This window comes from Clarias gariepinus, chromosome 22, assembly GCF_024256425.1.
Source record: "Clarias gariepinus isolate MV-2021 ecotype Netherlands chromosome 22, CGAR_prim_01v2, whole genome shotgun sequence".
NCBI classification, from domain to species: Eukaryota; Metazoa; Chordata; class Actinopteri; order Siluriformes; family Clariidae; genus Clarias; species Clarias gariepinus.
In genome coordinates this window covers 20,115,990-20,404,347 of record NC_071121.1, presented here as the reverse complement: position 1 = coordinate 20,404,347, position 288,358 = coordinate 20,115,990, and the positions used below count along the sequence as shown (strand labels likewise).

At 37.2% G+C, this 288,358-nt stretch overlaps 6 protein-coding genes across 11 annotated transcripts; all 6 read left to right on the top strand.

The window, feature by feature from the left end:
• Positions 1–29,724: 29,724 nt before the first annotated feature.
• Positions 29,725–35,323, top strand: sall4 (spalt-like transcription factor 4). The gene is made up of 4 exons (XM_053482278.1): positions 29,725–29,852; positions 31,742–34,216; positions 34,307–34,611; positions 34,722–35,323. The coding sequence occupies exons 1-4, from the start codon at positions 29,786–29,788 to the stop codon at positions 35,145–35,147; spliced, it is 3,273 nt and encodes a 1,090-aa protein (XP_053338253.1). The 5' UTR covers positions 29,725–29,785; the 3' UTR covers positions 35,148–35,323.
• Positions 35,324–36,860: 1,537 nt separating this feature from the next.
• Positions 36,861–82,061, top strand: LOC128510185 (probable phospholipid-transporting ATPase IIA). The gene is made up of 28 exons (XM_053482279.1): positions 36,861–37,242; positions 40,685–40,829; positions 42,785–42,898; positions 43,016–43,124; positions 45,034–45,092; positions 46,538–46,589; positions 48,121–48,215; positions 48,297–48,377; positions 48,474–48,549; positions 48,641–48,717; positions 49,894–50,054; positions 50,586–50,728; positions 52,970–53,082; positions 54,601–54,810; positions 56,974–57,135; positions 57,832–57,924; positions 59,495–59,578; positions 61,451–61,621; positions 65,477–65,575; positions 67,110–67,199; positions 69,927–70,071; positions 71,438–71,502; positions 72,186–72,341; positions 74,421–74,485; positions 76,219–76,327; positions 76,405–76,462; positions 78,094–78,297; positions 79,573–82,061. The coding sequence occupies exons 1-28, from the start codon at positions 37,166–37,168 to the stop codon at positions 79,707–79,709; spliced, it is 3,150 nt and encodes a 1,049-aa protein (XP_053338254.1). The 5' UTR covers positions 36,861–37,165; the 3' UTR covers positions 79,710–82,061.
• Positions 82,062–91,306: 9,245 nt separating this feature from the next.
• On the top strand, positions 91,307–117,433 carry nfatc2a (nuclear factor of activated T cells 2a). Of its 2 annotated transcripts, none has more exons than XM_053482806.1 (10): positions 91,307–91,504; positions 93,903–94,749; positions 95,398–95,566; positions 101,052–101,254; positions 101,578–101,750; positions 103,068–103,208; positions 105,698–105,753; positions 106,216–106,348; positions 106,446–107,141; positions 115,250–117,433. In XM_053482806.1, the coding sequence occupies exons 1-10, from the start codon at positions 91,447–91,449 to the stop codon at positions 115,303–115,305; spliced, it is 2,532 nt and encodes an 843-aa protein (XP_053338781.1). In that variant the 5' UTR covers positions 91,307–91,446; the 3' UTR covers positions 115,306–117,433. The 2 variants fall into 2 exon arrangements, with proteins under 2 accessions (XP_053338781.1, XP_053338780.1); XM_053482805.1 differs by lacking the exon at positions 91,307–91,504 and adding an exon at positions 92,814–93,095.
• Positions 117,434–164,855: 47,422 nt separating this feature from the next.
• kcng1 (potassium voltage-gated channel, subfamily G, member 1) lies at positions 164,856–190,345 on the top strand. Its single transcript, XM_053482961.1, has 3 exons — positions 164,856–165,007; positions 182,407–183,269; positions 188,790–190,345. The coding sequence occupies exons 2-3, from the start codon at positions 182,487–182,489 to the stop codon at positions 189,552–189,554; spliced, it is 1,548 nt and encodes a 515-aa protein (XP_053338936.1). The 5' UTR covers positions 164,856–165,007; positions 182,407–182,486; the 3' UTR covers positions 189,555–190,345.
• A 3,700-nt stretch (positions 190,346–194,045) lies between these two features.
• src (v-src avian sarcoma (Schmidt-Ruppin A-2) viral oncogene homolog) lies at positions 194,046–238,721 on the top strand. 5 transcript variants are annotated; one of them, XM_053482566.1, is made up of 12 exons: positions 194,046–194,351; positions 219,200–219,476; positions 220,740–220,839; positions 224,025–224,123; positions 225,274–225,377; positions 229,678–229,827; positions 230,798–230,956; positions 231,437–231,616; positions 231,855–231,931; positions 233,488–233,641; positions 233,770–233,901; positions 235,463–238,721. In XM_053482566.1, exons 2-12 carry the CDS (start codon positions 219,209–219,211, stop codon positions 235,669–235,671), a joined length of 1,632 nt encoding a protein of 543 aa, XP_053338541.1. In that variant the 5' UTR covers positions 194,046–194,351; positions 219,200–219,208; the 3' UTR covers positions 235,672–238,721. The 5 variants fall into 5 exon arrangements, with proteins under 5 accessions (XP_053338541.1, XP_053338543.1, XP_053338542.1 ...); XM_053482568.1 differs by having other exon boundaries at positions 194,286–194,355; XM_053482567.1 differs by lacking the exon at positions 194,046–194,351 and adding an exon at positions 194,792–194,982.
• A 4,461-nt stretch (positions 238,722–243,182) lies between these two features.
• On the top strand, positions 243,183–282,257 carry mical1 (microtubule associated monooxygenase, calponin and LIM domain containing 1). The gene is made up of 24 exons (XM_053482546.1): positions 243,183–243,307; positions 257,382–257,655; positions 257,767–257,974; positions 259,097–259,207; positions 259,309–259,404; positions 260,533–260,688; positions 261,103–261,203; positions 262,079–262,336; positions 262,778–262,893; positions 263,139–263,265; positions 263,448–263,526; positions 263,673–263,820; positions 265,266–265,462; positions 268,459–268,547; positions 268,720–268,785; positions 269,143–269,326; positions 269,634–269,725; positions 270,137–271,040; positions 276,117–276,223; positions 276,466–276,573; positions 277,998–278,091; positions 278,445–278,538; positions 278,854–278,927; positions 280,664–282,257. The coding sequence occupies exons 2-24, from the start codon at positions 257,395–257,397 to the stop codon at positions 280,861–280,863; spliced, it is 3,870 nt and encodes a 1,289-aa protein (XP_053338521.1). The 5' UTR covers positions 243,183–243,307; positions 257,382–257,394; the 3' UTR covers positions 280,864–282,257.
• The last annotated feature ends 6,101 nt before the right edge of the window (positions 282,258–288,358 follow it).

Below are 288,358 nucleotides of genomic sequence, written 5' to 3'. Positions count from 1 at the left end.
TGCAATCATTGGCCTACATGCGTTCATTTCACTGCAGATCCTGTTATAAAGGGATGTTTTCCATTTGAATGAATTAAGAGAGGTTTATTTGTAAAAGAGCTTAATCAGTGCATGGAGCATTGTGTTATAAAGACACAATTGTTATTAAAAAAAAGAAGCACAATGTCACACTGGGTGTGGGAACAATCCTAGCTCATGACAAAAGATGCATTCCATCACTCACCATGTGTGCTTTAAGATATGCTTATTGATTTTCAATCGTTAAATACCCATGTTCATAAGACATAATCTCTTTGTATTGACATCAGGTTAATATCCAAGGACTTTGTAATTCATACAGTATATATATATATATATATATATATATATATATATATATATATATATATATATATATATATATAATTTACCTTATGTCAATGAAATGTCTGTGAAAATAATTTACGTTTTATGAACATGGTATTTGACGATTAATAAAATTAATAAGCATATTTTAACGTACACACGTCTTCTCTATTTGCCGCTATAATATTAAAAAAAATTGTATTTCATATTGTGAATAAGTGACAAATTGTTTAATGATGCTGAAATGCAAAATCACAGAATTATTCTCTTTTGCTATGTTAATTTGACTAGCTATTTGGAAAATTCTTTGCATCTATTGTTTGCTGGTGTATTCATTGCACTATTGTTTCACACTCATCCTGGGCTGTCAGGATGTGACCGACTCTGTTGTAGTCTTTCAAGATGGAGGGCAGTGTTTTAAAACAGTTGCTCAGGGGGTAGAAAAATAAGTATGGTTTTTCAGACAATGAATAGAGCCTGACTGTGCTGCTTAAACCCCTATAAAAGTCCTTTCATGGACAAAGGAATGCAGTTGCAAACTCCAGCATAGCAATGGCATTCAGAATGGTCTAGGCTCAGTTTAGTTTGGAAAGCCCAGATACAGTACCCATGTAGAAACAACAACCTCTTTTTTTCATTAATTTTATATGGTCAATATTATTACACAAATATTATTCTATCAGAGTTCATGCTTTAGTATATTAATAGTAAAATGGTGACACATTAATATGAAAAATGTTGTATGCGACAATATGCCAATAACGAATTTTTATCTTTTACGGTTATCATTTTATTAGCAAAAATGAAATATTACATCTAAAATGAATTTATACTCAATATACTTCGCAAGGAAGATATGAATGATCTTTACCAGAATATAATAAATCTGCATTAATATTCCCAACAGAGATCATACCTAATTCATTGTGCTTATTTTATTATTCTTGAGTATATATCTTGTATAAGATTGGATTTACTGTCTATAATAAGTCTTCAAAGAGACTACATGTTGTTTATGTACAAAAATTTAAATTGTGCTTATTTTACATAATTAGTCTCCCTTTGAAAGGTGTCAATAATACTGAGATGACATGTATTATTATTATTATTATTATTATTATTATTATTGTTATTGTTGTTGTTGTTGTTGTTGTTGCTGTTGTTGTATTGGGAACATATTGCCAACCATTAGTTCTAAACATGTCTAAAACAATATATTTTGGAAATTGGAACAATTGCTTGCTATCAGCATCCTTTTTTATTCCTTATAACTATATCCATATTATATAAATCTGTGCGTTGAGTTAGCAGGTTTGTATATCTGTATTACATTATGTGTCTGGTTTTGCCTTTGAAATGGTCCACAATTTGCTTTTTCACTTTCTACCTTTACATTTTACCTATTTTGGTCCAATCAGCAGATTTTTTTTTTTTTTTAGAGTTTGCTAGTTTGCTAAGCAAAAAAACAGACTTTCAAAACAAAGCACCTTTGTTATCACTACAAAACACACAAAGGGAAAGAAAGTGTGTGAGTGAGACAGAGAGTGAGTCAGTGGTATGTTCATTGTACAAAAATGTAAAAAAAAAAAACAACAAAAAAAACATTATAATAATAAAAAATGCTTTATTGTGTTGATCAATTAGGATTATTGATTATTATCAAGATCAATTATGAGGATTATGTGCAGTTTTGCTTCGTAACATAGAGCAGCTGTGTAAAGCTAAACATGAGGCTTCAACTGATACCTCATATCCACGTTAATAGAAGGTCAAGTTTACTGAGAAACGTTTGCAGTTTATTTTCATAAACAAAACTAATATCTGTATGCAAAACTAAACTGCACACTGAGACATGTGGTCAGCCTCTCAGACCTGGATCTTGGCCAGTTTGGTGAAGCATGCAAGAGATGCAGGGAAGCAAACAAATTAGCATTAGTCTTTTTGAAGATTCCATTGCAGTTGACAGATGGCAGTGGTGAAGGCCAATATTTTCTTTGCTTGCGCATACCTTATCCAAGAAAAACAAACACAATGGAAATATGATCACCACGCATCTCAGGCCTATTGTCCAACTGTGTCGCTAGCTGATTCACAGCTGTGCATGGTTCAAAAGGTGCATTTGTGTGATAATAATCACTTTTATGTGACCATTATGTAGAACCTATTTAAGATATAGCATAATGTACCTGTAATATGGGCCTTTAAGTGAATGAATTCTGTTTAAAGGAAGAAAAGTTGAAATGCTGCAGTTGGCCCTCAGAGTCCTGAGAATGAAAGAACAAGAGAGATTGCTCATATTCAGTCAAGGTAAGCACGTCCACTAGTTATGCACGAGTGCAATTAGTTTTTCAGCCGAAAAAAAAAAGCATTTTGTATGTTCATAACAGTATACAGTATATATGGGGTTATATTATTTAAACTGGGTCATTGCAAACCTGGGATGAAAATTAAGAGATATGTAGCAAGAAAGGAAGGGGCCTAATGGCACTGCTTATGTATAGAGCCCAGAGTTCTGTGCTATGTCCCTGCTCTTAGCTGCAGTGAAACATTTGAATGGCACAAACATTTTGATGAGGGTCATAAGTCTGTTAATGATAATCCCAGCCAAGGTGGCTCGGAGCCTATTGCAGTCGTTCCCGTGAACTTTCAGTGAGTGTAACACCTGGAGGAGACACATCTGTCTGTGGGAACTGTACACACAGTAATTCACAAACGCCACTTGCACATTACAGGAACTTTGTTGTGAGTTATTGTTACATCCACCGATCAGTTCTGACCTCTCCAAGTTATTATTTAAACTATTAAAAAAGTTTCTAGCAACACAGCGTTTCAGACATGAAGTAGGCAGTCTGATCATGGCTCAGCCTTTTTGCATTAATGGTATTCACACACTAGTGAAAAGCTGGGGTAAGTGCATTAGTGTAGCAGGGAATTATATAGAGAAATGAAGGTACTTTTTACTCTCATAACTGTGTTCTGTTATTCTGCACAATAGAAATCCCTGGTTTGACTTGAACACCCCTATTGTGTGCATATACAATATAGTTCATTATGCAATTTGATCTGCAGTATTTCTGAAAAGAAAAAGATGCATTAATGTATAACCAGTCCCTTAGTGAAATAATTGCACCCATCCACCCCCACCTTGCCTGAATACACCATGAAGGCTAACATTGCCTTGGCCTGAGGGATCAAATTGCTGTAAAAGTTTGGAAATAGGTCAATGACCACTGCAGGAAAACATTGTAGTCTGTAAGAAAGTAAATAAATGTTTACTATAGTCTGTATATATTGCATCAATTCAATATTTTAAGCATGTTTAAGTAGCCTGAAGAAAATAATAAGTACACCACATAAGAAATATGAATTTGAATTTAATAACAAACTGGCTGATTATTTTACCTTACAACTGCTATAACAGTTGTTTAGTAACTAAAAGTGATGTATATTATCCATTGGACATAATTGTGGCCCTTCAAGTGGACCGTCAAAAGCTTCCTTCCAAGAGACGGGCAGCAATTTGTTTTTATAAGCTGCCTGGAATGTGTTCAGCACTGCAGACATCTGCCAGATTAGCATATGAGATCCCGGTCCTCATCCCCCACTCTACTTTGTTCAAATTTGTTGGTGGTCTGATGAACTCAAGTGACCAAATAACACTGCTGTGGAAAAAAAAAAGAGAAATAAAATGATGAAGGAACTTAACATTTCAGAACTTTTCATTTGATAAGACCGTTATTATGCATCCTTATACATTTGTAAAGCTCTTCTTTTCTTTCCATCAGTTTCATCACTTGGGGTATTTACATAATATGATGAACTTCATGGCATCTCCACCAGCTGCAAGGCCACGGCACACTTGCGGTCTATATGTCCTTCTCGATTAATGTCTTCTTTTTTCCGGGGGGGTCTCCTTCCTGTTTGCACAGCTTTAATTGCACCGAACCAATTAGCTTATGAAGAATGTCCTGGTTTTTGTGGCACTGATAAGAATCATGCTGAGACACTCACTCCTGGTCAGATATCGTCTATTAAAAAGGAGCGGTGCAACCCAACACCCATGAAGGAATGCACTCAATCACTCCTATTGTTTCTGGTTACATACAGTTCCCTTTTGTGTGATAAGTACGCCCTGGCTTGAGAGATAACAGCGTAGCTTAAAAAGCTCTGAGGAGACAGCGCAGTGTCAACAACTCAGTGCACAGAATTCCACAGTAGATTAATGCTGTGTGGTTTAAACTCTATGTATGATGGACATACGAAGGACAGATTCATTCTACAGATGTACTAAATGTTTAATATGCTTTAATGTGTATATCGTGGTTTGAACATAATGTTTGGCTGCCCAGTTTCTTTCTATAGTATTTGTATTGCAGACACATTCTTAAAGGGTTACACTAAACAAATAGGACATTTTGTATCCATATAAGATACGTGGTGTGAAAGTTCTCAAACCATTCTCTTTTTGCCTTTGCCTAATGGTCAGTAAAAACCTTCTTAAATTGCTTTTTCTCTCACACATCCATTAGCAGGTAAATCCACCATAATCCATGTCCACCCTCAACTTCCTCTTGCCACCTAAATCTCAGCTAAGGACTTCATCTGACACATTGCAACACACTTCCATGGAGAGTAAAAACTAATTAGCGGCTCAGAGCGGGAAGGCTCCTACCTCCCACCTGGCGAAATGAGCAACGCGGTGTTTATTCCCGGAGTGAGCGTGCCCCCTCATCTTCACTCTAATAGCACAAAAAGTACAGACCCTCCCATATTTGGACTGCCCAAATGAGTGCTATAAAGTGACTCAAACATGCAGTCAAATGGCCCACGTTTGAAGAGGCAACATCAATTTAATGCCTGAGTTGCTGTGCCTCAGGATGTGAAACCTCTAGGGTTTGTGGGTCACTGTTTAAGAAGAAAACAGCAGGAGGAAGCTGAAATTGGAGCCGACGTCTTCTTTACTTGTGTGCTTATTGAAGATAAACATGGTACAGTAATTGATCTAGTTGTTGTTTTAACTAAGTCAGAAAAAGCTGAATAAAGATTTAGTTTTTTTCCCGAAACTCCATTGTGCTAACCAAAAAAAAAGTTCATGACTTTTGCAGTAGACATGTGCACTGTTTTCAGTTTATGAGGAATAATTCCTCCCATATGTAGGATCTTATGCGCATTTAACAAGGTGTTAATTGCACAGTTTGTGAAGGGAAGTGCTACTTACTTCCGTCTTCTTCTCTTTGTAGTGAAACACACTTTGTGCTAAAGTTCACGCGGGAGTGAATAGTAATGATAAATTATTCTGATTAGTGCTGAACTGACTAGAAGAAGAGTGGGATTTACACTGCTGCCATAAAAAAACACATAATTGAAAGAACAGATTTACCTGTTGGATTCATTTGTTAATTAGGTTTTACCTTCTGAAGTCTAAAACAGTCATTTGTTTCAATGGGTTCCTGATCCTGCAAGAATCAGTGAAATTTAGCCAATTAGTATAGCCAATATATACATATACACACAATGTGGTGGCCAGTTTATGTGTGAAAATGATTCCTCATACTTCCAAAACCACTCACAATCTGCATCATCAAGAAAGCACTGAAACCACTGTGCCTGATGGGTGCATCACTTCATGGGTTCTTTTCCTACCCTGAGACACCTGTTGAATTTTAAGAGGAAATGATTTCATGATATAAAGTTTTTCATTTAAATTTCAAATTAGCATATCTTTTCTTCTCAAATGCGATGAAACGGATTCAAATTCGTTCAGTAGTTCAGACAAAAATTCCAAAAACCATCTTGATGTGCTCCATTACTTATATTACATCGCTTAAAATTTGCAAATATCTTCAATGTACAGACATGCCAATTTTCCAGTTTAATTACATGTTTAGATTATGTATTACATTTCCATAGTAAATTAATCCACGCATTTTTCTACAGTTACCTCTAAGACAATCTCTAGTATAGAGCCCCATAAGGATTCTGCTGATTCAATAGAAGTTTTTGATGTCTGAATCATCCACATGTCAAACAGGTCAACTATCCATCATCCACGCCAGCTGTCCATAATGCAGAGTGTAGTAAGCGCAATAAGAGGTTGTGTCTGTGTGTTGGTTAGAGGAAGGTGGGGGTCTAATCCTGAGCAACTGCATCCCTCTGTCAGCGGTATGGTTTAGCTGGCTGGGGGAGGATAAGGATCTTCTCCATTGTCTTCAAATTGTTTTAATTATCCCCCTGAGTGGGAGTGGGAGCTGAACTTCTCAGTAGGACTGTTAGATTCATAGGTGCGTAACATTACTCAATGCAAAGGTAGGAAGCTATGGATGATTCCAAAGAAGCCAGGTCATGACCTTAGAGCAAACTTATTAAAGAATTTATTTGAGAAAAATTTTATTGAAAGGTACACAAAACTATCTTGGTAGGCTACATGGCCACGGTTTATATACTAACCTGTGGTTCCGGCTTTCATAATGCAATAATATTCATAATTTATAATATAACAATTATTGGTTAATAGTTTCATAACATCTTGGTTAAATATTCATATGGGATTCATGACTGTTTGGATTGTAATATGTTCTTGGTAATATTCCTTACATTTTACATAAATATTCATGTTAAATTTGTTTGTTTATTTGTTTGGCCATCGTAAGAAATGCAATCCTCTAACATTTCATACGCTGCTTTCATGTGAATTCTCACAAATCGTGCTGTCTACTCAAGCGTATACTCTTGCGACAGATGGCAACTGTTGTGTGTTAAGCTTTGTAGTTCATTTAAGATTTTTTTTTCTAACACAGAAAAGAAGGGTCTTCCCAGAACCACTGCGTGTGCCAGTGAGGGAGGTGACAAGAGGCCAAGCGCTTAAAGAAAGCTGCTTCATTGCCTTATCATAGCCACAAGGGCCAAATATAAACCCAGAGCTACAAATGGCCACCACAATAGAGAGCATTCATTCTGGAGCTAAGATACTGACTCTGCTCAAGACGTTCCTTTTTTTTTCATTGTTTATGTCATTAATGTTGACTAATGTGAAACACCTTCTAATATTTTCTCAATACAAATACCGGAAAAGAACAAAGATCAGCATTAGATGATATATTTAATACCATGTTGATTATGAAGGTCCTGTAGAAATTGTATTGTCACATAATTAACTAATGATTAATATTCAAGCTCAATCCCTTGGATTCTTGTACATGTGCATACTGTATGTTGCCATATTAGATTAAATACTTATGTTATACTTATGTGCATGTAATGTGAAAGCTGGCCATGTGGCCAGTCTGAAATGCTGGAATCTTGAACCAGTAAACATGTCTGCATATTTTCCCCATAACACTGACCTCTTGAAACAAGAGCACATCATTAAAATCTGAAGTTTGACCTCTACTCTGCTAGTCATAGAAATTCCAGCGCATGACAAAGGACAAACATGCTTTTATGCCTGATAGACAGTTCAATTGTATAGGCAATGGTTTAAAAACAATTGATATTCACTTTTATAAAAGGAAATAATAAGTGCAATATGATAATTTGTATATTTCAGGAATTTTTTTGTGTATGTGTGTGTTGGTAAAGTATCGTCCTACCCACCCCACCCCAACAGTATTACCTCCCAAGTCAAACACACCCTTCCCCCTGTTACCCCCCTGCCCTTCTTCATAGGAGGAGGGGTGGTGTAGAGAGATCACAAACCATCTGAAACTCTTTTAACTGAGTGGCCATAGAGAGCTGAGAGCAATTATTCCTCCATGATGCATTCCTTCCCAAAAAGGATTCCATCACTATGCAAGATGAGGAATGCATCCTGGGTCACAAGTATTTGCCTCTAAAGACTGCTTTCTGATAATGCCAGTTCTGCAGATACTGGCCTTAAGATCATATCTCATGCAGTGATATTAGAGCATTTCTACCCATTTGCATCAATTTGCAGTAGGATTTCGATCTAACTTCAGAAGCAATGTCCTTTCATGTGCTAAGAGTACTTGTCGGGGTTATTACTGTTGTGGCATGACATTTGCCAAACTATGCATGGATTTCTATAAAGTCTTGATAAAAATACCATTGCTCTTATTAAAGGGAAACAGAAACCTACAATTAGGAACCATTTATAACCACTTGTTCTAATGATGCCTCCACTCCAACAAACCCCTGAGGCAAAGTTCTCTGAGAAAAGTGTTTGTTTGTTTTCTTTCTTTTTTTTTTTTTTTTGAGTCATGCTGATTATGAGAAACTAGAGCCACATGGAATTCCCATTATTTTAATTTAATTATCCATTGACTACTTGGTTGCAGGAAGCACCATGAATTGTGTATTTCCAGAATGTCATACAGTGTAGCATTACAATATTGAGTGTGGGTTGGATAGGTATTTTGTACCAGCAAGCTCTGCAACGTTAGCTAACCCTATTCGATCACTTAAATGGAGCTCTTAGTTTTTGACTCTAGGTGGTGTGTATGTGTGAGACTTTACTCAGCCATGTACATCTGTGGGGTTTAATGGACCACATCCCACTTTGATTGCTTGAGCATATTTTCTCCTTTAAACATGACACCCTTGGGTATGTATCATTCACTGTCACAACTATAGCTTTCTTCTGAGTTGTGAAAAACCTTTAATTCCCCAACAGCTCAATAATAAGCAGTGGAGTTAAATGCAAACAAATCTATGGATGATGATTACTTTTGTCTCATATCTCACACTCATTTGATAGGTTTTCATCTAAGAGCATATGTTTTGCATTGTTTAAGTTGATGGCTAGATACCTTAGAACACAAATGAAAAACCCATTCAGGGTTTTAACAGAGGGAACCAGGCCTGATGAAGAGGCCTTAGGGAACATTTACAGTCAAATGACAGGAAGGAAGAACCGTTTGGTTACGATGCAAGCTCTGACTACCTGACCATTTATGATTGTTAGCCCCCCTGACCAAGGCTACCTGCTGCATGCTTATTAAAATCTCAAAAAGTTTCAGCTGATAGACTAATAGTATTGTTCTGACATTAGTGCGACTTGTGATTTAATATTAATGCTCTTGTTAGCATTTCTATTCTAACTTATCTTCTATAATTGATCTTATCTAAGAAGGTAAGTATAATTATCTCACTATAACAACACACCTGTTGTGCGGTATTCCTTAAATAACTGCTATAATGCTCAATAAGCTCTTGCTGTGTTTACATGAGATCTTTATATATGTTATAATGTAATTTAATCTAAGGTTTATTAAACTTTTTTAAAGGGCAACCTATCAGTTTGAGTTTATCTAATTTTTACCATACATATATTTTTAGGCATTCATACTGTATATATTAATCATTAAAACATTGTCTCTTGTAAAGTCTGCAAAAAGACAACATCAGGACTTACTTTTATAATGTTCAGTGCATGAATTCTACCTTGTGACATGCCAGTGTTAAAAAATATCTTAGAAGGACATCTTAGTAGTATAGACAATATTGGATAGATTAAGGATGGGGTGATTTTCTATACAATATTATACTTTCCTATATAAGCCTATGTGCATATACACCCTATTATATTCGTAACACCGCCCCCCCCCCCACACACACACACAGTATTTTTTTTTATAATAATAATAATAATTATTATTATTATTATTATATATAAAAAAACTAAAATAATTTCCCTAAATGTTGCATAATTTCAATAGCAAATTAAATTATGGAGTTATATTGGGAACTTTTTTTTTGAAGAATGTTTTGGTCTGTTTTCGTGGTTGATGGATGGTAGTTCCTTAAAAATTTGTAATGACATGTTTCTTGATTTTCTACAATAAAATAATCTGTATGTAAAGGATGAATCTGGATCGGTTGAACCAGAAAATGACATGAGCTTAAACTGTAATCGAAATAATACTTGCAAAAACAAAGATTCACAACTGACAGTCATGACAACATCATTGCTGACAACTTTGGTAAAATCATTTATAACAATCTTCAAGGGTCTCCTGACCCTGGGAGGGCCCCTTTTATGAGCGTTTCTTTTTTCCTGCACTGACCAGATGGCTAAGCTATCAAAGACTTTTTATGAGAAAAATCTGCAGCTAAGAGAGGAGTGCTATATTTCTTTCTTTGTGTGGATCGATCTGACAACACAAACAGGAACTTGAAGTAGAAATTAAAATATTCCATATATATTATTAAATATAAACATCCAGTAGAAATCTATGTTTTTACAACACATTCAATTAAAATATACAGATAAATATGCTAGAGTTTTTAACATTTTGTCTGTTGTTAGGTATCGTTCATGAAACTGTTATCATGACATGGACATCTCAAAATCACAGCATATCTGTTTACATACAGTTACAGAAAAGGTACTATTAGAATGTAACATTTAGTATTTTGTAACAGTTATTAGTATCAGTGAAGGATATTTATTTCTCACTTAAATGGTACAGTAACTGTCATGACTTGTCACAGATGATTACAGGGAAAGGAGACAGGAGGACCAGAAAGTACTCTTGAACCAGGAAGCATGCAAAAGTGCTGGGTGATTAGCAAATGGGCATAAACTAGGCAGAACTAAATGAAGCTTGAGTCAAAACTAGAGAACCATACATGCAAAACAACACCTCAAAAATGTTACAAATGTTAGTGTAAGACCAAGCTGGACAGTACAGAATGTGTAATGGTACCGGTAGGTGCTTGTGAGTCAGTGGATTGATCATATGGCTGAGTATGACGTTCACCAGCTGACAAGGTTGTGGATGGTGAGTGTTAAAAAGCCATGCGTGAGCCTCTGGTTGTAAGGCTGTTATTAAGTCTGACCAGGTCCACACTCGCAGCAACTCTTATGCTACTGAAGACCAACCTCTGGTTCATAGGTTGTGCTGCTGGTGTTGTCAGTGAACTCTTTATGCAACTCAACAGCTTGTTCTTGACATCTGTGGTCCTTCTCTCAGGCCTCTTTGCTTTCATGCAGACTTGAAAAACGTGTGTCATCTGTGTGTGAGTTAATTCTGTGGACACTCTAACAATGAAAGAACCTATTACCAGAATTTACTAAATGTTCTTCAGAATAATGCAATCTACTGTTTACCTCAGTATACCTAGCCAATCAATTCCATATTTCCCACAAATCATCTTAGTGATGTGACGTACGTTAAAGGCTCCTCTCTAACTGTTTGGGTCTTTCAAATGCTGAGGGTAAACCTAAAATAAACTTTGCATTATATATAATATATATTTTCTAATCTGCATATCCTGTACAGAGCCACGGCACGCTTGGAGCCTGTCCAAGGAAACTCGGGGCTCTAGGCAGTGGGCCACTCCATCTCAGGGCACAGGCACTCAATTACAAAATATGGGCAATTTAGAAAACCCAATTAGGCAATATTTACGGATTAATCTGCATGTCTTTGGGTTATAGGAGGAAATCAGAATACACAGAAACCCAGCTAACTCCATGCAGAGAAAAGGAAAGAATAAATGTTCTTACCTCAGTGCACACCATGCTGCCACTTCATATTACATTCATTAATTCATTCATTTTCCATAGTACCAATATGTCCTGTGGACATGGTAGTGAGGGCGGGTACACCCTGAAAAGGGTGCAAATTCATCACAGGACACACACACACACGCACACACACACACACACACACACACACACACACAAAGGCAATTTGGGAACGCCAATTAAACTTTGGACTGTGGAAGGAAAAGTACCCAAAGGACACCCACCAAGTTAGGGGAAAACATGCAATCTTCATGCACACAAACCCGAAGCGGAACTCGAACTTGGACCTTGGAGCTGTGAAGCCACATCATATTAAACTGTTTTTATTATTATTATTATTATTATTATTATTATTACTATTATTATTATTATTATTATTAAGCTGTCAAGATGTACCCCTCTTGTTTTATTTCTACACGTATTATATCATATAAAATCAACTCATAATGAATGAAAATATTCAATATCCCTAACACTTCTAATAACTAATGAAATTACAAAAGGGAAAAAAAAACATCAAAGTGTGGCATATTACTTAATGTATATGATATTAGACAGAACACTAATAATACCTTGTATAATTTGATTAATTAGAACTAGGGATTTTAGCTAATTGATTATTTTTGGGCACATCCAAGGCCCAGGGTCAAATTCTGCCTCGGGTCTGTGTGCATGGAGCTTGCATATTCTTTCTGTACTTGGTGGGTTTCCTCTGGGTAATCCGGTTTCCTCCAACAGTCCAAAGACATGCAGGTAATTGCTCGTTCTCAAATTGCTTGTCGTGTGTAAATGTCTGTATGTGTGTTTGTGTGTGCCCTGAGAGGGACTGGCACCCCATCCAGGCTGTACCCTGGCTTGTGCCCTAAGGCTCCCGGGATAGGCTTCAAGCCCTTAAACCTGTATACAGGATAAAGCGGTATAGATGATTAGTGAAAGTAATTATTTTTTATTTTGGTTTAACAAACCAGATCAATAAATATGTGCTTGTGCAGCGTTGTATGAAAAAATGTCCCACTACATTTAAAACATTTAGGCAGTTATAAAATGTTAAGCATACACTGTGGAATATTAAGGCAATACTGATCCTGAGATATCACAGGTATTTTTCTTTGTGTTTCATTGATTAAAGAAGATAATTCTTTTTTTTTTTTTTTTTTTTTTTTTATAAAATTCAGTCACTAATCAATTCAGTCAGTTTGGTAAATGGCCCTATCATCAGGAAGCTGGGTTTTCTTTCAGTGACAGCTGCTGTAAATATTGCCAGTTGGGTACCCTTCCCACCACACTGCCTTCTCCAACCTGTAAGAAATTGCAGAGAAAACAGCACAAGTTCAAGGGTCAAAGTTAAAGTAGTCTGCAGTCAGTGGCAGCTTTCCCATAGCAGTTTTCTGCTTTTCATGTTAATCTTTAGAAAATTTTCATTCATGTTTCTATGCATTTAACATTCAGTTTAAGATAACATTGCTCTTATTGAGTGACCAACGCTTAAAAACATTGCTCCGAGGGCCGTCACAACAGGACTTTTCCTTGTATGGAATAACAAAACACAGTTATAAGAGTAAAAACTACTTTAACTTCACAATGTAATCCCCTGCTACTTATCCCAGCGTTTCACTAATGCTTTGAAACCATTAAAGCAAAAAGTTTTCTCAATACGCCAGAGTCATGATCAGACTGCCTGCTTCACATTATCATCAACATGGAACAAGGTCAGGACTGTACGGAGGATGTGGCAATAACTCCCAGTAATGTGCAAGTGGTGCTGTGTTCAATATGTCATCATGCATTGTGCTGCAAAAACAGAATGGTGGTCTTTGGTGAACAACCGAGGCTGTTTTTTTCCTGAGAGCGTCCCATTAGCAGAATGTTCATGGGAATGACTGCCGTGGGCTCCGCGCCATCTCAGCCAGAATCATCATTCATTTATGTGCGGTCTTCTTTAACACGTTTGCACATTCAAAGGTTTTACTGTGGCCAGGAGCCACATCACTGTACTGTGCTTGAAGTCTTCTGTAAATGTCAATCAATGTCAAACCAGGACTTTCTTGTTAATGAAGGTGTAAATTCACAATGAATCATATTACCCCATGATCTATCTACTATAGTTTTTTTGTTTATGATGGGTCATGGACAGGACAATTAATTATATTACAGATCGTGTGGTAGTCTCACAAACAAGGATGTGACAATAATGTCAGAAAACACACCTGTTGTGTCAAACAGCTAAATTTCAGCAAGATAGCAAGAGAATTAACTCACTAGATAGTGAGAATATAAATCATTACACTTTTATTGTAACCTTATACTATAAAGTCAAGTTGAGCTTAATGTAAATGTATAAGTGTTTGATCTTCAGTAAGTGATGAAGTAAAGACTTTCTTTATCAGTATAAGTCAAGTTTATTTGTATAACAAATTTCATACACAATGGTAATTTAAAGTGCTTTACATAAAAGAGAAAAAAACAATCATAAAAAGAAAAACTAGTAGCACTAAAACCTTTTTAAATGATTTACATTTGATTTAAAATAAAAATAAAAAATGGCACTTTTAAAACTACTTAAAATTTTTGATTTTTATTATTTTTATTTTTATTATTATGATTTAGAATCAAAATAAAATTAAAATATAAGAATCATAAAATACAGTGCAGTCAGTTCAGACGTAGCACAGTGCTCATTTAATAAATGCACAGCTAAAGAGCTATAGGCATCATGAAATAAATGTATAAGTAAGTTTCAATATAAATAAGGCAAATGTTGTAACAGTAATTAAAGATGTTAATTTTGGCAAACTAAAGGAATTATGTGGTTTGCTATTTGTGAGGGTATTTGCATATAAAGGGGTTGAAATTTCAAAATATTTTTATATTAATTTCTATATATTGGCAGTAACATTTTTGTAAATTGCTTAATATGGTTTATTATTAGTAAAACTTTTACAAATTGTGTAATAATAAGTGTTTTTATGCAAATCAACCATAAAGGAAATAAATAGTCCAAAGGTTGATTTGGTTATAAATCAATACAAACATATCAGATTTAGATTTAAGCATTTAGACTAAATATTCATTGTAGGTAAAAATGTGCATTTGATCTCGTCTTACTGGGTTGACATTGACATTACGAGTCTGTAAGGTTGATTAATAGACATGGATGTCTAATCTGTCTTTAGCCGCGTTTTAAGGTTTCCGGTTCTCTTGATTGCATGATGAGGTCGAGCAAGCAGTTAAAATAATAGCAGTTGACTACATAATGGAGGTTGTAAGACGTGTTACCACCAAAAAAGCCACACAAAAGCTCTGTGTCTATGACTGTATTTTCTTCATTGGTTATGATGTTCCTTATGTGTAAGTGGAAATGTAAGCGCACCTAATCAAGGGCCATTGTTCACATCCTATTTCCCTTTGCCCATAGAAAGCCTCTCACTCTTGCAGGCCACACACACACAAACATACACTTCTAAACACCTGAGTGTATTGAGCACTAAAAAGGGGATGGAGGGTAAAGGGTGGGTTCAGGGAGGAGCAAATTTATGACCCAAATTGGTGAGGGTCATTGCAACAGCACACCGAGCCTCTGTTTCCGTTGCCAGAGAATCCATCAGTCAATAATGATGTTATTCTTTAAATTACACTCTTACTCTCTTTCTGGTCTTCTGAAAGAGATGTTAACTCTGTCATTTAAAAAAAATACACAGATATTATCTTAAATTATACATGTTTTATATTATGCTGTAACTTTTCCATTTATTAGTATTATTATTTGCATGCCCAAATATTAATTATATGTCAACCTTTTTGTAACATATGTAAATAAGCTGATATTTTTTGTGTGCATGTTTTTTTTTGTGTGTTGAGACATTACATTGTGAAAGAGAAATCTTCCCCCCACCAAGAAGCTGTAAACTTAGATGCAGTGAGATTAATGATTAATTAAGTCACCAGGGTGGCTACGCACATGGGCCAAGGCCCTTGTGTGTAACTTCTGGCTGTGCATCTGTGACCCTGCACTCCACATACAACATTCGCAGGTCTCAAGTATCTCCAGCTGCAGTACGTTCAACAAGTGGAGGCTACACCTGTTAAACTATGCAACCAAATCCTTACCATGTGAACCAATCGAAATCAGTGCATGTGGTTTTGACAGCCCTTTAATGAACATGGAAAAATCACAGTACAAACTGTAATCGCAATTACATTACAGATGTTGTGTTAAAATGGAAAAAGAATTCTTAGTGGTTTTAGTGCTTTTCATACATCTTCCTTTCTTATTTGCATGAACACACATACACACACAGGAAGAGAATGCTCAATAATATGACTAGCTTTTTTCTGCTGGTTCATATGGTTTATTTTGCCCTTTAATAAAACTGTTTGGCGATACAGTTCGGAAATAAAAAATGAATCAACTTATTTAAGATGCATATATCTGTAAAATCACAGCATTGTAAAATGAATATTGAAACAAGTGAGAAAAGCTCTAGTGTTATAGTAATGTATAAGAAGATCCCTTGACTTTGAGGAAGTCCGTTGTTGAACTCGAAGCACCTGCCAGTATTTCTTCTTTGATTTCTGGTTCGCTTTCTAATTTTTTGTTACTTCTGAAGGAGCATAAAGAGCTTATAAGCGCAGGCCAGCCCACCCCACAGATGGCCGAATGATCATAGTCTGTCAATCCACTGAAATGAACCAGGCACCGAGTCTGCCTCTCCACAGGGGCACAAGCGGGCTGAATGGGGCACTTCCACTGGCTTCTATAGCCTCCCGCTGGGCATTTGTGAAATGATTTGTGGCAAATTTGTTGGATCAATATAGACAGCAGAGGGTGGACACCCTCCGTGCAAAGCTGGCCTCAGCTCTGCATGACTAGGCACGTCTAAAGTCAAAAGCTCTAAGCCAATTCGCATAATCGTGCGGTGACAAAACTGGATCTTCGAACCCGTACTACACGTTTGTGGTCAGAGATTTATTGAGAGCCACTTTGGGTTATATCAGCATCTAAACTTCTTTGTGGGGGCAGGGGCGGAGGGGGGGAGAGATGGGGGGACAAGGTTTTGACGGATTGTATTTAAGGTGACTCATGTTTGCTTAAGGAGTTCATGAACCTTGTGAGAGATCACATGGCAAAATGAAAGATAATTCAGAGCAGATGAAAAGCCACTTTGCAACCTTTTTTACATATTTTTTTAAAGTAAAATGTACTTAACCTCTGTACTTATTCTTAAAAGTTATGCTACAAGTTCAATGTAAAAAATGCACAGGCATAAGCAAAGCATTGTTTTGAACTTGTGGAATTGGAGCATGCGTAATATTCAAAAGAAGGAAGCAGGTGGCTTGTATACCTTACTTCTTTGCCTGCCATACTCAATTGGAATTAAGCATAATAGGTAGATGCATGCGATTTGGTACGACTCCTAAATATATTTTTGTGACCCCTTTCAAGCAAACTCTCTCCCTTTTTTTTCTCTATATCCATAAGCTGCTGGCCAGCTGAGTAGTACAAGGACAAAGACTTGAGCCGTTCCCTCTGAATTGACCATGGCCACAGGCCATTGTTCCTGTGGTTCAGCGGGGGCAGTACACTCATCTCATATATACTAACATCAAAAACCTGTTGCTGGAAAAGTCACATTCATGATCCCTTATTTACACATGAAAAGGTGCAGATAACGCACAGACACCTGATCCATTTGTCTGCTCTACCGCGTATAACTTTTTGTGAATAGGGACATCTGTTTGGGGAGCTGAAAGCACTAGTCATGCCTCACTCACACATTTCTGCAATATTATTATTATTGTCCAGGTTAAATGATAAATTGTGATTTTGATATGAAAACTGTAATAAAACTCGTTTCTATGGACATGATTCATCTATGGTGCTCTCAGTTAATCTGAGGTGAAAATGTTGCCACAAGCCACAGTGTTTGCATGCCGGCATTTTTCCCCCCACAGTCTTCTCAGCATGTGGTTGCCCAGTACCACAGTCATTTATAACTTCTATATTGAATTATGGTGGGGCTGTAACAGATAATCCCAGGGCTTGTGTGTGTAAAAACAAGTCCTCCCGCAAAAAAAGCAACATCCAGTCAAGTCAGGCTTTATTGTCAAGCATGTATACAATGGGACGTAACAGCATGCCTTTACTTTGCTCTGTAAACAAACTGACTAAAAAAAGTGGGACGTATTAGACAAGAGCAATGAAACTCAATCTGTGCACCATTCCATAGCACCATTTCAATCAGCTCTGTATAAAGAAAAGAAAAAATACATTATTTGGCGCTTTCTGCTTTGTTCCCAAATACACGAAAGAGTTCCAGGCCAAAACGGTCATTACCTTTAGTACCAAGCCTTGAATCAATCATTCAATGCACTGAAACAGAAGTTGGCTTCTATCCAAAGTGCACCCATTTTTCGCCGCCTGTCCGTTTTTGAAGGGGCTTGGAAGCACAAAAAAATAATCAGCAGAACATCCCGTAAGTGTGAATGCAGAGTGGCAGATGTGGCCAAGGGAGAAAAAGGCTCTCGGGCCATTGTTTGGCCCTCGGGTGCCATTTATTTGGTTGCCGTGACAACACTACGCAACCTTTATCCATTTCCCCATGCTGGACGCATGCTAATGGGAGATCATAGCTTGTATTGACAAAGATGAGAGAAGCTGAACAACAAACAGCGCGGTGTGGATGAAAGCCAGTAATATTCAGCAAGCTTTCATGGCTGAGGTGCAAAATAAAGAGCTTTTATTATTTATCATCACTGAATATGCTTGATTATCATTTCATGTTTTTAATGTTGCATGCAGAAAAGGATTTCTAGGTTGCTTAATGTTTAAGGGAGGCCCGTCCGCCTCATTCCATCAACCTCATTAAACGAGAGGGCGCAGTAATAGTAAAATAGTAATCTTTCATGGAAACCTTTAAAAGAATAATGCTAATAATGATCAACCTCAATTTCCTGAACAGTTTTCTCATCCAGGATTGTCCAGAGATTCTGGTAAACTGTCCAATCTCTCTGTCTCTCTGTAAAAGATATCTGGGCGGGTGCTTATAAATAACTCGGTTTTCTTTCTGGCAATGATGCCATGATGAATGCCAGTGTCTTTTCTGCAACCCACCACCTTTCAAATAACTTGATTTACTGCCATCTACGCAAACAGCATGCATAATAAGGGACATTCTCACTCTGACCACATTATAATTCTTACATTTACATACAATAATGACCAGAATTCCACCAGCAACAGATAAAACACAAGTCCAGATTGTGCTTTACAAATAATTTACAATTTATTTAATGTTTCTGATTAGTCACGCTGCTAACAATGATGTAGTAATACTACAAGTAACCTCAGTAAGCACAGATTTACTTCAAAATGTAACGATAGAGAGCACAATAGACAGAGGAAGAGGCTTGAAGAAGGTTCTCCATCAATATTCAAGTGCTCTTAGAAGAACTGAGCCTCCATGAGTTTCTTGAAGCCTGTGCACGAAGCTGCAGCGTGAACAAAGCAATTTAGTCTGCCATTGTGAACGTTAATTAAAATGAGTCTCTATTTAATCCCTGGCGTAGATGTCTAGATTTCCATTCAGACAAAAGATGATGGAGAATATGTATATCTCAGATCAATTTATAGTTAGAATAAAGAATAGTGTGAAAGGCCTACGGTGATGAAAGTAAAGAGTGGACCGACTGGTCCAAGTACGTTGCATTCATTTGTTTTTCATTTCAAAATGATATGCAAATGAGATTTTCAGAATTCAAATAATAAATATTACAAAAAAAGCTCTCATACTGCTCCTTGGCTTGATTTTTTTTTTTTTCATTTTACATTCAGTTTTAATTGATTAATTAGTTTGTTTGTTTATCTATTTATTTTCTGGACAATATTAACAAATGCTTGTGAATACCAGAATGTGCATTTGCAATTACAGAGTATCTTGCAGCTACAACGGCAGAGTAAACAACCTATTTTAAATGATATTTCTTTATTAAAACAGAGGATCTAGAGTAGAGTACGCATCTTAAGCGAAAATTATTTTGTAGCATAACTCGGCTGTACTTTCAAGTCAGCTCTTTTCACAATGAAATGTCTAGTTTTTTTTTTTTTTTGTTATAATTTTTTCAATATATTTGGATTTATGAATATTTTCTTCGTAGGCTTTGTATGGTGAAACAGGTAGAAACAGCCAAAAGAAGAAAAGGTGAATAAACACAACATACAGAGACCCACGCCCTTGTTTAGTATACTTAAAACTTTTCTTTTAATTACTATTGAAAGCATCTTTGCTTTACAGAATTTCTGTACACATGACTCGTGTACCGTTTTGGTCAAATTCCATCTCAAGTCCTCTTTTTTTAGTCAGTGTTGTTTACTGTACACTCAGACACATTGCTCCATGTCCTAAAGTGACGATGCACAGGTGTTTAAAAGACAATAGTTCAATTCATTTCCATTGCTTTGGGTTCATTGGTGTAGTTGATGTGCCACGACTCCCTCATCCAGGCCACACCTGTGATATTCAAAGCTACCATACATATTTGCCTAATGATTAATGCACACCAGCTTTAATATACTGGTCACCATGCTTTGCATGAAATGTACTTAATGCCATGAATTCTCTTTCTGGACCTACAACAGTACTACAAAAGCCTAAGACTAAAGTATGATTTGAAAATGAGCAGTATTAAATGTGATGAACATTTTTTGGTTGATTTATTTTTTTCATACGCTAACATACTGTATGTGTTACATTGTTTGCAATTATTACAAAGACCACTTTGACATTTTATTCTCTGTTACCTTATATTATGGACCTAAATGTATACAACTACTTAATATAAAGTTTGATGGTGATTGTTTATGATTCAATTAAGATATTTTATTTGCATAATTGTTAAGTTCAACCATTATTAGTATAAAACCTTAAAGATTTATAAATATTGGACTATATGTTGCTATAAAGTATAACTGTATATGTATGTTTTATCCAGAGCATATTTTAGACTTATATTCATTTGTAATTATCAGCTAAATATTAAACAGTCATCACAAAGAAATATAGTGAAAATATATTCACTATGTGTGTGTGGGGGGGGGGGGGGTATGTGGTTGCATAAGCAGAGTTAGCATAGGTGTGTGCCTTACATTTACTCTTCTTGGACATAATAAATTTAACAGGAATTTCCAATATGTGCAAAACTAAATGGATGTCTAATTAATATTACGGGATTTTGTATGTAAATTAATGGTTTTGTTTACTAGCCAAGGCAGTACAGTGGTGTAGTGGGTAGCACTGTGGCCTCACACCTTTAGGATGGAGGGTTCAATTCCCTCCTCGGATCTACTGTATGTGGACTGAGTTTGCATGTTTTCCCCATTCTTGGTGGGTTTCCTCCCACTAGTCTGAGTTCCTCCCACAGTCTAAAGACATGTAGTTTATGCTAATTGAGGTTTCTAAAATGTTCTATAGTGTGTGATTGCTTGTGTACTATGATGGTTTTTTCCCTGTCTATAGGGTGTACCCCAAGCCCCATGGGATAAGCTACAAGCCTACTCTGATTTATTTACTTACGTTTATTAATCATGTAATGTTAAGGCAACAATACATCTATATATCTACTTGATATTGTAGCATAATATTCTCTGTCATTAAGAGACTTCACCATTCTAGAACGATTAAACCCCTGATTTTTACAAAGCCCTGAAACTGAAGACTACTTGCCTGATGAATAAATATCTCCTCATGGAAATCTTAACTGGTATGGAAATCCATATCAATATGAAAATATTAACACTGACTTATTTTAATTAGTTTATGTATAAAGAGCAAATGAAAATAAATTTCCTGAATCTGTCTGGCATTTATTTACTGTTAATATCTGAAGGGTGTCCCATAGCTGTGCCTACTATACTGTAGCCAGCTATTGTTAAATTTATTTCAAATCTGCTAAAACTTTGCTTAATTGTAAACTGCTAATTATTTTTTTATTGTTTATTGATAGACTGTTAAATGCACTCAATAATATTTACTGTCTATGATATTGCAAGGCTAAACTTGTCCCAATAGGCAATAGGTAAAATGATTTATGTTATTCATTCATTCATTATTAATTGCTAACATTGTTTTTCCCTCTTTTGAACGGTTGTTGAGATTAATGATTTATAAATACATGTATTTGTGTTAACATTAATAAAACTGTTTTTGTAAAATTATCAGAGATTATGTTCAGTCCAGATTGAAGACATCAAAGATAGTGTCTGCTAATGATTCACACTGAGCATCATGGAAAGTCTGTTTCATCTTCTTAATTAAATCATATAACTTTTAAGAGTGGGATTTAATGAAATTATGGCTAAAACTTTGTTTCTTTTGAAGTAATAAGATGATTTTCTCTGCACTACAGCCAACTCAATCCATCACTACCATGAAAATTGACATTTCACCATTCAATATTAATCTGTGCAATCCATATATGAGGATTTTTTTTTAATCAAAAGACTGCTAACGTTTCATCTAACACATGCAAAATTTCTTTTTTTTTTCTTTTTTTTTTTTACAGTATGTTTAATGTATGTACTGTATATTGCATCACATTTGAGGGTGAATACGTATGCAAGGATTTTTTTTTGTTTAATTTTGTTGATTACAATGCCAAATATAATGTTTTTCACTAAAATTCCATATCATGGACTATTTAGTACAGATTCATATTAAGTATATAAAGTCCATTTCAATTCCAGGAAATAAGATCATAAAATGGGGATACTTATTCAAAGCACAGTGTTGCTGAATTGCACTGTAAAATCTTGTTTTTGAAATCAACTTTAGACTTTCTAATTTATAGTTAGGCCAAAATGGTTCAGTGTCACATAGATGAGGATGGTTTCCCTTCGGGTTCTGTTTTTTCTTGATGGTTACAACAATCGCCTCTAACTTGCTCATTATAGAAAAATTATATAATTTATGTATAATTTATGTATTTAATTTATTGAATAAATATGTTAAAAATCTGACATTTATATACTCGTTTAATGCTACTTGTTTTAATGTTCCTTGTTAAAATCACCATACAAATAAAATTTAATGGAATTGAACTGAATTTGAAACAATTATCTTGGGTTATCTGCATTGAATTTGAAAAGTGACAGAGTTAATAAGAGTTTGGTTCTTTGCTACAGTGTCTGTAAAGAATACTTCCCAGCCAGTAAACGTTTACAACCACCCTGCTGAGATCATGGCTTAGATTTGAAGGATTGGCCCCCCCATCGACTCACAGCTTGATGATGACTGTGTGTGCTGTTTCTCAATTTCTCAACTTATCCGATTCACACTATTCCTCCTTATCCCAAAACATAAAAACAGCATCGATCCTTTATGGCAGTGGTTTTAAAAGTGGGGCCCTGGGACTCACAAAGGTGTGTCTTTTTAAAAACTTTATTTTAGTAGTGTAAGAAATTATTATTATTAATAAATTAAATCAACTTGAGCACAATAATGGCCCCAATAAATAACCAGAAAATAATTTCACACCTTTAAATAATTAGGGTAATATTTGAACAGTAATTAAAATGGGGCTCCTGCTTTCAGTCCTCTGCTATGATCTAGCATTGTCTTGGGTCTGACAAGGAATGACGATAAGCTGTGTTAACTTAGTTAACATAGTTATTAATAATTTTAGAATGATAAGAAAAACACATTTTGAGTAGTATACCTCTTTATTTTGAGTTGTACCTCTTTATTTAATCAGCAGATGACTATGTGTTAGGTATGTGTGAGGGATGGCTTACAGTGAGAACACCTCTCCACCTTTCCACCTCTCCATGGGGGGCTCAGCTCACACATTTATTGTTTGTTGATGGAAGCAGTTGTCATACCCCAGCCATGACAAAAGAAGCACTATTGTCCCCACGTTTCCCTCTGCACAGGAACCAATGGGCAATTCACTTGTTCAGTTACAGCCATGCCTGCCTTTATGTACCCAGGTGAAAAGCACTCTTACTTTGTTATACATAAGTATGATTTTTAGGGGAATTATACTTTTAAAAATCAAATCAGTCACATTACCATGAAAAAAAGAATCTGTGCTTTTTAGTCCCTACATTTACATTTAGACTTTCCATTTACATCTTTATCATGAGTAAATCATCAAATTTTTAGTCTCCTTTCTGCCCCTTGTAATCATAGTTTTTAACTGAATTAAACTCAACCAATATCTTTTTGCAAAGGCACCACTTATAAGTCTCACCAGATTTGCTCTTTATTCTTTAAAAACCTTTTTTATGCAAAACATAAATATGTATATAGTGTATAAAAAGTATGACACTCTTAGCAAACATATTATATTCAATAATTATATTTAATGGTATAGTATAAAGGATATATGATATTACAAATCAGTTCATTAAAAACAAATTTCATAAAAAAAAAATTATATAATAAAATAAAATTAAATATATTTCATAAGATATTATATTTTTTATAATAATAATTTATATAAAGGGGTTTATTATATTTTTCGTTTTCATTCTTTGGGTACATTTTATTTAAGAATGTCACATTTATACTTTCATTCAAATATCAACAAATTTTAATAAAGCAAAAATATACCAAATATACCAGCCATAATAAAACATAACATAACATAACATAACATAACATAACATAACATAACATAACACCAGCACAATGTGAATTGAATAATATTGATTATAAGTTATATGTATGTAAATAAACAAAACAAAACAAAATGATTAGCAGTAATTTAGCACAGGAAATAATATAGTATAATAGCTATATGTCTATAACATATGTGATAAAAGTAACTAACTAGTCTCATGGCCATTATAAATCTTACAAATGTCCACAGTATTAAATGTACCTTTTCAACTGAACAGGATCTTTGGTTAATAACTTAATTAAAAACACTGGGAAAATTATATTATATAACACCCCAGGACAGGCTGTTTTAGGAAATTAATCAACTTTGAGGTAGTAGCACTGACCGCCCTGTAGTCTTTCTATACATCATACCCCACTGTTATTTTTCTTAATAAATACATGAAAAAAATGAAAACTATTTAATTTGTTACCAATTCATTATATGGTTTAAGATCTAATATATTCAGTATTTATTTTAGTTACCGCTGCATGCCTAGTAAGAAAATAGTAATCTTCATATTTATTTTTCAATCTAAATAAATACATGTATTTGAAACTATACAGCACTCCAATTACCCAAACACACTCCCCTGTGACATAACTCTTGCGAACACTGACAACAACTTCTACTTATGGGTAGAAAAATTCATTACACACCTTAAAGTTGGATTTTTGTTGTCCTGGGAATAAACATTGTAAATAGAGAGTGGTGTAGACAGACAGTGATATAATGAATACGCTTTGCCCTTGATAATAATGTCCCTGTGTCTGGCAAGCAACTTGGTGCTTGGTCACTAATTAAAGTTAAACAAAGCTGTACCATTAATTAAGCATCTGTGGCCTCATCATTCATACCTTTTAAAGCTGTGGAGTGTACAAATGTACAAAATTGATCTGTACGATCTCCTTTATTGAACAGTATGCTATAATCTCATACAGTATGTATTGCAGCAGAACAGTGCTGCTGAACTGCTTTAAAAAGAAAAAAAAGTATATAAAAAAAGCATACAAACTATAGGCATATACTGTGGACATGTTACTAGTGGAATATTGAACAAACTGTTTATTTTAATCAATGCATTTTGTTCATTTCTATACTTTCTTTTTTTAAATAGATTATTTCCATAGCCATTTTTCAAAGGACTGACAAAAGATCAAGAGCCATCCAATTAAGTAATTTGATTTAAAACCTTATGATCCATTATAATCAGGTGAATGGCATGAACGAGTGACTTGCGTTGTGTTAGCTTCCTCTTTCCATGGCCTTGATGATTGAGACTGCAGTGCATGCGGACACTCTGCTAATGCAGGTGACCAAAAGTGTGTTCATAAGAATTTGCATGAGCTAATGTATATAAAAGAAGATATAAATGATGAACTGAGGGCAAGATACTGGATTCTCTCATGTGTAATTAAGTTATATTACAATTTGGCTTATTATTTTTTATAATCCCCTTAGTTTATTAACATACTTTCTCAGTTCTGGGATTATTTTGATTGAAAATCCTTCACGTAATAACACACAGCTTTTCACTGGGTGTGTGGTGACAAAGTAGAAGTGTAAAGTGACATTGCTCATTGTCGAATACAATGTGAGAAAGTGGAAACCATGCCAGAATGCCAAAAGAATTCTAGGCTGACATGTTGATGTGAAAAATCCCAGTGGCCTTTGGATTGCTCTTCGCCTTTCATGTTTTACACCGATTCCAGGAACACATGTTCAATTTACAAGTGCACTCCAAGTGTCGCACCGTTATTGTCCAGTTGCTATTAGTCATAACCTTTAAGGACCCTGGTAAAAAAGGCAAGACCATCTGCGGAAAAAAAAGCCTTTTATGGTTCAGTTAGGCATATTTAAAACCCAGGATTTGTTTTTGAAAATAGAGGAAAACAAGTTTTTCTAAGCACTTTTGTTAAGCAATGATGACCAATATGAAAGGAATCATATTAAAAACAGTTTCATGCAAATAGATGTTCATTATATAACGAATCGGTGTGAATTCACAATAACAGCAAGTCTCATTCTCGTCTTCATCTATTAACCTTTCTTTTTTTCAGATATTTCAGATATGATTTTTTTTGCTTGTTTCTTTTAAATAAAATCATCATAATTTTGACTCTTCTGAGATAATTCGTGCAAATGCAGTCTTTCTTGAATGCTTTCACCTTAAAACCACCACGTTCCCTTAAACTGAGCAACTTTATCCAGAAAAAGTAACAACATAGCCAACAGACAACTAACAAAAATCCTATTCATCCACATATATAAGACAAAACAATATAATCCACAACAATAAAATGTTCTTTCCTGCACCCTTCAAATATTCAATCATTTCAATCATTCAATGCTTTGTTTTTGTTTCTGGGTTAAAAGTGGTGAAAATGTTTTTATGCCTGAAACAATCATTTCCGATCAATCCTGTTTTTATCATGTTTGCAGGATATTTGCAGGTATACATGTATATGTAATTAAACTTGAGTAAATTCAAGTAAACTGGAACATTAGCTTTCTAACACATCAAATGTTTCCCAAGCACTCTTTTTTAAACGTTGCTTTTAAACAGTGTTCTTGAGCTTGTGAGAAAGGACAGAGATAATGAGATCCCCTCGGTTTAAAACCACTCCCTTTTGGAAAAAAAATGTGAAAGAAAGCATCTGTCCATTCTGAAAGAGGAAGAGTGAGGAGATGAAGCCTCTTTTCGCCCACCACTTTGGGTTTATTACTCAAACTGTGAGAATTGTTTAGCTTGAGCGCAATCAAGGCACAGGTTGTAATTGTTGGTCATAAACTGTCTAGACTGCGCTCCTTCTCTTTCCTACCTTTAGTCAGACATGATGGACGTTTGTTTTTATAAATTTTATAAGTTACGTTCTTCTGCTCTGTGGTGTTTTGATGTCCCTATTTAGTTTCAATGTAATTTCTGGGGATTTTTAAAAATACATAATTTATGTTGATAAAAATATATAGAAATATTGTAGGATTTTTAAAGTTTATAAGATAGGACAGACTCAAAGTTAAGTATCGATTCATTGCAGTTACTTCAATAAATTGTAACAGACCAGTCTATTCATCAATTAAATGGAATTCGACAAGCCATATATTATTAATGAATTCAATCAATATATCAGGGTTCCAAAATCAAATTATTGCTATCTTTAATATTGACTGCCAAAGGTCACTCATTCACATGTATACACTTAACTCTTGGTTACAGTTTTACAAATGGTGTGTGTGTGTGTGTGTGTGTGTGTGTGTTCCTAAATAGGAATAAGAATGTCAGAAACACCAGCTAATAAATAAAAAAATAAAAAAGGATTCAAAACAAGACATCATACAGTTTAGTGGGTGGTATATAATATTTGAATATGAACAGAATATATAAATTTTTATAAACTTTCCCATCTTTATACATTTATGTATGAGATATAACATTGCCTTAAACAAACATGAGATCCACATGCTCTATGAACAGGAATACAAAGTAGGTCATTGATAGTGAAAATATATATAACAAAAAGCTATTCTCATGCCCCTTATTAAAATGTCTTTCAACCGTCCAAACTGGCAAATTATACCATAACAAATGAATTCACTGATTACTGATAAGAAGTATCAGTATAGCGGATAAATCCATATCAACCACTTTTATCAGATTTATTTTTTGTCTTTTCCATATGTAGACTTAAAAGTCTGGTGCAATGGTTATAACTTCCTATCTCAATAGGCTTAAGGGCCATCAATCTAGTTTGTGATAGTGTAAGACATAAACAATTGACAGAGAGAGATGTATTGGTAATGGCTGGGTCAGCTATTGAGGAAGGCAGTAAATTCCTTCTCACTCCCTGAGCACTTACCACTTTCGCATTATGCAAACGTGAGCGGGGGTTCGAGGATTAAAATCCCTGTGCATTTTGAAACAGCCATGCTAGTGATAGATTGAAAGCCATTTTCTTAGGCATGTAAAATTTGATTCACTATATATATATATATATAGATATAGATATAGATATAGATAGATATAGATATTTATATATATAGTTTTAAAGACTTTGGTCAAAGTCCATTGTTGTCTTTGTGTTTGATATAGAGTACTATGAACTAAACATCAACCTCCATATTTGATCTTGTTGGGACATGTGATAAGGATACTGTGATGATCAATGCACCACTCATAGATTATTTTAACACTATGTATAAACTTTGTATGTGTATTATATATATATATATATATATATATATATATATATATATATATATATATATATATATATATATTTGCGGGTGGGTATGAGATTCCTGTTTAATAAATTTAAATCTATATATTGTAGTTTTGTTTAAATTGAGAAATGACATACCTTTTATGGTTTTCTTTGAAATAAAAATGTAATATAAAACCCCATTAGACCTTGGTCCAGGATCACCTTACAGGTTTGTAGTGATGACAACAGCTTCAACTTTGATTTTCATATTTAAATCAAAGGATGATGACGCACAAAAAAGATTTGACTTTAACCTGAGACTGTAAAAACGTCTTTTTCTTTTTTTTTTAAAAAAAAAAGGTAATTATTTAAAAAAGGTTTTATGAACTTTTTTTTCTCCTAGTAGGTTGTTCTTCTTCTTCGAGCCCGAGCTTTGGGTCAAACATTGTTTGCTTGGCCTAAATATGTAAAAATATTACTGTGTATTTTCTTAAAATAAAGACATATTACTTTTATTTCTTCTTACTACATGTAAATAAGCAGATATTAAAGAAGGGTGTGTGCATGATACAATACAAATTTAAGTTCACATTTTTCCAGCAATCCAAGGTTTTTTTGGGAAGCACATGATTATATGATTTTAATTATACTAGGTGGACTAGTGCATGCCTGTGTTTATATGTTTTGAATCTGAGTGTGCTGGATGCACTTTAGTGCAACACTGCTTTCAATAATTAAGAAGTAACACAGTGATCTGTTTCTGATTTCTGATGCACGCCTGCACCTCTTCTTCGCCCCCGCCCTCTGAACACACCCCCTGCACTCTGATTGGTCAGTCTCCGGTTCTAGTCCCGCCTCCTTCTCGCGCTCTGCTTTCCTCATCAATGAAACCTATTTGAATAATGTGCAAGCACTTGGACTGGAGCCAATCAGCTGTCAGGGCACCATGATAAATCGCAATGCATTATTGATAATAATAATTACTTTGACATGCGCATTTCTTCTTGAAGGGCTAATTTCGGCCGACCTGGAGAATTTACTAAGGCGAAGGAGTAAAGCGTGTTACTATTTGCCCCAGATGGTGGTGTAGCCTGCCATGTCGCGACGCAAGCAGTCCAAACCGCAGCACATCAACTCGGAAGAACCCAGTTCCACTGAAAATGGTAAGAGCTGCTGACTAATATTTTGGAGGTATAAGCCTTGGGTTATAATAAACTTTTTTTTTTTTTTTTTTAAGGCGCACTGGTAACGTAGTCGGTGTTGCCCCTTGGCTGATATCAAAGTTTTAAAGCTTGTTTGTGTGTGTGTGAGCGCGTTAACGATGCTATATTAGTATTAATGTTAATTTAAATTAATTTTAATATCGTTTTTAATTTGGCAACTGTTTGGGGTTTTTATATAAATAAAATTTGTATAATTAAAAAATATATTTATTGAATGAGTGATATATTTAGTTTTATTTTAATATTTCATATTTTTACTGCAGTTACAACTTATTAAATATTTGCAATAGATGTCTGTTGCCGTTTGTATTTGTTTACTTAAATTGCCGCACATACAATAATCCTAGAGTGATTTGAGCGATAACCTGCAACAGGTTTTTCCCCCCTAAATTCCCAGTTTTTTTTATCGCCCTCTCTATTATCAGGTCGCCTGCTTAACTTTAACCTGTAGCTGTTCACTGATGCTCTGAGAGAAAGTTCTAGCCTACCACAGTCTCCAGGTGTAAGGAGTACAATTCTGCCGTCTTCATGTTATTAAATGGATTTTTCTTTTCTGTATATTCATAGATACGCAGGCGATGATCAAAACAAAGGCGATCAACATGGTTTTTTTTTTTTTTTGCACGAAACTTGATTCCGGGAACAAACTGGCCACAAAAGCAATAAACCCCCACCTCGGTTTAGATGCATGAGTTTCTGGGGGTGGGGGATGGGGCGAGGACTTGTGGAGGTGGGGGGTCAATGGCTGTTCACATATGTAAACTGTAGACCCGCTGCATGCTCTCTGTCCAGGTTGACCCCTTTACATGCGCCTTTCTGGCTCTTATTAATACAAAAAAATCAGCCTGTAAAGGGTCAACCTGTTTTCTCACTGATAGTTCATTTTTAATTGTTACAAAAACCTTTGTGTGACTGGTATTATTATGTAATTTGAGTAAATAGTGTTTGACCTCGCGATGTTGTGCCTTTTTTGGTCGACGCGCCCCCTTGTGGTGACTTGGTTCTTATCCGATTATTCTTGACTCGCTGGAGGATTTAACAGTTCAGCTATAAATTGTTTAATGTTTTCGTTAATATTTTTTTTCTTAAAATTTGTAAAACACCGATTTTATATGTAATTTACTGTATTGTGAATACAGTGCTTGGAGTGTCAAAACCTGATCAATTATTTAGTTTCTTCACCCACTCGCACCTAAATTTGTTTCGATTGAACATGGCTATCTACCTCTTCATTTTTTGGGGGAGGTTAATGAAAGGGGAAATAAAAAGGATGAAGGAAAAAAACAATGAACTTCTCAGTTTCAGTGCTGGAATTTTAATGGATCTTATTTATTTAATTTAAATATTTGGACAACAAGCTGACTGAAAATGTAAATACTGAATGGTTAGCTAGACCAGTTAACCAGTTAATCTGACAAATTTTTGATTATGTAAAGTTGACTTTAAAGAGTAGAATTGTCAACCACATTTTAAAATTAAAAGATGTTTGTGTCCTTGTTAAATAAATGAGCAGAAAAATTAATCTGGTATGGCTGTGCCTGCTCAAAAATAATGATCCTATTCCCTCATAAAGCTTTAATCACACCCCTTTAATCATATCCTCTTCTTTAAATAAAGTTAAGAAAAACTGGTTATGATCAGAGTACAGTTTGAGTCTGGTGAACAGTGCCTCAATAAGTCGGTCATGGAAATGGTGTAGAATAGTTATGTTTATAATTCTTATTACAGATCTTAATCCATTTGTTGTGCATGCACTGCCAAAATCTCACTTGTGTCCACCTTTAAACCGTCTCTCTCTCTCTCTGGGTGATGTTTCTTTGTTGCTGCAGGGGTTCTACAAGATGCCCACACAGAGGAAGGGAATGAAATCAAAAGGTGCCGAATGGAAGAAACGAGAGTCTGTGAAAAATGCTGTGCCGAGTTCTTTGATGAAATGGAGTTTCTTGAACATCAGAGAAACTGCACTAAGAGTCAACAGGTTGTCATTATGAAGGATGGGGAGGGAGGTGAAATACCACTCGAGTTCTCACAACGCTCCCCTGAATTCCAAAGCGATCACAGTGATGGCTGTTCTAGCAGTAATTCTCATTCGAAGCACAGCATTGAGTCAACAGACACTACTGAAGATGCATTGCATTTAAATGGAGACGGTGATTCAAAACAGTCCCAGGAGGACATGTCCAACAGTCTTGACATTGGTTACATAGGGTCTTCCAAATTGCAAGACTCTAATGTTACCTTAGAAGCCATGCCTGCCACCAGAGTAGCTGTAACACAGCATTCAAGTTCATCTACTCAGAAGTCACCCTCTCTCACTTCTCAAGAAGTCTTACATGTAATACCCATGATCCTTGAGCAGCTGGTTAGTCTTCAGCAACAACAATTGCAGCAGATTCAACTGACTGAACAGATTCGAATTCAAGTGGCCATGATGACACCCCAGAGTGTCCAGTCTGCAATGGGAGCTACAGTGGATCCTCTGAAGGCACTTGGTGCACACCTTTCCCAGCAACTTTCAGCTGCTGCTGCTTTAATAGGAAAACGTACAGGCACACAGAGTTTATCTTTAGAAGCTCTCAAACAAGGCAAATTACCCCAGTCCAGCAGCGTTACCACATCACTTGCTGGAAATGTTGGTCCCATAACCTTAAAGACCGATACAATCAAAGGGCTGCCAGATCTAGCAAACAGGCTTCCAGCTTTACTTCCACAATCGCCAGCAGTTCTGGCATTCCAAAGCCCATTTACTAACCTTACAGCAAACATGGATCCTGCCAAAAAGGGCAAAAACAAGATGCATGTCAATGCAGAGTTAAAGAATGGAGGCGGTGAGCAGATGTACAAGCATAAATGCAAGTTCTGTGGAAAGACATTTGGGAATGACAGCGCTTTGCAGATTCATTTGCGTTCACACACTGGCGAAAGACCGTTTAAGTGTAATATTTGTGGAAATCGTTTTACAACTAAAGGAAACCTTAAAGTGCATTTCCAGAGACACAAAGACAAGTACCCACACATTAAGATGAATCCGCATCCTGTACCTGAGCACCTAGACAACATTCCTACAAACAATGGCATTCCCTATGGCATGTCTGTGCCCCTTGAGGAATCAAATATTGTAGAAAACAAACCAGCGATCGGGGTCCCATCCACGGGTACCTCATCAGTGCTCCAGGGATTCAAACCTTCTTTTGATGTTCCAGTTACTGGGGACCTCTGCACACAAAGACCCTCCTCATCTGGCAGTGACGGTGCATCCATTTCATCAGGCATGTTCAGTAGTGAAGTAGGATTGGAGCAGAGCAAAGATGCTTCGGAAACACTTGGTAGCCTGCATCAAATTAATGGAAACAGTGTCCTAGGTGAGAGTGGGTCAGGCACGGCCAAGCTTCAGCAAATGGTGGATGGCCTGGAGAAGAGGACCAATGACCCCAATGAATGCCTAATCTGCCACAGAGTCCTGAGTTGTCAAAGTTCTCTTAAGATGCATTACCGTACCCACACGGGTGAGCGACCATATAAGTGTAAAATATGTGGCAGGGCCTTTTCTACTAAGGGCAACCTTAAGGCCCATTATGGTGTCCACAGGGCAAACACTGCTCTCAAAATGCAACATTCCTGCCCAATTTGCCAAAAAAAGTTTACCAATGCTGTTGTGCTACAGCAGCACATTCGAATGCATATGGGTGGCCAAATTCCCAACACTCCATTGCCTGAAAGCCAATATGAGGGCACTGAAATGATGGACTCCAGTTTGACAGAGAAGAACATTGATGCAAGTGGGCTTGAGGAAAGCATGGAAGAACAAGATGCAGATTTTGACAATCGGGAGAATCCAAACAACTCTGAGCCCATTCCTACTTATGCTGCCAAAGCAGATCAGCCATTCAATGGCTCCCCTGCCATGTTTACCGGAATTACTGCCCTAGAAAACCATATGAAAAGCCTCACATCAGCTCTGAACCTGCAGCGACAGAGCAGCACTGCATCCGAGAGTGATGGTGGGCTCAAAGAGTCACTGTCCACAGCAGGAGAGCTGGAGTACAAGAATGGACGTAGTCCAGTTGTGTCAGATTCTGCGTCATTTCACTCTTCGTCCCCAGTATCTGGACAGATGGAGAATGGACAGGCAAAATCCCCAGATTCTGTACACCCAGATGATTTGACTGGAGGGACTGCCAGACACGAGTCTGATGGAAGTCCAGATTTCAGTGAAACAAATGGAGCCCTGGATTTGACTTCCAGTTTCAGTACAAAGGCAATCAAAGAAGAACCTGGTCTGTCTTTTTCCAATGGCGAATATTGTAAGTTGTTCAGTTATTTTTAACCTTTAAAATTCTTTTAAAATGTAGTAACTATATGGAATAATTGTGGCAAATATGTCTGTTTTACAGCTGCTGGTCCTATGCCATTCATGAGAGTACCTCCAAGCCTGGTTAAGATGGAAATGCCAATTCCTTCTGAGAATCCGATCAGTGCCAATAATCAGCATGGATCACAGTCATCCCAGACAGCAGGCACTCCGCCGCCTGGCTCTAGTGCCCCTCGTCGCTCTGCCAAGCAGCATCTGTGTAACGTGTGTGGCAAGAACTTCTCCTCGGCCAGTGCGTTGCAGATCCATGAACGTACACACACCGGAGAGAAACCGTTCGCGTGTACCATATGTGGTAGAGCTTTTACAACAAAAGGAAACCTCAAGGTATTGTAATTGCATTACTCCATTTGCTTTTTAACTTGGTGTTCATCATGAACTAGTGGGCATCTTGTTAGTGGATTGCTTTGCTGACTATTTTAACCCATTGATTGCAGGTCCATGTTGGAACACACATGTGGAATAATTCAGCAAGGCGTGGTCAGCGTTTGTCTTTGGAGAACCCTATGGCATTGATGGCCATGGGTGCTGAGTCTAAGATGATCCCAGACATGTTGCAGCCCCCAAAAGATTTGATCTCCTCACCAATGAACTTTGACCCATCAGTGTGGAATCAGTATGCTGCTGCTTTCTCGAATGGACTGGCCATGAAGGCCAATGAAATTTCAGTCATCCAAAATGGAGGAATACCACTGCCTGGGAGCCTTGCTGGAGGGCCGTTGGTCGGCTCCACTGGAGGTTTGATGAAGATGGACTCCCATTCAGGCATTCCGGGTACGGTTGCTGAAATGGAAAAAAATGGTTCTGAAAGTGTAGTAAAATCCCAGTTTCCACATTTTATGGAGGAGGGCAAAGTGAATTAAGACCACACTAAGGTTTCCTGAGTGTATTGAATGACTGCTCCTCTACCAACATTTCAGTGGGCACAATCAAATTTGCCTTTTTTTGTTTTTGCATTTGCGAAGTCATAATGTCCTAATATGAGCAACACTCCTTCATTTAAAAACTTCTTCTGAAACATTAAAATTGATGTAACTACTGTAGTTATTAACTTTCTTTTTTTTCTAATATATGCGGGTATTTGTCAGTAATGTTTCTAGAAGTTGAATGTAAGTTTTACTTGAAAATCTTTCTTCCAGAACTGTCCTTCTAGTGAGAATTTATGTAAACCAGTTTTACCAGATCTTGTAGTAAATTGCTATAGGCTATCACATCACAATTATTTTGCATCACATTCTAATAGTCCCATCGTTGGTGACTATGTGCTCAGTGATGATGCGTTTAAGGCATGTTTATTTCTCAGCAGTGTAGAATAGTTGTATAACATTTTGCTAAAGTTCCTGTTCGATCAGACTTGCTTGTTTAAAATGACTGGAAACTAGATTTCATATTAACTTATTCTATTGAATTGCAGTGTAGGTTCTATCTGCTTTACCAAAAATGTAATTTAAGTGCCTCTGTGGTGCATGTCTTTAAGGAAAAAAAGCACCAAGATTATAATGAAGGTTCTTTGCAGATCTTTTTGTTTATGACCAAAGTGTACTATATTTTTACATGTAGCTTTAGAGTATTGTTTGAGAAATCCACAGTAAGCATTTAGTGTGGCATTTAGGCCTTTTGTTCAGTTCCATCAGGATGTTCAGTTCCATCAGTTGAACTGAACATCCTTTATTTGAAATGTTTGTAAGGTTTTTCCTTTGTAAGGGCCAGTACAACGCTGAAATCCCTGCACTTTATTTCTCTACATTCGGCCAAGATTTAGATTTTAACTGGACCATCCTTTGACCAGTAAGCTGTTTGCTGTTACTTTTTTGGTTTGTCTTTTTTTTTTTTTTTTTTTTTTTTCCTTCCTGCACAGTGTTTTCCTGTTTTCTTACTTTTATTCATGTTAGCTGTGTTGTTGTAGATGTCTGGACAAAATTTGCTACTTTTGTGGTGTATCAAAGGGAACCCAGCAAACAGTTTTTCATCATGTTTTGAGACCCTGCCCCTTTTGTAAGTGGATTGGAATCATCAACTTGGGTCAAACATCTACCTCAATTAGATGCCCATGTTCTTGCTCTACTGACTTGAACAGCTGTGTGTGTAAACCTTTTTTTTTTTTTTTTGTCCCCCCCCCCCCCCTTTGTCCAGTGCTTTGAGTAGGTAATATTGATGGTTACAGTCTTTCCAAAACCTGCTGATTTTTTTTCTTTTATTTTAGTAATGAATGTATCACTGGACACTTTGCACAACTCTTGCTCAGAATAGAACAAGGTGCCCTCAGAAAAGACTCCTGTACATTTTCTTTTGTATGCATTGCCAAATTGTGCCTTTTTGTGACTGAAAAGGGGAAAAAAAAAGATTTTGTCGGATTTTGGTCAGAGGGGTCTTGTATTCTTTAAATGCTGAGTCTGTTTTAGGTTTGTTTACAGTGTAGCCCTTTTTGTAAATGGTTGCCCCAGTTCTCTCTCTTGATATATTTTGAAAAATAAAACCAGGATCTTTCAAACCAAAGCCTGTGAGAGTTTAATTTAAGTGTACTTGTTCCTGAGTAAGGGGCGCTGATGTGAAGAATGTGTTAAATTGGGAGTGTATGCGAACCTGAGACAGGACGGGTTGATCTATTGCTTGGGGGACGCAAAGAAATACAGCACACTAATATTCAACATAACTGTGATCGAATCGATGCATTAGGTTAATTTACTCGTCTGTGGCTATCATATGGATGGCAGGGAAAGGAATTATGAATCGTGGACGTGCGGGCGATAATCTTATCCCATTCGCGCTCATGTGTCAGAGCATTACGGAATAGCCGACTCTAGGCTCCGCCAGCTCTGTTCGCTTCCGCCCTGCCGGGAGACACGCCTGGGCCGAGCTCACAGTCGCGGTCAGTCCGGGAATGGCTGGAATGATTGACAATATTCCTCTGCAGCCGGTACGGCACAAAAAACGCCATGACAACAAAAATAAAATGGGGTAAGATCAGCGTTCAACTGTAGCGTCACCTTTCAAAAGCAAACCTGTCTGTTGTTTGTTTGCTCGGTTAGCCTGCTAGCTTGGCCGCTAACGTACAAAGGGCGAATGAATATATGTCTGGATATCTGCTTGTTGATCATTCAGTTATATTTTAAATTCGTGAAAGAAAACGCTTGGATTTCTTTTCATTCTGTCAACTATAATAGCTTTTTATTATAGCTAATACGTTTCCTGAGCTACCGACTGCACCTACATCCTTGTTCCGGGTCTAATCGGTAGGTGCAGGTGCGTGTTGTTGTTTCAAGACCAAAAAAAGTGAGAAACATGGCAGGCTTTCATTTTTAGAGTAAGCTTTTCAAAATGCAAATCTTATCAACGCTGCATGTCGGTAAACTAAGAGGGCTTGGCTGTGTGTCTGAAGCTATACCTGTCAAGCGCTTGTAATAGTCAGTATTCGAGTCGTGTTATGATGTTTTCCATGCTTTTGTTTCAGTAGACGCAGTTTCGAGCTAAATTAAAATCACTGCTTCATAAACATCTTTCCCTCCCTAAATAAGCATCGATATTGTATGCTGATTGTATGCTAACGTTTGTCTTCTCAATAGGCTAATGTGAAACTGAGGATGGGCGTGTATATGGTACATTCTTTTATGTAGATGAAGCGTTATCCTTGTCAGTGTCATAGTGGTCAGATTCCCCTCACTAGACAACACTGGGTCCAGGTAGGGACACACCCTGAATGTGACCCCAGGCTATCAGAGGGGATCATGCAGACAATTTAGTATGGATAATCCAATCCTTGTAGGAATAAGTCAGAGAACATGGAAGAAAACACAGAGTACACCTGAGTTTGAGATTACCACAGAGATATGAGATGGCAAATTTACCTACCTACTGTGCCACCATAATATTCTTTATAAATGCAATTAGGTTATATTTTAATCTAGCCCATTTTTTCTTTTACATAAGGGACACTGTATAAACACATGCACAGTCTGCTATTACAGACACATAAGTATCATGTACCTCAGCCAAATGAAGTAAATCATAGTCAAATGGTTTTATTAGCAAGCCGGATTTATACAGTAAAAAGATAAATCTATTAACCCGGTCTAGAATAGGTGTCGAGTACAACCTCCACGAATGCCCAAAGGAATTAAATATTTGCTTGCATTCAACATTTAAGGGATGTGAAATGCTCATTAACATGCACAGACTTGTCATTTGTGATATCATATATTACCAAAAAATATTTCTAAAGCACCATTTACTTAAATAACCTTGGTACTTGCGCACACTTTAAGAAGGACTAATTTCTTCATAGAAGTACCCTAGTGCCAAACCCTCATTTTTTATATTGTTGTATGATTGTGTGTATGGTTGCTTGAATTGGACAAGCATCATGTAAGGGATATTCTTGACTTTTGACCTGGCTAGCCTCTGGATCCACCATGACCGTGTCTAAAATAAATAATTTATTGAAGAGGAATGAAAGTAAAAATTAATCTGACTAATAAACTATACATTAAAACAACATACATTACTGCACAGGTTACCTCCCAAGATACTGTTAACATTAAATTTAAATAGCATAACTTTAGTCTTTTTAGTTGCTTACACCCTTTTTTATTTAAATAATTTTTGAGCTACTGTATGTGTACATAATACGGGAAGGGAATATTTAAAACATACCATATCTTTCCAAGTCATGCCCCGTCATGGTGTATTTGCAATGGAAAGTGTTTAAAAAATTGAAGGTACTTCGTGATGCAAAAATGAGGAACAAAATAATTGGAAATCTATTTTCAGCCCATGGTATTTAGAATGTCTCAGCATGTTTATTAATGAAGACTGTACATATATATATAAAAAAAACTTATGTAGCCTATTTTTTGGTGCTTTGCTATTATGACATAAGAAGAAAATGAAAATGCTATGTATTTGGAAGGTCATTTTGATTTAGATAGGTGTTGACACAGACCTCTGTGCCAAAACTCATTATGTTGGAGATCAGGCTTGTTTGAGAAGGGAGTGGTTAGTAGACACTCAAATGTTATGGTATACGTGGCTGAAGGACTTGAATTCATAGTATCTGGTTGAGAATGAACGAAATGGCCATGAATAAAGGAAAAAGACTAACTTTTGAAGTAAAAGATAAAAAAATTTGTTCCTATGATAAATTTGTCTCTCTAGATGTTATCACTTTTGCCTTGGTAATGCTAGTTTTTTACATGGCTGTTGCTTATGATGAAATAGATTACTTCAGTTTGTGAGGATCCGTTATTCGCAACAACGATACCAGACTTGTGTAGATATTCATTCCTGCAGTAGTCTTGTAGAAGTTGTACTTATGTTGGGTCATACAGTACAACTGAGGTAACAAGGTGATTATCTTGTAATCATGCCCAGTCATGAATTAATATACTGAGGGAATGAGCTAATATTTTAAGGCCATGACCTAAGAGAGTCGACCACAGTTTGTGCAACATAAAATTTGCCACCATATGCTGTGAGTTAATATCATGTGGGGAAGTCATACATAATATGTAGTCTCTAGACAATTATTTAAAGCAAGGATTCACATGAAGTAGAAAATTCTGTCTATGTGGTAATGTTGGTGATTTCAGTATGACCATATGTGTCATTCCTCAATATTACAAAATCATCTACTTGCTTAGCAATCAGTGGCCACAACTGTGCAATGTACCTTACATCAATGTGTCAGTTCATGAGCTGAGTATATTATCTAGTGTTTGCAAAATATTCATTTTATGGCCCGACATATATTAAACAAATAACTGCCAGGTCACCATAGAACTGTAAGTTCCTGTCACCGCTTCAGAACTCTTCAGTGTTTATGCAGGAACAGAAGTAGCCCTTAGCTGGGACAACAGTGTTAGTGAATTACCTCCTCAGTCGAACAGTACAATATGATACAACATCGGGTCCTGGTCCTGGGACAAAAAAGGTCCTGGTTAAGGCTCGGCACACTAAGTGACATAACGTCATTTTCATGTCAAGTATATAATAATATGACATCAGTGATGATGCAGCATTTCTTATGAAAAATGAAATCATCTGCCCTTTATCAAATTTATAAGTAGAGACTCTTTGGCAAAGCTTTTATTTCTTTAGAGATCTTGACAAAGGAACCAAGGAGAAGAATATGCAAACTTGACCTTTACAAAATAAGCTAAGTCATGTAAATTACTTTACCATTTTTGTACTCATTGTATTTATAGCAGAGTGAGGAAACGTATTTGCACTAGCAACAAAGAATTTGCTGCACTTCATAAGGGCACAGCTGAAGGCAAAGTGTTGACTGTGAATAATTTTGGATGCTTTAACATCTATATATGGTTTTATGTTAAGGGGAATGAGATATGTAATTAAATGGATTTAATAAAAAAAATTGGGAAACAAATGCAACTGTATTTTTCAGGTGCTGTCCATGGTCGAGGTGCTGTGGATCAGGGGAATTTCGACCTAGGACAGTATGGCTAGGCCACCCTGAGAAAAGGGAACAGCGGTACCCTAAGAACGTCATCAATAACCAAAAATATAATTTCTTCACTTTTCTTCCTGGGGTAAGACACAAATAATGTTCACCTAAAAGTACAGTGTTTGTTTTTTTTGTCTCTTAACACAATACTACAGGCAATTCAATTAGGACTCTTGATATGGTATACATATTTTCCTAAACCTAGCTAATCTTTAGTGATTTTCTTACATCGGCCCCTCCTTAAAACATCATTTACCAGATTTTTGTTTAAAAACGTTTGCATTGCAAATAACCTTAGATTACCTATAGTACTATAGTGTGGGTAAGAATAAATCTGTCATTATGATTGTGAATATTAAGGCACAACACCAATTTAAAAAACATAATCGGGAATATATGATTGTGTAAAAGAATTTGGGCGAAGGTCCACTGTAGACTCTTATTTGTGGCTGGCAGGAGTGGAACCTAATGTGGTCTTCTGCTTTGGTAGCCCATGCATCTCAAGATTTGGCCTACTGTGCATTCTGAGATGCTTTTCTACTGACCATTGCTGTAAGGAGTGGTTATACTGTATATGAGTTAAAGTTGCCATCCTGTCAGCTTGCACCAACCACACTATGGCATGAAGAATGCTGTGCTTGAAAACCCTGAGATCGTTGATTTCTGAACTACTCAAATTATGCTTGTCTGCCGCCAACAACCCAAAATTTGATCAAAGTCACTGAGGTCATATTTGTCCCATTTGGATGTTTGATGTGAAGCTTAACTGAAGCTTGTGACCTGTATTTACATGTTTCTATGCACTGTGCATGATTGGTTGATTGGATATTTTCACTAATATGCCGATGTCTGGGTGTTTGAATTTAAGTGGCCTGGGATTTATATCAACATCACAGTTTATTAACATTAGGGCCCAAGCATTATTACCTCATCATCTCGCTATGATAGTTTTGTCTCACAGTGCGGATGTCATAGTGTGCGAGGGCTCAATAGTTTTTCTAAGGATTATTATTATTATTAGGGCCCAAGCACTGACATCAGCACGGTGATTACATGACTATGACAGGGGATTTTGCTGCATAGCTCATACACACTTGCACATATACATATATGTCAAACTCTGTACAGTTCTAGATTTATTAAGCTAAACAATATTTACTATGCATGTCAGGGGCTCTACTCAACAAGAAGTCAGTTATTTTGGGTCGTTTGCAAAATGCACAAAATGAACAGACTACACACACACACACACACACACACACACACACACTACACACACATCCTACACATCCTACACACACACTACACATCCTACACACACACTACACATCCTACACGCACACTACACACCCTACACATCCTCACAAACATTGACAAGCACCTGCGCCATTATGATCGCCATCAAACCCGGCCCATATGACCTCAAACGTTAAGGGATTTTTGATTTCTGAAAGGGTTTAGCCGTAGCAATGCCGTAAAATTATGATGACGTGGCTAATAAGTTCCTGGGAGACATCATATTAAGTGAGATTACATTAAGTGACATCTGCATACGGGGCTTTTTGGAGGTCTTAACATCGTCAAAAGGCACATAGGTTGTATGTTGGGTTGGCCCAAGCACCTGTGCCATCGCCACCCGGGCGCACCAGAAAGCGACATTCAGCCGTAACGTGCCTTAAACTTATGTAGAAAAATGGCTCATGACTTCCTGAGTGGGGCTTTTAAGAGATCCATCGGTGATGGTGCAGGTGCTTGGCCCCACTTATTGTTGCTTGCAACAATATTGCTGGCATCTTTACAGAAATTCTCTGTACATTTCATGATTTCAGTTGCCTTGAGCTTCATTTAGCTTGCTCACTTTCATGCAAGGTTCACTTGTTTTTATGAGGTATTTTATAAGTATTTTCTGCAGAATGAAAGGTTTTGTAAATACAGCATTTGGTCATGTTTTACATAATAAAAATATCTACCTGCATCTATAACCTTTAATAGTCATGCCAAGTTTTTTGTTTATTATAATATGATCCATTATGTTTGCAGGTGCTGTTCAACCAGTTTAAGTACTTCTTCAATCTGTACTTTCTGCTGCTGGCCTGCTCTCAGTTTGTAAATGAACTCAGACTAGGCGCTCTGTATACTTACTGGGTTCCACTGGTGAGTCGAGACTTTTTGTGCCTGTGGTGTTTTTTGTTTATTTGTTTGATGTTTTTTTTTTTTTGCTTAAGAAATATTTCTAACCCTGCAATATATATCTATTTATGTTTGGTACAGGGCTTTGTTTTGATCATCACCATAGTAAGGGAAGCAGTCGAAGAAATACGATGTTTTCTGCGGGACAAAGAGGTCAATTCACAGATTTATAGCAAGCTCTGTACAAGAGGTGAGCTGTTGCTTTCACTGCATTGACATGCAGCTGGATGAAGGCTGGCAGTGTTTGTCTCAGAAAATAGTTATGCTATGAATGTATGAGGGGCGTTCAGGTCAAACTGGGACTTGTGTTGAACTGTCTTTTGGATGAATGCGTAAAACCGATTGACATCACAGAAGACACAGTATGGAAATGAGACTTTCACACCTTAAAGTATTTTGCTGCAAACATTTTAAAGAAGGCCATCGAGGTGGCTTAAAGCCTACTGTAGGCGTTTCTGTCAAAATTCAGCAGTTTAAATGCTCTCTGGGGGTCTGGCGTTCTGTTTTCGCTGGATAATGCATGACGCCATACTGTTCACCACACTACTTGTACATTACAGGAACTCATTTGGGAGTTACTGCCACATCTGTATAGTCCTGTCCTCAGTCCAAGCCATTTCCACATGTTTGAGCCATTAAAGGAGTTCCTGGAAGGCCAGAAATTCAGCAATGATGATGACATAAAGCAGCCAGTCCAATCATTGTTTTTGGCATCCTGAGAAAACTTTCTACCTTGATGGTGTCCAAGCACTAGTAAAATGTAGGAATAAATACATTTGTGTAGCAGGGAGAAATAATAGGATTTTTTTCTCTTAAACGTGTTTGCTGTTATTCTGCACAATTAAAAATTGTACATACAGAATGGCACAAAAGTCTGAATCCATAAAAAAAGGTTTTATCAGTGTAAAATACCAGACCATTGAATATTAATGTATCAGAACTTACATGCAGATACGATTTTACTACAATTCTACTGACTTCAGATGACCCTTAAAAAAACTGAAAATGGTGTTAGGTCTGGTTTTATTTGATCTTCTCTTGTTAGTTTCTAAGTCATTTTGGGTCTGAAATGAAATGAAAAATATAAAATTTCATATAAGGAAAATCCAGACTTTTGGGCTACCCTGTACTGTATATAGGCATGTAAAAGTAAGTAAAAAAAAAAAAAAAAAAAACTTCTAACTATCCCTTTAAAAGTGCTTTTCTCTTGTCTTCTTATCTGTCCGCACTTATCTGCACTCTTTTTTAGCACTAGCAAAAATTTTGTAATTATGATTGTGGGGAATGAACTGGAAATGGGGGAAATTATATTTTCATGATAAAATACTGAAGTGCCATTTTATTTTCTAGGCTAACAGCAAATAACTGGACAAACAATCTCATTAAGAGGATGCTTGCCAGTATTTATACATATATAACTCTAAAAATATTATAATATTTAAAAAAAAATGTGCATATTACCTGTTTTATGTGCATATTACGTGTAATAAATTGAAGTCTTTGTGATTAAATAATTGCGCAGGTCCATATAGGGATTTAGATTTTTATGAAATTAATTGTGCAGCATTATATATATATTTTTTCATATTACACTTTCCTACATCTTCTCCTCAACTTCACTCTAATTTTCAGTATCAGAACACAACAACCTTTTTGATACCCCATGTGCAAATACCTGTATATGTGTACATGCTAATGTTTTGCATATGCTTCGTATGAGGTCCCTACCCAGGTTATAGGTCGCTGACCTTTTCCAAACAATTTTAGTCATTAATTTGGAGTGGAGTAAAAGAGTGTTCTGCCCACTTCCAGAACTCTTGTAAAGACTCATAGGAGGGTATTGTTAAGAAGTAAATGGAAACCTTGAGGTCTGGAAAATCTCACCAGAAACTCTTCAAGTGAAATTGAATATGTACCCATAAATATCCATATGTATAATCCACGATGAATGCCTTTCTTACCGAAATAGCATAAAATAAATCCAAAAAAGTAACTAAGTAGCATGTATAGTTTATTTCTGTTCTAAGTTATGGGTGCTTTCATGGTTGCTTTGCTTTTGGATTGTTGCTTTGTTAATCCCTGTTTTTGACTTCTCGCAGGAACCATGAAGGTGAAAAGTAGCAGCATCCAGGTTGGAGATCTTATCATCGTCGAAAAGGTTGGTGTGTTAATCATCTCTGTTTGTAAAGGTTTGAGATCTTGTGACTAATAGCATCTAATGAATGCTTGAGCTGCTCTCCCTCTTTTAGAGATTTGTAACTTGACACTAAAGCCAAACATTATGGTAAAACTTTTTATTATTATTAATTAATTAATGAATTTGTAATTAAAATAAAAATAACCCTTAGTTCCAAAGGTTTATCTTAAGTAAAAGCATAATGGCCCTTAGCATAAAGTGTAGCTTAGGGCCACTAGTTGGTTTATTAGTAATCCGATGTAATGACTCACTGGTATTTTGTATTGCCTTTTGTTCAGCAGTTGCCTTTTTGTCGTGCAGTCTGTAGCTTGTTGTAAGAAGATTTGCTTGTCGGCCGTGTAAACTTTGAAGACGTGAATGATCAGGCTAGGTTTCCGTCTGGCACCCTAAAGAAATGTTTGCTCAATTACCATGTTAGCAGTAAACTGAAAGAGTTCACACCTTACTCTGAATGTAATCTGAATCCTTTACTTGACTGCAAAGCCATCATCTTTGTAATTGTATTGTAATTTAAATTCAAATTATAACTTGAGTGACAACAGATATTTACCATGTTTAATGTATCAGGGGTGGATCAAAGCTGGATGTGAGCTTTCAGTTATTAATTTCCAGTTGCCCATTGAGCAACCAGAAAAAAGAAACTAAAAGAAAAGGATATGCTTAATGACTTAATTGGGGGGTGGGGGGGCAATGTTTTCATTTGATATATAGCTATGTTTAAACTTAACAGGGTAAAGGTGTTGCTGTAACTATAGCACATGGTTACAAATACCCCCTCCCCCCACATAAGCCATGCTATGAGGATAAAAATGTATTAATTTGCATGCATAAACAGGTATGTGGACTTTACAAAACTGTATATTAATTGACCAATTGCAACTTATTTAGAGAAATTTAATAAAAATTAAATCTTTGAGCAGATGTAGCATTCTGAGAATACGCTAAATCTCATAGCTGGGGGACTTGGATTTATGTTAAAGGTGCAAGCCTAATATTCTAATTAGATATAAACTTTATCAGCATACTCTACTAGCTTGACATGTTGTGGTATAACATTTTAGTACATTTTAGCCTGGTTAGTTTCTGGGCGACCAACTAAAAGAAACTGAACAATAGCACCATGGAGGTTTTACTTACTTCTACTGTTGGTTTAGGTAATAAATCTATGATTTATATCCCTCAGGTATTTTAAAGTCATATGGAGTGCTTCAGAACTTTGCAGCCTTAATAGACTTTGAGTACCAGTTCAGGATGTGAATAATTTTCTCTTGGAATCACTTAATAAACAGGCCATGTACTGCAGTGAAAAAAATAATATAGAAGTTTGTTACTCTACCTATCATTCAGTTATCATGTTTTTTTTTTTTTATAACAATCTCTCCTCCTTTCTTTACATTAAACTCTAGAATCAACGTGTTCCTGCTGACATGATCTTCCTACGGACCTCTGAAAGAAACGGTAAACATTCCGTTTCTTCATCAACCAGTCTTCCCAAAAGAAAGCTGGCAAGTAAAACAGCCAAGGGGAAATGTTTAGCTTAAATCGTGGACCCTTGTCACTATTTTATGACCAAAACCTCCCTCAGTGTGGAGAGATGGTGTGCCATGGTCACACTATGGTTTTTGAATCTTAGTCTAAAAAAGCTTTTGCCTGCTTAGCTTGTTATGGCATAGAATAATCAAATCTCATCTTGACTGAGATTTCTTTTTGTCTTTCAAATGGCAAAGGCAGTTGGCGAGGAAAATCAAGACATGCAAAGCAATGCAGAAAATCGAAAGAATACACAAAACAAACAAATGCAAAGGGCAGAAGGACAGACTATCATCTGAATAAACAAATGACCAAGAGATTGAAATTTGTTGCATGCTAGACAGAGTGTTGTTATTTCTAAAAAGTTCAACTGCAAGGTCATCTGGTAAAACAGTCCATGTCTGAAGAGTATTAGCACAGTGTTTTTCCCCTCAAGCTAATCTTGAAGGCCACAAATTCAGTGCTCATCACATTACAAACACAAGCCTAGTTTGTGTGTCCTGAGTGTAATCTGAAGTTTTTTCTTTTTAAGGTGGGGGTTGAAACATGCTTGCTTGCTGTGTTGGTTTTACGGGAAGGGGTGCATTGTTATCTGCCCTGCAGATGTAGACCATTAGGTCAATTATAAAGAGCCTAGGGTTCCACAACCCCAGCAGGATGACACAGCTTTAAAATGGGGGCAGGGATGTTAAAATCCTGCATATAAACCAAACTCTACTTTCAGTTGAATGTGTGATTATTTTTTTCTCTCTCTCTTAAATAGCTTTTGATGACTTTTTCAGACATTTAACCTGATACTGATGGGTAAAGCTGCATAACAATGATAATGAGCTGTGTTATTTACAAAACATACTTGTTGGATATAATTTCATATGAAATACATAAAAATGCAAATATCCATGCCAAGAGTGCTCTGGTAGCACAAAGCACATATGCTCCACAGTGCCCTCTAGAGGTTAACGGTGCACTTTACTCGTTTAGGTCAGGGCTCTTCAAATCCAGTCATGGGAGGCCAGTGTCCAGTACAGTTTGTGATTCTCCAAGCCTTAAACACACCCACTGACCTGACAATTAACAGATTATTTGAATCAGCTGAGTTCCTTTAGGACTGGATTTGAACAGCTCAGGTTAGATTTAAATTTATCATGTTAAATGCTAGGTTTTAATAGAAGTAGTTTTGGGGCAGCTCAGAGGGTTAAGGCACAGAATTACTGGTCGTAAGGTCAGCGGTTCAATCCCCAGATCCACCAGGTTGCCATGGCAAGGCCCATAACCCTGTCTGCTCCAGGGGCTCTGTATCATGGGTGACGCTGTGCTGTGACCCCAGTTATGCTGGGATAAGCAAAGAAAGAATTTTACTATGCAGTTATGTATATGTAACAAATAACGGCTTAAATTGTCTAATGTCTTATGATGCACTTTTACTTCTCCTCAAAGTCATTGTGTCTGTTATTTTCAGGCTCATGCTTCCTTAGGACTGACCAACTGGATGGAGAAACAGACTGGAAACTGCGCCTCCCAGTGGCCTGCACACAAAGACTCCCCACTGCAGCAGTGAGTTAATCACTAAATTCATAGCAATCATAAATTGAAACTGTCAAGCCGTGTTAAACAGATGGCATGTTTTTCCTTTAGGACCTTCTACAGATAAGGTCATTTGTGTATGCAGAGGAACCTAATATCGATATCCATAACTTCATTGGTACCTTTACCAGGGTGAGTACAGATGTGCTCGTACGACGCAATGCATTCTAAATACTAAATGAAATCATATTAACTCACCAGAAAAGCTGTTGCAATTCCTGCTTTTAGGAGGATGGAGACCCTCCAGTCAACGAGAGTCTAAGTATTGAGAATACGCTGTGGGCCAGCACTGTTGTTGCCTCAGGTAAACAAAGTTGTTACAGCCTTTTAGTGTATTCATGTGGGTACTTATCCTGTATGTACCTTATTTTGTGCTCTTTTTCTTGCTATTACAGGTACAGTGATTGGGGTTGTGATTTATACTGGCAGAGAACTTCGCAGTGTTATGAACACGTCCAACCCAAGAAACAAGGTACAGTATTATTATTATTATTATTATTATTATTATTAAGAGAAAGAAGAACAATAATAACAACAACAATAATAATAACAATAATAATAATAAAACAGTGCTATTAAATTCTCTGATCTGATTGGTCACAAATTAATATATAGAGCTGGGTTGATACTGGACTATTTTTTGCCCAGCCCCAAAATTGGGCATTTAAAAAAAATACTGTCAGAAATATATTTATTAAATCGAGCATTAGAGCTGATATTAAGCTCATCTAAAAGCCACAATTGGGGGTTAATCAAAATCTACATCTACAAATATGACAAAATACGTTACCAACAGTCAGTAAGAATATCATTATTATTTAAAGCTGACTTTGTCACATGTAACCCCATTTTCAGCAAAAACCCAAATGGTTCTGATTGATGATGGTGTAAGCAGGGTGAAATAAATAGAACTATTCGATTTAATTGATTTTTTGTATAATTGATTAAATGATTTGATGGATCAGTTGTCGATTTAGAATTGATTAAAACACACACACAAAATATAAATCACTTGCAAATACACAGTGCAAGACTATGACTACTACTTATTTTAAGATTGTCTGGTTGGTGGATGCATAAAAAAAAGGTTATCACTTTGTATAAAAACAAAAGAATTAAACAAGCGACAACACATAGTGATACAGCATTTCGGTTTTAATATATTTATATATATTAGCATTAGTTTTTAGCCCTTAAGACAAATTAGACAAAACCATTGCTGTCAAATTGCTTTTAAACTTTTCACAGCTCTAATAAAGTGACTTTCAGCAGTAGCATTGTTGGACGATTCTCCTCATATAATCAACATGTAGAATGCTTAATCAGACACTGTTGTAGAAGTCAGTCATGGTATTGGGTATATGATCATCTTGTCTAGTGTAATAGGTAATTGTCTTAAAAGAGAGACTGAAAAATATTAATAAACAGATGCGATTGTGTTGTTATTTAATAGAGAAAAATATAAAATTAGCCCAGAAATTCTTACAATGTCTCTGAACATGACATGCCACAGCTTGTTAACTGGAAAATCAAACTACAGTGCCACCATACCACACAATTTGTATGTTGTGATGCTGTCATGTAAAGTGGAAGTTGTAGTGTTTTTTTTCCCCCTGAATGTTCTTCAAAATTTTTCTACATGGTGTAGATTGGACTTTTTGACCTGGAGGTGAACTGCTTGACCAAGATTCTGTTCGGGGCCCTGGTGGTGGTCTCTCTGGTCATGGTCGCTCTGCAGCACTTTGCTGGTCGCTGGTACCTTCAGATCTTCCGCTTCCTGTTGCTCTTTTCCAACATAGTGCCCATCAGGTGAGGGCTTATTGTAATAATTAGTATACTTTATACAGTGTGTGTACACTGGTATGGTATGACAGAATAGCATGAAGAACTTGTAAAGTAGTCAGACCATTAAACACTATCGTGGAGCATTAGAGCTGATATTTAGCTCATCTAAAAGCCACAATTAGGGGTTAATCAAAATCTACATCTACAAATATGACAAAATACGTTACCAACAGTCAGTAAGAATATCATAATTATTTAAAGCTGACTTTGTCACATGTAACCCCATTTTCAGCAAAAACTGGTAACTACCAGGAATCTGCACAGTTTACAGTTTCTTGTAAATGACAAATAGAACATTACTTTCCCCCTAGATTATAGCATAATTTAAATGTTTATAAAAAATGTGAATCTTGTATAGGAAAAGGCGTTAAAGCTCATTCATATTTGTATAATATATTAAGTGGTGACTTTGGCACTGTTTAGAAAATACTACAGCCATTGCTCACAGTAGCTCCAGTTCTCTATATAAAATGTTTCCCTGCATCTTGTTGTCAGTTTGCGTGTCAACCTGGACATGGGCAAGATGGTGTTTAGCTGGATGATCAAGAAAGATTCAAAAATCCCAGGAACTGTGGTCCGAGCCAGCACCATCCCAGAGCAGCTTGGGCGAATCTCATATCTCCTGACTGACAAGACAGGTGAAAATCAGATTTTAAAAATTTTCTTTAAAAGTTTCCTGTTTGCAATTAATTGAAGGTTATAAAACCAGTAGGGAGAACACAACACACAAGTTACAAATTATGTTACAAATGAAGTGTACATGGCAAAGAGCTTCAGTGGACGGGCTACAACAGCGTATTGTGCTTCATTCCTTTGAGAATACATCATGCCCCTGCTTATTAAAACTAGACCACTGAAAATGAAAAGAAGAGGACATGTGATGTTTTTTTCAAATGTTTAATGTAGACTTCTGCTGGAACAGTAACTATGTTTCACACTCATTGTTGATTATTGTCCTATAAAATGACTTGTGATGTTTTATTTCTAATTTACTAGTGAAATTATGTAGTACATTCATTTTTGTTTTAACCATTTTGAGTAGTAATGATAGAAATGTATTATTTTTCGCATGGATTTAAAACATTAGCTGTATCAAGGGGTCTGTATAAATTAGTCCAGCATAACACCATTCAGCAAATGTGAAAGATATGGTGAAGTACTTGATTTGCCAAGTAACTGCACAGCTGCCTCATTAAATCTGGCATATGATGGAGGAATCATTTATAATGATTTTAAAAGAAAATATTTTGTATTTATAGTCTATAGATTAAGAACTAGTGTTACTTTTTATCTTTACTTTTGTCCAATATTATTGCTAATGGCAAAGATTAAAATGACCATATAATATTTCATGTCTCAAAACAAGTAAAAAAATGTTTCTCATGCTTCTGAAGCTGGATTTATGCCCATTTATCTAGCGACTACTTGAGTGTGTCATCTGTGAGAGTGAAATAAAAGCAGTGTGTGGTTTGGTGTGAAAGCTGATAGCACTGAAGTGATTGTAGACAGTAGCTCAGGGTAAGTTCAGATCTTTTGAATGGAGCCTAGGTGGTGTGCTCTTGGGCAAAGACGTGTCACTTATTAGAATTTAAAGCAAACTCTAACCTTTAAGGTATTTTCCCTTGACCTTTCTCGTTAAAAATTTTCCTTCTGAATGATAGATGTTTCCTATTTAAATGGAAAGAAGGGCTGCCAAAAGAGTGGACAACGGAAGTGTGACTCAAACATGGCTGCTACACTGTTAAGTGGAATGGGATCTGCTAAGGTGTCAGGAAACACGTACTAAACTTTTCTGGCATTACTAATCCTAGAGAGTTTATGTCCTGATTTTGTGATTTTAAGAGATTGAAACTGTGGACCTAGACGCAAGACCACGTCCACCACCCTTCCTCTTAAATTTTCTTTTTTCTTACAAGGAATGTGAGAAAGGTTATCTGATTAAATAGGAAAGAATGTAAAAACTACAACCCTTAATGTATGATTGTTTATTCCAGATCAAATACAATGATAAAGTACTACTAACAGGGAAAAAAATGAAACAATATGACTCTATTTTAATTTAAGTTGTATGTTTTACCTTTATAACTCTTCAACTTATCATGGATCTTCTTAGTTACATAATATTTACTTATTACTTCCTTGACAACTCCGGTATGACTTAGATAACACGGTTGACCTTATGGATTAGACTAATATAATTAGATGATAAAAAAATTAACTTTATATATAAAGTTTCTTTTATTCCTTAATTTCTTGCAAGCAATATGAAGAGTTATTCCATCGCCAACGTTTTTTTTTACTCCCTTATATACTGGAGTTTTTTTTTTGTTTTGTTTTTTTCACACACTTTAAGATTCAGTCTCTGTGTAAGTTGTTACGATTATAGTGATTGTGCATGAGAACAGCACATTAATGCAAGCCTGTAATCTGATTCAGAACCATACTCTTAAAAAGATTTAGACCCTGTTGACCAATCAGCATTGTGAATATGATTATTATATCAGCATCTGCATATAATGATCAAAGCAACATCCAGGGTATTTACATTTAGGCATTTGGCAAAAAGTGATTCAGATAAAGGGTATAAATTCAGGGTATAAATTCAGACGTTTTTAATCAATTGTTTCAAACAACATAAAACGAATTTAAAGAAAAGAGATTATCAACATTTATTCTGTTTGAATTATGAATGATAAAAATCTGTTCAAGCATGTGTACCTTTAATGATTCACTGAGAGTTTCAATAGTACCTTTCATGTATACCATAATTAGTTTTTTGTGTCTTGCTAAGATTGGTTACGAGTGTTTCAAGTTACCAACTATTTCATTGGCAGTCTTTTCGGTTAGCTGTACTGAGTGGTTAAATGTTATTTTGGCAGGGACTCTCACCCAGAATGAAATGGTGTTCAGGCGTCTTCATCTTGGCACCGTGGCGTATGGAATGGATTCCATGGATGAAGTGCAAAGTCATGTGTTCAGCGCATATACTCAGGTACAAAACCACATCATCAAGCAAATTAGAAAACAGTGCAAAAATTTATCAGTAAATAAAACATTCTAGCAACCTTATTTCTAAGGTCACGTTCTTAAGCTGTCCTCATAAAGAGTTGATTTAATTGTTGCAGTAAGTTCAAGTTGCCAAGACCTTCTATAATGACACAAAGGCTGTTTATAGTATAGGAGAGTCGAAACACATATGGCCAGTCCTTCAGCATGTGCCTTATAACCCCTTAAGGACATGCTTTGTCCCTTTGACATCTGAAGTCATTAGAGCAGGAAACAGGATTTGCTTGTTCCCTGCCTCTTAGTGGCTAATTTAATAACTCTGCCATTAACCCCTTAAATATACGACCCAAAAATAGCCTGCAAAATGCCAAAGCTTATTGTTTCAACTTTCTGATACATCTGGGAGCTTTTATAACTCCTCTCTGAGGACTGAAGAAGGACATTTGGCTGACACACAGTTTTTATCATTTTGTCAGTAAGCTAGTAAAGAAGGTTGAGCCTCATTAGTTTAATTAGTGAATAAGTGTGGTTTGTTTTTAGAATTTGTTATAAAATATTTTTATTACAAGTATTCATATAATAATCCAGATAATAATAATAATAATAATAATAATAATGTGAACAAGACACTACTACTATCAACAACAACAACAACATAAAATAATAATAATAATAATAATAATAATTATTATTATTATTATTATTTAATGAGGAATTGTGTGATTGAAAGTATATATTTTAAATCCAGCATTATCCTTTTCTTGTTTGGGCAAGGGGCGTTCAAGTCAAACCAGGACTTGTGATAATATTCCTCATCAATTAATGTTTTGGAACCGATTGATATTTACAGAAGATTTCAAGCACTGCACGGTGATGAGACCTTTAGCTGCAGTAAAACACTTGAATAGTGCAAACATTTTAAAGAAGGCCGTACATCTGTCAATTGTGAATCTGGCCGAGGTGGCTTTGAGCCCCCTGCGGTTGTTCCCATGAACATTCAGCGAGTAGACAGCCTCAACCTTGAAAATCAGCATATAACTTGTCACCAGCTTGCAGAAAAAACACATCTGTCTCTGTGAACACAATCATTCACAAACACCATTTGTACAATACCTTGGCTGGGAGTTATTGCCACATCTCCCATACAGTCCTGACCTCTCTCCAAGCCATTTCCACATGTTTGTAAAGGAGTTCCTGGGAGGCTAGCAGTACAAACGTGAAGCAGGCAGTCTGATCAAGGCTCTGGCCTACTGAGAAAACTTTCTCTCAAACATTCCAAGCACTAGTAAAACGTTAGGATATGCATGGAGTGTAATGGGATTATACACCAAGATAAAGGTATTTCTTACACTCAAAGCTTTTAAAAGTCAAAAGTCACAATTTGACTTAAACATTTATCATAAATAACTCCTGTAATATGTTTTGTTTCTTACCTCAACCAGATAAATAGCCAAGCAGGCTCACATGCCTCTATGTTAATATAATATTACTATTTTTTTTCTAGCCTTCACATGACCAGCTGGCATCCAGAGCACCAGCCACCACTAAGGTGAGGAAGACCATCAGTAGCCGAGTACACGAGGCAGTGAAGGCCATTGCACTCGTGCACAATGTGACACCCGTGTACGAGGGGAACGGCGTGACCGAGCAAGCCGAGGCCGAGCAACACTACGAGGACACATGCAGGGTGTATCAAGCCTCCAGCCCTGACGAGGTAACGGACTCAAACACACTACAGCAGGGCGCTAAGAGTTAAGTTACAACACCATGGAAAGGAGCACTGTAATTGGTCAGCCATGCTTGTGGAATTTACTTGTACATGTTTCATATGAAAATACATGACGTGTTTAAATGTGCCACAACCATTATCACTTAATTAAGAAAGGAGGAAATGGCATTCAGTTTCATTAAAATATATTTGTGTAATATTGCTCTTTAAACAATACACTTTGCCATAAAGCATGCTTACTGAAGTTTTAATTTGGATTTAGACCTAGTCTCGTAAAGAGTTTAGGCTTTGTTTTGTGTTTGCTATTTCAGGTAAGGGCTTTGACTAAACAATATTTGCATTGTGCGAACTTCGTAACTCGTGGGAAGAAACCATGGCAACATGCTGATATTTTTTAAGACTAAAACTCCTGTATGATGGAGTACATCTTTGCTGATTTGCTTAACATATGTGGTGTTTCGTGGTTACTGCGATTATGTCAAGGTCAGTGGGGAAGTGTGGTTTGGTGGTGACGCACACCGGGCCTACACATGCACATACACACACACACACTCACTCTCACTACGAGCAAAAGAATTTGTGGTACCAGACTATGACTAAACATAGCCCCATGTACGTCTACTTCTTGCTGCTGGGAATGAAATTATGGATAATTGATTTAGACCATGCTTCTAAATATCAATATTGTTTATAGTTTTATACTCCCATTATGAATCGAGAAACACATGAGCTTTTATGTTTCCAAAACCACTGCTTCCGGGATTCACAATGATCTCTCATTTACAAAATTGTGAGACTGAGGAAATGGATAAGGCTTATTTACCTTTTATACAGAGGTAACTGTATCAACCTTGACCGTGCTAACCTCTTACTAAAAAAACATGATGTACCCAGTGGTCAAATGAAAGCAGTTAAGTGTCAGGCCTCATTTTTTGATTGTGGTGGCTGTGGTCTAGCACTGAAACCTGCTTACTTTAAGTCTCTCTCTCTCTCTCTCTCTCTCTCTCTGTAGTCCATCTGGATGCTGTGAGATATGTCATTAGCAGCTAGTTGCAAAGGGCATAAGAAATAAGGTTTTTGATCTCTCCCCAACCTCTGGTCTGGAAGTTATTGGGCAATAACTTTTGCCTCCCAGAAATCCCCCCAATCCCCTTCAGCATTACACTAATGGATTTCATCTGGTTTGTCTTATCTTTGTTCGAACACTGAAATGTGGCAAGCTATTCAGTACAAATCCACACCAAATATAATGTTCATTTTAGTTCATTTCTAAGTTGAATTTTTAGAATGCAGAAGACATTTTACTGGATGTTTAAATAAAGTAATGGGTCCCGATATCTTGGAGTGTCACAGCATGTCCTAGGAAAGGTCATATATCTGTGTGTGTGTGTGTCCATGCACAGTCTAGTAAATATACGAATATATCTATTTACTAGACACTAAGTTTTTCTTTTTGTGGTTGATTATTAAAATTTTGACTACTTTATCTTCAGCCTTGTTTCTAAATTATTTCAGTGTTTTATTTTAATTCAGCGTTAATATTTAAAAATATATATTTTTTTCTAGACAAAATGTACCGTATTAAAAACATATTATTTTTAAATGTCTGATTGAATAATGATTTTTTTACAGTAGCTTTAGACAAAATTAAGCTTTTTTTTCTAAACCAAATGTGGACTATTGTTTTTTAATTTCTGAACAAAATTCACTAACCTAAACAAATTTCAGACTAAAGACTAAATTCTATATAATTTATTTATTAAGTAATAAATACATTTTCTTAACTAAATTTAGTTTACATTTTTAAAACAAAATTCTGGAAACTTTTCAAAAATTTATTTTCTTTGTTTTAAACTAAATGTAGTTTTATTCCTGAATTCTTTTTTTTTCTTTAACTACATTTAAGTCTAAATTTTGTAAATGTATTTCTAAAAACGGAAAAAAGACTAAGAGCAGCCAAATCACAAATCAAGCAAAACATCAGGATTTACCAAAATCTGTTCACTTTACTGAATTACTGCTAAGTATTTAAAATACAGCTACTATATCTTTATAAGACTTCAGAGACAAATATTGTGACGCAACAGATACTTAAAATTTGAAATGCTAAATAGGTTTCTCCTTGTCTTTCTCTCTCACCTGTGCTAGGTGTCACTGGTGCAGTGGACTGAGAGTGTTGGACTGACTCTGGTGGGAAGAGATCAGTCCTCTATGCAGCTGAGGACCCCTAGTGGTCAAATCCTCAGTTTCACCATACTTCAGATTTTCCCTTTTACCTATGAGAGCAAGCGGATGGGAATCATAGTGCGTGTGAGTATTCACTATTACTGCTCCGATAGTTAATAGAAGTCACCAAGCAAAACTGGTGAATATTTTTCAAGATAGTCACTCACACCACAAACTTGTCTGCCATGTTTCTATTGGGAACTGAACGAAGAAGACATCCACACAGAGTTATTTGTTTTGGATGGGGTGATCTGAGAAAGCAGTTCCCCGCCACTGAACCTGATGACTAACTCTCTCCAGTGAAGAATGGCTCACTATTGTTGCTGGCTTGGAAGGCAGCCTATATTAGTGCATTTGAGGAAGCTCGAAATTAATGCCGGTTTCCTTTTGATATCCGTTCAAACACCTCCAAGGACTCTCGAGAATATATGAAATATATTTTTATAGTGTGGAGTGAAAAACAAGATGCACACATATGTAGTACCTATGCAGTAACATTATTATCATTATCATCCTTGTGGTTATAATATTCGTGAATGCAGCTGAAGGCTAAGCACTTGAAAACACCCAGCTAAGCATCTTTTGTAATGAGAACAGAAAATTGTGCTTTGTCAGTAGAGTTAAGAAAAATACAAGATTCAGCTGCTTCAGTGTTTTCATTTAAATTATATATCCTTTATCCTCTATGTGTATGTATGTGTGTATGTGTATAAAACAGATGAAATCTGCTTTAGACATTTAGGTAAACATTTGAGCACCACTTCTTATCAATTGTTCCAGGATGAGTCAACTGGAGAGATCACGTTTTATATGAAAGGAGCTGATGTTGTGATGTCTGGGATAGTACAATACAACGACTGGCTGGAAGAGGAGGTATCTTCAGTTTTTCTTGCTAGTACATAAGAAACATAATCAACTACAACATGGTGTAAAACAGCCTGAGGTGAAACAGTGTGACTCTTACCACCCTGTAGTTGATTGTACTCCTATAACAGCACATTATTCGGTGTTTTATTTCTTTTATATTGTTGTCCATTTTTACCTATTGCCGTTTCGGTTTATTTATTCACAGCATGTTGTATTTTCAGCCATTTATAGTTACATATAGTGTTTAAAATTTATAATTTTATAATCCTATAATTTTTTATATTAACTGACATAGGTCATTACACATACAGGTTCCACAAATTACACGTTAGTAAAGTAACTCTTCTTTTGTACAAGGGTACTACTCAACATCATCTCCATCACATGTCATGCAGTTGTGCCATTGTTGAACTCTGAGCTCTCGAATCCCCGTCTTCACACTTGATGGTCATCTACTGTGCTACAGAATGTTTAATCCAATGTTTTGGATAAGACATCCGTGACAAGAGCATTGTGCACATACAGTATGGATGAAAAAATTAAAAGAAGAGGAACCCAACATTAAAGACAAACCATGCATTGTAAGACCATCAACAGTGACAATACGGATTTTTAAAGAGGATTCCGGATTTGGGGTCAACGATGGCGCAAATGCATTGCTTGTGATAGAGACTACACTATGTGTCTAGTGTTTTTGACACATCTTTTATTTCCATGGTCCCTCCTAAGTAAATTATTTTCTACATTGTAAAACAATGCTGAAACCATCCAAAATATGTAATGATCTCCTTTGGACAGTTATTATTGAGATGTGTCTGCTGCTTATGCTTCGTAAAGCCTCCATAGCGCCTCTAATCTCTGGTGCTGTTAATTAATGATTTTTAAGTCTGGTAACCTAAAATGAACTTCTCCTCTGCAGCCGAGGTATGTCTCGGTCTTTCTTTCCTGGAATGTTCTTAAAGAGAGGCAGTTTCATCATGGTTGATGCTTGATGGGTTTTGTCAACGGGTGCAATGGGTTTTGAAATCTTCAGTATTGTTTTAGAATGTAGAAAAGAAACTTTAACACAAACAAAAAACAAATATTGAATTAGAATGTGTGTCCAATGGTTTGACTTACTGACACTCTATGTTCAGTATTACCTTTGTGTATAAGAGGTACTCTACTAAGGTAATTAAAAGGTTATTCCAACTTTTGCATTACTTCCGTATGGCCCTTATATCAAAAAACCTGCAGCGTAATGTTACTGAGAAACAAGGAAGCACAAAGTTCTGATAAATGTGGCAAAAAAAAACGTACCCACTGTCACAAATTTCTGACACTGGGGACTCCTTCCTTCAATGGCAATTAAAAGAAATTACATGAAGCTGTTCCAAATTTGTTTGTTTCTTAAATAACAGCGCATTTTCTTTTTAAAATTGCCCATATCTGTTATTACGAGTCCCTGTGAATGAGTTGCTATAGAAATTATGGTGTGTTAGACCCTGTAATTTGAGCTCTAGACTGTCAGAGCTGTGCTGTTTAGGAATTTCACAGTTCTTTTGGACTGTAGTGTTAAATTCTTTTTGTCCTGCAGTGTGGGAACATGGCCCGTGAGGGGCTGCGAGTCCTCGTGGTGGCTAAGAAATCTTTGACAGAGGAGCAGTATCAGGATTTTGAGGTGAGCTAATAGTAATGCATCTTTTTACAAATAATAGCTTGTGACTGTAGACTAAAATAGTCCACAGTACAAAGAAATCTCATTCAGATTTAGCAAAGCAGTATAAAAAAACAACAGGAGTTCTCAGACTGTTGAAGCTCGACATGGTTGACGGGCATTGATTTGACATTCAAATAACACACACCTCAGCGGACCTTATTGTTTATTTTCAGAACAACCCATACAGAAACATTTCAATGATATCAATGGAGATATTATGCTCGCAATTTAAGCGCTACTTACTAGAGCAGGAGTTATGGGTGCAATAACATTGACCACCTATGGAAACGTGAACTGATATCTGAGCTCTGAACCTGTTACTCAAATTTTCTGTCTGTTTTTTTCTTAGTATGATTTAGCCAAGCCAAAATATCCAGGTGCAGATTCAACTTTAGATATCTGTGAAAGTTGCTGAGGAACCATACAACATCAATAACAGTTTCAAAACAAGAGACGCAGCAACAAGTTTTCCATAGGGATTGCCCCAAAATGTCACAGTTTTGGTTGCCCAGCTTCTACACACATACACACACGCACACACACACACATGCAGAGACACCCGCCCACACACACAAGACTCTCTAACCCCCTTTCTAACTTTCTAGTGCATAATTGTGTGTGAGCTGGTGGGCGGCGATGACTCAGTGTGTGTGTGACTCACCAAGTGAGAGTGTGTTCCTGTGTGACTCACGCACACATTGTGTTGCCTTTATCTCATACACTGGTTAAGGGCTACACCCTCCATGCTGCAATTTGGCATTTGGCAGCCACGTATTATGGCACTGGACATTGCTTGATTTATAGGATCTTTCGTGGGCTGAGTTGAAGTGTGTAGCCAACATCAAAACAAACAGTCTGATCATTCCCAGCGTTGTGGAATTGCTTATTTATAGCTATAGATTCTTGTAGATTTCTAACACTTGGCCAGCATTAAGTCAGTAGATAATTATATAATAATAAATGTTTAGCATTGTAAGGTATCATAGAGCAATGCCCTGTTGAGTAGGTGTGTTATTCCATCCATCCATCCATCTAGGAACCTCTGTACTTCAATCAGGGACTAAAGGTGTTGTATTCCTTCATAAAATATTATTGTGGAGTTTCTTTAATAATGTTCACATCCTAAATCACATGGAATTTCGGCTTCTGAGTTTATAAGTAAGTTTATGAAAAGTATTGATTTTCTTAAGTAATGTCTGTAATATAAATTATTTGAATGCATAGGTGACACACTATCCATCACCATTTGTTGTCCATCTTCCATCGCTGGCACAATTTTTTTATGCCACAATAATGCCATAATGGAAGATTTTCTATGATGCCGCTGTGATTAGCTACCTTGTGGAACTTATTCTCCTCAATAGTGAGCATGACTGCTATATTCTGTAGTTAATGTATAACTTATGAATCTAAGGTTGTGAAGAACTAGGTTAAAGAGTCATTTTTTAATACAGTACTGTGGATTTGCACTTTCATTGCCTCTGTGCAAAGCTTTAAAGACACATAAGGATAGTTTTTTTTTGTCTTTTGGCTTCTGGCATCATCATTGTCAGCCATCATCTTTACTTTTCAAACTTTTCCTCTATTTGCAACTCCTCCCAAACCATTCATGGGAATCTTACCAATCTTGCACTAAGAAAACACAGATATGCAATTTTTTAACAGTTGCACATTAATTGTGCAGGGAACACAGTTTTTCCTAGATAGACTCATTCATTTTTTAAGCATCAGTTGAACACTCCAGATCACCCTGTACATTATTTCGCATAATGTTCGAGGTCAGCTTTTGTGTTTTTGTCACATAGACATGTCAGAAGGTTTTTTTTCTTGTAGGCACGCTATGTCCAAGCCAAGCTGAGCGTCCACGACCGATCACTTAAAGTGGCCACGGTCCTCGAGAGTCTGGAGATGGAGATGGAGCTGCTGTGTCTGACTGGGGTGGAGGACCAGCTACAGGCTGATGTGAGGCCAACGCTGGAGATCCTGCGCAATGCTGGCATTAAAGTGAGACTAATCATTAGACACTTTTTTTTATTTAGTGCAAGGTGTACAGTCAGAATTAATAAATAACTCATATAATAATTTTTAAGTCAGACTAAAATATAAGGCATGTTAAATAGCTTATTAATAAAAATTTAATAGTTATTTTAGCGTTATATTCTTTTTACAAAAGTGTTGCAAATTTCACATTTTTTTCTAAAACACAATAATAATCAGTAATTGGTTATTCATAAATAATTAATCATAACCAGACACACGTTTCGGCCTCGGCTTTTATTTAAACAGTTAGTGCGGCAGGACAGTGTGTTTTTTTACACTGACTTTTTTGTGGAGACCCACCACAGTATGATCATTTATAGTCATGTACAATTTATCAATTTTTTTAAATATTTAAACTGGGTAAAATGTGCACTGAAATCTACATTGATTCGATCAGCCCCTCTCTTTCCCTGTCTCTCTTATAAACTTATAAACATACAGACGTACACATCACCTGTGCACATGAAACGCTTGTGAAACACTCATGAACATGCAACAGTTCATGGTGTTGAATGGTTGGTTTCCTGAAAGTGTTTTAGAAAAATAAAGATTGTGGAAGGGGAAGCAGATTGTAAGCAGGCAGACTCAAGACTTTAAAATAAGCTCTTAGCAACGATGTAAGTAGCATGTCAAGTAAGGAAAGCTAAGCTTAAATTAGGTTATGTCCAGGTTACCACTCACAAGCCTTATGATACATTTTTAATCAGGTAATTAATTATGATGGCAATTAAGCGTTAAATAATTAATCGACATCTAGATTGTAGTAGTGCATTTTTTTTCTGCAGATTTACTCATGAATATACTATATGTTCAGAAGTGGTAGGTAACTAGGTAAATTTACTTTGTTACTGTACTTAAGTACGTATTTCCTGTACCTACTGTACTTTACTTGAGTAATTTTATTAGCGAATAATTTTTGCTTGTACTCCACTACATTTTACAACAAATATATTTGCTTTGTACTTCACTACATTCTGCATGGCATTGCGTTACATAAATGCAGTGGTGTGTAGCAGGCGAAGCAGAAATATCACCACCTGCTGACTATTAAGCAAATTGCATTTCCTTATGTATTAGGTGTTTCCAATTGGAAGGGGAGACGATCGCGTCGAAACAGCACATTTACAGTTGGGAAGGAAGTAGAGAGGGATCGAGAGACAGACAGACAGAGAGAGAGAGAGAGAGAGAGAGAGATTCTTTATCTATGCTTTAAAGGCTACTGTGAGTTAAAGCAAACTTAGTACATTAGATATTTAAGTCAGTTTGAAGGTTAGTGGACTTTTACTTAAATAGATGGAGGACTTTTACTTTTACTTAAAAAATATTTCACCCAGGATATCTTATTTATGTACTTTGCCCACCTCTTTGTATGCCAAGACCACTCATCTCTTATCCATGAATTCAGGCCAAATTATGTTTTTATTGTTTTTTAATATTATACTTGTTTAAGTACAGCCAATATTTCTGTAGATTGATTGTACAAAGGATTCCTCTTAGTGTCCATGATTATTATAAAATAAATTACAGGATACAGAACTGTAAAAGTTAACCAAAGCAAACAGTTGAGAACAGTGTTTGGCATTGGTGTTAAAGGTGCATTAGGGAGGATTTGTCAGGATTAAGTCGCTTACAGGTAAATAGGTGGGGTCGAATAAGATTCAAATAATTTTTCCCATACATATACACAAAGCTCCAAACCCAGAGTTAGCATGCTGCCTAGATAGTCAGTCTCACAGCGTTTAATGAGAATAGTCAGTGAGTGCCTTCGCTCCCCTGTTTTACTTGCATCTACGTGATACATTAACAATTGAATGCTTTATACTTTAGAATTTACCTACGTGATCAGAAGAAGGGTCTTTAATTCTGTATCGGACTTCATCCCTTTATTATATTTCATCCATTTGTTTTTTCTCCCTCAAAGCGAAGCATACACAGTCTTTACTGGCTGTGCTGGCTGGTTAGGACCATGTTTTTTTAAGACGTAAAATGAAGGGACATTAAGGACTGACTATAACAAGAGGCCCATTAAAACACAACGAATAGGCAGACATGACCCACAGCTAATATGCTGAAGCCGTGGCATAAGGCATTATTCTTTAGCATGTTCTACATATTTTTTGCAGGTTTTTTGTAGTAGTCAGAAAATATTGTGTCTTTAATATACCGAACTGCTTGATGTCTGATTAAAGGCAGTGAGATGTGTCAAAAGGCTGAGTGCACAACTAAAAAGTGTAGGGATAATGGTCAAGCATTCTACTTGAGATGATGTTTGGTGAAGAAGCAGATTTTGATGGGATAATGCGTGTAATTGGCTGGAAGATACATGAACAGAAAATTATGCTAATGGAGTTCTTTGAGTTTCTCTTCAAGTATAGGTAATTTTAAAGCTGGTGCAGTCAGTGTATTTGCATCTACACCTTTTAATATTGAAACAGTTTCTTCTTCTTTTTTTTTTTAAACAAAATATGGGTTTCTCAGAAACTTTCCATTATTTAGTAGGTAATTGAAGAGAAAAATAATAACGTTTCAGAAGTTAAAGAGGTCCTATTATGCTTTTTCAAATATATTCGCCTAAACGAGTTGTTGACAAATCTAATTTTTCTCTGTTACGAATCCACGTCACTCCATAACATATTTGCATAATGTCCGCCCACGCTCTACGTCATGAACAACTTGTCTGCCATCTTACAATAAACGTTACCACACTCTTGTTAATGTTACAGAGGATTCATCCGGGATCGCTTAAACACTTTGTAATATAAAAAAAAAACTATAAAAAACGAGAGCACACAAAATCCTTTTTAACTGTTTATTCTCCACCATTCACCATTCAAAACTGAACCCTAACATGCCCCATCTTCTACGGCAAGCCCCGAGGGGAAAAACAAACTCGCGAAGTGCGCATGCCCCATGCAAAGATTTTTTAACCGGATTATCTTCGACTGGACATATTCCCCAGACTTCTCACCCTCTGTCATTGGCCTCCCGGACCCCGGTAAGACTGAACCATACTCGGTATACTCGGATAACATACAATAAGCACGGACTTCGCACATTTTCCATTCACTCGCATTCACGCACACATACAAATACCGTTTATTATATATAGTCTGTAAATATTGTTTATATCTTTGTTTGGTTGTGGTGCACCTTTTTCGTTTACTTTATTTAGTTTTGTATAATACACATTTGCTTTATCTACTTGTTTGTGTTTGTCCTTTTTGCCCACCGGCCTTTTAACGCAACACCGACACAAAGATAAAAGACCTTTCAAATTTTTGTAGCCACAGTTAATATAAAATTAGCTTGTCGTTACACGGTAAAACCGACGCCATCTTTTCTACAGTATGTATTGACGGGTCTCCAGAGCTGTCGTTCAATTATGGTAATAGGCGTTTCGTTTTCCGACACACACTCTAGCGGTAGACCAATTATAAAGGGCCGAGCCATCTGACCAATCACAGCAGTGAGGGCTCACGGAAAGGACTGAATCTTTAAAGTGCTTCACATGAGTCGTTTACAAATCATTTAGAAATGGGGTAAAATTAAATCTATTTTTGGAGAAAACTAAAGTGTTTTTTGACCTTGCATACATGTAAACCTGTTTTAAGGAACTCATTAAGCAATATTAACAACCTTTAAAATTGCATAATAGGGGCACTTTAAGTATATACAAAATATATACTCTACACTGATATTTCTAACGTTATATCTCTTTAAGTTTGCAATATGCTGCTTGTACCTTTGATGCAACAGGAACTTATGTATATTATAGTCTTTTTTTCCCAGTGTAATAATCAATTGTTGCTGTTTTAAAAGGTATGGATGCTGACTGGAGACAAACTGGAGACAGCCACTTGCACAGCTAAGAATGCACACCTGGTGACTCGTAATCAGGACATTCACGTCTTTAGACCTGTAAGTGTTTTTCTTATTTAGATCACTGCATCTTTATCTTTATCACTCCATTTATTATTATTATCCACATTATCTTTCATTTAAAGTGATTGCCTTAAAAACTGGTGGTAATACTGCATTAATTTTAAAATATTATAACAAATCACATTTGAGTCCTGATGCCAGTTGAGTTAAATCACTCTGCTTTCAAGTGCAAGAGGTATGGCATTTATCTCTCCCCTGTTTGTCAGAATGACACTAGGTAATCATAGACATCTGTGAGATCATGAATGCAGCATTGGAAAGATAATGTCTCCTCCTTACTCTCTCCACACATACCAGTGTCTCCTCCATGTGCATTGTTTTAGGAAGATGCACTGGTATATATGAAAGCATGTGGAATCCTTCACCAGATGGCAGCTGTAGTTCTATAGGGCATAGCTAGTAAAATGTAGTAGTGTGATGTAGATTATTATATTTGAACTGTGAAGATTACTTTCAATCTTTTTATCCAGACTTGTGTTTCATCACCGTTCCCACCAATGGGGATTAGAAGGGGAAATCTTCAGGAAGACCTAAAGAATCACCTTAGTTACTCATAAACGTAAAGTATCTGGTTTACAGTCCTTGGCAAGGCTGTTCAGTCCATGACCTCCAAACATCCCATTATAGTTAAGCAGTTTAGATATTCCCTCAGGGGAGTCAAACAGAGGTCTAGGTCTTTTTCTGTACCTGCACAAGTGCGTATGTCTATGGTTGTGTATTTAGGCGTGTGTGTATGTGTTCCCTGTGGATGGCTGCCAAAGCGGAGAAAGCCTCAGCCCTTAGGTTAAGGCAGTGCTGTCGTTACCCGCAAACAAAGACAATGTCTGGCACAGCATTAAAAACAATCACACCACCCCCGGAGGGCTGGGGCAGCCGAAAGGCCCTGCATCTGGAGCAACTTCCTCTTTAGATACAAATGAAATCTGGATATGGGTCTAAATTTGAGTTGAATGGATGACCACTGTGTATACGTTCTTTGACTAGAAAACATCCTCTACTGAACAAGACCTACAAATTGATTGATGTGCATGAGTCATAGTTGGATTTGTGGTCAGTTTGATTTTTAGCTGTGGTACTGAATATACATATGCCCTCTATATTTTTGAAAGGTTAACGTCAGGCAAATTATTCCTTTGTGTTAGTGGAGGTGATTTTATTTCCCTCCTTTATGAATTTGTCCCTCTGACTGATACATCTGTAATGGAATCAACCTTAGGCCTATCTGTTAAGTTTCATCTAAGAAGCCGAGAGCCTCATTTCCTTTATGAAACTCTCTTCCCTATGAGAGCAGCAGGCAGACATGTGACATGTGACAGTTAATCGGTTGGTTTGGGTCATGGGCTAAAAGAGAGCTGACAGTTGAAGTCAGCAGCTGTATTCTCTTACTTTTGGTGTGGTTAAGCTCTTTAGTTTATTCTGGGTTAGATTGCTATCATTGTGTGCATGCTTAAATGGGAGCCAATGTGCATGTAATAGACAGCTGACACTGTAGTTTTCTTTGTGTTTGCAGGTGACCACACGTAGTGAAGCCCACCTCGAGCTCAACGCTTTCAGGAGGAAGCACGACTGCGCTCTGGTAATATCAGGAGACTCTCTTGAGGTAAACCTCATGCACAGCCAGTCATAATTGATACTGCTTAAAATTGTAGTGCTATGTAGAACATTTTTTATTAATGAAAAAGAAGAGGCATGCTCTTGTAGAAAAAATAATTAACGATGGCATGGTTACTCACTTAAAATAAAACTATAATCATCATCATACAATCATCTTTAAATGTTTTATTCTTCTTATACCACTTATGTTATTTTTCTGCGGACATGTAAGACAGATCATACATTTCACCATTTATAGTTCTAAGTTTTAGAACAATTAGTGTGACAAGTTCCTTCTTATTAAGTAAAACTGACCCAATAGCTCTGGATCCACCCATTTTTATAACGGGATACAAATTTTCTTTACAACATAGATACTGTATTGCTATATGCGATATAATTACACCAAGCAGCCCCATAACATTATGACTATCCACCTAATATTAAGTAGGTCCCCCTTTTGCTGCCAAAGCACCCCCGACCCATTGAGCCAAGGACTCCACTAGACCTCTGAAGGTATGAAGTGTATAATTATAATTTTGGAATAATACTGCTTTTAGACAAAATGGAGTCCAGTATAGCATGCAATAAACATATATTTAGGAAGAAGACACACATTTATCTATACACACTTGTGTATATATAGTGATTTATTTGCTACATTGTACAACGGGGGTTCTACACTTTAGTTAAAACCGGGGATTTCAAAACTATGAAATAACACACATGGAATTAGGTAATTATGTAACAACAACAACGGTCCATTGTTATTTTAAGACATGGAGGGTTAGCCTTTCTGGAATAGTTCTTGCAAGAACAGTATTGTCAAGTGCATTTGCAAAACCCATCAAGCACCATGATAAAACTGGCTCTCATAAAGACTATTCTTTACAATGTAGAAAGAAATACAAATCAGGAACGACCATGGAGTTAGAAAGTGATACCAAACTTTTAAGCGGTAGTGTATATATTTAAGTAAATGAATGAATAAATCAATAAATTTAAATACATTTTCTATAAAGATGCCTACAAAATCACCCCAAATTTTCTAGTATTATTAAATATTTAGTTTTTGAGCAATTCAAGGCACCTTATAAAAATTTTAGTATTTCTACATAACGCAAGAAAAAAAAATTGCAATGCCAGTTTCTTTCCAATATCGTGCAGCCCTAGTTCTTGCCACCAGGTCGTCAGTGGCTGTTGCAAGGTAGGGCGCCATGAATCGGCTTTATTTTCGGATAATTTATCCCAAAGATGCTCAATGGGATTGTGATCTGGAGAATTTGGAGGCCAAGTCAACCCTTCAAACTCATGGTGTTCCTCAAACCTCGTTCCTCGTTTTTGCAGTGTGGCAGGGTGCATTATCTTTCTAAAAGCCCACAGCCGTCAAGCAGTACTGTTTCCATGAAGGGGTGAGCAACAATATTTAGCCAGATGGTACATGTCAAATTAACATCCAAATAAATGCCAGTCCCCAAAGCTTCCCAGCAGAACATTGGCCAAAACATCACGCTGTCTCTGCCTGCTTGCCTTAGTGCATCCTGGTGCCACCCCCCATCTTATCAACTTGATGCCAAAGAAAACATGATTCATCAGATCATGCCACCTTTTTCCATTGCCCTGTGGTCTGATGTAGATGGGCTTCCTAACCAATCTGTGGCTATACTGCCCAATACACAACAAAGTATGAGGCACTGTGTGTTCTGAATCCTTTCCATTGGAACCAGTATTTTATGTTTTCAGCTGAGCTACAGTAGCTTTTCTACTGGATTGGACTACACAGACCAGCCTTCGTTCCCACACACATCAATGACTCTGTCGCCTGTTTTGAACTAGTTTCCTTCCTTGGACCACTTTTGGTAGCTCCTGACCACTGCAGACCAATACCACCTCACATGAACTGGAATTTTGGAGTTGCTCTGACCCAGTTGTCTAGCCTTCACAATTTGGCTCTTGCCAAAGTCAGTCAAATCCTTAAGATTGTCAATTTTTTTTTGCTTCCAACACGTCAACTTTAGAGACAAAAAATTAAAATGTTGTGTAACGTAATATATTTTTCACTGAACTCACATTCAGGTTCTATTGTAATGAGATAATCCATGTTGTTATTTATTCACTTAACTTGTCATTGGTCATGATGTTAAGTCTAATTGGTGTATGCATTTTATATATTTTATGCATTTTGTACAGATTATACATGCAAAGTATGCATTATATACATTTGGACACATGTGTGGATTTATTTTTACATTTTAGAACAATACTAGGAAATAGCACATATGGCATTAGCTAATTAAGTAACAACAACAAAAAGTCAATACACAACAAAAATTTTAATATACGAAGGCCAGCTGTTATAGCTGGAATAGTTCTTGCAAGAACAGTATTGTCAATTGCATTGGCAAAAATGATGAAAACTGACAATCCCAGAAAAGCAAGACCAAAACTACCTCAGAAATCATCAATTTACAGCACCTCAGATTAGAGCTGTTATGAAGGCTTTACATAGCAGACACATCTCAATATTAAGTGTTCAAGTGAGATTATTGCATATTTAGCATAGTCTTCATCATTGTTTTTAAATGTACTGTAGGAAGAAATTAAAATCAGGATGTATTCCATCACACATACACAGTATGTATTTTTGGTGAATGTATAAATATATTTGTTTATGGATTACGATCCATGTGTAACGTTTTCAGTAAGGAAGACATTAAACAGATTGTTCCCACAGGTATGCCTGAAGTATTACGAGTATGAGTTTATGGAACTGGCGTGCCAGTGTCCGGCTGTGGTGTGTTGCCGCTGTGCTCCAACGCAGAAAGCTCAGATCGTTCGACTGCTACAGGAGCGCACAGGCAAACTCACGTGTGCTGTAGGTTAGTATGTTGTAGTTTACTGTCACATAGAGCATAGTTACCTATTATAGAGTTTTGGCACTTAATGATATTTAGTTTAGCAGACATTTTGTGTAAACCTGTCAAATGAGTCACACAACAAGACCAGGGAGAGTCTTATTAAAATTCCATTTAATGTCTACTTCATTAGTAAACTAGCGAAGTACCCGTTGTTAACAGGAACGTAGTTTATAGAAATAGTTAAAAGGTTAAAGCTAAAAATAAGCTGATCAGCTTTAATGTAATCAGAGATATTATTTTCATAATTTCATATTATTTCATGTTGAAGTCCTGATTTCTGCCTGTCTTTCTGTACAGCAGCACTCTCTACCTAACTAATTAATAAAAAGAAACTAGAAATTTTGTAAGGTTGAGTATTTTACATCTTGTTTACACTAGTTTTACCTCTTTAGTCATCAGCCAAATACACTACCTATTTGGTAAGCGAAGAGTGAATCACAGATTCACTTATACCACTTCAGCGCTGTTATTTCAGCTGAAAAAAATATTACCTAATCCAGTAATATATTTAGTTTAGATTTTCTAATTAGTATCTCCTGGTGCAAGTGTTTGTTTACATTGAGCAAGTGCAGGTTTAACTTCCGACAGATCTCCAAGCACTGCAAAAGTTTTGTTAAATTCCGTCCAGTGGTCAATTTAAGACGCGCCCACAGTTTGATGCATGCATAGTATACTGTCAAAACGTGCAGTTTATAATTTGGCACTCCTTATACCTTTCCTTCTACTCAAAATTTGATTTCATTTATGGTGCAGGTTTAACTTCAGGCCAATACCCAAGGACTGGCAAAGTTTCATTAAATTCTGTCCAGCCAGTTTTGCATGATGCTGTGGTAAAATCTGGCTGGACAGACATACAGATATACGGACTATAATTTTCTGAGACTGATCTCAGGTCCTCTATTGTATAAAACAGAAAGATATAATTAAAAGAGCAAGTACTGACCAATGTACAGACAAAACCTTTCTTTTATTTATGTAAAAGATAACTCGCTGTGTTAGAGCACATAAATTATTCAACTTACTGTAGATGAGCTAGGCAAAGCAGACCTGGCACAAAGCACATACAGGACATGGAGCAGATACCAAAACTATGTTCATTTAATAAAGTAAATTCCATAAAGATTTTCATAAAGACCCTTAAAGAGCACAGACAGAAACAGATTGGATAACACGAACATTATAGATGTTCTTTACCTTAATTTTTTATTTTGATCTGTTATCACCTGAAACAGTGATATATTATTCTTAGGAGTCTTACAGCAGGATTGGTCAAAGTAGCTGTGATTGTCACTTAGCCAACCCTGCCATCTCTCTCTTTGTTTCTCAGGGGATGGAGGAAATGATGTCAGCATGATCCAGGAAGCTGACTGTGGTGTGGGAGTGGACGGCAAAGTAAGAGCCACTGTGTGCCTGCAATTCCAAACTTTTTGTTGCAAATATCTGCAACAATCTCTCTGTGTGTGTCTACCTCATCATTATTACATACTCTTCACACTCACATGTCTGGACAATAGTTTTCCACGCTACATGTCTAATTTATGGAAGTTCTGTGCAAGTAAAAGCCACAAAACTGTGTAAATGTTTGTGACCCACATCTGGTTATATTTGTCAGTCATTGTGATTTGTCTGTCATCGAGGATATAGACGGTCTGGGATCGTTGAAACATCACTCCCCTTGTAGGTGGTGGAGAGTTTCAAATGTGCTTTTTTCGTTTTATGATATTGAGTCTACAGGAACTTCAAACACTGCAAAGACAGAACTGGCCCAAGCCGAAAGTTGTGGTGGGCCAAGCGCTCTTTCCAAACTCTGAAAATGAGACATTATGAGTTGGTTAACTGATATTGACTCACCCATGACTAACATAGAACAACCCAGATTAAATTGACGTGGTTTATGTGGGATTGTATTTTCCCCTCCTGAAACACTGTAGTTCTCCAGGCCATATGATTTCAGTAACTTTAGAATATTTATTCATGTTATATTGCATTTCTACATATGGATGGCATGTGTTTTTTTTTTTTATTCTTCTAAAAGATTAAATGCAAGCTTAAATGTTGTGTGTTTATGTTGTCAGGAGGGAAAGCAGGCCTCACTCGCTGCTGATTTTTCAGTGACTCAGTTTAAGCATTTGGGCAGACTGCTCATGGTGCATGGCCGGAACAGCTACAAGAGATCCGCTGCCCTCAGTCAGTTTGTCATTCACAGGAGCCTCTGTATCAGTACCATGCAGGTAGCGTTTGTGTCTATCTGTATATGTGAAAAAGAATGTAAACTGCTCCCTATGTTAATGAACAGGTCTGTGTTTTCAGGTTTTACTTTCCAGTTTGTGATACAGTTAAGGAAACTAATCTTGAACCCCAAAATAATCTTTCTACACACCCAAGCACTGGCACGGATCATGCCGTGACTCAGATGTTAATGAGGATCGGTATTAATGAGCAGCATATGCTTCCAAAATGTTCAACAGTAGTTTGTTGAAAAAACATTGCGACACAGTGAATAAATTGTAAGGTTACTTGTCTTACTCATACTGCTAAAAGCAAAAAGGCTTGCTGCTGTGTCCTGAGACACAGCAAAGACATTTGGATATGGTAAATGCATTTCCATGATTCTGCTGGGAACATTATAGTCACTTTACTGGTTGCAGCTTATATCCTTTTGACATTGATGATAATCCTGAATCTGTATAATCAGCAAATAAAGATTTTGAATTGATATTCCATAATGTTTCTGACTGACAGGTGTTTTTCCTGTTTGCTAGTTTACATGTGATGTACAAGACAAACAAAAAAGAAAATCCATGGTAGTCTGTAGAACTTCAGAGTCACACACTCAGACTTTCAAATTCTCATTAACCTGAGTGACCCAGAGGCTTTATGGTCCTTCACTTAATCATATATCTATTTTTAAATACCTTAACTTTTTTAAATTTTGACTTGACACAGCTGTTTAATTTGGACATAATGAAACTTATGGTCATGTATCAAGTTCATCACAAGGGTCCATTCGTGGAATAGCCTAGTCACTTACTTGGACAAGCTTCAGTATTGTTACTGTGAAATGAAATTGGCATTCGATCAGCTGTGATGGGTGAGAGATCCCACTTTGTCCTAATTCCAGCTTGCAGTGCATTTGCTACTGCTGCTAAGTCTATAAAGCCACAGTCCTCCATTAGGTTTTGATTCTCATAATCGTTTGATGGTGGGCCACCAGAATTTAGGGTTAGACTGTGAGACAAGCAGCTGGACCTAAATCAGAGTCTGTTTCTGTATGTGATCCAGATATGTTAAGCTTCTTTAAGCTCTTCTCTCCATTGCTGTATTTGGCTCATGCTTACTACTGACTTTTTTTTTACTCTGCATTCCAACCCAGTAAAAGAGCTCTCCACAAAAGTTTGGCCATATCGTACATTTTTCAGCATTCTTTCTCAAGTCTTCATTATGATGAAAATGAAAATTTTCAAGTAAAAGTAAACATCTTTACCCAGTCAATGATGACAGCAGCACTGTTATCTGACAGCATGGCTTAGTGGTTAGCATCATTGCCTCACACTTCAAGGGTGGGGGTTCGAATCTCACCTCCGCTCTGTATGTGTGTGGAGTTCGCATGTTCTCCTCATGCTTGGTGGGTTTCCTCTAGAAGTACAAGTCACCTTCCCAGTCACATGGCTTACATGCTGATTGGAATTTCCAAGTTGTCTGTACCCAGGGATGTGTTGGCACCCTATTTCAGGGTATACGCTGCCTTGTGCACCAGGTTTCCCGGGATAGGCCCTAGGTCCCCATGACTTTACACAGGATGGATCTGTTGTTTTTCGCCCATGACTCACTTTCAGGACATCTTATGAATCATTATGATTAATTTGGTGTACAGCGTCTTTAAAGGTTATGAAGGAAATGGTTATGATGAACTACAGCAAAAAAATTAAAATGGAGTAGACTGCTAGGCCACCTGGGTCCTCACTTACAGGATTATAGTCACTAGACAATTACTTTGTTTTGTTCTTGGTACCTGTTAAAAAACAAGCACACAGGAAAACTCCACAGATTGAAAGAAAACCAGACTTGGCGATCAACATTTTGTATTACTATCTTGAAATTACTACCTAGAACTCTCCCAGCCTCAACAATATTAAGTGGGCAAAGTTGTGGAAACATGTTTTTAAACTTTATTCTCCAAGTGAGAGATTATACATGTTAATATGGTGGTGGGGAATGGATAGCCTATATGAGTAAGAGTTGAAAATGGCTTGAACTAAGTATCTCAGTTATAATGCACAGTAGTAAATTTTTGCTTGGATCTTCCTTAGGCTGTCTTCTCCTCAGTTTTCTACTTTGCATCAGTTCCTCTCTACCAAGGATTTCTCATCATCGGGTGAGTGGCATACTCGCACAGCTGTGGTGACTCATCGCACTCAGTGAAATCTCACTGGCATTTCAATAATGCATTGCATACTGCTGTGACATTTGATTTGAGCTGCCGTATTGTTACAGTGAATAAAGTTCGAACAGTGCTGACTGCATAAAAGTTGACGATCGCCAATAGCTCCTTTGTAATGCTAGAAGTTGAGCTGAGATATTCATTTCATACTTAGGCCAAAGTTTTGTGTACTGTGTATCAGCGTTTCTAAGGCAGTGTGTGCTTGAAAAAAAATTGACCCATAGTTTTATAGCTGTGAGTCAAGGCTAATGTACCATCTCCCTGTTTCTATTGTTACCATAATTTGTCACAGCAGGAATGACGAGTTGCAAACAGAAATGTATATGTGAATAACAACTTGTCAGTGGTCTTCATGCTGTAAGACTAATTTGCTGACAAATTACATCATTATACTAATAGTTACAAATATTAACTTTAAAGCCACTGTTTCTTTTGCTCTCATGCACTGCTCCATTTTGACATGTATAATTGAATTTGCCAGGTACAAATCAATGTATCTTAGCATGAAATTGATGATTGTCCTGATCCTGGTGATTCGATGGGAAATTTTTGTTCCTCATGCTTATTTTGCATGGGTTGATTTGCAAGGATATAGCTTTGTTAGCTTTGAATCCTAACATTTTCATCCATTCTTTTGAATCAAGTCAATTTTTTTTTTTCATTTATATACGCTTTTAACAATGGTCAAGTCCTGAACAAAGTTTTGGAAAACTATCAGTCGAGGTTTGATGAAACAAAATATCCCAACCCATCTGTGAACATCCATGAACTTTGAGCACTATTAAATCTATTATTAAAAGAATATGGACCAACTGCAATTCTGCTTAGAAGAGGTTTTACATTAAAACCAATTGACAGTGTAAAGAGTACATTAGTAAGAAACAAAAAAGCCAAGGGTCACATCTCTGAAGAAGCTGGAGAGATTTGCGGCTTAGATGGGTGAAGCTCTTTAGAGGATAGCAATAGACCACAAAACTCCTGAAAGCTGGGCTTTCTGGAATAATGGTGGGGAAAAAGTCTTTTTGGAGTTTAACAAAAGACATGATCAGAGACTCCGCAAACATGAGAAAAAAATTTTCTGTTCTGATAAGACCAACTTTTTGGCCTTGGCACAAAGTTTCGTATTTGGCAGAAACTCAACACTGGCTCATAACCCTGGTAACATGGGTAGCATCATGTTGTAGGGTTGATTTTCACTATAATTGAAGTGTAAACCTGCCAAAAAAACCTCGTCCCAGGCTGCAAGAGACCTGATATTGGTGCAGAGGTTCACCTTCCAGCGGTAGAAAGATCCTAAGCATACCGCCACAGCTACATTGGCAAGATTCAAAACCAAGAACCTGAATCTGTTAGCCAGACCTCAATCTGATTGAGAATCTGTGGTAAGACTTGAAAATTACAGTTCACCAACAGTCTCTGTCAAATTTGTCAGTGTTTGAGCAATTTTTCCAAGTAGAATGGCCAAAAACATTAGGATCCAGATGTGCAAAACTGATAGAGACAAATCCCACAAGAGTTGCAGCTATAATTGCAGCCTGAGAAGGTTCTACCAAGTATTGACCCATCTGCTGTACAGTGCCTAGACTTACGCAAGGCAATGTTGTTTAGCAGATTTATGAAACACATGGCTATTAATTCATAACATGTGTTTATTCCGCATTCTGTAGCTACTCGACGATCTACACCATGTTCCCTGTCTTCTCTCTGGTTTTGGATAAGGATGTCAAATCTGAAGTTGCCATGCTTTATCCTGAACTTTATAAGGATTTACTGAAGGTATTTGACTTTCTTTGTCCATATCACCTTTGTCCAAGCTATTATTATGACTCTGCTTAACATCCTTCTTATTTCAGGGTCGACCACTTTCCTACAAAACATTCCTTATATGGGTTTTGATAAGCATCTACCAAGGTAAGCTGATTTAAAGGTTCATTTATTCATTGTATTGCAGTGTGAAATGTTTTACGTGCATCTGACTAGCAAACCTCACCAAATAAAAAAGCACTGGGTGTTCTAAATTGAGCAAACAATTTATTTCTACCTCTAAATGAAGCATGACTTGGAAAGGCAGTGCAGAGATTTGCTAAGAAAACAGAGAAACTCCAAGCTGAGACAATGTGACAGGATTTAGAAACTCATACAGTCGATGTTGTTTTACTTAAACAAAACTCACCCACATGTTTCCCCTGGTTAGCTTGAATAGTTTATTTGTGTCTATTTAGTGTTTATGTTAAATAACCCAGGGTGGTTTTCCACTTTTGCCTTTTGTGTTCTTTCGAGGCGTGTAACATGGCAAGTGAAGTACTCCACCCAAACCTCACCTCCCCAGCTTACTACTGTTTCTTTTAATTGTTTGGTGTCTGTTTCTGGATGTTTTTTCAGCTTCTATAAAAAAAAAATAAAAAAAATTGTTATGTCAGGTAGATTTTCACTTTTTAAGGTATTCCCCCATGAGAGGATTGCCTTCTGGATAATCCTCTTTTCAATAGTGTTTCACTTAGTATACAGTTAAATACTGTTACACTTGACTGTTACACTTGATTTTTTTGGGCCATCACAAACATGGATAATGTCTCTCGTCCTGTTTCGGCAAGACAATAAAACACTGATTCTGAAACATGCAGCCTTCTTTTTAATAAAATCCACTATATGGCCAAAAGTTTGTGGACATCTGACCATCACACTCATATGTGCTTACTGAACATCCCGTTTGTCCCTTAGTTCCACTGAAGGGATATTGTGGGATTATAAGTGTTAATCATTAATTCATCAATTAACAAAATAGAAAGTATTCTCAGAAGAGAAATTCAAATCAAATCAGTCATTGCTGTGACCACCCTTTGCCTGTTTTACATCTGAAATGCTGGCCTTCTATAATTGCCCAAACAAGTGGAAATCATTTGGAGCGATGACAGGACTGTACGGGGATGTGGCTAGCCGAGTTCCTGTAATGTGCAACTAGTGTTGTGAATGATTCTGTCCACAGTTCATACAGGCAGGTTTGTCTATTTTGCAAGTGGCTGACAAGTATTCATCGATTTTTAAGGATCATGCATTCATAAGAATAGGCTCTGCCACTTCAGCCAGAATTGTTATTTATACCTTGAATAAAATAATTGAATGGTTGCACCATTCATGTTTTACTGTAGAGTCTCAACGTGCTGTACTTGCAGTCTTCTGTATAAATCAATGAGTTTTTTGCCTTCATCTAAGAAAAAGTTTATCAAGTCTCAGTTTGGTTTGATCACCGCTCATATTTTGGTGTACCTAATAATCTAGCAGCTGTATATATATTTACAGTGTAATTCTTATGTATATCTTCAACCATACAACAACCTAGTGAATTAGTTGTTACATCAACATGATGCCCTGACTAAGAGCTGAGATATTTTTTTTATTATTTAGCACCATGTGACCATTTACATTTTTAGAATTTAACAGTGTGTGATATAAATAAATGTCTGATATAATAATATGGAAAAGTTGTGTGTATGTAGGTTCTGTTAGAAATGGGTTTTATTTGGTCTATTTGTTCTCTACAGGGAGCATCATCATGTACGGCGCTCTACTGCTCTTTGAGTCGGAGTTTGTGCACATCGTGGCAATTTCATTCACCTCACTCATCTTGACTGAGCTACTCATGGTTGCACTTACGGTGCAGACGTGGCACTGGCTCATGATTGTGGCTGAGCTGCTGAGTCTGGCGTGCTACATCGCTTCACTCGTCTTCTTACATGAGTTTATCGGTAAGAATTAATCTACAAAAACACATATATACCGTACAAAAATACTTTTGCAATTGTAATATAATTTAATTAATCATTTAAAGTGAACCAATATTACTTTGTGGAATCAAGTAAAAAACAACCTATTGTGCAATAACATACGAATGTTTATACCCTTCAAAATGTTATGCCAATTTGTGAAAATTTAATTCTAGTATCGGTCAAGGTCTCGTAGCAATTTTCCATCATGACATCCTTTTGCTCGTAAAATCGTTCTGACGTCAAAACGATTTAAATCAGGTGAAAGAATGCGGCCACATTCCTCCTCACTGTTTCCTCTCTATCCCGGCCAAGAGTTCACCGGAAATGGCTTTTTCCTAATGGTTTTACTTTTTTCCAAAGTTTATGCTTTTCGCACTGCCCACCCAGACTATGACCAGCGCAGTGAACGCCATACTGAAGGAAATACCACTCGCCTCTGCTCGTTTCCTGCTAGATCACGACTGTGTCCAAGGTCTGTGTGTTTATCACACAACCTATGTAAAAGGTTTTTTGTGACTAAAAGTACCGGTGTTATCCCCAAGAAGTTGTTTTCTCCCAGATTTCCTTTGTTACAGGTACATTATTTGTTTTTTAAATGGCATTTTATTGATAATTTAGTGATTTTGTCTGTGGTTATCAAACTGGATATTAACATCCAGGGTTAATCCTTATGTTTATATATAGAAAGTCAGAGACACAATCTTTATGCCACATAATCCATGATGCAATAAAACATATTACGTTTTATTTTTACATCTTTGTCCTGTGCATTGAATTGTTGCCATGTGAAAAAGTTCATGGCAAGCTATAACTTCTATAGGATACATTTAGATTTTTGTCTCATCACTCCAAATTCAAGAAGTTTTGCAGTTTCTGTGGAGGCCATTTGTTGGCATGTTGCAAGCAGATTGTTTCGTGCTGTGGGCACGAAAATGCCCCCCCCCCTGCCGACTCTACCATGCAGCCGATTTTTGTTTGTATCTATTTACTGCACATTCTTAAACAGCCATACCACTTTTCAGAGAAGACCATGTGTTATGCTGCTTGTGGATTTTCTATTGCCTGTAACCTATTTAAGCATATATAGACGTTGTTATTTAAACAACAGAGTGCTGTTGTGATGAATATCAGTACTGCTGCGATGCGGTCCTAGGCATGAGGGTGCAGCCCTGAACTGTACTGTAATGTCTGTTTTTAAATTAAATTAATTATTCAGCATGTTTTTTAATTGCCCTTCCTCTCTTTCACCCACAGATGTCTATTTCATCACCACTCTATCGTTCGTTTGGAAGGTGACCGTCATCACGCTGGTCAGTTGCTTGCCCCTCTACATCCTGAAATACCTGCGCAGGCGCTTCTCGCCTCCCAGCTACTCCAAGCTGACCTCCTGATCAGCAAAAACTCAGAACAGAAAGACGTGTTACTGGGGTGTGTTTATTTATCTGGTTTTTTTTTTCTGTGTGTGTGTGGGTGACTCACGCAGTTTGCACAGGCTTTGTTTCACTACACGCAGCAAGAATGTCAAGGACCATTCTCAATGGTTATGTCTGAAACCTACCGCATGATTCCATAAAAATCTTCTCATTTGTAAAATTTGTAGTCCCACAAAGCTATGCAGCTTCTAGAGGGCCATCAGAGCTGAATCACAAGGGTACTTTTATGCTTGATTGCTCGAGTGAGTCAATAGTGAGGGCTAAACTGTGGAGCTGTGGTGTGTGCACCGGAGCTTTTGAGAAGCCTGAGAGAAAATCATTTCAAATTCCTTTATTTTGCAAAAAAAGTTAGAGAAAGGGAAAGAGAAAGGGATTTGTGTGGGTAAAGAATTTATATGAAAATGTATTTGTTTCGTTTAAAAGTTTAAGATTTAACTCGATCATTTCAAAAGTATTACTGTGGAAGGTATTTCTGAAATTGAATTCAAACCCAAAATGGGTCTTAGGATAATCTTGTGTGTGTGTGTGTGTCGCTGTGTTGATGCAGATTTTGAATTCATATTTGTCACTGAGCCCCTCTAGCATAGTTGTGCTGTTTTTTTTTTTTTTAGCATGTTGTTTTGTCTCAGACGGCGGTGTTGGTTTGGGCGTAAGGTTACTGAATACCAGTGTGTTGTGTCTAAAGACCACGGTGAGTGTAACACCACAAACAAAATGCTATTTTAGCTTACAGCTCCCTTTTCTGGTCCCTCTGGCCATGTCCACTCTCGCGGTGACCTCTGGTTTCCCTCACTCGTTGCATGAATGAGTAGATTTCAGGCAGAACACTAACCACTTTTTCCCCTGACGGACACTTTTACTGCTCCCAGTCTATGTCTTTATAGAACATATCACTCAGACTCATAGGGCCAAATCACTTTTGCACGTCTGCATTTCACATGGTTCTATCATATCAGGTTTGTTAATGAGCTAAAATGATCTAACGCGTGCACTCCATATCGATTAACTGTATGTCAGTGTGTGGATTAGTTTAAATGTCATTGTTTGTAAGCTACAATAGTGACAGTCTGCCATTTGTGCCACTTCGACTATGTGCCATAGTGACCACTTTTGTTGCTTTCAGGGGTGCCAACATTTACGGTTTAGCTAAAGCATTTTATGATTTTTGCTCTGTAGTATGCAGATACACGAACACATAACTCAGACCTCCATCTAGGAAAACAACAAAGAAAGTGGCAAGTGAAAGTAGGAAAGATAGAAAGGTCTGGTCAACACTGACTACAGCAGGTGACATTGAATAAACAATGATCTGGAGAATTTGGAGCCCAAATCAACAACCGTGAAATCTTTCTTTGGTAACAACCAGCTGTGTGTGGCTTATAATCACCATCATGGCCAGATTTTTTTTTCAGCAATTTGTGCTACTTTCTGTGGGATCAGACTGTCCAGCGGTCCCCATGGGCATAAAAGGAGGCTTGGTTGCAGATGATCCATGACACCAATTTACTGGTATATAATTGATAATTAATGCTATTGAGTTCACCTGGCGGTGGTATAGCCTACATGTTGGCTGATCGGTATATATGCCAGTACTTCCATTAGGTTTGTCAATTCATGGACATATTAGCTTGTTAAATCTTTAACACTGACTATTAAGTTTATTGATATAATATAATTGCTAATAAAAGCTGAATATGGAGCCATCCATGGACATGAAGTGAATTTCTAAGCCTTTAAAACATTAGATTTTTCTCTTTTCCTGCAATTTTTTTCCCTCACAATGTTGGCACCTCTGCATGCAAAATGCTCCCTGTCTTATAATCACTTTAAAGGTTTGTCCTCCTGGTGCAATAAATTATATTCAAGAAGGGAGTATCTAAAAAATTGCATACCAAATCATGTTCTCTCAAAAATCCTGTGCAAGAAAAAAACATATATTGCAGTAAATAATTACTAAATGAATGAGAATTCAAACGGCATATTTTGCTAGGTATGGGAGCAAGGACCTATTTGTCACAAGTTCATCAACTTTATACTACTAATAAGTTTGAAATCTAGACTAAAATAAAATGCTGTGTATTTCATGTGATTTCTGTTGCTGGTATTGTTATTTGTTTTGTAAATGGCCGGACTACTTTTTACTAGGCAATGCATTGTGAATTGCTGTGTTGTAAATAACTAAAAAAATTTGATTTTATTTATTAACATTTCTTATTTAAGTTGGAATTTGCACAATGATAAATGCAGAACAAAAAGGGACAAAATAACTGAGTCTCAGTGTTGAAATAAAGATGGAGTTTTCTTATCATGGATGGAGTCTGAAGTGTGATTTTAATGTTTTGAATTTCAGGAATCAAAAAACAATGATTATAAGTTTTGCTTAAAATTATATTTTTATGAATATATATCTTTATAAATTTCTCTCTCTCTCTCTCTCTCTCTCTCTCTCTCTCTCTCTCTCACTCTCTCTCTCTCTTCACCAAGAGAGTTCACAAGGAGAGAAAGTCTCAAAAGCAATTAATTTATAGACACGTCAGGATCTCGATTATGTAATGTCAAATGTAACATAAGGAATAAATTGTAATTCTATGAAATCTGTGTGCAATTTAAATTAGCATGTCTGCAAATAGTTTATTTCTTACCGTCCTCAATACACTCCAATAATGGAAATGTTTCTTCGGGCCGTTGGCATCGAGCTTAATTTTAATAGGAACCATAACATCTGTAACTCTGTGTCTAAATTAACAGCTAGGCACCGTAAATGTTTCAATCCTCTTACAAGGTGGAAAAATACTGAGTGCAGTATTGCAGTGATGGCTGGCTCCAGACAATTGCACATGTAATATCTTTTTTTTTTCTGGATAGATCGATTAATATTATATACAGTGTGTGTATATATATATATATATATATATATATATACTTTCTTACATTATTTCTAATCTCTCTGGTTAATATTGTCTTTTTGAAAACATTTTAAAATATGTTTAGTTGCTTATCTTTTGCCATTTTGTATTCAGTTTAGTATATCAGGGATACATTTAATACTTTAAAAATTGTCACAGTTATGTTATAAAAAAGAAATAATTTGCAACATGCGATTTTGTAGTGCATATTTATTTTGTTTCTTTCACAGAGGTCATTTTATTTTTGGCATGATCCTCTGTCAAATATTATGAACGACAAAAGTACATATACCTTGGCTAAAATAATTGAATCTCCAAAATATAAAATTAACTCTGCACATTTTGTCATGCAGTTTTTTTTTTGGTAAGTCATTTGGTAAGTGCATTTCTCTGCACATTTTCATGTTATCAAACAGTTTTTTTGGTAGGTCATTTTAAAACAAATGTTTGTGATGATCAGAATTATATTGTCAGTATTTTACTTATGAACTTCTAGATGATGAATAAATTAACTTTAGTCCTGATCCCCAAGACATGGATAAAAGAGATGATGAAGAAGTGAAAAGGCATTAAGTATCCAATAATATCTACATACATCCACCATTATTCCAACATCCACCGTGCATACCTGTTCCATTAGCACAGTCTAAAAGTTTATTGTGCTAGGAAAAAGACCAAGATTTAACACGAGGCTTCAAAAAGGCTTGACTTAAAGTTTGCAACTGTTTGGTAAGTATTTAACAGGTGTTTGACAAGAAAAGAAAGTTACTTCTAAAGATACTAAATTAATTTTAACAAACTGGCTTTAAAGAACAAAGTGAAAATATCAGACTGGCTACTGCAAAGCCCTGGCCTGAATCCTGTAGACAATTTGTTGCATGTCTGAGCAAGAAGGCCAACAAATCTGACTGAGACAGACCTGTTTTGTCAGGAGGACTTAAATTCCAGCAAAGTATTATAATATTAATTAAGACTTCCACCAAAAAAAATATTTCTAACTTGTGTTTTCTCAGGTGCATTACTGTTTCTATGCAAGAAGCTCAGAGTGTGAGTTTGGATGGTGCACCAATTCTTCAGGTGCCCAGGTTTCTAAGAGTTGTTACATCACTTCCTGTGCTACATTCTTCCCTTAAACAACATTAAATATTGTCATGACTTGTGAACATAAATGCTATTACATGCTATTACAAACTCAGAAGAATGAAAATAAACAGTGGAATCCCCATCACCACCTACACGAAAATGTAGCTGTCATCTTTTGTACACAGCACAGAAAGATACTACAATATCTTCACAGACGGATTTGGACTTGTCCTGTTGGGTTGCACTTACTATCACATTCTTCTCCTTTTGTCCTGACAAAAACAGAAGATTTGCTTGATGACAGACTGCTCAAAAGAGACGTTTGCTGAGCATGCACACACCCTAGACAGGGTGTCTATTTATAGACTAGCCGAGTGAGAACCCTTTGATTTTCCTTTTACGCCTACTCTTGGTGAGGAAAGCCCTCTCAAGTGTTTTACCCGTAACTTGTAAGCAGGAATAACAACATCTGGTGCTCTCAATCAGCAGTCACTGCTTCATTACCACACCACCACAACTAATGGCAATTGTAACCTGAGACAAAGATATACAATTAACACGTTTGCTCCATTGAATTCTGGATTTTGAATGATCTGGAGGTGTTGATTAATCTCCTTTAATAGTAGTGACTGTCAGAATGCATAAAATCCTATGTTATCAGAATGGACTAAATATAGACTGATAAGATTGATTAAATAGTGACAGGATCACGGGCACTCAATGGACATCACTGACACCCAAGACTCATCTATCAGGTCCCACTAAAAAAAAAACTAATGTAGCTATGATGGCCAAAAAGGTCAGCTGGCCAATGATAGAAATGCACAGAACTCTCTGTGCACCACAGCCCGCCATTCCCAGGGCTCAGCAGACAAGGAACTCAAAGTTGAAGACCTGGTCTAATCCAAATTTCCCAGATCCCTGATAGGGATTCTTAACCACAACCCACAGCAGCCAAAGGATCTGGTGCCAATGTCCTGGTACCAGACACCACAGCACACACTCCTAGCGGTCTTGTGGAGTCATGCCTCGATGAACCAGAGCTGCCCATGGTGAGCAGAACAGCAAATACCTTAAATAAATATAAATATTATAAATATAAATAAGGTACCTAAAATATCTCATAATGTACAACAAATATCTTGAGATGAAAAAAATATCATCAGATGTTACTCCTGTTGGCCAAGGACAGAAAATCAAAAGCTATGAGCACGGATTTATAGACCAACAATCATTTTCAATCAATCAATTGTTGAACGATTAAACAGGTGTTCCTATTAAAGTGTCCAGTGAGTGTTTACTCAACTCTATTTTCTAACACGCCCAGACATTTATGTTTTGGTATTTGAGTATCGATTTTGACTTGTCCTCACTCGAATAAATTTTGTGTATTTAGTTGTTTTTCTATGAACTCTATTCCAAGGGTGTGACAGAAAGAATCGTTGAGGAGTGACACTGACTGGTGTTTATCTCGCCATCTCAGGCGTTCAGAGTTTCACCACTCCTCGCAAAAAAAGCCGGGGAGGATAAATCCAGAAAGAGACACTTTTTTGTGCATTAATCCCTGTGTGGGTGATCAGGGCAGAGTCGTCTTTTCCCATTCACACTGGAAACAGGTCGGGATCTTGAATAGATTCCTTTTGTGTGAGGGGATACTAGATTTTATTTCAGAAGCTTTAAACGATCATTCCTACTGGTGTGGAAAAATACCAACTATTTCATTTTTTCCAAGTGAAACCATGCATTAAATTTCTTCACACAACCATTTGCAGATCAGCTTTACCAATTTTGGACAGCAGTGTTATTTCTTCCTATGCACAAATTGACAGAGCTCAGCGCTTAAAAATGTCACTTTTGGTCCAGTTTGAGTGGAAAACAGCCTTATTTAATGTTAGGATTTTAAGCACAATTCCGTATTTTTTAGTCTAAGTAACACTTCAGTGTTACTGACTTTCCAGTATTATGATGACAACATAGAAGAGAAATAGTGCATTAATTAGAATGAACAATTTGGAAGGCATAATTCTAATGTATTATAATTTACAATTTCATAAAAAATGGATTCCTGCCAAACAATAGCAAACAATAGCATTACTCTCTCACAGTTCAATCCTGAACTTTGTAACTGTGTGAGTTTCAAATATTTTCTTTATGTCCAAAATATCTACTGAATATCCCTGTTCACACCTGGTATCAAACAGAAATATCCACTGAATCTCCTATCTCCTATTTTAGTAAAGGCTGTTTAAACATTTTGATTGCTTTAATATTTAATATTTAAATTAAATAATGAAAAGCTGTTGCTTTGTTTTAAGCCAGCTGTGGAGACAGCTACCTTTCTTTTTTTTCAGTTCAGTCTCCAATAATCTTATAATAATTGTGAATTTACCCCTTCAGTTGATTAGATGCTTTTTGCTCACATTGTAAATATTACGAGGATGAGTCAAAAGATTATCCGGTTATATTAAAACTTCTATTGGCCAGTCACTGCTGTGCAGGTATGAATGTGTTACATCAGCTTCTTTTTAACTGTGATGCAAGCAAAAATGGATGTCCCACTTAGAATTTGCATGAAAAAAAACTTCCACATGTTTGTACTTTCACCTGTTTTTTTTTTTTTATTTCTTTTTATTGAACAATTGTCATACATGAACACAACAAAAGCAACTAATTAAATGTATTATTATATTATTATTATCAAATGAAAAGAAAAATGAAAAACTCCCCGCCCACCCAACACACACACACACGCACGCACACACGCACACACCCTGGCATCCTTCGGCTCAATCTAATCTTTGTGAAATAGATTGGTCATACATACACTCCGATGCTTGACCCAGTCCAGATAATCATTCAGGCAGTACCTGTAAGCTTGCGAAATAAGCAATAAATGGTTGCCATTTGTGAAAAAACATATTATTAGAACCTCTCAGTGTATAGTTTATCTTTTCTAGCTTAAGAAAAAATAATAAATCTTTAATCCACTGAGAGATTCAGGGACAATTAACAGACTGCCAGTGTAAAAGTATTGTACCTCTGGCCAACAAAGATGAGAAGGCGACGACATCTTTATGTGCAGAACTGAAACATCTGTAATGCCAAATATAGCAGTTAATGGACATGGCTTCAAATGTGTACTTTCACCTGTTTGGTCCCCTGAAAGCAGCTCTACAAGGACAAAGATTCACTTGTGATGAAGAAGAAAGGACAGCGGTCCATTCATAATTTTCAGTCTAAAACATTTTTTTAAATGAGGGCAACGAGATTATGTAGAAAATTTGGTATTTGTCTTTTCTAAAGATTAATTAAAATAAATTCTACAGCCAATGTGTGAATAATTCATGACTTACCCTTGTCATGGTCATATGCATCTCAGACCCTGTCTGGTTATAGTGACTGGATCACAGTCTGTCCCTGAGACACATTGGATTCCGTTTATACCTGGACAGTGCTGTCTGCTTAGAATAGGATCGCCCAGCATGCACATTAATGCTGGGTGTGAATGGAGGCTGGATGTGGGTTTCCTCTGGGTTCTCTGGATTCCTCCCATCACCCAAAAAATGCTGGCAGAAGAATTAACGACTCTAGATTGCACCAGGTTGTGAATGAGTGTATGAATCTTTGTGTATGGTGCTGTGCAATGCACTGGCATTCTATCTAAATTTGTGTAACCAGGATAAAGCAGTTACTAAAGATGAATGATTGAATGATCCATTCACTCAAAGCAACTGTTAACTGTGGTGTATAAACTTCAGGTTATTAAACCAAAATACATACATTTTGTTAATAAAGTCATAAAACATATAGTTTTCTTAACCAGAAAAAAAAAAACTTTTTTATGTCATTGTAATAGCAAAATTTTACGGCAAAGTAACTCAGACTCTGGGTGTCTGACCAGAGAGTCATGGTTCAAGTCTCACCACTGCCAAGTCACCACTGTTGGGTCCTGAAGACCCTTAAAGACCCTTAAACCCTCCACCCTATACAAACAACCCAGAAACATTAGGACAGAAAGACATATTTGGATTTCACATTTATAGTGTTTAGCACTCAATTTAGTAAGTCATCAATTGAAAGGTAATCTTCTATCATTGTGAGCCCCAGATACAAGAGCAGTGTCTTTTTTTTTTTAAAAACATTTTGAAGACTTTAGACAAGCCTTACAACATTCATATCAATTATGTTGCAGGACACTAAAGAATAAAAAAATAAATCTAAAGTAAAATTTGCATGTAAACTTATTAAGTTATACATAGTAACTATTTTAAGTAAATGACTATAAAGTTGTCTGTTGAACATATGTTCATTTTGTATACAAAGAAGTCAGTGTGGGGAGCATGCAGAACATATCACTCTATTCATTAAACTCAGTGTCACATAACACTGAGTTTTCCAGCATAAACTTTTTATTTTTTTGAAAAGCAGAGCCGAAACGGCCTAGTCTCTGCCCTAAGCCCTGTGTCATTTATCTTGGCTTGTTGCGATATCCCAACATTTAGCAGCTTCCTCCACAGGGTACTGAGAGAAGCTGTTAATGTGCCTCATTACATTTACTTGAAACATTTATTGTGGAAGGTTACCAGAATGCATTTATTTAACTTCTTTTAATTTTAATGAATTTTTTAAGACTATCATTAAATTTGCTTTAAAGACAGAGTAACAAATAAGAAGGCCAATTTGTCTTTATATTATTAGGAAACTATATTATTTATTTATTGCCTAGAACTCAGTAGCTGGTACAATTAAAGTTTCAGAATAGAGTGGTATACCATATGTACAGCATCTTCCTGTGTTGGTTTCTCATGAAATTACTGCTTTGAATGCCTTGGTTTGATCTGCTGGTACAAATAAACAAGCACAGGATAGCGGAAAAAGCAAAAACATTTTCCTAAGTTCTTAATAAAACTGAATTTTAAATAGCAAGAAAGCAAAATTTATTGAAAAGCCAAATTCAAACTTTTGTCAGAAATGTATTGCACTGCCTTGACAGGAAGATTCAGACACTCAAAGCTAATTAGTTGAAGTGAAATTGTATATAGCAGGAAAAAAGATCTATATTAAATTTAGTAAATCTCAGTTGACATTATATTTCCTTCCTTCCTTGAATGTTCTCACACTTCAGATCTAATCAAAGCTTTTAGAAGTATATCAGAATGTACATTACCATGGCTAATTATTAAATCATTAGCTTTGTTTGATATCCATCTCAAGTTAAAATGTATTGTATTAAATTGATTGGATAGAAGTTGATTCCACTGTTGGATGACACGTGAAACATGCTGAAACATGTATGAAATCATAGCAAAATCTAATAGAGTATACATAATGGGAGTACAAAAATTATTTGTTCCTCTAAATAATATTAATGTACACCCATTATAGTGTATAATCATTACTGATTTTAGAGTTCTCTTTACACTTAAGATCATGTTTAAGATTAAATGGACAACCTTGGGTAATGAAAATAAACTTATAAATAGGAAAATATATTTTTTAGCTAATGAGTATATTTGCTTTTCCACAATCTGGAATGGTAAATATAGTTTATAAGGGTTTCCTATGAGCACAGATAATGGTCTTATTACATCCATAATGTTATCTTGTACCAAACATTAAATATCTGGAACTTCCTGTGTTTGAATTTCAATTAACGCATCAAGCATTTTTACCACTAGCTATTGTCCTTTATTTGGTATGGTTAGGTTTTCAAGTTTACCAAGTTTTTAGTAAATGTACTAGCCCTGACCTGACGTGTGTTTTGGGTTACCTTTGTGTGAATGTGTGTTCTGTGATCAGTTGGCACCCATTTTGACACCCATGCTCTTTGTTCCCTGAAATAGGTTCCAGATGCCCTGCAACCCTGATAAATGGTATAGCCAATAAATGGATGCGTGTGTGTGTGTGTGTGTGTGTGTGTGTGTGTGTGTGTGAGTGTGTGTGTGTGTGTGTGTGTGTGTGTGGAATGAAGGGCTTCTTTGGATGGTAAGCGTTTAGTATTCAAGATTCAAGAAACACTTTCTTGTAGGGCTTATAACCATAAACACTTCTTCCAAAGAGCATTCTTTCAAAAAGACGAGTCAAAGAACCTGAGTTCTAGGTACAAGATTATTTTAAAATTGTACTATTACAGATGAAGGGCATTGTTGGTTCAGTGGCTCAATGTTGCATCAGAAAAGGCATCTGGTGTAAAACCTGAGTTATATGCATATCAGATGGTTTGCTGTGGCGATCCTTCGATGAAAGCAGCGAAAAGTCCAAAAACAACCATTGCACATGAAATCGTCATAAATTCTGTATATAATATTGCAGAAATTTTAAATGTAATAAACTTTTGTCACATTCTCCATAAAGACATGGTGTGCCATATATAATGGGTGTGGTAATCAGGTGTTTACATACTTTCAGCACTGGACTAATGATATACTGCGCTACTGATTGGAAGGTTGGGAATTCAAATCCCAGTGCCATAAATCTGTCAGTGTTTAACTGTTTTGCAAGGTGCTTAAGCCCTTGTATTTTGTTTTGATTGCGAGTCACTTTGGATAGGTGTCAACCAAGCATTTATTTTCCATACCACTTATTGTATGTTGGGTCATGAGGGCCTTTACCACTGGACTCAACCCACAAGGCGCCAAACACACTGGGATGACAACCTGTCATAAGGCACAAGCGCACACTTAACAGAGAATCCAGAGGAAACCCAACAGAGGAAAACAGAGAATCCAGAGGAAACCCACAAAGCACAGGGGAAACATGTACACTTCACACACAGGGACTGGAGGTGACATTTAAGCCCCTGCCCCTGAAGATGCTGGGCAACCATGCTGACTACTGAGCCACTGCTCCTAAGTGTCAGTCAAAGGACGTAAGTGCAAAAAGGTAAATGTCTAAAAACCTTATATTTTCTGTAAAAAAAATTTTGTATTCAAAAACCTTGATATATGGTGATTATATTATGAATTCATACCGCCCCAGCCCTCTGGACATGACAGGCCCCTTTTTTTCCAACTGTGGCTTTGCCCCCATCCCCTGCATCTCTAAAATTTTCCATTAGGAAACACTGTCCTGAATGGAAACTTTGAAATGAACGAAATGCAGTAACGTAACCGAATCAATCCAACCATTTTGCTTTTTCTCCCCTCCCAGATCATGAAAGACATTGCTGTGTTAGAATTCGCCGTCCGAATTTAAACCCAGCTGGGTCTAATTCGCATTTTTGTGTGTATGTATTTAAACATGGCTCCTGTTTTCTCCCTTGCACTGATTTCTCCCGCGTTACAATGAGCTTCTTGTGCGCGAGCGGCGCGCGAGCGCGAGGGCTTCTTTGGCGCGCGCGCGCGCCGCCTACGTCATGGATTCCTGAGCTGTGTGGGCTCCGCAGGGAAAGCCCTCTGCCTCCGACATGGATCCGCTCCAGGGTCGCCATAGAGACGCCCATAAACAGGAGGAAACACTGAGGGAATCCCGTTATTTTACAGCATTGGCCCATATTATAAACAGCCCGAGCAGGGAAGGAAGCCGCTCTTGGTGCTCAAAGTAAATCCTCGAAGCAAGAGAGAAAAGAAGGCTGTTGAAGTTCCACTATTTTTTAGTATCCATCTGAGGGATTATTTTTCTCTTAAGTTTTTTTTGTACCTACCTGTTATAACGCGTTTTATTTTTTAAAAGTTTTAGTTTGAATTGTTTATATTTTTCTAATCCAAATGTTTAGAGAAACTTGGAGACTGGCGCAATACCACAGCATGAGGTCGATGGATCAAGGTATGGATGGCGCGTGCAGAAATGTGGTGATTAACTGGTAATCAACGTATTTGATATTTTTTTGTTTAACTGTTTATTTTTTTATTTAAAATTATAAAAGAAAGGTGCTGTTCAATGCTAAAACATAAATATATATATAATGCCTGACAGGTTGCATGGGGTATCATGTTGAAAATGCACTTAAGGATAACTTAAAAGGCTGGGCCACAGGGAGATTCCTTGCATTGCGTGTGTAAGCAGGAATCTCCAACAGCATAACACGTCTGACACCTTATAAAGCCTAGCTCTGTAAACGAACCGGGTTTGTTTGACCGTTCGTCACTGGGCTGCACTTGGTTATGACCGAGACTTTGGTTAAAAACATGTCTTCATAGACACACAGGGCTTGGTTTTGTCTAGTATCTGGTGTATGCTACGTGTCAGTAGGTGGTGAGGGAAGCCCGTCGCTTTTATAAGGCGCAGGACGCCCACCCGCGCACCTTGCGTGTGCTTACGTGAGGACGCGTATTAAAAACTACACGTACAAGCACAAGCACAGATCATTTCTCCTAAGAGCCACCGAGCAAATAAGGTTTTCCTCTGGAGGTAGTCCGTTTTGCTGTCGCGTGCTGACATCTGTGCGCGATGCTGCGGGTCCAGGTGCGCTTCACCACCACATGACATGAGTGCAGGTAGACATGGACATCAAGACTGCTCTCTTGTTTGTTGATATATAAAATTCCTCATTAACTAAGATAGGGATCTTGATGGATAAATGGATAATTAATGGATGGATGGACATCATTATTATATCCTGGTGCTTATGGTGAACTCTTTTTAAATGTCAAGTAATGTGTTTGTTTATTGAACAATCATGGCTTTTGACACATTATTCCTATCACTAAGACGTGATATTTACTGTACCTATGGTGGCATCCTACAGTATCTGATTACATGAATGCACCTTATTGGATTTTGTGGTTGCACTGGAGACTCGAGACTGTTTATGCGACTGCATAATTATTGTTTCATAGCATTGCATAAATATTTTATTATGTACGATGTGAATGCATGATAACGTAAGCGAGCGGTGCTAAAAACTTCCTGTCCGTGTCCTGTCAGTGTTTTGTGTTGAACACTCGGGGGCAGCAGCACTTAGGATCACAACCTGTGCCCAAAAATCGTTAAAATTCTCGTTAAAAGGAACAGTGTCAGCTATCAACAGGCGGCGTTCATTTACCACTTTACAGTATCTCTGGTATCTTCATGGTCCTAAGCGCAGAGGCACGCCCACTCTATCTATGCTCTGAAGGTGAGGGAGGAAGTTACTGTTTTTGCGTCTCATGGCTGCATCACTTTAACGCACGGAGCGCGTGAACGTTCTCTCTGATCTCCACATTTACACGGCTGATTTCTCCTGTAATTTCATGGTTCAGACTTTGAGGCAGCTGGCAGATAAGGCAGATGAGCTCTTTATACGAGGATAAGGAGGAGTGCTGTGAGTTTGGCCTCTCTGGAGACCTCACTCAAGTAAACTCCGAGGAGTTGGAGTTTGAGTACCTGTTTAACTATGAACCACGTGAGAGTGACTTTCCTTCTGGAGATCTTAAAGGTCTGTTTTCACTTATTAGTCTCCCACTTCTAATGTGTTTGTGTGTTAGTGTTTATGGATGTACAGTATAGAATGGATGTGATTGCTGTTTCACTGGAGTGCAGTTGCAGTGCAGACTGTGCCAGTGCTTTGGACAGGGCAAGTAGGATATGCAGTGTCTTGTAGTTTTGGGATTTTCCTCGCAGTTGTTTCTTTTATGTTTCAAGTAAAGTATTTAGGATGGTGAATTTTAAAATGAATTTGATATGATCAAATATTAGAAATGTTTGGAAATACCCAACAACTGTTCCTCATTTTCATGTTCCCCATTTATATTATTTTTTAAAGTCAGTTCCAAAATTTTTAAGCCAGTTCCTTCCGTTTCATTCTTTATCTCTCAATTTGACGGCACCACAATTTAAGGGCCACAGTCTGCATGTTTTTGTTTCGTTATTGTTCTGTTTAAGTAGGTTGTGGCTAAGGTATGTTGATATAATGACATCATATGAAATGCATAATACACTATTGTTTTTTACATTACTTAATTTTATACCTGGACTAAATTTAATATTGCTCACAGAAACAAGTAACTGATGAGATGGTAAAATCATTTTTAAATAATTTTTTACTTTCCTTGTTTTTCATGCCATGTTTGGATGCATACATTTTACCTTTATAGATAATAAACACAGTTATATTTGGCACAAAAGTAAATATTATAAAACAAATTTGTGTTATGTTAAAATATCTTATGGTAATATGGTTGATTTATTACACCACCCAAGCCTATTAGTGACCATATTTGTCCGTGTCCTCTTGCTTTTTCAGATGACACTGATCTCTCCCTACACACACATCCTTATCCCTTGGACGGGCCTTCCTCCTACACCGAAAATAGCACAGAGGCTCTTTCTGCATATGCTCATCTGGAGCCTAAAAATTACATAGAGCATGTAAGGTCTGCTCCCCAAGCTGTGAGTCCCAGGATCGAGATCACGCCATCACGCGAGCATCACAGCCATGGGCACAATTCACTCCATGACCAGCTGGTGAATGTTAGCCCTGGGCCTACACTCACTGTCCCTGGTCTTGACTGTGCTGCCTACCGTGAACCTCAGTGCCTGAGTCCAGCGAGCAGCAACTCCTCTGCCTCGTGGCACTCTGAGACTTACTCGCCCTTTGCATCACCCTGTGTGTCCCCAGGTAGTGGGCAGGCCGTGGCTGGAGAGCTGTGTCCTCGCTTTCAAAACATCCACACAGGGTCCCCTCGCACCAGTCCAGGCACATCCCCCCGCACCAGCCTGGTCGAGGAGAACTGTTCATCCTCAAGGCCCAGTTCGCGTTCTACATCGCCTCAGGGCAAACGCACTTACGACATGTACAGAAACCCCAATCTGGTGGCTGTGGCTCGATCAAGGAGTCCTTCGCCACATGGCAGCCATAATGACCGCCATTCCAGCACCCATTATGGTTCCAACAGCCTCACAGAGGTTGTTAATGGGTTTGGGCCAGGGTCAGTACCCACAAAAATTGTGAGATCCAACCCGACAGCTTACACTATATACCCAGACAACCATGGAGAGAACTACCTGGTGGAGCAAGATGTCAAGACCAAAGCGGAGCCATACTTTGTCATTCCATCAATCTGGCCCAAGGTGGTGCCTGGAATCTGCAGGTAGATTTGTTTATCACAAATCTTTTTTTAGTATATTATATTATATTGTACTATATTTTAGTATATTATACAACTGATTGGACAAGAGGCATTTCACGCGGTGTTGATAAAGTATAGAGAATAACATCACTGGGACATTTAACTATATTTATTACTCTGCCACTAACCAGATGTTTTAATAACCATTAATTGCACTAACTCTAGCTCTTTCAGTCATGGAAGGATATGTGTTGGCAGAGCTATTTAACTTTTTTAAATGAACAAACTAATCGCAATCTATTGATAATTAAAAGGATTTGTACAACAGATGTATAAAAGCAATTTTTGTGCCTACCAAACCATTTTAGCTGTGCTGATATTCGGTACAACAGCATTCCCTTTCATGTATATGATACAGAAAGATATTTTACTTTCACATTTAGAAACAGATTTGTTAAAGACTAAGCATTACTGTAAATGAAATGTATAAACATGTCCCGAAAGACTTTCATAATGAGAAGGCATGCATTTCTTAGTATTCTCAGGATCGTTATTTCATCATTTTAGTACATGTCAAAAAATGTGGAAACTGTGGTATAAATTTTTTGGGGACTTTTAAAAATAAAAAAAATGTAACAATTGAAATTAAAGTGTGACTTTCTTCCACAGCATCCCTGTTACCTCTTTGCCTCCTCTGGAGTGGCCTCTGCCCAGTCGCACAGACCAGTATGAGCTGCACATCGAGGTGCAACCCAAACCACACCACAGGGCACACTACGAGACCGAGGGCAGCCGGGGGGCTGTTAAAGCTCCTACTGGGGGGCATCCAGTGGTTCAGGTGCATGTTTTTTCAAGAAGCATTTTTTTGTCATATTGATTGAAATAATAGATTTAACATTTTTATTGTAATACAATTTTAATATAAATATACTAGAGAAAATTCCTATTTTGCTATGTATTGTAATTTTAAAACAACAATTTTTATAAAAATAATAATATTATTGACACTAACATTGGTGTAAAATAGAATCTTTGAATTATACACACCAATTTGCAGGTTGTCAGAGGTAAATACAGACCTAGAAATAGCGTGGAATCTTAAATATTAAATATCAGGATATTAAACAGTTACTTACAACAGTTTTAAAATATTTAAAATAGTTTGTTTATTTCAAACCCAATTACAATTTGACAAAAATAATATAAGGTATATCCAACGAATTGAAAGAAAACAAACAAACTGCTTTAACATAGGAAGACATTTCTTAAGTGAGAGTGGCTTTGCTTTGTGTTATGGAAACATTGGCCTGTCTCAATGCTCTCTGCTTGTGGTGGGTTGGCGGCTTATGTGTCATCCTTGACCTACATTATATGCAGGTTTTAGATATTTTTTTATTTGTTTGTTTGTTTGTCGTATATTATATATAGTAAACAGTTAGCTTTAAATTAAGGAGACAATGGCAGGGATAGCACTAAAAAACCCTGAGATTCAAAAGACAAAAAGAAACCCATGTGCAGTACTAAATCACCACATAAAGCAGGTGTAGAACAGTAACGAGAAACATCACTAAGTATGTTGAAAGTATGATGAGTCTGAGAATGTGTTGAGTCCTTTATAATTACAGCAGCACTTCTTAGGTATAAGTGTACTGTATCCAGGTGGGAGTATTCACTGAAATGAGGAGTCCTGAGCATGAATTGCTTAGAAAGTGCAAGTTTTAGCAGCTGAAAAGGGGTTACAGGTACAGTTTTAATTTATAATCTGAATTTATGGATAAATCAGGCAGTTCCAGACGTCCTTAGCTCAAGCATTCATTTCTAGAAAGAAGCCAAACAATCTGGCAATAGAATTAGTTATTATTATTAGTTATAGATATAGGCTTAATAGTCTTCGATTAGGTAGCCTTTCCTTTCTTTACCGTATTATCACTTATTAACCTTCAACCGATCAGAGAACCACATTTGGTAACTTATAAATTACAGCATCAGTACAAAACTTATCAGTAAAAAAACTTATTTATAAAATATATTTGCAAATATTTATAATAAATTTGTATTTTCATTAGTCCCTTGGTTTTTGTTAACAACTGATCTAGTTCGCTTCTTGCTTGTGTATGTTTGTGTGTCAGTGTGTGTGTGTCTGTGTGTGAATGGATGGGTGGATATGTGTATGCGTGTTACAGTATGAATGTCCTTCTCACAATTAACATATTTGTGGAAAATTTGTATTTTTGCAGCTTATATCTTAGAAAGGCGAGAAACCATAAAAGATAACTTCACTTACCCTGATTTGCAACATAAAAATGACAATAATAAAAAGAAAAAAACACAGAAGTCTTGGAAAAAGCCTCGAAGTGTGTATATTTATATATATATATATATATATATATATATATATATATATATATATATATATATATATATATATATGTTTTTGCAGTGTTGAGCTGTTTCTAATGTTTAGATACTCAATATATTCAAATCTAGGAGGCATTTTCCATCCATCCATCCATTAGATCCTGAAAGTAATTTATGTCAAGAACCATGTGGCATTGTAAATATTATATTTACGGGTTAAACATTGTGGTATGAATATCGACACAGAAGCCCTTGTGTGTGTTCATAAACATCTTGGATATTTTACATCTGTCCTAAATGCTCAGAAATCTTAATTTTTTTCCCTTTGTTTAATTTTATAGAAAATTAAACGGTCAAGATTCTTACATATACCAGATGTCACATCTAGGCATGTGCTTATAGATAAATTCTGCAATTAAATACACACAATATTATTGTTCCCAAGTACTGTATAACAAATGATGTCAGTAATGGTGACATGACTGTTTTATTGCATTGGATTTTCTTCTATATTGGATTTTTCTTTCATATTAATGTGCTATTTGCCCTTGTTGCATTGTTTTAAATGTGGTATGAGTATTTAGGTATTTATGAATTTAACTTGCACGTGTATGTGTGTGTGTGTGTGTGTGTGAGTCGTCCATGGTGACCATGCTCTCAAATGGCACGTGCAAACATTTGCCCAGTTAAGAGAGGCAAGAATAACCTGTGCTTTCAGAGATCATCACAATTCACGGATCACAATTCTTTTCATATAATTTACAGTCATTTCTATTTAAATTGAAGCTCTAGTATTACCAGGGTGCAGTTGCTAAGCTTTGGCTTATCCAATGTAAGTAACTGACCAGTGTTAATTGTGTAAGGAAAAAAAAAAAACTGCCATAATATGTCTCACCTGTCTTGTCTTTCTGTACGACTTCCAGGTTTCCATGACTGACTGATTATTTTCTTGGGTTTTCATTGACTACAGTGGTAGACTGGGGTTAATTATATTCTCATGTGTGGGTCCTGTCAGTATAACTGCAAATTATTTAGCAACTGCTCATTTGTGCTTCTGGGGGTTTGGATAATTTTAGTTGCTTCTTCATGCTTTGTGGTTTTTGCACACTTCCTTCCGATGTAGTCCCTTGGTTTTTGTTGAGTACTGATCTAATTTGCTTCTTGCTTGTGTATGTTTGTGTGTCAGTGTGTGTGTGTGTCTGTGTGTGTGTAAGGGTGGGTGGATATGTGTGTTACAGTATGAATGTCCTTCTCAGAATTAACATGACTCTCCCTTAGTAAGTCAGAATCCCTTGAGTTTTTATGAATCAAGATTAAAAGGAGAAGCTTGTTTGTTTTGATCGGTGAGCATTTTTGTTAAAATAAGAAAAGAAAAAAAAAGCTTGTATATGGTTCTTTATCTGCCAGCAGTAACTCATGTGCATTCTTTCTTAAGCAATTCTGAGCACTGTTTCAGAAGAAAATGCTGAAATAACAAATAAGACACTTTAATTTGAGTTGGCCAAACGCCACATGATGTATGATGAAGTGTGTGGAAATACTATACTATATGTGTATGTGTGAGTGTGAAAAGTGTAGACGCATGATGTATAAGTGGCTGTTTATACAAATGAACAGAAGAGTGATATCCTGAGCAGGTTTTGTTGCAATTAGTAGTTTGTCGACTGATAGCGATGAATGAATGAATTAACACCTGTTATGGTTTAAGGTTCGAATTGCATCTTTAGTTTAACAGACACAATCTGATCAGCAGACAGTTTATTTGGTATAATGTGTTATAAAGCAAATGATGATAAACCGCATAGCTTTGGCAAAAGTGACAATATAAATACTTATGGCAAGTTTCTATTTATGTGCTTGTTCTAATATGTTATCGATATTAACAACTTACACAAAGACATAATTGTATAATTAACAGATTAAAATTTATTTAATTAGGAATTTTTTAGGCAAGAATTATTAATAAGGTACATGTTTTTGTTAGTTGTTTTTTTATGGAATGCGTTTAGGATAGACGACATTCTAGTTTCTAAGTAGCATGACAAGCTTCCCATAAATAGAGGAAAAAAGATGCTGATAACATCATTGGTGAAACAGGTAAATGATAACAGGTTAAATTGTTTTGTGTATGCTCCATAATAATAATTGCAACTTTGAACTTTTTAAACAATATAACAAAATGTTCTAAAAAAAAAAAAAAAAAAAGAAGGTGATCAGCTGACTTCATTTTTATGCCACATAATGTTGCTAAGCCTAGACCTGACCAACATCAGATCATAACATTGCCTCCAGAGGGTTGTACAGTGTTGACTATGCATGATGGGTCATTGCTTCATGGACTTCCCTTCTTACACTGACACACCTATCGCTCTAGAATAGGGTCAACCTGGACTTATCAGACAACATGACCTCTATCTTTTACACTTTAGCAACACTAACGGTCAATTTTACCATGGCTACACAGCTGTTTAGTCCAAATCTTCCAAGTTCTCATCACATCGTCTGTGTGGAAATGCTCCTACTATCGCTGTTTAACAAAGCTGTGATTTTTTTTACAGTCAAGATTTTATGATACAGCTTCACCAAGCATTTAAGTGATCATAGTCATTTATGATTTTTATTCCGACCACATTTCTTTCGCTAAGTTGACATTTCACCAATATTCTTTCATTTTTTAATAACATGTTGCACACTTCTTAACGTAATTCCTTTCATTTTTATGTTTTCTTCACTTGATGCAGGCTGATAATTTGATCCGTCCGAAATTACAGTAAATGAGGTTGTTCTTTAATTGATATACAATATAAAAATTGGTAAATGGTGGGTGGTAAATTGTGGGAAATAATGTGCTTTGGTGGAAATTTTTTTAACCCTGTCATTTAGTGCCTGGGGGTTTTCTTAGAAATATGTCATATGTACATTTAGTTTCATAACGTTTTGATATAAGATAAGAACCGAGCAACATGTTTAATCGTAAATACTAAGTGCACATATTGCTATCTAGTGTTATGCTAGATGCTTATATCTTGTTGTTATTATTTGCACTGCTGAGTTGTTTTTATCAGAGAGGTGGCCAACATAGATGTTTCCTCTGTGACTGAGCACTGCTATGTTTTGCATATGAAAATTCCCCTGTTCATCTTTCTGTTAAATAGGGACTTTTATTTACTTTAAGGAGAGGAGGCATAAAGAATATTTTCATAGTAAAATTGTTAATTTATTGTATGAGAAAATATATAATACAAAACATGCCATCCATACTATATTTATCTTTTATTACAGATGTTATTTGTCTTGGTTTGTTTTGGAAATTTTACTAACTTCTAATAGAATTTTTTCCTGGTCATTGGACCTGTTCAACGGGTTATTCCAGGTAAAGAAAGTTGTAGTTGTAATAATAGCAATAGCTGTTAAGAGCCCTGACTAGTGACCTGTGGATTTCCTGCAGACTTTTAAAAATTAAGGCACAGCAGAGGGAAAACATCTGTGGATTGTAAGACAGTACAGACTCTCCTGGCTTGCATTCAAGCTTGCAGGAGATACTAAATTTTCCAGCAGTGGCTCTGCTTAACCATGCGTGTAGCGTTCAGGCTAAATTAGTACCCTGGCAAGCACTGTGCATTGCAACTCGCTGCTCACTCAGAGCGAGTATAAAGTGGATTGTGTCTGAACATCTGTGCAGCTGACCCCTTCTTTTTCTTTACTTGGTTGGTATTAAAGAAAGTCTCTTTTCCTGTTTAAACTTTAAACTGTGCTTTGATTTTATTTAAGGGCAAGAGCATTTCAGGATTGGTAAAAGCATGTGTTGTATGTAGTTGAATCCTGTAAATGGACACGTCAGTCACATCAGGGCAGATGTTTAAAAGCATCATTTGTTGTATAGTTTTTTTTTAGCAATGCCCACGTTTTATGATGACGTATGAATCATAATTATTATATAGATTTTTTTTTTTTTACTCTTTTAGCTACATGGATACAGAGGCAAAGAGCCCCTTGGGCTGCAGATCTTCATCGGCACGGCGGATGAGCGAATCCTGAAGCCCCATGCCTTCTACCAGGTGCACCGCATCACAGGCAAAACTGTGACCACGACCAGCTACGAGAAGATTATTAATAGCACAAAGGTGTTAGAGATCCCGCTAGAGCCAAAGAACAACATGAAAGCAATGTAAGCGAGACGTGTATGTGGGATTTATTTTATTACAGTATAAACGATTTAGTCTCTGGCAGAATATGAAATAAAAAATGCAATATGACATGCAACTCATTGAATGTGCTACTGTACATGTGTCACTTACTAATCATGTAAAAAATTCTGAAGTGACACATTTATTCTGGTTTACACGTTCAGGATTTAAGAATAAAATTAAGCTAAAACCCTGTCAGAGGAAAATTAGAAATTAGTAAAGCATGGAAATAAAACTATAATAAATTCATATGAATTCATTATTTTCAAAAGGATCATAACCACACTTAATGATGCCATCCTAGAATCGACTGTGCTGGGATTCTGAAGCTCAGGAATGCTGATATAGAGCTCCGGAAAGGCGAGACGGACATCGGGCGGAAGAATACTCGTGTGCGCCTGGTGTTCCGCATCCACATTCCCCAGCCAGGGGGTCAATACGTGTCTCTCCAAGTGGCCTCTCTTCCTATAGAGTGTTGTGAGTCAAATGGCTTTTTGATTAAACCTTAATTGTTTTAAAATTATATCTTGGTTCCCTCTTTTTCATATTCATAGCATTCACTGAGGTTTAGAATGTTACTGAAACAGCAATGAGTCTGTTCGCACACTGGACTTCTGTGTTTAGATGACCATGCTGTAAAAAATAATAGCATGGAAAGTTCATATTCAGGAAAATATTTAATTTGCTATACTAGATTTGTGTGAATATGTATGTATGTGTGTGTATATATATATACACACATTGCCAGTATCCTGTGTCAATGAGGAACAGACAGGATCTGGCTAGCATATTTCCTCCTCGGTTAGGAGTTTGCTGTTTTTGTTGGATTTGATGTGAAGAAGACAGGACAACTACATCTCAGAGTGCACCTCGCTTCTTTCTCTTAGGCATGCATTATAGGCGCAAACTGTGTTTGTTATGTTAGTTGTGTGTGTTTCCACTCACTCCCAGAAAGAAAAATAGAGGAAGAGAGAAGGACAGTGGCAGTGAGCAGAAAGAGGATGCAAAACCCAAGCCTCATGAATAGGACACCACCCTGATAACGCAACCTGCTGTTTGCTCAGTCCTTCTGTGCAGACTAGCCATCTCTGCCTTATTTAGGATCCCTGTTTCTAAGTATTATGCACTTGACTGACTCAGATCATAGTGTGGCTTAACACATCTGTCCAAAGGTCACTCTTATTTTGGTTGAATTTGCTTCGACGGATATTGAATTCAGAGTCGTGAGGTGATAAAGCAAGAGAAGCTGCTTCCTGGTTGCATAGCTTCAGCAGTTAACAGCTTTGCCTTTGTTACTGAACAAATAAGAGCAAGTTGTCACAGCTACAGTATGAGGAGCTGATTTGGTCTTCTTTAATGTAAACACTGTAAAATCTTGACTTGGTTGCAAGAGAAAAGGTGAGAAGAGATCGTAATTGTTCTTGTACTGTTTGCTGTTGTTGAAGACCTTCCAGGACCAAACTTATGTTGTAACTTACTATTGGGTTTTATTTATCCCATCAGTGTTTTATGCAACTTTGGTTAGTAATCAATCATATTGACAGAATAGATTGACAGAATATGGGTACAGATTGACAGAAAATGGGTACAGAATTGACTATTTTTATTCAGTAGCTGCATGTCTAGTTGATGCAAAGGTCTCTGAGTTTCTGTACTGAGTCTACACTGTTTAGAGTCATCCCATGCTTTGTTTCAGAACACTGTTTCAGTAGGTGTGTACTATAGGAAATGTAATGGCTATTTACCAAACGAGAAGAATATTTATTAAATCATCCATATTGTACTTCCCAACAGCCCAAAGATCTGCACATGAGCTGCCCATGGTAGAGAAGCAGGACATGGACAGCTGTTCAGTGCTCGGAGGTCAGCAGATGATCCTGACCGGGCAAAATTTCAGTGCTGACTCCAAAGTTATTTTTACGGAGAAGACCCATGGTAAGTGGCATCATACACAAGAAGTCTTTCAGAATCGTTTAGGATCAGAGAATTGTCATTACTATTATGTGTCCCTACAAATCATGTTTATCCCCTTAATTTCTGAAACTCATAGAACCGAAACCTAGGTGCATTCAAATAGTTTCAGCGTATTTTTCTGCCCCTTAATTTCTCACCCATCTGTATGTGGAGAGTATACTCAGATAAAAAGCTTCATGATTGAAATTAACTTTTATATAATTAATGGTATTTCTGTTAAATGTTTATTCATAGTTCATCAAAAGACCTGCATCACAATTATGCGTATGGCTTCGTTAAGGTTTAGAACCAAAAACATTCGAAACATTACTAAAACAAATATTAACACATAGTTACTGTTAAGACTGATAACTCACTTCCAATTATTAATACACAGAAGAAGTTAGCGTTAACAGTTATGAAAAGAAAAAAAATTCTCTACTTGTGTTGCGTATATCACAGTGCAGGAATGACATTTGAATTGTGACCTTTTCTAATCTTCTTTACTCACATTTGCATGACATTTAGATTCCTGGTACAATGCAGTCTTGTGCTCAATCAGGCCATTGAACCCTAAAGTCTTTTTTAACCTGTAATGAATAAAGATCTACTGCAGCCAATAAACAAATGAACGAGTGAATGAAGGATTAACTTACTAAGTAATTGAACAGTGTTTTCTTTATATGAGTGGGTGGTCATGAGTGATGGCTCTTGTTATCTGCAGGTGCCACTGTTGTTGTGTACACATATTGGTCCATCATGCGTAACGTTTTTTGGGGGGGGCTATGACAAAAACAGATGGATTATTGAAAGCTGCTTTGCCCTTCATCTGAGATGTGAAGCTGATGTACATGGGTTAAATATCAGCTCTGTTTATGAATATGGACATAACAGGTCAAGTTAAATGTATTATTCCTAACACTGAAGCTCTTATTGAGGACGTATTCTAAATTTCTGCAGCATACAATCCTGGTTTTGTTATTGCATATTTTTTGCATGTATTACTCATAACTTGTTTGTTTTCCTTCAAAAATTCCTAAATTTGCTGCCTGGTGTATCCAAGGTGCGTCGTCTAGGTTCTGTTTGTTGTCTGGCTCATGACTAGATTTTGTTTATAGTTCTCAGAGGTGTTTGAGGATACAGGACTATGGTAAGGTGCTTAGTCTGTCGGTGTATAGCTGTGACTCAGAGAATCCAGAGGCTGTCTGTTCAACACAAGGGCAGCTTTTGAGACATTTAGACATGAACTCTCTAGGGTCTGCTTCAACAGGAATTCTTTCACTCTCGTGTATACTGGCTCGCTCGTTCACTCACTCGCACTTAGCAAAATCTCGTCTGGGGTTCCCTCCTGCATGATTTTGCTTTACTGTAATGGCTAATTTTGCTTAAAAAAAGTCAATGCTCAAGGAGGGAATGCCTTTGTTTTGGAGGGTTTCTCTGGATGACAAAATACTCTGGAACAGTATGCCTCTGAAATCCCCCTAAATGGAAGACAGCTGTCTTTGGCCAGCACGCTTTTTTTTATTTTTATTTTTTGGCTTCTACTGATGTTGCTGTACTCATTGAGCTCATTGAGGGGTTATGCCAAAGTTGGGCTTCCTTCGCTTAAAAACTCCACGCTGCATTATATTAGAGGGAAAAAAAGATCTCCTGTAGAAGGAGAAACTGCAAACAAACAAAAACCACTAAGAAAACATTGATCGTCATCTGTCGTGAGTGAAATAAAGTGTGTTGATCATAAAACCAATCTTGAGAAGTTGATTTAACCTGGCAATATCTGCGGAATCCCCCCTGTCTTCTGCTGACTCATTTGAGCCACATGTGTCTCATTTTCAACCGTAGATGGGGTTTCCCAGAATCGATGGAAAAAAAAGTAAAAATGATTAATGCCTAATGAACAATCCTATTGGAATGTTGTATTTGGTTGTTTTTCAGGCTTTAGAAAAATATTAAACTTGAGATCTATGCTAGCTTGGCATATATAGTTATGATATATAAGGACATTTGAAAAGCAGCCCAAAAGAACATTAGCATTTAGACTTGCACTCTATTTGTGAATTCCCAACTTTCTCAATCTTTTTAATGTCTTTCAGCTTAAATCCCTCTCCTCTCCATTTACTATCAAACTCAGTGAGGAATATCATTGAAATTCACAAGATAAACATCTTATCCTTTACCTTCAGCTGCATTAGGCATGTTAGAGGAAGTAGTTAAGTTTACAGATATGATCTCCCAATGCCATGTCTATTGTATCAGGCATTAGAGGAATAAAAAAAAATCACCTGCATTCATCTGTCATAAAAAAAAACAGGGGACAATGACAGTATATGTTAATGTTTCTTTTTTATATAAATGTTTAAACACCACGGATACGTTTTTTGTTTTTTTTCTTCGGGTGCTAACTAAAAAATATTATTTTTTCTGTTTTTTTCACTTTTTTTTCTTTTTATTTCTCTTAACTTCATTCTTAGATGGACAGCAAATTTGGGAATTGGAAGCCACAGTTGACAAAGACAAAAGCCAGGCAGTAAGTACAGTGAATGTCATAAGTTTTACTTTCTAACACCTCTTTGTAACACCTCTCATATGACTGTCACATATGACTCTCTCATAATGCCTGTCTCTTAGTTAAAGTTTTGCATATTTGTAAAAGTCACAAGAGTGGGTGATCTAAAATAGAATATTTACAGTATGAAATATAAAGCAGAATGGACTAAAGTGTAAAGAATTTGTAAAGGTGAATCTGGAATGAGGAAACACAACACAACGTTGGCCCTAATGTTAATAATCATAATAAGCTACAGACTGTTATACTTTATTACACTGTTATTTTTTATTACACCCTAGATTCATACAATATTGTATATTCGGTTTCTTCCTTTGGCCTGTCATAACTCTGCCAAAATCAGTGAAGTTTGCAATGAATTGAAGATAAATTCATGTCTTCATGAATTACTAATACAAAACATATACTGTATGTCTTTTTCAGAGCATGCTGTTTATTGAAGTGCCACCTTACAGAGACCCAACCATCTGCCATCCTGCAAAGGTGAATTTTTACGTGATCAATGGGAAGCGAAAACGCAGTCAACCTCAGCACTTCACATATACACCTCTGGCAGGTACACTGCTCAAGTCAAGCATTTTCAATTCCTAACCACTGCACAAAATCTTTCACATCTATTAAGTAACAAAATGCTTTTGTATTATCTTCCACAGTTTCTACCATCAAAACAGAACCACTGGATGATTATGAATCTGGACAAATTGGATATATGATGTCCCAGACAATGGGCGTTTCCCCACACACCTATTACCATCATAACCCTCGTTCAGTTCTCAGCTCGGATAATGGCTTACTCTCCAACATGGCTTCCTGTCACCAAAATCATTCTGGAATTTCCCCTTCAGAACCCTGCTTTCAGCAGCACATAGTGTACCCTCGAGCTGAGAAAAGCATAGGGCCCAGTTTATACATTCAAACAGGAGTCATGGTGCCAGAAACCCATCGTTCTGTCCTGGTCCATACTGGTTCTCCAGCCAAGTCAGCTCACTCGATTGGTCAGCATCCTGTCATCCAGTTTTCCCCCACCAACCAGCACTTGTTAAGAGGCAGCGAAAATATTACTCCACCAGCCCAGGAACAGCAGAACCTTTACTGTGATGGCTACAGCCCAGAAGGATCACAGACAGCAGTGGCTTCACGTTCTCCTGCTCCAGCACAATCTCCCCAAAGCCAGCATTATGCCACTGTCATTCAGCAACAGTCATACACAAACAGGCTTCCAAAGGACAAGTCACCTCCTGGGCATGTCCATCCACAAAGATGTTCCTCGGCTGAGGAACAGAGAGCCCCTCCTCCTGGACGAGTCACTGTCAAGCAGGAGAATCTTGACCAGGCCTACCTGGATGATGGTGAGTCTGCTTAGCATGTACAGTATATTGGCTTCATTTGTACACTTTAGTTATCATGTTAAATAAAGATGTCATCCTATTTGTATATTATTATATTATTATACAAATAGGATGCCAAGGGGGTCTAGTAAGGGGGTTATTCTGTGGTGTTCAGTGCTGCCATAAAGATCAGCAGTTGGCTGCTGTGAAACAATAGCAGGAAACTTGCATGTCAAGTCTTTTCTCCAATGTAGCATCTGTTCTTTGCAATCCATTTTTTTTGTCTTCTCATATGCTGAACACGTGTGTACAAATATTGTATGTCCCAAGCATACAACTCAAAATGAAATTTTCCTTAGCCCCAGGGACAGATTAGTCCTGGGCCTCTGGGAAGGAAACTACGCATCCATTATGAGTACTTTTTTCTGTTTTCTTCCTCACAAGATCATCCAGAGATTAAAAGCCCTAACTCAAAAGCCAGAAGTGACAGTCTGAGTCACTAAGTCTTCTTTTTTTAGACATTTTTTAATCACCATTTTAAGGAAAATGAAGGCTTATCCAGCTCCAGTTGAAAACCTTTTTACCTGAACTGACTGTTTACTTATTATTATTATTATTATTATTATTATTATTTATTTATTTATTTATTTATTTATTTTACAAACTCAGACTTATATGCCAACACCGTGTCCATATTTATGTCAGATTCATTTTTTGATGCACTTATTTATTTAATGTTTGGTGAAGTTGCTGATATTAGTAGGTATTTTTTGTGACTTGGCACATGACTACTGACTTGGAAGGTCCCAGGTTCAAACTCCACCATCACCAAGTTGCCACTGTTAGGCTCTTGAGCAAGGCCCTTAATTCAATTCAATTTAATTTAATAAAATTTTATTTGTATAGCGCTTTTAGAAATTGTCATTGTCGCAAAGCAGCTTTACACAATCAAAAGAATTATTTAAGTTTGTATGGAATGTGAGTGTGCATGAATCAAAATGGTCAGATAGATCTTAACTCTTAACTGTTCAGATGTAAAATGAAATAAAAATGTAAGTCGCTCTGGATAAGGGTGACTGCCAAATGCTTTGAATGTAAATGCAATAGGCTTAATCAAACTTAATCTAATGAACATATACAAATCCTTTGCTATACATGACTTCTTTCCATTTTACATATGTGAAGGCTTAGCTGATCGGTAATATTTTTAGGGGATACCAAACCATAAAATTCAGTGGATCCTGTCAAAGATATGTAAATATTGTTATTGTAGTGATTTTGACTAATTAATGGGAACATTTTCAAACCAACAAAAGAAAAGAAAACAAACACACACAAAAGATGATTTCTTGGATATTTTGTTATGATGTGCAAAACAGGTTCTATGGCAACCATTGTCAAGCAGTGGAATTGGCAGCATGGCAGAGCTGAGGAAAGCCTCTTTGTTTGTTTTACTTGGCCAGGGCTTCCCCTTGGCCTTACACCCCTCAGTTCTGCAGGGGAACCCATGAGAAGATTTTTTTCCACTGAATGTGCTCTTGCCAATATGGCATGCAGAATTCCTATTTGCAGCTGTTGCGTTCCTTTAGAAAGCTAGCAACCCAATAAGATAGGGATTGTTTTAAACACTGCAGGAAAAGGGATAGATGTAAAAATATAAAGTGGATGAGGAACAGAAGGCTACAGAATTTCTTCTCTTGTTGGCACAATAATGATACATTACCATAAAGGGGGTATATCCTAAATTCTTGCTGTTTTTATTATTAGGTGTCAGCCCTTGAACCAGGTACCAGGTTTCATGTCCAAAAGCATCTAGTAGTTTAAATTTTCTTCTGGATACATTATGCACCATTTGAGGATTCTCATTCACCATTTGGGTGGGCTGTAGATGCTTATTATTCTCAAAAAAGGCTTTCACCTTCACACTACCCTCTACACAGAGTAGCAGTTACTAAATGAGGTAGGTGTGGGTCTCAAGGTACAGGAAGGACAAGAATTGAAAAAAGTCCCATATCTGCTGGTGCAGAAGTGGCAAGGTATTGGTTCCACCTACAAACATTTAAGTGTTTGATGTTCTCTAAAACCTTCACACAAACTCACTTTTTATATGAGTCATCCAGGGTGCCTTTCTGATCTTTCTTTTTGTTAGCGGCTTTGCTAAGGGGTATGAGGGCTTCTCTGGTTGTGTCTGATATGAAACTTCTGCAGAAACTGTGGTGATTCATTTTTCACTTTGAGCAAAGATGAGCACCTTTCTAATAAGAATAACTAAGATATCCAGCATATATCATGAACCTTTTTCGGAAAATTACCTTTCTTTTTTATAGCCATATAGTTAACCAGGTGTCCCATAATATTATTATTTTTAAATGAATGGCCTAGATATATTATGCACTCGTAGGCACTATATGGCTTTCTCCTGGTTTCTTAAACCTATTGGATATACATTTATGAGTAAGAGGAATATACTCTTTTTTTATCTCAGATTTATAAAGCTTTCTAGACAAAAACACCTAACCCCAAAGCAAAGAGAAAGTTATTTTAGGATGAGAATGCTGTGCGCATACTTCTGAGTTGTTAACATCCTTCACAAACTAAATTTAGCATCCTACATATAGTATGTAGAGTGAACATCTTTGATTGGAAAGCATATGTTTTTGAATTATTTTTGCATATGAGAGAATAGAAGTTTATTATTATTATTATTATTATTATTATTATTATTATTATTATATTCATTTACTTATTTATTTACTTATACAAGTCAACATTTAAATGATTAATGCGAGTGTTTTGGAAACACAAACCAACAAGATTATAATTGTTTTTTTTTTTTAACCTGCGGAACCTATCATGGAAGCATCCCATTTATATTTTGTCTTTATAAACCATATATACAATTTTTCCACTAGGCTAATCTGTATTATGACCGAGAAAAGAATTACGAGGTAGCACACAATAGTATTGAATAAAAAAACACAAAAAAATTTATTTTATTTTGTTAAATTATGCAGATTAAATTAAAGGAATGTGAACAAATGTTTGATTGTGACAGGCAACAAAGTACAATTTAAAGATACATTTCAAAAAGTGATTACTTAACAATCTCGACAGCAAACTTATTTCCTCTCTCGTCTGTTCCAACCACACAGTATATTAATCACCGGCCTGATCATCTGTCATCATCTGCACGTTTCGCACTGGTTCATGCTTTAAGTTAGATGTTTTTTTTATGCTTGAATGATTCATAGGTTAGTGTGTGGATTAACAGACAACTAAACATTCTTCAGAAACTGGTACAGTACAGTGACTGGACTGAAAATTAAAGCAAAAAATTGAAAGTTAAAAATATCCTTCAGAAAACCTGGAGAACTATACCTAAAGGCTATATTAAAAATACAAACCATAAACAAATGAGGAGTGGCTCAACACTTTTGCAGAGTACTGTACGCACAAAAGTATAATATCCTTATTACTGTATATAGTAAAAATACCTTTAGCCTTATTTACTTAAACAGATAATTCTGCTACAAAATCTGTAAGTCTACTTCTGTGTAATGTCAAGACCAAAAGCACCATTATGGACCAGGTGGCTACACAACAACAAAAACCCCAAATGGTACATGGAGAAGACCTTCAAATTTTGCTACTGTTGCCATAACATATCTTGTGCTCTACCTTTAAACTAAAAAAAAAAAAAAAAAAAAGGATATTTATTTTTAATGAGGTACACGGTCAATCAGATTTAGAAAATCTCATAATAATATTCATACTTACGGATAATTTGTTGCAAGTGATTTATACTATAAATCATTCACAGTTTTGCGTATGAAACCTTGGGAATTAACCTTCTATAATCTTTTGTCTTAAATAAAGATTTTTAATTACTTTTAAGCCTAATTGGGCAAATTTCCAACGCCAAACTCCAAAACTTGTTTAAAAGGCTTCTAGAAGAGGATCTAGAATGAAATGCAATTAGGGTATGTTTTGCCTTAATAAAAAAAAAATGTGTACATATTTATAGTTCAGTATGGGTCAGAATAGTTGTTTTTTAATATAGCAATATTAATGTGGCTTTGGAAAGACTAGTTACAGACAGATTACGTTCTTATAAATAAATGGTACCATTTCACATCGTTAGGATGGTGCCATCATAAGTATCTTTGAAATAGAAAAATGCATCTAGTCCCGTATTTTACTAATTCTTAAAACTGATCCCAGAGGTCCCTCAAAGTGTGTCTGTTAACGATCCAGTGAGAGTACCCCTCACATAATGTATTTGTCATACCTCTCTTTATTCCCCTTTTCCTTTGAACACACTGTTTGAGAGTGTATGTAAATGAGCTACTGCTGAGCCATGCCACAAGCTGGAGGTGCGGTATCTTCCTGTATAAGGTCACAAGAGGGGAAGAAATCTAATTGGCTTATTTATGCGAAGGCCAATACAAAAATCACATGAAGACAAAAAGCAGGGATTTTTAAAAATCTGCAGTTTAGTCATCTATATTCTAAGAATATAAATTTTGTATTCATTCACCACAACCAGTACAACTGCATAATTTATTGCAGGTTTTTTCATTGTCGGTAACGTAAACATGACCATTTGACTTACTCTGCACACTATGTGACCTTATGAAGGTCAGTGCTAAAAAGGGAAAACGGATAAATATTAAGATCACGTGGTAGACACTCACCACAAGACACCCAGCTTGTTAAATGGAGCTTTCGCTTTCACTCATCTCTTGCTGATTGACTGAAAGATGTTGCTGCTTAGTAGTGTGGTAAACATTTGATTTGTGACCTTCATAACCACTGAGCAGATAAAATGTTAGTCATAACGTAAAAGTCTTTATGTATGTAGTTTATCCATGAACAAACTGCAGCCCTGCCTTCTGTTCTAATGACTGGTCCACTTGTTTGCTTTCCTTAAAATATTCAAATTCACCATCAATAATTAAACCGGCCCTGGGTTGTGTTGCATAAATGTCACACAAATGTTGCACAATATCTGTGGCAACACACTAGTTTATTTTCTTGCACCATGAAACGGGAACTGATGCCTGAACTCTGTGTTAGGTGTGGGCTCTGACACCACACTGGCAGTAATACGGGCTTTAGCATGTCCTGGTGCTGCAGTTCCTGGTGGTTGGATGTGAATAGTGACATCATGGTGAGGTGAAGACGGGGCAGGATACGCAAATATGAGACTCATATTTCTATGTAAAAACACATAGAAAATATTCTTGACAGGGTTATATTTTCATGTGATGCACATTCTCACATTCAGCTAGTGTCATTTTTTTTATAGAAGCATATGTGTGTTCTCCTGCAGTTCCGTTTCTTATGTCTGTTGTTCACATTCAGAATCTGAGACACTAGTTGTGGGTTAGGGAGTCTGATATTCGGCAAACTACTTGTTTAGTCAATGTAAAAGATCAGCAATGTATAATTTTTAATAATTACATTTTCATTCTAATGTATAGACAGGGGTGTTTAAGTCAACACGGGACTTTTGATTTTGCAAAACGACAGAACACAGTTATGAGTGTAAAACCTTTCTACCATCAAGGTAGAAAGTTTTCTTAGGATGCTGGAGCCATGATCGACTGATTCCCTTATGCCATTTTTACTGCTGAAACTCTGGCCTCCCAGGAACTTCTTTAACGCAACAAAAGTGGAAATGGCCTGGAGTCAGGTCAGGACTGTACTATGGATATGGCAATGACTCACAGACAAGTTCCTGTAATGTGCAAGTGATGTTTTGTGAATAGTTGTGTGTGTAGTTCCCACAGATACTTGCATCTCTTCCGCAAGCTGGCAACAAGTTATGCATCAATATACAAGGATTAGGCGTTTCACTCTCTAATTGATTCACGGGAATGCTGCAGTGGGCTCAGAGTCACCATGGTTGGGATTGTCATTTATGGATGTACAACCTTCTTTAAAACATTTGCACCATTTAAATATTTTATTAAGGCTAATAGTCACCCACTCTCTTCTGAGTGACACTGGGTATTAAAATTATAAATCACTACTATTCCACAATTGTCTGCAGTATCCCAGTAAGGTTAACTACTGAAACATAAATGAGCGTCGGGCATGAACTTTTTGGGAAGTGCATTCTTTATGCTCTGCATGTGGCACTAACCACAGCAGCAGAAAGTGATACAGAGATGTAAAAAAAAAAAAAAAAACCCAAACAGAAGCAGCATGTCAAAATGAATCAGACATGTCTGGAGGCTGAAGGGAGCCACAGGTGTAGAATTTGTCAGACCACAGGAGTGCACATATACTGTATCTCGATAGAGAGTGAAAGAAAATGGATGAATAGTTTTGTTCTTACCCCTGCTGCATAAAAAAAATGTACAAAAGGTATAAAAAGCCATTCAAGCATGCAAGCTGGCAAACAGTTTCCTTCTTCAGAACCACACAGTCTTTGATTTTAGAATCTTTGTTCTAATTTTGTTATTGTGATGGAAACTATGTTATGACACTTATGAATTATGTCAAATGGCTCCTATGGGGGGAAGTTTTGCACTGAGAGTTGTGTTTGATCATAACAGTCAGCAGAAGTGTTCTTTGCTGCTCAATCCTCAATTCTCCCTTTTCAGGATTATGCAAAGCACCTCAAACACCTTGCTACTATTCTTAGCGTGCAGAAGCTGTAAAAGTTTCCATGTATGCCCTCCCTTGTAGTGAGGATAATGGAACAAGTGGAAATGAGGCTTCACTGAGTGAACTAAGGCCATGTACTGTAAAAGTAAAGTGATTCTCCCTCTTGTGGCCAATTTCTTTCAGTGCCGTTTTAGAAAAAGATACTACAGTGCATTTTTTTTATTAGAATATAGTGAAAAAGTTAAATTTTCTTTCAAAATTTAATTTAAAAAGTGAAACTCTCTTATATTATGTATTCATTTCATGTAAAGTAAAGACATTTTTGTTAAAATTTTGATAAATACGGCTTATCAGTTTGCCTCGGTACCTATCAAGCACTGTAATATTATGGTCGGCAAACCAGTTGGTAGAAGTTTTGGCACTGTGGGGCAGGTGCTTAGTCCTGCTGGAAAAGTAAATCGGCATCTTTATAAAGACGGTCAGTAGACAGAAGCAAGAAGTGCTTATGCAATGTCATACTATATATGAACTTATCATTCCATCCGCCGCTATTCTTACCCTAATATGCCAATCACTCTGGAACAGAGTAAATCTGAACTTATCAGACCACATGACCTTTCTCACATAAAATTAAGTGATCTCCCATCTCACTCATTCTGGATGCTTTTCCAACCACATTTCATCTTGAAGATGATGGTTCATCACTATCCTTCCAGGTTTTTAATAACATGTTTTTTAAGTTCTTATTCCAGTTATAGTAGGTACAGCAATCTCTTTTGTTGTTTTGATGCAGAACGTTAATATGACCCTTAAACAGAGTAAAATGCTTGTGATGGTACTGTATGTCTTTTGACATGGTTGTTTAAGAAGGGGGAAGCTGCACACTGCATCAGTTAGGATTATATAACTTGTTTCCAGCTAAAACATACTGTACTAATTACTGTAGTAATTATCCAATAGAAACAAGGTTATCCAATGTTTTCTTAGTGACTTATTTTAAAATTTCTCACTAGAACAATACTGAAGAGTTCAAAACTATGAAATATTGCACATAGCATTAGGTAATTAAGTAACAGCAACAATAACAGTCAATTGTTATTTTAGGAAATGAAGGTCAACTGTACTGGAATAGTGCTTGTGAGAACAGTATTCTCAATGGCTTTTGCAAAACCGATCAAGCACCATGATGAAACTGGCTCTCATAAAAACTATCCCAGTAAAGCAAGACCAAAACTTACCTCTGCTGCAAAGAAGAAGTTCATTTAGATTTACCATCCTCAGAACTTAATCACGCCTCAGATTATACAGCACCTCAGATTAGAGATGTTATGATGGCAGAATCAACTAAAAATGAATCAATTATTAAGTATGTTTCATTTTTAATGGGAGCTGGTTTGTGATTGAAGCCTGGTTATAACTAGCAAGGGTCTCTTTGAGCATTAATTTGTTCTTGAAGTAATGCAGTTACTTTTCATATTCATAATAACCCACTCTCGTCTCTTTCTCTTCCTCAGTTAATGAGATCATAAGGAAGGATCTAACAGGAGTGCACGGCCGAGGACAGACATAAAGCAAAGGATGCCACAGGAAGTGTGTGGGACTTGCAGTAGTGCTTTCTTCTCCCTAGATGAGTTTGCAGTTTGCAGGCACTTTCACCAGCACTCACCCGGGTTATTTTCAACTCGAATTATTTCTCATTTCAGAACCATTTGATGCCAAGTCCATTGTGATTCATAGCCCAAGCAAACAAATACCTTTTAAACCAGCTTTTAAAGCAAAAGTAAAACTCATTTTATTTTTCTGTAATTGCCTATTTCATGCCTCACCTTGGTTAACTCTTGAGCATAGTACGGAACAGTTAGAAGAGTTGCTTCATTTTAAAATGTTGTGTATCTACCGCTGTCTGTCCTCTATTCTCAAAAAGATTGCACAATGAATTTTCAAAGAAAGTCAGATTGAGATTATTTGAGTCAGACAGCTTTTGTTTACGCATGATACTTTAAATAATTAGCAAATTAAATAGCAGGCTATATTTTTGATAAATGATACCAGTTCATATATCATTTTCATAATGATTTTCATAAAGAATATATGTGCACTTCTTGCCAGTTAATTATACTGACTTGTACATAGTTTTACTTTGAATTGGATTTTTATTGACAAGATGTAATAAGATATTTTTTTACAACATCTGTATATTTTCTTCTAATGCATTAGCATCTATTGGGATTGAGTGCATACTTAATATCTACATACAACTCCAAACGGAAAACACAGAGCAGAATCTATTTTTCGCTAGCAAACTGTGTTACGATGTCTTGTGCCTTTAGCTAAGAAGCAGTAAGCAAAACTTTACAGAAAAGCAGAACAATGTATTCTCAGTTTCATATCTTACACAGGCTAACATTTCTTGCACTACATTCAGACTCTTAACATCATCTAGGGTTCTCTAGTTCATCTTGTGCTTTGTATTTCTACCTAGTTTTTTTTTATACTGATACTGCTACATCTCTGACTTTTTATTCATTTTTATAGCTATTTACAGCCATTTTATAAAAATCACAGCTTGCACATGAAGTTTCCTTGTTAAATATTTTTAATATATCTTTTTACTTACTATTAGTATGGTTATTGTGTTTCATCTCAGAGTTGTTTTTTGCCATAGATAATATGCTGAGCATATGAATGACAGTTTAAATTGATTTTTATAATCTAAATTTAAGACTTTAAAGATATCAATTTCCTCTAAGTACATCACATTTAACCAAAGCTTTAATTTGAAAAAAAAAGAAAGAAAAAAAAAACCTTTATTGTTTAATTATACTGTATGTACAGACAGGTGACGAGTTAAGCTTGGGCCTTTATCTGACTAGCCACATTTATCCCATGACTTCTGTCCTGATGGTAGTGGTCTCTTGTCCAGGTGCACACTTCCTGAGTGGGTTCATGAGTATAAAAATTGCTGACCTATGGGAGAATTCCGACTCGCTTGTTTGTCCATCATGCAAACACGAATTAATTAAACAGTTCATGATATTTACTTATGATAAAGCATGATATTCATTTCTCTAAATACACAGTTTCAGTGACATTAGCCAAAAGGACTGACTGATGGCACGACTTCTCATTAACACACTTTATTTAGATTTTTATATTTAATTTTTCACCTGTCTGTATGTATGCAATTTATAACTATATATATATATATATATATATATATATATGTATAAATTATTATTATTATTATAATTATTATTATTATTATTTTATTTTTTATAACTCGAGCCATTTAAACATGGTGCTCTTAACATCATGGCAAACCCCTGAATGTAGATTAATTTGAAACTGTAAATACAGTTAATGAAATATTTCCTTTTGTTACATTTAGTGAATAGTCAATTTAAAGTAGAGACAAATAATTTTATGAACTGTCAGTTGTTTTCTTGCCATCTATTGTCATATAATCATGGTTGTAATAACATATGAACTGCAAAATAGGTCAGCTATTTTATTAGATTAATAAATTACTTAAATATAATGCCAATGTTTGCCAAAGAGAAGCTGATATATCTTTTGTATGCTTTATGTAAAGGCTTTATACATGCCAGTTTTACTTAATCCAGTTATGTATGTGGTGAATGTTTAATAACTGATGTCTGTCAACAACATACAGCAATAAAACTGAAGAATTTCTTCTATTTGTAATTGTTTTAAATAATGCAGCAATATGTATTATTAGACCAACCCAAATAGAAAGAAAAAGAATAGCTGCAAGAGAGAGCCTGAATAAACTCCCTGAGTCTGCATATGACATTACGTTTTTACTACAAACTCCTTGTTAGAATAACTAGGGATATAAAAATGTATGTACATTTAATCAGATGAACTCCATTACAGTCACTACACTACACAGGTTTTTTTTTCATTCCGGGAACATCATGCTTTCATTAAATGCAGACATTCAGGGTAGGGGAGACTGGAGCCTGTCCAAGGAGACTCAGGGCACAAGGTAGGGTACACCCTGAACAGGGTGCCTATTTATTGTATGGCGCACACACACTCATTCACACACTATGTGCATTCCAGGAACACCAATTAGTCTAACCAGCAGGTCTTTGGACTGTGGGAGCAAACCCACCAAGCACGGGGACGGGAATCGAACCTGAACCCTGGAGGTGCGAGGCAACAGTGCTAACCACTACACTACCGTGCTGCCCTGTCACTATACTGCTGTAGCACTGTCACCTTGCACCTCCAGGGTTGGGGTTTCGATTCTTGCCTTGGGTGTGTGCATGAAGTTTACATGTTTTCCCTGTGCTTGGTGGGTTTCCTCTGGGTACTCTGGATGACTCAGCATGTCTTGCTTCAACTATGTAGCCATATATACACTACCGCTCAAAAGTTTGGGGTCACTTTCTAACTCCATGATCGTTCCTGATTTTTATTTCTTTCTACATTGTAAAGGAATGCTTAAGGCGTCCAAAAAATGCATAAATCTCCTTTGAACAGTTAAGGGTGAGATGTGTCTGCTACTTACGCTCTGTAAAGACTTTATAACGCCTCTAATCTGAGGTGCTGTTAATTGGTCATTTTTCAGGCTGACTTTTACATAAAGGCTGATCTCTGTGTCTTAAAATAACAACTAACCGTTGTTTTTGTTATGTAATTACCTAATTCCATATATGTTATTTTATAGTTTTGAAATCCCCAGTATTGTTGTCGAATGGAGAAAATAAATCACTTAACAAAAACAAAGAAATTTGCAAGTGACCCGAAACTTTTAAATAGTAGTGTATGTTGAAGCAAGATATGGTGTGTTTGGGTACTGTAGTGCTGCAGTGAGGCCCTCTAGTGGATGCCTCAGTACAATTTTTGGACTCTGGCCATTCCCATCTTAGTGAATGCAATTTTATGTTACAGATTCACAAATCATTTCCAGAAACAGAGTTCAAGAGTTCTTTGCTTTGTGGGTTTCCTTAATGTACTCCACTTTCCCTCATAGCACAAGACTTGATTGAGAGTATTGAGAGTAGTTGAGAATAATTTTGTGTGTGTGTGTGTGTGTGTGTGTGCCTTTGCCCTGCAGTGGGTTTGCCATACAGGGTGTCCTATGCCCTGTGCACTAAGATCCCTGGACTGGGCTCCAAGCACTCGCAACCATATACAGAAGCAGTGGTACTAAAGAAAAATGAATAAATGTGTTTTCCTTACAGGACAGCTCAAAGCGAGAGAAAAAGCATGACTTGTTTTTTAAAAATCTTTTGTTTAGTGTGAAGTTTTCTGCCATTTATTAATGTAATCAAAATTAGTTACTTATACTTACTTTGCTTTGTTTAAGTACTGCAGTGAATAATGGTAATTGCCTAGCAAACGCCAACTTAGTCAGTCATGAACTATAAAAGCTCTAATTTTACGGATAATGGTAACACTTGTGGAAATTATATGACTACAAATTAGGATTTTATAATTAATAACCCAGTACTAGTCACCATGCATTGCAACTAAAGTCTTTCTGAAAGGCTGACTTTTTTCATGCTTGCATGCATATGTTGATCACACATACTGTAGTAAAGTGCAAAGTGTGTTACTGACACAGCTGGTTTGCATGTAGTGATATCCACAAAACTCTATAACAAATGAAGTGCACAGAGAGCTGGTAGCACCAAATGAAAGTCAGCTGAGGCTTTGGTTCACAGCTTTTTGGTGTGACCACGACCTGTCCTTTGTTTCAGGGGAAAAAATTTCTTTTGTCAAAATTTAACACATTAGTTATGTCTTAGTATGGGCTGTCTTTCTGTATTTCTTCTAGCATTTATTTCATATTATTCATATAAAATAGAATAGTTTGACAAAATTATTATCAGTGATATTTTAAGCCCCTGAACTAGTTAATTAGCATGAGGATGTGTCTTTTTATGCATGTCAAAAAGTAGAGGTTAAGGCAGATGCAAGAGCAGCTTGGAAGCAATGGAAGGAATCAACCCATATCACATTCAACACATATCCATTGTGTCGGCGATATGGTGGAGAGAGTTAAATTAGGGAAATGCTGCTTGAAAGTCCACAAATAAGGACTAGATATTCAACTACATTGTCTATATATTTTTGTCAGATCCTTATATAAGGACTGTTAGGTAAATTTTTTTTTTTCGCAAACATCTTCCTGTTAGAAGACATTGATTAAATTCATATATATCAGGTGCTAAAGAGAGACAGTGAGGTGAATATGGAATGTACACAACAGTATAGTCCAAGTGTCAAAAGTTAAAATCAATTTATCTGGCTTAAAACCTTGAACTCATATCATTTCAGGTGATATGTTCTGCATATGCTAAAACACGCTATGATGCCCAACTCTTTTTTTCTTGTTGGTTGTGGTTTGAATTCATTTTATAGACTTCCCTGTTGGTTGTGGTTTGTCTTCACTGGGTATTTGATCAACAAAACTGGATGACATCATTCTGCAAAAACAGTGAATCTCAATTTATGCTGTGACATGGCCACAATCTGGTGCAAACAGCATGAATCCTTGTGTCAATGTTGCTTGGTGTCTTGACTATTGGCGATGTACTTGTGTGGTGAATGTTTTCTTGGCACATACCAGGCTTAATTTTCCACTTACACATCACTTAAATGCAAATTGCATACTGTGGCTTGTTTTATAGATATGTAGATTACATTAATACGAAGGTTAATATTAATATGAAGTTCTATTAAGACAACATGAACCAAATGCCCTAGAGCATTGGGAAGCTAACAAAAAATGTTTAAAAAATTATTCCTTATTTCCAGCTTATTCAGCATCACTTGATCCAGGCTACTCCCAAAATGTCTCGATCTGCCAGGAAATGCCTTTTTAGAGCCTATCTAACCCTTCCACCACTTCATTAACTGGACAGTCTAAATCTGGAAAAGCATCTCCAACTGTCTTCCAGTGAGCCAATGTAGCCTCAGATTATTGTTCTTGGAGTGGAACAACTCTTGGACTGAGGTGGAACATGGTGTGGCTGGTCTTCGGTTGTTATAGCCCATCAGTCTCAAGTTTTGGTGTGTGAGCATTCTGAGATGCTTTTCTGTTCAACACTGTTGTAAATACTGGACATCTGGATTACTCTAGTTTTTGGTGGCTCAGGACCCTACCAGGAGATCAGAACCCTGAAATACTTACAACAAGAATTATAGAAGTCACATTGTGATCTATCTATCTATCTATCTATCTATCTATCTATCTATCTATCTATCTATCTATCTATCTAATGATACAATCATTTTATTAAATTTTTTGCAGCTATAATATTTAATGATGGACTGTTTCAGGCTCCAACATGATGGCAGATGGACAGCAGAGGGAGATGAAGCAACAACTTTAACAAAAAAAAAATCTCCGCTTTAACATGTAGCTCAAAAATACAGCTCATCTATTGGAATGCCAGTATAAACTATATAGAGAGTTTGATAAGATTACTATAAAATCTAATTATTTAAAAAATTTGACACTATCCATGCAACTTCAAGTTAAAAAATATTTTTTCGGGGGCATGGTTATGATCCTTTTTATGTAGCAATTTTTTTTTTGTTCTTTTGATTTATTTATTTATTTTTTTTGTTTTCTATGTATACAGTTTGGTTTTGGTCATTTTAACCAAGGAACAAAAATATATGATATAAAATTTACCTTTTGAATTTGATCTTTTTGAAGTATTTTTTCGCTTTATAGGTTAGCCAGTACTAAACTCCCACTGCACTGTTCTTTCCTCCCACATACAGCAGGTCATTTCCCTTCAGGTCTGTGTTAAATTATTTTACATAAAACTTATCACCACTTACTGGATATGTGAGGTTATGTGAGCTTATCAAATGTGTGTGTGTGTGTGTGTGTGTGTGTGTGTGTGTGTGTGTGTGTGTGTGTGTGTGTGTGAACTGAAATGTCTTTTCTTGGATTAGTTAGATTTCCTAAAACTACAAAGTACTGTAAAAAAGCATGTACATATAAAATGCTTTTATACTATGATTTATACATGCTACATAATCGATGCCTAAAGCTGTTAAAGGTGCAGTAATTGATTTTATTATAATAATGAAAAGGGAATATCTCCTCTGGGTCAGCTTGCCGTCCATTCTGTGTGTGCACTGGCAAAAGATGCACTGTTCGCACACAGCCCTGATTCTGTAAACATCCCTAAAAAACATTACACCAGCCAATGAGTACTAGCGGAAGGGAGTTTGTGCTTATGCACAGAATTAGGGAGGGGTGGGGAGAAAAGTTTTGTGTTGAGTTTCATCTGAAAATAAGAAGCTTGAAAAAGCAATCATAAGCCATGAAATAAGACAAGGGCAAAGACAACATAGAACATAGGTCGGTGTAAAGTTTGCCAACTGTAAATCTTTATGCCATTGGTGAAAGATCTATGACCACTCACAGACGAGCCAATCCAGCTGTCTGACCGGAGAGCACTCTATGCCTCTTTTTCCTGCTTTGCCACGTTTTACGGTCAGAAAGGAGAGAGAGAGAGACTATGAGAAAGGCTACTGTGTGCTAATACAAGTCCTGTACTTTTAATACCCAAGTAAATTTGAAGAGGAGGACTTTTACTTGAGTAATGGTTGCCATAGGGAATCTCTACTTTTAGTCATGTACAGCTTTTGATGACACACCTACCTCTTGACTTGTTGTGAAAGGGTTCTTCTTTATTGTACCATGGGCAGAATTCTGCAGTCATCCACTTAAAATACTTTAGGCCTTTTGCTATTGCCAAGCTTGCCAGTTCAGAATGTTTAAGAATATTCTAGATTGTTGTATTGGCCATTCAGTATATTTTCGCTATATCTCTAATGCGTTAAACCCACTAAATGCAATATAATCCTCAGATCCAACTCCAGACCTTTTATCTGCTTGATTCATGAAGTAATAAAGGAACAGGCCACAAATATCATCCATTTGTTCCAATATTTATAGGCCCCCTAGGATGAAGGTGTGTAAATGAAACTGGCTGTAATTCATAAAAGGTTAATGGCATAATTTTTTTATCAAACCCCTTGAATTAAACCGGAAAGTCTTGACTTTGCTTACATTTTGAGTACTTAAGTTCAAATACAATGTGGTGGTGTACCGAGGCCAAAGTGCTAAATAATTTATCTTTGGCTTATAATTTAAGGACCTGCTTGTATGCTTGTTGTGAGGCCTTAATACTCTAAAACTGTAAAATACATCCTTAGATCCAAGCGAAGGAGAGAGGGAAGTAGTTAAAAGGGATTATTTACAAGCACCATATATGTTTACAATATGTGTTAAAATATGTATTAGTATTAGTGTGTATGGTATGGTAAGTAAAGTACAGATCCTAGCTGTGCAGTCACAGGAGATAAACAAGAATTCAAGGGTAAAAAAATAAATATTAGTTATGTGCAGATGTAGTGTTTGAGCAGTCCTCTATATATACATCTATAAAATTACAATTATAAAAGATATATAATGATTAATATCATATGTGTCCAAAGGTGGTCGCAAAAAGTCTGTGCATGTCCTTCAGCTGATGGTACAACTGTACCAGTGTGGGAGCACACACTGTGAAAGCATGAATATATAAGAGCTCTACAAGTATATAGTTATGATTAGATTGCAGTTTGATTCCAGGATCCTGATGGCATGCAAGAATAAAATGTTCTTCAGCCAGCTGGTTCTGGATTAACAGGGTAAGTTCTCAAAGATCTTTTGGACTTCATAAACATTTATTCAAAAGCCTTTTTAAGGCACTTGAAGGTTGTGTGGATTTAACTAGAAATGTAAGTTGTTTCATGCATTGTCAAAAACTAACCTGGAGTGACCAGAAGACGTAGCTTTAGCGGTTAGCCCTTTTTTGCGTGAATGGTAAACCCAAACGCGGAAGAACACGAGTAGGCAGGATAATCACGCTATTTAGTCTAAGGAATCTCACGAATAGGGAGTAAGGGAAAGACACAATCTAACCCGCGTCCTATAAATACACACTCAATCAGGAAATTAAACCAAGAAGGTGAGTACTCACAGTTTGGTGGAGAATTCCGACGTGGCATCGGCGACTTAATGACGGAGCGAGGTGCTATGGTTTGTTTACCTCTTTTATACTTCCTGGTTCGCGACCACTTAACTTCCGGGTCCTAGTGCTGGTCGCGTTCCAAGTGTGCATGACAGTACCCCCCTGTCCAGGACCGGCTTCAGACGGTCCTGAGGTGGAGGATACCCTGTGACGGTAGTCCCGGATGAGCTCGGGGTCGAGGATGAACCGTGCTGGAACCCAAGATTGCTCCTCAAGGATCAATCAAGGAACCGTCGCACGGTGTAGGCAGGACCGCTGTCAATGATTCAGGGAGGAGGAGCAGGGGGGGTGGGTGTAACCATAGGTGAAGTGGTGAAGGGTTTTAGTTGCAAGATATGGAAAACTGGGTAGATCCGGAGCGCCGCAGGCAGCTGGAGCCGGTAGGTGACAGGGCAGATCTGCAGATTGATGCGGTATGGTCCGATGAATCGTGGTGAAAGTTTCCGGGATTCTGTGTGGAGATAGATATTCTTGGTTGAGAGCCAGACCTTGTCACCTACTTTGAACAACCATTCCGGTGGGTGTTGACGGCGGTGTTGGGTGATGTAGCTGGCGTTGGTGTGCTGGATGCTCTGGTTGGCTTGCTTCCATAGCTGTTGACACCTACGGACCAACTGTTGGGCCGAGGGTACGTCAACCTCCGGGTCCTGATTGGTGAACATCGGAGGCTGGAACCCATAGCATACCTCAAATGGGCTTAAGTTGGTAGCTGAGTAGATGTGAAGGTTGTGGGACAGCCCTGCCCAGGTGAGGTAGGAGCGCTGGTGGTCGGACACAAAGCATCGCAGATAACGCTCCAGTTGTTGGTTGGTCCGTTCTGTCTGACCATTAGTCTGGGGGTGGTAACCGGAGGACAGACCAGTGGTGGAATTGATCAGACGGCAGAAGGCCTTCCAGAACCGGGCGGTGAACTGGAGCCCTCTGTCCAAGACAATGTCTTTGGGGAACCCATGCAGGCGTACCACGTGTTCCAGTATCAGCTCAGCGGTGTCCTTAGCTGATTGGAGGGCCACCAGGTGAGCTGCCTTGGAGAACCGGTTGACGATCGTGAGGATAGTATTCTTCCCTTCAGAAACCGGCAGGCCCGTGATGAAATCCAAGGCGATGCGCGTCCAGGGCCGGCGAGGAATGGGAAGGGGTTGGAGCTCTCCGGGGGTTGGTCGATTGGTGTCCTTAGTCCTGGCGCACACCGGGGACGCCTGAACGAACTCCTCGATGTCTTTCTTCATGGAGGGCCACCAGAACGCCCGTCTCACGAACTGCAAGGTTCTTCTGTTTCCCGGGTGTCCGGCGACAGGCGAAGAGTGACCCCACTGGAGGACCTCAGCTTGTAGTGGTTGGGGCACGAAGAGTCGTCCAGGCGGCGCACCTGCCCGGCCCGGCCTCCGCAGTCTGAGCCTGGCGAACCCTTGTTTCAAGATCCCACTGGAGGGGTGCCACGATACGTGAAGTTGGCAGGACAGGCGCGGGGTCCGCCCGGGGGACGCCTTCCTCCTGTTGTCATGATAAGGCGTCAGCCTTGGTGTTCTTGGACCCCGGGTGGTATGACAGATGAAAGTTAAACTGTTCGAAGAATAATGCCCACCGTGCCTGTCGTGGATTCAGCTGTTTGAGGTTCCAGATAGTGATGAGGTTCTGGTGATCCGTCCAGACGATGAATGGCTCACTGGCGCCCTGGAGCCAGTGACGCCGTTCCTCCAAGGCCCACTTTATGCCCAACAGCTCGCGGCCCCCTACACCGTATCGCTGCTGAGTAGGATTAAAGTTCTTGGAGAAGAAGCCACATGGGTGTAGCTTCTGGTCTGGACCTTGTTGGGAGAGAACAGCGGCAGCGCCCACATCTGGCGCGTCCACCTCCACAACGAACGGTTGGTTGGCATCTGAATGAAGGAGAATAGAGGCGGTAGTGAATTGGTGGCAGAGTTCTCTGAAGGCCGCGATGGCAGCAGGAGTGAGTTGAAAGGGGTGAGATGCGGGCCTGGTCAGATTGGTCAGTGGTGCTGCAACTGTACTGTAGCCCCGGATAAAGCGACAGTAGAAGTTCGAAAACCCGAGAAACCGTTGAAGCTGTTTGAGCGTCCTGGGAAGAAGCCAATGACGCACAGCATCTAGTTTCTGCGGGTCCATGGCCACACCCTGGGGTGAGATGACAAAACCCAGGAACCTGGTGGAGTGCTGGTGAACAGCACATTTTTCCAACTTACAGTACAGCTGGTGGGCGAACAATCTCTTTAGGACAGCCCGGACATGTTGGGTGTGTTCTGTCATGGTGTGGGAGTAGATGAGAATATCGTCCAGGTAAACAAACACCCATCGGCCTAACATGTCTCTCAAACGGGATGACCAAGCTCTCATAATGTCCTGTAGGTGTGATGAAGGCCGTCTTCCACTCATCGCCCTCTTTGATGCACCCCAAGTTGTAGGCCAACTTAGTGAACACGGTGGCACCAGAGAGGGCGTCCAGGGGTAAGTTGGTGAGTGGCAAAGGGTGTAGGTTCTTGATGGTTATCTTATTTAGCCCCCGATAGTCGACACACGGGCAAAGTCCCCCCCCTTTCTTTTTCACAAAGAAAAAACCCGCGGCCGCCGGAGATGAGGAGGGCTGGATCGTTCCGTGTCTAAGAGCGTTGGTGATGTACTCCTCCATCGCCTGAGTCTCGGTCTTGGACAGAGAGTAGAGGTGGCCACGGGGGGGAACGGAACCCGGCTGGAGCTCTATCGCCAGTTCGTAAGGTCGATGAGGTGGAAGGTGGGTGGCTCTCCTCTTGCAAAGTGGGGAAGGTGGGTGGCTCTCCTAGGCAAAGTTCAGTGCAGGTCGGTCCCCACTGGAGGATACGGTTCTGGTTCCAGGAGATGAGGGGGTCGTGCTGCGGCAGCCACGGGTATCCGAGGATGATGGGAGGAGATGAGATGGAGGTGAGATGAAGTTGGAGCTGTTCCTGGTGTTGGTCGATTTTGAATGTGATTGGTTGGATCTGGTGGGTGATAGGGCCGGATGAGACGGGCCGACCGTCGACTGAAGTGATTTGAACCGGCTGGGATAATGCCTCGATCTTCATCCCCAATTCTTTGGCATAAGTTGAGTCAATGAAGTTACCAGCGGCACCGGAATCGATGAACGCAGTACTTCGAACTCGTTTGTGGCCAAATTGGAGAATTACCTGGACCGTGAGACGTGAGATGGTAGCGTTGGTCGTGGTGGAGAGGTGGAGAGGGCCCGGTGAGTCTCTCCTCGCACTCACCGGGGCTGGGCGTTTCCCGGGGCGAATTGGACAGATCGCCCGGTGATGTGCCACTGACCCACAATAAGCACATAACCCCTCTCTGTACCGTCGTTCGTGTTCCGCCACGGTCAGGGAGGCGCGTCCTAGTTGCATGGGTTCCCAGGCTCCAGTGTCAACCACAGCACGAGGTGGAGATCCGACAGATCCAGTAGTTGGGGCGGTGAGAGCAGTAGGTGGTCGTGGTGCAGTGTAGGAGAAGGTGGGTGCAGGCGGCAGGGTCCTCGGGGCTGTCTTCGGGCAAGAGAGGATACGCTGATCAATACGGAGGATGAGCTGGATCATCCCCTCCAGGGTGGCAGGAAGCTCTCGCCCGGCGAGCTCGTCTTTTATGCGTGGAGCCAGTCCCTCATAGAAGGATGTCCGGAGCGCGGCATCTCCCCAGTCGGTCTGCACAGCGAGGGTCCGGAATTCAGCGGCGTACCAGCTCACGGACGATCCTTCCTGTCGCAGATGGTAGAGGTTGTTGTCGGTCTCCACCTCGCTCGCTGGGTGTTCGAAAGTGAGTCTGAGTTGGCGGGTGAACTCATTATATGAGTGCGCGGTGTCTGTATCCGCCCGGAGAACTGCCGTGGCCCACTCAGCTGCCTGCCCGGATAGCAACGAGACCAGAAGCGCGATGCGTAGCCGATCAGTGGAGTACCTGGTGGCATTGAACTCAAACACCAGAATAAGCGCTGTTAAAAACACATTACACTTCCCGTCCGTGCCATCCCACTTATCCGGAAATCAGAAGGAGGGGGGGGAGGATGGTGCGGCGCCGCGGCCGCCAGGACAGGAGACCGGCTAGCCGCGCCATCCACAGCCGCCCGGAGATCCGCATTCTCCCGCCGGAGCTCCGCGACCTCAACGTCTTGGAGGTCCCGGCGCAGATTAGCGATCTCTCCGGTTAGCGTGTTGATGAGCTTGGCGTGCTGATCTACCAAATCGCAGAGGTGCGCGTAATCCGCTGGGTTCACCGCGGATGGCTCAGTCATTCTGTCAAGAACTAACCTGGAGTGACCAGAAGACGTAGCTTTAGCGGTTAGCCCTTTGTTGCGTGAATGGTAAACCCAAACGCGGAAGAACACGAGTAGGCAGGATAATCACGCTATTTAGTCTAAGGACTCTCACGAATGGGGAGTAAGGGAAAGACACAATCTAACCCGCGTCCTATAAATACACACTCGATCAGGAAATTAAACCAAGAAGGTGAGTACTCACAGTTTGGTGGAGAATTCCGACGTGGCATCGGCGACTCAATGACTGAGCGAGGTGCTATGGTTTGTTTACCTCGTTTATACTTCCTGGTTCGCGACCGCTTAACTTCCGGGTCCTAGTGCTGGTCGCGTTCCGAGTGTGCATGACATGCATACAGTACAATTAATCCTGAGATACATCGATATGGTTCTAACAGGTTTGTAATCTCATTAGTTAAGCATTTCTTTCTCAGTGTCATGTGATAGATGGCAAAAGTTGTAGGTTCTTTATTCATACACATTTAAAACAAATGCAAAATATAGAATGAAATCAGAGTCAAGAAACAGGCTGCATTACCTCGGTAATGTAAACAACGCAATTTTAAATTTATTGAAATAAAATATTGAATATGTGTATTAAATATAAATGTAAAAATGATTTGATTAAATTTAAAGATGCATGTTGCCATTCTTAAAGATGTTAATATAATACAGATTACTGGCCTATGCAATATTAATGATTTATTGTTTAAATATATATGATGCAAGAGATTAATCCAAGGCAGAACTCCTTTCTCACTCCAGCAGCTGCAATGACTGAATAAAGTTTTGTTTATATAGCTCTTAACAAAGCACGTTGTGAAATCAGATGGTATGACCATAAATTAGTCTCCTGTATATTTGTGCGCTATAAGGCTGAAAGTTTAATATAATGGGAAAGGTGTTTAAGCTAATATAAAGTCGACTTTCATTGTTGAAAACTCAGGTAAAAAAAAATGTTCTTGGGAATTTCAGTCCTCAACTATTGATGTAAATATAATGTAATATAAATTTAAGTATAATCAAGTATAGATGACAAGCCATGACAGAAAAAAATGCCTGCATCAACCTTGTCCAAGGCCATCTTTATGGTTATTGAGTGAATCCGTTTTCAGTCACACACATTCACAAGCAGACCACATGGGGCCATCCTCAGCAGCAGCTTGATGCCTCCATATTATATCCACTCCGAACAGAAGTGGGCACCAGGATGCATCAGACAATTCAATCTCTGTGTGATGAGAACTCAAAAAAAAAAAAAAACAACTCAGAAGTAAGGCTGCAGGATGTGTCAGAAATGTCTGGAGGGCAGAAAGCGTCGTGATCACTGGTATCTCAGGAGTTCTATATGTAGCTCAACAGAGAGAGAAAGAGAGAGAGAGAAAGAGAGAGAGACTGTGACTGTGAGTATGTCTAACAGTTAGTCACATATATATAAATAAAAGAAAGGTTTTGTCTGTACATTGGTCAGAACTCGCTCTTTCAAATATATCTTTACATTTCATACATAGGAGGACCCGAAACCAGAAAAGTCTCAGAAAGTTGTGTGTCTGTATATCTACATGTCTGTTCAGCCAGATTTTGTCACAGCATCATGTAGAACTGACTAGACAGAATTTTATGAAATTTTGGCCGTACTTAGGTTTTTGCCTGGAGTCAAACTTGTGCCATAAATGAAATGTTAAGTAGATGTCAAGTTATGTACCAGATTATGTCATAGCATCACACAAAACTGGCTGGAGAGAATGTTATGAAACTTTTGCAGTACTTAGATATCTGCCTGAAGTTTAAACTGAATATTATAAGTCATTATATATTACGTAAGACAAGTAATGTTACTTAATATTTTCACTGCGGAAATAACAGCGCTAAAGTGGTATAAGTAAATTTAAATGCGCTTGAGTTGTTTTAAGACGAAGCTTAATCTTTATCCGATCTACTTTCTTGATTTCTCATCTGTGATTCACTCTCCGAACTGGTTACCGAACTGGGAGTGTATTTGGCTGACAATTAAAGAACTACAACTTAGTGAAAACAAGTAATAAGATGCTCAACTCAACTCAAAATTGTATTCTTTGTATTAAGAAGTTACGCAGATAGTTCTGCTGTACAGCAAGACAGGCATATACGTTGGCTTCAACCTGAAATAATACATATCACTGATTACATTAAAGCCTACTCACTCACTCATCGTCTATACCGCTTTATCCTGTATTCAGGGTCGTGGGTGCCTGGAGCGTAACCCAGGAGACTTACTACATCTCATATAGAGAGAAAGTAAAACCTAAAATACAACCTTGTGGAACACCAAAGTTTATTTCAGTATGCAGAGAGAATTATGAACCATTGTTCAGTTGTTCCCTGCACTGTTTACAGTTCCCTTTGAGCTGAGCAAGGTTATTCTCTGGTTTGGAATCTTGACTTACCACTGCTAAAAATTGCATTTTCAAAGTCCATTAAACAGGAAACTACTAAGGCAGCCCTGATGTGAGATGCAACATCATTTCCAGCATTGTTGTGACCTCAGAGCAAGTATGACTGAAGAAAAAAAGAGGCTAAAAGCTGTACAAGATACTACTGGTCAATTTTATTTGTCATTTACTGCAAACTTTTTTTTTTAGAACTGCTGTTTAATTTAAGCTTTTGCATGAAATAATTTTGCAATAAGAATAATAACACCTATAGACTGCCATATTCTACCAAATTAGAATTAAAGAAAATTTTTAGATTTTCCTTGAGGGGGTACAGTGGGTCAGTGTTTGGCATTGTTGCCTTGTAAGTCCTGAGTTGGTGTTTCCAAATTGCCCATAATGTATGACTGGGTACAGTATATTTGGGATTCCAATCCATGGTCAGACCTGAACTCCTTGGTATAGGCTTCAGGACTCCGCAACCCTACACTGGATAGAATGTATGGAAAATATATCAATGAATAAAATTCTTTTAAATAGCTCTTATTTGTCCTAATAAGAGGTAACATATTATCAATATATATTATTATCGTATTATTATTTAAAAGAATTTGTTCTTAGGGTCAGATCTCATGGAACAGTAATATGTCTTCTTGAAAGGAAATATTAATGGTTATGCTTTCGTTTAATATTGCTGTATAGGAATTTTGTATATGTATGTATTTGCTGCAGCAGTAAATGTGCAGATATCATCATTATAACAGGGGGCATTTTCTCAGTGTGCAGTCTTTCAAAGACTACCGGTTTTAAATCTAAATTCTGCCAACTACAAAGTGAGCGAGGGCCGCCCTCTCATTCTCTTAGGCATCGCGTTAGGTTTCACTGTCTACTCCTACACAGCATTCGTGCTTAGACTACAGGATGTTGTGTTGATCACTTGGCAATCTCTCTTTAGTATTTAGTCCAGCACAGTCTGAACCCAACAATCAACAAACTTAGCTCACTGTTGATTATATTCAGATTGTGGGAGAACGCAAATGTTCATGTATGATAAACAGACAAGTGGAGAGAAAACGAACATAATATATTATAAAAACTGTATAATATTTTAAGGAAATATTGAGTTTAATTTCTTTTGATGTGTTAAGAATGTACTATTTCCATAAGATGTTATGTTATAGATTTGTTTACATTAAAAGTGTGTTTTTTTAACATCTCTCAGCCTTTACTATTGCATCATAAAGTACATTGTATTTGTTATTTAACAAATGTGACTTCGTATGCTGTAACTATACAAACATATTTTTTATATATTAATTTTGACTTTGAATACATATTGAAACAAATATATTAGACGAAATATGATATTTTAAAATATCAGTGGCCCCAAGAGACCCAACTGAATTATGGTCAAGATTAAAAGTATGTAATTATCCATCACATTGTAAGGATAATGGCAGATGGACATAAATTGTGAGAACGGAACAAGGCAGAAATCTGCCACAGTTTGAGAAGGAACTGAGAATGAGAGTGTGATATGCCCCCTGGGAGACTCAACATGCTGATCAGACAGCGTGAGTGAGTCATTAGTAGTATTCTCAGTCAAAGATCCAGAATATTTTGGTTGAGTGGGACACAGTTCTAGAGTTGCAATAGCAAATCGACACTTAATCACACATTGTCCGAAAGTACAAATTCTATAATTTTACACACTTTTGCCAACGCTCAGATTATAGCCAGTTGTAAACATGGAAGGGGTGTTTCAATAAAAAGACACCATGATGCCATATGACTTGTTGCGCAGTAGTGCGACCTCGCAGGACTGTAGGTAAGACTTTATACTGCCTTCCGGTTGCCTTTGTTTAATACTGTATTGTGAGAAACTATCCAATGTCTTTAATTGTAAGGTTACTTAATTGTCGGATTTATTAGTAATGTAAACACATTTTGCCTTCTCCTTTGTAGACCTACCCCCCTCCCAAGAAAAAAAATTGAGTTAGAACCGATCATCCTGCTTATAATATAATTTTTTAAACGTTTCAATAGAGTTGTCAATTTTAATTAAAATTTTATTTAGTTGTAATCTTGGGCCGCACGATGGCATAGTGATTAGCACTTTCGCCTTACACCTTCAGAATCCGGAATTTCCGCCTTAGGTCTGTGTTCTCTGTGTCCTCTGGGTGCCCCTTTTTTTCCCCACAACCCAAAGACATGCAGATTAGGCTAACTGGCATTCCCAAGTTGCCCTTAGTGTGAGAATAAGTGTGTGAGTGTGTATGTATGTGTGTGCGTCCTCTGATGGATTGACACAGAGTGTGCCCAGCCTTGTGGTCTTAGTCTCCTAGGCGTCAGGCCTCAGGCCGGATAAAGCGGTGTAGACAAGCGGTGAGTCATACTGTACATGTTGGACAAAATTAAAACTTATTTTCGAACTCAGATTTCTGAATAAATTAATGCCTTGGCTCCTTTAATGGCACAAATGTTTAGAAAAGGGATTATATAGAAAAATAAAGATAAAAAAAGTTTTTACTCTCATAACTGTGTTCTGTTATTCTGCACCATCAAAAGTTCCGGTTTGACCTGAATCCTTCATATTTTGGTGCTTCAGAATAATATAACAATTTAGACTGAAGGTCCTTCTAAATGTCACTGCCAACATTTTGAAAATTTTTTTTTTACTTGCTTTTCATCCAAAAAATAGAGCATCTGTCAGTGACGTTCATATTATATTCATTGTTATATTTAGTTAGTTATGCACCAAGAACCTCACTGACATCTTATTTTAACTTATCCACATGTTGCAAACATCATAAAATTTTAATTAGTCATAGAAATTGTAGGACGGATTAATTGGCTAATTACAGTAAAGTTAACAAGTTTTTTGATTGCAGGAAGCTAATGCTAATTAGGTGTGCACACAAGTAGGGAATGAATTTCTGGTTAGTGATGCATTTCATTAAACTATATATAACACCCTATATACAAAAAAAGAGGTACTAAAGTGTGTGGCAATTAGTTCTTAAATGAATTCTTAAACCTGAGCCAGCAGTGCCGAATGAGCCTAGAAGTAGAGAAAGGTGTCCTCAGAACAAGAGAATGCATAAAAATGAGGTACATTTTAATGTCATATTTTACTGACTTATCCACTCGTTGTCTATACTGCTTTATACTTATGCCAGGAAACTTAGGACATAAGAAGAGGTACACTCTAGACAGTGTGCCAATCCATTGCAGGCCACACACATACACACACACATTCACACACTACAAGCAATGGGAACACCAATTAACCTAATCTGCATGTTTTTGGACTATTGGAGGAAACCGGAATATGCAGAAGAAACCCACCAAGCATGGGGAGAACATGCAAACATGCAAACTCCACACACACAGACTCCGAGGTACTGTAGGATCGAACCTGAATCCTGAAGGTGCAAGGCAACAATGCTAACCATTAAGGCACCATGCCACCACTGTGATGTTTAAATCTTGTTTTCTGTTGTCCTTTACCCCAATGTTTCACAAAAAAAGGAAAAAAAGGACAGCATTTTGGTTATGCATTAAATATAGAACTGATAGATTAGACATGTTAAAAAATATGAAACATCCAGATGTTTAAGAGCACTAGTGAAAATGCTTCTATTTTCCTATTTCTCTTCTAATTCTAACACAAAAATGTTTTTTGTTATTATATTACTGACAATATGAAGTAATATTGCCAATAATAAATATTCAAGATTTTAGACTTTCATTGTTTTAAATATATAAAACTTACTAAAATTCTAACTTTATATTTTTATTTCCAATTTAAAATGAAAAATGAAGGATTCAGGGTAGTCTTAAACCACTGGAATTTCTTGTAATTTTTTTTTATTATATATTATATATATATATATGCAGTGTTGGGTGTAATCTGGTACAAAGTACGTTAGAGTACTTGGATTACTTTTTTGATGTAACGAGTGATCTAACGCATTATGTCCGCCATTTAAATACTCAATACTCAATACTCAAACTTTAATAATTCTTTTGATTGTGTAAAGCTGTTTTGGGACAATGGCAATTGTTAAAAGCGCTATACAAATAAAATTGAAAATAAATTGAATTGACAACAGATTATGGGCCAAACTTCGCAGAGTGATGATGGTAGAATAATTATAAAGGTCTTGACTAAAACAACATGCATGAGGAATCACAAAGAGGTTTTTGTTTTCTGCAGTGGAAAATTACTCTAACTAGTTACTTTTATCAGAATGTAACGCTGTAATGTAACTGATTAATATAACATATATTATATATATGTGCAAAGCTTTGCAAAAGTATCGATCTACTTACCCCTAATTTATTCATAATTAACATAAATAAAATAATGTAGATTAAATGAAACACATTTCTGTTTAATGTTCAGGTACAGAGACTCCACTTAAAAAAAATAAGAGCCAAAAACTTAAAAATCGAAAATTAGAGGCAAAAAAAAAAAAAGTCCTTCTGGTACCTTAGAGAACCATTCCTGAAGACTCTGGCTCTTCAGAATATGAACAAATGGTGGATGGCTTAAGACTTTTCATTTCTTTTCTCTCTCTTATTGCTTTGCACCAATTCCAGCCTGTTTGCACTTATTACAAATTAGACCATGTTTCCTTTTTGCCAAATAAAAAGACAAACTTATGTGACATCATGACAACATCCCAGCTCCAGATGGGGGTCTATTTACAGTTTTATGACAGGTGATATTATGACTAATATTGTTATTCACAATTTTAGTGAATCAGATCTGAATCAATATCTTCTTTAGTTGCTGCTAACTAGGGCACCCAATGGTGTGAGCGTGTACTCCGATCTGTCCAATTAGTCATTAAGATGGAGACTTAAAAAGATTTAAACATGCACAAACTTTGACCACCATTATGAAACAAACAATACAAAGCCATAATACTTTAAGTGACATTAAAACATAGATCCTCAGTTTGGAGATGGTTTAAAATACATAGTGTGTACATTTTAATCACTTGGGAAAGACTAAGTGATCTTTGCACACTTCTTATGTGCTGCCATGCCAGAGCCATCTGTGCTGTTATCACCAGCTCCTGTCACCAAGCTTTAGAGGTGCACGCTCACACACATAGACAATTTTAAGAGAACCATTGGTAATAAAGTGGTTCAAAAATTGTACTTTTGACTTTAACTCCAGACGTCTTTTGACCAAAATTAGTTTTTAAATTCTCATAAAATTATTGATGATTGCATGCAGATACACTAAAATTCTCAAGGATTCATCTGGCTTAAAGGTCACGCAGCTGTTGATTCTAAGATACCCAAATCACATGTTTCCACAATGCTCAAATTATCCGCTGTCCTCAGCAGTCATTCAAAGAATTGGACCTTCGCAAGCTACCACTGTGCACACACACACACACACACACACACACAAACACACACACACACACACACACACACACACACACACAAGCACACACACACACACGCACTGATTAGTGGCAGAAGTGGCAGTGAAACCTTAATTACACACCCCCTTATCTTTTTTCTTAACTCGCTCCTTTAATGTGTATAATTAGTGGCGTCTCGAATCATCTGGATTTGGTGTCTTGGGACTTCACAATCAATAGACCCTTAATAAGAAAAGAGGAAGGACGCAGAATGGTATGAGAAGTGAAAATGAATTCCTGTATAAGTTTCTAAAACAGGTCATGAATATCTAATGAATAGGATTTGGAAATGCACAACATTGCACTGTTTTTGTGTACAATATTGATTCCCCCAGGGCAATAAGACCGCATCCGAATATGCTCGCAGTTTTCTGTCAGAGGCAGGAATAAACAAATGCTGATCAGCACTAGCCTCGGGGAGTGAAACACTCCAAGCTACTTCAAATTGGCATGCTGTGCTGACCAGCACAACGTCTTATCTGATAGTTGAACAGTTTACAATGTTAACTTTTTCCATGTGCTGCCATGTGAGCCTTTAGATCTACCAGGCACATGGAAATTGCTTGTTCTTGTCTAACCACGGAAGGAAAAACAGAGGTGGTTTTGGTCGGCTCGGTGGCTCGAGCCGTTCACATCCATCGTTTACTGTCCATCCTGACGTCAGTGCCACAACAAGTAAACCAAAACCACACTGAATTTATTCCATGTTTGATTACAATTAAATTGTTCAAATATAATTAAATCTAAGAAGCTTAATAAATCAGCACCAAATTGCAGGAAGTTTAATACATTACCAATTTTATTAGGACATAATCACCTAAGTACACCTTCCTATCAATCTGTACAGGAAGCATTGCAAATGTTGTCTTATATATGGCTTAATATTCACAAATAAGAAATAATATACACAGATTAGCCATAACATTACAGCACAAACACCCCTGGGCTTCTGAATGTTAGGACTTCAACGTTTTTTCCTTCCTTGATGGCGTGAGCATAATACAGAACTTAAACTGCGAGTGATCCGTTAGCAATCTTTTTCACACATAGATTGACTACAACATTGCATGCAGTAATTAAAAGTGAAGATGTTTGTGTTTTTTTGGACCAGGCCATATATGTATATGCACTTACTGGACACTATTTCAAACAGCCATATATTTAAACTAATTAACCAAGCAATCAATCATATGGCAGAATGTCATAACATTAATGCATGAATTCATACAAGAGCTTCCATTAATACTCACAACAAGAAAAAATGTGTCAGATCAGCTGGAAAACGTCATTAAGTAGGAACATACCTGGCTGCATAGAGTCCCACAACTAACAGCACAAACACAGTTTCTTCTTCTATAATCCATTCCATTTGTTATTTTGGACTGACTTGATCTGGGACTGAATTGTTCTCCAAACGTGATTCTCTAGTTTTTAGAAAACAGTAAGTGGACAAAACAATACCACCTTTAATCAACCAGTATAATCATGCCCCCTACTGAGAGTACACTATATAAATATGCTTGAATAGAAAACTAAGTTGACATGATGTCTAGCATTTGAGACAAAGCAGCAAGGTTTGTGAGACCAGTTATTATGTGCTCATCAAATCCTTCTCAGTATTATTATGTGAAACAAGACCTTACTCTCACCTTCATAAATTAGTCTGTCATATTATATTAAATTCTTGGTGGGTATATTGGCTGTGGTTCATTCTTTATTAGGATAAAGAAATCCTCTGTCTGCCATGTCCAACCTAGCTACTAATATATCTTTTTTCTGTTTGTAAGGATTCTTTGACAAGAAGAGCATACTTTGTACATGAAAGAATGATAGGTGTTAGGAAGTGTGAAGAGAGAGAGACAGAATAGGTTGAATAACCTTGGGCCTGATGAGAAATAACGATGGTTATCCTACTTTTCCCCTCTCTTTTTTCTCTCTCTCTCTCTCTCTCTCTCTCTCTCTCTCTATAAATATCTTTATCTATGTAAAGCATCAGTGGAGGTTTCACTGTGGGAGATTTGTCCATCTCAGATGATAGACAACATGCGCCAAAGAAGTCAATTTATTCTAAAGGAGGAATAGCACAGGATGAATCATTGATCATTATTTCAGCTCATATTTAGTTTGTGGTAGTAAAAGCTAAAACATATTTAATATGCAATAAAACATGGTATTGGAGCTAAAAGATGTGTCACCTTGGCGAAAAAGTGAATTTTTAGATAGGATCATACAACACCATTTTTCATAATACTAAACTCTTCTTATCCCCATGATCCATGCTGATAAGACGCTAAGTACAATTTCATGCCCTCGTATGTCTTTTGTGTCTGTAACTTTTTAAATTCAATTCAAAATAATGTATTCAAATTCAAAATAAACATGAAAAAGTGTATTATTCTAAAATGCTCAATTGTTAACATATTGCAACCTGAAAGTGAGATGGTTACAGACACTACAGATTTTTTGCTTTCAAAGCTTTTACCAAAAAACTATTTAAGCAACAATTTTACAGGTCATATGCATCTAGAAACTTACTTCAATTTTAGTATCAATAAAATGTAATTATAATATAATATATATTATTATAAAATGTAAATAATTAGCATTTTACATTATTTGAAGTTAGACAGTATAATACAGAAAAATGGCCATTTTTGAGGCACATATAAAATCACCTATAAAATAACAAAACAGCTTAAGTTAGCAACTTTTTTTAAACATTTTATTGGGAAGCAAGATTAATGACTTCCATTTAGAATAAACTTCAGAAGTAGCTTCTTTGCCACTTACATTTTCTGTATTATATGGATAAAAAAAAATCTGCACCAATACTATGGCACCAAATGCAATGTACAGTACTTTAATGTGTAATGAATGTACACGTGTTAGTGTAAGGATCTTCCGTTGCCATAATTATTACTCCAGATAATTGATTAAACCTACCCTTTACCAAAAATCCTTCTTTGGTCCCTACAAAGATTTAAAAGTATGCATACACACCCACACCCACAAATGCACACACGCACATGCACACACACACATTGAAAGCACTTCTGCAAAACCTCACAGAACAGCACACATCATCTCATGGCACACCAAACAATTTTCCACATTTATATTAAATATTCAAGTTAAAATGCCAAATTCCCATGTTTATGTGATAAAATTATGTACAGTTTTGCCTACAGACACAGTAGTTTTTACAGTACTGTTTGTGTGTTGGGTCTTTTTATCCTCATACTCTTTTCTGTAGAAATTTCAGTGATAAGGTAAAATTCTTAAATAATTAAATTAAAATAAATATTTTATGCACTATGCTGTTATACTGGGGAACTGTGGATAAACTTAATATATAATAGTCTAATCACCAATTCGCACCAAACATTGCTTATTGAAGCATTTTTTTTCTGTCTAGCATACTATGTACCATTCACATGCTGTGCTTATGCCATTTAAACAAATGTTTCAATTTACAGCAGCTATATCAGAAGCGTGTAAAGCGTTCATGTGACACAAATCATTAATTTAACACTCCAGCATTTGTTCCACTTATTGTGCCCTCATATCTTCGACCACATTACAGCTGTGCTGATAACCAGCACAACAGCACACAATCTCTATTGTGATATTGCTTAAGTGAAAGTCAGGGTGTGTTAAAAGTGTCATTCTTGTAGTATTAAAAAGGGCCATTTCAATAGATTTCTACTGGGTTTATTAACGTTAAGAAAGGTGATGGCTCATTGAATAAGGCTTTAGTTTACTAATCAGAATGTCAGGCGTCCAAGCCCCAACACGGCTGAGCTGCCTCTGAAGTTGCCACTAAATAATTTAACCCTATCTATTCCAGACATGCTGACCCAGCTTTCTAACAAGCCATTTAATGTATTAAAGGAATAATAATAATAATGCAGAGTAGTACAGTAGTAAGTAGTAACTACTCAGGCCAGGTCCATTTTACTTACAGTGGTGTGAAAAACTATTTGCCCCCTTCCTGATTTCTTATTCTTTTGCATGTTTGTCACACAAAATGTTTCTGGTCATCAAACACATTTAACTATTAGTCAAAGATTACACAAGTAAACACAAAATGCAGTTTTTTAAATTATGTTTTTTATTATTTAGGGAGAAAAAAAATCCAAACCTACATGGCCCTGTGTTAAAAAGTAATTGCCCCCTGAACCTAATAACTGGTTGGGCCACCCTTAGCAGCAATAACTGCAATCAAGCGTTTGCAATAACTTGCAACGAGTCCTTTACAGCGCTCTGGAGGAATTTTGGCCCACTCATCTTTGCAGAATTGTTGTAATTCAGCTTTATTAGAGGGTTTTCTAGCATGAACCGCCTTTTTAAGGTCATGCCACAACATCTCAATAGGATTCAGGTCAGGACTTTGACTAGGCCACTCCAAAGTCCTCATTTTGTTTTTCTTCAGCCATTCAGAGGTGGATTTGCTGGTGTGTTTTGGGTCATTGTCCTGCTGCAGCACCCAAGATCGCTTCAGCTTGAGTTGATGAACAGATGGCCGGACATTTTCCTGCAGGATTTTTTGGTAGACAGTAGAATTTATGGTTTTATCTATCACAGCAAGCCTTCCAGGTCCTGAAGCAGCAAAACAACCCCAGACCATCACACTACCACCACCATATTTTACTGTTGGTATGATGTTCTTTTTCTGAAATGCTGTGTTACTTTTACGCCAGATGTAACGGGACACGCACCTTCCAAAAAGTTAAACTTTTGTCTCGTCGGTCCACAAGGTATTTTCCCCAAAGTCTTGGCAATCATTGAGATGTTTTTTTAGCAAAATTAAGACGAGCCTTAATGTTCTTTTTGCTTAAAAGTGGTTTGCGCCTTGGAAATCTGCCATGCAGGCCGTTTTTGCCCAGTCTCTTTCTTATGGTGGAGTCGTGAACACTGACCTTAATTGAGGCAAGTGAGGCCTGCAGTTCTTTAGATGTTGTCCTGGGGTCTTTTGTGGCCTCTTGGATGAGTTGTCTCTGCGCTCTTGGGGTAATTTTGGTCGGCCGGCCACTCCTGGGAAGGTTCACCACTGATTCATGTTTTTGCCATTTGTGGATAATGGCTCTCACTGTGGTTCGCTGGAGTCCCAAAGCTTTAGAAATGGCTTTATAACCTTTACCAGACTGATAGATCTCAATTACTTTTGTTCTCATTTGTTCCTGAATTTCTTTGGATCTTGGCATGATGTCTAGCTTTTGAGGTGCTTTTGGTCTACTTCTCTGTGTCAGGTAGCTCCTATTTAAGTGATTTCTTAATTAAAACAGGTGTGGCAGTAACAGGCCTGAGGGTGACTACAGAAATTGAACTCAGGTGTGATAAACCACAGTTAAGTTATTTTTTAACAAGGGGGGCAATCACTTTTTTACACAGGGCCATGTAGATTTGGATTTTTTTCCCCTTAATAACGTAAACCTTCATTTAAAAACTGCATTTTGTGTTCAATTATGTTATCTTTGACTAATAGTTAACGGTTTTTGATGAGCAGAAACATTTAAGTGTGACAAACATGCAAAAGAATAAGAAATCAGGAAGGGGGCAAATAGTTTTTCACACCACTGTAAATCTGTGCATGTGTTCAATACAATATAAAATTACAATCAACTAAAAATCCTGGAACTCATTTGAGGCAACACATATGCTCAAATGCTTCAAGTAAAGTCACCTTATCAGGGCTTACAATGATTAAGCTTTGCCTGTTCTAGGCATCATTTATTATTCTGCCTGATACAAATAGAGTGAACATAAAGGGGTAACCTCCAGTTCTAAAAAATTAGTCCATCATGGAAGTGCCAAAATGGGCAGTGACTCAGATTACCTCTAGGACCTGTGGCTCCAAAAGTGAGTCAATCCCCATAGACCCCCATGTTAAAATGTCCAAGTTTACATCAGAATTAAACATGTTTGCAACCTGCTACAAAAAAGGTTTTTGGTCTACATACAGTAGCTAGATTTCTCATTCATGACAACTGTAAGCATTATATATGCATAATCAGGGCATGGCAGATTTGAGTGACAGCTGCATTCCAGGTGTCAAAACGCTAGCTGTCTGCTATGCATTGCCTTGGGTAACTAGCTAACTTTTGTACAAAGTGGAAGCAGGACTTAAGCAGAACTAGCTATGACACCATGACTAAAAGGGAGATCCTGAAGGAAACACAAACATGAGGACTCCCTAGGAAGTAAAGCAACCAGTCACTTAATCATTTCAGTTCAACTTACCACAAGCAATGTAGGTGTTGACATGATGATGGAGTTCAATCAAGAGCAATGTAAAATTAGCATATAAAATAATGTTGACCCTGTTAGCGTTTTAGCTAAGCTAAAGCTAAGCTAGCTATCCTGTGGTAACTGATGGAAGTTGGCATGTTCCATTAAGGCTTTGATTGTTCTGCCCATTTGCCCATTTATGGACTCTTATTCTTGACTCGTATTACTTTAATCACCATTCAACTCAGAACAATGAACAAATAATACAACATTTCAGAAACCCAAATTTCTGCATTTTGTAATATCTGTATCTGTAAGTTGTAAAAAAATAATAATAATGTGGTTAGCATAATGGAAGCTGCTTTCTGTCAGTACAGAGTGATGCTGTCATGTGGCTTGGATGTTTCACAGGCAGCAATATTGCTGTGGGGGACTGTCAGTATGAGACTGTAATCAGATGGACCACAGATTGAGCCTTATTCAGTGAATGTCGGATGCATGTGCTGTTCAAAGTATAAACCACATGCCACATGGTTATTCCACTCTGTCACATAGCAACAATTCCGTATCCATAGAAACAGCTTTAAACTTAAAATAAAGTATATCTATGTCTGTTTCCTTTCTTTTTCCAAACAAGATTTCTGTAATTTAGAATTATAGCTGTTTTTTTACATCTAGGCTGCCAATCTCTAGCACTAGAGCAAGTGAGAAGATATATAATTTCAATTTAGTCCTCGTCTGAAACAACATTTCTACCTATCCTACCTATATCAAAACTGTATTGCAATATATATATTAAAATTTAATATATTATATTAAAGTAATATTGTATATTTCAATTTGCAAACATTTTTGATGAATATATATATTTCTGAATGATACCTCACCATTTGAATCCATCAGCATTTGTTCCAAATAAAACACCATCATTCTTTGTCTTTCATAATAATCTCATGGTTTATTTGATCATTGGCATGGTTTACTCATTACTCATTTTTAGCTCAAATGAAGCTCCAGCACTGAAACTCATTTGGTGAAATTACATTGTCTTGCAAATTGACTTATAACTGTTCTTTTCCAATGTGTGTGTAATTTGTCTTTTTATTTTTAAACATCAGAACCATGAATGACTGAGTATGGGCAAGGATATACAGAACATGTTAGTATGCTCCCTGCCTCAATTGTGTAAATATGAATACACTATTTAATTTTTTTAATCTTATATTCTTAATATTGCTATCTACAAAGTAATCAATAATATTAATGAAGCTTTCATTAAGTAAGCACAGCTTTCTGCTACCTGAGTGTTTCTCTCTCTCTCTCTTCCCCCCCCCCCCCCTTCTGCTTTCAGAAATGGTTGGATTGACTCATTGCCTCCGACACCTGATCCCCTTAGGTGATAACCTGAACAAGATTGCAAATATCCATGTTGCACGGAAAGCATGGCAACATCAAAGTACAACAATCAGTCTTAAAAGCCTTGATGGTCCCAGTGGATCTTTTGATTTTTTTCAAGACCAGCGGGAAGGGAATTTGCCCCACAAGAGATGGGAAGGTTTTAATTTGCATGTTCTTACTGCGTGCATTTCTTGAAGAGATCAAAAGTTTTTAGTGCCTTTCAGGGTTGTTTAAGGACATAGGGCCATATTCAGAACGTCGAAAAAGAACAGCAGATAAAGGAACCTGGAAATGTTTTTATATTTTGAAATGTGCCAATCTTAAATCTCAGGAGGATTGAGGAGGAGGAATTGTGGATCCCTTGTGGTGAAAATAATGAAGTCCATCCGTTGTGATCTTAGCTACTGCATGTTTCTTCAGATTTTTGCCTTGTGATGTGGCTAAATCCATATCCATATTTCCATGCTCTGAACTCTGCCCTGTGTAATTTTCAAGATCAGCTTCTTCTCTAGCAAATGTTTCCCTGTCAATTCTCTGTGTGTTGGGGTGCAACAGATCTGTACTGTTAGTGTGTATTATACGGAAATGTGAATGGAACAGTAGGTACTCTGTAGAAACTCTAATTTCTGTTTTTTTGTCTTTTTTAGTTGTAATTTTTTTTCCTTTTTTTAACACTAAAAATACACACATTGCCAACTGCAAAATCTAAAGCAGTAAGAAATGAGTGTCTGTGTCATCGCACAATTTTAAAGCAGAAAAAATTTTATTGGCTCAGGAGATTAAACCAATCAGCCAAATTTGCCAATTCTATTTAATGTCTAATGTCCAAATTTACCAATTATATGTCTTATTTAATTTTAGATGCTGAACTTCATTAGACGTCTCACTTGTAATTTAAACTATCTACTGAATTATTTTACAGTTTGTCAAAGGAAACCAGTGATCTGTTGGGCTTTAGCACAAAAACACAAAACCATTTGTACAGTTGTTGGTCTTTTGGCTGCTCCCAGCGAGGGGTCGTGACAGCGGAATACCCAGTCCACACTACAACTTGGCACAGGTTTTACACCAGATGCCCTTCCTGATGCAACGCTCCCATTTTATCCGGGCTTGGGACCGGCACTGCATCCAGTGGCTGGGGTTTGGGCATTGGGTGGGAATCAAACGTGGGCCTTCCGCATGGCAGGCGAAACACCTACCACTGAGCCACCCTGGTCAGAACTCACTCTTTCAATGATATATTTACATTTCATAAATTGGAAAACCAAAAACCAGTCTCAGAAAAAAACCTGTCACATCATGTTAAAATGGCTGAACAGAATTTAATAAATAAATATTTGCCAGTAAATAGATATTTGCCTGAAGTTAAACCTGCGCTATAAATAAAATTAATATGTTGAAGAAAAATTAAGTTATGAGCAGTTACGCTCCTCTAGCGCTTTTTTTGGACAAATTTTCCCTCAAGGTGGGTGTGCCTATACTGTACATGTCAGTCAACATAGCTTTTTTTATTGATAATCATTTATTTGTTAAAAAAAATATAGTAATGATATAGAAAATATACATGTTGCTAGATCAAGTTATCAGGAAATTTGATATTTTCCATAAATATTTTGCCTTTAGTCAGGTTCCCCCTGAAGGTGATTGCAGTTCTAATTCATCATAGTGAAATTATATCAAATGTGATGCAAGCCATCTTTGTGGTTATTAAGTGCTCAGTTATCACATGAATTTTTAAACAGCCCATATGGGGCTATTCTCAGCAGCAGAGAGTGGCCTCAATGTAATAAAAACTACAACCTGATGGGGCGCACAAGGATGCATCGTGTGTGTGTGTGTGTGTGTGTGTGAGAGAGAGAGAGAGAGAGAGAGAGAAGAATTTGTTGTCTCAAATAGTTTGCTCTTTGGTGTGTAATAAATACATTTAGTGTTTTGTTCAAAGTGGAAGCAGGACTTAAGCAGAACTAGCTATGACACCATGACTAAAAGGGAGATTCTGAAGGTAACACAAACATGAGGAAGTAAAGAAACCAGTCACTTTATCATTAACAAATCTGAGTAATTTTATGAGACTGGAGGAAGACATCATCCAGCCATACCAGTTCACCATGAAGCTCTTTGCGTATCAGTCCCCCAAATCTGTACCTTAACTAAGAAAAAAAAATATTTATTGATTTGACGAAACAAATAATTGTTCACCCTAGATTTAAACACTCAGAGTCTCAAAAATTAATTGGAAGGCTATTCCATAACTGTGGGGCTATTTAGTAGTGTTTCATCTACCACTAGATCCCTACCGTGGTGTGAGAATATAAAAAGATTTATAGGTCAATAGTAGTACAGTGTATTTCAAAATCATTTTAAAAAAATTGGCAGTCAGTGCAGTATGGACAAGATAGGAGTGATGTCTTCAAGTTTGAGTAAGAGCTCTGGCTGTAACTACAGTAACTAGAGCTTGTTTATTCACCTGGCGGAACATCTAGACAGTAAGGCATTATAATAATCCAACCTAGAGGTAACATTAGCATGTGGTGCATCATATGGTGACAAAACCAGTGACAGTAATGGTGTCAGAGCATGCCTGTTCACGCTTACCTGTCAAACCAAGCCATGATCACCCACAACTCTTTTCTAACCCCCAGTTCACTTCTTACTGTTTTGCCACCTCATTCACCAGCTCGAGCACACCCTTTCCTCATGTCATTCTTCACTCTATTTCACTTGCTCATAAACAACTACTCCTTGCCAGATTATTGTGTGCCTCCAAGTCTCCAGCGACTTTACTTACCTTGCTTGTCAGATCTCGACCCACACTTTGTTCTTTGGATCACGCTCTTGCTTCACGTCTCAGACCTCTGCTCTCGCATCTCGACCACAGATTTGGATCACAGACTCTGGTTTGGTCTTCCGAGCTTTAAACCATGCTTGTCCTCGACCATGATTCATCATCGCAGGTCTGATTATAACACGGCCGACACACGCCTCATCATTACGAGGCAAACAGTGCATACTCCTACATGCACTCTGCACTTGAATCCACCACACCTGCCCAGATCGTAACAAATGGGTCATTTATCACTTTAACCAGTGCTTTCTCTGTGCCACAATGAGGCCTTTTTTGACTGGTGGTGTCCAAACTCAGGTCTGCTATTTAGAAGGAGATGTATAATCGCTCTGATCTTCCAGTTTATTTTAAGTGCGGAAATAAAATTATTACACATAAATTAAAAAAAATCTAAAAACTGGGTATAAGAGCACTACAAAGAATTTTTATGTACATAACAGAGTTAGGCTGCTGTTGATAGTTAAAAGAACTAGCAGAAGAAACAGCTTTAAATTTCACATGAAATAATCATAATGAAACTTTCTAGATGGAAAGTTGCAACAATTACGAAAATCAAGTTAAAATATTAAGGCAACTAAGATTAAATGATTCTTGTCCTACTGCTAGCAGGTGTAAATATTTTACTAACCTTATGCTAAAGCTAGCACAACATTCTGTCATCGTTTATTCAACCAATAAACTCCAAATAATTTTGTTTATTTATCTCCTGGTCATGGTAGGAATTTCCTTTGCAGTTTTGCATTGTTTTTCATCATTTGTTTGTTTCCTTTTGGCCAGTTTAAGGTGGTTAAAGGAACATTTTAAGACAAATCAGCTTGTTAGCACTGCATTTTAGCTCAGAGCTGCCACACAGTCAGAAACACAGGGTAAACATTCACGCTGCACACGTCCTGCACACTCCTAGGACTCAACAAGTCAGGAACAGAGCCTCCACAGACTCGGAGAAAGTCATCTGCTAATAAAGGAAAACAACAATAACATTTTTCAAAGTGTAAAAATAGATAAAGGCATTACATTTCTTTTTTATTTGCTTGACTGGACAAGTTCATATGGCATTCCAAAGAACACAGAGTTTATTTGCCCAGGGCAAGTACAGCCTAGGTTGCTATGACTGATTTGATTAAAGTGCTTGGGGAACACATGGTGTGTTTTTTGCTGTAGGGTGGACCAAAAGGTTACATTTGTTGTACTTACATAGCCAAGAAAAGTACAAGTATTAAGTAAGTAAGTACTACTATGGCTTTAATGCTAAAGCTGATGAACTTTCAAAAACACACAGTGCTGACAGTACTGACATTTAATACTGACAGAAAGATCTGATCTAATGTCATTAGATCAGTGTGGTAGTGTTAATTTTCAAGTTAAAAAAAAAAACTTTCAGGATGAGATCACAATCACTTTAGTGACAGGTACATATACATATAAATAGGGAATATGTGGTGGCTCAGAGGGCTAAGGTACTGAGTTACCGACCGGAAGATCAGCGGTCCAATCCCCAACTCCACCAGGTTGCCACTGTTGGGCCCTTGAGCAAGTCCCCTAACTGCTCCAGGGGCGTTGTATCATGGCTGACCCTGCGCTCTGACCCCAGTTATGCTGGGATATGCGAAAAAGGAATTTCATGGTGTTGTAATGTATATGTGACAAATAAAGGCTCAACTTAAATATTTATAAAACTAAACAGATTCAGATATAGATAGTGGTATTGCATTACACCTCCACAGCACAACTATCCTCTTGACATATTCAGTGATGAGCAGTTTTATTTTGTCACTTAATAGGATATAAAAAGGATTGAAACCATAATAAAAAGAGTATGATGAATTGCAAACATATTTGCTATTATTAATTGATGTTGTGTTTCTTTTGGGATCCGTGAATTACAGTTATATTTCATAACCCAGCTACCTGCCTTGGAGGACACTTAGTCTGCAAAGGGCAAGAGGCATTACCAAAGAAAATCGTCTTACCCAATGATGGACTATTCACTTTACTTTCATTGGGGAGGCGATACAACTACATCAGACCCTGCACCAAAAGACTGAAAAATAGCTTTTTCCCTGTGGCTTTTACTGCACTGAAGAGCTAATCATAGAGTGTTTACTAATCCACCACTACACTGTCACTTTATGTCCATATTGAACTGCTTTGTCCACTATTCAGATTTGCACCATCCATGCTTATCATTGCACTACTGTATATATACACATACATAACTCATATATGTACTGTACATACGTGAGCATTGTATCTTCCAAACATGTATATCTTCCAAACATCTACTGCACAGTTTGCACACACACACACACACACATATATATATATATATATATATATATATATATATATATATGTATATACACACACAGTGGGGCAAAAATTTAGTCAGCCACTACTTGTGCAAGTTCTTCCACTTAAAAAGATGAGAGAGGCCTCCAATTTTTATCAAAGGTATACCTCAACTATGAGAGATAAAATAAGAAACAAAAATCCAGAAATATATATATATATATATATTATATCATAATGTAGGATTTTTAAAGAATTTATTTGCAAATTATGGGTGAAATCATCTGAATACTTTGTTATATACCCTTTGTTGGCATTGACAGAGGTCAAACGTTTTCTGTAAGTCTTCACAAGGTTTTCACACACTGTACCTGGTATTTTGGCCCATTCCTCCATGCAGATCTCCTCTAGAGCAGTGATGTTTTGGGGCTGTCGCTGGGCAACACAGACTTTCAACTCCAAATATTTTCTATGGGGTTGAGATCTGGAGACTGGCTAGGCCACTCCAGGACCTTGAAATGCTTTTTATGAAGCCACTTCTTCGTTGCCCAGGCGGTGTGTTTGGGATCATTGTCATTCTGAAAGACCCAGCCATGTCTTATCAGTGCCCTTGCTGATGGAAGGAGGTTTTCACTTAAAATCTCATGATACATGGCCTCATTAATTTTTTCCTTTACATGGATCATGTGTGTGTGTCTGGTCTCTTTACTGAAAAACAGCCCCAAAGCAGGATGTTTCCACCCCCATGCTTCACAGTAGGTATGGTGTTCTTTGGATGCAACTTAGCATTCTTTCTCCTCCAAACACGAAGTTCTATTTTGGTTTTATCTGAACATATGACATTCTCCCAATCCTCTTCTGGATCATCCAAATGCTCTCTAGCAAACTTCAGACATGCCTGGACCTTGACTGGCTTAAGCAGGGGGACACGTCTGGCACTGCGGGATTTAAGTCCCTGGCGGCACAGTGTGTTACTGTTAATAACCTATGTTACTTTGGTCCCAGCTCTCTGCAGGTCCCCTGTGTGGTTTTTGGGATTTTTGATCACAGTTTTTGTGATCTTTTTGACCCCACGAGGTGAGATCTTGTGTGGAGCCCCAGATCGAGGGAGATTATCGGTGGTCTTGTCTTCCATTTTCTAATAATTGCTCCCACAGTTGATTTCTTCATACCAAGCTGCTTACCTATTGCAGATTTAGACTTCCCACCCTGGTGCAGGTCTACAATTTTGTTTTTGGTGTCCTTTGACAGCTCTTTTGTCTTGGCCATAGTGGAGTTTGGAGTGTGACTGTTTGAGGTTGTGGACAGGTGTCTTTTATACTGATAACAGCCTCTTAAAGAAGAAGTTACAGGTCTGTGAGACCGAATACTTATACAGTAGGTAAGTATAGGTGGGTGACCTAATATTTATTTTCCACCATAATTTTCTAATAAATTCTTTAAAAATACTACAATGTGATTTTTTTTCTTATTTTGTTTGTTGAGGTATACCTACTGTATGATAAAAAATTACAGGCCTCTCTCATCTTTCTAAGTGGGAGAACTTGCACAATTGGTGGCTGATTAAATACATAGACACACCACATCCTCTTGCCTACTGCATCTTTTGTTTGTTATAACACTTTTGGTTAAAACCTAACTGCATTTCATTGGCCCTGTACATGATCTTTGCACAATGACGATAAAGTTGAATCTAATCTAATTTAATGTAATCTAAAAGCACTAGATTCTCTGTCTAGTGTAAATTGTTTAGGTGGTGTTTGGTTAATAAGAGGGACTTTTTCCTTGGTGTACCTTGGGTCTTAAAACTTATATTATAATATAATTAAATGTTAAGACCCAAAACTGTCACTATACGACAATCATATTGTAATATAACACATAATATATGGTACAGCATAATATAAGCATATTATTTATGCGAGGAAAGTAACAAGGTCAGTGCTATTGTTTCTTTAGGGGCACAGTGAAGAACAGAGTCCATAGTAACAAGAGTCCACCATTCTGTAACTTTAAATAAAAAAGAAGGAGAATCATGTTATCCTTATAGTAACTGGCTCTACACCACTTGCAAATGCATTTGATTTAGAGAAGAATGTGTGAAAGAGACCACAGTATATTATACAGTGTGAAGCTACTAAACCTTTTTTCCTTGTTGTTTTTATGTAAATTATACTATGTGTGCCATGCATTAAACAGTGAAAAGAGAAAAAGCATCATTTAGATGAGATTAGTATGTTACTATGTGACTAGAAATTCCAAAAAAACAAAAAACATTGACTAAAGCTACACTTGTCGGTTGTCTTAAAGGAAGTTTCTCATGAGGCTGCATTATACAGTCTAATAATTATATAATATGAAATTACATTTAAAAAATGGCAGTATACAGTCATGTCCATAAGTATTCACACAAATGCCATGGGTTTTTTGTTTTTTGCCATTTTGCCTCTGGTTTGAAATTAGGCAATCATGTCGTGATTTCAGTGTGAACTTTCAGCTTTAATTCAAGAAGTTTCAAAATAATTAATTTACCATTTATGAAACATACCCATTTATTTCAAAGTCCCTCCTTTTTCACAGGAACGAGATAATCTTGCAATCAAACTAAGCACACTTTGTAAAATGATTTTTATTAGTGGGCTTTTTATAGTCTTTTTTTTTTGTCCTGCAAGCTTCATATTTGACCGATCACTTGTGCCCACTTGAGCTCTCTTGAAAGTAAAAATCTCCTGCTCATGTGATATTTTAGTTATGCTCCAGTATTGCGGTCCTGATGCACATTTTATTCTCAACCAGACGCTCTCAGAAACATTCTGAAAAAAATAGTGTACCTTTTGATTATATCTTTATTTGTGCCTATTTATGTGTTTATTCTGAATAATATGTTTATACTTGTTTACATTTGTATTATTGAAAGGGAGACAAAATGACAGAAAACTCAGTAAAGGTTGGTACATTGAGCAGAATATGTTGTCATGGTGCACAGTCCCTAAATTGCATGTTTAGGCTTGCATGACAATTTTGTGAATAACATGCAATAATTTGATACATAATGTTACACAGTGGCTACTGCATATGATGTTTTGTTAATATCCCAGCCAACACCCTATTTTTAGCAGATCATATTATTTTTCTGAATGTGGGAAGATGATGTGATGGTGTTCGAAAAAAAAGATTACATTAATAAAAAAGATATCACGCAGACCATTAGCAAGATCGAACAGAATACCTAAAGATGGTGCTCTTCAGCATGTCTGTATCACTGAATAACAATATTGACAAGCCATCAGTTTCACCCTTTAACACGAGTCCATCAAACTGAACATTAAACTGATTGCATTATTGAACCTACATGAGCCACCTGTCTTATTTTAACACAATGAGAAAAAGCATTTTGCTGGATCTATTGCTTCTTGATTGCTTTCTGCCAATGTGCTCATCAGTCATCCTGAAAAAAAAAAAAACAGCCACAGCTGGTTATAATTACAACCTTCCAGATCTGCAACTGCTATAGTCTTCTGAGTGTTAATTGATTCTGACACGCCATTTTGTTCTGCTAAAATCCTCTCTGAATATCAAGTGCACTGTCAGCTTTGGAATCTAACAGCCTTTAACAGGCATACGCTCAGTCAACCTTTTATGCAGACTGGGCTCTCATTTTAATGGAAACAGTTGTTTTTGGTGCTAGACAAACAAAGTAATCATGTCACATTTCAATGTAATAATTTCACAACACTTCATGACATTTGAAAGAAGACTGAAAGCAGGAAATGATTCACACACCAGTACTTTAAAGCCTTGATGATATTTTTAGGGAGCATGATAACCTGTTATTTTAAATGATGCTTATTTTTATGAAAAATAAATTCAAAGAACATATTTAGATTAACCTAATTTTATTTATAAACATAATTTATTTTGTTTATTAATGATGTTTGCTTTTAATATCACAATGATTGTTCTGTCAAGGTTTTATGCATGGTCAAGCTTATACAACAATGGGTTGCAATGATAAAGCTGCATGTAAGTCATTCTACTGATTTTCAATCACTGGGCTTTCACTAGGCTATTCACCTTTTTCTCCTTCAACCATATTAGAAATCAGCTGCTTTGGGTCATTGTTATGTTGGAAGGTAAACAAAATCCTGACAAGTCCTCCAGTCCCTAATGCAGAGAAACACCTCATAACAGCATATTGCCACCTCCATGCTTTACTATAAAATGGTTTTTGCCTTTTGCAAAGCTCAGTTGTTTAGGCTTTCTTTTGCAATTCTCCCATACAAGTCACATTCATGGAGAATTTGTGATTCACATGCACACAATGACTTCTTTTAGTCATAATAAGTTCCTGCAACTGCTTCAGAGTTACTGTTGGCCTCTTGGTAGCCACTCTGAGCAATTTCCTCCTAGCTCTTTCAATATCCATCTCCTGAGTTTTTTAGTGCCTGTGCATAACTTTATCAAGGAGCTCTTTTGACAGTTCCTTCCAACTCATAGTTGATTGTTCGCTTTAGATGCTCTACTGGGAACTGAAATACTTATTTTCATGCTGTGCTAACCTAAATGACTACAGCTGATCACAGCTGAACATCAAATAGAGTTGTTAGTTGAAATTATCTGATTGAGTTTACAAGTCAAATCCATATTTAGAGAAGGGAGGTGTAGCTTTTCCATATCAGTGATTCTGTATTTTATTTATTTTTTTCTACTTCTGACATGTTGGTGTTATATCTTTTGGTTGGATATTAAAAGTACTAAAAAAACTGTGTCTATCTTCAAATGCAATGAACATGATTATTTTCAAGTGGGTATTCTTTTCTATAAAACTGTATATACCACTTATCCTGTACAGGGTCTTCCTATGACAAGGGTCTCAGGGTACAAGGGAGGGATACACCCTGGACAGGGTGCCAACAAAAGTTTGTAAGAGCATCTTCTTTTAACATTATATATTCAGCACATTGTCTTCCAAAATACACAATACAGCTGTAAAATAGTAGTTTTTCTATCTGACATGCATGATGAGTATAATTGCGTGGTTAAAATGTAGAAATTCTTTTTTTCTTCATCATCATTTCACACCATTTTCAGCCACCTCACAAAATTTACACCTAATTGCCCTTTTCTGTAATTTGCCCATGGAGATTGACCTTTTCAAGAGCTGCTAATTTGAATATACAATGTTAAAAATATGCTTTCTGCCTTAAAAGGTAAAATAATAGGCATTTCTTGCACATCTCATCTTTACCTGTTGCCTTTGATGAAGGCAACATTAAATGCAAATGAGCTGTTTCGGGTGGTATGCAAGTGTTTTTGACAGTTTTGGTTATGATAGGCTTGTGTAAATATTTACATACCACCTTCAATAAAAGTCACTTATGCCTTAGCAAGATGACTCTGAAAAAAAAAAAGGATAAACATTACAGCAACAAGAACATGGATGGGTAGGGTGTTATCTGTTTTTGGAAAGTTACTTTCCAGCAAATTTTGACACTCATCTGTATGGTGTTTGTAAAAAATTTTCATGAATGTTCCATAACATGGAAAATGTAATTAAAATGGGAGGTTTTCATCAACATTCATATGATAATTTCTGTTATTTAGCCAATGTTGCAATAATACACAATTTGGTTTAATTAGCAAAGATGCACACATCCTTCCTCTCCCTCTAGTACAACATGTACTAAGGTGAAACATTGTGTTATCCATTTAAATAAAGATTATGTTAAGGCATAGTTTCTGATTTTAAAAATATACAGGACAAATAACTTTTATGTCAAATAAAAAATTTTTTGAAGAGGTCAAGTGGCACAGTGGCTTCGTGTTAGCACTGTCACCTTGCACCTCCAGGGTCCAGGTTTAATTTCCACATAGGGTCTGTGTGTTCACCCCATGCTTGGTGGGGTTCCAGTTTACTTCCACAGTTAATTAGACTAATTGCCCCCACGACCCAGGGTAAAGCGATATAGACATCAATGAGTGAGAAGAAAATAAGACCATTTTCCCCTTGAACAGCATATTACACGACATCTCTTTAAAACTTAAACAAAAACATGTTACTTCATTTCATTTTAACATGCATGTAAAGATGTTAATATTCCACTTTAAAGCACTCAGGAAAAAAGTTTTAATTTCTCAATAAGTGTTAAGCCTGCGTAATAGATATAGCAGTATGCTGATTCGCTAAGAGATCTGTCTCACAACAGATAATTTATCAGTTTAGGCTCTATTAAACACATTTTTTGGTAATCATTGAATAACATCCTTACTTTGGCATCATATTCCTGTTGCATGACCCAAGCTGGACAGATGGCCTCACATTTGTCTCAAGAATATTCAATATTTATATTTAATATTGAATATTCAATATTTCATCCTTGTCTTAATGACCGCAAGTTTCCTAGGTCCTGTTGCTGCAAAACAAGCCAAAATCATCACCCACGCCTGACAGTGAATACGAGATATTTGTGATTATATGCGCTGATATGGCGCTGTTCAAAGTGCATAAACATCTCAGCCTTGAGCTTGGCTTTTTTTTTATATCCAAACTTAGATTTTTTACTGAACTGCTGGGAAATCCATTTTTGAGAAGATTTACAGGAAAAAACAAACATTCTCACTGTAACTTGTGAATTTCAAATTGTATGGAGATGACCGTATAACCTTATATACTGTAACAGTTAAATGGATTGATGAGAAGCAACCAGTGCTTCTCAGAGGTCATGGCTGATGTCAACGTCACAATCACACTTCACAACCGAAAAAACAACAATAACAAAATATTTAGTTTTTTTACTCACTTATTCCAACGAATCAGAAAGTACCTGATTCAGATACTACAACAAAACACCCTTTTTTATGCAAAGTCTTTCAATAAATTAGTACACTTGAATGAACATCGTTGCTTGATTCACTTTTATTTGGATCTGTTGGAAGTTCAAGATGGAAATACTGAGGCCGCAATTGGTGGTGCAGTTTTACCTTCTTTAGAAATCAGCACTGTGGGATACTCACAACTTTGTGCAACTTGTTTCAAAGACATTTCCTAAAATGGCTGCCACTGACACACAATCAGCCTGTCATGTGCAGCCTGAATAAATTGAATTTGCCTTTATTCAGGCACCTAGCATGAGCTATCATCTTCCAGGATGGAATATCAACAAGGCTAACATTGGGTGGAATCTGAATATAAACGTGTGTGTGTGTGTGTGTGTGTGTGTTTGTGTGGAGACTCTTTTTTATTTTATTAGATGTGAGATATTGTCAGCAGTGAAGAAAGAATATGAAAGAACGATTCTGTTGTGTTGAGAAAGGTGGGTGCTCTGCCTTCTCATCTCCTGTGAAATGTTTGAGCATGCAAACACAAAGAGCAAAAACTTCGCCTCCATAATAATCTGGTCTTCTGCTAGAGCCGTACTCATCATTAGGCCACACAAAGCATGATTCAAAAATGAGAAAGTTGGAGCAGTTTTTTTCCCATCAGAGGATGTTTTTGAGGAAGTTTTTTTTATGCAGCTTTAAGCAGGTTGATTGTTTTTACCATCACAGTTTGTTAAACCTGCTCCTTACCCAACGTGCTCTTTGCAGGGAAAAAAAGCCTAGGCAAGATTAAACAAAAACAAAACAAAAACATTGTCACGCTGGTTTGATTGAGTGCAGCACTTTGCAAAAGTCTTGATCTATCCCTCATTTCTTTATATAAAATTTTTATCAAACTATGTTGATACAAATGTTTTACTGTGACAACATGTACTAAGGTGAAACATTGCATTATTCATTGAAATAAAGATTATGTTAAAGCATAGTTTCTGATTTTAAAACTTACAGAACAAGTAACTACTATGTAAAACAAATAAGACAAGGTAGGCTTGGTGGCTTAGTGGTTAGCACTGTTGCCTTGCACCTCCAGGGTCCAGGTTCAATTCCCATATTGGGTCTGTGTGCATGTTCGTGCCCAGGTATGATTCCCAGCCAGTGGATGCAGTGCCTTTCTCTATAGATAAAATGTGAATATGGAGGGGTATCTGGAGTAAAACCTCTGACAAAGGTTGTGAGCAGATTAGATGGTTCTCTGTGGCGAATGAGAGACAAAAAAGTCCTTCAGGAAGCCTGGAGAACTATTCTCTACAAGAAAATACAAGGAAGTCTGATTTTTGGGAATATTTTTTCTTTTGGATTTTTTCCTGAATACAGGATAAAGCAGTATAGAAGATGAGTGAGTAAACAAAATGAGGTATCTGATTGACCTAGCACTTAAATTAGGGAAGATTTCCTCCTTGCCACAAGCTTCACCTTGTGAACGTGACATGCATTTAATTCCGTTCAATCACTCTGACGGCAGGTGGTTGAACTCTGTATAGTTCTGGAGAGCCGATTAGCCATGTTGCCTGAACCTTCTAGCACATTCATTGATTTCTTCAACGAAAAAGCCCATCAAAGGCAGCACGTGGCCCTGCTCCCTGCAGGACCGTTTCTGACACATGCCAAATATTAGCATATCCAGCTTGCCCTGCAGCATCAGAGCCACAATCATCTCTGCTTTCCTGCAGGCGCTCCTTCCTGCAACTAGAAAATCATGAACGCTGTATCAATATTTACAGGTTAATTCAGGACCTAGTCATCTATCTCAAGTGTATTTCAAACAGAGTCATTTCGTTCAAACACTGATGTGGTAAATATTAGCAGAGTACATTTTTTGTGGGCTGCGTTGAAGTACACAGTTTATATTTAAGGTTTATTGCTACGGCTTGTGACTTAGCATTTGAATTTATGTTCAAGTATTTCCCTTGATTCAGATATGATTTTTTTTTTCTTGAAAAGTAAAACCAGTGAAAGCAGCTTCAAATGATTATACTGCATGATTGTTGCCAAGTTTGTTAAACCAACTTAATAGAGATTTTATGATGTGACGGTACTTCTGAACAGTAGTTAACTAAGTTTATAGGCATAAACAATACATCTTTCCAATTTTATTTTTATTGTGTGTCTGATATATATTATTGACTTGAACATCAAGTACAAGTCGTGATTTTTTGTTTTGTGATTATATATATGTACGTGGATTATATGGATTATATATATATATATATATATATATATATATATATATAGAGTATATATTATATTATATTATATTATATTATATTATATTGACTTGAAGATCAAGTTTTTTTGTGATTACATATATATTTTGTTATTATATATATCCTGTATCTAATGTGGTTTGATGTTAAGTTTACCTAAAAACGAAGGCCTACAATTGATAATATTTACCTCAAGCATAGTATAGTCATGAGATTCAGCTGCAGTAAAACATGACAATCCCGGCCACCCACTGCAGATGTTCTGGTTAACATTAAGCAAGTGGAATGGCTGATACTTTAAAATTGACAGACAACTTGTTACCAACATGTGGAAGAGGTGCATCTGTCTGTGGGAACTGTACAATTTGGAGTTATTGCTCAATTCTGGCCTCATTACAATCCAGTTTCTGATGCGAGTTTGATTGTAAGAAAACTTTCTACCTTAATAATATCCAAGCACTAGTCAAACCCTGGGCTAAGTGCATTAGTGCAGCAAGGAATTATATAGGGAAATAAAAGTAGTTTTTACTCTCGTAACGATACACTGTTCTTTTGCACAATCAAAAGTTCTGGTTTGACCCCTTATTGTTTATCAAATCATTCAAGCTGACATCAGTACATTATGGTTGCATACCTCTGACATCCTGCAGGTGCTACACACTGCTAGTTATCTCCTACAGTACATGTCTTTGGTTTGTGAAACCTTGAAAAACCTTGAAGTACAGAGACTCCAAGCACACAGACCAGAGGTGAGATTTTCAACCTCCATACTGGAGGTGTGAGACTATAGTGCTTAACCACTAAGCCATAATGGTGCTGTTGGGTTATTACATTAATGCAACAGCTGAAGGTGTTTAGAATAACAACTTGAACTTGATTTTATCATACATAATAAACACTGCATTTTCATTCAGCGCTCCAATCAGATGCAAAATAATAATTCGCTAGTTTCTTCATTTCCTATATGGATTATCAGTCGATTTTACATACAGCCCACTATTATTTAATGAATTACTAGTTATTCAATTACAATGTGAATAAATCAATTGTTTTAAATCACTTTTTTTAAAGCAGTTTTACAAGGTTAAAAAGTTCCTCACACACAATGAAAAAGTAAGCAATTAAACACAAATAAGTGAGCTGTTATCAGAAACAAAAAAGTGATGATAACCTGTATCATCATTAGTAGCAGGTTATAGATACATTTAATGTTTTAAAGAACACAACAAGTTCATGTCATGTTATCACAACTATAAACATTTATTCCTTCACTGGCCTTTTTTTCTCTCTCTCTCTAATGGAGTTAAATTGACACAAATTGAAGCTTGTTATTTTACGGAGAATGTGTCCTGTACACCTTGAACACTAGCAACTATGTTTATTATTAGCCTTAGATTGTGTAGAGCCTCTGTTACACAAGCCTCTGTGAATGAGTTCCTGCTATACACTATGTAGCACATGAAGTATAGAGAAGGAATGCATTAAGATAAACCTGCTATTATTGCACTCTGGCCGAAGCTACAGTACTGTTATAGAAAATTAAGCAAAACATGCTGTTTTATAATTGAGGCTATTATAATGAATGCATTAATGACAGAAAAAAAAAATTTTTTTTTACTGAATGCTTTTTCAATTATTTGGGAATTATTTGATTTGTAAGTTACTGGCACATTTTTTACACTTCCTGCACTGGGAATGTCCAACATCTCAGTGGCTGGGCTGTGTATTGGCATTGTGGCACTGATAAGGTGTTCTGGAAGCCCTGATTGCTCTGATAGTGGCCTTCAGCTATTCTATGTTGTTGGGTCTACATTTTCCTCTTCACAATACCCCGTAGATTTTCTAAAACTTGCGAAAAGTGCAAACTTTACACTGGACCTCATGCAACTTGGATTCTGTGCCTCTCCTCTCTTCCTCCAGACCTTGATTTTCAAAGGAAATGCAAAATTTACTTTTATCTGAAAAGAGGACTTTGGCCCACTGAGCAATAATCCAGTCCTTTTTGTTCTTAGCCCTGGTAAGATGTGTCTGTGTGCTGTGGCTCCTGCAGTCTACAGTGAGTCTCAAATTCTTGAATGGGCTTTGCTTCACAATCCTGTGGTTATCCCTACTGTTTGTGCACCTTTTTCTACCACATTTTATTTTTTCTTTCAACTTTCTATTAATGTGCTTGAATACAGCACTCTGTGAACAGCCAGCTTCTTTAGCAATGACCTTTTGTGTATTACCCTCCATGTGCAGGGTGTCAATGATCATGTTTTTGACAACTGTCAAGTCAGCAGTCTTCCCCATGATTGTGTAACCTATTGAACCAGACTAAGAGACCATATAAAGGCTCAAAAAACCCTTGCAGGTGTTTTGAGTTAATTATCTTATTAGAGTACGACTTCAATTCTGAACTTTTCCACAATATTTAAATTTTCTGAGATACTAAATTTTGCATTTTCATTAGCTATAAGCCATAATTTAAATATGTAATGGATCTACAGTATATAATATACAGTATGTTTTACTTTTTAAATTGAATAATTGAAATAAATAAACTTGATAATGTCCTAATTCATTGAGATGGGCATAGGGTTAAGTGCCCACCGGTGGCAACCTGGCAGTTGCAGGAATCAAACTCATAAATCATTGCAAATATATATTAATATTATGTGTTATAAAAAGTGTTACCAAAAAGTTCTAGAGTCGTTCTCATAGTTATAGATAAATTGTGTGATGAAATGCTTCCTTAAAAATTATTATTTTATTATATATAGTTAGTATATTAATTTTTGAGAACGATTTCTCACTCCCACTCATGCAGGTCTTTTGGAAAGTTTCAGTAATTCCTAAAAAAAATTACAGACTTTAAATCTATCTGTGTAAAGTAGCGTCTTTCAAGTCCAGAGAGCACATGCATTCACCATCAGTTAATTATCAAGCATCTGTGTAGAAACAATTTACACAGGGACTGTGCTGGACATTATATCATCTGATTTGGCAAATTAAAACCAATTTTCATGGTTATTATTGAATTATTATGATTAAAATTATTATTATTATTAGCGGTGCCTGCGAAGCACTCCTAATATTATCTCACAGTTTTTTTCGTACAAAAGTTTGACGCGTAACTACCATATTCCTGTATGGTTTGCCGTAGACCCATAAGAGGTGTCAAATCATGCGGCCTATTTGGGATTGGGGTGCTATGACTTTTCTAAGAGGTGGGCAGTAAACTGTTCCTGCAGGGGGCAATTTACCATGTTAAAAAGTCTCTTTTAGACTTAAAATAGAAACCAACTTTGATGCATTCTAGCGCATGGCAAGAATTTTGTAGAAATCACAAATTTACCACATTTGAAGCTTGCAGACTGTTTTTGAACATACGTGGCAAGAGGGTATAAGTTGTACCTCTGTGGTGGAAGAGGTGCCCAAATTTGCCCCTTTGACATTTAATGAGGACTTTGGTGCGTAATTAGTCCCGTATGGTTTGTTGTAGAAAAGGCCAAGAGGACAGAGTTTTGCCAAGACAAGCACTACTCATATTTCCTTCAGAAAATGTACCTCTCTAGTTATTATTATTATTATGATTATTATGATTATTATGATTATTATTATAAATTGTTTTTAATTTGCCATTTTTACATAGTGTCCAGCACAGTCCCTAGGTAAGTTGTTTACAACTTGATGATCGAGAAGGTGCACAACAGATGCTTGATAATTTTATATCATTATGAATATAAAAAATATTGCTTTTATACAATAGTTACACAAACACCATTAATTATCAACAGATCATAATTTGTTTCTTTATTATTTTCATGACTGGCAGAACTACAGTAACTAACCATGACTGGCAGAGCTGTTAACCAACAGTTACTGTAATTAACAGGGTTGAAAGTAGTTTTAAATTCTTACCAGTGCAATGTAGCCAAAGGGTAGGAAGAAATCATGGAGATGGTGGACAGTATATTTCCACTTATTCTGCTTTAGAATTTCATCTCCATTTACTTCCAGGTTCTAGGGTAAAATCCCAAGTAGCGTTAAATTGAAAGCTAGATCACTAGTCCCCTTGATCAGTGGTTAGAGAGGGATTTGGGAGTCAGCCTTGTTTTAGAAGCTGTTTAGCTTTGTACAGTAGATAGCCTTAGTTATAAATTAAACAACACAGATGGTTCAGTGGCAACTTAGTGGCATAGATACATTTACTAAGGAGACAAACTTATGTGTAAGATGACAACGTTATCAGATTTGTTTTCTTGCTTTAAGTGCTTTTGTAACTGGTTTTAAATGTGGTTTTGTCAGACAGCTGCTCTCCCATCTACTTTAAACTATACTGACCTTCCTTCACCCATGCTGGTGACTAGCAGTCAGTGTAATTAACAAATGGTAGAACACCTGTGACATAGAGTGATACATAAAGTTAACTGTCCCAGTGCTGTTATGCTCTGCAGTATATCATAACTTGTGCAATGCCTCACATGCTTACTCAGTGCAAAGGAACTATTTGTACAATGAGAAATGAGCCTTAAATGGCTAAAAGTGCTGATTTAAAAAAACATGCTTTTAAAGGAATAAGTCTGAGCTAGGAAAAAAAATGAAGTCAGACATTTTGCTATGTCAGTAAATGTACATTCTATATTTTGTAAAGTCGGGGAAAAAAAAGAACAGCAAGTATACAGCAAACACTATTTGAACTTTCATCAATGCTTACATAACATTCTGTGCTTGTAAAAGAACCGTTATGAATTTTAGAGGACTTCTGGAGCATGAGGCTAATCAAAATTCTGTGATCTGCTCGAGACGTATTAGGCATATCGGAGAGCGAACTCTTGTGAAGCAGTCATTTATAAAAGGGCATGACATTTACACAGAATCAGTGAATGCATGATAACGAGATGTTGCTTTCCATCTCAAGATCCTCTAGTGGTTCTGGAACCAATTTCAGTCCCCAGGGGGGTTGGACTGTTGTCAGCACATCGGTTCAGCACTTTAATCATGCAGGCATCATGCTGCAGGAACAGACTATTTTCTCCACTTGTGATTAGGTTCAAAACACATTTTTCATTTTCTGTTAAAAATGCAAAAAAATTTGGCATCATAATTATGGCTTCGGTTATAAAAGTGTGTAATAAAAGAAATGGGATTGTTATGATTGTAGGAGGAAAAGTACAAGGGCGCCCTTTAGTTTTCTTGATTCAGGAAATTGTGTTGTTGTTTTTTTCACATCAGTGGCTGGAAGGTAAGAGCGTCACTTTGCGTCAGTATGAACAACTACAGATTAACTTTAGCCTGAAAAGGAATGGTACAGAATATTTAAAATATTCATTTCATTATTGGATCGTGTACATGTCACCTTTGTTTTACATCTTTATTATGTGAAACCATTTTTAGTAGAGCTGAAAAAGTTCGTCCCTGTTCTTTATTTTGTCTTCAGCTGAAATTTAAGGTCCTGTTGCTCTAATTAGCTTTCAAAGTCTGCTTTCTTCAGGCATGCAAACACGGGTTTAAGCAGCTGGATCAATAGGAAATAAAGGCAACTAATGCAGACAGTGCTACATTTCCGAGATAATACTTAGTGGCAAATTGCTATACGTGCTGCGCATACAAAAGATTCCTGAGTTATTCGGGATTGTCTTTCTGCTGTCTCGAACTGATTTACATAAAGAGTGACAGTCAGCTTTTAAATAAAGTGAAAATTCATTTCACAAATATTTTGTTTTACAAATTTAAATATGAATATTAATCTTTATAATTAACATGTGGTCTTTTGTGGCATCCAGAAGTTATTTATTTAGTTAGTTTAGGATTTAGGATTATATTTTTAGCTGATTTTTTTTTTTATCTCTCTCACTCATTCTCTATGTCCAGTTGCTTATTCTGTACAGGTTCGTGGGAGGCCTGGAGCCTATCCTGGAGACACTAAGCGGTGTACAACCTGGACAGAATGCCAATCCAATGTAGAGAATAATTATGCACACACTCACACACTATGGGGAATTACGCCAATTAACCTAATCCGCATGTATTTGGACTTTAGGTATCCGGAGGAATCTCCACGCACAAAGACCTAAGGCAGGTCTCCCCCTTACCCTGGGGGTGCGAGGCCACATTGCTTTTACCTGTTATGCCACCATGCCAGCTTTTTTATTTAATGTTTTTAATTATGTTTGTTACATTGCTATGGTTACTTTAAATTCATGGTAAAATTTTTGCTATTCAATTATTTCATCAATAATTTCCTAGATTACCCGCAGCTACAGTCCTATGCCAGTCTAGAGTGAAACTGGTGGAATTTAGCCTTGGCTTCATCTCTGGATTTAGTCCCCATCTGTACAACTGCATTGTGTTCTAGAACCTTGAGTCAAGTGGTCGCGCTCTCCATTTATTCTAAATTGCACTTATCATTATACTGTAATATTGAAAGTTGCTGGAAAAGAAGCTCTTGATCTTTTGTTTTGTCTGTGTTCCAAACTTCTCACAGCTATAACAAAAGTACAAAAAGCACCTTAATCATAAACTATTATAAAACGGTTTAATATAAACATTGTTCAAGTTGGAGTGTTCTTTTAAGGTAAGGTAAGGTAAGGTAAGGTATAGTAAAACTTAACTAGTTTCCATTTAGGGCTTTTCATCTGTAGCTTTTCACTTCCACTGTAGTTTAACCGTGTGGAGCTTGGCTTTCACACCTAATCTATATTAGGAGAGGTGCCTCAAAATGGTTGAGGAGAAGCATGAATGCACATCGAGAGGAGCAAATGCACCTTCTCGACCATCAAGCGAGCAATCCATATGGCAACATTTACTAAACTGCCGCTCAACCCCTCCAGCCGTGTTTATTCCAGTTTGAAAGGGGGATTCCTCCTATAGCTACAGACTGGTTGCTATGGATTTTTTTTCTCCAAAGCTCTTAGAATAATGGCACATCCTACCACTGATGTCAGAGCTGTTGATGTGTGTGCGTGCATGTGTGTGTGTGTATGTGAGAGAGAGAGAGAGAGAGAGAGAGAGAGCGAGGGAGGGGAGCTGTAGCCTGTTGCTTATGTTCCTCAAATGTGCCGCTAGCACTCACAGAACAACACAAGTAGAGTTGAAGCTCTGAGCAGCAGCTTGCACTTCTCCTTCTCTCCTTCTCATGACCTTAATCTTCGCTCAGCTGACCTCCATCTTTTCTTAAACATATAAACATGAGGAACACATTCAGCTACAGACAAATTGGATCAACCCTGTGGTGAGTGCATTACAGTCTTGTGTCATTTCTTGTGGGTTTGGTTTCAGTTTCTTTAAGTACAAAAAAAAAATGCATGTGTACTTTACAGTAAACATACTGTACAATAATGGAAATGTCATAATTCAATATTGTTTTCTTGTAGAGTATGGTGTCAAACTGTTGCTATTTATCTGTGTGTAGGAACCCTTAATCTAGATACCGTGTCTGACAGAACGATTGTTTATTTATACAATGAGATCTGCAAGTTCATCTGATAGGTGAATATGTATTATGAAATCGTACATTTAAAAATTTATAATCTTTAACTATGTTGGACATATTAAAAGAAATAATGTCACAATAAAATAAATAAACAATAATGTGCCTTCATCTTTATGTTCTTTATATGTACAGTAGGAATATACTGTAAATATACAGTCACATTAATAGGACATTAAAAAGAATACGTCTCACCTGCTCATTCATGCAATTATCTAATCCTGTAGCAGCACAGCATGAAAGAGTAGGTCAGGAGCTTGGGTTAATGTTAAGATCAGACATTAGCACTGTTAAAATGCAATCTTAGGGAATTTGCCCTTTATGTGATTACTGGTTCATGATTTTATGCATTTTCCTTGTACCACCTGTTTAGCTGATTGGACAATAAATGAGCAGGGATACAGGAGTTTCTATTTAAGTGCCCAGTATCCACTTTTTTACACTTTTGTAACATAAAGTATATGCTACTAATGTACCATACACTTATGCAACAACCATCTTACACACTACAAAAAGTGTAGAAAAAATACCATATGGATGTGATTAATAATAGACATTTGTTACAGATGGCAGAGTAGATGCTCTTGTATTACATTATTATGACTCACATTTATGATAAGATTAATTTAAAGAAAAGACGCAGATTTAAATAGAAAAAAAGAAAAAGTATGGTTATTACTCCAAGGCACATCTTCTCCTTGATGAACTGCTTTTAACGTTTATAAGATCAACCACATCATTAGGTTGATATGCTGAAGTTTTTCTTTATGTGTCCAAAATTTTAAAACTGTCAAATTGTATTGTTCTGCCTCAAAGGCATCGATAATGGTTAGTCATTAGGAAAAATTGTTCTTGAGGAAGAATATGATTTTCTGTTGTGTGTAAAACGCTTGCTGGATTCGCACACTTCTTGGATCTGTCTGTTTATCAGAATCGAAAATTATATTCAGTTGGGGAAGAACAGTGTTTATTCAACACCGGTTAACAGTGTTATATTGCAGGAGTGCCAAACTACAGTCCTCGAGGGTCACCACCCTCAGTACAGAATTGATTATTTCCCACTCATTAAACAGATTCCACCCTTGACTTTTAAAAGTTCACGTATTTTCGCGACAGATTTAAGGTTGTGAAGAGTAGAATATAGTTTACTATTTGGAGTATGAGACTCAGTGGTCTGTGACAAATGTATTCCTCATCTTTTAAATATCCATGGACACATTGAATGCTTGGCATTAGCATGTTACAAAAGAAAATAAATGAAATAAACTTCATGTTGTTTCTGTATAAATAACCATCTTTCTCAAATGAAAGTATCTAAAATTCTCACCATGTGGCTCTGAATGTTTAACCGTAAGTCACTGGCATCACATATGGTGCCTGAATTGTGAAGCAACTCTCACACTGTGAATGAATTGAAATGTTCAGATGTTCCCCCTTCATGCAAAGGGTCATAAGCACTGCTCATCGGTAAGAGTGACAGCTTCTGTCAATAAGCTAGTAGCTATGCATTAATCGAAAGAGGTAAGGCAGTTTAAGGGGCATCAGCAACCCTCCCACCCCCGCTGAGTGCAATGTTTGCATAACATAGCAATAGGTCTAATGGCTAGCTTGCGGGTGGGAAAGATTGCCATTTGCATATCATGAATTTCAAGTATGGAAATAAGTAAGATGAATATGAGTTTAAAGCCAAATGAAGAAAGTATTCTATCCATAGCATCGGGTGAACTCGTATCCTGCACAAACTTTTTCCAGTTCACTGTTATAGAAAAAAAAAAATCTGTTAAAGGACTAATAAATTATTAGGGTTCTGCAAACAATAAAAAGGTGATTTTTCAGATGCATACATACATTTATGTATGTATACATACATACATACATACCGTACGTACATACATACATACATACATACATTACTATTTGAAAGTTTGTACACACCTTTTAATTTCATAATCTTTCCTGATTTTTTTCCCATTGTAAAACAATGCTGAAGGCATCAACAATATGCATTACTCTTCTTTAAATAGTTGATATTGTGTTGTGTCTGCTACATATGCTCTGTAAAGCTTATCCAACGATTGTAATCAGAGGTTTTGTTAATTTGTGATTGTTGAGAATCCAGGAGTGTTTTAGAATGTGTAAAAGAAATCCAAACTTGTTTCCAAACTTTTGACTGATACATACATACATACATACATACATACAGTTTATGAATACATACATACTTACATAGACACACACACACAAACATGCAAGAAGTGTATTGACAAACACAAATATACACACACGCACACACACACACACACACACACACACACACACTAGTATATACTTCTTGCAGGTCTGTGTTGTCTGTGTGCTCGCATACCTTTACTGCATAACTGATGTATCAGTGCACTTTAGGGATGAATATTCAGACAAAAATTGGATCATTTGTCATAGTTATCCTTATATTATGGTCACTTCAAAGAGATATCTGAAAGAAGAAATCGAATATCCATTAACATTTGTTATGTTTGTGTTGCTTGATGATTATTATCTTAATTTGTTGGTTGCTATTTTTGATGTTCCTGTGGGAAGATAGCCACAGTGTACCACACAAGCCTAAGAGAGGGGGCAATTCTAGGTGCAGGTAGAGCAGAGCACAACCAAATACAGTATCGGCCACTGGATCAAATTCTAATCCTTATAAACTCTACTCTACTTCTTTATAAAATTACAACAACCATTTTCAATAAAGTAATGACAAATTTGCACAACAAAAATACACTTTTATTGTTTTAAAATGTTAAAGCTTTGTTGCTTCTCAAGCTTTTATCATATAGCATATGCGCTAGCTTGTCAATGTAGTCAGGGCCATGCTGTTAGGATTGTTGTCCCATTACAAAAAGTGATAAAAATGAAACAGTTACAAAGATTCAGTTCACCTATTTTTTTATCTGTGGGATAAACACGTTAGCGTGATAGTTACTGCTTTGAAAACGTATCTGTTTTTGATTGAGTGATTGTGGGATAAGGCGGCATTTAGTTTAATTTAGATGTGGAAAGTCATAACCCTGACTTCCCAGTTCAATGCATTTCTCCTACAAAGTGGGAAAAAACATTGAAAACTCCACAAAAACATGTTATAGCAAGCATGCTAAAATTACTGAACATAAATTAGTGATGTGTTTACTTTCTCAAAAACTGATTTCGCTATAATGACAGTGTTACAGGTCTAACCAATTACAGTAACATGTACCAGTTGTATAATCTTAAAATAATATTACTACAAACTCATTTAAAGTAATGAAGTTAATTTACTGATTACAATGTATATTGTAAGTACACAAGTACTGACATTAAAGTGCATCTTCCTGAGTTGTAATTCCAAATTATGGGAGTCTTTACTTTGGTTCTTCCTAGCTTGAATTTCTGAAGTTCAGTTAAAAACAGCAGAAATCCCATTGGTGCCACTAACAGCAGGTAATTGAACAATATTGTGGGTAATATAAGAAACAGTCAACTAAAGTGAAAATGACATGTAATTTAGGGTCTCTCATTTGAGAGGGTGTTGAAAGCACTAATTTTTTTTAATCCATACCTTTGATCTTTTAATAGGCATGTTCAGCCAGAAGACGAGTGTCACTTTTGACTTTAAGTCAATAATGATTAACTTATTTGCATGGCTTAAAAGGTTCATCTCCATGGAAGTGATGTTGTCTGACTATTAGGAGCCTTTTTTACATACTGTATAGAGACAAATGTCATTATTATTAAATTCAACTAACTGCTTTTTGTAGCTTTGTGCCCAGTAGACCATAAACCTAATTATCACCAACGATCCTCAGTTGTCAAAGCTCCTAAGTTGTCTTGACATTGTGAAAAATTTGTACACTGACCTGCAGTTTCAACATACACAATTACCTCTTTATGCATACAATCAAAGCTTCATGCTAAATGACCTTATGGAATATTTGCCTATGCAAGCTCATTTTCTTCTCTCAGAAATGCATTCACTGGTCTAATTTCAACTGATTGTTTAGTTTTTATTTGTATTTATTTTATCGCAATAAAACATTAATTAGGGTAATTAAGTGAATTAGAATACAGTAGCACAGCAGGAGCTAAATAAACACAGAGTAAATTATTGTATAAATGTCATTATTCTCTATCTAGGTATGCTACTAAGCTACTTTCCTTTTTTCCTTTTAATATTATAGCCTCTAGTGAAAGATCAATCAATGACTATTACATTTATACACATTAGGTTTCATAGCAGGCCGAGCGAAATGTTTAGATGGCTTCTGCAGACTTGCAGGGGCTGCAAATCCATTACTTCACCTTTTGCTCAGTGTTAGTGTTCACCGCTCACACAGGGCTTAACCGTCCTTCGGCAGGTTGGGAGCCGTTTTAATCCATCTTAAAAGCTAAAGTGCACTCCTGCCTTCTCAAAGGTCACTGACACTATCAAATATTGTTCAATATTTTTCTATCCCCTTCCAATTTCCGATCCGTCTCACCACATGTCCCCTGTCGTCTTTCGATATACTAGTCTTATATATCCCCCACTAATCCATTGCCTAGATGCATGTTGTGGGCAGCTGATTTGAGATCCATTCAAACACTCAGTCAGTATCCACAACACACTCGCAGTGCAATTTCCCCCTACCACAGACCACCATAATCTCAATTCCTGGAAGTACTTTGACATAATGGCGTCTATCCACACAGAGAGCAGCAAGCCTACTGGATTGTGTCTGCTGTCATCCAACAGTGATGAACAATAAGTGGATAACAGTGTTGTAATGTGTGTGGCAGGTGGCTAAAATCTTGTATAGTCCTTATGTGAGGCATGCATGTTGAGGTCCAGTATAAGTACAACTCTATAAGCTATAGCAGCAAGCATAAAAGTAAACAGAGAGAGAAAGAAAGAAAGAGAGAGAGAGAGAGAGAGAGAGTAAGAGAAATAATATTCAGAAGAACAATATGCAGAGAAAAAGAAAGTATAACAATAAACTGTGACATATATGGCTTTAACTACTTAACAGCACTATTTCCCCCAAGACCTGTGACAAGTTTGTATAAAATTAGTATTAGTAACTGTATGCTGGCACATCATGACGCAGCATGTCAATCTTGAGCTATCAATGTTAAAGCAGAATCTGTGATCTGCTTATATAATGATTACAAATGTCTGGTTCCTCTCAAGGTTTCTTCCTATTGCCATATCAGGGAGTTTCTCCTGGTCACCGTCGCCCTCGCCATCAGGGACAATCTGATCATTTTGATTCATGCATATTTTCTCCCACATGTGCAAATAAAATTTAATTGAAATTAATAAAAAATGTCGGCACAGTGTTGCATTGCAGTGTTCCCAATTCAACCCAGAGCTTAGGTTACTCTCTGTGCAATTTCATATACCTTTGTGGGTTTCCCCCACTTTTCTGTCCCCCCCAACTGACTGAAAAAACATACAGATAAGAGGAATTGCTAAGCTAAATTGCCATAGGTGTGCATGAACACGTGTGTGTGTGTGTGTGTGTGTGTGTGTGCGTGCGTGTGTGTGTGTGTGTGCGTGTGTGTGTGTGCGTGTGTGTGTGTGTATGTGGTACCCATAGTTAGTGTTAACTGATGCAGGTGACAGTCGGGACAAGAGACAGGGATTTATAATACAGTGAAGGCTCTTATCTCTGACTTTTTCTTAAGAACCTAATAACAAGACCACTGAAAATATGAACTTAGTACATTCAGGCACTGTGTGATTTTTATTGCTTGTGTACATTGTGTTAACTCAGATGTTTTAATCGGCTTTACTGCAATGGCCTGAAGCTCTATGTTCCACAAACTTTTTGTTCCACCAACCGAGTGCTCACACTGTATGTATAAACAGATCTCCTGTACAGGTTTTACTTAAAAAAGAAAAGCCTCAAAGGCAATTCTTTGTGCCAGAAAAGAAAACAGCAGAGTTACTCTTTGCAATTTAACTTTGTACACAAACCAAAAAAACCCCAAACAAACAAAAAATACATAAAAATGAGTATGGACCTGACAAATTATAGAGAAGATTCAGGGAGTCTGATCTGTCTTTTGAGAACTAGAGGTATGTATGCATGCACATTGGGGTTAACTCATACTCATACTGCAAGACAGACATACTAGATTTCAAACTTGAGAGAAATCCATCCAACTGTTTAGGAGCCAGATTGGTGGTTGTTCAAGTGATTAATGGGGTGTCAGGTCCCTGCTCACCCAAATGAGGATGGGTTCCCTGTTGAGTCTGGTTCCTCTCGAGGTTTCTTCCTATTACCATATCAGGGAGTTTTTCCTTGCTATTTTCATATTCGGTTTGCTCCTAACAAACAGTATGATGATTTTGACTTATATATATATATATATTTTTTACACATTTTATACTCATTTCCCTAATTGTCTTTTGGATTTTGTGAAGCTGTTTTGTGACAATTACCACATTTAAAAGCGCTATATAAATGAAATTTAATTTAATTGAACTGCTCAAACTGCACATCACAACTAATCACGCTGAAATTCAGGATGGTTATAAAATTAGTCTGGAGCGACTGATTCAGGGTTAAAGTGGGAAGAATCTGTACAGTGTCAGTGGTATCTAAGGAATCTGTACACTAAGAGGAAGGACAGGGTTCACCTTGTTTATTAAGATGTTTGATGATTTATATCAACAGGACATCACCTCATTCAGTAGTTCTAAACCTGTCATAAATAGATATTACTACCTAAGGTGTTAAAGCGTTTCTTATAACTTGGCCAGTTAAGAGCTACTTTTAATGCTTAGATTTTTGTGAACATATCCTGAGCTAAATCAGTTTCACATTTTTGGATCCATTACCTTATGTCTGTATGTACATCCTAAATGCCAAGCTTTGTTCATATAAAGATTAATCAATATGTAAAGAAAGAAATAATGTTGGGTTTGTAAAAGAAAAAAAATATTGTTAGGTTGTCACCTCAGTTTGGCTTGTGCCTTGTGAGGTAAAAAACATAATTACATTTCAGGTTTCAGGTACATAGAAAAGGTCTATAGTTGATTCCACAAGTGGCATTTACCTGAGATACTGCTATGTGTGACCAAAAAATTACCATTGTCTGAAAGGCAGGCTAAAACAAATAGAACATGATGAAAATGACACACAAGGTGTCTAGGGTCTAGAAATGTTTTAGTGTCTGTAGTTAATAAAAACAAAAAGATTGCAGCAACAAATAATCTGACAAAGTGCTGAAGACCCCTACACTGGATGATACAGGATTAATCTCAATCATGAAGAAAAAAGACAGCGCTGATATAGAAATAGTTCCAAGGACCACAAAGAGAGAAGGATACACAATTGTACAACAGACACTACAAACAACTGGTATGGCTCAGTTTTATGAAAAATACAAGGAGAAAACTGCGATGAAGAAACCTCATAATATTCAGCATAGCAAGCTGTGAAACATGGTGATGGTATCTGTTTTCTTTTTTTAAATATATATTTAAAATTGCTGATAAATTCTAAATGAGTAAAAAGCATCTTAACTAATCTGATTTAACAATGAGCTCAAAGCCTAGTAGAAGGCACTCCACTTTGCAGCAGAAAAATGACACAAGACAATTATGCAATTTTCTGGACCAGTAAGTGGAACATCCTTATCTGGCCTAGACCATGAGCTGACTTGATGCCCAGTGTGTATTCATATCAGTTACTTATGATAAAACATAAAATTTAATCTGAAAACCGTCACTAGTGAAGAAACCCTTTCTTTTTTTTGCATTTCTAAGAAGCCTGTTAATTTAAGATTAGTTAATTAAAACAACTGGATTTCAGAGCCAATTAGATCAAAATGTGTTAATTATTTTTATTTTACTTTTTCTAACTATATAGTACTCTTACTCACTTTCACTCACTCATTCTCCATACTGATTATCCTGTCCAGGGTAATGGGAGGCCTGGCACTTATCCCCAAGAAACAAGGTGAGGTACACCCTGGATGGGGTACCAGTCCATCACAGGGCACAAGCACACACAGACTTAGGGCAATTTAGAGATGCCAACTAGCCTAACCAAATGTCTTTGGACTGTGGGAGAACACCAGAGCACCTGGATGAAACACACCAAGCACAGGGGGGACAAGAAAACTCCACACACAGAGATCAAAAGGCAGAGCTCAGACCCCTTAACCTTGAAGGTTTGTGCCATATACTCCCATAATATTTTAATACTACATAGTGATGTACCTTGAATTATGAATATAAAGTTATTCACCAGGCTACATCAATCAAGGAGAGACACATGCTGATAAACATGCTATAGCTGGTGGTAAATAAACACAATGTACACGGGAGCACACATTATACAGTACATATTCTGAGAGTGATTCATCCAGAAATCTGCCTGAAACAGAAGCAGCACTGAGGTAAAGGTTACGCTCGGTGCAGATTTGGAGACGAATACAACCTCTGAGAATATCAACTGCTTCTTTATCTATGGTGGGCCATGATAAGGCCTGGGAACGCAATTATAGCCCTTAGGAGTTGCTTTTTCAATATATTCAAGGATTTATTAAATCCACCCACAATATCTAAAGAAATGTGTACTTTTCTCTCTGCCTGAGATCCTACAAGCAAAGGTCTTACGATGTGATTTTGGCTACAGGCATATTCAGGCCTGAACATTTTAACATTTGAAACCCATTTTGACATGTGTTGTGTGTACAAAGAATAAACATAAAAGATGATATTGCCCTAGAGATGCTAGTGTGTAGCCTGAGGTACGACTCAAAAATATATCTTCTTGTATGTTCACCATGTCAGTGCTCTAGAGGGTCTCTAAAGGGCTGAAGCACTTTTCAACCGAATACAAAGGCATCGAGTGGATTGCTTATTTTCTTTTTTGTTCATGATAAGGTTGTGCTTATCATGTCTTGCTTCCATCTAATATGCGGGGTTATGTGGAGGTTAAAATGGAACAATTTCCCGTTTGACTTGTGGACTGAACTTACTGTTTGTATGACTACATCCATATAAACATTCGGGAAATAACAGAAGGACATATATTTATTCGCTTTATTGTCTTCAGCTGCTTTTCGCAGTCCACATAACCAAAATTTAGAGAAATGAGCCATGACAGCTCAGTTCAATATACATAAGAATCTGAACAACAGCACTTATAGGAACAGAAGAGATGTTCAGATGAGCAAACATTTTAGCATGCAGAGAATCAGAATGTCCTCCAGCGAAATCTCCCAAAGGATCCGTTTAAGGGCAAAAAGCCTCAGTGAGTGGGAGAGCAGAGAGCAGAAGTCATGGAAAAGAAGAAATAAAAGATCCAGGATGTGAACAAAGCAGTGGAGCTGGATAGGTGGGAGGCAACAGCTCAAAGCATGAGATGCGTAGGAAGGGGTGGACCAGGGTTGCCAAGGAATCTCAACAGGAAGCAGGAAAACAGTGTCCAAATGACTGAGTTACAGCCTCCGACATGGCAACCAGAAACACCACATTAGCACTGAACATGGGTTTGGAAAGGAACATCAAAGTGATTATGTTAAGCCATGATCTGAGCATGTCAGAAGGTCTGAAAGGGTATTGTTTAATAGTATGATAATCTGATATGTTTAATATACATGAGTCAGAGCATGGTGTACATGACAAGCATAGTAGCCTTATAATTGTTTTTCAGATGCAGGTACGATGCTTATCAGAAGTTTCTCAAAATAGTGTGGGCAAACCACAGTGGCACAGAGGAAACCTCAAAGCTCCAGGGTTTGATCCTGAACTCAGCTTACTGTCAGTGAGGAGTTTCATGTTTCCTCCAGGTTTTATGTTTGCCTCCCACCTCCAAAAACATGCCAGTAGTTGGACTGTCTAAGCTAAATTGCCGATAGGTGTAAACAACTGTGCATGTACCCTAACTAGTGTTCCATCCACACAGTGTTTCTGCCTCACACTCATTGTTCCGGGATAGGCTCCAGATCCGCTACAACCCTGACCAGGATAGTAAAAAATAAATACATGAATGAATCTTAATGAAGTTACCACAGCATTTTTATTTTCACCTCGGCATAAAAACAGGTCTAGCCAAATACAACAGTGCCTGACAAAAAACCCACCCTCAGTGATCAATTCGTGTACCACATTGTGTGCTGTGTACTGAAAAGACTAGATTGTTGAAAAGATTTTTACACCAACCATTTCACTAAATCTTGTTTGCAACATTTTGGTAAGCAGTAGCAAGTGTAAATGACCTTGAGCATGTTTGAGATGACAGCATGAACAATGAGATGGATCCGGAGTCCATCTGTGAGCGGAACAGTATGAGGTGGGAAGATATGCTGGTTTGTTTCAAACAAAATCTCGGTTCTGTAAGTCAAAGCAATTGCAGAGGATAAGCCCTTGAACAATGTTATGATCTCATTGCTGCAGAGAGAAACTAGGGCTCTTGACTTTGTGTTAGACTCATTTATCTATTGCTTATGCTTTACTGATGCCCTGGAATACACCTTGCAGTGCACAGAGAAGGTAAAGAGGACATTGTAGTCACGCCTACTAGAACCTGGACTGTTCTGACATAGTATTAATCATTCCAATATCAGACAAAGATGAACTGTTGTACAAATGTACATACTGTATAACTTGCATTCCTATTGTAATTTACATCCTGTAACAAAATATTTATTGTTACTTTCTGCATTAATGCCTTATGGGTCATTATGCATTGTAAGATTTTACAGTTTGACAACTTATGATTGGGTCAATAACACTAGAAAGTGCCTTTTTAGTATTCATAATTTAATCCAGGACTCCATTTGTGTGTTGTGTGCTGTAACCAAAGCTAAAATTAACTGAATAAAATTTGAAAGCCTTTCCTTGACAGGCAGTGTATATTTTGAATTTCTGAATTTTTTTTCGCTATGGCAAGGTCTACATGTTAAGTTTGACAACATCAAACTACAAACACCACTTCTACTTAGTACTTGGTATTTCCACCAAGTAAGTGTAATTACTGTACTTGTTTCAACCTCCACTGAAAAAAAGACAAAAAATGGGCGTGATCCATTGATTACATCAGACAGTTGCTCAAAGGAGCAGTTACACCAAAATTACATTACATTACAGCCAGGGCGAATGAACTTTTTATTTGTTAATAAATCAATTAGCAAGCTAACATCTTAATCACTGAGCTACTCTCTACTTTGCTCTATTGATAATTTTATTATTATCAATAATTGTATTAGCACTGTCACCTTGCACCACCAGGGTCCGGGTTTGATTCCCTTCTCTATGTGCATGGAGTTTGCATGTTCTTCCTGTTCTTGATGGGTTTCCTCCTGGTACTCTACGGGCATTCCCAAATTGCCCATAGTGTGTGAATGAGTGTGTACATGTGTGTGCCCTGTGGTGGATTGGCACCCTGTCCTGGGTATACCCTGTCTCGTGCCCTAAGTCTCCTGAGATAGGCTCCAGGCCCCCCGCGACCCTAAATACAGGATAAAGCGATATTGATTAATGGATTGATTGATTGATTGACTTACTGTATATCTTTTAATATATATTTAAATAATATAAATGAATAAGTAAATATGTGAATATAACATGATAACTGGGTGGTACTAAAAATTATATCAAAGGCATTTATAGTGATATATTCCACTGAAGGAATTGTACACTCTATGTACAAGTATTTATACAGTATATTGTCTTAATACTGTATTTAACAAAGAACTTGAAACATGACCCTACTGTGAAGTCACTATATGAGGAGTGCATGAAAGACACTTATTGTAATATTACTTAATACACAATCAGGGCCTGAAGAGTTTTCAGTGTACAGACACTTATTGAATGATGTATTGTTTCTGGCAAGCCTTCAGGATGTTGCAAAGGCATTTCACTGGGGAAAGTCAAGTTATGAAACTGAAGCGCCTCCTCCCACTTCCAAACTAATTGGCAGGTAGCAATGTGTAAAATGATTGGGGGTGGGGTTGTGGAAGCTGGTGAGAGCTTCGACCCTGGGTGTCTGACACCCTTTCTTTAAACGTGTTAATCAGAATGTTGGGTAGTAGTGAATCAGTTTATTTGCATTTCCTAGTACAAAGTGGAATTTTTATATCAAGCAGCTTGTATTTACTTAACAACAGAGCAGTACACTCTATGCTAATTTTCTGATTAAAAACATATTGTGGACAGTGAAAATGTAACTTAGAAGGAGGTTAGAAAGTAAAACAGTAGAGAGTTTACTGCTACTCTTTTTATACAGTAGTTTCACATATATGCTTAATGTATGCTTCATGTCCTGTCAGTTGTTTAAGGCTACAGTATTCGGTTCAGTGCTGCAAAGCTCTTTTTTACTTGTTTCTTTTTGCATCCACATTTAGGCACATGTTTTATATGTACTGTAATAAAAAAACTAATATTTGATTTGATTTATTCATCGTCCACAGGTGACATAAAGGATTTTTTAAAAAGTATTTTTGGGTATTTTAGAACTATTATTAGCCCTAGCAGGTCTAGACTTTGCTATGACTAAGGAATGACATTGATGCCCAGATACACACACAGGAGAGAGAAAGAGAGAGAGAGAGAGAGAGAGAGAGAGAGAGAGAGAGAGAGAGATATTCTTCAGGGTTAGAACGTGTTAGTGAAGACATCAACTCAAATTGATCTCTGTAGGAAGATTGCATGAAGATCAAATAAACCTTTCATGTCTTATGTTTTGTGTCTGCATGTCTCTGAATAGTCACAGGAATCTGGGTTTGAAGACAATCTAACAAATGTAAGAGACCACAGCAAAAACAACATCCCCAACACCACCATTTTATTTAAAACAGACACAAAATCTTGGAACATATACATTTTATTTATTTATTCATTCTCTATGAATAAATAAAATGTATATGTTTCAAGGTTTTGTGTCTTTTTTAAATAAAGTGGATGTCAGTTCATCATGTGGCTCAAGCAGACACACACTTACAGCAGGCTATTTGGACATGCCAGTTAGCCTTATCCTAGTCTTTGGACTACAGTATGGAGAAAACCAGAGTACAGTACCAGGAGAAAACCTACCAAGCATAGAAAGTACACACAAACTCCAAGCACACAAAGGTGGGAATTAAACACTAGACCCTGGAAGTACGGGGAGGTACCACGGTGCTAACCGCTATGCCACCATGCCACCACATTTTATTTAAAACAAAACATTTGTGTACACTGACTTCACTTTGTCACTACTTACCTGCCTAATAAAACCCCATAGATAAAGGTCAAATGCTGGGGTTATTATTCACCCTAGGCATTCGAATAGTAAAAAAAAATATGCAATGTTGCTGGTATGGTTGCTGGTGCCAGACAGGCCAATTTGAATTTTCAGAAACCGTTGTTCCTTGGCTTTTCCTGCAAAAAAAAAAAATCACCTTTTTGAATTGTTCAACTGACCAGTCTCAATAAGTCCATGCAAATAATAGCCTTAAGCCCTTATTCTTCTGATACACAGTATAATCAGTATGTATCTATCCTGTGTAATTTTGTAGCACACAATCCAAGGTGCAGGATGGAAAGTCTCAGACAAGGCAGCAGACCCTCACTAACAAAACAAGGGGCTTAATTTGACAGGGCCGGAAACAAAAGGCCAAGTGTATTATTATCTGGTGCTGACTGACATTGCAGGTGCTTAATAAGCATCCAATGACAAATTTTTGCCCTGGCTTTAGTGAGCCCAAGACCCAATCTTAATCCCTGATTGGAGCATTACAGACACTAATTTGTGACTTGTGAACTAATCACTTCTTAATCACAGTAATGGAGTTAATTAGTTTGGACACAGGCCGAGTTGTTAAGCTACAGTGGTGTGAAATGTGTTTTTAGTTGCGGCCTGGAATGCATTTGCTTTGATTACTGGGAAAGATTATTGTTCAGTTGGGGTGTCAAATGAACAAATTCTACAGTTCAACAATTCTATTATTTAATTATAAAATAAAATATTATCATGCTGTTTCTTAGATATTTTAACTACAGAAACATGATGACAAATTTTTGATCACATATAAATCACTTACAAAAATTACACAAATACGAGCATTTCATTCGGATCAATGTTTTGCATTCACCAAAGCATAATTCAGTACAGATGTTTAGATGTAACCAGTGACACTAAGAAGTCAAAATGTTTTAACCCTTAGCATTTCTTTGTGTTCAAAATACTTGATACAATGATACTCAAACATTGTTGTAATTGCGAGCCTGAGTTGAGCATCAACAGTGTTGTTTTAACCCCCTCTGAAAGACTTGTAGCATGTCTGCTTAATCTGTTGCTTTCTGCAACCAAGCCTTATATTAACAAAAATTGTTAAATATGCCAGCGAACTAATAAAAATGCAACAATGCTTCAGTCGCTCAACTTCAAAGCTGCTGATTCACAATCCATTCCTTAAAAAGCCAGCAGTGGGCCTGTTGCTGAGCTGAACAGCAGTGGCGCCTATTAGAAAAGTGCTTTTTGGTGCATTATCAAGGAAGCAGTTCCCCACAGCCGAGCACTCAGTATAATGCCATTAGCACTTTATTTCAAAAGCTCTTTTGGGTGGGCAATTAGAGTTGCAGTGGCCACATAAGATAGCACTCATTCCTTTACAACGGAAATGGAAAACTATAGTACTCTGTGGCAAACCTCACGATATCTAAAAGAGTTTTTAATGCTTCTTTGTAACCTATATGATGTATACCACACATTAAACCTTGTTTAAAAAAAAAATAAGAGAAATAGATTAAAATTTTTTAATCTATTGATTTTAGAAAAGTCATTTGAATCAAATTTTGATTAAACATGTCCGCCTCGGAAGACACTCCTCCAACACCCTCATCATGAACACAGACACTCCTCAAGGCTGTGTACTTAGTCCTATGCTGTCCTATGTACACTCTCTTCACTAATGACTTTGTAGCTTCCCAGCCCAATAATGTCATCAAGTTCGCAGATTACACTACGGTCATCACAGGCAGTGACGGGACAGCGTACCAGGATGAGCTTTCAAATCTGGTCACATGGTGTGAGGCTAATAACCTTACATTGAACATCAATAAGACCAAGAAGATGGTTCTGGACATGAGAAGAGGACAAGGATTCCACCAGCTATGCACCCTGAACTTTACAGTGAACTATCTTGCACAACTCCATGTTATCTGGATTAGGCAACTGCAAAACTTAACATCTTATACATTACGTCACTTTGCCTCCACTCGTCACTTTACCTTTACTCGTCAATTTACCTCCACTTTTATATTTTAATTGTTTACTTGTACCATAGTGTACTAGGAAACGGTTGTTAAATCGCATTATGGGTTCTTTACACTGTGAAATAAAAATTCTATTTTACTTTTTTTTGTTTATTAAGAGGTATTTACCTCTTACTGTAATTTTATTGTTCACTGCTCTTCTACCTCCTTGTTCTCAAGAGGCTAAGACAAAATAAGAATTTTATTGCACCTAGGTAATTTTTAAAAATTAAATCTTGAATTTTAAATCTATTTGTCACATACACAGTCATACACAGTATGATATGAAGTGAAATGCTTATTTGACTGCTGATGACTGGAAAATTTAAAAAAATATATAAGTTTCATTATTCTTTGTTTCATTATTCAGTATTAAATGAGAAAAAATACAAATTAGAATATAAGTAAAAAAAAACTTAGCTGTAAAAAATGTTAAATTTACATGTACAATATACAAATAATAAAAGAATTAAAAAAATTAAATAATAGATTAAAATAGGAATATAACAACATAATAAAATTGAATAAAATACAAAAGGGTTGAAGTGGAATGTAATGTTGTTGTTAGTTTTTCAGCTGCTCCTATTGTGGGGTCGCCTCAGTGAACCATCTAATCCACACACAACTTGGCACAGGTTTTTACGAAAGCTGAGGCACCAATGCCCATTTGACTTAAATTATAATTATTGATAAATTAATATGATTTAAATAAATAGATGTAAAAAAAAAACATAAATCTGTATTTATTCAATTTGAATAACCTTCTTGAAAGCTACAGTAGTTAGTGATACAGATTTAAAAAAAAATTAAGTTAAAAATCTCAATAATAATAATAATAACAATAATGATAATAAATAAATAAATAAATCCAATAAATAAATCCAAATTTTTCAATTTTCACAAATTTTAAACTATTTTTACATAAACAAAAATATATTATACAGGTTGTACATTCTAGTGCAAAGATTCATTCAGTCAAATTTATAAATTTATTTATCTTCAGTGTCTATCCTGGAAACCTTGCAACAGTATATCGCTGGACACCCTGAACACACACTCATTCACACCTATAGGCAGATTAGCACAAACAGTCTTTCTTGGACGAGTGGAGGAAACCAAAATAACTGTACAACAAAAATACACAAAATAGAAATATATGAAGAAATATAGAACAATAAAAAAACAGCTGTACAAAGTAGATATAGATTTATGGCAATTTTGTGTGGAATGAAGTTAGATATAAATGGTAAAAAAAAAAAAGGTAATGTCCAGGGTTGTGCAATCCAAGTGTCTTGTGCGTGCAAATATGCTTAAAAGTGATTTATTTAAAGTGGCTTGTGATAGAGTGATTTAACTGATGACCATGAAGTGTAGTTGTACAGTGGCCACTAGTGCACAAATAATGGACTAATAATGTAATATGACTAAAGCCATGTTTATTTAAAGTGAGCTTTTGGTTGACTATATCTGCCTTAAATAACAGCCAATGTCTCGTTCTATTTTATGCCATTACTGCTGAGAAAATTCTATAAAGTTTCATGTTTACTAGTATATACAATATAGACAGCTGCATGATTATGGCATTGATTTTGTGTTGCTGCAAATATCACTGTGTGGATGAACATTTAAACTCATTATCTTGCTGAATGATTAATCTGTGCTTATTTAAATACAATCTTAATTCTTGTAGTCATGGTTTGAGCTAAAATATCGATGCCATCAATCTTCACAACAACTCTGGAATAAAAGTCTTTTCCTCATTTTGTCAGATCAAAAGAACAGCATAATTGTTCAAAGGCAAAAACCTTTGTCTTGCTGTTTTGCTGTTTAACTATATGCATATAGGCTGTAAACTAATTCATTTGTTCATTATTCTGTTGTGTAGGTGAGGGCCACACAACAGTGGATAATTGCTTGCCTCCAGGCATGTGAGGCACTCTGAGATTAGAGGTGTCTGGGTGAAAGATGACTTTACTGGCTGGCGATGGCTCCGACTATGACTATAGTGCCTTTAGCTGCATCTCGGAAACCTCACTGAACCCCCCACCCATCCAGGACAGCGAGACCCTTAAGGGTGTTTACTACAAACGTGCCCGGTGTCTTGCTAAGGACCCTGATGCTGATGCCAGCATTTTGCCTGGTGCCCAACGCTTACATGCCATCATCAATGTGGGTGGCCTGCGCTACCAGTTACCATGGAGCACGCTGGATGACTTCCCACTGTCACGGCTAGGCCGCCTGCGACTGTGTACAAGCTTCGATGAGATCATGAGAGTGTGCGACGATTACGATGTGACTCGCAATGAGTTCTTCTTTGACCGGAGCCCATGTGCTTTCCGTGCCATCCTGACATTCCTGCGTGCCGGCAAGCTGCGTGCTTTGAGAGATACTTGCGTTCTTTCTTTCCAAGAAGAACTGCTGTACTGGGGTGTTCCAGAGGAAAAGCTGGAGTGGTGCTGCCGAAGGCGCTTGATCCAGCGTATAGAGGAGCGTGATGAGCTTGAGAGGGTGGCTGAGGAAGATGAGGAAGAGGACGATGATGAGAGTGATGGAGGTCGTAGGGAGGGAGGTCTGGATAAAGAATCTCGACTTGGCCACTGCATGGTCAAACTAAGGGACATGGTGGAGAGGCCGCACTCAGGTCTTCCTGGAAAGATCTTCGCTTGCCTCTCTGTGCTCTTTGTCACCATTACAGCTATTAATCTGTCCATAAGCACTATGCCTGCTATGAGGGAGGAGGAGGAAGCTGTAAGTTCTTGAATTTGTTACAAAAGTTTAGGTCACTGTGTAAAGATTGCAAAATACATGCGGTGTTCATGTCTTGTATTACAGTATTTAAAGTCTAGACATGTAGGGAATGGTATAATAGTTTAATTACTAATTTCATTTTATATAACTGAATGCCTGAGTTAAATTCATCATGCTTTAAACACTGATTTGAATGAAAATTATGTGAAAGTATGGTGCTTCCTTTTGAGCAGCTTGAATAATCCCAGGATGGTGCACTTGTAAAAGGAGCAAACACTGCCATACTGTCTTTAACAGCTCAGAATAGTAATGTCCTTTAGCTAGTCAACATTGTTATTTCAGAATAGCTTTTTGGCACTGAGTTGGTATTTGACTGGCAGAAGAATAATACTTTAGTTCCCTCCTTTTTGTTCACACCTGTGCACAGTGAAAGAGATGCAAATAGGCAGCTTTCCGGTGTTTTTTTTTTTTTAACAATCCAGTCAAAACATTCTCTCAGTCAACATGCAAATGCATCATTCTTTTTTTTTAACTAGTCTGAATTTCCATCACTTCATTTATTTTCTTTCACTACTATTTTTTTATTTCAATTTTTTTTTCATTTTGAAAAAACAATAGATAATTTTAACCAAACATACATATTTGAAAAAAAAAATTGAATAATTATATTAACATCAAAGTTTTTTTTTCCTTTTTTCCCCCAACCTCATGACTGGAGGATCTGCTCATGTGGACTCTAATATACAGTATGAACATATAGACATTGGCATACTGTATAGTATTTGGAAATGCAGCAGTGGTGGCATGATTAAGTGTCAATTGCAGATGAACAGAAGGCAGGGTAGACTGTCAGATAGCATGATTATTCTGTGTGTGATCCTGTGTGTGAATTTACATATTTGTGGCTCGCTTGTCTGTTATTGAATGCTTTGGACCAGAGAAACATAATGCAGCTGAACCCTGCGTGTTTATGTTCGCATGTTACCAAGTGAAGAAAACAGTGAAAAGCATAAAGATAAATGCTCTTTTTATATGTAAAAAAAGTCATCCCATCTTAACATTTGTAGAGTAGTGCAATTTCTCCCAGACTTTGGCACTACTCCAGACCTGTGGGGTTTGAATAGTATGACTTCATATTATGGAGAAAGTCTAAGATAAAATAAAAAAGTATGATTGGTCTCAATGATTATACGGATCCTACAACCAATGTCTTCTATTTTTCATTGAGCTGGCCAGGTGAATTTTATTCACATTTGGAATGACGGCTGCTTCAGTAAAAAAAAAATGGAAGTTTTAATTTTCTCTTAATCACTATAGAAATTATATAAAATAAAGTAATTCCACAGTTTCTTTGGAAATGTCCCAGCATATTGAAGAAAGGCGGAGAAATATAATTAAAAAAATTAATTTGTAGCTAAAGTCTGCTGCCAACATCAAGTGAAAAGAAAAATTGTGATATAATGGTTGGTGGGCTACTTATTGTGTATTCTAATAAGGAAGCTATATGGCAGTTAACATCTGTCCATAAGCCACATTTGGCCATGGGGCTGGACTTTAAACACCCATTATGGAGAATGTTAGAAATATTGCAAAAACAAAAATGTACACCATAGGGTCAAAGACATGGATGCCTGACCATTACACCCATATGTGTTTTTGGAAAATACCATTCCAGAAATATGACTTTGACAAACCAAGTCTTTATGACCTTGTTTTGTGCACATGGGTAAGGTATTGAGCTAGGTTCCTTGGTTCTTGAAAATGATGTGACATAAAAAGTTATCCTGTCCCAATGTGTATTTCAAACTGTGTGGGAAGTGTTTAGGTAAGGCTCGCATATGGGTGTGATTTTTGAGTGTCCACAAACATTTGGCCATGTAGTGTATATACACACATGTATGGACATTTATCCACTTTTTGTTAAATCATACTTTACTAATTTTCACAGTTTAAAGTGTGAATATAACTATTACAATGCAAGCTGTTCTTTTGATCACCTACAGTACTGTGCAAAAGGCTTTTTTGAATAATCCTACATTATTGCAGTTTGGCAGTGTGGGATCAACTTTACAGCTAAAGGAACATAAGGCAGCCAACATCCAAGGAATAGCTTTTTCACATTCCTGAAGACTGTTTAAAGAAGTTATAAGAAAGCTTGCCTCAGTGATTTCAGGCCGTGCTGAAGAATAACAGTGGTCATACCAAATATTGACTTTAAAGCTATTCTAAAAAGAAATGTAGAAACACTTGTTGTGGTATATACTGTATTTATGTTCTGTCTTGTTGAAATGCGTACCTGTACCTATTGTCTAGTTTTCCTAAAAGAATATAATGAAATAAGGGGGGGCTCAATACTTTTGTGTATTGTCTCACTCACTTACTCACTCATCATCTATACTGCTTATCCTGTACAGGGCGATGAGGGGCCTGGAGACTATACCAGGCCATGTAGGGCATGAGGCAGGGTACACCCAGGACAGGTGCCAATCTATCACAGGGCACACACACACACACTCATTCACACACTACAGGAAATTTAGCCTAACCTGCATGTCTTTGGACTGTGGGAGGAAACCGGAGTACCCTGAGAAAACCCACTGAGAACAGGGAGAACTCCATGCATACAGACCCAGCACACGGTTAATGTTCCCAAAGCAACACCAGCTAGATAAATGAATTAGATAAAAAAAAAAGTAATCAAGCTGTCTATGATTATAATAATAATCTAATCTAATCATGCATTCACTGTGCAAATTAGTGCACTTTAGCCTTTCCTTGTTGCAGACACAGTATTTAACAAGTAGATCATTTAATGCTCTATAGTAGCACCACCTACACTGCATGATATCCCTTTGCATGCCCCTAAACTCCCACACATGTTTTAACTACAGGAAATCATAACCAAGGACGGGAATGATCTTGGTCAGTCTGCACAAAAAAAAAGCATGTACAAAATGATGTAAATCTAAGAACAGAGCACTTTTCCAGGGACACTACTACAAGACAGATTGATTCTAACCATTAAATGTGTTATGCTGATTTACAGATACTGCAGCCTTACTTACTAATTGAATTCAGATGCTGCTTGAATATAAATGGCTGTCCTTAGCTGGTCAGATAATTAACAGTTATGACTTACTCGAATATCGTACTACCCTGACAGAAGCTTTAACGCTGTGTGTGGTTTAGATAAATAACCATATCTTACATCTGGTTTATTTGCTTTTGTACAGTATGAATACCATTAGATTCTGTTATATAAGGTGTTACTTACACAGAGCCCTAGGGTAGTACATCTGGTACAAATGCTACTCATGCTACTAATGCATCCTTAATGCATCTCCGTGTTTAGAAAAGCACAAAAACATTTTATAAAACATTTTTTCTTTGTAATCATAGCAGTGAACATATGTATCTTTATACAGTATATCCATTACAGCTTTTATACAATCTTCTGTATATTTGAGAACTTTTATGTCTGAAACTTCCAGTATGTGTATAATTTTATGTTTGACCTTTTTCCACTGCAATACTGGTAAATGCACCATGTTTAATGCTTCACTTTAGTACTTCTGTATCACTTAACCTAATTCTGCATTTGTGGGAGGTTGTTTTATAACACTGAAGTCTTTTCTTTAAAAGTGCGCATCAAAAGTAATGCTAAAATGCAGAACTGGCTGTAATTTATTATAGGTCAGGAAGATTAATTCATCTCAATTTACCATTTTCCAGTGAGATGATCAGGATCTTCTCCGGAGACATGTAATAACATCGTCCTGTGCTCATCTGAGCAAACCTTGTTAGCATCACAATATGCTTAGTCATTCCAAAAATTTCCAGTGCAGTAATGAGCAAATATACCTTTTTCACAGAATAAATCAAAGCTTTCCTGATTTTCTTTAGCACTATTATGTAGTAACATGTGTTAGAAAATATTGCAGATAGTGAAAATATTGTTATTTTTTAATCCAACCAGAGCCTCCTAGTCCAAATTTACACCATCATTCTCACTCACTCTCTCACTCATCGTCTATACCGCTTTATCCTGTATACAGGATTGCGGGGGGCCTGGAGCCTGTCCCAGGCATCTTAGGGCACGAGGCGGGGTACACCATAGACTGGGGTGCCAATCTGTTGTTAGACACATTAACACGCTCATTCATACACTCACCTAACACGGGGATTGCATGCAAACTCTATGCATACAGACCCAAGGCGGGAATTAAACCTGGAACCTAACCACTAGCCACTGTACCATTTCTCACGATCATTCTATTATATATATATATATATATATATATATATATATTTTTTTTTTTTTTTTTTTTTACTATTACATATTGTAAACACTGAACCATGTATTATTACAGTAGATTGGTTAATTTACAGATAAAATCTAAAGGGAAATTTTGACCTAACATATCACTCGTGCACATCTGCTCTATGACCATATAAATATCTGTATATTGGAGGTGGATTTTAGTTAAATCCTCACATATATACATGGAAAGTGAAAAAATATTTTTTCATATATGAGACTACAGTATATGTGCACAGGAGCATATATCAAAATAATTGCCCTATATTCCAAACAAATGTATGAAATTGTATGACTTGATACAATGTTATGTCTTAGAGTTGGAGATTTCAAGTGTAATAAAATGAAATGTTCAGTTTGAAAAAAAAAATAGCACTGAAAAAACATGTTTAATTGAGTGAAGATGATGAAAAGAGAAAGAGTACTGTAGTGGCACAGTGCTGTAAACGGGTGGGTTCTGCTTCCCTCTGCTGGTGTGTGTTCAGCCTTGCAGCTGTGAAAAGTTGAGACCAAAACTCTTTGTTATGAAAATGCCTTTAAAAATGATTGTAATACTTTTAAATGTATTATTAACTTCACATGTGAATCATAATGATCTCAGCCATCTCATGATTCACATGTGTGTGTTTTTTTTAGATCCATCGTTATGTATCAGACATGTCTCACATGCAGTGGACTTTTTTGTTGTTGTGAGTTTTTAGGTTTGTTTTCTTTATTTCATTATTTCCACCACATGATCCAGTCATTTTCATATGATTCGTTCCATGTGTTAATTTCTCATATACAGTATTCCAGTCTGAATTTTTTTTTCACGGCTTACAGATTAAACGAGTGAATTAAAATTTCACAATTTATGGCAAAGTAGTAAAAAAAATACATTTTATCTTTTCTTTTTTTTTATCTGATCACATACAATACTGCTCACATTATTACATGTGAAAACCTATGATGATGTTTATTGTATGTTATTTCTTTTCCCATAAATGTTCATATTTGAACACATTAGTACTGTTTCTTTAGGTCTAATATAACTTAAGTTGTCTTAGTCTCCAGTTACTGTCTCCAGTGATATCACTGATGTAGAGTTTGTGTGCACATTTAGGATTTTCCTGAATGTTATACCTATAGGTATTGTGCATGAAGTTAGTGTATATATGAGAATAAAGCAACCCAATACTAATTGCTCTTGTTGCATATTGTAGGGCAAATGCTCCCAGATGTGCTACAACATCTTCATCGTGGAGACCGTGTGTGTGGCTTGGTTTTCTCTTGAGTTCACACTGCGCTTCATTCAGGACCGCAGCAAGCTGGCCTTCCTTCGTCGCCCACTCAATCTGATTGACGTGGTGGCCATCTTGCCCTACTACATCACCCTGGCTGTGGACGGCACATCCACCGGATCAGGCAACAGCTATCTGGACAAAGTTGGGCTTGTTCTGCGCGTCCTGCGTGCTCTGCGTATTCTGTACGTGATGCGTTTGGCGCGGCATTCTCTCGGCCTTCAGACTCTGGGCCTCACAGCGCGGCGCTGCACGCGTGAGTTCGGCCTGCTGCTGCTGTTCCTGTGTGTGGCCATTGCGCTCTTCTCACCACTTCTGTACCTCATCGAGAATGAGGTGGCAGCCACGCAGGAGTTCAGCAGCATCCCGGCCACGTATTGGTGGGCGGTGATCACAATGACGACGGTGGGCTATGGTGACATGGTGCCACGCAGCATACCGGGCCAGGTGGTGGCACTCAGCAGCATCCTGAGTGGCATCCTGCTCATGGCCTTCCCTGTGACATCCATCTTCCACACATTCTCCCGTTCCTACGTGGAGCTGAAGCAGGAGCAGCAGCGCCTCCTGCAGCGGCGGACTCACTTCCTTCTACGCGGGCGCGTGCCTGGTCTAGACAGTAATGCGTCACTGGAGAGTGACATCCTGTTTCCGAGTGCCTCGTCTGACCCTAGAGACCTTGATGACTAAAAGAAAGGAATAAAAATACAACAATATGCCATGAATAAGGACAGAAAACGTATTTCAGCAATCTGAACTCAACGTTTGCTGAGCAGTTATATCTTAGACACAGGGTGAATTCAGGTAAATCAGATAAATAATAATAAAAAATAACTTTATGTGGTGGTTTCCGACCTAGGAAAAAACTGAACATATTGTATGAGAACATACACGTAGATTTATGTAACTTGGCCGCACTCACAGTACATTAATCTCATTTATGCATCTGACCAGTTGATGGTTAAAGGCCTTGCCTAATGTCCCAACAGTAGCAGCTTGGCAGGCTGGGATTTAAAGTTATGACCTTTTCATTAGTAGGCCAACTTCAGCCACAGAGCAAATATTGCAATTAAAGATATCATATATCCATCCATCCATCCATTCAAGCCATCGCCACAAACAATGTTTGGCTTTAGTAAGCTATCATTCATCGCTGTAAGTGAAAGTGACTTTGCTCGGGAGCCCGAACGTCCTGAGACCTGCAGGCAAACACACACACACACACACACACACACACACACACAATGCATGGCTTTTGACTGTGGGGGAAAATGGAGTAACAAGCATAAGAGGAGCATGTTTCGAACCCCCCAGCCCTGGAAATGGGATGAAGCGTTGCTAAACACCAAGTTACTATGGCACTTTAACATATTACATTTGGTTTTTAAAATAATTAACTTTTACTCAAACGATATTAACATAAACCAATTATCTTAGTGACTCACAAGGCTGCTGACACTGGTGGTGTGTGTGTGTGTGTGTGTGTGTGTGTGTCTGTGTGTGTGGTTGATGCTTAGTCGACTACATCTGGATTATGGTGTTTCAAAAGCACAGATAAGTGTGAGGTTTAAAAAAAAAAAAAACATTTTGTAAACGTGTCTCAAATTTGTTGTCCAACATAATCAAACATATCAAAAATGTTTTCAGCTAGTTTCCACAAAACGATAAGCCATGTTTTTTTTAGGATATAATATCTATATTTTTCTTTGCATGTAAATAGTCAACATTTTGAGGATCATGTGTTGGGGCATTTTGTATTATTAATGAGACAACGCTTAAGCAAGGTGTAAACCTTAAAGATATTTCAGTACATCTGAATTCGCCCTAGGGTTTTAAAACCGGCTAAAATGGACATGCAAGTACTGTATGTTCTCCTAACCTCCTAAATTACTATGGTATAAAAACACATAAAAAGGATTCCATTTTAAAGAAATGAAGTCAAATATTTATTCCTTAATTGAGTTGGATCTGTAATCTGACATATTGTATGTATGTATTTATTCCTCATAACATTTATGAATATTTCTCACAGCACGAGTTAAGTCTAAAGACAATTATTGTCCTACACTATAGGCTATTTAAGCACAATGTCCTTGATCTACAGTAAACACATTAAACACATAAAAACAAAGATCATACTGTTGTCAAGTTTCCAAAATGAATTTGGAATTCAGATTTTGTATAATGACTTAAAGAATAATTTCCAAAATACACATGAAGTATAAAATGAATATGTTTGTTCTGATTTGTTTTCCTGCAGATTTACACTTTACATGGGATTTTTCAAGTATACAATGTACATTAAACCTCTTATTATGCTCATGTTCAGAGATAATGTCAATAACCACCAGAGGGCAGCACCATAACTATTTTGCTGCAATTATCATTTCTGTCTAAGCCCTGTGCATTCTGGGAAAAAGGTAAGAAGGTAGCACACACATTTATTTGAATCCTGTACTGAATCTTCTTGTTCAACAGAAACATACTGATATTTCCAGAAAACAATCTTCCCTTATTATTGTTGATAATAAGGGCATAAAATTCCCGGCATGCACTTTAACTACTGAATCCAAAGACTTGAAAATTAAGTTCAAAAAAAACCTTTGCGCATCCAGAAATCCAGAAATGGCAGCATTAACATCAGAATATTAATACCATCTCTCCTGGTGGCATTAATAAAATATAATTTGTTTCGTAAAAAATGGATTGTTGTGTACATTTGTATCACTCTCTCGTCCAAACAATAATCTAAAACATATTACAATAAGGTTATGATTTGCTGTGGAGTGAATAATAAAGATATTGTTCGAGTTTTTAATCAAACGTTAGTAGATAGCTAAATTAGTTAGTAGGTAAGAAAGTAGCCACTAACCAGGTTAATATTATTCACCTTAATGTAGAACCCAAACTAAGACAGCTGGCATTTTCACTTCCAGCAATATATGCCATATTTAGCTATGTCCTATCTTTAAATTATATTAATATAATTTAAATTTATATAAATTTATATCACGTATCCTGTGTGGGGTCAGAGGGGGCTTGTGCCTATCCCAGGGAGCTCAGAGCACAAGGCAGGGTACACCCTGGACAGGGCTGGAACCCATTGCAAGGCATTGGCACACTCATCACAAACTGAGGGCAGTTTGGGAACAGCAACTTCAGTGTATGTCATTGGACTGTGGAGGGAGACTGGAGAATTTGGAGAAAACAAACAAAGGTGCGAGGTAATGATGACTCCAGGGGAGCCCTTAGGGTTTGGCTTTAAAAGTGCCCCTTTGTGGACTAAAGAAATGTGACAAGGACTAAAAACATTTTGGTCTATGTTAGCAAAGACCTGTTGACCCATTTATTCATCTTATTTTTTATATATTTCATTTGAACAATTAGCATTTTTTTCAGGTTCATTGGATAAATTGATTTGTTCTTTTGTTTGATCAACTAAGTGAAGATTGCTACACATGATAAGATGCTCTGGATCATGATACATTTGTTTTAAATCAGCAAGATGTTGGAGTGGACCAGTTATTTTAAGGTAATTTTGGAACGACATTAATGTGCTTAATGTATGCATCATTACTGGATGAATAACAAATAACTCCTATATAAAGTATTATATATTACAGTTTGACCTTTAACTGTAAGTTATTAATAAATGGCTAGCTGGTTTAACAAATAATTAGCACTTTCATATGGGAATTTTACATATTGAAGCTACTTCCTTATATGAGCAAATGAAACAATTCCATGGTCCGGCAGACAATGAAGCAGCTGCTCTTTTTCCTGTGGCAATAAGCCGGGGCTGTGTTTAACCCAATTTGACCTAACATTCATTGATCAGTGGTATGGGAATTTGTGACATCTGTTGAAAGGGAAATATCTGTGGAGAGCAAGTGTTGGTACAGCGTATTGGTAGGACAATAGTGCTTTTTAAAAGATTTTTGTCAACTTGTGTTTGTTATTTCCCCTTATGGACAATGCCTTAAAACAACAAAATCTTTGTGGCTCTCATCCCTACCTCCTTCCACCCGCACATTCCAACTTTTAGGCCCTATAAGAGTACTTATACACCCTTACAATACACAAAATGTGATGTGTTGTGTATCTGTGAAATAAGAATGACCACAGAGTATTCGCTGTCAAAACAGGTATTAGTTAAAAGTTTTTACTGATTCAAAATATAATTTGTTTACATTATTAAGATGCAGTGTTGAAAAGAACACATCAGGTGACATTCCTTGGTTGGGAATCATAAACCATCCAAAAATACCAAGCCACCAGCAGTCCCATGATCAGATAATAACCACTGAGCTAAAGCATTGATTCTCAGAAAGATATGTATGCTTTAATATACAGTACTTAGACATGTATAACGTATTTTGGTGGTATTTTAATCTGTTAACATGCAAACTCCAAGTTTTCAGTATTCAGACACGGGACAGGAATCAAACCCTTGACACCTGAGGCCACAGTTCTAACCACTACACCACCGTGCGGCCATTCAATAAAGGTAAAATACCACTAAACCATTTATTTAAACATATACATGCTTAAGATAGCATGGTTATATTTAGTGTAGTGGTGAGCACTGTGGCCGCGCATCTCTAGGGTCGTGGGTTTGATTCCCGCCTTGCATGTTCTCACTGACATGCTGATAAGGTTAACTGGTGCAATGCAATGGACTAGCACCAAGTCCAGGGTGTACCCCGTTTTGTGGCCAAAGTTTCCTGGGATTGGCTGCAGGCTTCCTTTGACCCTGTATTGGATGAGCAGTATAGAAGATTCATGAATGAATGAATTATTCAAGATATTGAACATGTGCTTTATTTGCTATCAACTTATTTTGTATATCAACCTCCGTTTATTTCCATTAAAAAAGGGTTTAATGTCTCAGACTGTGGGATCGGACTGTATATTGATAAATATAGTATAGTAAATTCTCATACGATGCAGTATAATAACTTTAAACTATGGGACAAACGGGGTGTTTCGCCCCCTGCTGGTCACAGTCTGAAAGTGTCCCTCTGTCTTTCTCCATAGCCTTCAGCATTGTGGCTAGCTCCTCATTGTAACAGGTTTTATTTTTTCCTTTTTGGCGACGGGTGTTTGGTTTACACTGCTGTAACCCTGGATGGACTTTGAATTGCGTGTAAATGCATGTATATATCAAATGTGATAATAATTTAATGAAATAGCGCATGATCGCAGATACCGGAATCGTGGATATCCCCTTCTTTAAAGGGGAAAAAAACACGCTGTTCATAATTAGGATGTTTGCAGCTGGCGTGCGGATTGTCAGGGAGAGTCCTGACCTCACTAACCCTGCCCTGCTCCCTCAATGAAGCTCTCTCCAGAGCTCTCGCTAGTCGTCCTGTTTGTTGCGATGGAAATCTGAGTTCTGCTCTTCCTGGGACTACCGTGTGTGTGTGTGAGTGACAGAGATAGAGATTGAAGCGAGACGCCGGTGCAGCAAACAGGGAAAACGCCGGGGTGAGTGAGTGTATTGCTTTATTTCTTCAACGCTCGTGTCGCTAAATATGGTGGTGTAGTCCGGTAATCCTGACGGTGTGCTGTGCGCTAGGCTGGGCTGCTTCAGTAGGACGGAGGCGATACACACGGCTGTTACTTAGTATCGCTTCCAGACGCTCAGCTGACATCACACACCGTCTACACATCAAACGACTTCTTTACTGTCTTTTTTTGTTAAAAGAAAGAAAATCATTTTGTTTTAAATAAATCACGAATGACGTAGAGTGGAGAATCGAACCACGACCTGTATTTTACTGTAAAAAAAAAACCTAATTAATATTCTCAATCCTGGTTATTATTTTTTTTACTTCCTGAATAGCAGTTTGGCTATAGCTGGTAGCGTTTAAATCCCTCATTAATGAGAAAGCAACTTCTCTTTGCACTGTCATGTGCTCGGGATTATGCTCCCACTCCAAATGAGTCAAAAGAAACACACACTTGTGCATGGGATGCGTTGTGATCAAACGCAGGAACATGTACAGACTTTTATGCCTTCAGAGCTAAGTCTTCTCAAATATTTCCAAAGCCATTCATTAAGGAAGAGGTGTTCCAACTGTTACAGCGTGAAAAGCCTCTGAGTCTCTACCATACAGTAAGTCATATGGTTTATTTGTTCAATAAATACCAGCGATTGTTTCTCTTCCTCATATAAAACAGTCGATCCAAACTAATGTCAAAACTATAAACCTGGAGAACACTATCCAACTTGTTTTGTGAATGTTCTATGTAATTGGAAATTGATAAAAGTAAAAAAAAAAAAGAAGTGTTTTTTACTTACAACTTACAGTGTTTAGTGTTGGAAAAGTATTGTGGTACAAGAGGAATAAAGCACTTTGGCGACTAAACCATAAGCTCCAAACTAATCCGTTCAAGTCTGTTTCCTCATTAAAATGTGTTCCATGTGACGTACAAAAACTACCATTTTAATTAGGGCTGCACGGTTTGATTTAGATTTTGATAAAATATGATATTTAACTATTAAATGTACCACTTAGTTTTCAAATGTGTTTATCCAGCCTTACAGCAACTAAAGGCATAAATGATAACGTTAATATAACAATAACACCAATATTTATTTAGCACCTCAAAACTTAAATTATTGACAGACTTACATAAATTCCCAATTATGCATATATTACTTGTAATAAATTTCCATCTTTTGCACAGGTCCATAGTGCAATTTAGATTTATATACTATTAACTGTGCATCACCACTTTTAATAAGCAAACACTTAATGTATACTATGAATTTGTCACGTAGAATGGACTTCTATGAGGATCTTTTGCTAAAAAAAAAAAAAAAAAAAATTGGAACATAGGGTTTTCCCCTCCAGAAACCACTCTATTAGAAAGAATGGTAGCCATTGAACCCTCAAAAAGCTATTTTTGTAATAGTGTACTTGATATTGAGAGGAGATCTTGTCATCCACATCCATTTGAATGCTAATAGTCTTACCCTATTGCTTGGTGAAAAGTCCAACTCGGCTGTGAAAACACAAGGAGCTACTAGCTGGTAATTATTTTTCCAGCATACATATTCCTGAGCAGATTGTTCAATAATCGTTTGCGATGTTCTGATTCTCATACTGTTTTCTTAACAATACCTAAACCTAGAGTCAGTGGTTGTAATTCCGAGACTGTTTCTGTTTCTCAGGACTTGCCATTTAGCAAAGAAGGTTTACCAGCTTGTCGAGCTTGGCCTATGTTTTAGCAGCTGGTAGTTGGATTTGTCAGCAGCGTTTGAAAAGAAGGAGCACAGATGCGTGTCGTATCACCTCTCTTATCAGATTCCATGTAACCCTCAAAAGGTTTCAAGTTAAGCATCCATTTAAATCCTTCGAAGTTCAGCATCTATCAGAACGAGCTTAGGTTTAAAGAATATTTGATGATGAAGCATAACTTCTATTTTCTTCTTTTCCTGAACACTGATCACTTGTGGAAATCACTTGTATGTGATTTTAAGATAACATCGATGGTCCTTCATTAGCCTTTTTTCGCACCAGTAAAGACCTTTGGAAAAGGGAGTGAAGAGCCAATTTGAGCTTATTGTGAGCTTAATGCCTCTTGGAATTCTGTGAATGCCTCAGAGTGAAAGCTATGCACGTTTTTATGCCAGCCTCGAATGAGATCACTGGAAAATCAGCTCTTGAAGGCAAGATTCCTGTTAATTTGGGAGCATGCCAATGTACTGGAGCCTTTGTCTGTAATACACTGACTCTCTGTGTCTATAGATACACTGGGCCACACCATCAATGGCTCTGCTGTTTCCCTAAATTTGTTGGAAATCTGGCAAGTGGATAAAAGTGGCTTCATCTTTAGATGTGTATAAGAGGGGTCATGAAGGGAAACAAGAGCTGCAAGTTAAACTGGAATTACTTTTGAAATCAGTTTATTAAACAAACTCTGTGACCAAATGAACTAAGGCCATAAACCTAAGCTTGAGTGTTTTCTGTCTTAAAAAGAAGTTGTAGATCTTTAGCACATAACTTCACATTATGAGAGGTGAGTGCCATTGCCAGCGTGGTTAAAAATGCAGATTGGCTCATGTTTCTGTGTAATTATTAAGTGAGAGTATTCAGTGACGTAGAACTTTCTAGTGGTGCGTGAGTTGTACATAAGACACAATTTTTACAACTAAATCCAGTGTTATTGCCAACATGCTGTTTGGCCTCAAACAGACGAGTATTGTGGTTTTGTTTTTGATTCATACTTAAAAGGGTAAAACTAAAAAGTCTGAATGTCTTTATATCAATAACTGTTTTATTGTTTGTTTTATATGTGGAAAGTCAGAAAAATCTCTTTATTCCTGAAATTACATTTTACTTATATATATTTATTCAAGAGTAAGGACATACTTCATTTTAAATATGTCCTTACTTTATTAAAATTTAATAACGACAACATATTTCCGATGATAACTTATCATGAAAAATGTATCAGTACTACAATATTATTTCTCAGGTTTCCTAATTACTTCGCATTACAGGAAAACATTTCCTGGGGCATATTTTTTCATCACTCATACACAGATCCAATTTAAAGTCAGTCATCTTGGAATGAGTCACATCTGCCCACATCTTTTAAGACTCGAGTAGGTAAGTTACAGGGCCATGGCTTGATGTTTAGTCACAAGTTATAATTGGACGGTTACCTCACCACTGACTCCTTACAAGTTCCGGATTAAACTGCATTTCCATCTATAACGATGTACCTGATGCTTACTTCCAGTGTTCTTATTTATTTTTTGTTTGGCTATGACTCCGCCCCTAAAAATTCACAACACTCTCTACCGCAGCCTCCTCTAATTCTCGGCACAGAGGACGTGACTTCGGTTAAAACCCTTAGGCTGTTACATTTTTTACCTTTGCTGCCCCATACAGATGAGTCATGGCTTTGCTGACTGAAAATGAATGAAAAAACTATGGTATGTGCCTCAATGATAAGAAAGGTCAGATGAAAATAGCCAGATTGGCTCAAGCTGCCGGGAAGGGTGTAGTAACTTGTATTATAACTCTTTGCAACCATGGTGAGCAGAAAAGCATGTCAGCACGAACCTCGAGGTGGATTGACTACAACAGCAGAACAGCATTGGATTCTACTCCTGCCAGCCAAGAACAGCTATCTTGGCGGCGAAAAAGATGTAGCCTTTTCACATCTAAAAAATGGGGATGGGAGGTTGTAAGAAATAGGGCTGGAATAACCAGTCACCCCGATACAATATTATCAAGATACCAGTGGCGATTTAATTAAAATTGCAATTGTATAAGTATAGAATTTTTTTTAAATATCCATATACAATGTTACATTTTCCCCTGATTTTGTTACATTTTTAAACTTTTAAAATAGTTTATTGCATAATTCAATGTAGCCAATTCTTATAACATTAGTTGTCTCACTAAAAACCAAGAGCACCATTTACCTAATAGAATGAAAATGTGTAAATCAGGTCAGAGTGTACTTTGGAGCCATTTGAGGAGATTTCTTTAAAGAAACGGTGACGTTTTACTTCCTCAAATGGCTCCAAAGTCCTAATGCAGGCATGCAGGGCTTCTAACGCTCGCGGTGTTCGTTTCCAATCACAGTGTTTTAAGACTTGTGTAATGAGTGGGTTTGCGACAAATTCGTTCAAAGTGTTTGGAGAAAAAGGCAGATCTTTTAACATGTGTGATTTTTGATAATATAACGCAATAAAATGTTTCTGTTGTGCCACTTAGAAGCTTCTGCATCATTTATATCCAAGGCTGATCTCTTTTATAAACCGGTTCTTCTCTATTATAAACATAAAAATAGTTTAATACATTTAAAAAGTTAGAATCAATTGTAGCGATATGTGAGTCATCACACACACACACACACACACACACACACACAAAAATCACAATTCATAACTGAACAGATTTTTTTTACCATCATCTCTAATAAAAAAAATAAATAGAAACTCTGGAACCAAGATTGATCTCTAATAAAGTGATAGAAAAGTGTGAGTGTGGAGAAGGAAAGGATCTGCTCAATGATTCAAGACATACAAGCTCATCAGTCAAGCACAGTGGAGGTAGTGTCATGGCTGCCTTTTTAATGGTCTCACTAATCTTTATTGATGTTGTAACTAATGACGGCAGCAGCAGAAGTCTTTAGAATACCAAAGTCAGAAAAAGAATTGTATAGTTTGGTGATGTCAGTCGCTTGCGAGCTTTGTGTTTTTTATTTAGTATGTGACATGAGACCTTGATGTGCCCAGACAGAGCCTTGAGGGAGCACAACGTGCATGTAGTGCTATAATCTTCAAAAAATGCATTTCATAAGCATTTTAAACCATCAGGAGAAAGATTCTGCAGTTTTCCAACGAGCTGATGTATTTTGTAGTGCAGACAATTCACTCCTGGCAGTAAATGTAACAGCACCGTCATATTTTTTTTTTTCTATCACACTGCCCCACTTATGGTCCTAATTAGCTCAGTGTGATTTCAAGGACACTTAGCTGACAGGGAAAATGCCACCTTTTTTTGTGGCAGAGCTGGCATGTAGAGCTTGGTAAAAGAGGGCAGTGCTCGCTCAATACCAGTGACTGGAGGGGTTTTGACCGCTAAGGCGTTAAGCATGTATAGGTTGTTATTTATGGACAAAGCCAGTACAACTGTGTGCATATGACCTGTAAATTCCAACCAATTTTCACGCAAAAGCGCATAATGTGTTAAACTAGTTAAACCTGTGGGAAGCTTTACGAGGTGAAAAGGAATTATGAATGACGATGTGGATAACCACCATGAGATCCGATCCCCTGCGTCTATACACATGTTCGGGAAATTAGAATGGAAGATGTGATGTGAGAGTTCATGGCGAGGAACACAGAGTGACTCTGTCCTCGCAGAGTTAGGTTTACTTCCTGTCAGCTCGGGAGAAGAGAGAAGCCACAGAAGCTGTACATCTCTTCTCAATTCCTTCTCTGTTCTCTCCTTTCTTTTCCCTCACATTTACTTCCCCACCTCTCCAGCACTTGGGTGACATAAAAAAAGAAGCAAGTTGAGATTTAGTCTGACAGAAGCCTCTTTTTTTTTTCTTGTTGTACAAGTATAGAAATGTAGCTGCCTAAAGAAGTCCTTGTGTACTGAGAGGTCCTTATGTGAACATGTGAATGTTATGTGGGCCGTATCTTCTTCTTTGTGGTAACATTACAATCAGTCTGTAATAAATTCATGGTTAAATAATTCAACTTCTGGTTTCGTACATTGCTTTGTCTAAAAAGGGTTTGTGGTTTGACTATGGCTATAGCTCAATGTCAAGGCCATATTGTTTTGAAGAGCCGGTTTGTGTAATAACTTCTTTGCAATGTATGGTTGATGAGTGAAAAACAGTAATGCCTCACCAGTTATAGCTGTAAGCTTAGTTCTGGACCAGGCTACCTTCTTTTCCTTGGTTTGCATCGGGGGGTAAAATTGTACGTTCACCTGCATTACTCGTATCTGTCGATGTGGTTACAGAGTAAACCTCAGAGTGATTATTTATATAACTAGTTTCTAAAATCACCTGTCCTTTCTGAGCTTTCAGTTTTAATCCCTCTTACATTACGCATAGGCCTCGCTCCTTTCATAGTCATAATATTAATAGTAATTGTTTTACTTGCATATTCAGAAATTCAGAAAATGATCATGTATTGAGCATAAATTATTGTATTATTGTAATTATTGGTTTTACATTCATTTGCCCATGACACACTAAATTGAGTTCACAAAGTCATAACACAGAAGATTAGATTTATTTTATGTTGTCAAATGTGTATCTGTAATTCCCAAATTCATAAAATTGTGCACATTTGACTCACTTTGTGTTCTTCTCCAAATAATATTGTCGTAACAATGCCTTTTGAATCAATATGGCTCGACAGAGAGTGCTGTTGGGAAATGAATGGAGAGCTAGTCCACTAGGGTTTCCAATCCCTAGTTTTACACACCAAGTAGTGCCCTTAATCAGGGTAAGAGAGGAATTTGGGATTCAAGTTAGCCTTATAGCTCGAATTACCTCCGAACAGAAAAACACTGGCGGTTCTGAGACGAACCCTTAGAAACAATTACTAATGAGACAGTGTTGTTTATGATGATGTGTTTTCTTGCTCAAGGTGCTTTCTTCACTGGTTTTGGATCTGGGTTTTGGCTATTGCATAATATACAGTACAATGTGTATGACAGCACGGCTGAATTAAATGCAGTCCACTTCAAGTTGGATTTGACTTGAATTACATGTCAAGTGAAGAAAAACTTTAGCTCCATTTAATAATGAAGGATGAAGGTAATTAAACAAAAGTAATACTTTTTGCATTACCATTTTCACAGGAAATGTATATATTTTTTTTTAACAGTTCATAGCTGCAGTAATGTAAGTGGAAAGAGGAACTAACTTAACTCATGAATCTTCCACAACATTAAACGGCCCTTTACATTGATTAAAAACACAATAAATATTCTATGTAATGGTACATTGCTGTGCTACAAATGGAATAAAGTATTATGTAAAAAAAACCTCATGCCATGGACTCCTGTGACAGGAAATCACACCATGTTTTATACCTCACTTCCATATTAGTGAAGAGAATAATGTAGGGCAAAGGAACCTTACATTTCATGCATCTAGATATTCAGTCAGTACCTTTGTTGAATAGCAGAACTATTGCTAGAATAGATAAGATAACAGTATTTAAAGTGGAGTGTAGGTATGGATTGCGGTAAAGTATGGAGTGTTTTCGGTTGTTAATGAAAAGTCTGTAAACCAAAATGTAAACATCTGCATTTTAATATACACAGTGTTGAATAAAAATTCTTCGAAAGATCTTTATTGAAGTATAAAAATCATAATTTGATACATGATATTTGATGTTATTAAAAAAAGATCCATGCAGCTCTTTTGACTCAATGGTTAAGGATCTCATCTAAAGATCACAGCAATGTTTTTTTTATTCCCTTTAGCCATATGAAATGTTAATACAGTGCTACATGTTAGAATGCAGAACCACGAGTCTGGAGGAAGTCATTTGTATATTGAAATATCAGCCTGAACAATGATAGAAATCAAAACTCTGCTTTGGGCTGCCAGCTCACACACTGGTATGGAAATCTAGAGGGTGTGACGCCGTACATTACACGGGAGAACCTTGCCTTGTGATGTGGCTGTCGGCTTCTTCTTGATGACTAACCTTTATGCTGATATGCCATTTGTGTTGTATTTCAGTTTAAATGCCATGGTGGATTATCCCAATGGCACTGTATACGCTCGTCCTTTGGCTGTTGCCATTTGCTGACTTTTACAGTGAGTTTGATATTTGCAGCAGTGCGACAAGTTTATTATATATTGGCAAACCTACAAAGTCATAATGAAAGTTTTATGACCAGTAGATTTGACTGTACCCTTTACCCAAACTTGTATTTGTAAAGGTTTACTGATGTGAAACTGATAACTACAGTAGATGTTCCTAGTACAGGTGTAGCCTATGTAAATGTTATGGCCATGTAACCTAATTATTCTGCCTTCAACTTGTAAAGGAAGCTTACAGCTAAGCATTCATAGCAAATGTCAGAAGAGTCAGTTACACTAATAAAATCACCTTATTAACCTTAACTACTATTATTGTTCAGGGAGAAGATTTCTGTTAATCTCTGGTAAACATCACCTCCAATTTCTTTTTTTTTTCCAATTAAAAATGTGTGACATTTTTGTCAATTGGTAATCGAAAAAAGTGGTAATTCTGGTATGTTTCTCCTCCTGCTCGTGGCTCGGGTTCACACCATAGCCATTTTATTTTCCCACATGAAACATTTGAACTAGAGCATTAAAGATTTACTGCATGGCAAAGCCAAAACCATGCTCTATTATTGTCTGTAAACAAGAATTCACATCATCTGAGTGATTATTGTAGGCTAGCCTTTTGCATCTCTAAGTTGTTTTAACTTTTATATCGCTAAACATTGAAGATGTCATTGTGAATGAAACTCTTACATATACAGCGGGTACAGAAAATGATTACCCACATTTTGTAGCTTTGCAGCCTGAAGTGAACACGCATACAGTTTTTGTTTTATCCAGCTGTATTTGCATCTTTTGACAGCCAGGTGAAAGATATAATGCAACATGAAAAAAACAAAAAACGAATCATTGATTTGGAAAAGAATCTCATCTCCTTCTAAAATTACTTGTAAACTCAATCAGCTGAATCTAATCTCCTTTTCAATGGAACACATAGTTTTGCGCATCTAGACTTTGTGATATTTGACGACTCGTGTTTTCAGAACCGATCATGTTGAGTGAATGTTTGATGGTGACCGGGCTCTGACTAGGCCATGCAAGGACATTCGCCGTTTTCTTGACAGTATTTCCCCCCGTACGGTTTCCTTTTATCCTGACAAATGCTCCAATTCCTGCTGCAGAGAGACGCCCCAATAACATATTACCACCTCCATGCTTTACTATAGGAATGGTGTTTTATTAATGGTGTTAGTAAGTTGTATTGAATTTCTGCCAGACACATTATTTAGTGTTGTCGACAAATAATTGAATTTTAGACTCATCTGACCACCTTTGTTTTTGAAGTTTGGCAAACCTCCTATACAAGCCACATTTGTGGAGATTTTGTGATATTGTTGTCACATGCACAAATGACCACTGCTTCAGAGTTGCTGTAGGCTTCTTAGTAGGCCACTCTGAGCAGCTTCCTCCTGGCTCTTTCATCATTTCAGTTTGGAGCAACGTCCTGATGGAGGGAGGGTCCTTGTTGTACCAAATATATTTCACTTCCTAATAATACACTTCGCTGTCCTTCTAGGCAGTGCTAAAGCCTTTTTAAAATTCATCTCCTGACTTGTGTTTGTGTACAACTTTATCCTGGAGAGCTTTTCATACAGCAATAGTTAATTGTTTGTTTAGTTGCACTAGCAGGGACTGAAAAAGGGACTTTTCATGTTAAGGTTATTAAAATTACCACAGCTGTTCACAGTTGAAAGTCAAATGGGTTTGTGAGCCATTGGGAAGATGATTAGCTCCACCTGATTGAGTTTGAGTCATTTTTGGGAGGGGGAACTCCTTTTCCAAATCAGTGATTCTGTTTTTTATTTATTTATTCCTTTCTATGAAATATATATCTGTGTTATATATTTTATTTGGATGTTAAAAGTTGCACTGATGAGATGCATCTGGATAAAACTTGTCTAGATTTCAGGCTGTGAAGTAACAAAATGTGATTATTTTGAAGGGGGAATTCTTTTCTATACCCACAGTACACTCAGTAGATCGATTGTTACTGAAGAACCTTTCTCTCTGATTTTGTTGATTAGAGGTGTGGGTTGGACAGCGTGAAAATTAGGAAATGACTAAAAAGGTTTATAACATGAGTGGGTTAAAAAGAAGGTTTTTTTTGTTATTGTTTATGGTCTCTGCGTTCTGATTAGCTATAAAAATGCACTCCCAAAAAGGAACAAAGCAGTTCCTTTAAACCTGCAAACACTGAAAGGGTCAATTCTGAAAATCAGAAACCACGATCAGAGTTGTATTTAGGCTAGAACATTTTTAAAACCTCTTGGGCTTACGATATTTTGTTTTTAAAAAGAGGTGTACATATATATATATATATATATATATATATATATATATTCATAGTCATTAAGATTGATTTTCAAAGAATAAGTTATTTATGTAAAAACCACGGAGATGGAAATGTTGTCATAATTTGTACAACCTTGACTGCCCCCAAAAAAATCATTATTACACAAACATTTGTTACATTAAGATTTAGATGCACTGCATTTTAATGCACGCTAACTATATTATAAGGACTTATGTTATGACTAGACTACATGAACAGTAACCTGTCAGTAGGCTTTAAACTAAAGCTCTCACTTTCAGAAAACTTTTGAAGACATTTACATTTTTTTATGTCTTTACAATTTTAATGTCTCTTTAATTGAAAGTTTGTTTTAAAAGTAGCAAAAATTCTTTTTTCTTCTCATTGAGTATGTCTGAAATACTCCAAACTATTTCAGACATTTGACCTTGCTGTGACTGACTTGGTGAATTCCAAACTCTAATCAGTTCATCTGCTGAACTCTTAAATTGAGAATTCCTTAAAAATCCTAAACGCATCCAATCCCTTCTTGAGATCTTAATAAGATACTTACAAACACTCTTGGATAGAGGAACTGAGGCGCGTGCACACACACACACACACACACACACACACACACACACACACAACCTAAAAACATAATGGGTAATGCAGAAGCCATGAGGCAGTGCTAACCCTTGTTTCTCAAAAAAAATAGTAGAATCTTTGTTAGATTGAAAGAAGGAACTCAGGGATCATGGCTTTACAGAAGATTTTTCAAATGGATGCCCACGCAGTTATTAAAAAATGACTGACATGGCAGATGCAGACAGCACAAAAAGTCTAAAGGGACAAAGGTGATAATTACTCCATGTCCAATTGTAACTCTAGTCCAGTGGTTAAGGGCTTTAGATGTCGTATGTATTATCTATTCCCTGCAGCATAGAAAACATTCAGCAAAAATATATTTTTTGATATTCACTTTAATTATGAAGAGTTCAGAATTTTTTTTAAAAAGTGATTTTAGTGCAAATAACATGTACACACTGTACACACACTTGAATTATATGGTAATTCCTACAAATCAGTCACTCAAATCATCCTCCACGGTTGAGGGTTCAAATCTTGACTCCGGTTTATGTCAGTGGAGTTTGGGTGTTCTCCCCATGCTTTCGGAGGTCCTCCGGATAGAATAAGCCAGCAGTGCCCACAGATAATCACAGACAAAAATTACCCGTTAAATGTCGAATAAACTACAAATACGTACCTACTGTAATAACTACTGAGAGTAAGAACACATCAAGTTGCATTGTGAAATATGTTTGATCCTGACTGCAGTGTATACTGTAGGTCACCAGCAAGGTCTGTGTTAAAAGATTCTAAACAGGAAGGAAGAAATGGATGATCAGAAGATACTGACCTGATGTAAGGTAGCTGAAAAGTGAGTTGTTGCTAAAGCTCTCCAAACTATACGCTCCAGAATACGCACAGCTAGAGGTCAGTGTTCCTCAGAGACCTCACTAACCTGCCAAAATAACGACATTTATAGATTATATAATTATAAAAAAAAAAACTCAAAAATGTGCAGAATTCTGACTGTGGATAGGTTTGCATAAAGAATCTGTGATTTTGGACTTGGGTCATTAATTTGACTTTGGCCTATAATGCTTAAAATTACATATAATCCCTCACATGTAATCAGCCAAAGATATGTCTCATCTCTTAGCGGGTCAAAAAAAAGACTGAATACGTTATACAGTTGTACCTCAGCATACGATTTAATGCATTCCGGAGGCAAGTTTATAAAGTGAAAAATGCAAGAATAAATCTTGCACAAAAAGCAAAAAAAAGAAAAAGCCACAAAAAATATGTAAAAAGATTTTGAACAGATCCCAAGCGTACGTTCAACTTAGCTAGAGTTCAGTTCAGTTCGTTTTGTTCACTCGCATGTTGAAAATGCTTCGCATGCCAAGGCAAATTTCTTTCTATTTCTCTCCTTAAGGTGAAAAAAAGGAGTTCGTATGTCAGGGTAACACTGTGTTTTTTCATACAATTTCTAGCCATTTGATTCTCATCCTGTGCGTGTTCTCGCTTAGTCTAGGAACAGGAATGAAGTTGTGAATGCATTGATCAGAACCTGTTAACTCAGCTGTTTAGGTTCTTAATAAAACTGCAATGGTTGTGTTGCAGTGTTTGTTGAAGTGATGAAGCAGAGAATGTGTTCCCTCTGGGTTAATATACGTGTAGCTGCTGTGGGTGAGTTAGCATGTGTGCATGTGCTTATGTGTGTAAGAACTGTCTAGACTTGTTCTTTAAGAGAGCTATGCATTCCTTAGATGGGACAGGGATGAGTGACTCACTGTCTCAGTCCACCTGGAACAAATGCGCGTGCACACAGACACCCACACACTCGTGCACAGAGCTAGGTTGTCATTTTAAAGCCAGTTGCAGGGTTGCAATACGTAAATCTAATGATGCTCTAACACAGCTTGTGGTATGTGTATCTAAAAGTCTCTTTGATGTCATCAGGACTTTTATCCCTCAAAAGTAATATGGGCTGTAGATTGAGATTTCTTGTACGTTTTAAGCATTTAAAGCTACAGTCGTATTTGACTAGCTGAAAAAATTCTTGTTTTTTTATTTTCTGTAAGGTCATTCAATAATAAGGAAACTTAAAAGCAGAGAAGAGGAAAGCCTAGGGGGGTTTATCCAACACACACACACACCCCTCCTTCTTGGTTCTCGACTCATCCCCCAAAACACATGACCATGTCTCAATGCTCTTTGAATACATCATGACCATATTTAGATGAAGAAGAGGAACAGTGTTTGTATGATTGATTACAGATGATGGTGATTTTGGCGGTGGGGACTGAAGTGTAATGCAAAGTAATATTTGGTTCCTTCTGCAGTATACCACTTCTCCTTACTACTACTAACGGTGAAAATAAATAAAATATAATACAAAAATAATAATAAAAACTTACATGAATAGAAAAGCCTACATCGTTTGTCGAAGATGTCCTTTCCTTGCACCAATGTTGGTGTGTACAGTATGTATGTGTAATATATATATATATATATATATATATATATATATATATATAAAAAAAAATTTAACCCAGATATAGGTTTTATTTAATCTTTTTTATTTTTTGACTGATTGGATTTATTTACTACAATCAAGAACAGTACTGGAATGTAAGAAATAACAAATATGGTATTGGGTATTTAAGTGACAACAGTCAGTTGTTATTTTAAGACAGTAAGGTCGGCTCTTCTGGAACAGTTCTTGCAAGAACAGTATTTGTCAATTGCATTTGCAAAACCCATCAAGCACCACGATGAAATTGCCTCTCATAAAGACCATCCCAGGAAAGCAAGACCCAACCTTGCCTCTGCTGCAGAGGAGTTTCTCCTGAAGTTCACGTAGCGCTACCAGCCTCATAAACCACCAATTAACATCACACCATATTAGAGCCGTTATTGAGCCTTTACAGAGCATGAGTAGCAGACACATCTTCATATTAACTGTTCAAAGGAGATTATTGCATATTTTGAATGCCTTCAGCATTGTTTTACAGTGTAGAAAGAAATAAAAATTCTGAAAGACAATGGAAATAGGAGGTGTGTCCAAACTTCTGATTGGTAGTGACCATTTTAAAACAATCAAGAGGCTTTAAATGATTTTCTACTTACACTCTCCACTTTAGGCATTAACTTAAAGAAACGAAAGCTATTGAGCATAGAAAATTGACCGTACATATAACTGCTTGATGATAGCTATTTGTTCTGGTTCTCAGTAAACAAGTTTGTTTTAAGCTATTTTTGTTTTTATGAGGCCACTCAGTTAAGATTCCACAGTGTCTCAGTATAATAGACTGTCAGCCAGCTGGGCTGGTGAGTGACTCTTTTGGTAGACATGAATCATAAGTCCACATACCCCTTTTTTCTCCCCCACAGTAACAGCGGGCTGCTTTCCAAACAAAGCACGAAAATCATTCTGGGTCCCGAAGTTCTTTAAATATTGCATTGAAATTCTAACGACAGGCTTAATTTTGCACCATGTCGATTTCAAACTGGAATCCTGAAATGTAAAATGCAACACCAGCGCAACACCCAGTTACAGAATTTCCCTCTTGATTTGTGTAATAATAATTATAAAAATGGTTCTGCATGAATTAAATTAATGTATATAGTAATCCACACGTACAGTCTTTTCACTTGGTCAACTTCCATTCGCTTAATTCCTGTGATGGTCGGCGATGATGGTCATCAGTGCTGTCTTTAGCTAGCTGCTATAAAACAGCTGTTCTGTTATCCTGTCATGGTTTGTACCCAGACATTTACCTCTCTAGTGTAAAGTCAGAATTTATACAAGTACATTAACCAAAAATAATAATTAAAAAAAAATAATAATTAATTGTGTAGATTCTACATTCCAACATCATCCAGCAACTTCTTTGTATTTGTTGCACGTCTTGGAATTCTGCTGTAGAAAGATGACTGACTAGAAAGGAACCAACAATCTTGCACTTATGCTGCTAATAGCAGCACCAGGATGTTTTTGAGCTCTAAAGAGATTACGACCCTAAGAGTTCGAAACAAGCTTGTGTCTAATGAGTGATTGAAATTTACATTTATTTGCATGCAGATGTTTTCTTGGCAGGCCAGGGACAGATAGATGAAAAGTGTGGGAAAAAAGAAGAGCATCTCCTCAAGGGATTGCCATAGCATGTAAGCCAGATTGTTTTTATAAACCCTAGTTATTTCATATGTCATTAAGTCAAGTATGCAGAATAATGTCTCTGGGTGAACAGCTGTTAGGCATAGCCCATATTGTTTTCCAGATCAATTCTGTCAGAAGAAATAAAATGTTAGGAGTCAAAATGTTGCATTAAAAAAAAAGAAAAAAATTTTTTTTTTAGTGTGCTTTAAATTGCATTATGGAATGCAGGCTTGTAAGGTCAAGAGCTTACAGCTGTTTACCATTTAATTTACGATTGCAGGGGAAAGCTTTAAACATCCTTTGGAAGAAAAAAGAACTCCATGTATTAGCAAAAGAGACACGTAATCAGTCTTCATACTCCTACTGATTTAATGACCTACAAATGTAGGGTGCTGACCCATATCTCTTTAAATGTTTTACTGTTATTCACCTACGTTCTCCTAAAGACCAGAAAGTGCTTGGCTTCAGGAATGCAAAGAGTCACGTCCATGGCAACACCCTGACCCGCTTCTGTCAGAGTAAATATTGACTCCTGCACCTCCTGGCCCTGTGATTCTTGTTGATCAAGTAGCACAGCTCTGAGCCGTGAGTACAGATAGCATTGTAGTCAGTAGAGTGACTGAGTTAAGCCAAGGTTAAGACCTTTAGTACGCCAAAACAGGAATGACATTGTGTTTCTAAGATGAATGATGGGCGATTTGCAGAGTGATCTCTAGAATCGCTTTGCAAATCGTCATTTGGAATCCATCTGATACTTTATAACTGACTTCAGAAGTGAACATGTTCATGCCAGATTCATTTGGAAGATTGTTTTCTGCCAATCTACACAACCTTGTTCTTCATTGCATGGACTGACCCTGTGTCTGTCTAGCACAAAAGTGCTTACAGTGAGTAGGAGTTGGGCAGGCTACCTTTGTCAACACAGGAGGCTTCTGTTTACAGTACAATGTGTACAGGTGATGATGTACAGTATACTGTGGAGTGAAGCTGAAGCAGGTTTGTGTTGCATATTACAATTACAGGCTGTTCTGTTTTCTGTTGATGGTCCAATCCATTGTAATTCTCTCGAAACGTTGAACTTTTTGGTGCAATGATACATAAGTATCTTAATTTTATTTTCATCTATAAACATTAGGGTTGCTGATATTATAAAGTTCTCTGCTGTCAATATGCAAGGATAGGCGTTATTGTTATAACTCGGGCTCGTGTCATGGCGCACCATGGATGGAACAGCTGAATGCAATTAGAGAATTAAAAGCTGAATAATCTTGCTAGAGCAAGCATTGGACTTAGATCGGAACTGTTGTGGCATGGGGTGAAAGCATCCTACTTCCATTCATTTATTCATTCATTCATTCAGCTTCAGTAAGCTCTTTAGCTCTTTAAACTGCGCAGTGAGTAACCCGGGCACCAGGCAGCTATGAGACAAAAATGCTACCCATGGCAATACTATGCCACGGATCTAAAGTTCAATCCAATAAATTACAGCTTGCATACCAAGAGAAAGCAAACACAGTAAGGTAAACCTATTTAGAATGGATTTATTGTACATGGGGTAGGTGGGTTAATTACTGCAAAAAACAACCCTAAGGAAGAAAGATTTCAGTATATCCTGTGGGAAAAGGCAAGTCAAACACTAGGGATGGGAATCACTAGTCACCACCTCATACAATATTATCACGATACCTAGCTGCCGATTTAATTAATATTGCAATTCTGTAAGTATCACAATTATTAGATTGAATGAATAGTTTAGAGTGTACCACCTGTAGAATTAAAAAGAAACAGTGACATTTTACTGCCTCAAACGCCTCCAAAGTCCTGAGCAGTCGTGAGCATGCAGGCGTTGTTCGAGAAAACCAATAAGCCTTATAAATTTAGTTAAGTCACATTAATTTATTGTACTATACTGTGCACTGCCTAGAGAATAAAAGCCCACACAGAAATGACGTTTGATTTGCTATTACATTAGATTTTGGTGTGCACTGGAATACACTTGGGCCATCAGGAGAAAAAAAAATCCATCAATGTAAATCTGTGGTCATTGAGGTCATCAGATGACTTCACTTTATTGCCACATAATGATGCTGAGCCTAGACCCGACCAACTGAAGTAACCCCAATTTATACCACTACCTCCAGATGCTTGGACGATGGCCATTATGCATCATAGGTACATCACTTCCTATGCTTCCCTTCTTGCCCTGAATCTCCCACACTCTGGAGTAGACTGACCTGGACTCATTAGACCACATCAACTTTTTACTTCACTCCAAAGTACAATCTTTATGCTCACTAGTAAATTGGAGCCTTTGGTTAACCTCAGGTTAGCATCACTAACAAGTCATTTTCTTATGGCCGCACAGCTGTTTAGTCCCAATCCTATGAGTTTTTCTTGCACTACGTGTGGAAATGCTCTTTCGTTTTCACTATTAAACTTCGCTGTGATTTCTGCTGTCTGTTATTTGGATTGCAAATTAAAGTGTTTATTGGATTTTTTTTGTCCAACCACAATTATTTTACAAAGTCCACAGTTCATTCTTTCAGGTTTTAATAATGCGGACAGTTTCTAACCCAGTTTGAGTAGTTTTTTTCTTTGCTTGATACCGTTTTAAAACCGTACATTTTTTTTTTTTTTTCGGAAAGGCAGTGTAAGTCAGCCTGCAGTTATGTTTTTGACCACATGTGACTTTCAGACATGTTCTTGCACATGTTTCTGTGTATTTATATACATGTTTTTTATTTTTTATTTTGCATAAATAAATTGTTCTATGGCAGCTTATCCTGGACTAGCAACATGTTCAAAGTGGAATTGAAGCAAATGCAAGAGACATGAGATGGCTCTCTCCAGCAGCCTTTAACATTTGTGATAATGTTCAGGTCTTTTTTAAATGTCACAAGCTCATAGTGTCAGTCAGACTAATGAAGTCAAAATGGATGGTTTTGTTTTTCACTTACTGAAGGCTGCAAGTTTTATACCTGCTGCGAGAGCTTTGCTTTAAGTGTCCGAATGATAAACAGCTTGAGTGAGTAGGATGTAATTAAAAAAGGCATCTGAACAGCAGTAACTCTAGAACCGCGTTAACCACAATTATTATGGCACATACTTCAAGAACGTAAATGGGTTTCACATATCTTTTCAGTCTGGTGAAATGTACATATTTCATTTTTGTGCCTGCCCTTATGTCAATTAATGGCATCAAACATCAGGAGATAAATTGTGACAAAATATAATGCAGTCTATGTATTTAAGTACAATGCTATTCCATCTAGGGCATTTCTGATCTTTAAGGGCAAGAGCATTTGCATTTCTAGTATTTTATTTATTTTATATTCAATGTCAGACTACAACAAATAGCACCTTAAGCTTTTTGAAAGTTCCTTGGCCTTCAAATGAATAGAAAAAACAAGCTGTTCTACCTTAGAGTTCATGCTTATAACAATTTGATGGCATTGTTTTTTTGTCTGCACTTAAGTGAAATAATGCTTTAAAGTTTTTTTTCCCCAACTGCCACTCATGTAACTGAAGGTTTTATTAAAAAAAAAAAAAGAAAGAAAGAAAAAAAAGCTAGAACATGTATAGAATATTTCTAACTTTCTCCTAAGCCTTAGTGCCATTTACTAGGACAACATAATACTGATAATGACAAGGTGGAAGAAGCTATTACATAAATTTAATGATGAATAGGTGTAAAATACAAAAAGCCGCTGGTTGTGTGGGTTGATGTTTTTCAAAGCAAAAATTTCAAGGGCTTTTTCTTTAATTCATGCATGTGCCACTCCATAAATATATACAGTATGGAGACACATTGTAAATGTACGACTCCCTACAGTTTTGTCTGCGAAGATTTGCAGTCATCCAGGTCAAGTTAAAATGTCTCATAGTACTGTCAAGTCGAATGAAAAAGAGAATAAGATGAACTAATCAAATGAAAAGGAAAAACCTCTTGTTTAAAACACTAGTCTGGTGAGCGGGACCTAGGATTCAAGCTAGTGAGAAAAGGAATGGAAAAAAATAAACCCAGAACATTCTCTAAATCTGAGAGTCTTCTTAAGCTTCAGCTGTCCTGCTGTCTCTCCATAACAGTATCTCTCATGCACGTACCACATAAGATGATGTAATCATACAGCTTGAAACATGGACTCGCTCCAGAATTCCTCGTTACAGAAACATGCCTTATTTCCGAATTCCTCCCAGTGGAAACATGCACCAACCCCCAAATCGCTCCCTCCCAAAACAGCTGCTTGGAGCCATGAAGCTCAGTACGTCTGATCCCATGGAATCTCTTCACCTGGCAGATAAGAGAGTAAGCACACACTGTTTCTCCTGGAAGGCTTCTCATATGACTAAGGGCTTTAACTTCTGACAAATGAAAAATAGTGCTAGTTCAAGTTCCAGTAGTGCCATTTTTCTTCTCTTTTCTTCTCAAGTCATCCATTGATTGGGTGTCAGTTTGTGACAATGCGTCAAACACCTACTTGGTTAAGATAATATAAGATCCATTGTTTCTTTACATTCCAGACAAGTACTGTATTAAAATACCAAAGCACATTTTGTCAAGAATTAGGCCCAGTCACAGTGAGCCATTTAAACAGAATCTGAATGAACCATGACTGTCATTGATCAGTCTAATGATGCTGGCAGTTTCATAGCCGAGGGCTGAAATCCTAAATGTGGAAGGTCAGTATGTATCTTGTCCTCAAATTGTTGATGTCCAAATCTATTTGTGCACAGTTAAGAGACTGTTCAGTTTTCTATTTAGGTCTTTATTTAACCACTGATTCACTCAGGAGTGGTGTGAACAGTGTTTGCGAAAAGCATACCCATGTGGCATGTCATTGTGCTATTGCTACCAATACCCTGATTAAATTACAGAACATGAAAACCAGGTTCAAGCAAACTGATTATAAAGAACCAACTGCACTAAATGCATGGCCGTAGTTAGAGCTGAAAGTTCTTCCTGCATGAGATAATGTTTGATTAGTCAGCGCTGAACCTTTTTTATGTGGACCAGCTCCAGCAGAGTCAGCTAAGGACAACAGCATTACTAGATTATTGTTGCTGCTGTACAGTATATTACCCTCAATTAAGCACAAAGCAAATGTTCAAGAGACAACATTTCTGGCATGCAGTTCCTAGTACCTACCAAAAGTGGTCCAAGGAAGGAGATGGTAAACTAGTGACAAAGTCAATGGGTGCCCAAAACTCAGAATGAAGGTTAGAATGTCTGATCCAATCCCACAGATGAGCTACTGTAGTGCAAATTGCTGAAGACATTAATGCCGGCTATGATAGAAAGGTGTCAGGGTGCCCACCACCGAACGCTCCTACAATGGGCATGAGCATTGTCCAGAGCATCAATAAATGATGCTCTGGACATTGTTCTGCTGGGAAACCTTTGGTGCATTGTTGCAGACCACGTACACCCCCTCATTGCAACAGCAGTGCTGCACAAATGAGTTTCATGGAGGACCCACTTCACAACATAGAGGGCTTGAGATCTGCTGCTTACACCTTGATGTCAGATAGATCTGCACACTTTGTAAAGTCTATGCCTTAATAAATCAGAGCTGTTTTGATGGCAGAAAGGGGACCTACACAATATTGGGCTGGTGTTTTTATGTTTTATGTTATGGCTGATCTGTGTATACTGTAGCTCATGAATTGTTGATTGTGTGCAAATAGCATTAGGGAATATTAATGTTAATTATTAATTATTAAAGTAAAATATTATTCACATATTTCACTTCTGCAACTAGTTCTGTACTTTATCTATGCCTCCTCTACTCCTACTACTCAGGAGTTTAAAAAAAAAAATTATCTCCTCCAGCAATCCCATTCTTGGCACAGTATCCCAGAATATCTCATAAGACATTCCCCCTTTAATCGCTTCCTTCATTAAATGGAAATTTGCTAGAATTTTTTTAAAAAGTCTAGGTTACTTAGAACATGGAAAACAATCAACAAGACACTTCAAAATGTTGTACAATCAGTGGTCTTTTTTTACCCATAACATTATCTAAGCCCTCCCCACAAAAATGTGTCTGATACTAAGCAACCTAATTCTGCTAATACAGCCAAACTATTTTTTGTTCCTAATGTTTTTATACCTTTTGATTATTGGAATTAATTATCTGGCACAGCAGTGGCTTAATTCCTACATGAAGACATGAACATCGTTCCTGCCAAGTGCACATCTACTCCATGAAGTGGTAAACCACAAGTATCAGTGGTTGGCCCTTTTGATTTTTTTTTAAATGCCTGTTCTCTCACATGGCTTTTCACCCCCACTGCTATGCTGATGACACCCAACTCCTGCTCTCCTTTCCATTTTTTTAGTGCACTGATCTTAGCCTGTCTGGCAGACATGTCGTCATGGAGGGCAGCTCATCAACTGAAACTAAATCCCAGAAAAACTCAGTTCCTCTGTATCCCCGGAGATACCTCTCTACATTAAAAGCTTGTGAACTCCTTAGAGGAGTCTCAGTTAAAACCATTAAAATGCGTTTAACTGCTCATTATTCACTTCTCCTATTGCTAGCATCAGTCATGTAGGTTTCTTATTTATAAAAACTAGAAAACCTTGTATTTGTTCTGTATTTTTTTTTTTTTTTTTTTTTTTTTTTTAATTGGACTAATGCAACCCAGTCTTGGCTTGGATTCCTTTTGCATACGATCCATACCCTGTTACTGATCCTGCCAGTTGTTGCATTACTGGTTTTCAATCTCCCCCAAGACCCTTTTTTTTTTCTAAGCCACTAGGACATCTTAACTGGACAGACTATCTCTTAAGATACAAGGAAGACATGCATCAAGGCTAGTTTGGACTTGTAGTTTCTGTTCAAGTCACTGGCTATCTTAAAATGAACAATGAACATGTACTTCTCCACTAAACACTATAAAAATAAAGAAAATGAGACTTGTATTCATGTCAGGATATGCCTTTTGATTGCGATTTTAAGGCTGTTTTGAAGTCACTATAGATAAAACTATCTGCCAAATGCCACAAATGTAAATACAAAGTCCTGTCTTTTACATCACAAGGAGTAGATGACAGTGAGGTTACTGTAGAAGGCTGATATTGTTTCATTATATTCTAGCAACAGTTCCTAATCTTGTTCCCTTCCAATTTTAGAAATAAGGAGTTTAATTAACTGAAATGAATGTTGTTTACAGGACAGAAAATACATTTTAAGAACTTTCAGTGCTATGCAAAAGTATTGAGACACTTCTCATTTCTTTGTGTTAAATTAAATCACACAAGTTAAATTAAAATTTAATTAAATTATAGAAAAAAATCAATTTAAAGGAATGGAACAAATGGTTCACTGTGACAGGCTGCAAAGTGCCTAAAAGTACAATTTATGTAATTTATGTAATAACCCCAGCAGCAACCTCATTTCCCATTCCGGTTGTTCCGACCATTCGGCATTCTGCATTGTAAGGATTTACTGCTTCATAGCGCACTGTGTAGCTTAACAAACAAGACATATTCCCCTGAAACTGCTCAGGTACTGAATATGAAAGCCAAAAATTTGCCAAAAATGAAAGTCAAAAAGGTCCTTTAGGAAGCCTAGAGAACTATTAAAAATGCAAGAAAGTCTGGCTCCTTGGAAGCAGAATATGAAGAAATAAGGTGTGGCCCAAGTCTTTTTTTATAGTACAGTGAAACCTTGGATTATGAGCATAATTCAGGCTCGTATTTCAAAACACTCATAACCAAATCGAATTTTCCCATAAGAAATAAACATAAAAATAATTAACACAAAATATAAAGTAAAAATAAAGCAAATTAACCTGCATTTTACCTTTAAAAAAAGTACAAATAAATCCCGACAGGTAAGTGTTTTCGTTTGTGCATGCAGTCGCTGTGTATGTGTGTGAAGCTAAAGTAAGGAGCCCCTCCCCCTTCTCATCTTACACAGTTACCCTTCACACACGCGTGCACACAACATAAACACTGTTTTATCAGAAAAAAAAACCACCCTGCACTTTACCTTTGAAAAGATTCGTGACAGAGCAGTGTTTCTGTGTAGAGCAGAGAGAGAGAGTGTGTGTGTGTGTGTCTCTGTGTGTCTGTGAAGGCGAAAGTAGGAGGGGCCTGTGTGTGTGTGAGTGACACGGTGTCCAATGACGCGCGTGCACACAGACACTTAGAAGAGAGAGAGAGAGAAAATGGATTTTTAACCTTTCTAATGAGACTTGCTTTTGCTTTACACGTGTGCTGTACACACGCGCATACAAACACAAAATAAAATATGTTTTACACCAGCACACGTGGTCACATTGTTATAGTAAACAGTACACGTGGGCTCTAAAACCCAGCAGGGGAGACGATTACCCACAATTCCGCAGCGCAAGAGAGAGAAAAACCATTGGCTCAGTTGTGATCACGTGATGCTCGGCGTCAAAACAAGAAGCGTGTGAGTCCTACATGATACTCGGTACTTGTAAACCAAGTCTTGTTTGTTTTCCAAGTCAAAATTTATTACAAAATCTTTGCTCGTCTTGCAGAACCGCATTACTCGCAATCCAAGTTTCCACTGTACTATATTTCAGTAATTGCAACATGTACATGCCTTCCTTTGACAGTGTCATCCATTCTGCTAGATAGAACAGCTAACCATGATAATTAATCCGCTATTGAGAATTTGAATTGCAGTTTCCCAATTAGGTTGGTTAGATTACATTTTGTAACCTATTACCTATAGGAAAACCTATAACAATTTTTTTTTTCGGAAATCTGTTGCAAACCAATCAAAATCCAGAAACACAGGGCTTTAACAGCTACAAGTTCTATAAAGATTCATAATATAGCCATCAGTATGTATACACCAGATCATCATAGATCCTAGACCATCAAGATCTTATTCCAAAGTTTGACCTCTTTTGGTGCTAGAACAGACTCCACTCTTTGGGGAAGTCCCAAAGAAGTTTTTTAAACATAATTTTTAAGGGAATTTACTTGCAAAAAAATTTTTTGAGGTTGGCTACTAATGTTGTAAATGAGAAGGTGATCAGTGGAGACTTTTTGGAGCATGTGCAGATTGGAATATGGTTGGGTGTCTTAGTGCCACTGAAGGGTAATCTTTATGCTGCACAATGCAAAGCAATTGTGACAGTTGTGATCGTTTGACTTTGTGGCATGGGTTCACATACCTTTTCTGTATAACTTCAGAATGTTTTCAAGTCACATTTACTTTTGGGGATACAGTACACTGTTTTTTAGTGTTTATATGTACAGTATATATATGTATGATGGATGCCATTTGCCTTATATTAAAATTTGACATTTTTAAAAAATGTTTTATTTGGATTTTGAAATAGAGTTCTATTTGATCTAGACTGTATGTGACTAGATCAAAGTGACTATTTTTGTTTCTAAACAGACAAGGTAACTCGCACCTCTGAGAATTTAGAATAAAGTAGCACTAGCAAGCAGAGACATGATCAGACTGCCCAAATAAACAGACAAGAGAAAATGTGTGTGTGCATGCGTGCGTGTGTGTGAGCATGCATGCCTCGAGTTTGTGTTGGGGGAGGTTGGGTGGTTGTGAGAGAGGATATGTGTGTTTGTGGGTGCAAAGAATGTGAGTGTGAGTTGGTGTGGGTGGATGTAGGATGTGTAACAGGTATTTATAATGTGAATGTGTGTGTGTGAAATGGTTCTGAAGAAATATCCCAGCATGAAGATCTGATTGCAGCAGCTGGCAATAGTGTGTGAAGTGAAACAGCTGTTCACTTATACACTATGCAAAGCTCACACTAGCGTGTATTGTGCATAACTAGAATTACTAGAGGGCACACACACGCCATGGTCAATTGCTTCCACTGCACTTTGGCTTTTACTATGTTTTGTCTGAAATGTTAACCACTTCATGTTATTTCTGAAAAAAGTAATTTATTTGTTTTATTTTTAAAAATTGGCCCGAGCTGTCGTGTGCACAGGTTTGTATATGTTGTTATTAATATTGGTGTATGTTATTTGTTCTATTGTAGGCTTTGGACATGGGGGGAAATAAGAGCAAGCCCAGAGAGGTGAGCCAGCCCTCCAAGAGTTTGGATGGTACCGGTTACGTGAACAGTGGGGGTGGCAGCAATGTCGGGCATCACCTTAGCTTGTGCCAGCCGAACTTCACGCCCAGCCGGACCCCGGTGATGGATGGTTCACGACATGGGGCCCAGAACATCACTGATAATGCTGGTCTGTCGCTGTTTGGAGGAGTGGAGCCCTTGAACAGCCTTACATCACCTCCCCGTAGCACATTAACAGCAGGTACAAAATGTTTCATTTACTATGACCCTGTATTACCAGTCTTTCTGGATGGTCGATTGGGAATGCCTGCCAAATCATGTTTGCAATTCTCCTTGACCTGAGAGTACATTTCCAACATAAAATTATATTGAGGACCCTGAAGGTGGTCTTGGATTTGGGCTGATGCAGGCAGTTTCTGCGATGGCTTGTGACTGCAGTCACTTAATAGTTTAGGACTGAACCGTTCATGAAGGGTTTTTACCCAAGTCACTGAAAATGAAAGTGGGCTCTATATTAACTCAAACACCTTTCCTGTTTTATTGAACTTTCAAACTCGTGGCACACAGATATACCAGGGGACTGTTTTATTTCAATTAATTTTATTTTATTTGCATAGCACTTTTAACAATGGTTATTGTTACACAGCAAATTATAAATTTTTTACGAAAATGAGGATGGGTTCTCTCATGTGTCTGGTTGCTCTCAAGGTTTCTTCCTATTGTCATGTCAGAGGGGGTTTCTTGGCCATCATCACTTTAATTTATTTAATTTCCATGTTTTTTTTATTTTGTAAAGCTCCTTTGCGACAATGACCATTGTTAAAATAAACGAACTATTTACGAATCAGCATTTTAATGATGGGAGGCTGAATCTACCTACAGCAAGGGTGGAAAATCGCAAACTCAGGAACCCAGGACAAGCAGCTTGCGCTATAAAATCTCTCGACCTGATGCATTATCCACACTAAACCTGCTAGACAATCATTCCAAAGCTTGACTATGGAAACATTGACTAAACTGAGCATAAGAGTGCAATACAAACCCTAATCCCCAATACTAGCACAGCACAGTCACTTTGTATTCAAGCACTTCATGGAGCCAACATAAAGACTCAAATAATGTTTTTGCATATGATGAGAGAACAGTACCACTCACAGCTGATTTTTCTCACCAGACAATGTCTACCTAGTTGTCCAGGGTACAAACATGACACTTTATTATTGGGGATTGATGAAGACTATAGCTACATAATGTCATCCTTCCCAGGCATTTAACTGCTTGTCCACATTTCTGTCTGTATTAATGCGTAAAATTAGCTCATCATACTTTTGAGTTATGTTATAGGACTAGGACTAGCCAAGCAAATTGAGTTTTTTATTGTTAGGCTTAGCTAATTAATTAATTTATTTGTCAACCTGTGTAAAATGTGCCTAAAATGTGTTTAATTTACTCTCATCAACTGAATGAAATCTACCCTGATTGTGTTCTGTTTCTCTTTCTATAGGAGGCGTCACGACATTTGTGGCATTGTATGACTATGAATCACGTACTGCCTCCGATCTGTCATTTAGGAAAGGGGAACGGCTTCAGATAGTCAACAACACGTAAGAAAGCGCAAACACACACCCTCTTGCTCAATGCTGAAGCAATCATTTCTTAGACACCACATTTTGTACTAGAAAAAAAAACATGCTGCTTGTGATGATCATATTGCAGCACATCGTAATTCCTCCTCAGCCAAATGCACATACAGACACACACATGTCTATCCTCTGTCTGCACCACTACGGAGTGTATAACCCCCCACCCCTTTTAACTTTCTGGTAACCATAGGAACAGACTCCCCCTTTAAGCACTGGAGATGTGCTGAATGGTGTTTTTGGTTTTGTTTACTTTTTCCCAACTTTTTTCCTTGACTGCACGCCTTTTTTGGAGGTTTCTGCTCACAGCTGCACATTTTTTTTCTCTGCTTACCCTCTAGGAGTTAAAGGGTATTTGCTTGCTCTCTGTTATTCCAGTGATCACTGCCAGAGAAAGCAGCGAATCTCCCTTAATTAGAAACATGGCAATCAAATTAAAACCTATTGTTACACATTTAATAGGAAGCAGTTATCAGAGAGGGTGATATAATGCACTTGTATTACATTATAATGAAAAAACAAGGGATTGGAACAGGGTCCAAAAACTGTTATAAAGTTACTGATATAAATCTGATTTAAAAACATCAATTGATATACTATGAATTGAACATCAACATAAAAAAAATGCATACATACATACTAGAAAAAATCCATGATATTTCTTAATTATCAGAACTATTATCCTGTTACTGGTATCTTCGATGTACATACCAGTACATTTTACTTTAATTATAATGCCTTTTATCTCTTTGTTACCTTAAGGCATCCTTTAAATAGTTTTTTTTTCTCTCTCTCTCTCTTGACCTGTTCAGTTGACTTCCTGTGTCTCTTTAGATTTTGGCTCTATAGCTTTGCTCTACTTCCTGCTATATTTGTTTTTAACCACAAACCTATTTCATACCTCCTCCCTCCCTTTCTCCTCTCATGTGCGGACACAGGAGAAAACTGAATTGCAGGTAGGTACATACTGCTCCTCTCTTCAACATAAATTTGTCATGCTCATCTAGTTTTACCCAGTTTTACACTTCCAGAGAAGAAGGGTGTGTTGCAAATAGCGAGAACCTGTCACCATGGCTCAAATCTAGAAAGTAGGCCAAAAATAACCAAAAACATTTTTTTCCCTTCCCAAACATTCGATTATGGCACGCAATGTCATGTGTAAAAATGATTTCTCATGCTTCCAGTGCCACCCTTTACAATTTGATTTCTGGAATGTGCCCGTGGCATAAGGAAAGAAAAACGCCATGGATGTGATAACCCGGTCATTGAGTATATTCAGATTATCAGCTGATTTCTTTTCCTTTTGTCACATAACATTGCTGAACCTAGACATGACCAACTGAAAAAACCCAGATCATAACACTGCCTCCAGGGGCTTGCACAGTGGGTACTACTGGTTGTATCGTGCTTCTCTTCTTACTCTGACACACCCATTACTCTGGTATAGGGTAAATCGTGACTCATCAGACCACATGTTCTTTTTCCATGACTCCAAACTTCACTCTTTATGCTCCCTAGCAAAGTCAAGTTTGTGTTTCTGTTTAGTTTCACGAACATGTGGTTTTCTCATGACCACACAGCTGTTTAGTCCCACTCCTATAAGTTTTCATTGCATTATCCTGCTAAAATCATGTTGATCACGAGGATTTATAATAACAAATATGTTGATACAAACAGTGTATGTAAAAATGTCCAGGTTATTTTCTCATGCAGTGAATATCTTGCTTTGATCGTGTTACATAATGACATGGACATAAGCCTAATCAATTCTGTCTTAATCTCAGTCTGTGTTGTTCCTTTTACTGTTTTTTTTCCCCTCTTGGACACCCATCTTCCACTATTTTTAAGATCGAATCTTTACAGTGATGTAAGCATGAATAACTCATGACACTTTTGCATTGTTACAAAACACACTGTAATGTCCACCCACACACTGCAATCTTATGGTGCCTGTTATCGATCATGTCATAACAGACAAGTTTGTAATGGGTTTTTAAAATGTGGGAGATTTCTCACAGAGTTTGGGAGGTTGTGTGTTGAGTCAGCAGCTCTCTGTAGTGGGAAAATGCCAGCGTTATTGCTCCTAGCATGGGAGACGGAGACTGCATCAGAAACTTCCCTGTTTTAAGTATGTTGATAATTCACAGCTTAAAATACAGCAGAGACCAGTTTGGTACCTCAATCAATCAATATTGAAAATAAGTCAATATTTTGTATTGCAATCCATTATGCCAATTTTATTCTGTTCTATAAAACTAAAGTAAAAAATGAAAGACACAGAGCACAGTAATTGTCTTTATTTATTTATTTATGTTCATGTGGTTGCTGTTATCAGTTACTTTATAAAAGATGTAGAGAGTTATTTACTTTTTTGTCTCCATTGAAGTTAATAAGAACAAAATGAACTGTACTAACAAATTCTCGGCGCTTGCACCGCAAAACACTCAATATATCACATGATATCATAAATTAATATATCACAGATGTCAGCGTAGGAAAGTCAGTATAAGTGAAGTATGTCAGTGGAAGTTAACCAAAGCTACAGTATAATGTGCTAGTAATGGTTTTGCTGTAGGCTACACACTTTATCGTGTACGATATTGTGCGGAATTATATGCAGTGTCATGTAAGCTAGCAGCATAAATATAACATGAACATAAATATTTATTGTACTAGCATATTTCATTACATGCATGATAATTCACTCATAGATTTAACATGCATACCTTCATTTACTCTCGTTTCTGAAGTGGGCAGCTGATGGCTTTATATATTTCTTGTCCTTTTATTGATATATTTGGTGGACATCGGTACAGTACACGACTCTAACAGTGGCATGAGGGAAATGAGTAATTTAAAAATAATAATAAATAAATAAATTGCCAAATGTCACCACCATTGTAATTTTTTTTTCGTCACCCCAGGCAGCTACCCATGTTTCTCATACCTTAATCATTTAGCATTTAGCCTTTAAATAACTAATTGTTGCATTTAACCCGTTTTTAACCATTTTTGTTTGTTTTTTTTAATTGATATTCAGGTTTAAAATTCTAGTGCCTCTTTATTTCATTTAATAAATTCTGACTCATAAAAACCTTCACAAACACACACTTCTAAGAAGTCACACACCACATTCACATGTCTTTCAGGGAAGGAGACTGGTGGCTAGCCTGCTCACTCACCACAGGACAACGTGGTTACATCCCCAGCAACTACGTCGCTCCTTCCGACTCCATCCAAGCTGAAGAGTAATATATTTTTTTAGTATAATTTTTTTATTCTGCTCATTTCCTTTTATTCTCCTTACTTACTTTTGTTTTGATTGGCATTTTCTTACTTTCCTACTTACTTTTGTGCATTATTAAAGTCTATTTTGGTGGATTTCTGTTTTTAGACTTTATGTAGACAAATGATGTGTGTATTTTTAGTAACAGGAGTGACTTTGTAATATCGTTGTCATCATTCATGTTTTATATTTTTTTTATGAGAAACAGATTTTCTAGCACCTTTTTTCTAGCACCAGCATTTTTGACGTACACTGACTTTGTTTATACACACACACACACACACACACACACACACATATACGTACTTCTTGTGAACTTCCCGTTCACAATAACTCGTTATTCTACTTCCTCATGCTTCCTCAAGCCTTGCACGAGTACAGAGGCAGTCTGACCCACAACACGGCACCATCGAGTCAGTTAATCTAATCTGCATCTACTGCATTTGTTGCACGTATGAATGCCACGAACAAGAATTTCACATATTGTACTGAGGAAAGAACAGGAAGCTTGACTACTTGGAACTATTTTTTTTTTTTAAGTTAATGGGAAATTAAGTCAATACAGTACAATTTTTAATGCATAAAACTTTTTATTATTTATTTATTGTATTATTTATGGGTGAGACAGCCATATGAGAATGTCTTGGCTTATATTTTGCTAAGTTTCATCATGCTTTCATTCAGCTTATTATGAGAATAATTTGTAATGATCCAATGTGATCACAGCAAAGTTTTTATCCATTTAAGTTCAAGTTAATTTGCAACAACCTTTGCAACAAGTTTTGTCTTACTTTTTAAAGTTAATAAGACAAAAATAAGACAAGTAACTGGAAAGCACAAAGCCTTGCTTCATACTAAACACTATTCCGGGGGGAAAAATAACCTTATGACTGATAAATAGTTTTACATAGGGCTATGTACAGCATCTCTTACAGCAAGTCCTTGTGTTTGTTGTTAATACAGAAAGTTGTTACTGTACTATAGTTGTCACTATTACAGCAAGAACTGTTATCACAGCCATGCTGTTCTGGATAATCAATCAACCAGTCAAAGTTAAGAATTTAATGGTGCTGTTGTATAAACTGTCTCCATCATTCCCTCCATCATTGCAGATGGTTCTTTGGAAAAATTACCCGCAGGGACTCTGAAAGGTTGCTGTTGAGTCTCGAGAACAGAAGGGGGACTTTCCTGGTCCGAGAGAGTGAGACCACCAAAGGTGAGCGTAGATTATTATTATTATTATTTTTGATTGAATTTTATTTTTTAACATGAAAAATATAATTAATACTTATTACACTTTTACTTCATTACACTATTTATTTATAATTACAGTGCAAAAAATCAGCACGGAAATATTATACATAGACAGATAGGAACCATGATTTTTGCATAGAAGTTCTGTTACTTCCTGTAATCTGTAGATCAGCTGGCTTGATTAAATATCAATCGGGGCGTGAGTGTATGTAGGCGTGCACAGTGCTGCGTTGTGTGTGATTGCATTTGTGGAGGTTGGAAGTACTGTAGGTAGGGGATGTCCAGGGTGAGGAAAGGAGAAGGTGTTTACAGGAACTGGCATCAAATATCTATACAACACATGCATTTAAACAGCAGATATGTTTCCAAATTACGCTCAAAAATATTTGGACAGTCGACCAATTAGGGTGCCATGATTCTCGATTCTTCTCCATGGAAATTGAGATCATAATACTGTTACACGATTTTAGGTTTTTAAACTAAAACATTTATTGCAAGTAAAACAATAGAAAAAAAAAGAAAGTGTACTCTACGAAGTGCTTTGCCTTGAGTAACTTGAGTAACCTAAACCTTGTTAAAAATAAACAGAATATTAATAATAATAAATAAATCAATAAATAAATAGCATTTCTGGCCTTTGGACATTTGGCCAACTACAGTGCTTTCTCATCGCTTTTGTTAGTTTATATAGTTTTTATCAGCATAAGGCAAATTTTACTAAGTTTGTTAGGTAATATATATTATTGCTCTAAACATTCTTCTAGTATATTTCAATATAAGCTAGCTTTTGATCTGTTCTCAGTCTGTGTAAGAGCTAGAATCAATGTGTCAGATTTAAAGAACTAATACAGTGAGTTATATACCAATTAGAACTGTACATGCCTTCCCCTGTTCAGACAGTAGTGTGTGTGTGTGTGTGTGTGTGTGTGTGTGTGTGTGTGTGTGTGTGTGTGTGTTTAAATTCAAGTAAAAAAATTTGTGCAAGGTCTTGAATTACAAGTACTGTTGTACAGTATGTATACGCTTTGTGAAGCTGCTCTGAGACAATGACCATTGTTAAAAGCGCTATATAAATAAAAAATGAATTGAATTGAATAACAACAACTATATATATATATATATATATATATATATATATATATATATAGAGAGAGAGAGAGAGAGAGAGAGTCAGGCAAAAAAAGTTATACACACATCAGGAAAAGAAAAATGGTATCACTGCATGAAAAGTGGTGTATCTGTGCTAGGAAACTCCCGTACACAGCACTGATTTTCAGAAGTACATCAAATTCCACCAAGCTAGGATATTTCCGGATTGATACCAATTCGGATGTATCTTGCTGAGGAATCCTTCCATGGTACAGCCATGGCGAATAATCCACTCAAGGATTTTGTCAGGAGACATTCACACCTCAAGCTTCATTTGCATTTTACACCTTTGCATAGCTCTGCACCTCCTCAATGGTTTTTTATCTTAACATTAATTGGTTGTTTAAAAAAAAACAAAAAAACAAAACAAAACATGACATCTATTGGAACATTACCCATTTTTATTTTGCCCAACGCAAGCCCTTATAACTTGATTGGTGACTTGATTGGTTATTGGGCAGGTATGAAGATAGACCCTTTTGAAAGTTGAAAACTTTAATACATACATTTTTAAACATCGTATAATTCGGACGTCACAAACTGTTAAATAAGCTAGACACCTACAACAAGGCAAGTAACAAAAATTATTTTTGTAGCCAAGTGCTTAGGCTAACTTGGCAAGGTATAATTTACTACTATATTGTCAGCTCACATAACGCTTAACGTACCGCAGTGCCCATGTTATGTGCCCTCTTAGCTCTTTTATGCACATGGCAGGACTCTTCCTGCGGTCTTCTCTCATCAAACTTGCTCTCAAGTGCATCAAGACGCTGAAGAGACAAAGGCACACCATGGCTAACCCCCCCTACCCGGCACCTCTTTCTGCTAGTCATCAACATACAAAAGGGCCTTTACACCTCACAGCCATCTCACTACTAGCTGAGTGGATTCCTAGAAAGTTTCACCGATTCCCATATACATCCACATACATGAGGTTTCTGGTCAGTTCACAAAATTTCCTTTTGCATACTACCTTTCTAAGCACTCTGCCTCATACATCTGGCAAATGTAAAATTTAGCGGGGATTTACCATACCCATATTTGTCCGGATACAGCTGTTTTCATGCAGTGTATGATGTATTTTATATAATGTTTGGTGCACACATACAAAAGTGCATGCATGTGGGTAAGTGGGTTCAGACATGTGTGAGACAGGTACCTTGTGCTGACAAAAATAACACTGCACTCATGCACTGATAACCACAACATCAGATAAATGACATAATGGTTTGGTACATGCATGATGAATTCAGAGACGATGCAAAGCAGGCATCCAGCTTCTGATTGGCTGATATTGTCCATCCTCTAGCCTTTGATTGGCTGGAATATCGCAGCTTTGTGATATTGAGCTTTATGATTTGTGAAAACACCTGAGTATGAGTTTAAGTTTAAAAGAGCAAAAATATCATCTGAAAACTTAAAGTTTCACTCTATGGTTTTCAACACGAAAGTAATGGCATGCTACTCCAGCACCATCAAGGAAACTGATAAGCTGTATCGCCCGCTTTATTACACATCACTTGAGTAATAGCGGAACGCTGTTAATAAGGAAGAGAGATGAAAGAAGTGATCGATTTGCATAACTGAAACATTCACTAATCTCTGGCCTGATTGGTGACTTAATAGTGTTTTGTTTTACACTGTGTGTCTGACTAATGAGTGTGATTGATATAGCAATCTGGGGCTTTTTTTTTTAAAGCAAATAAGCGAATACGTGAATGCAGCATGATCTGAATGCAGGGAAATACATGCAAATGAAATGTCGTCATTTAGAAATGAGGTCTTGTGTATATATGAAACGAGGTCATGACTTTTTTACCCTGTGTTTTCATGTGTTTGTTCAACAACCTGTTCCAGAATTGACCCCCCTTTGCTGGTATAATAATCTCAGCTCTTCTGGAAAGGCTTTCCACTGGAGTTTTGAGCATAGCTGTAGGGATTTGTTTAATCAGCCACAAGAGCAGCAAGAGTGAGGTCAGGTGCTGATCTAGAATCAGGAGGTCTGGTGTGCAGTCATTTTAATGTTATTGAAGAAATACATACTTTTGGCCATATGGTGTAGCTTGTAATTAAAACAGTTTAAAATGGTATTTGGTTCACACATTATCAATTCTATTTCATTTTGTTTATTTACACAGTGTTTTAATCAATGGACATTGTCTCAAAAGCAGCTTTACAGACATCTAGATATAGATTTAAATTTGTTCCTGATGTGTAAGTCAGAGGGGAAGAAACATGAGGAAGAGACTATGAGGGGAAAAAAGGCTCAAAAGAGAACACCGATATTACGACTATGAGTCATTAACCATCCACAGCTCTAAACTATGGAGTTTAGAGCTGTGGCCAGGGGTAGCTCAGTGGTTAAGGCATTGAATTACGGTTCGGAAGATCCCAGGTTCAAACCCCACAACCACCAAGTTGCCACTGTTGGGCCCTTGAGCAAGGCCCTTAACCCTCAACTGCTCAGATGTATAATGAGATAAAAAAAAAAATGTAAGTCGCTCTGGATAAGAGCGTCTGCCAAATGCCCAAATGGAAATGCAAATGGAAAAATGGAGTCACAAGGATCAGCGTTATTCATGATTTCAGTGGAGTTCTATCGCTATCATATCAATATCAAGTTATCTGCTGCCTTTAATGATTGCAACATTTTTTAGCATGTGCAGATATGCAAAAAAGATCTTTCACAGATGCATGTGAGAGCAGAGATACCAGAGGAATCTCACAGCAAACGTTGGACTAGATAAGCGGAACAAAGCAAGTGATGGCTCCAAGCATTAGGATGGTCAGAGGACCGGCATCTCATCAGGCATCAAGGAATAGTGTGTATCTTATCAGAAAAAAAGGTCGAGGGCAGGGGGCATTCGTATGTTTTTGGTTTGTATGGTGGCTAGGGGTGCAGACAAAAGGAAGACAAGAGAATGACAGCAAAAAAATAAATAAAAAATCTGAGAAGCAGGAAAGAGCACGTGCTGTGGGACACATTTGTCAATGTTTTTATAATACTGCCCTCTAGTGACATTCTTGCACAGATGCAATTTTTTGTACTGTCCATTTTGTAGTTTGTATCTTTTGCTGCTGTTTAATACTCCGTTCTGCTTTTAACAAACCAGGTGCCTACTGTCTGTCTGTCCTGGACTACGACACCGTTAAAGGGCTGAATGTGAAGCATTATAAAATCCGGAAGCTGGACAGCGGCGGCTTTTACATTACCTCTCGCACGCAGTTTAATAACCTTCAGCACCTGGTCAGCCATTACCACAGTGAGTCACTGACTCTTTTTTGCAAAAAATTAAAATAAAAAAAACAAAGGCAATGTCTATGGTGAAGATTCCATATAAGAGCAAAATGCATTTTGTGAAAATCTGTGAAAGGCAGAACACAGATGTGGTCACGTGATTTTCAGTATAAAGATCAAGCAACACAAGAGCAATCCAATGAAGGTTTTGCTTTGTAGCATGTAATATTTTAGGCTTGAAACTGATAAAAATGAAAAATATTTGCCAATTTTATCTTTTTCCCCCACTGGTGCCTGATTACATTTTGCTCTCATAGGGAATCTTCTACATATCTTTATCACATCTGTATGCACAGAACTAAACAGTTGTGACACTTGATTTACTCTTATAATATACAGGGTGTCCAAAGTTGCCTTACATAAAGAAAATTAACAGTCTTCAGAAAAACTTCCATTTAATTTTAAAAATGGTCAAATGGTTGCCAATTTCTTTGTGAAGACACAATAAAGTCATCTCTCTAACTTGTAATAAAATCATGTCGGGTGTTACTAGGTGTAATTGTAAAAATAAATAAATTAATAAATAAAAAACTAGTATATCATACATGTACTGTATGAAGACTATTTGGCACCCCCTGTAACTGTAAAAGGCGATTTAACAAATAAACAAAAAACATAATGTAACTTTTCTATAAGCAAATGATTTGCTCTAGTCCCCCAAAATATATAAGGGGTGTTCAAGTCAAACCGGGACTTTTGATGATGCAGAATACACACAGAACAGAACACTGTTCTGTGAAATTAAAAACATATTTATTAATTACCATATAATGCCCTGCTACACTAATTTTCTAACTCCAGCATTCTTAATCATGCTTGGATATCATTAAGGTAGAAATATTTCTCAGTACACTACAGCCATCTGCCTGTTTCACGTTTGAAACGTCTTTGAAAAGGTTTTATGTCTTCATTCACAAGAAATTTCTCTATCTCAGAGCATGCTGACGGCTTGTGCCACTGCCTGACCGATGTGTGTCCAATGCTGAAACCACCACAGACTCAGGGTTTGGCTCGGGATGCCTGGGAAATCCCCCGTGATTCTTTACGTCTAGACGTGAAACTGGGACAGGGCTGTTTTGGAGAGGTCTGGATGGGTAAGGACAATCAATAAAACATGAATTAATTAATTTCCAGGTAACTTTTAATTCACAGATTTAAGAGCACAGGTTAATTGCATATTTATTGCAACTACATAAACTCTAACCACTTTCCTAGTTACACTAAATTACTTCTTAACACTATTGTATATGATTTGGAATTAGCAATTTAAGTATAATCTCTCCATTTATAAATAATAATGTTAAGTTTACAGGTAACCTAAACCTAGATGATCAGTATTTTTATGATTATATATATTTTTCTTGAATGTGTGACATTTTAAATGTGATTTAGATATTGTTTATCATAGTTATAAGCCATCTACAGTATAATGAATATGCCAAAATTTATGGCAACATACTTCTCACACACGTTTAACCCAGATTCTTGTATATTTTGTGTGTTAGAGAATAGCTTATTATTATTCAGCTTGTGCTGTAGTAGAATAAGTCAATAAAATTCACATGTCTGGTTAGGCACATGGAACGGGACAACACGAGTAGCAATTAAGACTCTGAAGCCAGGGACCATGTCTCCAGAAGCCTTTTTGCAGGAGGCTCAGGTCATGAAGAAACTACGACATGAGAAGCTGGTGCAGCTCTACGCTGTGGTATCAGAAGAACCCATTTATATTGTCACGGAGTATATGAACCAAGGTAGTAATAATAATTGTCAAAATAATAAGATAAAATACCTATAGCTGAAATAACTGTTATCCTTGCACATCTTTTTTTTCTTTTATTTATAGATTATATATAAAGATGTATAATATACACAGGCACCTTAAAGAACCACACTCACCATAAATACATATGTGAAGAATACATAGTAGTCTTAGGGCTTAAAATGTGCATTTTATTGTCTAAAACCTTTTCCTGATTTGCCTGCACACAGGTAGTCTGCTTGACTTCTTGAAAGGCGACATGGGGAAGATGCTGCGGTTACCTCAGCTCGTAGACATGGCCTCACAGGTGATGAAATCCCAAATACTAGTAATGGTGAGGTGAAGCCTCATTTAGGTGTTGAGGCTTCCCAACCAATAGTTTCACCAAAAGGTTCATTTGATGAAGCTTCGTTCAAGGGCTTATTGTACTGCCATCTAGGGGACTAATTTTGTGTAGCAACGTGATCGCGACTTCGCGAGCAGCACAATTAATAGGGACATGCAGCTGCAAGTACTGTAACGATGCATTCATCATTGACAGTTGTATGACAGTTGTGTGTGTGTGTGTGTGTGTGTGTGTGTGTGTGTGTGTGTGTGTGTGTATCTTGTTTGAAAATCCACTGTTCAAGGAAATGTTATGCACATAATTGACATCTCAAAAAGGCTTTAAAAATTAACTGAAGATCTAGAATAGAAAGGAAATCTGAAGAACAAATATAGCAAAGTAATTTTCCTTCTTTCTTTCTTTCTTTCTTTTTTATTATAAACGCTAACATTAATATACCTAACAAGCCTGTGAAATAAATTGAGGTCATTAATATGAGCCAAAAGATTTTGTCTGCATTTTTCTTCTTCATATATTGTATAAGAAGTAAATGTAAAGTTCATTGTGAAATCTTGATTTATGAATCTAAGAAGAAAAAACTTTAACATAATGATTCACTCACGTGACTCGCGCAACATCGTTTGTCATTGGTCACGTGACTCTCAAGAAACCGACACGCGCCTCGAAGCCAGGCTTCATTTGGGCGCGCCTTCTCCGGCTCAATACAAGTTTTGGCTTCTGTGGCATAGTAACATTACTACCATAACAAATACACCATGAGTCAATAGCTAACTTTCTTTTTTGTTTTTGTTTTTTTAACTAAAGCACACATTTGGGTAGCAATACTAGCTACCGGTAAACAGCTAAATTGCAACATGGGGTCAGAAGGCAAGTAAGCTAACTAATTAGTTCTAATGGAAGAAGCAGCTGACCAGTGTTGATAGGAATGGAGTATGACTGGTTTTATAGCTGGGAATGCTAACTTGTGGGATGTGCATATGGCCTATATATGCAGCTCACACACTCAACTGCAATAAAAGTAACATAATTTAACAAATATAAATGAATATGCCGGTAGTTTGAGGAGTGTAATATGCCACCGAATGTCAAGTAAAGGGAAAACATACATACAAGATAATGTGCAGTATTATAGTCTTTTTGTTTTTACTATGTTTACCTGTAACAATTTGGACACTAGTAAATCAGTCATAAATCTCCCTTTGATTTCTTTATGCTACAGTTATTATAGCTTGAAAATGAAGTAGGTGGTCTCAGGTGGTCCAGATATAGCTTCTCATGATTTAAAGCAAATGAGAAGCTGCTATGAATGTCTCAGTAGGTAATTCACTTAATTATTAATTTAATGATTAAATTCAATTATTTACCCTGGGTTGATTGCACAACAACTATTGTTAGAGGTATTGTGTATGATTTTTGTTAGGGCATAAATCTTTTATTCAGTGTGCACTACACACTTGATTGTTGGACACTACATTATGCAGTATGTTCAAGTGTGCTTCTTGTTATGCTGTCCTCAGGTCGCCTCTGGCATGGCGTATGTGGAGAGAATGAACTACGTCCACCGGGACCTCAGGGCTGCCAACATCCTGGTGGGAGAGAGCCTTGTGTGCAAGGTGGCCGATTTTGGCCTTGCTCGCCTCATAGAGGACAACGAATACACTGCGAGACAGGGTGAGTGAGACAGCTAGCTGTCTTTATCTCAGTATTTCTCACTATCTAGGACACCGACTGCTTTACGTGTGCCTACACCATCTTACACCAGCTTATCTTATATTGCACCTCCTTAACTGTTTGAACAGGGGCGAAGTTTCCTATAAAGTGGACTGCACCGGAAGCTGCTCTGTATGGTCGTTTCACCATAAAATCCGATGTCTGGTCATTTGGGGTTTTACTCACTGAGCTGGCAACCAAAGGCAGGGTGCCATATCCAGGTACACATGTTTGAATGAATTGTTTATGGTTTGTAAACCAATATAAAGCAAAATCTAATTAAATTTAATTGGAAAGTTAGTTATGGAATAGACAAACAAATTGTCATGTCTGTGAATTGTCCTAATGTGCGAGTATAATTGTTTTAAGTACAACTTAAAAAAAAATTATTTAACTATGGCAGTAATAGCTAAAACAGTTAAGGCTATAGGTTGGTGGGTTACTGATCAGATAGTCGATGGTTCAAACCCCAGCACTGCCAAACCACCACTGAGCCCTTGAGCAAGGCCCTTAATCCCATGTGCTTCAGGGGCACATGAGATTAAGGGCTGACTCCGTGCTCTGAACTCAGCTTCCTAATTAGGATATGTAATAAAAAAATATTTCATGGTTCTTTATTTATACTAGCTATTTTTAAACACCTCTGCAAAATGAACAGAATGTAATCGTTATAGATCTGGAGAAAAAGGTATGAGTTTTAGATATGTTTTACCAAAACAAGGTGGGTTTTCCCTTTTTAATCTTATCTGTAATTGAAAAAGAGAAACATGGAAAAGAGAAACATGTTCAATTTAAATTTAAGAAAAAAACACTTGTATGATATAAAATACATACACTAGTATCAGCCATAACATAAAAACATATACAAAAACACCAAAAAAGCCTTGACCCCTTTATAGCATAGGCCCTGCAAGGCTATTGAAGGTATGCTGTGGTATCTAGCATCACCAATATGGTAGAAACAAGTCCTTCAAGTCCTGAAAGTTTTCAAGGTGGGGCCTTAATTGAACAGACTTATTTCCCAGCACATCCTACAAATGCTCAATCGGATTGAGATCTGGGGAATTGGCAAACCAAGTAAACTCATTATGCTCAATCCTTTATTTACAAATCTCATTTTCCCGTTAAAGGAAAGTCAGGGATTCAAGGTAAGCAAGTCCTTGAGCAATGCCCTTAATGTTGTCTGCTCCAGGGGAAGATCTGTCCTTGGTGACCCTGAACTTTGAACTTTGAAGTTCCTAACTGGGATATGTGAAAAAATCATTACAATGTGCTGTAAGTCACACATGACAAATAAAGGAATATTAACTGCACAGAGCATCACAGAGCCTCAGCCAGCTTACCTTTTTCCCGTAGTGCCTCCTGGTGCCATATCTTTCCCGGGAATTTACACACACTAAGTTCACCAGTGAGCTCGACAGCTCAACAGTTGTGCTTCCTGGGACTACTTTTGGTAGGTGTAACCACAAGACTTTGTGTGCCATTCTGAAGATGCTCTGAGGCAGTTGTTCACAATTTCAGGCGATCACAATTTGGCCCTCGTCAAAGTCACTCAGATCCCTATAATTGCGCATTTTTTCTGCTTCCAAAACATCAACTTCAAGACCTGAATGTTCACTGAATGTGGGATATATCCCACCCCTTGACTTATATCACTGTGACAAGTTAATAATCCTATTCATGAGCTCGGTAGGTGGAAAACAGAAAAATGTTTCAAAGCAAATAATTTTCATTTGTCAATATTTTATTCTTGAAGTGTTGTTTTCTCTGTGTTTTGCATAGGTATGGTAAACCGCGAGGTGCTGGACCAGGTGGAGCGTGGTTACAGGATGCCGTGCCCGGCGGAGTGCCCCGAATCACTGCATGAGCTCATGCTTACGTGTTGGAGAAAAGAACCTGAGGAACGGCCCACTTTTGAATACTTGCAAGGCTTCCTGGAAGATTATTTTACCTCCACGGAGCCACAGTACCAACCAGGAGAAAACCTGTAAAGAAAATCCAGTACAGCAGTTCATTCTGGGAGCAGGAGAGAGAATTGAAACCTTCTGACAGCATGAGTGTTAAAGTGACCCTTTACATGTGCACTGATTAGTAATCAAGTGCTGAGGCTAGGTAATCTGTACCTTAACTTAAAAATCATGGATCATTTTGGGGACTGCAGCAGGCTGAGGGATAATTGAGGCCAGAGAGAATCAGGGACGTGTTAAACTGCTGTCTTTAGAAAGACGACATGTGCTGTGTGACCATTGACTTGCACAGAGAAATGAGCAAAGAGCTGCTTTCACCAGTTTACATAATAAAAGAAAATTAACTGTAGATAAGTATTGAATATTTAAAATTAAGTCTTTACATTATGTAAACGAAATAGGAATTTTATATCAGTCCAAGGAAACAAAAGAATTCCAGATGTTTGGCAAATCAGGTTTAAGTGTTAACATAAGTGTTGGGTTCCCATTCACTTGGGGAAAAAGGCAACCATTTCTTTGTTTTAACTTTATTTTAACGTTTATAATTATTATATATTTAGTTTTTGCAGTTTTAAGTAGTTGACAAAGATTTATATAAAAATGCCACACAGTGATTTAATTCTGACAAGCATAGTTATTTTTTGGGGCTGTTGTAACCTGTGGTGGATGGTGGCCTTGAGAACAATCAGAGGCTGTGCTTTACCATTCTCCTTAAAGAGAGCACAAGGATTGTTACAGTTCCTTGCAAAGCTCATACTTTTTTGCCTCAAAATGGTTACCACAAAAAAAAACCATCATAACCCCCATACAAAAGTAAAAACAAAGACACCTAATAAAGAAATTAATTCTAATTTGCCTTTTATTTGTAGGGCAATAAAGGTTATAATCATCTGTATTATTACATTTTTAAATATTCTTATTTATAAATACTTCAGATTGGTCACATTTCCTCTTTATAACCCCTTATCTATCACACCAACAACTCCTCCATCCTGTTCACTCCATCAAGGATATCCAATCACTCCATCATTTTACAAGGGGTGTTCAGGTCAAGCCTGGACTTCTGATATTGCAGAATAACATTTATTTCTCTATAAAATGCCCTGCACCACTAATTCACTTATCCCAGTGTTTCACTAGAACATTTTCTTAGTATGACGGAGCCATGATCAGACTGCTTTCCTCATGTCTAAAATGCCGGCCTCCCAGGAACTCCTAAATGGCCCAAACATGTTGAACTGGCTTGGGGCAAGGTCAGGACTGCACTGGGGAAGTGGCAATAACTCCCAGCCCATCATGTTCAAGGTGAATTATTGTGCGTACAGATCCCACAGACAGATGCGTCTCTTCCGCAAGTTGTCAACAAGATATCCGGCAATTTTCAAGAATCAGGCATTCCATTCGCTCAATATTTACGGGAGGGACTGCAGTGGGCTGAGTCAAAGTCCCGATTTGACTTGGAAGCCTCTCATACTTCTTACGAGGTTGGAATTTATTTTACAGTTCTCTTTTAGATGAGATGTCTTATACGGTCACTGTCTTCCAATAAACATCTGTTTAAAACTCCTTGTTTCCTTGAAGATGTCCTGTCTCATGTTCCCTGTTTTTTTTTGTTTTTGTTTTTTAAAAAACTGGGATCAACTGGAATTGGGCCAAGATGGTCAACAGCGATCATCATGTGGCGGAGGGAATACAGTCATATTGGAAAAGTTTAATGGACCAAGCAAATAAAGTGTTAAACCAAACTCCAAAATAAAGCAGCTGCCTTTAATATGTCCTCCTAAATATTTTTTTCCCTGATTTTGTTTCCTTTAATATTATGTTTTACTTTTCTGATATTATCCAGTGTTTTCTGCTAAGACTTAAATCTGCTGGCAAAGTCTTTCATAACTGTGTAGTTTTCTGCTTAAGGGAGACATTTTTGTACAATTCTATTATAACTATAAATTGTATTTTTATTGATATTGTCATTTCTTATCAGATTTGTAGTTTAGTCTGAATTGTAAGTTAGGTACATCATTCCTTTCAAATCAACAAAGTCACTTGCCTTTAGTGTTTTGAAAGACTTTACTTGTATCTTGTGTTTAAATTATGCTGAGGCAACAATGTTTTAGTAATTATTAACATTGCATATGCTTTTCAAAGGGCAACTATATTAATTCTTACATATGCTTTTCAAAGGCCAACCAGTAGAACAATATTTGATTTGAAATGTATGAATAACTGACACGTTGACATTCTATTCATCACTGGATATCGGATTGTGTGCAGACACAAGACGGCATGCTAGATCCAGCCTCCGTCCTTAATTTGCCTCTGATTTATTCTGTTTTAGAGCGAGTTTGTATGAAAGTTTGTATGAATTGTAGGGCATATTTATGCATAAGGATGTGATCAGATCTGTGAATAGTAGCAGTAGGGGGGAGTAGGTAGTCAATCACGCACTGTTTCCTATCATCTGTGGTTGGTTGCTTTTTTTCACTTTTGAGTGTTCTTATGACACTGGACGGTTTGTTGTAAATATTTTCTGGCCGTGGTTAGTGTAAATATTCATACTGCCTTTTCTTTACATAACTTTTTTCCTTTATTTTTTGATTGTCCCAACTACTCTCAGAAATGGTTTTCTCGAAACTCTTAAACATTTAGCAATTTGGATAAGCAATCAGGTATGTGTAACACCAATACAAATTTCACTTATAATTTCTTCTTCACTAAATGTGCAGTCTGTGGTGCAGTTCATTTTGCGGGGAAGGCGGGGAGGGAGATCTGACTCTGCGATTTCATCTAAGTTAATGTGGTAATATGCACAATTGGGTGATGGTTAGCTTTTTAAGTAGCTGATATTTATCATGTTATTTTTAACACACTTTTCCTACATTTATAGCAAAGAGGTTTCTTAACATGCTGTTGTCTTCTCATATGGCAGTGATTTTTTTTCTTGCTTGCAGCACATTGTACAGTTCTATTATTCCGTGACCTGTCCCATGCAAAGACTTTGCAATGGGAGATGTATACTTTAACTGTCGAGATGGTATCTTTTCTAAGTGCAATAAACAACATTTTTAAAATTTGGATTTTGAAGCATATTTGTACTTTTCTGTGAATTTGTATGGTAAAAGCTAGATGTGCATAATAAACCTTTTTGTACCATGATACAAGTAAAGTCTAATTAAAACTGCTAAAGTAATTGAATTTATTTCAAACCTTCAGTAACTTGGAAACAGTTGCTGTGGAAACAGAGCCTATCTAAAAACAAGGCAGGGGAGTTCAGCCTTGTATGAGATGCCACAGAATTGCAGGATGATCCACACACATGTGGAAGATACTGTAACCAATCCTACTTGCAGCAGAAGAATTGAATGATGGAAGGAAGGACAGAATAAGTGAATAAATATATATGATAGCAATTCCACCATACTACTCCATGACTCTTGGTTTGCTCCTGACCTCAGGTTATTGTTAATATTCTACGTGTTCTCCACGTCTACATTGATTTCCTTAGGGTTCCTTGTTTTCGTGCACTGAACAAATATTTAAAGATGCCCTTTAATTATTAAATCAGCATTAAATGTGGTTTTCTACTATTAAGTGTGTGCACACACACTGCTTGGCCAAAAAAGTCATACACTGGCTATTGGCATTGAAGATGACACAATATGGTGGTTACAGTAAGTCAATTCACTCAAAAACTGAAGCTTTTGTAGGATGTCCTGGTCTGCAGTGGTAAGGACATACCAAAAGTAATCCAAGCAAGGAAACCGGTCAACTGGCGAGAGGGTCATGTGTGGCCAAGGCAACAATGTTGAGCCTAAACCTGACCAGCTAAAGCAAGCCTAGATCATAGCAGTGCTTGGACTCATGCTTCAAAGAGTCCATCATTGTTCCTGTCCCGAAGAAACCCCACCCTGCTTCTCTCAATGACTATCGCCCTGTAGCCCTCACCTCAGTAGTGATAAAGTGCTTTGAACGCCTGGTCAGAGACTTCATCATTTCTTTACTACCAGACACACTGGACCCACTACAATTCGCTTACCGTCCAAATCGTTCCACAGACGATGCCATCTCTCATCTCCTCCACACATCACTTACTCACTTGGACACTAGAAGGGGGAATTATGTTAAAATGCTCCTTATCGACTACAGCTCTGCATTTAATACCATAATTCCCTCCACACTCACCACCAAGCTGGAGCACCTGGGACTCAGCTCATCTATGTGTCAGTGGATCTCCAACTTCCTAACTGGCAGACCACAGGCAGTAAGGATGGGCGGACATGTCCCAGCCTCCATCACTCTCAGCACTGGAGCCCCCCAGGGGTGTGTTCTGAGCCCCCTGCTGTACCCTTTGTACACATATGACTGTGTGGCCACTACCAGCTCCACCACCATCATTAAGTTTGCTGACGACACCGTCGTGGTGGGCCTGATCTCTGATAACAACGAGACGGACTACCTGAAGGAGATTAGGAATCTGGAGAACTTGTGCCAGAGGAACAACCTCCTTCTAAACGTCAGTGAGATAAAGGAGTTGATAGTGGACTTCAGCACTAAGCAGGAGAGGAACTACTAGACCCCCGTCATCAACGAGAGCCCAGTGGAGAGAGTGGACAGCTTCAAATACCTCTGCGTTCACATCACGCAGGACCTGTCATGCTCCTGTCACATCAACACTGTGGTGAAAAAGGCCCGACAGCGTCTCACCGCCTCAGACACTTGAGAGACATCCGACTGCCCTCGAAGGTGCTCAGGAAATTTTACTCCTGCACCATAGAGAGCATCCTGACGGGAAACATCTCAACCTGGTTCGGGAACAGCACCCTGCAGGACAGACGAGCTGTACAGTGGGTGGTGCGATCAGCTGAGCGCACCATCCACAACTAGCTCCCTAACCTGCACTCGATCTACACCATGCGGTGCTGGACCAAGGCCTGGAAGATCGTGAAGGACCTCAGCCATCCCAACAATGGACTGTTCTCTCTGTTGAGGTCAGGAAAGTGATTCCGCTCCCTGAAGGCCAACACAGAGAGACTGAGTAGGAGCTTCTTCTCGCAGGCAATACGGTCTCTCAATCACACCACCACACAGGACTGACCCACACATATGGTTTTTACACACACACTGGACATTCTGGACATTCGTTTACACTAGTGGCCACTGCACAACTACACTTCGTGGTCATCAAATCACTCTATCACAAGTCACTTTAAATAAATCACTTTTAAGCATATTTGCACTGCACAAGTCACTTTAAATATGTGGATTGCACAACCCTAGACATTACCATTCTTTTATTACCATTTATTCTAACTCCATTCCACACAAAAATTGCATAAATATATACCAACTCGTACAGCTGCTCTTATTGTTCTATATTTCTTCATATATTTTTCATATATTTTCTATATTGTGTATTTTTGTTGTACAGTTATTTTATTTTTAACTTTAATTTTTATATTTTATTTTATTCTTCCCTAGTTAAATTTACCCTTTATTTTAATTTTCATATTTATTTCCTATTCCTATTCATAGTCTTTTATTTTTAGGTCACGAGCAGTTGTCTAAGCATTTCACTGAATATTGTACTGTGTATGACTGTGTATGTGACGAATACAATTTGAATTTGAATTTGAACAGCGCCTCCAAAGGCTTGTAAAGTGGGCACTACAGTATGTACAGTATGATGGGTGCATCACTTCATGTGCTTCTTTTTTTTTCCCCAGATGGGTCTCTGGAATAGGTCTGCAGTCCTGTCTTGATCCATTGCCCTGAAGTCCAATGTTAGTGCTCCCCAATGTTAGTGTTGTCCACTTAGCTTAATTAGCAATTTTTTATTTTTTTTTACTCATAGCCATGCAGCTGTTTAGTCTTAATCCTGTGAACTCTTGTCACAATGTGCATGTGAAAGTGCTCTTATTTTTACCATTAAAATGTGTGATTTCTACAATGTTTTTGTATAATGCAAGCATTTTCCTTACAGGAAATTTCCATATATGGGAAACTATATATGCTTATATTTATTAATATATTGCAACAAATGAATGGGCCATGTATGGATATATATATATATATATATATATATATATATATATATATATATATATATATATATTGTAATGATGACAAAAACCATAATATTTATACTGGAACTTAATGCATGTTTAAGAATTATACACATACTTTTACTTTGTCTGTGTGCTTTGATTAATGCCTATAAAGTCCATTTAGTTTGAACTACATTAACAAATAAGCATATTGTAATCAAAATAAAGAAAAATATATATTTACTTAAATTCAATATATTATGAAGTATACTGTTAAATATAAAATTATATACATTAATATATACATTTGAATATATTTTAATACATTTCTATATATGAATATATATTCCTTAAATATTTTTCAATATATTGAAATAGAATATATTATATATATTGTAAATATATCTTTGAATATATATATATATATTGCAATGAGTAATATTAACATTATAAAATCTTTTCAATTGATCAGTAGATCAGAACACTAACTCATTTAATATATTGACAGTAAATATATAGAGGAAATATATTCTCTTTGTGTAAGAGTTAAGTTACATTCATTTTTTCATTCTTTTTTTCCAATCATGGGTCTTTTATGAAGTTGACAGTTTACCAATATTTATCAAAAATGTGTTAGACAGTTCTCCTTAGTCATTTTTGTTGCTTGATGCAGGCCAATATATTGAGCCTTATATAATGTATTTTTAATATAAGGGCAGTGTGGATAGATAACGGCATGGTGGCTTAGTGGTTAGCAATGTTGGCTTGCACCTTCAGGGTTCTGATTCAATTCCCACCAGGGGTCTGTGTGTGTGGAGTTTGCATGTTCTCCCCGTGCTTGGTGGGTTTCCTCCCACAGTCTAAAGACATGCAGATTAGGCTAATTGGCATTCCTAAATTGTCAAATTGTGTGTGAATGTTGACCAGATGTAATCATCATTGGTCTCCATGGTCCCTAGTTGTATTACAGAGCTTCCTAGATGGGATGGTTGGATTGAGTGTGGATAGATACAGTAGCAAAACCTGAAGAAAAAAAAACTGTGCAAAAACATGGTCGCCACTAGATGCTGCTAGACCGTAAATAAAAGTTTTATTTACTGATTGATTTTTTATGGAGAGAAGGGGTGGCCGAAACTTTTTAAAACTCAAAACAAACTTCGACATAAATCTTTTTCATAAATTAGTAAAATATTTGATTACATTATTAAAGAAAACAACAACCACATGCTCACACGTGTTCATTGACGTCTATTTATTCAATAGAAATCCAATAATGAATGTATTTTCCATAATGCAAATTTGGTCTTAATTCCGACTAGCATAGATAATATCCACTAATGAGATACTCGCGATATTTATACATAACTTACTGACTGTTTACAACCAGCTTACAAAACATGTTGACGGTAAATGAACACTATAGCCTGAAGCCAGTGTGTGTGTGTACGTGTGTGTGTACGTCTAGGGGCCGCCTTTCAGCTCTGAAGCCGGAAGAGTTTGGTAATGTTGTAGAGAGTTTGTGAGAAGTGCAGGTGAAAGCGGACAGTGAAGCTCTGAGAGAAAGCGTCAGGTGTTCTGGAAGGTTCTGGAGTGGATGCGGGTCTGAACACTGAACTCAGGTAAGAGTCTCAACTCAACTTCCTCCACTCTTTCGGGCGGCGATGCTGTTATAACCTACAGTAGCTGTTTAGACCAGAACTTCAAGTCATTTTTTGTTTATTTAAAAAGCGAGATTTATACTGTCGTTTGTTTCTGCAGAAGAAAGATACATGTACTTTTTTGAACATGTAGACGTCTAGACGTAGACTGTACTTCTTGCGGTTGTACTTAGAGGTTTGTGTGAAGCTGTGTATTTTGTGCTCTTCCTGTTATTGCTTTTTTCAGTCACAGATGCTGGAGTATCCACACACACACACACACACACACACACTTTATTTTGCCTTGCTATCCTTTTCAGAACTTTCTATTGACATGATTCCTAATGTTTAGCAAAAATCTAAATATAACCCAAACCTTATCACATCATTACAATTTTTTTATTTAATTTTGTTTTATTTTATTAGTTTATTTTTAAATGTGTTTGGTTCTTCTTGTTATTTTGGGAGAAGCTGAATAACACCTGTCTGACAGTTCTATCTGTACAGAGACTTACATGGTACATACATTCATACACACTCAGTAGTTTTACTTTTCATTTTACCACATAGCACCTTTTCCAACTCCGGGCAGTTTGCAGGTTGTTAGTCACATTGTCACTGCCTTAGTCACATAGTTGGAGGATAAACTGTTAACCACTTGATGCAGTTAAATTCACAGTTTCCTTGCTTTGCAAAAAAAAAAGTGAACCTTTCACAGAAGGGTTTTCAGAACTTCAGCATGTCAGCATGTTTGGTGTTAAGGTGTTGCACGAACCTTTTTTAGAGGTTATATTATATTATGATACTATACATTTTGTCGATTTTGTGTGACTTCCAGCACAAAACAATCATGTACTGCATCAAGCACATGTCTGAAGTTCATCTGACACATTGTGTTGTGTATGTCCATAAGAAACCATGCAAGAGTCATGCAATGGTTGCTAAGCAGCCAGTTACTGAACAGACCAGTTGCCAATTGCTGTGTCTTGAAAAAACAATATTTAGTTCAGATAATATACTGTAATTCATGTTTTCTTGCAATTAAAAAAAATATAGTAATAGTTTTTTGTAGTCTGCAAGGCCACTTGTAACCGAACAAAATAACAGACTACATAAACCAATACAGTGGCAATATAATGTCCCTAAAATAATAACACAAAAGAATTTTGATCTTTTATGTCTTTCTTGAACACACTTATTTAACATTTAAAATGGTAGTGGAAAAAGTAAGTGAAACCTTGGAATTAGTAACTGGTTTGACCCCTCTTTAGCAACAATAACCTCAACCAGGTGCTTCCTGTAGCTATGGATCAGACCTGAACATCATCATTAAGTTGGAATTTTAGCTCACTCTTACTGACAGAACTGCTTTAGATTTTATTCTTTGGAAGTCCCATGTGTATGGCTTTCTTCAAATCATTCCATAGCATCTCTGTTGGGTTGAGGCCTGGGCTCTGACTCCAAAAGACAGGATTTTCTGTTGTGGACTTGCACCAGTGTTTTGGGTTATTGTCCTGTTGCATCACTTCAGGCATGCAGCAAGATTCTTTTTAGTAAGCAGTGGCTTCCTTTGTGGTGGCCTGTCATGGACATCTTACTTGTTCAATGTTTTATGTACTGTAGACTTATGAACACAGAACACAGTTAGCCAGTTCCAATGATGCCTTCAAATATTTGGCTGTCACTTATGGTTGTTTCTTTACCTCATTGATGAGTCTTCATCATGCTCTTGGGTCATTTTGACTGGGCGCCCACTTTTTGGTAGAGTTTGCCTAACTGTAGAACTGGTGAATTTCTAAAGTCATTAAAATCACTCTGTAACACTCTCCGGCTTTATGTAAATTAACAATTTTTGATTGTTGATCCTCTGAAAGCTTTTTTTGGCAAGGCATGGCGAGGTATTGAGTGGTTTTTATCAGTAAAAAAAACCTAGTCTAGTCTACATCTCCAAACTCAACAAAACTCTAGGTTTGCTAAACACCTGACTCCAATTAGCTTTCTTGAGGCCATTAACTTAAGGATGTGTAGTGGTTAGCACTGTCGCCTCGCACCTCCAGGGTCCGGGTTCGATTCCTGGCCAGACTCGATTCCCGTCTCTGAGTTTACACGTTCTCCCCGTGCTTGGTGGGTTTCCTTCGGGTACTCTGGTTTCCTTCCACAGTTTAAAGATATGCAGGTTAGGCTAATTGGCGTTCCTAAAATTACCCTTAGTATGTAAATGAGAGTGTGTGTGTGTGTGTGTGTGTGTGTGTGTGTGTGTGTGTGTGTGTGTGTGTGTCCTGCGATGGATTGGCATCCTGTCCAGAATGTACCCTGCCTCGTGCCCTAAGTCTCCTTGGATAGGCTCCAGGTCGCCGCGACCCTGAATACATGATAAAAATGGTATAGAAGATGAGTGAGTAACTGAAGGATTCACATACTTTTTCAACTAGCACTATGAGGTTTTTATGGTTGGTCTGATTAGATTGTTGTTGTTATGGTTGAAAGATCAGATTTCTTTTGTGTTATTATCTTAGACACATTATATTTGTCAATATTCTTGACCTAGATGAAGATCAGATCACATTGTATTTATGGAGAAAACCATGAAATTCCGTAAGGTTCACATAGTTCTTCTTTGTCACTGTATATAGATAGAGATGGACAATGTAGGCTATATGTAAGGGGAGAACTAGATCGCTCCAGTTTTTAAAGTCGTGGAGAAGGGAAGTGTCAGCATGAGAAACCCATCTAAGCCAGCCGGAATTTCCCTCCAAAAATATCTGTTTATAGTGATATATTATTGCACAAGAGTTTGGATAAAATTGCTCTTATTTCACAGCTATTGAGTCCACACTTGCATTAAAAAACCTGTTGGGTGTAAGTATTATAGCAGTTTAGGCCATTGCAATGAACAGCTTCTGTAAAGGAGTGATAGGGTATGCTAAAGATCTTTCAGAGATGTTAATTTAGTTGCATTTTAGCCCCTTTAAACATAAAGTTATTAATGTGGCTTCAGTTAGTCAGATCTAGACTGAGGGACGTTATGTGGCAATAAAATGAAGTTAGTTAAAGACCTGAATTAAGTGGAACTCTTCCAGCCATTAAGAGTTTGAGTGAAATGCAGGAAAAGTTTTAACATTAGTTCAGTTCTGAAAGAGGAATTCATTTTTTTTTAAGACATCAGCTGTCCAAAATGAATAGCAACAGATGTTGCATTAGCGATGGCACACAAAGAATACAATTTGAATACAGAAATAAGATGTTTCATGCTGACTCATGAAGTTGCTGTGGCTTAACAGGTATTTTAATAATAAGACTTGGTTTATTTGATAAGTTGTTGGCTTGTTTAAGGCAAGATCACACCATTGCGTGAGTTGCATGATTTTTTAAACCGCTGGAAATGACACATAATTCGTGGCTGATGGTGCCGGAGCTTCTGCGTGTCATTGTCTCGTGTCTGAGTTCATAATCAAAGCAGTTGCAGCAAGCAGAGAATGTGACCTCTTTAACATTTACTTCAGATTGTATTTAGTAGAAGATTTCAATGATGCTGTTGTTCAAGCATTTGTTTCAGAATATTGCTTCCAACTTGCCTATCTGTGTTTTACTGTTAGGAGTAATTCACAGTATTGTGGCTGTGTAAGTGCTAAATAGATATGCTTACTGCATGCATAGATGATTTACCAAAAGTTTTGCCACTAACACATTGCCCTGGGTGGCTAGGTTGTTGTTTTTAAAACCTTGCAATACAATGTGTTATGTGACTAATTGGAAGGGAAAGCAATGGGCAAACGAGACACTCCCTGCACTGTTGAATCATTGGTCTATACTGAGCTGTAAATGATGCCCCAGAGTACACGGTTGAACACAATAGAAAAGCAGAGCAGCAAGAGGGCTTATAATATGGTTGCCTGTATTAGAGGTTAAGAATAGGAATAGGGGCTGGGTATATTTAGGTATGTCTGCTTCCATTTAATGTTTTAGAACAGACTAATATTAAATGTCATTACACTGGAATATTACATTATCTGCTTAAGAAAATGGTTTAATAAAGTGAATTATAGTCCCTGGGAATCTTGTTTAATATGGACGGTAATCACCAGGGACCAGTCTATACAAAATTTTTACAATTCCTAGATGTTGATTCAATTTGTGTTGCAATTCTGTTAGGAGGATTATTTTGAAGAAAGGGAGAGAGAGAGAGAGAGAGAGAGAGATCCTAACCACGCAAATAATTTGCCCCTACCACAGACAATCATGCAAATAAATGATGCAGATAAAGTAAAGCTTTTTAGTTAATATTCACATCAAATATCAAAATTGGGGGTGCAACCTTTGTGATTTTGACTGTGTCATGGCCTTGTGGGTTGTGATTTTAAAAACTCATAATTGTTCTGGGACACGGCAATCTTTAGAGTTTACAAAGAAGGGTGCGATGATAACTCAAATAACCACTCTTTATTCTCTGTAAGCAGAAAAGCCTTTTGGAAATGCAAGATGAACTTAAACAACTCTTAAAATAAAACATGTTGTAGGTTACTGGACAGTAAAACCTAATTTAATTGTCGACAGATAAAATGCAAATGAAAATGACCAACCAGGGAACCATCCCTGCTTTCTCCAAAACATGTGACGCGAGTATCTTTTCAAACTGCTCACTCTGGAGGCCATGTGCGATCACCCAAAAAATAGTTATAGCTCACATCAGGTTTCAAAAAGATGAGTATTAGGCCATAATGAGCACAGACACACCAAAACATTAACAGTTCAAGATGAAAAATATGATTTCCAATCTTCAGTCTTCTTATTTTAAAACTAGATTATCCTGTTTTGAAAACCATGTAAAGCATGTGCAGATAACATTTTGTTCCATTGTTTACAGTCTGTTATTATTCTATCATCGCTATCAAACTTTATGGTTATCTCAAGTGAATGTGTGTGATGTTGACTGATGCACATCAGTTAAGTCTAATCAGTGCTTTGCTAATATCTATTTTAGATTTCATTATACTGTATGTATAGTATTTAAGATATGTTCACTGTAAGAAACGATGTTTTTGTCTTATAGTGTAATAATCACATGCTCAGCACACTGGTTTGTAAAGCTTCTGTATTAAACACCTGGTTCTGCTTTGCATAACATTTTACTGCAGTTAAATTGGCATAAACTAGCTCTTGATTGTGCAATTATGAGTGTAAAGATGACTTTTATTTATCTATGTAATCCCCTGCTACATTAATGCCCTTAGGCATTCTGGGGCCATGATCAGACTGCTTGCTTCACGTCTAAAACATTAGCTTCCCAGGAACTCCTTTAATGGAGTTAAAGTCCCAGTTTAACGGCGATAAGTCCCAGCCGAGTTCCTGTAATGTGCAAGTGGTGCTAAACGACTGTGTCTTTTTCACAAGTTGGCGAATAGCTATTCATCGATTTTCAAGAAACGATTACAGTGGGCTCTCAGTTACAGTACCTTGGCCAGGATTGTCATTCATGGATGTATGGCCTCCTTTAAAACATTTGCATCATTCAAATGTTTTACTGGGGCTAAGAGTCTCATTGCTGTACTATGCTGGGAATCTTCTGTAAATGTCAGTTAGTTTTATGTCAGGCAAAAATGTTATCGAGTCCTGGTTTGACTTAACAAGTTCTGTCAAAGTGGCATTCTTCTTTTTCTTTCTGTTCCTTTTGTGTTTGCTTACGTGCTAGATTTCAAGGCTGCTTTTATGCTTGCTTACATTTTCATTTATGGCATTTGGCAGACAACCATATCCAAATCAACATACAGAACTTGCTCTATAATATCTATCAACAAATGCATCCTAATACTGACTTCCCCGAAGCCCTTTCCAGACATGCACTCCTTTCCATAAGTCTGACCACAAATGAATGTGTTCGACCCTGAATGAGCACTCTGTTCTTTTTGCTGCAAAAGTCATGATGGCGCTCTTTTACAGATCGTTTTCAAGTTTGCTCTGCATACAGTGATGTTAATGGATAGGCATGCAAAGGATTACAATGTACGTAAATAGGACATTGTTGAGTATAATGGCCTATCAATTAAGATAGTTGAGCAAGTGACGCTTCATAATCTATAAGTCGTGTTGCCGGTTTTGTCTGTGCGTACGTGTGTGCGTGTGTGCATGCATGCTTATGCACTACCAGTCAAAAGATTGGACATTCCCCTTCAGTGTTTTTTTTTCTTTATTTGTATGATTTTCAGAATTGTAAATTAATACTGAAGAAATGCAACCTATAAAAGAGCATGTATAGAATTATGTAGTAAACAAAAAACAGTGGTATGTTCGATATTTTAGATCTACAATTACTTATCTACAACTACAATTATCTTTGATGACAGCTTGGCACACTCATGGTATTCTCAAGATTCACAAGGTACATATTATGGCAAAAAAACATTCAGTTAAGTAAACAGTAAAGACTGTCCATCATTACTTTTTTCATTAAAATCACAAGAACTTTGCACATATCCACAAGTGCAGTCACCAAAACCAGCAAACGCTATGATGAAACTGGCTCCCATAGGGCTGGGCGATATGGCTGAAAACTGTATCACGATATCAGTGTTTCATATCGGTCGATATCGATAATTATTTATATTTTTATGACCCATTTAAAATAAGGACCAGGAGAAAAATATATTACATTTAAACATTTTTATTTGAACCAAATCAAATTTTCTGAATCCAGCTGACCAGCATGAGACAACGACATGGCGCAACCAAACGTGATACTGTTACATGATTGACGTTAGTGTATCACTCCCTACGTTGCTAGGTTACCAAAAAGCGAGTGCCTTTGTTAATGCAACTGTCACGGGCAACCGGAAGTAGACCAGAACACTAGCAGTTAGCCCTTGTAGCTTGGACAGTAAATCCAAACGCGGAAATAGCGCGAACAGGCAGGATAACCACGCGAGTCATTGTAAGAACTCTCTCACGCGGAGAGCAAGAGTTTACACAATTATACCCGCTGTTGCAGGAGAGAGGTTGATTCTACGGCAGCTGTTTACGGGAGTGTAGTCCAGTGCGGGCAATGCTTTGTGGGTAATGCAGTCCAATGTGCTTGAACGCGGAAATGTGAGATGAGCTGGAATATAGAGCCTGAACCTGTTTTCTTTTAGTAGTTTTTGGTTTGATTTAAGTACGAGATCCACCCAGAAGTTTGTAATATCGCCTGACAACGCAGAAAATAAAAGAATGGACATGCATCGACTCGTTTGTCTTTCCCATCGCTGCATGAATTAACGGGCTGTTGCACTGCCGCGAAAAACGATAAAATAAAGCAGAGAAGCTAACACCGCGTTCTAGCAACACACACTCAATCAGGAATTGGACCCAAAATCACAAGATCTGGCGAAGCGTCGGAAATGGCATGGGCAGACTCAATGACTGAGCGATGTGAAGCGCCATCTTGTCTCCAAACTGCAACCAAACTAGCTTCGCGACCTCTGTTTTCTTCCGACAGAGAATAAAAATTATCGAATGTTTTATCGAACACATTTTTTATTGATATCGATCACGTGTCTATCGCGATACATATTGTTATCGTTTTATCGCCCAGCCCTAGGCTCTCATGAGGACTGTCCCTCAAGCAAAGGAAGAACAAGAGCTACATCTGCTGCGAGGATACATTTATTAGAATCAGTACCTAAGAAACTGTCAATTTATAGCACCTGAGATTAGAGACTAAATAAATGTTTTTTCGGAGTTTAAGCAGCAGATGTATTTCAGCATCCACTCTTTAGAGAAGACTGCATGAGTCAAGCCTTCATGGTCGAATTGCCGCAAAGAAATAATTTAGGGCTGCAACTAACGATTATTTTGATAATCGATTAGTTGGGCGATTATGTTTTCGATTAATCGATTAATCGGATAAAACCTAACCGCTTCTTAAATTTGATATTTTGCTTATAACTATTTAAAAAAAAAACATAAATCAGGGTATTATTTATGTATAAAAATAAACTTGTAAAAATGCAAAAGCCACATATAGAGCCACACATATATAATCTTTAATTTTGACATTTTAAACCTTAAATGAAATGTAGTATATAATATACAGTTTATATATATATATATATATATATATATATATACACACACACACACAATATATATATATATATATATATATATATATATATATATATATATATAGTTTAAAAAAATACCCTGATCTATTCAGTTGATAAGATATAAACAGCTAAAATAATGTAATTTTGTATAATAAAACTATGTATGCATAAGTAAAACCACAGTAAATTACAAGTTAACTTTGTAGTGGACTATAAAAAACTGTAGAAAAGCAAAAAGCTAATGGTCACAAATGTACTGTTATTTGCGTTCGCTGAAAACCACAACAATCACTAAATGTAATATTCTGCTGTTATTTGCACCGTGTAATTTAAGATAATCTAAAGTCGCGCCATTTAACTAATCACTATTGCTCATGAGGTGATTGCGCAATGTGATGCTCGCGAGTAGCACGTGAACAGATCTAGCGCGACTGTCCCGAAGTTAGCAAACAGTTTAAACAAAAGCACTTAAACTATACAACTTTTACACGATAAAGAGATACAGTTTTTACTGACCCTGCTGACGTTTCGCCATCCGTAACACCAACATGTTTTCTTTTTAAGTGTTCGTGCATGACATGCCATGAAAGCTCGGTCTTGCATAGTGTGCAGGTTACCGTCTTCTTAGAGGCGTTTAATGTAAATCACTCCCATACCTTGGAGGACTCGGGGCGCGCGCTTTTTCCTGCAGACGCTTCTGTAACCTCCATTGCGCGAGCGGCTGTGTATCTGTGTGTATTTGTGCATCTTGTGGTCGCGCGCCTCAGTGACGTGAGCAGCCCAACTAATCGATAACGGCATTCGTTGACAACGAATTTCATTATCGATAATTATCGATTTTATCGATTAGTTGTTGCAGCCCTAAAATAATTACTTCAAAAGAAAAACAAGCAGAAGAGACCTGATTGGGCTAAGAAACACAAAGACTGTGTCTGTGTCATTTGGTTCTAACCACCAAGTCTTTGTTACACATAGAGAAGAGGAATGTGTGTGTAATATAAATATAATAGGGATTAGAATCACCAGTCACATCCCAGTAGGACACATCACAATACCTAGATGCTGATTCAAACAGAAATGGCAATTCTATATGTATCACTATTTTATAATTATTCTGATTTGATATTGCTTTTCCCGCCTATTTTTTGTTACAATTTTAAACTTTTAAAAAGTTAATGATTTTATTTTAATGGTTTTCTCACTTAAAAAACAAGGGCAGCATTTAAGCAATACTTACTAACTTCGGTTACAAGAGTTTAACATTTAACTAGGCAAAATTAATCTCTATCCTCAATTATTATTTATAATACTTTGCCAAACTTGGAAAATAATTTACCCCTACCACACTGGATAAAAATGTATAAATAGTTAAGAGTGTGCTGCCTATAGGATCATAATGAAACAGCAAAGTTTTACCTTCTCAAAGTCTCAAAACTCAACTTGACTGAGAGCACACGGGTGCGTGCGGCTTCGAACACAGGCATGCAGGGGCTTCTAACAGGGTCTTATGGCATTTTAAGACTGCTCCAAGCGTATGTAATGAGTCGGTGTAAGACTAATTAGTTCAAGGATTTTAGAGAAAAAGGCTGCCACACGGGATAAAAATAATTTACTTCTACCACACCGGATAAAAATGTGTAATGGATAATTTTGGGGTTAGAGGCTTGTGGCTTATGATAATGTAACACCATAAAGATTCACGTCTGTGGCTCCATTCAGAACCTTTTGCACTTCTGAACTTCTTTTCTGGATGTATTGCTTTCTTTGGAAATACACAGACATGCACGTACGTTTGTGTCTTAAGTACAGTACATGCAAAAAACTGCTGTAGAGCAAGGATTTCTTCACAAAAAGGTTTTCTACATTTAAAAAGTTAATCCAAAAAGCATAAAACAGTAATTAATAAAAGTCAATAATCGGTGTGGCAACCCTTTGCTTAAAATATAGCCTCAGGAAAAATTTAATGTTGCGTATAATGAAATTAGCTCCTTAGTTTTACTGAACATTTTGCAGAACCAGTGACAGTCCTTCTGATGACTTTGTCGCACCTGCTTCTTTCATCATGCATGCAAAATTCAGAAACTCTTTTTTTATTGTTTGTTTGAAAAGTGGTCTTTTACATAATATGCAGACTACGGATATTTTCCTCTAAGAATTTTTTTTTTTTAATGTTTGGAAATCAGGTATATTTTGCTATTGTCCAAAAGTCATAAACATGTACTGTATGACCAAAAAAAAAAAAACAGGACTTTTGCACAGTGTGTGTGTGTGTGTGTGTGTTTTGCCTAGGATATCTTAGGATATCTTGGTTATTGTGGATAAGGAAGGTTAGGCAAACTCAACATCAAAAACAGTCAGACTAACAGATTTTTCTAAGCTTGGTGGTTAAGTGTGATCTTCTCAATGAATGGCACAGCTTGATTGTGTTGAAGGAAATGGATTACAACAGGAAGTGTATTCAAGAGAAGAAATGTGCCAATCCATTACAGATTAATGATTTGATATGGCGAATCCAGAGAAAAAGGAAATAGCCCAAAAAAGTATTTATATATTTCCTGACAAAACATCCATGATTACCTGTGATCCTGAATAAAATATCTGACTGCAGTTCAAAAAACAAATTGAAACATTTTATGTTTACTTATAATTAAGGCAAAAGAGAAAAGTATTTCAGAGATTGTATAGTTTTGAGAATGTTATATATTAGGGAAAATACAGATCATAGACCTAGAGAATCACCATGTACCAGACCATTGTACAACTTTGAATAAGCATCAAGTTATTTTGCTGTTGAACTAAACACTCATTTTCAAGCCTCTATTAAGCAGCTCATGGTCTTGATACTGACTTTAAATAAATTTCACATTACCATTTTCTGTCTTCAGACTGTCTGTCTCACCCCCCACTCCCACATCTAGTTAAAATGTAAATAATTAGTCATAACGTCTGCTTACTAAAAATGGATACGTAACAGTCAGGAGGCAATGTATCATCCCGGTTTAAGGTTGCTTATCTCTGTGTCACAGTTTCCTTGTATATATTTATGCTCTCTTGTTTCCTTTTTTGGATTTGTAAAATCCCTTATCTAATTAATAATAAATAAAAAAAACAGTAGTAGTACAGTCGTTGAAATATTTATCCTGAACAGATGCACATCTAACCCGAGGCCATCGAGCATGTTCAGTATATGCACACAGCTGTTTCGAACATGCTGCTACAGACTTTGTGATCATCACAGTTCCAGGAAGTGTTCATGCTTTTTATAGCTAGTCTTCAATAACCACATAGCAAGATAACAGAAGCTTGTAATAACAATGACACTTTGAAACCTTGCGTTTTATACTGTTTGGCAATATGCTCTGTAACTGTTGTATTGCTCATGAAGATTTAGGTCGTTGCAAAACTTCCTGTATTAATTCACGAACACGTCTCCAATGTCAAATTATATAAAAGCTAAAACACGACAAAAAGCCGGAGAAGACTAAGTTAGCTGTTAGCTGTTGATTGTTATGGCAGAGCTGAGCGTTGATGGTGTGTGTGTGGGGGTGTTTCTTGATATATGAGGTCACTATAGGAGGAATAGCTGATTTGCTTGCTTAGGACCCGCCCAATACAATAATAAAAAAAATGGCAATGTGACTAAAAAGTGAATTTTGCATAATGGGTCCCTTTTTAGAAATACATTATATGTAAACAGACCTTTACATTTTTAGGGGAATATCCTTGGTCTTTGTTTTCCATGGAATTGACCGCCTTTACCTTGTCTAAGTTGATCTTTGCTTCTCCAATTAACAGTAGATAATGGTTAGGAAGTGGTGTTACTTCAGGAAAGCAGTTTCCCTCGTCTGACTCATTACTGATGAAAAAAAAAAAAACGTGAACTCTTTTATCTAATGCCCCCCTACTGTGTAATGACATGCACTTTGTGGAAATAATTAACGCAAAGCAGAGGTGAGTCCTGAGAGACCATGCTGATTTATAGTAGACTGTTTCCTAAATAGCCCTGGGAAGAGAGTCAGCAGAAACAGAAAAGAAAAAATTGGAATCTTTTCCTTATTTGGACAACATTGGTGACTAGTAAAACACTGCATCTTCATCATGCATTACTCATAAAGGTGCCCCATTTTTTTTTTTTTTTTTTTAACTTTTTTTTCAGTTTGCAGATGTGTACAGCTAAATGTAGAAATTAGATTGACTGTGCAGTTTCACATACCCATTGTGTGGCTTGTCTTAAATAGGAACAAATGTTTCTTAAGATATGTATGGTGGTGGGTGTAGTCACAGCTTTCATTATTAATAACCGGATTAAGAGTTACAGTTATCTTGGTTGTTCTAGTTTTTGATTTGAATTGTGTTTTAGGTAGTAAATACTTTATACTACTAAAGCAAATACCAGAACCAGCTAACAGTGTATTTGTTTGTTTTGCATGTTCCAATATATGAACAGTTTGAACATTTAAACGGTTGTTTTGTTATAAATTGTGACATTTAGATTTAATCTAAGCTGCATTTCTTTTAGGTACTACCACCTTGTCTGTGTGAACACCTGAGGTACTGGAAATGATGTATTTGAGGCAAATATAAGTAGTTAGACCTTCAGACAGAAAAACACAGCTTATGTTGTTTATAGCTTGCTAACTTTTAACAGCATTCCATATTACTGTAAGGACATCAAGTGTATCTAGACCTACTACTCTCACCAAATACTACTTTTCTTATTTGAAAGTCATGGAAAAGGAGATTTTAGCGCCTAGTTTTTGGCATTTTACAGTACAAGCTGTAACAGATAGAAGAAGATAGCAAGTGCAGGCAAGGGAAATTCGGTTTCGTTACAGTGTTCCTGGCAGTGTTAAAGGAACAAAATCTTGGCAAGCCATTACTTACTGTACGTAAAGTAGAGTTTAGGTGAGGTGTTTCAGGCACCTTAAAAAGAATTACAATGGTTGGCTTACACTAGAACTGGATCAGACATGTCGAAATGAAGAGACCCCGGGCCAGATTCAGAAGCAACTGGAGAGATTATACCTTATTGTTGATTTAGGAATGTCTAGGGCACCCCAGCTACTCCTGTTTTTCTCCTCCTAACGTATAGAAAAGTATAGAAAAGTCTGGCCCGATCTTATGTTATGGGCATTATAGTACATATTTAAAGTTGTACTGTTCTGGTCAGGAAGTTTGGTTCCATGAGGATCCAAGTAAATACTGTAGAATACTATAACTAGCGATGGTGGATTTTCTACAATGACTTGTTTGGTTCAAATTAATGGAACAGGCAGCACATTGTTAAAGTCTTATAGCAGAAAAATTACTTCAGAGATATGGAACTTGTACAGGTTTAAAAAGTAATTGAAAAGAAAACGCATTCTTTAGAGGACATGGATGTTTTTCTCTTCACACTGAACCCTGAATGAAAACTGATGACTGTTGTAATCATTTTGTCTGCCTAAACCCTATGTGTGTACTTTTTAAATGACCCTTTTCATTATTAACTTTTTTTCTACCTACCCAAGTACACTGCAGTATGTTATCATGTATAGTATCTAAGACTCATTGCTCTTGCATTGCTTTAATTGCTAAATTGCTTTTAGATGGACCTTGCAGCTTAAACATTATACTGAAATTTGATGTTGCAATAAATTAAAAGAGAACTTATTGGTAAGGGGAATACTTTATCTATGTCTGATTAGGACAGTTTAGATAAACAGCGACGATGCAATCTGTTTTGCAAGTTCAAAGGTCAATGTCATTGTCTGGTGAATTTATTCAGAACATTGAACAACTATTATTGTGTTTGACAATCTTGTGCATCTGTTCAGGAGAGCCTATTAGGTCCCTCATTGTTTTATCTAATCTGTGGAAGATTATGGCCTTTGTGTGCTCTAATGATGATTACGCTTGTCTTTTTCACAATCAAAATCTAACACCAGTCAGAAACCATGTACTAATGTAAACTCCTATTATGTGGACTTGTCTTCCAGGCCATTCTACAGCATGACTAATCGGAAGGAGTCTGATAATTTGAGTCATGCCGCGTTTGACCGCTTCATGCTCGCTCAGACGTGCAAAGATGTTCAGCAGAATTTTAGTGAGCTCTGTCGCCACCTAGAGATAAATACCCAGGACTATCGCCAAGTTTACAGTAATCTGAAAGAGAGGCTGAACTACTGGAAAGCAAAAGAACTCTGGCAGAAGATTGACAAAAGGGCAGCACACCCAGACTATGACCAGGGCAAGCCCTGTGCCAAGACCAAGGTATGAAATATCTACAATTACAGTCAGAAAATAACATTGTTAATATGAGTAATTTAGAATTTTTTTTTTCAACAATTCTCCATTCTCTTTTTTTGTCTTTGTCTTTTACAGTGTTTAATCTTAGGAGCAGGCCCATGTGGCTTAAGGGTAGCTATAGAGTTGGCTCTTCTAGGTGCTCAGGTCGTGTTGTTGGAAAAGAGAACTTCATTCTCCAGGAACAATGTTCTGCATCTTTGGCGGTACACGATCCGAGATTTACAAAATCTTGGTGCGAAGAAGTTCTATGGCAAATTCTGCTCTGGTTCTCTCGACCACATTAGTGAGTGTCATGATTTTAAACATAGCTTTTGCAAATTAGTTAAAAAACAGCCATATTGACAAATGACAAACCTAATTCATTATACTTATTAATATTCAAATAGTAGCTTTGCGCTTGGACATCTCCATGTAAATGATATATTAATTTATGATGTGTGTGTGTGTGCATGTATATATATATATATATATATATATATATATATACACACACAATATAAATCAGAAACTCTATCCAAAATACAGGGTATAATATAGAAGTTAGATGCATTGGCTGTAATAAAACTCATCACACATAAATACTTTGCATGTATTACTGTAGGAAAAGCGGTAGTCAAGGTTGTCTTTAACAAGGAGGTTTTGTATCTGGGGATACTGTATCTGAGAATTAAGTAGTTTTGTCAATGCTAGAGTACGCAAGTAATACTCAATGCCTACACCCAAATCTCCTGTAAGAGCCCGTAACAAAATAATTTTACTGTAAGTGGAATCATACAGAATAGCTCTCTTATGCAGTCAGAAAAATAAAAAAGCTAGCATAGCCAGATTAAAATATTATTTGTCTTTGTGAGATTTAAGGAGAGATAATCACATTTTGCACACAAAATACAATGTGCATTACAACATTACAAACTTGGTTAGAAGAAGAAGATGCTCATATAATATTGACTTCTTTGGTGTTATATTGATGTCCTTAGGTAACTAGCTTCAGTTTGATATTAGGTACTATTTTGTTCATCAAAACTATGGGACTAAAATGCCGTTGCGTGACCTTAAAAGAGCTTTGCTTAAGCAAATGGTCAAAAGTCTTAATGAACTGAAATTCAAATTAAAATTTGTATTTGTCACATACACAGTGTTGTATAAAAAGCAATGTTGTATAAAAATGGGCCAGAATTTCTCAATTCCTCAACAATCTCTTTTGCTTCATTTTTGTTAAATAATTGTTGCTGTCCAGCTGAGTTTGTATTTGCCTAATACAAAGAGAAGACCTGCTATGATCAGATGATTTTTTTATTGTTTTTCACAAAAACATAGAATTAAAACAGGACATACACATGACTGTATATATCAGTATATTTCCTGACCTTGCCTGTTTGTATGTGTGATTGTTTTGCATTTGCAGGTATCCGCCAGTTGCAGTTAATATTGCTGAAGCTGGCTCTGCTCTTGGGAGTTGAGGTTCACACTGGAGTGACCTACAATGGTTTGATTGAACCCCAAGCATCAGGAACAGGTACATAATTAGTTATTATATAAAGCTTACTTGCATGTTTGTGCTAGCAAGTAGCAAGTGTGAAGCAAAGCTTAAAAAAATAAACTCGGGTTCTTCTTCAGGTTGGAGAGCTTTACTGCATCCTGAGTCGCACCCTGCTTCTTCATATCAGTTTGATGTTTTCATCTCCGCCGGAGGAGGAAGATTTGTACCCGATGGTAAGTTTTGTCAGTCTATGAATGCTGTCCGAATTTACCTGATATTTACATAATTAAAGGCAAAAGCTCACATTCAAATGATGTTGTTTTAGTCCCTGGGTTTAATCACAGCCTAGGATTGTCCAAGTAATCCGTGTAGCTTGCGGTATGGAAAAAGGGCTATATATATATATTAGGGATGCACCGAAATGAAAATTCTGGGCCGAAAACGAAAATGGCTTCATTAAAAAACATGTTTAAAATATTTTCTTTTTGTTTGTATTAAAAAAATCTTGCATATTGCAACTTTGCTGTCCTCATCTGAAACTTTGAAGTGCTTCCAAACCGCCGACATACTCCGTGTTTGATGCGTAATGACAGCGCGAACGAGACGGGAGGATGGGAGAGGCGTGGCGACAATTTCGGCTTTTATTTTCGGCGCTTTCTTACGTTTCGGCCGAAACCGATAATGCTATTTCGGCCGAAATTTTTCGGCGGCCGAAATTTCGGTGCATCCCTATTATATATATATATATATATATATAAATATATATATATATATATATATATATATATATATAATTTTCCATATTTTTTATAGTATTCTAAAAGTATGTATTCTCAGAGGGATATTATTTATAGCTGCTGTTTGGACTTTTTTTGTGATTTGAATATTAAATCACTCTCTATCATGGATGCAGTGCAATGCTTCTATTTTTTGAAAGATTTTGATTGTGTCAGCTGAAAATTATGAGACCCTGATCAGGATAAAGATGATAATGGATGAAAGATAAATAAATGAAATGTTTTTTTTTTTAAGGTAGTAAAATTTTAGTGCATTTTGTCAGGTATTAAAAAAACTCACATGAAGAATTGTATGTAAAGTTTGTATTGTATGTTGCTGCCATATACTGACCATAACTGTTATCAGATTGTGTCAAAAATGTAATTGTTCGAAATGTGTAAATATGTATTGCCATGATATTCCATTCCACTAATGTATAGTCACATCTCTAAACAGAAAATGAAGAAAACTGAGAATTTTTAGCCATTGATGTTCTGGTAATTTGCATGTTGTGTGTGTGTGTGTGTGTGTGTGTGTGTGTGTGTGTGTGTGTGTGTGCGTGTGCGTGTGCGCTTCTGCATCAGGGTTTAAGATTAAGGAGCTGAGAGGAAAGCTGGCCATCGGCATCACCGCTAACTTTGTTAACCACCGCACTGCGGCCGAGACTCAGGTGCCAGAGATCAGTGGCGTGGCACGCATTTACAACCAGAAATTTTTTCAGGAGCTTCAAACAAAAATGGGTATGGAATCAGGACATTGTGGAACTGTGGCCTTAAAAGTGCACTCAAGCTTACGTACAGTCAGATGCACATACTGTAGTTGACATATTTACTTCTTAATGTACATGCTACTATTAATGTACGTATACTGTATATACTGTCAGGCAGACATTTGGACTCAGTCAGGTAAGTTCTGACTGAGTAATCTGATTGGATAAGAGGCATTCCAAGAGTGGTGATAATGGATGGTAACAGCACTGGGGCATTATGTATTACTCTGCATCACAGGTGTTCTAACCTTTAATGTCTTTATTATTTTTCTGAATTATTAATAGTAGTTAAGCCCTTCCATGAGAAGGTGGGCCAATTTTTCGACTCTTATTATTTCTTTTTAATAATTCCTTCTTTAATTTTTTTTCTTCTCTGATTGATCAGGCATTGATTTGGAGAACATAGTCTACTACAAAGATGACACTCATTACTTTGTAATGACAGCCAAGAAAATTAGCCTGCTGAAGAAAGGGGTCATCAAGCAAGTAAGGCCAGGACACGCACTAACATTTAATTCATAACACTGATCAAAACTGAGCACACTATATTTCAGTATGGCAACACACAAACAATGACAATGTGGATATGCACATGCACAGAGACTGGGTTTTTATTCAGTTTACATTCGTTCGATTGACTGGGTTCTGCTGTAACCTCCTGCAGCCGGAGGTCTAGAGAGAGCTGATTGCCACATTAATCACGTCTCTACAGTCCATCAGGGGCGTCTGTGAGCTCACGCAAGCGGAAGGAGTGGATAGCGCTGTCCTCTCAGTGTTTTACGCCGCCTCCAACAGTCCGTGAAAAAGATGCTGTAGACTGGCGTCACGTGGTTCGGAGAAAACACGTGATAATCTTCGGCCCTCCCGAATGAGTGGTAGTAGTAGCCTTAATGTGGAGCGCCCCTTAGTGATGGGGAGGAATTGGACACAACTAAATTAAGGAGAAAATCTGAAAATAATAAATAAAATAAAAAAAGATTTGTTAGCTTCAAAATTATTTAGCATCACTGTAATATGTACCATTTCTGATACATACTTAAGTAGACAACTCGATAAACTGCATAAACAGCAATATAAAATAATGTAATTTAAACAAACAGCTATTTCAAATATAAATAGAAATATTTTGGTTGATTCTGTCTTTTTTGGCTAAGTTACGCTGACGTTGTAGACTTTAATTAAATCAGTAAACCCGCAAACCGTATTAATGGTGAACAATAAACCATATCTTTCAAATAAGTGATTTGAACTAAAAAGATACATTCAGAAAGTATATACACAATGTCTCGCCTCTTTTAATGATGGTTATTAAGAAAACATCAAGTTAACTGTACTTTAATAGTGTTGTTTCTTTCTCACAGGACTATGCTAATGCTGAACAACTGTTAGCACTTGCTAACGTTAACACGGAGGCTTTGCTGAAGTACGCATATGATGCTGCTATGTTTTCTACGGGCCAAAACCTTCCTAACCTTGAATTCGCAAAGAATCACAAGGGAGAGGAAGACGTAGCCATGTTTGACTTCACCTCCATGCACCGTGCGGAGAACTCCTCGATGGTGATGGAGCGCAAAGGCAAGAAACTCCTTATCGGCCTGGTGGGAGACTGCCTGGTGGAGGTACGTGAGTTAAATACTGTATACACATACACGTACACTCTCTTACAGTATGGGCTAATCTTTCTCTGATAGCTGTATAAACGTACAGCTGCATTGTTTGTATTTCCTTGTTTTAGCCTCATTGATAAGTGGTTTTCTTAAGGCTACGCTGCTGTTTAGTCCCAATCCCACGAATTCTTTAACCATTATGAGTGTAGAAATGCTTTTACTCTATTAAACATAGCTGTGAATTCTACTGTTTGTTTCTTTTCTTTACAATTCGATTTCACAAGGCGATCAGGATCATGGTTCACCATTATACAACAAGCTGCTTAGTTGCTTTCTTTTCTTGATACAGGACACTTTCTATGACGCTTTTCATACAGAGTAACATTACATGTTTTATTATAACACTTGATATAAGCACATGTTCCTCCTTGTAACAATGCAGTTTGTGTGTAGCCCTTTTGGCCCTTGGGGACAGGAATCGCACGAGGTTTCCTGGCTGCTTTTGATGCTGCGTGGATGGTGAGGAGCTGGGGAAAAGGAACACCACATATGCAGATTCTGGCAGAAAGGTACTACAAAGCGATGCGAGTACTGATTATGTACCGATATTAAGTACATTCTTTTCCAGTGTTTGTTGGGTGTTGTGGTTGTGCTACATGAGTCATTTCAATAGGAAATGAAAAACACACTAAGTAGCCCTCACTGATTACCAGTGCACCACTTTGTGACCACATTGTGACCACATCCATCTCAAGCAGTATTTATTTAAATACAGTACTGATCTTATCTCTTCCTCTTTATTTAAATGAAACAGGGAAAGTGTGTATCAGTTACTATCACAGACCACTCCTGAGAATACGAGCAAGAACTACTCCGCCTACAGCATTAATCCGAGCACCCGTTACCCTAATGTGAACATGTTCTCCATAAAACCTACACAAGTAAGAATATAAAATATTTACTTTGGGCACTAAACCTTTGGTCATGTTTGTTTTTAAACCACATTTTCACGTTTGCTAGTGGTGGAATGTATTAGTTGCAATGGATTTCATCCCTAAATGAGTAGTGTAGCAATAAAAAAGTTGTGACATTCATGGTGTATGATATGTAACATGTTCTTTAGGTGCAGCATCTGTATAAGGTTGAGGCCAACTTGGATACCAGCCAAAAGAAAAAAGTTCCATTACGTACTAATAATCAAGGTATGTTACAGATCTTATGCCCGTCATTGCACAATATATATATATATATATATATATATATATATATATATATAAACTTTTATAAATATTTAAAAGAAATAAAGCATTAAACCTGGTGAATAATGGGATCTGTGTGTTGTGTGCAGCTTCTCTGCGACGTGTATCAGATCTGCTGACCTGGTGTCAGAAACACACAGCCTGGTGCGAGAGGGTTAAGGTGAAAGACTTGAGTCAGTCATGGAGATCTGGCCTGGCACTCTGCGCCCTGATCCAGCACTTCAGACCCAAACTCATGTAAGGTTTTTTTTTTGACAAAAACAACTTACAAACACGAATTCAGCTAGCTGGCGGCTTTAAAGTAAAGGAAAACAAACAAACAAATGAACCTGAACTTTACCTTTGAAAGGAATCGTGACAGAGCACTGTTTCTGTGTAGAGCCGAGTGTGTGTCTGTGTGTGTGTCTGTGTGTAGAGGCACGGTGTCAAATTAAGAGTGCGCTCACACATAAGGACAGGCTGAAACAGAGAGGGAGAAAATGAATTTTCCCACACCCACAATTCCGCAGCGCAAGAGAGAGAAAAAGCATTGGCTCAGTTGTGATCACGTGACGCTCGGCGTCAAAACAAAAAGCGCATGCGTGATACTCATTTCTCGTAAACCAAGACTTGTTCGTTTTTCAAGTCAAAATTTCTTAAAAATCTTTGCTCGTCTTGCGGAACACTCACAAACCGTGTTACTCGCAATTCGAAGTTTCACTGTATTTAATTTTCATGTAAAAACACATTGTTTAAGCAAAGATATAATGAAATGGTTTTCCTTTTTTCTTATTTGCATATACTTTTTGAACACACTCACACATTGCACACAGACACACACAACAGGACAGAGTGAATAAGTTTTCTTAGAATCTGAAGTGATTATATTAGTTTATATCTCAGTGCTGTTTTTCAGTGTGTTTGGTGTTGATTAATTTTCTGAAACAGTGGCTCTGACAGTCGTGCTGCCTGCGGGGCAAAACACTCTTTATAACCACCTTAGTAACAACTCGTTCACAGGGACCGAATAATAAATGGATTCTAAAAAGGTGCAATTGTTTTACAAAAAAAAGTATTGATTGAGGTGGTGAAGCTTTTTCTTTGTATGCATACCCGTACTTATCAACCCTAGCACCACTGAGTGTGGCCTGTGTGTCCGGTCCACTACCACAGGAAAGCCAATACAGCACAAATCAGTAAATAAAGTCAATGATGTCTATGATAGAAAGGTATTGGAACCCCCAGTACAACACTGCTTACCATGCACAGGGCCCAGCATGCACAGAGCTCAATATCCTGGTCCCAGACACCCCCAGAGGTCTTGTAAATCATACCCCAAGGGTTCAGAACCGCCCCCGGCAGCACAAGGGGAACTTTGGTTTTAATGTTAACTAAAGATTTTTTTAAATGTGGTATTCCATTATAAATAAATATTTGGTAGCATCAAAAAATTGGTGTGGTGCAAGAAGAATAAAACTTGTGCTGTTATTAGAAAACAATCCACATTTATATATCATTTTATAGATACTGTATATAAAAGCATCACTGTGAGATTTTATTTACATTTTTAAACTCTCTCGCATATTAAGTATTTGACAGACTGCAATATGTGTACAGATTGACGCAAGTACTTTGTCATGTTCAAAAGACCCAAGCTGTACCATCTGCTATTTTCCAAGCTGATGCGTTTCTTTCTCTTGCAGAGACGTGTCCACTCTGGCTGAAGATAATGCCACGTACAACAACCAGCTGGCCTTTGACATTCTCCAGAAGGAGTTTGGCATCACCCCCATCATGTCTGCTAGTGCCTTCGCCTCTAGCAAGGAGATCGATCAACTGTCTGTGGTGCTCTACCTCACTCAGGTCCACAATGCTTTCAGTGAGACTCCCAAACCAGCAGGTAGATTTCTAATCAGCACTGGTATGACATTTGAAGACTTGGTGTTACAAAGCTGTAGTAAAAGGCTAAAGGGTAAAAATTTAATTTCCAAAGATCCATCAGTAACTCAAACATATGATGGTGTGTCTCACAGTCCCAGGACTCGGTAACCATAGTGTCTTTAAACAGATGTCATAAAAAAGTGTATTTAGCCTTTTTTCATTAATAGCAAGCTAACCGTCTTTGTTTACGTCTGGCAGTGGAGAGTTTGCTCACAGATTGGAGCCCTAATGAGCAAACAAGAGGTGAGGAAAATTTAAAAAGATGAAAACTTGAGAGGATCGATCCAAACTCAAAAGTGAACTCATCCTATTTTTGTAATGGTTATTGATTCATAAATCGTTATGGAATGTGTTGAAAGGATGAGAAGATTCTGAATAGATGTCAGAATGAACATCTTTATTATTTTTAGCTCTTTCATTACAAACACATACAGTACCACTGCCACTTCCTTATACGGAAAACTATTTCATGTCACGCATTTATAGAAAGTGCATTTGTGCCACTCACCAGCTGTTGGCTTTGCCATCTGTTTAAACTGCACAGAGGATATGAGACTATCAGGGCAATGCTCAATCAACTGTGACTGATGTTAGATTCAAAGCTGGCTCGTAGTTCATGGTGCAACACAGAATAATAACCTTCAAGCTTTAGCAGTTTTTAATCAGTTTAAATATAACATGTTGTGTGTGTGTGTGTGTGTGTGTGTGTGTGTGTGTGTTCAGGTCATGTCCTTCTCCTATCCAATCCGTATGCATACATACAGTGAGACAAGGTCTGTTTGAACAGGGCTATACACACTACAGTGGTGTGAAAAGAACAGAATTGTACATTAAATGACCGCAAGGTGCAGCAAAAAATAATGAGTACATACAGTAACTAATTATACAGAACAGCAGAAGTTTGACAATAATTATGTGAAGGTGAGCAGACTGATTTTGTAAATTATATGTCATTGCAGAGCGTCATAATTACCGGCATGAACAATTATTTAGATGAAAGTCTAGAAAGATCATAGTAAGAGGTAAAATGCTATGTTGCAGATTGTGTTGGGGTGTATACAGTGTTTGTGTGGAGGCACTTGGTCATTTTCCAATGCTGGAGGCTTTGCAGATGCAGCCTAAATGCACCGAGTGAAAGTACAAGTGTCTCATCATCAAGGTACTGTCTCTTTAAGAGCTCTTTTCCCAGCATGCACTGCTGTGAATGGGCTGTTCTGTACTGTGATGTGTCTGCGTCTCAAGTGCTGCTGCACCAGAACACGCAGCATTTCGGAAACCTGGAGCTTGAGAGGGAAATGGCTCGTCTGGGCTAGGGTGGGATTCTCCCAACCCTACTACAGCTGACACGCACACACACACACACCACACGCACCACACACACCACACACACCACACACACACACACACACACTCTCTCATCCGTTCCATAAGGGAAGCTGGCGTCGTCTAAGCTGAAAAACAGGTATTAATAGATTAAGAAAGGATTTAACATGCTGGGAAATGGACTAGGTCCAAGGTTTTTTTTTTTTTTCATTTTGCTGTGTTCATCTGGAAAGCCATCCAGATGTGCAGGTAGAACTGTCACTCGAACTGAATGATGGAGATGTGGAGGTGTGTGTGCGAACAGGAGAAAGGACTAGCATCTGATGCTGTGGAGTCGGGAGGTGTCATTTTGCATTCACCTAAAATGATGATTCATGTTGTGATTATGCAAGCATTAGCTAGAAAAAAATAATAATTAAGGTCCAGAATTGCATATGTGAATTTTCTAATTATGTAATGCACAAACATAAGTTATGAGTGTTTCTTTTTCTCTAGCTAGTTCTGTTTATTGTTCCATATTATAGTTTTTTTTATAATAATCAGCTCTATTTAATACTATTAAATACTTCCATTTACATTTGTATATGTGAATTTATATTTAAAGTATATAATAATTTATATAATTTATATATAATAATCGTGTGTGTATATATATACATACATACATACATATATACGATGTAGTTAAAGAAATCCTCTTGATTTGATAAAGGTAATTTGTCTTTAAAAGACATCAACAGTTACTTTCATCTTTTATGCATGTACTCCAAAATTAACTTCCTTATAATGGATGTCTAAAGGCAGCTGTTAAGGCAGGCAATAAATATTTATGAAAACATATTTTCAAATGGTTTCATCAATTTTACAGTCAGGTATTTTATAATTCATCTCTTATATCTGTATTGAGCATTAAGAAATGAATAATTGTTATTTTGCTTTTGCATTTATCATATTTGTTAATTATGCGTGTGCTGGTTTATAGTTTAAATTGAATGTTTCAGTGTTTTAAAGGGAATAAAGAACAGCTTTGGTTTTAGGGGTGTAAAAATGTTATAATCTGGATTAACATTAATAAATCATTTCAAAAAAAAGGACAACCACATGGACAAGCTTTTAATATTTGTAAATAATTTGATAGCCAGCATAGGCATTTTCCTTAAAATCTTCTAAGTAATCTATTTTAAAATCACTCAAAAATAATTAACACCTTCTATCAATCATTAATTGCGACTTTAAGCAACAGTGGTCGCATCGATAAGAAGCTACTAATTGAATCCCATCGTGGCCGGATCAGTAGTGTCCGAGAAATATCCAATCAGTACCTTTTGAATCAAATTATACTGTATATCGCATCAAAACTACTAGCTTATGCTTTATTTTATGCGGTTTTACGATATTACCCATTTACCCCTTTTTGTTACTGGGTTGTCAAAGGTGTTAAATGTATTATCTGTTGTAATAAACTACAGTTATGATAAAGATTAGAATGATAAACGCTAGAGCTTTTTTAAAAATATGCAATTGATGTACATTTTTCATGTTGCTGATCAATATAATTCCTGTAAGTTATTTTATATTAATCAGTTGAAATATTTACCTTGCAAACTTTTTTTTTCATGCTCTGCCCCACAGAAAAGGCCAGCTCGAAGTCTCTTTCGTTAACCCGCTCGGCTGTCTTTTTCCTGAACAAGCTCAAGCACAACTCCCTCCAGAGACGCAAGGTGGGCATCACACACGGGGCTGTTTTTACAATTTAAGCTGCCATCTTGTCTTTTTTTTTGGGGGGGTGTTTGCTTTTCTAAAAAGCAGTTGCAAATGATATTTAATTAATTGTTTATGTCTGGTTGAGTTATGTAACAAGCCCCAAATGAAGTCATGTGACTTGTCCCTTAGGAGCGTCTGGCTGCTGAGAGAGAGGAAAAGGAGCGAAATATGAGGGAGGAAGAGAAAAAGAAAGATGTGAGTACTACCTTTTTAATGGAGCGTGTGTGTGTGTGTGCGTGTGGTTAGACATTTGGATCACATGTGAGAAAGAATCCCTGCTATCACATTGTCGCTGTGCAGCGTCTTCAAAGTGCATTTTCTTCCTTTTTTCCCCTTGTTGAGCAGCACAGACAAAAATAAGGCTTATGAATATGGATGAAGTGTTTGTTTACTAATGCTCTTTAACAACCTATTTATTCATTGTACGAATCTAGATTTCTTTTTGCATGGTCATTTCTCTATTTTGTTGTCGTCAAGCTGTTTGGTGTTTACCTCGCAGTAGGTGATGGAACAGCATCGTTAACGTCGTACTCATTCTGCCTCATGCCATAGCTCGTGCCCACAGTGCCAGTGGCAGACGCAGAAAGCAGTGAGCTGTGCTACTTCTGCAATCAGGAGCTCTATGTGGTGGAGAGAGGCAGCGCTGAGGGCAAGTTCTTCCACCGCAGTTGCTTCACATGCCAGGAATGTGGTTCCACCCTGCGCCAGGGAGGATACACCTTCCACACCGAGACGGGTCAGCTATTTCACTGTTATAGGCCTTTGTTATTAGTCTGCTAACTAGTATTACTATATTGTAATTTTTTTGTGGTTTATTTAAAATCTGTCCTGTCACAATGCATGCAAGGAATGTTTATTTGTATTTTTGTTTCGTTCTGTTTTTTGCAGTAAATTCTAGCAGATGTCATTGTGCACAATGAACAAATTTTTTAATGCCTGCATAATTCCCACTCTTGCATCTCTTCTGTCCTCTGTAGACAAGTAGGATTGCATGCCAGCATGTTGTGCCAGCTTCAGCTGTTTACTTTTCGCTCTGTCCACAGGGAGGTTTTACTGCGAGCAGCATTCCGAGCCAAATCGAGAGAATGAAGAGCAGAGAGAACCGGAGCGATCGGATGAATCTGCAGGTGCAGAGGTGTGGAACATATCACAGCTAATTACACTGCGTATTAGCGCTGCCATCATTTTCAATCTGCTCTATTAGTGTCTCGATGTTGATTAATAACACGAGGGTGATCTGCATTTCTGTGGGAGATTTGCTCTACCATGGTTTATTATGAAAGATTAATTCCCATAACACAAGAAATAGCAGAATGCAGGCATGGGTTATTGCGACACATTGCGCTGGCTTGTATTTTTTGCATGCTGATGATAGTGTAATGTAGTGGCTGCAGAGAGAGGAACTATTATAAAGAAAAGAGCTGTAAGGTAGATGGATTGCATTTGGGATCATATTCTAGGTGTTTAATCACAAGACTGCTAAGGATAGAAAAGAATTTCAAATGACTATATGTAAATGTAAATGTAATGTTTTTAATACATACAGGATCTTAACAGGACGAAGGACAGTAACAATAAGCAGCCAGAGGAACAGAATGGGAGTAAAAACAAGCCCAAGGACGATCGTGTGTTTAATGCAACGCCTCAGATGTTTCGTTCTATAAAGAGAAAAAGTTCCTATAAAATATCTATAGAACCGGACTGTGATGAAACCACAGAACCCAACGCGCTCACAGAGAACGAGCAGCTTTTACCAATCAGTGCCAATGACACCGATAAGCCTGGCATACCTGCAGAAATTGATCCAGTAAGCCAGACACAGTCAGAAGACAATGATATCCAAACAGGAGAGGAGTCTTCCTGTCCTCTTGCCATCCCTGTGCCAGCGCCACGTGGTTCTCGAGTGCCCATCCCTAAACCCCGCACCATCCACAACATAGTGTCCTCACACACTGAAACCGAGGAGAACCAAGATCCGATGCCAGACCTCACTACCTGCATGTCAGCGCCAATAACCGTTCCTGAAAATGACAAGACCTCTCAAACTCCTTCTATCGGGCAAGAAAATAGCCTGAAAAAGTCCAGTGAATCCAAACCCAAACTATCACTTAAGAAGCTCCAGCTGTCAGCCGAGGAGAAAACACAGCTGATGGACTTTACTTTCAGCCAGGACTCAGACCCAGAGACACCGCCATCCTCATCATCTACGTCTTCATCCTCCAGGCCTCAGGATGGGGGAGGAGCAGAGGAGGAGGGCTACTCGAGCGGGGGAGCGCCATGGGGTCAAGTTCGACAGAAAAGGCTTCGCCGGGGTTTGAGAAGGAAAGAGGAGGTGCAGCGAGAAAGTCTGCCTCAACCGGGAAGAGTCCGATCCAAATTTTCACCCTGGAACTTGTCTTCACCTCGGCTGCAGCAACGCTTCAGTGTGCTACGGATCCCTGTGAATTCAGGTACGTTTTGTAGCCTTTAACTGTGGCAATATGTCCATTAAAGTTCATGAAAGTGTACCAATTTGTCTATTGTACACTGCCTGGTCATAAAAAAGCTTAAAGCCCACTCTCTAATATTTTGTTTTACCGTCTTTAGCTTTGATTACGGCATGGATTCACCGTGGCGTTGTTTTAGACAAGCTTATGCAATGTCATAACATTTATTTTTGTTTATAGTTCTTAAATAGATCATGCAAGAGCCAAATGACTACTTAAAGTCTTCTCCAGCAGATGCCAAATACTTTTAATGAGGCTTAGGTCAGGCTTCTGTGGTGGAAAATATATGTATAAAAAGTATAGAACCACTTTATTTTTCACAGATTAAGTTCTTGATTATGTCTGTGTCATCAGGGAAGAAAAACTCAGTTGATGTGATAACCTGGTCATTCAGTACATTGAGGTCATCAGCTGACTTCATTGTATTGCCACATAATGTTGCTGAGCCTGGATCTGACCAAATGAAGCAACCCCCAGAGCATAACACTGCCTCTAGAGGCTCACGCTCTGGGATAGACTCAATCAGACAACATGACCTTTTGTCATTGCTCCAAAGTCCAGTCTTTATGCTCCCTATCACAACGAGGACTTTTTTCTAATTAGACCTGCCAACAAATGGATTTCTTATAGACACATGACTGTTTAGTCCCAATCCTGTGAGTTTTCTTTGCATTTTATGCATTTGCTTTTGCATTCTGTTGTAATTCTGATGTACAGTGTTTTACACAGGTCTGAAATATACTTGCGCTGGTAGCCCTTAGAACCGGCTGGCATTTTTTTTATATATACTGTATAGATGGCACAGTGGCTTAGTGGTTAGCATTGTCTCCTTGCAGCTCCAGAGTCTTGGTTCGAATCCTGTTTTTGTATGCATGGAATTTGCTTGTTCTGGCCGTAGTCTGTGATTGTGTGATTGTGTAAGTGTGCGCGCGAGTGAGTGTGAGTGTGCGCCGTGCGGTGGTTTGATTCCCTGTCCAGATTTACAGTATATGGTATACATGCCCAGGTACTTTATGTCTATGTGTATAGACATACGAACAAACAGGAAAGGGGCGGTTATAAAGTTGTTATATATATATATATATATATATATATATATATATATATTAGGGATGCACCGAAATTTCGGCCGCCGAAAATTTTCGGCCGAAATAGCATTATCGGTTTCGGCCGAAACGTAAGAAAGCGCCGAAAATAAAAGCCGAAATTGTCGCCACGCCTCTCCCATCCTCCCGTCTCGTTCGCGCTGTCATTACGCATCAAACACGGAGTATGTCGGCGGTTTGGAAGCACTTCAAAGTTTCAGATGAGGACAGCAAAGTTGCAATATGCAACATTTGCTCTGCAAAAGTTTCAAGAGGGGGTCACGTGCTAAAGCACGTGACATAACAGAGAAAGTAATGGAATTCATTGCTTTAGATGACCAGCCGTTTTCAGTCGTGGAGGACATCGGATTTCGTAGGCTAATACACCACATTGAGCCGCGTGATTTTATTCAGTGCAGTATGTTCTTCATGAGAAGAGGAACTGTGTCTTCAGCCAGAAAACTGAAAAACTTTTGTTCATAAAGATAAACCTGCTTCTTTTGCTTAAATTAAAAGCAGACCAATTTAGTGTGTATAGTTATGTTGTTTACAGTAAGAGGTTGGATTTATTTATTTTTCTTCTGTTTGTGCACTGTTGTTTGGTACAGTAATTTAAAATTGAAGTAAAAAAGCAGCTAGAATTTTTTTTGCACAATTTTGTTACAGAAAGAAATTTTATTTAGTTTTGTTATTGTTAAACAGCCTTATTACTGTTATTTATTATCAATAAAAAGTTTGATTGCTTAATTAATTTGTAGTTTTTTTAATACAAACAAAAAGAAAATATTTTAAACATGTTTTTTAATGAAGCCATTTTCGGTTTCGGTATCGGTTTTCGGCCAAGTGCATCCAAAAATTTCGGTTTCGTTTTCGGCCCAGAATTTTCATTTCGGTGCATCCCTAATATATATATATATATATATATATATATACACACAGTGGTGTGAAAAAACCTCCAAATCTACATGGCCCTGTGTGAAAAAGTGATTGCCCCCCTTGTTAAAAAATAACTTAACTGTGGTTTATCACACCTGAGTTCAATTTCTATAGTCACCCCCAGGCCTGATTACTGCCACACCTGTTTCAATCAAGAAATCACTTAAATAGGAGCTACCTGACACAGAGAAGTAGACCAAAAGCACCTCAAAAGCTAAACATCATGCCAAGATCCAAAGAAATTCAGAAACAAATGAGAACAAAAGTAATTGAGATCTATCAGTCTGGTAAAGGTTTTAAAGCCATTTCTAAAGCTTTGGGACTCCAGCGAACCACAGTGAGAGCTATTATCCACAAATGGCAAAAACATGGAACAGTGGTGAACCTTCCCAGGCGTGGCCGGCTGACCTAAATTACCCCAAGAGCGCAGAGACAACTCATCCGAGAGGCCACAAAAGACCCCAAGACAACATCTAAAGAACTGCAGGCCTCACTTGCCTCAATTAAGTTCAGTGTTCACGACTCCACCATAAGAAAGAGACTGGGCAAAAACGGCCTGCATGGCAGATTTCCAAGGCGCAAATCACTTTTAGGCAAAAAGAACATTAAGGCTCGTCTCAATTTTGCTAAAAAAACATCTCAATGATTGCCAAGACTTTTGGGAAAATACCTTGTGGTAAAAATACCGACGAGACAAAAGTTGAATTTTTCAGAAGGTGCGTGTCCCGTTACATCTGGCGTAAAAGTAACACAGCATTTCAGAAAAAGAACATCATACCAACAGTAAAATATGGTGGTGGTAGTGTGATGGTCTGGGGTTGTTTTGCTGCTTCAGGACCTGGAAGGCTTGCTGTGATAGATGGAACCATGAATACTACTGTATACCAAAAATCCTGAAGGAGAATGTCTGGCCATCTGTTCGTCAACTCAAGCTGCAGCGATCTTGGGTGCTGCAGCAGGACAATGACCCAAAACACACCAGCAAATCCACCTCTGAATGGCTGAAGAAAAACAAAATGAAGACTTTGGAGTGGCCTAGTCAAAGTCCTGACCTGAATCCTATTGAGATGTTGTGGCATGACCTTAAAAAGGCGGTTCATGCTAGAAAACCCTCAAATAAAGCTGAATTACAACAATTTTGCAAAGATGAGTGGGCCAAAATTCCTCCAGAGCGCTGTAAAAGACTCGTTGCAAGTTATCGCAAACGCTTGATTGCAGTTATTGCTGCTAAGGGTGGCCCAACCAGTTATTAGGTTTAGGGGGCAATTACTTTTTCACACAGGGCCATGTAGGTTTGGATTTTTTTTCCCCCTAAATAATAAAAACCATCATTTAAAAACTGCATTTTGTGTTTACTTGTGTTATCTTTGACTAATAGTTTAATGTGTTTGATGATCAGAAACATTTTGTGTGACAAACATGCAAAAGAATAAGAAATCAGGAAGGGGCAAATAGTTTTTCACACCACTGTGTATATATATAATAATTTTATATATATATATATATATATATATATATATATATATATATATATAATTTATTTTTTTTAAGCATGTACAGAGCATGTGTGACCAGAGCACAGAGCATGTGCAACCATCAGTACGCAATTTGATGTAACTTCAATTGTTCAAGTGATTTTTTTTAAATTAATTAATTTATTTTTTATTCCAACCACATTTCTTTAGTTACATAACCAGGTTTTCATAATGTTTGAGAGTCATAATAAATGAGAGTTCTTAACTCAGTTCAAGTAATTCCTGCAGTCTCCTTAGTTGTTTCCTTTGCTTGATGGGGGCCAATAATTTGACCCTTCGAAACTCTAACATGTTTCCACAACCATATGGGGCATTGTGTAAGGAATAGGAAGCTACTCACTACATCAGTTAGAGTTAAAATCTATTGCCAGCTAAACAATCACTGCCGTAATTATCCAATCACAGGCTCTCAAGTATTTACTTATTTAATTATAGACTTTTTTTTTAGCCGGGCTGTGTACGGTCACCTATAAACTATTGTCATGATTTTCAGAGATCTGTCTCTTTGTAATCAAAGAGCTTTTAGGTTTTATCAAGGAACAATATCTAATTTCCTATAATGAATTTTATTCGAATGTTTTGTAATCGCATGTACTGTAAGAGCTCCTGTTTAAAATTGGATTAGCTTTGATCACTTTTTTTATTCTGAATTATAATTAATAAAAAATATTTTTTGTGCTTTGGCAAACACTATCATCTTCTACAAACATGCCACTAAGATAAGATGTTTACCACACCACAGCACTGACTCTAGTAAAAGGAGTTCCTTTTTTTTTTTTTTAGCATAGGCACATTTGTGTTTTGATAGTAGCAAAGCATTTGTGCAGTCTCAGTAATCATAGTCATGTTGTTGCAGTTGCAGCATTTTTGATAAATCTCTTTAGAAATTAACTCCCATGTATTTTACAGTGCAGAGCCGGAGGGGATGGGGGTGGAAGTGTGTGTGTGTGTGTGTGTGTGTGTGTGTGTGTGTGTGTGTGTGTTAAATAGAACAGGGACCAACAGCTCTGATGCAGCTGTATATACAAAAATATTATTAGTTAGTTTCCTTCATATATCTATTCTAAAATGTTTCCTACATCATGCTTCCAACATTGCACAAGATCATCTAACAAGCCACTCATACATGTTGCACCATTTCCCCTCCCTCTGCAAACAAAGGAGTACATTTGCTAACAACAATTATCATTGCATCGGATTTGACAGACAACTTTTCTCATAGATTACATGAAGTTGCTAGAATAACACTGACATACAGCCAAAAATGTAATTCTAACTCTAAAAGGCTAGTTTGTTGGTTTTCAGCCTAACCTAATTTTCTATGCATCTACTGTGTTTACAAAAGCAGCACTACCTACTTTTGAGCACAGGATTAAGGGGTTCTGTATTTATTTATTTATTTTAAAGTCTTGTACTGTACCTCTCCAGAACTATATTCTGTGACCATATTTAACTTGCTGGTGTTTGTTTCACTACAATACTAGGTCAGGCAGATTCTGATGATGAAGTCGATGGTGAGGATGATGATGAGGAGGAAGATGACGAAGGGAATGAAGAGGATCTTACACTGGAGCATTGTATGGACGGCCAGGTTAGAGGCTGGAAAATAATTAGTAGTCGTATGCATGTTCCACTTAGCACATGCCCTTGAGCAACAGACATGCATCATTCAAATTGCACATTGATCGAGTACGTTTTCCCCTGTACAATGGTACTGCTCATCATAGTTTCCATTACAAGTGATGCATTTAAATGCATTGAACCCAACTGTTCTTATTGGACTTCCCTTGTAGTTTTTATGGTTTGTTTTTTTGTCTTAATTTATTTGTTTAGGCTGTACCAGTGCATCTGTCTAAGGCAGAGAAACAGGAGATGATGAAGATGAGGACTTTGGAGCGAAGGGCCAAGATGAGTGAACTTCAGCGCTTGCGTAAAGCTCAGGTTAGGAATAGCATGTATACAGGATACACATGTGACACACTGGGAGAACTACCATTTCAGATCTTGGCCCTTTCCCTGTTTCAAAACTCCCCCCAACTCTCCAAAATATCAGTGGGCATCATAAGCAAGCTAACTGTCAAAAGTTTGGACACACCTTCTAATTCCATGGTCTTTCCGGACTTTATTTCTTTCTACGAAATATTCAATAATCTCCTTTAAAAAGTTGATATTGAGACGTGTCTTATCTGAGACGGCTTTAATCTGAGGTGATGTTAATTGGTGATTTTTGAGGCTGGTAACTGGGATTTGCAATACTATTCTTGCAAGAACTTCTCCAAAACACCTGGTGTGCCTGTTGTGTCCAAACCTTTGACTGGTACTGTATTGTATTACTTCTTGTTCTTTCATGGTTTAAAAATATGACTTTCCATAATTTCTGCTAATGATGAAAAATGCTTCAGGAGTGCTGAGAAGACCACAGCCAGAAAAATATCCAATTTGCTGTAAAGTTTAGTACACTCTACTAAAAAATTATATAAATTTTTTGCAGTCTTCTTATTGCTTTTATGAAATAAAAATTACACAGTTTACATTTTTCACTTCTGATACTTCAGAATATTTTGAAACACATGCACAATATTACCATTTAACCTACTCTACCACTCTACCACTTTAACATTACACTACCATGATTACCACTAACATTTACTCTGATTACTAGACCTGGCAACCGTTTACGCAACATGGTCAGTTTACACAAATAAAAGTTTGGACAAAAATACAAGTAATGTTAACGGTGGTAATAATGAAGCAGGAAACAGTGATTACACACACCGTTTTTTTTTTTTTTTTTTTTTTGCGCTGATCTCTAAAAATAGGTTTAAGCAGCAGATATTAAAAAGTCAGCCATGTGGCCAATTAGTTAAAGGATTTTATTATAGGATGTTCTACTTGCTACTGCCAGCAATCAGCTCCCAACTACACCCTCCTCTATTGCGCTTGTTTCAATTGTGCATCACAATTTCTTTAAATGGAAAATCATGAGGGATAAATTAATATTGCACAAGTATAATCGACCAACCTGGCCCAATCTACCAACCTGAATATTGTCTCATTTCCTGGAAACTAATTTTAGATTTGTGGTGCACCAGTGTGAAATGTTTGGGCTACGTAAGTGTGAAAATGTTGCCCTACTTACAACTTCTCGCCCCTGTATTGCAATGGTCCTCACATTAGAGGAAAGGTAGCAAAAACCTAATCTAGTCAAGTAGACATTTTACTGCTGCTAAGATATGCCATGCCATAATACAAAAAATGTCCAAGCACACCAAGTTAAAAGTGCTCCACAATTTTTTTATCATTCTCTCATTGTGTAATGTTGTGTAAAGTGCACTGTAATCATTCTTTTTGTGTATGATCTGTAGTCTATCCAGAGGAGGCTGGAGGAGATCGAGGTGACATTTAAAGACCTGGAGGAAAAGGGAGTGGTGCTAGAAAGATCTCTCAGAGGACAGACTGGTATGTCACTTCAGCTTCTGATACTTTCTTCACCTACGCACTGATCAACCACTGATAGAGGCACATTGAAATGCCTGAAAGGAGTGATAACACATGCATACAGTACTTATAACACATGCATACAGTACTTATGACTTTTTTTAGTACTATATAACATACAGTATTTATTTCATTGAGCACATGGGGACAGTGTCTGGTTTATGCGTTAATGATCTGCATCATATCTCTAGTCAGCTTCTTATCTGAATATGTTTGCATTATTTAAATAAGTAATCAATACATTAAAGCATACATATTTGTTAATAGGCTTTATGACATGGCTGATCCACTTAATGCCTGTTCTTCTTCCAAAGGCCCTGATGCCTCGACAGGCATGATCGACCAGTGGATCGACCTGGTCCAGCAGAAGAATGCTCTTGTTTCAGAGGAATCTGATCTCATGGTTGCGTAAGTCACATGGCTCATGCTTACACCAGCTCTAAACTCCTTTCTGTTCTGGATCTAGTGCAGTATTTCTACATTAATTAATACAAATCTTTCAGGACACAGGTTCCCCTCTGTCGTTGCTCCTGGCAACCTTTATTCAAAATGTCTAAGGCTTATTAAAATAAATATAGGGGCTGATGGGATGTATTTAAGCTGCCATGAGCACACTGTAGAATTAGCATATATTTACATACCATAACACTTCCCTACCCCACCCCCATACTAATTTCCACCGTGAACTGCTAATGCGATATATGTTAAATTTTTGTCATCCAGATCTCGACAGCTGGAACTAGAGGACAAGCAGAGCATGCTGGAGCTAGAGCTACGGCGCTACATGGAAATCGAAGGTATCATTGGACTGCATTTTGGCTTCATACTTTTGCTGTATCAGCAAAGAGACTTTTGCTGTATCAGGATAAAAAAAACACGACACCATACAGTAAACTGTTTTATATAGATCCAGTTAGTGGTGTTATGTTATAAGCTTTGGCATAATTACATTTACATGTAAAACTGGAGGATATAACAAATTGTGAAAGTTTAGGACACTATTTGCATTCTGATAATGCTGCTGGAGACATTTATGTTCAATACAATGCTTGATTAACAGAGTATAGGGTCATTTAGGGACGTATAGGGTGAATTTACCTCTGAAAATACAAGATAAATTGTATTGCATATTAATATATCATGGCTACTGTATGTTATTAATATTTTAAAATAAACATTACAATATTCTATGTTTTATTTAATAAAATCTCTGGAATGTTTAAAGAGGATTGTACATGCTAGTGCTAATTAGCCCCTACTGTAGCAAAAGTCACTCACCCATCTAAATCAGTGAATTCAGCTGTTGGACGACTCTTGCAATCTCTTCCATGGTTCCAGGTGTATCAAGGACCTACAAACATTTGTGAACGAATGGGTCGCTCTCATGTGGTCATTGAATTCCAGTGTGGTACAGTGATAGGATGGCAATAACTCCAGTCGTGAAACTTCCTCTGTACTAAATATCTCCGTAGTCAACTGTTAGCTGTATTATAACAAAGTGGAAGCGATTGGGAACAACTCAGCCAGGATGTGGTAGGGCAGGTGAAACCTCAGAGCGAGGTCAGCGGATATGAGATGGATAGTGCACAGAGGTCACCAGCTTTCTACAGAGTCAATAGTTACAGACTCCATGTGCTCCAAACTTCATGTGGCCTTCTGATCATATAACAGTATACAGTATTTAGCTCAATAACATGTATAGAGAACTTCATGGAATTGGTTTCCATGGCCGAGCAGCTGCACCAACCCTTACATCAGCAAGTGCAATACAAAGCATCAGATGCAGTGGTGGAAAGCAAACTGCCACTGGACCCAGCAGTGGACCAGTGGAGACACGTTCTCTGGAGTGACGAATCATGCTTCTCTGTCTGGCAATCAGATGGACTAGTCTGGACTAGTCTGCATTGTCCCAAGTGGAGGAGGGATTATGATATGGAGTTGTTTTTTAGGATTTGGGCTCGACCCCGTAGTTCCAGTGAAAGAAATTCTTAATGCTTCAGAATACCAAGACATTGTGGACAATTTCGTACTCCCAACTTCGTTGGAACAGTTTGGTGACAGCCCCTGCCTGTTCCAACATGACTACACATCAGTGCACAAAACAAGGTCCATAAAAACATGGATGTGCGAGTTTGCTGTGGAAGAACTTGACTTGTCTACTGTACAGGCGAGTCCTCACCTTAAACCAGATAGGACACCTTTGGGATGTTTAAAGCAGAGCGAGTCCTTCTCGTCCAATGTCAGTATTTGACCTCACAAATGTGCTTCTGCAAGAATAGTCAAAAAATCCCATAAACACACTGCTAAACCTTGTGGAAAGTTTACTCAGAAGAGTTAAGACTGATGAAGTTGCAAAGGGTTGCAACATTATATTAAACCCTTTTTAAATATTACTCGACTTCATATGCATGTGAAGGCAGTCGAGCAAATGTTTTTGGCAATATATTGTATGTGGCATGACTGATCTGTGTACTTTTACTGTCCATAGGATGGGTAAAAAATATTGTTTTAATTTATGCGTGTGTGTTTGTAGATTCTGAGAAGACTGCAGAACAACGGGCAGAGGAGGATCAGATCCTACAGCAGATGTTGGAGGTGGTTGATATGAGGAATTCTCTTGTGGCCTTCCTGGAGGAGAAGAGGCTTAAAGAGGTGGATCAGGAACAGCTGGACTCCTCACTGCTGGAGAATAAGAGACTGTCCACTGCAGGAGCTCAAGTACGCTGGGCATAAGAGAACACACTTGCACATGCATAGAGACTCTTTTCACCACGTTCTGCCCTTCAGCTTTTACATGTCAAACCAAAGACTTAAAAAAAAAACAACAACAACAAAACGTACGAGCCTATGACTTGTTACTGTGTGCACTTGGACTCAGGATCCATGGCTGGAGATTCAGTGTGTGTCTGGGGTTTCAACGGTCAAATCATATACTGAGGTTACTCATAAAAGACACCCAAAATTATTACAGAAAACTTTTATTATTAGCATCCAAGCTTTCACTGCCCAGTTGCAGCTTAGAGAGGGAAGGACCAGTAGAAATCCCATAATGTAGCTAGACTACCAATACCACACAACACAGACACACACATACACAGTATGTACCACACACTGTATCAGAAAGTGAAACTGAAAGATTGCATCATTACGGTGTATCAACAGAGATTGAATGTTTATTAATCTATACTATTTCATATGTATCCAGCTATCTGGCAAGCACATAGCTCTTATGAAAGCTACTGATAATAGTGTCATTATAAAAAATAATTTATTTATGTGTTGTTTGTTAGAAATCATAATTCAGTCTTTTTGCTGCTGCTTATTTACTACATGCGGTAATCAAAAATATCAGTGGAAAAGCTGTAAAAATGAGTTAAAAAACATAATCCATACTTTGTTTATGAATGTATTTGATACATTTGGTACATTCAGTACATTTTCAAATTTTTTTCTACATCATCTTCTCCTAATTATTATTATTATTATTATTATTTCCACAGAAATCCATTTTGAATTACTTGATGTTGAAACTCTCTTGGCTTTCTGTTCTGATATAAAATGCCATGAAATAACAGCTGTATTTTCATTTGAATGGAATAATAATATTTGTGTTGTTTTTAGTTTCTATGTTGCAGTCAGTAACGCACGGTTCGTACCTGATACCGTTGTGGAAATGGTCCGATGTGGAACTGTTGGAGTTGTTTTGCTTTGTTTTTTTTTTTGTCGTTTCCTTTACTTTTAACCATGTTAACAATCACTCATGGAATTGACACAATAAAAAATATAGTGTATAAAGGACATCTCTGAGCATCTGGGGTGTTATCATGTATATCATGGTGTATATTCTGTGCTGATCAGATGTGAGTTAGAGCTACAAAATGATGTGGATGAATTTAGGCAGCAGACAGGAGTCCTTTCCTGGTTGCTGCTTCTTTAGACCCACTTGCTAAAAATAAAGCTGAAGGTTGGAGGAGCAAAGGTGTTATGAAGAAGGCAGTGACTTACATTTTATGACCTATTGTATGTTGTGTCTTAAATTACTCCCTGTTCACTATTTTGTGCACTATTTTGGTTTGCCAAAGGATAGTGAATAACATAAAATTCTATAATTCTCTCATTTGTTTAAGCAGTGAAAATATATTTAGTTGTGATGATTTCTATAACAATAATATAAACATTCAGAAATATACTTTGTTTATAATCAGTTTCTTTGCAATGTACAGAATCAGCATTTTTAGCCTCCACTAGCCTGCATGCTTTAATCTAAATGCCAATGGCTATAGAACGGAAGCAGTTTGCCATTGTGTATTAAATAGACCTGCAAAACTTTAATAAGATGTGATAATAGTGGCTAAAGAAAACAAATCAGTATCTGGGAACTGGGTTCTAAAATGGTTACTCGAAATTATTTTTCTTAAATATCCTGCTGTGCTGCTTCTACGCTCTGTGTAATTGAGTGCCAGTTGTTATTGTCAAGGTGACTTATCTTTTTCAAAGTGTAATTAAATTCAGCTTAAAAAGGGACTGCATAATTATTATATGAAATATGTCCTCTACACATGGTGGTAGTGTTGCTGCTGGGAAATTGCTGGTACTGTAATTAATCTAGGGTAAGCAGGATACAATTACAGGTGGGTTTTGACTTATTTTGTTCATTAATTTTTCTTCTTTCACAATCAGTTCCACTTAAATATACTGTACACTCACTCACCGTCCATACCACTGTATCCTCTATTCAGGGTCGTGGGCACCTGGAGCCTATCCCAGAAGACTTAGGGCACGAGGCAGGGTACACCCTGTACAGGGTGCCAATTCATCACAGGGCACACACACACACATTCACTTGCCCGTAGTTCATTTTCTGCACTACGGGCAATTTAGGAATGCCAATTAGCCTAACCTGCGGGTCTTTTGACTGTGGGAAAAAACCCACCAAGCACAAGGAGAACATGCAAATTCCATGCATACAGAGACAGAAATCGAGCCTGGCCGGGAATTGAACCCATAGCCTGGAGGAGCAAGGCGACAGTGCTAACCACTACAACACATAACATAAATTGTCTGAATAACAGAGTCGCCTATACTGTATGGCCAAAGTACAGTAGGCAGATAGACGTATGATAATCACACTCATATGTGCGCTTCCATCAAACTGTCATCACCAGTATTGGATGTAATACGTTACTTGGATAGGGTTAGAGTACTTGGATTACCTTTTTTGATGAAGCGGGTAAGCTAACGCATTGGGTCCACCATTTAAGTACTCAGTTATTTTGGTATATTTTAAAAATGTAATTTTGTTATTCAGACAATTTATGTAATCTGAGTCAGACAGCAGTCAACTCGTTTTCCCTGTCTCATCTATGTGGTTTGACTATGTAAGGACCGATGCGCGGAAAGATGGAAACCTGATCACAGAGCCAAAACTCGCAGTAAATCATGTACCGTACTTACGGCCACCGACCGTAAGTACAGTTCAGGAGAGATATGGGGTATTAATAGTTAACAGATTATGGACCAAACTTTGCTGAGTGATGATGAATAATTATAAAGGTCTTGACTAAAAGATCATGCATGAGAAATCACAAAGGAGTTTTCATTTTCTGCAAAAAGAAAGCGGCAGAAAGTAACGCTGTAATGTAACTGATTACTTTTTAAAGACGGTAATTTGAATTGTAATTAGTTACTTTAATTTTTATTTTTTTCAATTGTCTTCGTATGCTGTAGCTTTACATTTTTTCCTTCACTGGAACTATGAATTCTAACCCAATCATGTTCCAGTGTAACAATGCCACTGTGTGCACAAAATCGAGGTCCACGAAAACGCAGGTTGCAGAGGTTGGAGTGAAACTCAAGTGATTTGCACATAACCCTGAACTTAACCTGACTGAACACCTCCAGGATAAACTGCAATGCTGACGGCACCACAGGCCTTTTTTCACCTAACATCAGTACCTGACCTCACTAATGCTTTTGTGGCTGAAAAAAAACCCCACAGCTATGCTACAACATCTAATGGAAAGTGGAAGGTACAATAAACCTGGAATAGGATGCTAATACACAGTGAGGCAAAAAAGTATTTGGTCAGCCACCAATTGTGCAAGTTTTTCCACTTAAAAATATTAGAGGCCTGTAATTTTCATTATAGGTATACTTCAACTATGAGAGACAAAATACCAGCCTTATTTCATCTTCAATGCCTTCGCTGATGGAAGGAGGTTTTCACTTAAACTCTCACGATACATAACCTCGTTCATTCTTTCCTTTACATGAATCAGTCGTCCTGGTCCCTTTGCAGAAAAACACCTCCAAAGCATCATGTTTCCATCCCCATGCTTCACAGTAGGTATGGTGTTCTTTGGATGCAGCTCAGAATTCTTTTTCCTCCAAACATGACAGGTTATTATCAAAAAGTTCTATTTTGGTTTCATCTGAACATATGACATTCTCCCAATCCTCTTCTGGATCATCCAAATGCTTTCTAGCAAACTTCAGATGGACTTGGACATGCTTAAGCAGGGGGACACGCTGGCACTGCAGGATTTGAGTCCCTGGTGGCGCAGTATGTTACTGATGGTAGCCTTTGTTACATTGGTCCCAGCTCTCTACAGGTCATTCACTAGGTCCCACCGTGTGGTTCTGGGATTTTGGCTCACAATTCTTGTGATCATTTTGACCCCACGAGGTGAGATCTTGTGTGGAGCCCCAGATCGAGGGAGATTATCAGTGGTCTTGTATGTCTTCCATTTTCTAATAATTGCTCCCACAGTTGATTTCTTCACACCAAGCTGCTTACCTATTGCAGATTCAGTCTCCCCAGCCTGGTGCAGGTCTACAATTTTGTTTCTGGTGTCCTTTGACAGCTTTTTGTTCTTGACCATACTGGAGTTTGGAGTGTGACTGTTTAAGGTTCTGGACAGGTGCCTTTTATACTGATAACAAGTTCAAACAGATGCCATTAATACAGGTAACGAGTGGAGGACAGAGGAGCCTCTAAAAGAAGTTAAAGGTCTGTGAGAGCCAGAAATCTTGCTTATTTGTAGGTGACCAAATACTTATTTTACCAAGGAATTTACCAAATAATTCATTAAAAATCCTACAATGTACATACAATGTAGGATTTTTCTGGATTTTTTTTCTTATTTTGTCTCTCATAGTTGAGGTATTCCTATGATAAAATTTACAGGCCTCTCTCATCTTTTTAAGTGAGAGAACCTGCAAAATTGGTGGGCAAAAAAGACTAAATACTTTTTTGCCCCACTGTAAGTATGGTAGACTGGCATCCACAAACCTTTTGTCATATAATGTATAGTATTTTTATTTGCTAAGAAAACAAAAATATCGGCAAAAATCACCATATTAGTTTATAACACCATTACTGGGGTATCTCACATTTTATTTTAAATATTATATATTTTTTAAAAAATCCTATTTCCCCTCTAGATTTTATTTATAATTATTGTAACCGCTCTACAGGAGTCTACAGATCTACAATACCACAATAAAACTGAGATAACATGGGGAATCGACGGATAATGGCTCCTAGTATTATCACACCCCTGCAATGAGCACTGAGTAACAGAGTTGCAGTGAGTGCAGAAGCTCCAAGCAGAAGTGGAGCATCAGGATAAACAGCAGGGTGAGACAAGCCACAACAGAAGTGTGTACAAATCTGGCACCAGCGTCACATTAGACAGTAGGAGTACATATGAACTCTGTTGCAATTAACTGAAATGATGCATGACAATCTCTTATTATGCCCTACAGTGGCCTTCACATTGGTAAACTTGTTCTTCAATCAGTACTCAGTGGTCCAGATGTCAATAAACAGCTGGCCACCTGCAGCAGGCTTTGATGCCTGATAAACACCAGAATTTGTGTTGTATTTGCAGCATTTAGGGTCACAGAGAAGAGATGATGCTGAATTCTGAGTGTTAAAATAAAGAAGTGATGTAATGCCTCAATTTTTCTGAATTTACAGATTCCTTTTGTATTAAACAATTAAAAGCAACAACAGTAGCAACATCCGAGTAATGCCAAGGGTCTCACTTTCTAATACATACAATAATAAGTATAAATAATGAAATAAAACTTACAAGCATAATCTTAAAATGATTTACCTGTCTTGAGTATAGACTTAAAGAATTTTTGACATGTACAGTATGTACTGTTATATACTGTATAGTATGCCTTCTTCTGAACACAAATAAAAGTTTTAAAAGTTTAAAAGCACACACACTCTTATAATGCACACTTTACCTATTATTTATTAACCTATTAAATATTTAAAATAAAAAACTTGCCATCTGTAGCTATTTATATAGATATTTATGTACTGTACAGTATGTCTGCATTGTGTTACAGCACCACTAGAGGACACATGGGTACCATGATACTTGTTGGCCATTTTATTGTCATGCATGAAATCTTGCATTGGTAGTAATAACATATTCTGTGCCTTAACTAAATCCTGTGCCATAATCTCAGAATGTCCCATGTGTTTTAAAAAGCTATATCAGTTGTCTACACAACACCCATAATGCACTTCTGTTCAATAATTGATATGTGATCGCTACAGTATAAGCTTGAAAACAGTACAGTTAGTTGCAACTATGTATAAGAGCAACTTTTTGTACATTGTTAAGTTTGTAAATGTACTTAAATATAAAAAACAACTTCTCCGAGATTGTTTTTTGTGCTTTATGACAAAAAAAGATAGAACCATTTCACTGCAAACATCTTAGTATTTGATAAATACCATTAATCTAGTCAAATTGATTCACAGGTCCTTTTTAATAAAGGTTTGTTAAGTCTATTTGAAGATGCATTTTATGATTTCTTTAAGCATTTTTTGTTCTGTTAGAATATTGCTAGTTTTATGCATTTCCTCAAAGAAATGCTTAATCTATGTTTACACTTAAAACTAAAAAAGATGAATTGTCTTATATTTCCCTAAAAGGTTTAGGTATATTTGACTAGATTTATGATATTTATCATTACCAGGATATCACTTTTTGGTATGTTGTGACTTGTTCGATGTTGAGACACTTTGCATTCTTTCCAGACATGAAAATTATCTAAACTTTAATAATAATAATTCAGAACAACAGACTGGCCACAAAATTTGCCAACCTTGGACAATAAATTAAGACCAGGTCATCGCCTCTCCTCCATGCTTATACCTCCATCCTGGCCAAATTTGCTACTGACCTCTCCCGATGTCTCCCGATTTGAAATCAGCTCCAAAGTCATTCCAGTCGGTACCAATTTGGTAAATGTTTGAAGCGTAGCGACCTCACATTTGAACATTTAAACATATTCATAAGGATATGAAAACAACTAAAAGGAATTTTGACACAAGGCAATAATGAAGTATTAGCAAACTGATAATGTTTAAATAGCAAGCCATTAAGGAATTTAACAATGTTATACACCTAAAGAATTAAAACTAAACCGTACTGTTGCTTCCGACATAAAGCGAAATTGCAACAATGCTACAAACTATTACCAAGGTGTTAATGATATGATAACAACCACATACCGTTTAGTTAATGGATAGACGCCGATCTATAAAAAGCATGCCTGACCTGTTGAGTGTCTGTCTGTCTTAATGTTAATTGTTACAGCAAAATGTTCATGTATAGTAATGTTTAATGTTTAGTAATGTTCAACTAATTTTCACTATCCATTTGGCTGTAGGCGCAGTGACGTCACTGGGTCCGTCGGCTCTGTGAGACCTTAGTGTGAATTTGGTAGTGTTGGTACTCATTTGGTAATAAGCTGTTACTGGAATGGTACAATTAGAAGAGGATTTTTTACTGCCGAATGCTACCAAACAGGTAAGGAGGCTGATATTAATTGTTATGAATTAGTAATGACTCGTTAATGGCGCTCTCCAGACATCATAAAGATTTTGCACTGGTGTAGATTCGGAAGCAAAGTCAGCTGGAATGGGGTCATTACAATCAGCACTGGCACCCCACAGGTCTGTGTCTTGATCCCCATTATTTATGCTCCCATGACTGTGCTTCAACTTATCCCACCATCATCATCAAGTTTGCAGATTTGGTTGGTGTCATTTCAGGAGAAGATGAAACAGCCTACAAAGACTGGCAACGTGATGTTCAGAAAATATTCTTGTCCTCAAAAACACAGAAACTCCTTATAGCCCCTGATCCAATATGCATCAATACATCCTGTGTGGAAAGTGTCCCAAATGTCAGATTCT

What these genes read in the sequence shown, in the direction of transcription:
- src (XM_053482565.1), top strand. An exon ending in CACGGAGTATATGAACCAAG is followed by an intron (nt 231,617 to 231,854) that starts GTAGTAATAATA and finishes GCCTGCACACAG; the next exon opens with GTAGTCTGCTTGACTTCTTG. An exon ending in CGAATACACTGCGAGACAGG is followed by an intron (nt 233,642 to 233,769) that starts GTGAGTGAGACA and finishes CTGTTTGAACAG; the next exon opens with GGGCGAAGTTTCCTATAAAG.
- nfatc2a (XM_053482805.1), top strand. Translation starts at nt 92,948, where the DNA reads ATGAGCTCTTTATACGAGGATAAGGAGGAGTGCTGTGAGTTTGGCCTC. An exon ending in GGGGGCATCCAGTGGTTCAG is followed by an intron (nt 95,567 to 101,051) that starts GTGCATGTTTTT and finishes TTACTCTTTTAG; the next exon opens with CTACATGGATACAGAGGCAA. An exon ending in ACAAAGACAAAAGCCAGGCA is followed by an intron (nt 105,754 to 106,215) that starts GTAAGTACAGTG and finishes TGTCTTTTTCAG; the next exon opens with AGCATGCTGTTTATTGAAGT.
- LOC128510185 (XM_053482279.1), top strand. Translation starts at nt 37,166, where the DNA reads ATGGCTGGAATGATTGACAATATTCCTCTGCAGCCGGTACGGCACAAA. An exon ending in ATCTTATCATCGTCGAAAAG is followed by an intron (nt 45,093 to 46,537) that starts GTTGGTGTGTTA and finishes ATTAAACTCTAG; the next exon opens with AATCAACGTGTTCCTGCTGA. An exon ending in AAAGACTCCCCACTGCAGCA is followed by an intron (nt 48,216 to 48,296) that starts GTGAGTTAATCA and finishes TTTTTCCTTTAG; the next exon opens with GACCTTCTACAGATAAGGTC.
- sall4 (XM_053482278.1), top strand. Translation starts at nt 29,786, where the DNA reads ATGTCGCGACGCAAGCAGTCCAAACCGCAGCACATCAACTCGGAAGAA. An exon ending in TTTTTCCAATGGCGAATATT is followed by an intron (nt 34,217 to 34,306) that starts GTAAGTTGTTCA and finishes TCTGTTTTACAG; the next exon opens with CTGCTGGTCCTATGCCATTC. An exon ending in CAACAAAAGGAAACCTCAAG is followed by an intron (nt 34,612 to 34,721) that starts GTATTGTAATTG and finishes CATTGATTGCAG; the next exon opens with GTCCATGTTGGAACACACAT.
- mical1 (XM_053482546.1), top strand. Translation starts at nt 257,395, where the DNA reads ATGACTAATCGGAAGGAGTCTGATAATTTGAGTCATGCCGCGTTTGAC. An exon ending in TGGGAGACTGCCTGGTGGAG is followed by an intron (nt 262,337 to 262,777) that starts GTACGTGAGTTA and finishes GTTTGTGTGTAG; the next exon opens with CCCTTTTGGCCCTTGGGGAC. An exon ending in ACTCCCTCCAGAGACGCAAG is followed by an intron (nt 268,548 to 268,719) that starts GTGGGCATCACA and finishes CTTGTCCCTTAG; the next exon opens with GAGCGTCTGGCTGCTGAGAG.
- kcng1 (XM_053482961.1), top strand. Translation starts at nt 182,487, where the DNA reads ATGACTTTACTGGCTGGCGATGGCTCCGACTATGACTATAGTGCCTTT. An exon ending in TGAGGGAGGAGGAGGAAGCT is followed by an intron (nt 183,270 to 188,789) that starts GTAAGTTCTTGA and finishes TGCATATTGTAG; the next exon opens with GGCAAATGCTCCCAGATGTG.